The sequence below is a fragment of the Loxodonta africana genome, chromosome 16 (genome assembly GCF_030014295.1).
Source record: "Loxodonta africana isolate mLoxAfr1 chromosome 16, mLoxAfr1.hap2, whole genome shotgun sequence".
NCBI lineage: Eukaryota > Metazoa > Chordata > Mammalia > Proboscidea > Elephantidae > Loxodonta > Loxodonta africana.
Genome location: NC_087357.1, coordinates 66,728,784 through 67,013,651, shown reverse-complemented (window position 1 = coordinate 67,013,651; position 284,868 = coordinate 66,728,784). Strand labels below are relative to the sequence as shown.

Sequence of the window (284,868 nt, the reverse complement as noted above, 5' to 3'; positions counted from 1 at the left end):
CTTTAGGACAGAGTAGAACTGCCCCACAGGATTTCCTAGGCAGTAATCTGTTTTTTTTTTAATCTTCAGGGAGCAGATTGCCAGGTCTTTTCTCCCATGGAGCAGCTGGCGGGTTCCAACAGTAGACCTTCCGGTTAGCAGCTACGCATGTAACCATTGCACCCCCAGGGCTCCTTACATTAAACTGTACTTACTCTAATTGGCTAGTGGGAGTTCAGAAAAAGGAGCAGTTTCAGAGCCGTAGACGTCCCTTGGTGACACAGTTAAGCGCCTGCCTGCTAACCCTAAGCTTGGTGGTTTGAACCCTCCGCGCCCCCCTCCCCCTCTCCCCCCCCCCCCCCGTGCCTCGGAAGACAGGCCAGCGATCTGCTTCTGAAAGGTCACAGCCTTGACAACCCCATGAATCACAGTTCTACTCTGCACACATGGGGTCACCATGAGTCGGAGTCAGCTTGGCGGCAACTAACAACAGGGAGATTTCTGCCAGACTTAATAAAGACAGAAGCGGTAAGGAAATTGTGGTCAGAGGAAATGATGTAACTAAGTAAGCAGGGCTTAATGTTGGAAAAGGCATATTGAAGAATTTTCAAATCAGTCCCTACGTTTTTGAGAAGTCGTTCATTTAGAAAGTGCCTAGAATGGGACAAACAGACCCCGCAAAAAAGGCAAACCAACTACAGTAATAGTTCTAGCAGGAGATAGTGGATTAGTGTGGATTATGTCAGGGAATGTGTGTGTGGAAAGGACGGGAATGGAGAAACTATGAAGGAATCCTAGACAATTTAGTGACTGACCACATATGACAGAAAATGGCATCAGAAAATGGCATTAAGCTAGGATGTCTCATTAGATTTGAAAACTGGGAGAATGAGGAACAAACGAAACATTTAATATGCAGCTGAGGCAAGTGCTTTTATTCCTTCTAATCTATTAATATGCCTCACAACCATTTAAAGGTACCATTGTCACCAGGTTTATTGATAAGGTTCAGTAAGGTTAAGTAACTTGTCTCAGTGTTATGTGGAGTCAAATACGGATCTAAGTCCTTCTGACTTCAAAGCAAATTGTTCTTTCCACCACGAAGTGCTAACATTGGGAGAAACAGGCCAAAGGGGGAGTTAGTATGTACTTGAGGATGGTTACTGCATCCCATTGCCATCAAGTCGATGCCGGCTTATAGCAACCCCATAGGACAGAGTAGAACTGCCCCATAGAGGTTCCAAGGAGGGCCTGGTGGATTCAAACTGACCACCTTTTTGTTAGCAGCCGTAACTCTTAACTGCTACACCACCAAGGTTTCCCATCACTGCATAGCTATATATATATAATTTATATTTGTTATTGCATAGCTATATATATAATTTCTACTTCCATAACTTTGTTGGAAACCCTGGTGGCGTAGTAGTTAGGAGCTACAGCTGCTAACCAAAACGTTAGCAGTTCGAATCCACCAGGTGCTGCTCCTTGGAAACCCAATGAGGCAGAGTTCTGCTCTGTCCTATAGGGTTGCTATGAGTCAGAATTGACTCGATGGCAACTTTTTTTTAATACTTTGCACAGTGATTTTTGAAAACACAAAACAGTGTAGCATAACTAGAGCTGAAGGTGTGTTTTGCAGTATTCAATCTGAACTTTATCCTGGAAGTATTTCAGTCACTCGAAGATTTTAGATAGGGGAGTGACATAAGATTTATGCTCATAGAAGACCCCAAGTCTTGTATTTAAGGTCACACATTTTCTTCGCTGTGCTTTTATGTGGCTGAAACCTAAAGGCATATATATTCCATCGAGTGTCAACTCGTGTATATACTCAGCAGATTCAACTGAATATCAAAGGAACAGCATAAAACTTAAGACTTGACTGGCTCATGTGGTAACTGGTAATTTTAACTAAATATTCTGCTCTATCAGGATCAAAACAATGAAAAAATGCCTCACTAGTGAGAGAAAAGGAGTCCCTGGGTAGCACAAAAAGTTAGTAACATGCTGGACTGCTTACAGCAAGGCTGGAGGTTCGAATCCACTCAGGCTCCTTGGAAGACTCTGGAAGAAGGGCCAGGTGATGCACTTCTGAAAAATGAGCTGCTGAAAACCCTATGGAGCAGTTCTCCTCTGGCACACAGGGGTCACCATGCATCAGAATCAACTTGATGGCATCTCAGGTGAGTGGGAGAAATAACAAATGGTTTAGCTCAGTGGTTCTCAACCCTGGGTAGCTTTTTTAATGCTGATGTCCCAGCCCCAGAGATTCTGATTTTACTGGCCTGGGTAGGACCTGAGCATGGATATTTTAAAAAGCTGCATAGGTGATTCTAAGCAGCCGAGGCTGAGAACCGTTGGATTGGACACCATACTCTTTTTAAAAGACATTTCATTCTCAAGTTTATTTCTAATTAACTGGCAGACTTTTGACTTAAATCACCAAATATTAAACTACCATTTTATTTTTCAAATTGGTTATGCAGCAGGTTTCAAGCAAAAATGAATAAACATCCTGTGTATGGACAGTGTTGTTAAGCCAGCTGACCATTTAAAATTGAAACAGGTAACTTTTATAAAAACCTCATCATCGTAATCGTGCTTCCTAAACCACAGAACAGTCCTGTCTTCAGCAATGATCTGACAATGTGAACAAATTTGAGAACAGAGCTATTTTAATCACTGAAAAAGCAAGCTCAGTATGTTTCAAATTCTTTATTGTACATCATGGCTGCACAATTTGAGGCTGGTTAAATACAACTGATTTTCAAAATTTCTTTGAATATTTCTAGATTACTACATGCAAGTGACCATGAAAATATCTGGCATTTTTAAAATTTTGAAACTCTAAACAGGCACTTACATGAAGGAAAACATTACCACTCACAGATACCCACATGTAAAATAGACGCTCCAGCACGTGGTACATGGAACCTTTCACCAGTAAAGAAGTTGGTTACTGCTCTTTTTATCAAAGTGCCCTAATAGTAAACAGGTTTAAAGAAAGCAGTTGGGGTTACTTAGCTTACTCATAAAGTAAGGTTAACTGACAAGATCTGCACTGAAGTGTATAAAAAATATTGGTACAAAAACCGTAAGTGAAAGTAGTTTCCACAAAGCAGGCTTCATTTTGGTACCTACACCCCACATTTAGTGTATCAGACCCCATGCATGTGAACAGATGACTGCAGCCTGTTTTAGAGACACTGAACAAGTGAACTGAATTCAATGTTTAAAAAAACTAAGAAGAGTGAGTGAGGTTTAAGTTTTAGTGTGAACAAGCCAAAGTTCCAGTTTAACAAACAGGAAATTGTCCAGATCTGGGTAACTGTGTGTTTCACAGGTCCTGCTGAGTCTCCCATTGCAAAAATTTCCCCTGAAAAGTGAAGAGAATACATTTTTGAGGTCAAGATAACGTATTTGTGTATATGTGGCGAAAAGACTCCTTACATTTAAAAAAGGGGTACACATGTCAAAGTACTTACAGAAAAATTATAATTTTAACAAATTCAAAAATGCCAACACAGGGTCAACTACACATTGCAGGAAACACACACAGTGGTACTGCTGGAAAGTAGCAAAATAGTTACTTAATATGTGTCCCCTCCCCCACAAAAAAAAGAGTAAGGCCACCACAATGACATGCTACATAATCCCTTGAAAAACAATAAATATTCATACCACAGAAGACTTCAAAGAGGATACAAATTTAGGAAGCCACTGAATGGTAGACTCAGAAGCACCTACAGTGAAACACTCCCTACGTATTTCTCAAATACACATTAAACACGTAAATGTAGTTCTCCAAAAAAAAGATATGCCAGGTTTTACAACTTTGCAGGATGTAAGGGCCACTCAGGTTTTCTAATTTTATTCGAACACAAATATTTAAATTTTTGCATGTAGCGAATTAGCATCAAAAGGGAGAAGAAAAAGACTGATAATCAATACTATGCAGAAAGAAAGCAAAATTACAAATATCAGCCTATTCACAGGAAAATCTTTAATGCCTATGCTTATGCATATCTGAGTGCTTATCAAATCAAAGAGAGCAGTAAAAAAAAAAAAAGGCAGCTTAAGAAAATTCCAGTGTTTAAAAGAAAGCACATTTTTAAAAATGTATATACATGAACAATATTTAGTTATATCATAAAATAAATGCAGCACTGTAAGATAAAGGAAGACTATTACAAATGGAGTTTTGGCCTTTTCTCCCCCTACACACTGCAGCCACCTTTAACCCGCTGAACTGAATCTCAGCAGTTACGGGAGGGCGTTCTGTTTTGTCTTCTCCTTTCAGTTCACATTTCCGGCTGTTCAGCAGATGCCTGTGATTCTGGAGATTCGAATCGCTGGTGAAAGTTGGTTCTCTGCTTCCTCAGTTTTTCTGGAGCTTTTCGCCATAAAATGATCTCCTAGTAAAATAAATGCAAAATAGCAACAAATGAACGGTCTTGTGTTACGCCTTAAATTTTCACCTTAGAGAGACCACCTCAGTTTTAACCGCAACAGAATTAAATTCTTCTCTCCAAAAGTCCTCCTCCTTCCTAACTGACCCACTTTCTTCCAGTTCTAATCCTAGACTGCCTCTTCTGCCTTCCCTGTTCCCCAGACCAGCACATCACCGCCTTAACCCAACCAGCACAAAATCCTAGCTATTAACTGATTTAAAACATTTCTCAAAAAAAGTCTTTTGGTTTCTGTTCCACTGCCCTCATTGAGGCCCTTGTCACTTCAACCTTAGATATTAAAATAGCTTCTTGGTAGATGGTTCTGCCTCCCTTGCCTAAGGCTCCTTTCTTCATAGCCCCACCAGACTGTTGTTGTGAGCTCCCAATGAGTCGGCCCCCAGCTCAGGCTCGTGGCGACCCTATACATGATGGAAAACGTTGCCCGGCCTTGCGCCATTCCTATGAGCAGTTGTAGACTGAACTATTGTGATTCACAGGATTCCCACTGGCTGATTTTCAGACGTAGACAGTCTGAAAGATCTGATTTTCCTCCTAGTCCATCTTAGCCTGGAAGCTCCTGTTCAGCATCACAGCAACACACAGGCCTCCACTGACACATGGGTGGTGACTGTGCATAAGGTGTACTGGCTGGGAATCGAACCTGAGGGAAGCTGGGAATTCTACCACTGACCCACCAATGCCTCACCGCCAGATTGATCTTCCTAAGACACTGCTTGGATTGCTCTTCAACAGTTCTCAGTGCCTCCAGGATAAATCTCCATCCAGGCATTCATGGCCTTCTAAAACCTTTATCTAATTTACCAATATTACCCCTTCCATAGCTACACCTCCCTCCTCCACCAGCCAAACTGAGTTACTCTGTACCTCTCATGCACTCCAGATAAACTTGCCCAGCCTCTTGCCCTATATATTCTTCAAATCCCTATGCCTCTGCCTATCTAAATTTTAACCTATCCATCCTGAAATCTCTTCTCAATTTCTGTAATTTGCTTCGTCGAATCATGACTGGCTGTTTTAAACCCACGTACCAGACTAAACATGTGAGCCCATGGGAAGCAATACACTTACTCCAACAGTGCTGCCATAATAGAATTGATGGCGAAATTGTAAATTTCATGTCATTTATTCTGAAATTATAAGTTTCTTATGTTTAATTATACAGCATTATGGCAAGATTGCTGGACTAAGTGTTGTCTCTTCTAAATGACTGTCAAACTTATTTAACTGTTAATTAACTTATATAATTGTTCTTATTTCCCCCATCTGCAAAGTGAGAACCTTGAGGATAGACCATGTTTACAAAAAATAGTTCTGTATTCTTCACTTTGAACACAAATATTTGACATTCAAATATTTATTGATCTAATTCAGAACATAAAACCCCATTCTAATCAGTCTTAATTCAAAATTCACCTAAGGCTTTTAATTGATGTTCATATGAAAACAAGGTTTATGATGAACACTTTAGATGAAAAAGTATTAGAACTGGGTCATCTCATGGACATTTATAACAATTGCTTAAGAAAGGAAAAGTGTAAATGAAAAAATGCATCAAGTACACATGGTACTATGTACCCATTAGAAAGTGGTAATGGAGGTCTCTCTGTGCTCACAAGGGACACACATTCAAGACACTTAGTAGAAAAACAAAAAACAACTCCTCTGGAAAACGAATCAAGTGAGTGGTGGTGGATTTTCCGGAGACTTTTACTTCATCCTCTGTTCTTTATTGACCGCATTTTTTTAAAAAAACAAAAAGCAGATATTGTTTTTATTATTTAAAAAAAAAACTTTTAAAAGAAAACTCCTGCCAAATTAAACCCCATTCAGGAGTCCTGTAGGACAATTAGGGAGGGACCTGTCACAACAGGATTCCATTCTCGCCTACTTCCTTACCATATCCTTATACTTATTTATAGCCCAGTGCAATAAAGCTTAGAAAAGTGAGTGCTTTCTAGATGTTTTTAAAACTGCCACAGAACAAAATACCAGCCTGGGAGGAACCGTACCTGCTGCTTGAAGTACCTTCTGTCTTCCTCATCGACAAGGACTAGATTCAAAAAGTACCTTACTGAAAATTTTTTGTTCACATCTCTCATTGTTGGAGTTGGGTCATACCCCGCTAAAAATAGTCTTATTGGAATTGATTCACCTGGAAGAAAAGTAATTTTCATTTAATTTCATTAAATGTAGTCACAAGATGCCTAGGACAAAGCACTGCAAAAAGACACACTAATGCTTCATCAGTGCCTCGGGTGACATGCAGCCTAACAAAAACTTTGGAGCACTGCCTCTCAGCCTCGGCAACTACTGACATTCTGGGCTGGATAACTGTTGGGAGTGGGGGCTGCCTGGTGCACTGTAGAGTGTTTAGCCACATCCCTGGCCTCTACCTACTAGATGCCAGTAGCACATCCCAGGTGTGACAACCAAAAATGTCTCTGCACATTGCCAAATGTCTCCTGGGAGCAAAACTGACCCTGGATAAGAACCACTGCTCTACAGCCAGAATGCCTGAATTCAAATCCCAACCACTTACTGGCTGTGTGACTTTGGCCAAGTCACTTCACCTCTCTGCTTCAAGTTCCTTATCTGCAAAACGAGGATAACAATAATACTCTCCTCAGAGGAATCTCTAAGAACAATATATGTAAGGTTAATATATGTAAAGTGCTTAGCACAGTCCCAGCAGGTAAGTGGTATGTAAGTAATTTTGCTATTTTCTGCTTTCTCAAAGTTTATCCTAGTTTCTAATCGTGTGTAAATTTCTGGAATACCTATTACTGATTTATCCAAAGCAACAAGCAGGTACAGAGGGACAACATTCCTTCACAGCCAAAAAGATTGATGTTCAGATTCTCATGGCTTCTCGTGTCCTAAGAAGGGTAATTATTTGTGTATTCTTTTGAAATGTATTTTTGTCATGCTTTTGTCATGCACATCTATTTCCTGAAACATGTAAGGCCTATCCCTTCTATATTACGAAGTTATGTTGCACAGCACAAGGGTATATACATATGGGGCTCAGAGTCAGAAAGGCCTGGGCTCAAAAGTCCAACTCTGCAATCATTAGTTTTATCACCTTTAGCAATTTTTTTTTTTTTAAACATCTCTGGATCTCTTTTTTGTCTGTAAAATAAGAGACAGCAGCACCTAACTCAAAAGGTAGTAGGGAGGTGGGGAATACCAAAGAATACAAAGCCTCAGCTACAGCTGTTGCGTGCTGCCAAGTCAATTCTGACTCATAGCAATCCATGTGGCAGAGCAGTACTTCCCCACAGTGTTTTCTAGGCTAGGAGAGCAATCTCCAGGTCTCTTCTCCCGCAGAGCCGCTGGCTGGGTTTGAGCCTTTCAGTTAGCAGCCAAGCACTTAATCACTGCACCACCAGGGCTCCCTCATCTGCAGTTGGCACTCAATAAATATTAGCTGTTTTTTGAAACAATTATTAACAGACTGAGAAAAACTCAAAGGCATGAATTTAAAAATGATAAATGCTGGCTTCAATGTCTTAGACACAGAAGATGATCTAGTAATGGAACTGCTTATTTTTGAGGGGGCTCTAAGGACACCACAATCCCACAGGAATTAATGCTCACCATACTGAATCTTGTGTTCAGCATCAGAAAAAAAAGCTTTACGAAGATAAACTATTAGAAGACAATCAAGTATTACACATTCAGAATGAAAGAAGGGGTAGTACATAAACACCTCTTCTAAATTCTAAATTTAAACGACTGAAAAATTAAACCTTATTTCAGATGAGAAAGTACCATTACAGTCTTCTCACCATCTATAAAAAGGTGATCTTAAGAACCAGCATAAGAATTATTTTAAGAAACCATAAATACTCTCACACTGAACAATTCCAAACTAAACTCCCTTGAATGCTGCTGTCTGCACCTCCTATACCACAAGAGAAGTAACTGAACAGTGTGTTACCTTTTACTGGAGCACCGTCCATTATTTCATATTTGGCGATTGTTTCTGTTTCTGTTGTGGTACTGGGTCCTAGTGCAATAATGTAAATGGTACTCATTTAATATTTCCAGAACATTATTTCCAGCCTTGTACCTGCTCCCTATTTTCCAGTTATTTCAGTACTAGCTAGCTCATCGTCCCGTTTTTAACAATGTTGATCATTCTTTTCTGTTTCTTGATGTATACTTAACATACTCATCCGTCAGCTGAAGGTTTGGTCTCTTCTTCCCAAAGGTGTCATATATAGTTTAAAAAGACTCTTCTTCATTCAGTGCCTGCTATCATTTCTGACATTTGCTAAAATACAAACTAGCAATAGGCATCAGAACTAAATAATCTCTTGCATGCTGGTTTTCTCTGCAACACCCCAACTTAAGAAAGTTGTTAACTTTATAACGCTGGCAAAACAACAAATCACACACATTGTTGCTGTTAGCTGCCTTCGAGTCAATTCAAATTTATGTAATTCTTTAAAATTTTTAATTTGGGGATTCACCCTCTGAGAAATTATTTGAACCTGGACATTTAAAAAGTGAGAAAAGTGTACCAAAATACATAGAATGACCCCAATGTTGTAAAATACCAATATGCACAGACAAAAGTCTGTTCTGGATGGTCAGTACAGATGATTTTCTTTTTATTTAAGATTTTTCTAGACTAAAACTATTTTTATAATTAGAAGTAAGTTTAAGTAAACGATTACTTTTTAGACAAATGACAACCTGAAATTTGGTTTTAATGTCTTAAAATCACTTAATCTTTTAGTAACAGGTGGAAAAACAGAGAAATTCTGCCTCAAGCCTGGTAGCCTGCCCTACAGATTTCAGACTTGCCTGCCCCCAAAATCATATATATAATGTGTGTGTGTGTATATATATATATATATATATGAGTTAATATGCTTAACTATTTCCAGAAAATAATTTCCAGCCCCTGTACCCACTCCATATATATATACAGTGTCTATATATACATAGAAGATATGTACATACATATGTATACGTGTATCTTCTACTAGTTCTGTTTCTCTAGAGAACCCTGATTGATACAGATTTTGGAATAGAAAAATTGTTCACTTTAAAATGTTATGTAAATTTCAATAAAACAAACAAACAAAATCAATGCTAAATAGTGGGAAAAATGGGAATGGAGCCAGAGAGTTTCAGAGTTGTAATACCAAAATGATTTTCACTGCAGGAATTTCAATAAAGTTTTTTTTCTTTTTTTTTAATTCAACTTAAAAAAGATGAATGGATAAACAAACTGTGATACATCCATATGATGAAATATTACTCAGCAATAAAAAGAAAGCAGCTAAAAAGCCATGAAGAGACATAGGGGAGCCTTAAACGCCTAGTGCTTAGTGAAAAGGCTACATACTATATGATTCCAACCATATGACATTCTGGAAATTTAATTCAAATTCTCTTTTCAACTTACCAATTCCTGTGATCTCTTTTTTGATGAGCTGTAACTCCATATGTTGGATTTTTATTCTTACTAATAAGAAGTAAATTTTTCCAACAATCACATCCTTTAAATGATACCTTTAGGGAAAGAATATACCTCACTTACTAAATGTTTTCAAGACAAAAAGAGTGAAATACATCCTTCTGAAAATCCTTATTAGACATCTTTAAGGTAATAAAGAATGTCAATTTGACTATCCATATTGTCTAATGTGTCTTATTTTCAAGAAAGTGCTCATCAATTTACTATGCAAATAAGGACTGAAACATTTACTTGATAACCAATAAGCCTCAAAGGGAAGGATTCAGCCTAATTAATTGTCGGTCCTTATTACGTAAACTTAGTTCTCAGAGAACTTGAGCACTTAACTGGAATGGAAAATTAAGATTTTTATGCTTGCAATATTTATCTGGTCCACGAAGGTATTTTTAAACATTACAAGTGCTACACAAGAGTTCAGTGTCCTCATTATTCTAAGAGCTGGAACAGCACAGCTGCCATAAACTGTCTGGCCACAATGAAAGAATTCACAGAGACCACCTCCATGGGTTGAGTTTGTTGCTGTAACCTAACCTAATAACCAGAAACCTTTCCTAGGGACCCTGAAATGATGTGGTCATCAACCTGGGAATCCCTACAATCTCCAGAGGATTTTTTAGCCTCCTCCCAGGTTTGAATCTCAAAATAATACCCTAAGAGTTGAGTAATCAATTATGCCAGTCTCAAGGGAGGCTTCCAGTGACAAGTTTTAGGTCCTAAACTATCTGATAATTTTATCAGCAATATGGTTTAAGGCTCTGAAGGCACATGTATCACATTTTCGTTGATAGAAACCCAGAAGTGACAACTAATATGTTCAATAATAGTCTGGACAAACAAAAGGAACTAATTAAATTATGGTATTTCTTGATTGGAAAAGCTTTACCTACTGTAAAACCATGTAACAGAAGAATGTAGGGAGAGGATAAAAAAGGGCACATTCATAAACTTTAAAGAAACAGATAAGAAGTGAAAATCTACTATGTGGGCAACTCCTGTCTAGATGGAGATGAGAGGGCAGAGGGAGTCAGAAGTTGGCCGAATGGACACAAAAACGGTGGAAAGGAGGAGTGTGCTGTCTCTCTAAGGGGAGAGCAACTAGCAGTATACGGCAAGGTGTACATAAATTTTTGTATGAGACTGACTTGTAAACTTTCACTTAAAAACCCCAGTGCCATCAAGTCGATTCCGACTCATAGCGACCCTTTCCACGTAAAGCACAAAATTAAAAAAAAAAAAAAAGTGAAAATCTATCAATTAAGAGACTTATGAGTCAAACAACCAAATGCAATGTGTAGACCCTGTTTGGATACTGATTTGAGCAAACCATGTGGGAAAAACAGACATTTATGAGACAATTGGGGAAATATGAACACTGACTGAATATTCAAAGATATTAAGGAATTGTTAATTTTTAGATATAATAATAGTATTATGGTTATATTAAAAATGATACATATTTCTGAATGAAATTACATGCTGTCTGGGACTTGCCTCGATATAATCTATAGGGAGAGTGGGGGGATGAATACAGATAAAGCAAATCTCACCATGGGTTGACATTTGTTGAAGGGTGCATGAGGATTCATTACAGTGTTCAGTATACTGTTCATATGCTTTTATATATGTTTGAAATTTCCTATAATAAAGTTTAAAAAAGCATTGTTGTTGTCGTCAGGTGCTGTCGAGTCAGTTCTGACTCATAATGACCCTATGTACAACAAAACGCAACACTGCCTGGCCCTATGCCATTCTCACACAAAAAGCATTAAGTAATAAAAAAAAAAAAGGAGTCCATTTCTCTAAAAATACAACACATGTAAACATATATCCCCTCAATGGAAAGATATACAAGACGTTATTGTAGTGTGCCATCAAGTCGATTCTGACTCATAGCTACCAAATAGGACAGAGGAGAACTGCCCCATAGGGTTTCCTAGGCTGCAATTTTTACAGGAGCAGATCACCAGGTCTTTTCTCCCACAGAGCAGCTGGGTACGAACTGCCAACCTTTCAGTAAGCAGCCAAGCACTTAACCATTGTGCCACCACTGCTCTTCAACAAGGCATTAACCAAAAAAACCCACTGCCATCGAGTCAATTCTGGCTTACAGTGACCTTTTAAGAAAGAGTACAACTGCCCCACAGGGTTTCTAAGGAGCAGCTGGTGGATTCAAAATGCTGACCGTCTGGTTAACAGCCTGAGCTCTTAACCACTGTGCCACCAGGGCTCCCAACAATACATTAATAATGACTAAATGGTGAAGATAAAAATGTGTGGTATTTTTACTTCCTATCACTTTTGTACATCCTCCAAATTCTCAATAATGAAAATGTATTGGTTATGTAGTCAGAAAGAAAGGTTTTTTTGCTAGTTTTAAAGAGATGGCTAGACTGAAGACATGTGAAGCCAGTGATATCAAGTATTACCAATACAATGGGCTCAGCTTCCTTACGGGACAGTGAAATCATCTACAAACAGCAGCCAAGCAGAGAAGGATGAGGAGTAGAGTACGAAAGACACCTACACCGGCTGAAAGCCAGAACAAACTCCTATAGTTTTCTTCAGCTCACAGATTCTGTTGGTCTGTTTATACCAGATTAGTGTCAATTCTATCCTTAGTCTCACCAATTTATAAGGACCTGAAAAGCTTACTTCTTCATCTTCCCACAACATTTAAAAGCTACCTGCTTGCAAAAGGTACTTACTTTGATTTATTATATTCAAATTCTATGTGTAGACAGTCTTCAATGCCCACTTCCATCTTAATAGAGTTGTTAACATCAGGATAGGTGGCAAGCTGGTGAACAATAAGATCATACTCTTTTACCAAGTCTGTCAGTCTTCTTACTATCGTCACTTTAAGAAAATACCTGCAAAGTTAATGGAGAGAACAGTTAATTCTCCTATTATAAATTTAAGTGTTTTAAATTAGCAAACATTAACTGCAGAACTTTCCCTTTCCTGCTGGATTTCCTTTGGGATCAACTTACGCTGTCATTTACTTAATGAAAGAGTTCTAATTAAAAAAAGAAAAAACTCACCAACCATGGAAGAAAATACAAAATTTAATTTTAAGAATTATGTACACACTTTTCAGATGAGTTTTGAGGGCTCTCATCAAGCCAACTTGAAGGAATCTCTCTAGATCTTTTCTTAACCATATACACCAAATGAGATTTCTAGAACCAAATACTGGGAAACTAATGAATTTAGAGGGTAATTCACTTTATTCCACAAATGAAGTACCTAAGGGACAACATACGAGAGAAGTGTATTACCGAAACTTCACGTAATGGGGTTCTCTAAATCTATTATGATAGAAAACTCCTGTTACCTCAGATCAGCATTACCCAGACAAAACATCAGACAATTTTTTAAAATCTTAAGTCTGCCCTTAACATTGTGAAAAATGCCAATGCTACCCAAAGCAATCTACAGATACAAGGCAATCTCAATCCAAATTCCAACATTCTTTACTGAAATGGAAAAACTAATAACCAACTTTATATGGAAAGGAAAGAGGCCCCAAACAACCACAGCAATATTGAATAACAAAGTAGGAGACCTCACACTCCCCAATCTCAAATATACTGTACACTCAAAAACATACAGTAATCAGAACAGCCTGGTACTGGTTCAATGACAGACACACAGACCAACGGAACACAACTGAAAATTGAAAATGCAGAAGTAAATCCATCCATCCAAAGGAGCTGACTTTTGACAGAACTCAAAGTCCATTCAATGAGGAAGAAGCTGTCTCTTTAACAAATGGTGCTGACAAAAATGGATACCCATATGCAGAAAAACGAAACAGGATTCTATACCTCACATCATATGCAAAGACTAAGTGAAAACAGATCAAAGACCTAAACGTTAAAGCTATAAAACTATAAAGTTCCTGGAAGATAACCAGGGACAAAACTATGGGACCTATTTTAAAAAAAAAAGATTATCAAACACAATTACAAATGCATGAAAAACAGAAGACAAATTAGGTAACTGGGACCTCCTAAAAATATCTTCCAGAATGATGTATCTGATAAGGGTCTAATCTCTAAAACCTATAGAAAACTTCAACAACTCAACAACAGAAAGACAAACAATCCAATTACGAAATGGGCAAACAACACGAACAGACTCTTCACCAAAGAGGACATTCGATCTGCCAACAAACACATAAAAAGATGCTTGTGGATCATTAGCCATGAGAAAGACGCAAAACAAAACTACAATGAGACACCATTTTACCCCTATAAAAACAGCACTGACAGAAAAAAAACAAAACGACAAATGTGGTGAGGATGTGGGGAGACTGGAACCCTTATCCACTGCTGGTGGGATTGTAAAATGGCACAACTACTACAGAAAACGGTATCACACTTCCTCAAAAAGCTAGAAATAGAAACACGTTATGATCCAGCAATCCCACTCCTAGGTATATACCCTAGAGATCTAATGAAAAAGAGATGGACTGACATATGTACACCTATGTTCACTGCAGCATTACTCACATTAGCAAAAAGATGGAAACAACCTAAGTGCCGATCAACAGATGAATGGATAAACAAAATGTGGTACACACATATAATGAAATACTATGTAACCATAAAGGATAATGATGAATCTTTGAAAACTCTTATAACATGAATGAATCTGGAGAACATTTTGCTGAGTGAAATAACTCAATCAAAAGGACAAATTTAAGATCGCACTTTTATAAAAAGACAAGACTAGATATATAGAGAGAGACCAACGCTCATTGGTGGCTAGCAGGGATGGGAGGGGGGAGACAGGGGAAGCACTCTCAAGAAAGCAGACACTTGCTGCTTTCGGTGATGGGAAAGGTAGCATCAAATGTAGGTGAAGTGCACAGAGCTTGACCAAGGTAAATGATCTCACTAAGAAGTGCACCAAGGAAAAGGGCAGTTTTGATAAAGGTTATGACAAATATAATTTTGCAACAACCAAAAAATACATACGTGGTTACACAAATATGTATCTAGGCATACATGCTTATGTGTATGAATATGTGGGTACTTATGTGCACAGAGGAAACTCTGGTGGCGTAGTGGTTAAGTGCTACAGCTGCTAACCAAAAGGTCAGCAGTTCAAATCTACCAGGCGCTCCCTGTAAACTCTATGGGGCAGTTCTACTCTGTCCTATAGGGTTGCTATGAGTCAGAATTGACTCGACGGCTATGGGTTTGGGTTTTTTTTTTTCATGTGCACAGACAGAAGTATCTACAGGGGTATGTACGTACAGGTATATATGTGCATGCATGTACATCCATACATATATAATAAATCACATAGGGGATACAGTTACAGATACTTCTTAGACATAACCAAACACCTCACGAGATTGGTTTTCGGGGTTTGAAGGCTTAGGACGTAGTCTCCTTGAACAACTCAGTTAAGTGGCAATAATACAGTTCATAAGTGTATGTTCTACATCCCAAAGGGGTGAGTAGTGTTTGGGGTCTTAAAAGCTCGTGGATGGCAATCAAAGATAACAACTATTGATCTCTACTCATCCGGAACAAAAAAGAAAGGAGGAGACCAATGACTCAGAGAAGAAAGCAGTCTGCAGGACTAATAGTCTACACATACCACAGCCTCATCTACTTAAAGACCAGAAGAACTAGATGATGCCAGGCTACCACTACCAACCATTCAGATCAGGGCCACAATAGATGGATTCTTATGGAATAGGAGAGAAATGTGGAACAGAACTCAAATTCTTAAAAATGTCCAGACTAGGGAGCTTCTTGGCTCAAGTAGACACATGAGACTAGGTGGGCAGTTCCTGTCTGGAGGCGAGATGAGAAGCCAGAGGGCGACAGGAGCTGGTTGAAAGGACATGGGGAATACAGGATGGAGAGAAGGAGTGTGCTGTCTTATTAGGGTGAGAACAGCTAGGAGAACATAGTAAGGTGTGTGTAAGTTTTTGTATGAAAGACTGACTTGATTTGTAAACTTTCACTTGAAGCACAATAATAAAAAAAAAAGTCCAGACTTATTGAACTGGTTGAGACTAGAGGACTCCCCACGACTATCACCCTGAGATACTCTTTAAACCATATATGGAAATTATCCCCTTAAAGCCACCTTTTAGCTAAACAAAAGACTGGCTCACAAAATAAAGAGTATCACCCGTGAGTAATGATCTCCTTTAGAAAATCATCTATGTGAGACCACAATGTGAAAAACTACCCTGAAGCAAAGATGAGAACATAAGGGGGCAGGGAAACTAGAGTACTGGAAATGGTCCAGCTAGAAAGGAATGAATGGGAGTGATGATACATTGTGAAAAACGTAGCTGATGTCACTGAATAACGTGCATAGAAATTCTTAAATGGGAATCTGGTATTAAACACTCACCTTAAATACAATGTTATTTAAAAAATAAAATGAATAAATAAAATCAGATCATTAAAAACAGAAATCTTTTAAGTCTGCCAGTCCAGAACTATAATTGGAATTCTAGTGAGACATCCCGTAATGGCCATTACTTCCTGGTTTTGACTCTGTTTACAGTTTCTGATATACATACATACCTCAAGCGGACATTGGCACCAATGTAAGATTCATATGGCTTTTCAACCTGCATAAATTCAAAATCATAACTTCTGCTCTGAGTCAGTTCTCCAGGTAAGGCCAGTTCTTTCACTAGGTTTACAAATTCATGAGTATTACTCTTGTCATTGAAAAGTTCTAAGAAATTTAAAAAAACAAAAAGACCAATGAGATTTAATACTCATTTCAATAAAACTCTAGCTGCTTCTTCCAAAGCAAATAATTTTTACCAACAGAATTAGTTCCTCTTTGTCTCTACTTTAATAACCTAGAGCTATGATCTGAAATTCCATTACCCTCATTATTATGCTCTACCTAGGCATAAAAATTCCAAGTAGCACAGCACAATAAAAATTTCCAATTAAAAAAAATTCTTCATTCCTTTGGTATAGTTAGGACTGTCCCACTACGAAGCTGTTTTGAAATATTACCAGCAATTATTTTAACTTTCTCCCTTCAAAGCAAACACTGTTTTGTTGTTTTGTTTTAGGCCAATACATTACCTTGATAAAACTATAATACAGAAAAAACTAAAACCAATTACATTTCATTAGTATAATTTGCCCTTCGAGTATAAGCTCATTCAGAATGGATATATAAACATATATTCACTAATTTGGATACCTTAAAAATGTACAGTAAAACTTATAAAGCGAAAACTAAAACCTAGCCTATGTAAAGTGTTAAAAACATGTACTTTCTTTTCTCTCTTTTGTGAATCTACAATACCAAAAGATTTATATACAGTTTAACTCCCTGCTAAATCAAGAAGGTCTCTGAAATACACATATGGAAATGTACACAAGTTGATCTGTAGCAAGAGGAAATTACATCTTTCCTTTCCACATGGGATTTCCTGTTGACAGGTGAATCTGACTACAGGCACGTGCTAGGTCAGGAAGGCAAACGGCATGGCTCATTAGAAAGGGGGGAATGAAGGTGAAGCTGGTAATTCTGAGGCTGATGAAAAATGTAGGCAGATGGAAATTTCAGTAAGTCAATTAATCTACTTGAATTATTTTTCAAAGGCTGCTAGTTTACATAATGTCCTTCATTTTTAGTAATTAAGTCCAGGAACAAAAGCAGGGTAACTCAAACATTATTTAATGCAGTTAAAAAAAACAAGGTTTAATATGTTTATAAAATAAGTCCTCTTTTATTATGCAAAATCAACTCCTTCCTTCCACAAATCTAAGTTCTAATTCAATTACTTAAGGGCCAAATCCAACCCTCTTCACCTTCAGCTATCAAAAAAAAAAAGGAATTCTATTTTAAAACTCACCAATTTGACCCACAAATTCAATTCTTATTCCTTGGTGCTCTAGCCTCTTTCCAGGTTGCTTAAAGGCTAGGTTTACCTGCCAAAACATGAAATTTTAAGAGATGTTAACAGTCCTCTGAGTTGGGCCTACTAGTAGATTCCTTCCAGATGAATGCAATATGTAAGTATTTCAGATATTCACTATTGGAGTTGGGACACCATCACATACCTAGTTCAGGGTGACCTTATAGCACGAGAGAAGGTAAAATTTATTCAAACACAATCACTAATGAACCTATTGGTTACACATACACTTAAAGTATCTGCTCTGTTAGGAAAGAATCTTTATAGGTGGAAAAATATAAAAAGTCTCAATTAAAAAAAAGGGAAAACTTTTAAATATTCAAATGTTTTCTGGTCAAAAACAATTCTATGACTAGTAACAGATTCTCATGTGGGGTAATCACGAATTCCACGAACTGACCTAAAAGATCACTTTCAGCTTTTTGTAACCAAGAATATATTGTTATAAATCCTAACCTTAAAAGCAATGCATACTGCCAAGTCTGTCACTCATCTTAAAACAGTAATGTCCAAAGATTTAAATTCTGAGTATGATTTATTGCACATACTTCTGAAGAAAAATATATAATCTCAAGATCCCTCAATTCATATACCTGCCAAATGGAAACATTAAACTTATGATTTTTTGTTAGAAAAAATTTCTGCAGAGTATATACATATTAAAAATAAAATTCCAAACATTTAAGGATTAGCTAGTACACAATCGTTTTTCATACAAAAAAGCACACTTCCCGGTTTATTCTATAAGAAATATTGACAACATGACTCTTCAAAGCTTTTCTCCCAAAAAGTACTTCTCAAAAGAGCCTAGAAACCAAGGAACAATAAAAATAGAGGTCCAGTTACTTGTTTGTAAATTATATAAATTAAAATATTCAGTTCTCTATTTTCCACTTGTGTAACCAAGATGAGGAGTTAGCTACTTGCTTTTGAAATTAATACCTCAGAAAACAAAGTAAATAAATAGTGGTATATCCATATGATGAAATATTATTAAAAATTTAAAAATAATGGTGTCAAGAACTTTCAATGACACGGTAAGATGTGTGTGATTTGTTACGTGAAGGAAGTCAAAACTGTATACAAGTATAATCATAAGTGTATGTTCAAAAACTACAGAAAGTAAACACTCTTAACAGCAGTTACTTCTGATTCTGGGTAATTTTTGCTTTCTTTAGAGTTTTCTGTAATTTTCAAGTTTTTTTTTTTTTTATAACAGGCAGCTAATATTTTCGAAGTCAGAAAAAAAAATTGTTTAAAAAAAAAAGAAAGGCAATACTTAAAGAAGCTTCACACACACTAACAAACTTAATTTTAGGTTTGAACAACAAATGAAAGAAGCATAACTCCCAGCTGGTTCCTAGACCAGACAGCAATTAGAGCTGTTCTCTAATTTCTACCAATAAAGCACACACAAAACAGTCTATCTTTTAAAATGTCTATTTCTCAGCTGGTTTTTGAGAATGTCTTTATTTGTCTGGAAATGGCTGTGTCTGATGTTTTAACCACAATTCAGGTTACATGTTTTTGGCAAGAAAACCACCATAGGGCAGCTGTGTCCTCAATGTGACCATATTAGAAAGCATATCAGTTTATCCAACGTTGTTGATGGTAACCTAGTTAAGGGGATCCTCCAGGGCTCTCCACTGAAAAGTCACTACTTTTTCCTTTGCTATTATTAAATAATTTGTGTGGAGATATTTGCAAATATGCAAATATATTTAATAGGCCATGAAAACAATTTAGGAAAGCTGAATATATAAAACACATTCAAGGCCCTATCAAACCTGTTTTGATACAATGCTATATACTTGTCTCCAACAATGCTGTCTTCAAGGAGTGACGTTCCTGTGGATTAAGACAAACATGTGGTACCAATTACTATAAGCCATCGATAGGGTCCTTTTTAGTGAGGTACCAAGGTATTTGTACATCATTGTTGCTGGATCTGATGGTTATCCAAGATTAGTTTCCAACTGCTATCAGAGAGCATGATTCATATCCATGTTGATGAAAGATACTATGAAAATACTCCTTGTTGAAATACCTAAAATCCTACAACCTCAGACTGAGCACATGCCTTTATTCTCTTCTGCCACGGGGAACAGACGCAGAGTTCACTGTGAATGGCTTGGCACTAGTATAACTACCTCAAGGTTTTTTACTTTTCAGAGGCCAATCTAGCTCCTTTCTGAAGTCAAATAATAAAAACACTTTTATAAATGGAAGTAGAAAACAGTAAAAGTTGATTTCTAAAATATCACTTTAAGTCAATTACCGACTATCTTAATTACAAAATACTACTCTTTAAAGAGATCCAGTAAGAAGTATTCTTATTCTCTGTCTGCTGTGACAGTAAACCCGTTAAACCCATTGCTGTCAGTCAATTCTGACTCATAGCGACCCTATAGGACAGAGTAGAACTGTCCCACAGGGTTTCCAAGGAGTGGCTGGTGAATTTGAACTGATGACCATTACGTTAACATCCTGAGCCCTTAACCACTAAGCACTACGCCACCAGGGCTCCAACTGTGACAGTAGCTAATACGTATTTATAAAAGGAATAATTTTCTCAGCAATACCTATAGTTTGACAAGAACGGATTATTTTCACATGAAAACGCAATGCAGGAGAAAAATTATTTCTTCCTAAAGTTGCCATCTGGAAATTGCGTAACTTAAAGGACAGATATCCTCTCCTCCATTCCGAGTGAGTTTTTACTTTCTGTACTTCATTATAAATTTGGATTGAAAAACAAGAGCAGAACTCAAAATTAAGCTGTGGACAAACAAGAATTTTAATATTAAATTGAAAACACCCTCTGAAATTAATACTTCAGATTACTACTAATACTCAAGCCCTCTGATGAGTTGCTGAACATTTGATAGGCCAAGTATTTGAAAAGCTAATAAAAAAGCTAGTGAAGAGGAAAAACTTAATGACAAGTAAACGTTTTTTTAACATACTAGGTAAGGAAAGTTATAAATATGACCGTCTCAAAAATATACAGAAATACAGGGATTTTTTTGGGGGGCAATGAAAGTGTTTTGAAATTGTACAACCTTGTGAATATACTAAAAACCACTGAAACGTACACTTTAATAGGGTGAATTTTATGGCATGTAATCAAGTATAAGCCCTTTTAAAAGAAGGTGAAGCGTCAGAGAAATGCTCTCCTGCTGGCCTTGAAGACAACGCAAACTACCTTGTGGTGAGAGAAGGGCCCATGTGGCGAGGACCTGAGGCTAGCCTCTCGAGTTGAGAGCAGTCCCCAGCTAACTGCTAGCAAGAAAATGGGGACCTCAGTCCTAGAGCCACAAGGAAATGACTTCCGCCAAAAACCAGTGAGTTTGGAAAAAGACCCTGAACCTCAGATGACACTGCAGCACCCTTCGCCAACGCCTTGATTTAGGCCTGGCGACCACCTGAACAGAGAGCGCAGCTAATCCATACCAAACTCCTGACACACAGGAATTGTGAGACAATAAATTTGTGTTAAGTTGCTAAGTTTGTGATGATCTGTTAGGCAGTAACAGAAAACTAATACAATGGAGAAGTTTCAGCCAGCCCAACATGGGACCACTGGAGCTTTGATAAGGATAATATTTGCAAATATATTAAAATTTATCAAGTATGTTTAAATCCGGAATACATAATGCTATTTAAAAAAAACACACTATGAACAATTTGGAAAAGGAGGGTGAGAATGGCTGCACAACTTGAAGAATGTAATCAGTGTCACCGAAATGTACATGTACAAATTGTTGAATTGGTGTATGCTTTGCTGTGTATATTCTCAACAAAATATAAATTATTAAAATAAGCAAATAAATGATTTACTATTTTAAAAACTGCAAAGGGGGAAAGAGTAAAGCTTTTCCTTTCCTTCCTATATGAACTGTACCATTAGGTAATAAAACAACGTATGAGTAGCATCTCTTTATAAAAGTATTCCATCTGATGAATAAAAACAAAATGATAGAATTTAAAATATGAGCCTTTTGTAACCCCCAATGAATTAAACCTAGGTTCTGAGCATCAATAGGTGCAAAAAACAAGAGATAGAGTAAGAAAACCAGACATTACACACTCCATGATAAAATACACCACCACACATATTCTTTTTTTTTTTTAATTTCCCCAAATATTTTATTATGAAAATGTTCATTTACAGAGGACCCCCTGCGGTAGGCAGCCTTCTAGGATGATGCCCCCCTCCTGGTACTGAGGCCTTTGTATAATCTCCTCCCCTTGAGTGTAGGCTGGACCTAATCACTTGTTTCCAATGAGTAGAACCAGGCAGAAGCAATAGGGTGTGTCACTCCCAAAATTAGGCTATAAAAAACCGACTTCTCTCATGCTAGCACTCTCTCTTGCCCTCTTGCTGGCTCACTTTGAGGAACGCCAGCTGCCATGCTGGGTGTGAGCTGCCCTATGGAGAGACCCACATGGCAAGGAACTGAAGGAGGCCTCTGGCTAATAGCCTGCGAGGAATTAAATCCTGCTAACAACTCGACGGCACTGGGTTTTTTTTTTAACAATCACTTGGAAACCCTGGTGGCATAGTGGTTAAGTGCTACGGCTGCTAACCGAAGGGTCGGCTGTTCGAATCCACCAGGCACTACTTGGAAACTCTATGGGGCAGTTCTACTCTGTCCTATAGGATTGCTATGAGTCAGAATCGACTCGATCGCACTGGGTTTGGTTTTTGGTTTGTTTTAACCACCACCTGAAGGAGCCCTGGCTGAGCAGTGGTCAAGTACTCAGCTGCTAACTGAAAGATCAGTGGGTGGAACCCACCAGCTGTTCCACGGGAGAAGGATGTGGCAATCTGCTTCCCTGAAGATTAACCAGAAAACACCAACCTGTTACCATTGAGTCTGACCCATAGCGACCCTATAGGACAGAGCAGAACTGTCCCACCGGGTTTCCAAGGCCGTAATCTTTATGGAAGCAGACTGCCACATCTTTCTCCCACACCACCTATATTCTTGACGAAGGACTCGAACTTGAGCCTGATCTGGACTCTAGATCCAGCTCCCAATTTACAGGCAATCATAGAGATTAGAGGTTACCCTGAACCACATTATGAGTAAGCAATCAGCAAAATCCACACTGTGGAAAACTCTGCAGTTCAAAAGGCCCACATTCTTCAGTTATATTACATATAGATAAACTATAAGGAACCTGAAAACTAAGAGATTTAAAACCTATAGCAGATTTTTTTTTTTTTTTTTAAATGAACAAGACTAATCAATTAAGAAACACTAGGAAGTTTGGTACCATAAAGTCAGCATAGTGGATACTTTTGAGGCAAAGGGGCTGTGACTGGATTGGGACACATGGAGTGGCTGGCAAAGTTCTACTTCTTAACTTGATGGTGATTACAAGAAAATATGCCTTATAATAGTTTGTTTCATTTTATAATAAAAAGGTTAAAAATGAAAAAAATTTCAGGACAATAAATGTTCAGATTCAAGATACAGTATCTTTTCAGCAACAGAAAATATCTACCTAAAACAGATTTGGGTAGAAAATGCACTCTATAGTTATCAGGGCTACGTGATTTCTAGAAATTCCAAAAATGTACTCTGAACACCAGCTATTTTTTTTTAAAACACATTAAAGTTAACTTCAGTTTTACCTTAAACGTTCCCCCTCTTCCTTTATTTATCCCATAAACATCAACCATGCACATTTTATTGTCCCAGATGACTAAGATTAAGCCAAATAGGGAACATCCTCTTACCAGACTTAAAAACAGTAAATAAACACATCAGGTAAACATTTACTGAGGACCTACTTTTTTTATTATATGATCAGCATGGTGATGTATTTTATGGAGACTAGAGAAGCCTGCTCTGATGCCCTAATCTTAAAGAGCTTACCATCTAGCAGGAGATATATTTACTTACTTGTCATAACTATAAACGGAAATATCTGAATTTAAAGACGACTTCATTGGTATCCCTACCCCCTTCCAGCCCTATTTCAAAGCACGTGAACAAGCATTCTTTTCCACTGGCCAAACGCTATTTCTTGTACTCTTCTTTCATTTGACATATCCCATCCTTGTGATGATTTTGTCTGCTCTCCTTTAGGACTCTTCACTTTCTCTCCATCTTTTTAAAGGAAGAGCGTTAGGGAAATAAAATTGAAAACCAAACAGTTTGTTTCAGATGAGACACTAGTAAGATGCTAATAGGTAGGATGGCAAAAGATCTAAATAGAGAGAAGTCCGAAAGCTAATAAACTTAGGTTCAACCTATCTAGTAACCAAAGAAATGCAAATTAAAATAAGACAACCATTTTTGCCTACCACAATAGCAAAAATTAAAAAGTGATCACATTCAAAGAAGCCTTAGGCAAAACAAGGCACTACTGGTGGACATGTAAATTGATGCAAATTTCCAAGAAAGTAATTTATTAATAAGTATTTTTTGCTCCAGCAACTCCCACATCCAGAAATTTTATTCTAGAGAAAATATAATCCATATAGAAGTACTACCACATATATGGTAATATGCTAGAGAAAAAAAAACAAACCAAAGCTGTTTCCATCGAGTCGATTTCAACTCACACCAACCCTACAAGACAGAGTAGAACTGCCCCATAGGGTTTCCAAGGTGCGGCTGGTGGATTCAAACTGCCAGCCTTTTGATTAGCAGCCTGAGCTCTTAACCACTGCACAACCAGGGCTCCAGTATACTAGAAGCAGCCTGAAAAACAGGAACTATTTAAATATCCAACAATAGGAAAATGATATGATTATTATACTATAAACACAGAAACACCAATTTATGCAAAGAGATCACAAGGAGACACTCAAATTTTCAACAGTGAATTATCTCCATATGATGGGACTATAATTATTTTATTTTCCAAACTATACCATATATGTTTATTACTTCACAACCAAGAGTGAAAAACCCTAATATTTTATATTTTTAAAAAATTATTTCATGTTTTATAACTTGAATTTGTCTATAAGAATTGATCATATTCAGGGATTTAGTGGACCTTCAGAAAAAAAAAATTTCCATCACTAATAAAATCATTCAAATTTAAAAACACAGACCACTTTGATGACTAATTCTAGTCCAAAAAATAGGTAATACCCCCAAACAAATGATTTACCTTTCCTGAAACCGATTCTCCATCATAGAAGAGATAGTGTTTTTCTACTTTACCATCTTCAGTTTTCATTTCTGCCATCTTCCTGGTTTCCCCATCATTAAGGACAACATCGATCTCACAAATGGGACCAAAAAAGCCTCCAAGAAAACTCTGCAATAGAAGGGAAATGCTCACAATTACCGAGTTTAGTCAGTCACTACATTTTGTAATTCGAATTTAATCCCTACTGGGAATCTGCATTTCCACCCCAAGTACACTGAGCCTGAACCGACATTTTAACAAGATCTCCAGGTGATTCTTACGCGTCATAAATTTTGAGAACCACTGGCTCTATTAGTGGCTCTAAGAATTGGGCCCTAAGCACTGCTTGGGAACTTGTTGGGCAAATTCTCAGCAGGGGTTCAACTGGAACAAACCAGTTCAAAACTCTGATTTTTTTATGACCTTGAAGAGACTAAAAATTTGCGAGGTCTCAAAGGAATGACAGAAATTTCTATCAAATTCTACATCAAAACTAAACAGATTTAAACAAGCTATAATTTCAATCATTTCCATAGGTAACCACCATAAATAATCAAATGCACCCGAAATCTAAACTGTTAATTGCTAATATCTGGATTTGAATTTACCTTTAGTTTTACTCCTGTGAGGTTCCTTCACTATAGTAGAACTCACACAACCAATCCAAATGAGTACTACAACGCTTTACTTGCTGTAAAGTCTAATACTAGAATAGCTCCGAACAGGGTGTGTTGCACTGGATAAGCCCATGGAAAACTAGCTCTAATGGTCAGGGCTAATGAAATTTCTGTGAATTTTCCCAAAGAAAATATATAAGCCTTGTTCTGTAAATCCCAAATATGGCAAAAATATAATAAGGAACAAAGATCGATTGCTCACCAGCGCCAAAACACGTTATTTGGTAATAACAATAGAGACTGCACTGACAACTCTGATATCCAATGTTGTTAGCTGCCCTGGAATCAGTCCCTGACTAGCCCATCTTAGAACGGAAGCTTGTTCAGGATCACAGCACACACAAGCCTCCACGGACAGCCTGGCAGGGGCTGTGCTTAAGGAGCACTGGCCAGGAATAAAGCTTGGGTCTCCACACGGAAGGTAAGAATTCTACCACTGAACCACCACTGCCCTCATTTGATACTGGATATAGTTGTGGATTATTTTTGTCACCAATGAAAGCTAGTCTTCCAGTCTTTGTTTAATTTACAAAGAGAACAGTCTCCTCTAGAGTCTTCCCACATCTCTTTTTACCTGCCCTACGCAACTACCAGATTGATGTTTTAAAAACACAAGTTTCCCTGCTTAAAATCCTTCAGTAGGCTGATAAGAGTATAAACTGTAATACTTTAGAAAATGTTTGGTATTATCTGGCAAAGCTGAAGATGTATCTATGCCAATTCCATCCCTAGGTACACACCTTAGACAGAAACGCTTACACACATGAACCAGGAGATAGGTGTAAGATGTTCACCGCACAAACAGGGATTAGACTGGATTATAAAACATAAAATAATACACATGAAGAGTGTGCTTCTTAGTTCAAGTAGATACAGGAGACTAAACGGGCAGCTCCGGTCTGGAGGTGAGATGCGAAGGCAGAAGGCTGGCTGAATGGACACAGGAAATCTGGGGTGGACAAGGGAGTGTGCTGCCATATTGTAGAGAGAGCAGTTACGGTCACATAACAATATGTGTATAAATGTTTGTATGAGAAACTAATTTGAGCTGTAAACTTTCGCCTAAAGCACAATTTAAAAAAAATGTTCATGGCAGAATTACTCAAAATAGTCCCAAGCTGAAAGCAATCCAAATATTCATCAACGAGAGAATGGATATATAAATGTTGGTATATACTCACAAAACCGAAATACTGAAAAGCAATAGAATGTAAGAGATACAACTACACATAACATGGATGAATCTCACACACATAACGCTGAGTGAAAGATGCCACACACAAAAAGCATACACACTGTACGATTCCATTTATATAAAGTCAGAAACAGGTAACCTACACTGTGGTATTAAAAGTCAGGAAAGTGGTTGGAAGAGAGCACAAAGGGAGCTTCCAGAATGCTGGTAATGTTTTCTGGGCGGAGAACTCGATACACAGGTGTGTTCATTTGTGACAATTCATCAAGCTATACACTTATGTATGTACTTATCTGTAGGTAATATTTACATCATTACCTTCATTACTTGAATTAAGTGTTAAAAAACAAAACAAAACAATGTATTCCCTACCAGGGCCTACATGTATCTGGCCCTATCCATCTCTCCGGTCACACCATAGCCGTTGCCACCAGCTTCAATAATACCTGTCCTATTGTCAAGCTAAAAATCCTTAAACTAGCTAATTCATTCTTCCAGTTTGTTTCGTTCATTTCAAAAATAGGCTTTCTCTAACTTCTCAATCAAAATTAGGCTCTCCAAGGGTAGCTCTCACAGCACTATGTAGTTTTACTTCATAATGTATTATAATTTGTGTGCTTATTTGGTATCTGACTCCTCAAATGAACTGCAAGTTCCACGAGAACAGATACTCTGTCTGTCCCATTTTCACTGAAGACACGATGCTTAGGGCGCTGCGTGGCAGTCAGAAAAAGACAACCAAGTACCTGTTGAACGTCAATTTTTAATAAAACACACTGCCCTAATAACAGAAAATTAACAAATACACAAGAGAAAAAAGCTGAGAATCTGAAATATTTGGTAAGACTATCCCTCTCCCAGGAAATGAGCGCTGGTGTGGCAGCAAAGTCTAGAGCCAAGTTGTCAAGAACCTTGTGCTAAATCTCAGCTCTGCCCCGAAGTGCCAGAGTGAAATCAAGCAGGCCAGTGACCCTCCCGCAGCCATCTGAATTATAGGTAACCCTGTGCTCAAATGAGAGAGTGTCTTTCTAAATTTTGAGCTTGCTTCTTTGTATTAACCCCATGTTAAAGAAAAAGCCGAAAGCAAACCAGTTGCCATCCAGTTGATTCCAACTCACAGCGACCCTGTAGGACCGAGTAGAACTGCCCCGTACAGTTTCCACGGAGCGCCTGGTAGATGTGACCTTTTGGTTAGCAGCTGTAGCACTTAACCACTACACCACCAGGGTTTCCACGTTAATGAAAGGGACTGTAATTTCAAGAAGACAAGTAACAGAATTGCCAGGTCGATACTTTTCACATACTCAAAACAGTAAATTTTATCTTTGACAATATGTTTTAATTCCTGGCAACATTACAAACACGTAAACTCAATTTTCACTAGGAAACTAAAAACCAAATCTGACTCTGAACTAATTTAAAAGAGAGAGAATGAGAAGCATCAATTATAGGTCACCTGCACTGTTCCTTATTAGACAGCTTTCACTTACTTAGAACAGTAAATTTTGAAATTGTACATCTTCATTTAAGGGTGACAGATCTGAGAATGTACAGAAGCTCAAAATCAATCAGCTGATATTTACCAACTATGTGCAACGCACTGAGCCAGCAAAGGAGTATGGGGAGGGCTGCGGTGGAAGGAGCAATTATAAAAGGGTGGAAGACAATGCCTCCAGGTAGCTGTCTATTTTAGATGCCGAAATAAAATTAGATACGTAAAGAGATTATTGCCAATTGGTGGTGAGAACAGTAAGAGAATGAGCTCTCCTTCCTTATGACAAAACGTAAGTCTAAATGTTATAAAATAGAAGCAGGAAAATTAAAATTAATTTCCTCGCTCCCCCTAACACTTCCCAGAGCTGCTTCAAGGAAAAATGAGATCTGAAAACTATAAAAATTGTCTTATAGATTTGTTGTTCTTAGCTGCTATCAAGTTGGCCACTGACTCATGGTGACCCCATGCACAACGGGACAGGACCATTGTTTCCACAGGGTTTTCAGTGGCTGGTTTTTCAGAAGTAGATTGCCAGGATTTTCTTCCTAGTCAATCTGAGTCTGGAAGCACCGCAGAAACCTGTTCAGCATCACAGCAACACACAAGATTCCGCTGACAAATGAGTGGTGGCTATGCATCAGGTGCACTGGCCAGGAATGGAACTGGTGTTTCCCACAAAGAAGGCAAGAATTCTACCAGTGAACCACTGAAACATCACAGTAACTTCCACATACACAGATACTTAACCCACAGAGCTGAAGCAGGATTTGATAGCTGATATTAAAAGATCAAATAAAAACTTAAACTGCTACTAATTAAAATGATATAAATGCAGTTTCATGAAACTTTATAATCAATAACACAATGGTAACTATACAATGGGTCTAATGTCATTTCTTTAAGAATTCTGAACCATTCTTAAAAATTAAAAATTCCTAAACATTAAAAATACATGTAAAAATTATGTATTATCCCCTTGTTTTCTCTATGCACAATCTATTTTATAATTAAAACTTAACAGTAGATTTACTTTTCTTTTTTCTTGTGCTTCAGGTGAAAGTTTACAGAGTAAAGTGTTTCCCATCTGATAGTTGGTACATAAAACGTTCCATGATGTTGGCTGCATCCCCCACAATGTGTCAGCACTCTCGCCACTTCTGCCCCGGGCTTCCCCATTTCATCAGATTTTGTACCCCTTCCTGCCTTCTCATCTTTGCTTCTTGGGCAAAGGTCCTTTTGATCTCGAATAATTGATTGTTTTAAGGAACACATTCCTCTAGAGTGTTATTGTTTATTTTATGGGCCTGTCTATTGTTTGGCTGAGAGATGGTCTCCGGGAATGGCTTCAGTTCCACCTCAGAAGGGTGTCTTCAAGTCACGGTCTCAGGGGTTGGTAGACTTACTTTTTAACACAATCAAAACACTGAAGTTGGGAGAGATCAGAAGGTATTTTTAAAAAAGCCTGGGATAGCATATGCAGAAGAGTAAAGGTTGAATAATAAACTACGGTACTTCAACAAGGGTATGCCATGAGAATTTAGCACTGGAATAACATCAGGTTTTTCACATTAGGACACATCAAAAATGAACTATCTTACTATACTTAAAACCTCCAAAAAATTCTGATGTCTTACACTTGACAAGTAGACAACAGAAAGTAAAAATATCTGCGAAAAAAGATTTTTTATTTCCCTTTAAACAGGGTACAAAGAAAAGGATTCTCTAGATGTGCATCTTCTGGCATTTCAAATAAAGTCATGAAATAAAAGTCTTTTTAAAATTATTCACAATCAAATTATATTCCTCCTAAGGTGTAAAGAGAGAGTAAAATACAGAAGTGTCAAGATGGTGAACACTAGAAAAAGGAAAAGGAATAAAAATTGTACATTAACGTAGACTTGCTGCAATTACTAAAGGCAGTTTCGGGGACTTTTAAGACTATTACTCAGTTCTTGGGCAAAGGCATCTTCAAGTGAGCATTCAGAATGGAATTTGCACTAGTACTGGACAGTACTACTCAATTCAGACACAATTTAAAAAATCCTAGGTAGCTTTTAAATAATTAGACTGCAATACATACGACTATTCAACCATTACAGCAATTATTTTTTTACAGTTTTCTGGTCTCAGCCTCAGCCTCCTATAACTGACTTTAAATTAAGGTTTTTCATATAATCTGTAAATCCAGTTTTGAGCATCACCACCTACCAAAATTATATGTGGACATATAAAAAGATGACAAACTTTCTAGCCCTCACTGAAGAAATTTCACTAAGTCCAGTGGATGTAAACAAATGTGACTCAAGGTGGGATGGGAGGCTCTCAAAATTTTATTTACTGAGCCCATACACAATGAAACAGCAAATTTTCATACATATGTTACATTCGTGCCCATTGCCATGTTCTAAAGCTTTAAAATTTAGTTTATGCTTGATGAGTAGCTTGAAAATAAAAATAAATTGCTTTGAACATGATTCAAAAAGCTTATGAAAAGCAATAATTATAAATGTAAACAAAAAAAAAAAAACGGGGGCCTTTTAAGTTTTTCCAAATGACATTTAATTAAAGACGTCTTCCCTAACTCCTTGATTAGGCAAGATCCTCCCAATACTTCTTAGTATTTATCACAATTATAATCGACACATTAAGGAAATTACACAAACAAATGTCTACCCCCCCAGACTGTAAACTACAAAAGAGCAAGGGCTCTTCAAATCTTGCTCATAACCCCTGGGCACACCTCCGTAATTATTTGTAGAAAGGAAGAAAAAAAAAAAAAAAAAAGGCTCCAAGTTTAAGAATGCACAAGTCTACTTTTTAATTAAAGTAACACGATTTCTGACTTTAAAATTTATTTATTCAAAGTTAGTTTTTTATATATATAATATAAACCTAGCTAGGCCTTTAGTCAAAAGTCTCAAGCAGTTTAAAGAATCAGGACCTTTGGGAGTGCAGGTAATAAAAGCAGAGCAAATAGTAGACGCTCAACGTATGCTTGCTAAATCAAACGACTACTACAATCAAATGACCCAAATGAGATCCTATCTAGAGGAGACTGTCGACACACACAGTTAACCGCCACGGTGCCTACTCTGTACTCCCCAGTAACTGTGGTTAGAGTATTCTGATTTCCCTCTGCCCTCTGCTTTCTAGGCCATTTCAACACCCCAAAGGGTTAAGTTTATAAAAATGGCTTGGGGACGGAAATCAGAGGCAATGCTTTAAAACGCGGGCACAAAACTAGTGTCTTCTGAGTTAAAGAGGACTCCCCTCCCAACGTCCTTTTCCTTTTTTCGCCCACTCCACAAGTGTCAGCGCCAACCTGAACCGGGGTCACGAAATTGCAGAGGGTCCCATATGCAGGTTTAAAAAGCAGAGCCTATCCAGCTCATGACACACGGGCAGAGAGGGACCAAGTCCTCCAGGGCCCGGAACCGGGGGACTCCCGGGTCACCCAGCCAAAGGAAAGCGAGGCTGCCCGGGAGGAGCGGAGCGGCCGGCTACCTTGGAAGGGGAGGCGACGCGGAGCCCCCGCAGAGGCGGGGTCCGAGTCCCCAGCCAGGGCCCCCACAGCCGGTCGAGGAAAGCGGGCACGGGCTCCGACATGGCCAGGAGAGCGCGCCGCCGCCGGCAGGTGCTCGGGCCTCGCCGAGACCGGGAAGGAGCGGCGCCGCCCGCTCTTCCCGGACCCGGGGGTGGCCCGACAGGCCTACGCCCGCTCCCCGCCCTGCTCGCCCGCCCCCTCCTCCCGCGACGCCGCCGCCGTTGGTCGTCCCGCCGCGCGCTCCGGGCCGACGACGGGAGGCGAGCGCGCGGGCCGCCGTGCACTCACCATTGTCAGCGCCGCCACCGCCGCGTCCCCCCCACTTCACCCCGCTTTTCTCCGGAGAACTCCCAGTCCCGGCTCCTCCGCCCCGGCGCCCCGTCACGTGACCTCGGGCCGCCTGCCGCACGTGACCCCTCTTTTCTTCTCCTCCCTTCCCCCTGCACCGCCCCCGCTCCGGCCTCTCGGCCCGCCCCACTAGCCAGCCAGCTCCCTCGTAGGAGAGGCCGTTTGGAGGCGGGGCCTAGTGCTCCACCCTGAGGCGGAGGGGCGGGGCCACTGCGCTTACGTCAAAGGGGGAGGGGCTGGGGAGGGCGTCAGCGCCGTAGGTGCGCGGGGGCCTCCCTTCTGTCACGTGACTGGCGGGTCGCTGGCTGCCTTCTTCGCTACGCCGGGGGCTTCTTCCCTGTGGAAGTCTGAGTGGCTGGGCGGGATGAAGCGTTTGTGCCGGAGGCGCTCTCTGTGGGTGGGGTGCTGGGTCGCGGAGGAGAATGGGAACCGTTAGAGAGGCCCCGCTTCCTGAGGCCTCGCGGTGAGACGTGTTCTCCTAATCCGGGGATGAGGCGTTCTTCTACGTTTCCTGAACTCTACCCAGTTAACCCTCGTCTGAGAACTTCTGCATTCTGAAATTTTGTTAGCTCTGTGATTTATCGCCTCTGACGGGACCAACTGAAAAATCTTAGAGTTCTGCTTCCGCTGGCTCCTGAAGTCCACAGATAGTTCCATAAGCTTTCTACCCCGATTATAGAGGACTCAAATCAATTGTAACTCCTTGTTGAAAACAAAAGGTACCCTGTGAAAGGGGGAAAATCCGGAGATGCTGCTAAAAACTCCTCTGGCCTTAACAGCATCCTAAATCATTATAGTATAAGCCTAGAAAAAAGACCTCCAAAAAACGAAATACTGTTTAGAACTCAAAAACAGACCCTAGTGTTGAACCACCACAGTGCACTCTGCACATAATGAAAGCAGGGAAAAACTGATGCTCTAAATGGACTATAATTCTCCCACCGTGACAAAATAAAATCAAGTTTGTGAAGCAGGGCCGTAAAGCAAGTCTGAAATTTAAAAGGATTGAAATCAATTTTTTTTGTCTCTAATCCTAATAGAACTAAACTAGGAATTGATAAGAAGATAGCTAGAAAATCCCCCAAATGTTTGGAAACAAAGCAACGTAATTCTAAACCTCTGGTTCAAAGAAGAAATCAAAATTTAAAAATAATTAATTGCTCCATGCCTTTGTCAAAAATCTATTGACTGTATAATTGTAGGTCTATTTCTGGAGTTTCTGTTCTGTTTCATTGATCTATTTGTCTGTCTTTACCCAATGTCACACTGTCTTGATTTCTGTGGGTTTATAGTAAGCCTTGAAATAAGGTAGTATAATTACTCCAACTTTGTTCTTTTTCAAGAATGCTTTGGTTATTCTATATCCTTTGTATTTACATGTAAATTTTTGAATTGTTAATCCACTTTTACAAAAAAAAAAAAAAAAACAGAAGCTGGAATTTTGATTGGGATTGAGTTGAACCTATAACTCAATTTAGGGAAAATTGACATCTTAACAATATTGAGCCTTCCAATCCATGAACATGGTATATTTCTCTATTTTCTGTACACATCTTTTGTTAAATTTATGTGTATGTATTTGTAAATAGAATTTAAAATACTCATTTTCTAATTGTTTATTGCTTGTGTATGTATGTTTTTTATATTGACTTTGTATCTTGCCACCTTGCGAAATTTATTTGATAATATTCTCCCATCTCTATGCACTCCTCTTTCGTCCTAGATCTTTTATTAGTCATATACCATATTTTAGGCAAATAATGCACGACTTGTGTTTGTTTGCCAACTGCTCCCTTTCCCCCCATGAGGCATTTTCGTCAGCACTCTATGCTAATTTATTTTTTTACAGCAACGTAAAAAAAAAAAAATGGCATAGCAGGTGTTTGTGAAAATACTTTGTGCAGGGAGGGAGCAGTTGGCAAACAAACATAGAAGGAGCACATTAGTTTTGTAAACATACAATATTAGGTCTAAATTGGTGGTGTAATTTTGTTACTTTTTCTTTCCTATTTTCCATCTATTTGTCTTTCTGTTCTTGTTTCTGGGTGATTTCCCCAATTTTATGTTCCAACTCTTATAATGATTTTTTTATTACTGCATGATGGTAGCCAGCCTTGCAGATGACCCACAGTCATCTTGCTCCCCACTATTCACACCCATGTGTAGTTCCTTCTCAAATTCTATTAGAATTGGTCTGTGTGACCAACGGGATAAGAGAAGTGATAGTACGTGACTTCAGAAGCTGTTTCTACCTTGCTGTCTTGGATCACTTGCTGTGAGGAAAGCCAGTCACCATATCATGAAGACGCACAAGTATCCCAAATCATGTACCTGAATTACTGCAATAGTAAAGTTCCTAATTCCTGTGGATAAATAAGCTTAGTAAATATTGTGGAAAAATGATAAATCATACTATACTGTTATAAGGTAGAAACATACCTGATAAGACTTTAGTTCAAAAATAATCATTGCTTCAATGTAGTGATTTTCCAGATGAAAGGATTTTTCTGCCCAAGGGACATTTGGCAATGCCTGGAAATATTTTTGATTATCAGGCCTGGGGGAGTGCTACTGGCATCTAGTGAGTAAAAATCAGAAATGTTGCCAAATATCCTACAATGCACAGCCCCCTACAACAAAGAAATATCCTGTCCAAAATGTCAGTAATGCTGAGGTTGAGAAATCCTGGTTTAGTGTAAACCTAAGAGGACAAATAGAGTTCTGAAAAATCAATTGTATTAATATTTTAAGCAATGACTCAAACGGTAAAACAGATAACATGTTCAGGGAATGCAGACCAAAAGCTTCTGCAAAATTAATCATTCCTTTCTTTTTGCTACCTCAGCACCTTGTTTATAATTATAGATTTGGAGACATGTCTATAATGTAAAATGTATTACAGTTATTTATGTCTTTCTTCCACTAAATTGTGAGCAGTCTTAACTGTTTATTCCTGGTGCCTTGGTCCTTTTTTTTTTTTAATTGAATAATATCAGATTTTTAAAAATCGTCATGAATTTAGAGAGTTATTCAAAAGTACAAATTGGAAGAAGCACCCCACCACAAAAAAAAAAAAAAAACCTATAATCATGGTGATAGTTGGTTGATTAACAAACTGAACCCCAAAAGAGTAATTACAAAGAACCTACATGAGCAACGTGCTATTTCCCCTATGTGTCAGGTAATGTTTACTTCCGTGTATCTACTTTCATTTGTGCTGGGAAAGACTTACAGATTTCATTTAATCCCTGAGAGACTCTAAACTTGAGGACAAAGGTCATCTGGTGTGTCTTTGTTTCCTCTGTATCCCCAGCATGTAGCAGTGCTTGGCATATAGATGGAATCCTTAAAAGAATCTTATGACGTAGCTATGAAAAATATTTTCATAATGATAATTTTTGGAGCTTGCTATGTGCTGGACACTAAGCTAATCATATCCCATACATTGCCTCATATAATCCTCACCATGACTCTGTGAGTATTGTTACCCTTTAGTACAGATAATGATAGCCCATGTTTATTGGTCACTCACTCAATAATATTGTTGCAAGCACTTCATATATTAACTTAATTAATTATCTCAACAAACCTATAAGGTAAAGGTACCTTAAAATGAGATTACCCTCATTTTAAAGAGGAAGAAACTGAGGTAACTCAGGTTACCTAGCTGGTAAGTGACAGAATTTTGTACCCCTGGTAACCTGGTTCTGGAGTCCATGCAATTAACCCCGTCACTGTACTGCTTTTCTTAGAAAATCTTAGCTAAGTTAGGTAACCTAAAGTTATACAGCTAACAAAGAGTGAAACTGATATTTAAGCCAAGACTTTGCCATTCTAAAGCTCATATTCTTTCCACCAGTCTAATTACCTCTCCAAAAATAGAAATCTTCTGCATTTCTTTTGTGACAAACTTAAGACTTTTCTCCATAAGTGTCATTTTCTTTTAATTTTTTTTGTACTTTAAGTAAAAGCTTACAAATCAAGTCGGTCTGTCCTGCAAAAATTTCTATACACCTTGCTATATACCCCTAATTGCTCTCCCCCACCATGAACTGCACACTCCTTCCCTCCACTCTCTATTTTCGTGTCCATTCGGCCAGCTTCTGAGCCCCTCTGCCCTCTCATCTCCCCTCCAGACAGAAGATGCCCACATAGTCTCATGTGTCTACTTGATCCAAGAAGCTCACTCTTCACCAGTATCATTTTCTATCCCATAGTCCAGTCCAATCCCTGTCTGAAGAGTTGGCTTTGGGAATGGTTCCTGTCTTGGGGTAACAGAAGGTCTGGGGAGCATGACCTCTGGGGTCCTTCTAGTCTGAGTCAGATCATTAAGTTTGGTCTCTTTATGAGAACTTGAGGTCTGCATCCCACTGCTCTCCTGCTCCCTCAGGGGCTCTCCGTTGCACTCCCTGTCAGGGCAGTCATCAGTTGTGGTAGCCGGGCACCATCTAGCTCTTCTGGTCTCAGGCCGAGGCAGTCTGTGGTTTATGTGGTCCTTTATGTCTCCTGGGCTCGTATTTACCTTGCATCTTTGGTGTTCTTCATTCTCCTTAACTCCAGGTGGGTTGAGACCAGTTGATGCATCTTAGATGGCCACTTGCTAGCATTTAGGATCCCAGAAGCTACTCTCCAAAGTGGAAGGCAGAATGTTAATAGATTTTATTATGCCAGCTGACTTAGATGTCCCCTGAATCCATGGTCCCCAAACCCCCACCCCTGCTATGCTGGCCTTCAAAGCATTCAGTTTATTCAGGAAACTTCTTTGCTTTTGGTTTGGTCCAGTTGTGCTGACCTCCCCTGTATTGTGTGCTGTCTTTCCCTTCACCTAAAGTAGTTCTTATCTACTATCAGTGAATGCCCCTCTCCCACCCCTCCTCCCTACCCCTTCTCGTAACCATGAAAGAATGTTTTCTTCTCAGTTTAAACTATTTCTCCAGTTATTATAATAGTGCTCTTATACAATATTTGTCCTTTGGAACTAATTTCACTCAGCATAATGCCTTCCAGAGTCCTCCACATTATGAAATATTTCAGATTCATCATTGTTCTTTATTGATGCATAATATTCCATTGTGTGAATATACCATAATTTATCCATTCACCTGTTGATGGGCATCTTGATTGCTTCCATCTTTTTCCTATTGTAAACAGTGTTGCAGTGAACATAGGTGTGCATATATCTGTTCGTGTAAAGGCTCTGAATTCTCTAGGATATATTCCAAGGAGTGGGATTGCTGGATCATATGGTAATTCTATTTCTAGTTTTTTAAGGAAGCACCAAATCGATTTCCAAAGTGGTTGTACCATTTTACATTCCCAATAGCAGTGTATAACTCCACAACCTCTCCAACATGTATTATTTTGTGTTTTTTGGATTAATGCTAGCCTTGTTGGAGTGAGATGGATTCTCACTGTAGTTTTGATTTGCATTTCTCTAATGGCTAATGACCGTGAGACCGTGAGCATTTCCTCATGTGTCTGTTAGCTACCTGAATGTCTTCAGTGAAGTGCCTGTTCATATCTTTTGCCCATTTTTTAATTAGGTTATTTATCTTTTTGCAGTTGAGTTTTTGCAGTATCATGTAGATTTTAGAGATCAAACGCTGATTGGAAATGTCATAGGCAAAAATTTTTTCCCAGTCTGTAGGTAATCTTTTTACTCTTTTGGTGAGGTCTTTGGATGAGCATAGGTGTTTGATTTTTAGGAGCTTGCAGTTATCTGGTTTGTTAGTTGTCTGCATTGTTAGTAATGTTTTATATACTATTTATGCCATGTATTAGGGCTCCTAGTATTGTCCCTATTTTTTCTTCCATGATCTTTATCGATTTAGGTTTTATATTTAGGTCTTTGATCCATTTTGAGTTAGTTTTTGTGCATGGAGTGAGGTATGGGTCTTGTTTCATTTTTTTGCAGGTGGATATCCAGTTATGCCAGCACCATTTGTTAAAGAGACTGTCTTTTCCCCATTTAACTGACTTTGGGCCTTTGTCAAATATCAGCTGCACATATGTGGATGGATTTGTGTCTGGATTCTCACTTCTGTTCCATCGGTCTATGTGTCTGTTGTTGTACCAGTACCAGGCTGTTTTGACTACTGTAGCAGGATTAAAAAAAAAAAAAAGGTAGGTTCTAAAATCAGGTAGAGTGAGGCCTCCCACTTTGTTCTTCTTTTTCAGTAATGCTTTACTTATCGGGGGTCTCTTTCCCTTCCATATGAAGTTGGTGATGTGTTTCTCAATCTCATTAAAAAATGTTGAAATTTGAATCGGAATTGCATTGTATCTGTATATCATTTTTGGTAGAGTAGACTTTTTTACAATGTTAAGTCGTCTTATCCATGAGCAAGATATGTTTTTCCACTTATGTAGGTCTCTTTTGGTTTCTTGCAGTACTGTCTTGTAGTTTTCTTTGTATAGGTCTTTTACATCTCTGGTGAGATTTATTCCTAAGTATTTTATCTTCTTGGGGGCTACTGTAAATGGTATTAATTTGGTGATTTCCTCCTCAATGTTCTTTTTGTTGATGTAGAGGAATCCAACTGATTTTTGTATGTTTATCTTATATGCTGACACTCTGATGAACTCTTCTATTAGTTTCAGTAGTTTTCTCGAGGATTCCTTAGGGTTTTCTGTGTATAAGATCATGTCATTTGCAAATAGAGATACTATTACTTCTTCCTTGTCAACCTGGATGCCCTTTATTTCTTTATCTAGCCTAATTGCTCTGGCTAGGACCTCCAGCACAATGTTGAATGAGAGTGGTGATAAAGGGCATTCTTGTCTGGTTCCCAGTCTCAAGGGGGATGCTTTCAGGCTCTCTCCACTTAGGTTGATGTTGGCTGTTGCCTTTGTATAAATGCCCTTTATTATGTTGAGGAGTTTTCCTTCTATTCCTATTTTGCTGAGAGTTTTTATCATGAATGGGTATTGAACTTTGTCAAATGCCTTTTCTGCATCAATTGATAAAATCATGTGGTTCTTGACTTTTATTTTATTTATATGATAAAAAAAAAATGATGGATTACATTAATTGTTTTTCTGATGTTGAACCATCCCCGCATACCTGGTATGAATCCCACTTGGTCACGGTGAATTATTTTTTTAATGTGTTGTTGAATTCTATTGGCTAGAATTTTGTTGAGGATTTTTGCATCTAAGTTCATGAGGGATAAAAAAAAAAATGAGGGATATAGGTCTGTAATTTTCCTTTTTTGTTGTTTTTTTACCTGGTTTTGGTATCAGGGTGTGCTGGCTTCAGAGAATGAGTTTGGGAGTATTCCATCCTTTTCTATGCTCTGGAATACCTTTAGTAGCAGTGATGTTAACTCTTCTCAAGTTTAAAACTGTGCAGTTAAGCCATCTGGGCTAGGGCTTTTTTTTGTTGTTGGGAATTTTTTGATTACCTTTTCAATCTCTTCTTTTGTTATGGGTCTATTTAGTTGTTCTACCTCTCTTTGTGTTAGTTTAGGTAGGTAGTGCATTTCAAGGAATTCATCCATTTCTTTTAGGTTTCAGATTTGTTAGAGTACAATTTTTCTTGTACTCTAACATGATTGATTCTTTTAATTTCAGTTGGGTCTTTTGTAATATTGCCCATCTCATTTCTTATTCGGGTTATTTGCTTCCTCTCCTGTGTTTCTTTTGTCAGTTTGGCCAGTGGTTTATCAATTTTGTTAATTTTTTCTAAGAACCAGCTTTTGGTCTTGTTAACTCTTTTAATTGTTTTTCTATTTCATTTAGTTCTGCTCTAATTTTTACTATTGCTTTCTTCTGGTGCCTGGGGGTTTCTTTTGTTGCTCTCTTTCTATTTGTTCAAGTTGTAGGGATAATTCTTTGATTTTGGCCCTTTCTTCTTTTTGTATGTGTGCATTTATTGGTATAAATTGACCTCTGAGCACTGCTTTCGCTGTGTCCCAAAGGTTCTGATAGGAAGTGTTTTCATTCTCATTGGATTCTGTGAATTTCTTTATTCTAACCTTTATTTCTTCTGTAACCCAGTCATTTTTGAGCAGAGTATTGTTCAGTTTCCAAGTGTTTGATTTCTTTTCCTTACGTTTTCTCTTCTTGATTTGTACTTTTATGGCCTTATGATCAGATAAGATGCTTTGTAATATTTCGATGTTTTGGATTCTGCTAAGGCTTGCTTTATGACCTAGTATGTGGTCTGCTCTAGAGAATGTTCCATGTGCATTGGAAAAGAAAGTATACTTGGCTGCTGTTCGGTGGAGTGTTCTGTATATGTCTATGAGGTCAACTTGGTTGACAGTGGCATTTAGATCTTCCTTGTCTTTATTGAGCTTCTTTCTGGATGTCCTGTCCTTCACCGAAAGTGGCATGTTGAAGTCTCCTACTATAATTGTGGAGCTGTCTATCTGACTTTTCAATGCTGTTAGAGTTTGTTTTAGGTATCTTGAAGCCCTGTCATTGGGTGCATAAATATTTAATATGGTTGTATCCTCCTGGTATGTTGTCCCTTTAATCATTATATAGTGTCCTTCCTTATCCTGTGTGGTGGATTTAACTTTAAAGTCTATTTTGTTGGAAATTAATACTGCCACTCATGCTCTGTTTTGATTGTTGTTTGCTTGATATATTTTTTCCATCCTTTGAGTTTTAGTTTGTTTGCATCTCTAAGGTGTTTCTCTTGTAGGCAGCATATAGACAGATTATGTTTTTTTATCCATTCTGCCACTGTCTGTTTCTTTATTGCTGCATTTAGTCCATTTATATTCAGCATAATTATAGATAGGTATGAGTTTAGTGCTGTCATTTTGATGTCTTTTTTTTGTGGGTTGTTGACAGTTTCTTTTTCCCACTTATTTTTTTGTGCTGAGTACTTTATATATTGTCTTTTCCTCTTATTTGTTGTTGTTGATTTTGTTTCTGCTGAGTCTCTATTTTTTTCTTGTGTTTTATTTTGATGAGTAGGATAGTTAGTCGCCTTTGTGGTTACCTGAATATTTACCCCTATTTTTCTAAGTTTAATCCTAACTTGTATTTCTTTATATCGTCTTGCCTTCCTCTCCATATGAAAGATCTATGACTACATTTCTTAATCCCTCTTTACTGTTTTAATGTTGTCTTCTTTTACATAATAACATCACTGTTTCTCCGTTTTGAGCGTTTTTTAATCTTGATTTGTTTTTGTGATTTCCCTGTCTGGATTGATCTCTGATTGCTCTGTCCAGTGTTCCAGTCTTGGGTTGATACCTGATATTATTGATCTTCTAACCAAAGAACTCCCTTTAGAATTTCTTATGGTTTTGGTTTGGTTTTTACAAATTCCCTAAACTTCTGTTTATCTGGAAATGTCCTAATTTCACTTTCATATTTGAGAGACAATTTTGGTGGCTATGATTCTTGGCTGGCAATTTTTTTCCGTCAATGCTTTATATAAGTCATCCCATTGCCTTCTTGCCTGCATGGTTTCTGCCAAGTAGTCCGAGCTAATTCTTATTGACTCTCCTTTGTAGGTGACTTTTCCGTTATCCCTAGCTACTCTTAAAATTCTCTCTTTATATTTGGTTTTGGCAAGTTTGATTATAATATGTTTTGGTGACTTTCTTTTAAAATCTACCTTATGTGGAGTTCAATGAGCATCTTGGATAGATATCTTCTCATCTTTCACGGTATCAGGGAAGTTTTCTGCCAACAAATGCTCAACAATTCTCTCTGTATTTTCTATTGTCCCTCCCTGTTCTGGTACTCCAATCACTCGTAGGTTATTTCTCTTGATAGGGTCCCACATGATTCTTAAGTTTTCTTCATTTTTTTTAATTCTTTTATCTGATTTTTCTTCAAATATATTGGTGCCAAGTCTTTTATCTTCAAGCTCACCAATTCTGCCTTCCACTTGCTCAATTCTGCTCCTCTGACTTTCTATTAAGTTGTCTAATTCTGCAATTTTATTGTTAATCTTCTGAATTCCTGATTGCTGTCTCTCTATGGATTCTTGCAGCTTGTTAAATTTTTCATTATGTTCTTGAATAATCTTCTTAATTTCTTCAACTAGTTTATCTGTGTGTTCCTTGGCTTATTTTGTGTACTGCCTGATCACCTTCCTAGTCTCGTTCCTGTTGTCTTGAAGAGTTCTGTATATAAATCTTTTGAATTCTGGGTCTGGTAATTCTAGGAAGACACCTTCATCCAGAAGATCCGTTGATTCTTTGTTTTGAGAGCTTATTGAGGCAATCATGGTCTGTTTCTTTATGTGACTTGATATTGACTGTTGTCTCCGAGCCATCTATAAGTTACTGTATTAGTTTATTTTATGTTTGCTTACTATATCCTGGCTTATTGCTTTGTTTTGTTTTGGTATGCCCATATGGATTGCTTGAGTGAGCTAGCCTGATTATTTTTGCCTTTAAAGCTCTGACGTCCTGTCACCGGATGGCTAGAGCTATTATCAGGTATATCAGTCTAGGATTCCATTCACTTTTCTTGTAAGAATTCAGCTCAGGTGTGTGGTACAGGCTCTGTCCTACAGTCTTGGAGGTGCAGGGGTGATTGGTGTAGGTACCAGTATCTGGTTGCAGCAGGGGGTCACACTATGAACAAGGCAGGGGGCTGAGAACCGTCCTCTGAGTGTCTGTGAGGAAATCGTGTCCTTGTTTCCTAGAGCATACAGGTGGGTGGATCCTGCAGACGGACCGTGGGCGCCCAATGCTTTTGGTTGTAAGGACTGGGAGGTACCAGTTATCCTTGGGCCCCTGTTGCAGGTGGCTGGGTGACCTGAGCAGAGCCACCAGTTCTTATGCCCCCTGATGTGGGTAGGTGAGGACCCTGTTTAATAGGAAAAAAAAAAATAGGAAAGGCAGTGTCAAATATCAAACACCCACCTCTTCACTGCACAGCTGAAACAGTTGGAGCCTGCCAACAAGGGCCTATTCTCCTGAAATAGGCCCACACAGGACCACACAGGGGGGAAAGTGTTCAAAGTCCACAGACCGTTTATGCCTGGACAGGAGCCACTTCTGTTCTCAGCTCCCCAACTTAGTGGAGCTGGCAAATTATCTTTTCCCCCAATTGTGAATTTATTCTTACTCTAAAGCCAGGAGGATGGCTCAGGGTGGTTAATAGGGCCTATTAACAGGGAAATCAACAGCCACTGAAGCCGGCCTGGGGGCTGGGGGTGCGGTAAAATATATGCAAATACTTAGCTTTTGCCGAGAGCACAGTTCTTCTCTGGTTCCAGAGGTGTGAGTAGGCTGTGCGCCTGGCTGCTTCTCCCTGAGGAAACTGCAGCCGAACACTACCACCAGCCTGCCGCAGCCGCTCCTGGGAATGGTGCCTGAGGGATCCCAGCAATTCAGGTCCGGCAACTCCCCTCAGCTTCTGAACCGTTTCTCCCTCCACCTGCCACTCAGTCCGTTTTTTAACTTTGCCTTTGATGTTCAGGGCTTCTAGCTTGTCATAAATATAATCGTTTCACTTGTTTTTTGGGTCTTTGTTGTAAGAGGGATCGCAGGAAGCGTCTGGCTATTCTGCCATCTTGGCCCCGCTTCCCAAGAGTGTCATTTTTTTGATAAAGCCAACCTAAACTACCTATCCCCTCTTCAAATGTGTTAAACCAGCACTTAACTACAGAAGAAAAAGCAGCATGCCTTATTTTCTCTGCTATATTATAATAGTTACAGGAGCCAAAAAATTGGTCTTGTTACAGTAACACCCTACTGGGCATAAAAACTCACTGAATTCATGATAAATATGTTAAATAATCATAAATAGATTCATTAACAAAGGGATCTGGGTATAATTTAGCAACTGTCACCAAAAGTAAAATGCTATAAAGATGATTGCTGTAAGTTGGGTTCCATGGGAAGCAGACTCTGAGATGAAGAATAGCATGGAGAGTTTATTAGGGAGTATTCTTTAAAGCAACACTTGTGCAGGACCAGAAGGAAGCAGGATTAGACAGAGGAATAAATAAAACTGCACTGTAATCACAACAAGGCCTTGGATGACACCACAGGTAGTTCTGACACTGGAATGGTCCTTCAAAGTAGTTCCAAGAGGGCATGAGGTTCAAGCCTTTATACCTGTGCACAGGTAAGTCTTCAGCTGTGAGCTGTCCAGAGAAGGGATCATGGCCTTGGATTAGGTGGCACTCTTCATCTAAGAGCCTGCAGCTGTCAGCCATCTTCCCAGCGGCTGGGAGATTAAGTCCTCCAGTACTGAATGGGAAATCTGAGTGACACAGCACAGCACCCCAAACTGCCCACTCCTTGTGCCACTAAGATCCATTTGCTTCATATAAATTCTGGGAATTGCCCCTTCAGGACCCCGGAGGGCTAAGTTCCTGAGGAAAACTTAGAAAGGTCAGTGGAATTAACTGCAGCTTCTGCTACTGCAGCTGGCATCACAGGGGAACACACACAGGGGGAAAAGGAAGGTAGACAACCCAGACAGATGTATTTACAAGCCCAAGAACACCAAGATTGCTGGCAGCTACTAGAAGCTGAAAGAGACAAGGAAGGACCTCCCCCTAAATTTGGACTTGCAGCCTCCTGAACTGTGAGGAAATTACTTTCTGCCCTTTAAAGCAACCCGCTTGTGGTATCTGTGTTATGGCACCACTAGCAACCTAAGACATTCCCTTGTGCAACTTTATGTTCCACCTCTGTCCTTGATTCCATACTCTTGGAATCAAATCTCATAGACACTCTCTCAGCTTCTGAGGTACACGTTAGCTGGGCTCTGCAAAATCTTCAGGATGTATTACCCTTCCTACTTAGTAGGCCCAGCACGTCCTCTGTTGGTTTATATTGCAACTTATCTTCAGTTATTGCCTAGTGGCCAGGAGGGGAGATGGGGACAGATCTTGAGGCAAAGGTACATGTTATTTTGAAGGACACAGGTCTCTTAATCATCTTCAAGAAAGAGGAAAGCATTAGTTCTTAAGGAGGAGTGGGTCTCTTCTATAGACTCCAAGGTTCAGGAGAGTCTGGGGTTTCAAGATTTGAATGGATCAATCTAGTTGTCACTGTATCTTAGAGTTCCTTTGTTTCCTGACTGGCACCTTGACGTCGCATAGTTGACTTGCCTAGGTTGAAAATTTAACATTCTTGGAACTCTGCTATTGTGATTAGTCCTGGTCCAGAGCTTTCTCTGCCCTTCTGCAACAGGAGGGGAGTTTTTTAGTATTCTGCCTTTCCTTGTCTCTTCCAAAAGCATTAATTACCTCCAGTAACAGCCATCCAATTCCATTGTCTTTAGAATTACCATTGCCCCATATTTCTCAAATGCCTGGTATATTGCCCCCCAGTGCACTTCCTTCCATTGGTATACCATCTCAGTTCATCATCAGTGAAAAGGTGAACAATTGCAATGCATCTTGGGCCTGCATCTACAACTATCTACAGCCAAGGATGAGGTCCTCATTGCCACTCAGGCAGCAGGTGATGGAGCTCCAAAATTCCACCTTGGTATCAGCTTTCTACCTCTCCTGGCACCAACTGTCACAGGTTGGATTCTCCATGAAGCAAACTCTGAGATAGAGACTAGTGTGCAGAAAGTTTTTAAGGGAGTACTCTTGGGATAAATACCTGGGAGGACAATGGGAAGAAGAAAGAATGAGTAAAGGAAGAAACTGAGCTGAAAAATAGCCCCAACAAAGCCTCAGATGAGCGCTCAGGGGGCTCTGAAACTGTGGTGGTCTTCCTGAGTTGCCCAAGTTCACTGAGGGGCCAGGTGTTCATACACCCACATCAACCAGTCATTGGATTCAGGCTTCCCTGGGAAGGGGCGTGAATTTGGATGATGTGGGTCTCTTCAGCAGAGACTAATTTGAGTATGTCCTTGGTTCTAAAGGATGGATCTGGACGGGCCAGAACAGAATGCACGACCGTGATGCTGACAGGATTTGAGAACTAAAAGGGAACAGAGAATGAATATCCTTAGGTAGAGGAAGTCCTTTCATAAGTACAACCTCGTTGCTAAGGCATGATTGCTTTTATCACATGCTAGTTAATATGATTTGACTCTAGTTAAAAAAAATTTTTGTACTGATTGTAAAGTAATTTTGAAGATATTTTGTCGATAAGACTTCTAGAAACACCTGAACCAAAACGATTATTCCGAGTTTAGAACAGAGGTATCAGACAGCTTAAGTCTTTGGTTATACTTCTGCTTTAATAGAGTAACATTTGAAAATACAAAGATACCCAGAAAAAAAAAAAAGTAAAGAATATGAGGTACAGAGAGCACAGCCGTGCTTTAACTTGGGTCTTAAATTTCCAACTCTAACGGCAATCCTACTTCTAGATAAACAATGCCTTCTACTCTGCAAACATAGCCAGTCGGGGTATTATGGTAACACACTTCACACTGTAAAACACAAACACCCACTCTAAAAATTCACTGTGTGTTGCATCTTGATTTTTTTTTCCGCCATAAAAAAAGAGGCATAACCTTCCTTCACAATCAGTTGGCTTCCTGGAGACAAAAAGGCATGGCCTGTCAATTTGCTTCTCAAACTGAATTTTTTTTTTAAGTATAACTTATTCTTTCAAGCAATTTTATAGACATGGGAGCCTTGTTAATTTCGTAGTAAGGTTGGCTGAATATGGTAGAAAGGAAATGCAAGTATTTTCCAGAACAATAGGACAGATAACAGTGTTAAAGCGTAAGCATATGTCTTTTGAAAACTTTATAAGAAACAGAAAAGAGATATAAATTTAAGCTTCTTTGTCAAATGTTTAAAGATTTCTATAAAACTTTTTGTTCCCAAAATTAATCATTTAACCATGGCACACAAAAGATACTGAACACATCGCCTGGTGTCAAGGTGGTGAAACCCTCTCTTTATATGCTAAAATCTTCTTCCGATCCATCTTGAGCTGAGTCCTGCTTGTCTGAGGGCAGATCCCTCCCACGAGGCCTGAAGTTGTGATAGAAAGCATTGTTTCCGTCTACTGGCTGGTATTCTTGGTTGATTTCGTTAGGGAAGATGCTTTCCGAGCTTAAGCCAGAGCCGGAGCCGGAGCCGGAGCCTGATCCAGAGAAGTCCTCAGAAAGAGGGAAGACATCTTGCAAGTTCTGGAACCTCGTTCTGAAGTATGACAAGAAGACAAAAGAAAACACACAGTAAAGTTTGAGACAAAAGGAAGATAATCATAACAACAAATTTTAAGATAAGGAAACAAACGCGGGCACTTGTTCCTCAAATGAAAAGAGTAAAAGCTCCCCAATTTAAAGCAAAAAAATATACGTCAGGCCTTCCCACCTGTTTAGCTATACTTATCTTGCCTAACTTACCAATCAGCATGTCACTTATCAATTCCACATCTACCCGTTGCAGACTCATACAAGCAGTGTTAATTTTCTTACAACCAGCATGTTGTTGTTAGTTGCCGTCGTATTGATTCCAACTCATAGCAACCCCATGTGTGAGGAGTAGAACTGCTCCATGGGGTTTTCACAGCTGCGGCCTTTCGGAAGCAGATTGCCACACTTGTCTTCCAAGGCATCTCTGCGTAGGTTTGAACCACCAACTTTTCAGCTAGTAGTCCAGCTCTTAACCGTTAGCAAACCTTATATTTGGAATTTACTTAAGGGGTCATTTATCAAAAACAAAGATTTCTTTTTCCATTTCTCCCGCTAAAGAAAGGATAAACATCTAAGTTAGCCTAAACAGATATTTTCTCTTAATTTAAAATTTCCAAAAACGTTCTAATAATTTACAGTACTTGAACAAAACTCACTCCTGAGAAATTCTTTGTAACAGTGAAGTATTATATCTGCCACCATATAACATTGAATTTCCTCCCAAAAAATATATCCAAAAATTATCCTGCCTTCAATGGCCATTCTTTCATCTCAAGAGGGCTGAAAGGTAGGGCTGATGTGTCTGGGTTGAGTGTAGTGGTTACAAGTCCCCTGAGCACCACGTGACCAGAGCAATGGTGCCACCTTTAAATGCCAGAAGAGGACAACAAAGCATCAGAGCAAAGAGGTGAGTTTCACAGCCTCTGGGTAATTTTCTCAATGAAAATAATAAACCACAAGCCATACAACATGCAAGCAATCCATAAATATTTACAGAAAATCTGGTCCCTCTTCCGAAAGCCAAGGAAAAGAACAGGGACAGGCAAACAAGGCCTCTACTCTTGGGAAGTTTATAATCTAATGGGGAAGACAGACAATACAAAACAAATAAACCAGGAAAATATTAGGTTGTGCTAAGTACTACGCAGAGGAATAAAATAGACTAACGTGATAGAAGGTGACCAGGTCGCTACCTTACTGGGGAATCAGGGAAAAGAAATCAGAGCTGGAACACAGATTTAGTAGTTAACTGATAAAAAACAAAACACTGTCATCGAGTCAATCCCAACTCAAAGTGACACTATGGGACACAGTAGAACTGCCCCATAAGGTTTCCAAGGCTGTAAATCTTTACAGAAGCAGACTGCCACATCTTTCTCCTGCTGAGAAGCTAGTGGGTTCGAACCACCTACTTCTTGGTTGGCAGCTGAGTGCTTTAACCACTGTGCCACCAAGGCTCCTTTACTGACATGTATATGGAATTAAATGACATGGAATGGAATGAGGTCACTAGGAAAAGCACATAGATAGATAAGGGGGCCCAGGACAGAGCCAGGGACATGCCAACATATTAAAGGTTGAGCAGGGGACAAAGAACAGCCAGGGAAGCAAGTGGGAACCTAGGAGAAGTGGGGTCATGGGAATCCAGGAGAAGCGGGGTTGTGGAAGCCCAGAAGAAAGTATTTCAAAGGAGGTGGTGGTCAATTGTTCTTGAAGGGACTTAAGAAATGAAGTAAGCTAAAAACAGACCAGTGGATGTGTCAACCTGGAGTAACTGTGACCTTAGCAGTAGTCTCACAGAAGGTGGTTGAGGAGAAGGTGGTGACAGCAAGTATAGGCAACACTCACAGGAAGGGTCACGTGAACAGGAGCAGAGAATGGGCAACAGCTGGAGGGAGGTTGAGTCAAAGGAGGGCTTTTATCCAAACAAGGGAGATACTAGAGAACATTTGCATGCTGACTGGGCAAAGATGCTGAAGAGTTCAGAGGGGTTAACTGCAGAACTGAAGCCCTGGAGAAGGTGCGTGGAGATTCACATACGTGAGGTGTGGCCTTAAAAGCTGCAACACTCAGGGTCCAATAAGGAAATTTCTTTGAATATTTAACAGAGAAGGAATTGGTATACATGTGATGGAAGAGAAGTGAAGCCAAACGGGGGATGGTGAGGTAGCCCAAAGATTATCGACAGCAAGAAGACACTTGTATCCTGGGCTGGGGGAAAGATGGAAGGAGGTGGTGTTACCTGAGCCCAGGGATTGGCCACCTGGTGGAAGCTGAAGCCATGGACGAGACACAGCCCTGCCAGAAGTGCCACCAAGGCAGACAGTGAGAGGAAACACCCTGGTCTCTCCCTTCTTCCATGCTCTGCACTCTCCCTTCCATGGCTTCCATTGGCTTAATTCAGCCACCGACCTGGAGCCTGAGAAATGCAGTCCACAAGGGTCAGTCCCCCTTGCTACAGAACAGAGCCGGAGAAAGACAAGGAATGGATCTGAGGGCAAACAGGCGCAGGATTGGCACAAAAGCAGGGATCATTCATCCACAGGGACAGGAAGGAAAGCACAGTACCAGAAGTTCAAACTCAGTACTGTGGACTTAAGAGTAAAAACACAGGCAAAGGACCGCCAACCTGCATTCTGAGGATGGCAGTGAAAAACCAAACCAGCAAAACAGAAGCCTGAAGGAAACACTCTAAACAATCCTCCCACCACCATGACAGGACCTCAGCAGAGGTTGTGAAGTTATGATCACATTAAAATCTGTGAAATCCTACTTACGAAAAAGGGTCATTCCTTGGAGGGAGAATTCTGTTGGATTCGCCTGGAGATAGGTCGAACACTGGTCCCCTCTCATTAATGCAGTTGGCAGAATTACTGTCTGGGTTGCAGCGTACCCACTGGTGTCTGGCTTTCCGCATAGGATGACCTGCCCAAACAAGGAACCCGCGTGCTTAATGAGTATGTCTTACACAGCTTCTAATCACACTCCCTGAGAAATTTTGAATTAAATATATTCTAAACACGGTAGGAGGTGGGGTGTGGATAAAAGCTTTATGCCCATTAATATAGCAGCAGCACCCACCATGTGCCAGGCTTCTATATACATTATTGGTATAGACATGGTCCTTAGGTGGTGCAGATGGTTTGCACTCAACTGCTAACCTAAAGGTTGGTGGTTCGAACCTACCTAGCAGTATCACAGAAGAAAAGCTCTGGTGATCAGCTTCTGTAAAGATTACAGCTAAGAAATCCCTATGGAGCAGTTCTGCCCTGTAACACATGGGATTTGCCATGAGTCAGCAACGACTCAATGGCAACCAACAACAACAATTTGTATACACATTGTTTGTCCTTTTCACAACACCCCGGTAATGAAACAGAGCGTTTAAGGTTAGAACAGTCTTTTGGAACCAGCCACCTTTGGAATCAGGAGCTCTGTAGCAGCTGTGAAACCTTAACTCCCCTAAGTCCCCACTGTAAAATGAAGGTACCAACAGGTCTCTATCTCATAAACTTGTCCCAAAAATTAAATGAGAAAATGCACGTAAAGACCTTCGCATAGTGCCAGGCACATGGTAAACACTTGGTAAGATTAACTATTATTATTTTTGTACTATTATCCCATCTTACACAATGGAAAACCGAGGTCACACAGTAGCAGACTGGAGATTCAAACCTGCAGCTGACTCCACAGCCCACCTCTTTTTGCAGAGGTGACTTGAAACATGTTCAGAATAGTTAAAGAATACCTGGAAAAGTACGTAGCCTTAGTCCTCGTGTTTTAGGGTCATAAGGTATTTTTAGGAATGAAAATTAGCTCAAAACTCATCCTCTGTGTTCTACGTATACTCAGATCAGTCAGAGACTTCACAAAAACAAGCCTCTTCTAGTCACAGAGGAGTATATTTTAACATCCCAGTCTGTCATAGCTTTTTTTTTTTTTTAATTTCTATGAAAAAGACTTCGAACCTGGTATTAGGAGGTTCTACAGGAGACCCTTTATTAGCCTGAAATGAATTCTTCATTCCTCAGCTCCGCCAGGACTGAGGGCTGCTGGTGAGAAATGCTTCCCCACCCTTTGAAGAGCTCACCTCCTCACCGTGCCAGTCAGATGCCTTATTCAAACAGGTGCTACTAGTAACCACCTAGCAAAAAAGAGCCTGTCTAGAATTCTCGAAAAGCAGGAAAGGTGGTTTTAAAGACCAGCACTTGGTTGTCCCCTACAGATTGGCGTGTAAATGATAAGAACTAAAAAAAAAAAAAAGACAAAAACCGGTGTTGCTGGCAATCACTGCAGCATCGTTTGTAACAGCAACAGACAGAAAAATGGAATGTCCATCAGCCACAAACTGGTTACAGAAATTAAAGGATAGCCCTACAGTGCTACACAGCTATCAAAAGGCACGCGGCAGCTCTTCGTGTGCTCGTGGAGAATAATCTCCCAGGTGTAACCAGCAGCCGTTGACTGTGACTCACGGTGATCCCACGTGTCAGAGTCGAACTGTGCTCCACAGGGTTCTCAAATGGCTCATTTTTCAGACATAGATCACCAGGCCTTTCTTCTGCGGTGCCTCTGGGTAGATTCTAACCTCCAACCTTTCGGTTAACAGCTAAGCAGGTTAACTGTTTACACCACCCAGGGACTCCTCTCCAAAGTATATTATTAAGTAAAAAAAAGCAAGGAGCCGTATGCATAGTGTGTTACCATTAGTGTGTGTTTGCATTCTTTGAGAATGTATTTACATACATGCTTAATGTACGGAACGTCTCCTGAAAAGACACACAACAAACGGCGACCTTTGTGAACACACTGGGGAGAGCAGCATGAAGGAGACCAACTTTTTCCTGTATGTCATTTTCAACCTTTTGATTTCTGAGCCACATGTATGCATCACCTATTCAAAATGAATTATTATTTTTTAACAGCTTTATTAAGATTGCATTGACATAATAAGCTGTACTTATTTAAAGTGTACAATTTAATGTTTTAACATATGAATGTGCTCATAGAATCATCACTACAACCAAGGTAATGAACATATCTATAACACTCAAAAGTTTCCCTGTGCCCTTTTGTAATCCTCACCCTCTCCTTCCTCTTGGTCCCTCCTTCCCCCACACAACCCCTAATCTGCTTTAGATCACAATAGATGACTTTGTATTTTCTAGAATGCTATATAGACTGATATAGCAACTTGCCCAAGTGTTCCCTGGCTTTAGCTCAGGGAGTAGCAGAGAAGGGTTTCTACCTATAGTAGTCTCCCTTAGAAGTGGAGAGTCTATTTGGGTATTCCTTACATCTAGACTGCTTTCACTGTAATTTTTAAAAATAATATTTATGTTATAAAAGGAACGTGTTCATTATAGAAAAATTTGAAAAATATGGAAAACAAAAAGAAAATTTGTCCCTCGTCTCATTACTCAACCACTCAAAGACCACGCATTTGAGTTTTGTTTTTGATTTTTCCCCCTTAGGCACCTGTGTTTGTAGGTGAGTATGCACAAGCAGCTATCAGAGGTGGAAAAGGGGAGTCCACTTCAGAACTGGAACTTCACGTTCCATCTCAATAGGATCGCCAACGACTTTGTTCTTCAAAGTCTGCAGAGTCTGGGAACTTTTTCAAAATGTCCTCTTCCTTCATGACTATTAACATTCAATTTTGTCCTAGCCAATATCTCTGATTAATTTTATAAATTTATAAATACCAAACCATTGCCACTGAGTCCATTCTGACCCTATAGGACAGAGTAGAACTGTCCCATAGAGTTTCCAAGGAGCACCTGGTGGATTCGAACTGCCAACCTTTTGGTCAGTGGACATAGCTCTTAACCACTACGCCACCAGGGTTTCCTTTATAAATACAGTATTACCAAATCATTACAAGATTAGAATATAAAAGATACACAAAACGATTCACCTTAGTCTTATTTACAATAGGAAAACACAGGAAGCAAACTAAAGAGTCAACAATAGTAAATAAATACTCAGATAAATTATGAGACATATACTCATCATAAGAAAATATTAATCAAACAGTAAAAAAGTAGTTGTTATGAAAAAGATTAGGGAGCATTATAGGGAAACCTATGTTTAAAAATGGATTTAAAAAGCTGAATACCACTTTGTACGTATAATAATTACAACTACATAAACAGCTATTGGGGAAAAAATAGGAGGAAGTATACAAAAATAACTATGGTGGTATGAAGGTGGTAGAATTATTAGTGACTTTTCCCTCTCATTTTGGTTTCCAAATTGCTGTGATAAGCAATATTACTTTAAAAATAGAAGCATTAAAAGGACTCTCAAGTAGAAAAAAAGTATTCTCCCACTGGCTTTTTCTCTTTAGAATTCCTATTCTAGCACAGTCTTCCCCATGGTTCCTCAGTGTAGTTTACAACGCCTGGTCTGGGACCAGAAACCCTGGTGGCATAGTAGTTAAGTGCTATGGCTGCTAACCAAAAAGTTGACAGTTTGAATCCACCAGCTGCTCGTTGGAAACTCTATGGGGCAGTTCTGCTCTGTCCTATAGGGTCGGCTATGAGTCGGAATCAACTCAATGGCAATGGGTTTGGTTTTTGGTTTTGATCTGGGACCACTAGTTGTCCAAAGTGGGTCAGTTCTTGTCTCTACCTGGAGGCTGGGAACAAGGCAGGCAAAATGATATCAACAAGGTCCGCCTCTTACTGGCTGTGTGACCTTGGTCAACTTACTTAACCTCTCTGTATGTATCTCCATTTCCTCATCTTTAAAATGAGGATAGAAATAGACCATCTTTTTCGGTTGCTCAGAGGAATAAATGGGATAATAAATGTTAGCTTCTTAGGATAGTACCTAGCACCATGATAAACCAGCTAAACCAGTTGCCATGATCAGTTCTGACTCATAGTACCCTGTGTGTTTCAGAATAGAACTGCACTCTGCTGTATGATCTTTTGGAAGTAGATTGCCAGCCAGGCCTTTCTTCCAAAGCACCTTTGGTTCAATTCAAACCACCAGCCTGTCAGTCAGTCATTTAGCTGCTTACTCATGTGTGCCACCCAGGGATACAACAGCACCAGGTGCTGCAGTGAAGGGGGGAAAGAGTATGACAACCCATTTCTGATAGTAGACAGCTCATAGAGACCGGAATTTAAATTCCCGTTCTACCACTTAACTATCTCTCTGATTCTCATATTTCAAATATATTTTATGTATTATTATTATACCTCAAAGAGGTCCTGTTTAAATGCGATAAAAGTATGTGAAGCACCACGGTCCTTTGTGCATCGTAGGCTTTAGTTTGGCATCTAACAACTAAGAAGCCCTTCTTGTAGCTGGGATAAAAGTACAACTTCTTCTCCAGCAGAGGGCGACGTCTTCACACTCTACGCTGTCCAGACCAGCGCTGCTCCATACAACTAAAAGGTGAACCACATACGGAAGTTTAAATGTTCTTGTAGCCATATTTTAAAAAGAAACAGGTAATATTAATTTTCATATATGCATTTAGCCCAATCTATTGAAAAGATTGTCATTTTAACATATTATCAATATAAAAGTTCTTAATGGGGCATTTTACATTCCTTTTTTCTACTGAGTCTTTGAAATCGGTCGTATATTTTGCACTTACACACGTCTCAATTTGGACTTGTCACATTTCTGGTGCTCAATAGCCACAGATGACTGGTGGCTACTATACCGGACAGCACAGTTCTAGGCTGTCTCCTCTACCTGAAGCTGATGCGCTGAAAATCAAGCTCAAGAAAATTTTGCTTGAATAGGAGGTGAAACAGAAAAAACAAAATCAGTATTAGCAGGAGGCAGCCAAGTGAGAGACTGCATCTTTCCACTGGTATAACAAATATAATTTTGGTACATAGTGAAAAAAAAAAAGAAAGAAAGAAAATTTCCTAAAGTACAAAATTCTCCCAGGGTTCAGAATTTCAGCTTTTAAAATTTATAAAGAAATAGAAGGTAGAACACCTTCACCCCCAAAGTCTATCTAAATTTGGGGTTGATGATTTTAAATGTACTCGAAAATAAGAACATGGTTACAGACACAAAATTTCTGAGGTAACTATTCAATGGTGTTGGCAGGATATGAAAATTCACCAGCAGGACTGTCCCTTGATGTGAGAGTATCTTGACTCCATCTTACATAAGATAAATATCTTATTACTATAATAATTTAAGAAATAAAAGAATGTACTTTCATGGATGGAAATGTTATCATACTAAAAAGGCCTACTTACAGCATCTGCTGGTTAATTTTGTGGTGGATTCCAAACGGAAGAAGGATTTGTGTTTGGAATCCCTTCCCTCACTGCCTGGCTTCCACCTCCCCCGCACACGAAGGTCACTAGCACTGCTTCACCAAGAACTTCTTAGGGGTAAATGTTACCGGAGCAAACAACTTCCCCACTTGAATCTGTCTGTATCTTTCTATATTGTAGTACCAATTTTTCTGCAACGTAATCACAATTTGGAATCCCTGGGTGGCACAAACAGTTAAGTGCTTGACTACTAAACAAACGGTAGGTGGATGGAACCCACCAAGAGATGCCTCAGAAGAAGGCCCTGGCAATCTGCTTCCGAAGGGTCACAGCCTTGAAACCCCATGGAGTGCAGTTCTACTCTACAACAACAATGGGGCAAACAGGAGTAGGAATAGGCCCAAGGGCAGCTGGTTTGGTTGGTTTATTTTTTATCACAATTTGTTAACTTCCTGTTCTTAACGGAGAGTTACTGCATGCAAGCTAAAGAAACTGCCTTGTTAAAAAAAAAAAAAAAAAAGACCATTTCGATTCATTCAAAATGGTAGCACTTAAACGGCAGCCTTCATTATCTAAGTTAAAGTTACTTCCTTCGTCCTATGGGCTCCACAAGATCCCTCCACCCTTGCCTGGTTTGACAAGCTATAAAAAGCTCAAAGTTTACTTTCGATTTCTCCCTCTCTATCCTCAACTCGCTACGGGGTCACTATGAGTTGGAATGGACTAGAAGGCAACAGGAAGAAAAAAAATTCTCAAGTAAGGAGCTCTGCTGGCTCAGTGGTTAAGTGATCAGCCGCTAACGGAAAGGTTGGCAGTTCGAACCTACCAGCAGCTTCCAGGAGAAAAGACCTGGCAATCTGCTTCCATAAAGATTAGAAATACAGCCTAGGAAATCCTGTGGGCCAGTTCTACTCTGTCATACGGGGTCGCTATGAGTCAGAAGCCACTTGGTAAACGTTACTGCCAGGCTCCCGGCAAAGGAAGGTTTTTTTTGCTTTTTGTTTTAGGTAAGGAAAACCTCTCATCCACCTAAGAAGACTGCTGAGTTGCAACAGAAAGTTAACTCTAACCTTAAAAATAGCCATTAATTAATTGCAAGGAGACTTACGTAAGTCTCTTAAGCCTTTTGCATGAGGCTGATGTAAAGAGCAAGAGAGGATTTCTGTCAGATCCTGTTTTTGCCTCTAGAAATTAGTGCTAACTCATCCTCAAAGGGAAGACGATGATCATTACCAGAGATCACCCAGCAGTACCACAGGCGTGCAGTTACTACCCCTACTGTGATCTAGGGGACAGCATCGAGGGGACATGTAGTCTGGCCACACTTGCTCTTAGATTTTCCATTTTCTTTCTTTCTGGGCACCTTTGAAACAGAGAGGCAATAAAAGAGTTTAGGTCATAGGCCTCATCAATAATCCTCTGAGCTCTGAATGAAATAGATTAGCCATCTATACTCTCCAGGGTCTCACACTTGTTGTAAACTTCCATTTCACTCTGCACTCTGTAGACCCGATTTTGCAATGTGTCTTTACTTCAGGTTGGCTTATAGTAACATAAGACTCTTGGAATATGCCCAGGAAATGCAAGTGACAAGTCTAATTAATTTGCACAGTTCAGTCAAACCAATGGGTTAAGTAAAACGTGTAAAGGGTGGGAAAAGAATGTTATCAAATCATATTTAGCATCACATGGACATAGAATGAAACGGTGGCCTGACTGTATTATAGCCTGTGTCGTTAGCACTTATACAGGCAGCCAGGGGTTGGTATCTAAATGAGTTATTTCTTTTGTAAGGATCAGCACAAAGCTGGTTCCTAGGAGGTGGAGGTTAAAGATGCCCCAAATGTCCAACTTTTCCAAGCTGCTGTACCGCTCCGTGATCTCTGACATCAGCTACTCCCTCTCCCCTCGGTATTCTCTCACCTGTCTTTGGGTTCCCTAATTCGCTGCAATGTCTCACAGAGCTCACAAACCACATAAAGGAAGTGGCTCATGTAGTTGTGGAGGCTGGCAAGTCCCAAATTCATGGGTCAGGCATAGGCTTCTCCTCGGCCCTCAGTCTCTGCTCAAAGGCACTCAGCTTTCTCACTCTGTAGGCCAGGAAACCCATTGTGCCACCTGTTTCGGGTCTCTCCTTCCTTGGTGGAGGTGGGCTCTTCTCTTTCCTGCCTCTGGGGTGGCTCATTTCAAGCCCCGAGGGATGGCAAAACTGACCAATCCCCTTGGTGGACTACAATTACCTTATCATACAACCCCACCCAATCACCTAGGTGGGAGTTCCAAGACCAAGGCTAGAAAGGCCACACACAAAGCAAGACATTACACCACAGCACCTGTGTCCTTTTGTATTCAGATGGGGACACCTGTCAAGGCCTTGAACCCAAGGCAAAATGCCTTTTTCTTTTAGAAGCTTCCAAGTTTTTCAGTTCATTTATTGTCTCTTTCTTGATTTCCATTTGCAACAAAGATCTAAATCTACCAGGTGATGATATAAATGTTAGTATTTTATCCAATTTCATATTGTTTTGGTTTCTTTTTCTATTTCTTCCTTTCATTCCAATACATACTATAAAAGGAACTTTTTATTTTTATTTTCGGTCTGTGTTAAGTCTATTTTACCTATGGAATCTCAATGAGGAAGTGGCACTTTTGGGAAATTTTGGAAAAATAAAGACCAGGGTATCCCCAGCACCAACTGGTCACTCAGCTCTGTGCTACAGTCGTGGATTTCAGTATCTCAATCTCATCAGAGCAGATAGTTATTAGGGAATTATTTCATAAGTTGAAGATTTTTTCCGAAAGACCCAAGTAAAGCCTGTTCCCTACAATCAACAATGTTTTATACAGTAAAACCTGCAAAAACCAGAAACCGTGTAAGACAGAAACCTGTCTTTGTTGTTGTTGTTAGGTGCCGTCAAGTTGGTTCCGACTCATAGCGACCCTACGCACAACAGAACGAAACACTCAAACCTGTGAGAGAAGGAAAATTCAAATATTTTCCACTAATAGAGAGCAATGGAAATATGGTAAGACTAAAAAAAAAAAAAAAAAAAAAGACTACACCCTGTCAAAGGCCAAAAATTTTCGAGACTCAAAAAAACAAGGCAGTCCCGTCGAGTTCCAGCTCTCACAGGTTTCGCTGTACTTTCTTAAGAAATAAGGTTAATGGAAATGCTTCATCAACATTACTTGCTGTTTTTTTTTCCGCAACTAGAAGAAAATAATCTTAGAATTTTCCAATATATGATGAAGGTACCTGAGATCACCTGTAAGATTTCACCTCCATTGGAAATAAGAACATGATAACTAGAAGTTGCTTCGAAGAAACAAATTGAGGATGTGTGTCACTGTGATTCAACATTTCCTTTATGATTTGGGGATACTGAATATTTTTCTACTATTAATTTGGCCATCCATTTGGCTGCCCATGGCCTTCTGCCTTATTTAGACATGATCCCTTATTTACCAAAGGAAAAGAAATTGTATTTTTCTTACAAACTAATCATTTTCCGTTTCTTAGTCGTGAAAGGTTTTAAGTTGTTTACTCTGACTAAAGAACCCTAAATGATAAACTTACCAAGAAATTGCCGAGTGTGATGTTTCTTTGAGTAACAGCACAAATACTAAAACTCGTTGGCCTCTCTTTTAAAAAATCTAACTGAAAAGTATCACATTAGTTATGCCTACCTAGATGTGAAAGTTTACTAAGACCCGAGTTAAAAGAAAATATATGTATATATATGCACAGGCAAACTAACCCTTATTTAAAAAGAACAGTCCCCAGTGTCAAAATCAATGACTCGGAAGTACCATCTCTTCCATGTGATGAACGCATGGGTCATTTTCTATCTTCCTTTCCTAGGCCTTTTGATTTATAAGCCACACATTTTCATGCCAGGGTATAATAACACATCTCGGTCATTGTAAGAGTTCACAAGGCTGCACCTGCTTCAGAGTTTAATTTTTCTAGTTACCAAACGTTGCCAAACTCACACTAAGGATTTCAGCCACCCGAATCCTGCCTCTTCTACTTCCTTACAATATTATATATCCCATGCCTTAAAATAAACACCTTTTTTTTTTTGGCGGGGGGGCTTACAAAGAAGAGCTCAGAAGGAAAAACCAACCACTCCTGGGTCTTACCTTGAACTGAAGATGCCAGCACGAGGATGAGGGAGAGGGCCAGGACCAGCCTGCTGCACCTGAGGAGGCTATGCATGGTGACCAGTACACTCCCACTCCAGCCGCCTGCACTCCAACCTCGCAATTAGGAAGCGGGGCAGGGTTATCTCTGTCCCTTTTAGACAAGGTTCCAAAACCTCAAACCCTGCCCAGCAGACACGTCACAATTTCCTGAACAAATAGAAAAAGATCCACATCAAAACCAAAAAAAAAAAAACCCCAGAAGCAAAATAACTATTCATACCCATTATGAAACTGTACTCCCCAGGCTTGCTTTTTTCAAAAGTTTTTTTTTTTTTTTTTGCCACTTGCCTGTTAAAAATGTTTTCCCATTGAAACAGCAAAATCAGCATTCAGGGCAGTTTGTTTTGACTTTCTTCAGGTAACAATCTAAACACGAGCTTGCTAACATTAAGAATCCACGGCACTGTTGATGAGACCAGGGAGCCAAGCACCTTTCCCTAACTGAGTGCCATCAACATAAGATATTCTTAATTTTCTTTTTCATCAGGGAGAAACATAGCTCACTGAACCAAGCTTGAGGAGTGAAACTTCAAAGCTGCTCTAACCCGCAAGAATGAGTTGCTGGATTTCAAACAAACAGCTTCTTCTCAGACTCAGTTTCCCCCATTGGATCACTGGCTCCCTCCCTCTACCTCAGGAATCCAGTGAGGGTTTTCACTTACAAAGAACTTGGTAGAACAGAAAATTTTTTCATTCCTCTGCTCTTCAAACCGAGTATTTCTTATGGTTCAATTCTATTTGTATTTTCATCTTTTCTCCTGGTAAAATTATTCAACTTGATTTTTGGATCCTTTTTGTCTTGAATGAGCTGGAAACCAGGAGCAAAGGTAGGTTCTCCTCTCAGTGGGCTGACGGACCTCAGAAAACACACAAACCACTGCCCCCGGTAAGTAAACCAAAAACCAAATCCATTGCCATACAGTCCATTCCGACTCATTGCGATCCTATGGGACAGAGTAGAACTGCCCCATAGTGTTTCCAATGAGTGACTGGTGGATTCTAACTGCTGACCTTTGGGTAGCAGCCTGAGCTCTTAACCACTGTGCCACCAGGGCTCCCCTGTAAATAAAGCCAGAGCATTTTCCCTGGTCCCAGGGATGGTGTGCAGATTTCTACAGGACTGAGGAACACCAGGTAGAGGCTCCATATTAAGGTCACACAATAAATACAACAGTTCATCACACATCCCTCCCCTGGGGGCACTTACTTTATCTGTACTTCCTTTCAGGAGTCGACCACCATGTTTCATCTGAACTCTCTATCCCTACAGCTCCCCGACAGAGTTCAAGACTCATGCCCCCACTTTCCATTTTCTTCCTCACTCTTGCCTGTTCTTTGATAGGAGGGAGGAGTTTCCCTGCCCTTGTTTTAGACTTCCTGCTGATTCCTTTACCATTTCCTGCCAAGAGCTGGCCTCAGAAACCAACTGCTGAGTAGCTGTGGTGGAAGGACACAAAGGGTGCACATTTTGACCCTCCTCAGAACCAGCCAGAAGTGTGCCCTGCCATCCAGGGATTCCTGAGTATGGCAACCAACCCTGAAAATCACAAACCCTGCGAGCTCCCCATTATGGGATATTGGTTTTGGCTTGAAATATCAGCCCTCGTCTTTGGTCACTTTTAAACCTAACCCCCAATTTCAAACCTTGGCACCAAAACTGTCAATAGTACCCTGCAAACTCTCATAGCTGATTAGAGCTTGTGCTTTAAAAACGGTAATTTTAGGGGCCTTTTCCATTTGAGTACTTGACTTTTTTCTTCTCTGGGTCTCAGTGATTTTTTAAATAAACTTTTGCAGGATTCATAAGCATTTGCTCTTCTCCTACCACGCTGACAACTAATAGTTTCTTTTTCCAGATAGCCTGCCTCTGGTCTCATTTTCTTGCCCTCTTTCAAGCTATTTTTTTTTTTCAAGCTATAGAGGAGCAAGACAAATTCATACGAGCAGCCAGAAATCCTGGGTCCCTACCCAGCTCCCTCACTTTCCAGCTGGGCCACTTATTCTTCAGGGTTTCATCATTCTGACAGTGAGGTGAGAAATGCAGATGGTCACATGGCAAAGACTGAGGGTTGCGGTTGTTGACATCAAAGGTTCCTTCGTTAACCAAAGAGGACCCATGTCTGCCCCTAAGCCTCAACGTCTACTTAAGCATATGTTCTGTTAATTCAAAAAGGCACGTTCTGTTCCAGAATTTAACCTTCACTTGTCAGGCAATCTTAAATACACCCTCTTCACTTCACATTCAGTTTATTTGCCTGTGACGTAGATATTCTTAAAACCCAAAACCCAGTGCCGTCGAGTCGATTCCGACTCATAGCGACCCTACAGGACAGAGTAGAACTGCCCCACAGAGTTTCCAAGGAGCGCCTGGTGGATTTGAACTGCTGACCTTTCAGTTAGCAGCTGTAGCACTTAACCGCTACGCCACCAGGGTTTCCTGGATATTCTTACTCCCTATCAATTATCCTGGAGCCTGGCAGAAATCAGTTCCTTGTTAGCTAAGAAAGTAACATAACCCCCCCAAAAAGGAATATAAACATTGCCTCTTCACTAGCTATGGGTTTCAGCATGGTGTTTTTAAAAGGGGAATCTATGGGGACCGTAGTCTCAGAGAACATCTAGGTCAATTGGCATAACAAAGTTAATAAAGAAAATGTTCTATATCCCACTTTGGTGTGTAGTATCTGAGGTCTTAGAAGCCTGCAAGCAGCCATCTAAGATACATCTATTGGTCCCATTCCACCCAGATCAAGGGAAAATGAAGAAAACCAAAGACCCAAGGAAAATACTAGCCTAAAGGACTAAAGGACCACATGAACCAGAGACTTCACCAGCCTGAGACCAGAAGGATTGGATGGTACCCGGCTACCACCAATGACCGCCCTGACAGGGAACACAACAGAGAGTCCTGGACAGAGCAAGAGAAAAATGGATAACAGAATTCAAATTCACATAAAAAGACCAGACTTACTGGTCTGACAGAGACTGGAAGAACCCCCAAAATTATGGCCCCAGGACGCTCTGCTAACCCAGCACTGAAGCCACTCCTAAAGCCTACTTTTCAGACAAAGGTCAGACAGGCCTATAAAATAAACAATAATATATGTGAGGAACATGCTTCTTGGTTCAGTCAAATACACAAGACCAAACGGGCAGCTCCTGTCCGAAAGCAGGATGAGAAAGCAGGAAGGGACAGGCAGGGGTGCAAGGGGGGAGTATGCTGTCATAGTGTGGGGACTGCACCCAATGTCACAAAATAATGTGTATAAATTATTTGAATGAGATATTAACTTCAGATGGAAACCCTGGTGGCGCAGTGGTTAAGTGCTACAGCTGCTAACCAAAGGGTCGGCAGTTTGAATCTGCCAGGCGCTCCTTGGAAACTCTATGGGGCAGTTCTGCTCTGTCCTATAGGGTCGCTATGAGTCGGAATCAACTCAGTGGCACTGGGTTTTTATTAACTTCGGTAAACTTTCACCTAAAGCACAATAAAAATAATAATAAAAGGGGAACCTATTTTGAGAACTTTACGCTTCCCAGCATCACGACTCAGCAGAATGTTTAGACAGATTGAGGTTTTCAGAAGAGACACGGAGGGCAGCACAAAACCGTTCCAAGGGATGGCTTCAAATGCCCTTTTATTTTCTAAAGCCCTAAGTTTAAGATCCCACCACTCAGCAGCTTCTTGGACTCTTTCTTGGCTCTTTCTTGAGAGGGTCTCCACTTTGAATTGGGCATTACACCAAAATAAATAAATAAAACAGGAATCAGATCCTGTACCAAATCGATAAATCTCTGGAGGCTTAACGGATAACCCTGGCAAGAATTTTTGATTTCTAGAACTTGAGGGAAACTTAGAAGTCATCTAGTTCACCCATCTGGGTGAAAAAAATGGGAGTTCAGAAAGATTACACGACTTGTCCCTGGTGAATGCCAAAATCATCTGGTGAGTGTCAAAACCAGGTCTAGAACTCAAGTTTTCTAGTTCATAGTCCAGTGATAGGTGAGGAATAAAAAGGAAATAAGATTAAAGATTTCCTTTAAAATGATCAGGTTGAGGAGGGAAGAACAGTCAGTATAGTGTTGGGTTGATGATTGTTGAAGCTGAGTAGTGAGTAAATAGAGGTTCGTAAATAAAATATATATTTTAATTATTTTTTAAAGTATCATTGTCTTTCTTGGAACTCATAAGCCCAGCCCACTGCTGTCGAGTCGATTCTGACTCGTAGCGACCCTATAGGGCAGAGTAGAACTGCCTCATAGAGTTTCCAAGGAGCGCCTGGCGGATTTGAACTGCTGACCTCTTGGCTAGCAGCTGTAGCAGTTAACCACTACGCCACCAGGATTTCCTTGGTCTAGAGCTGCTAAAACAAATACGACAAATGATGGCTTTAACAAAGAGAAATTTTATTCTTTCACAGTTTAGGAGCCTTATAAGTTCGAATTCAGGGTACCAGCTCCAGCGGAAGGCTTTCCCTCTCTGTTGACTCTGGGGGGAGTTCCTTGTTATCAGTTTTCCCCTCATCTAGGAGATTCTCAGCACAGGGACCCCAAGTCCACAGGACATGCTCTGCTCCTGGCTCTACTTTCTTGGTAGTAGGAGACCCCCCTGTCTCTCTGATCACTTCTCTCTTTTATATCTCAAAAAAGATTGACTCAAGATACAACCTGATCTTGTAGATTGAATCCTGCTTCATTAACATCATAGAGGTAGGATTTACAACTCATGGGAAAATCACATCAGATGACAAAATGGTGGACAATCACAGAATACTGGGAATCTGGCCTAGTCAAGTTGACACACATTTTTGGGAGGCACAATTCAATCCATAACAACATCTCCTGGCTTTGGAAAAAAAAGAGGAAGGAATTTGCAGGGGGGGGGGAAATGTATGTTTTCTTTAAAACCAACTCACTGATTCATGGCTCTCAGGCACCTTGGAGTTCCTATTCTTTCAGGCCTAGTCTCATTCTTACCTCCTCCCCTTTAGCAAATGGAGAGACTGTGGCCAAGACAGAAACATAGCTTGATGCTTCTGGCCCCTAGGGAGCAGCTATTACTGTGTTCTTGGTTGTCTCGGCACTTAACAGTGGATTTGTGCCTACAGCATAGGACTCTGGGATAGGACTCAGGCTCAAGGACATCCTTGTCTGAGCCCAGTTGTACTTCCTTTCCTAACTTCCTTTCTCATCACTGTAGCCACACATCAGCTTCCCAAGAGCAGGAGCCCCTTGTTCATAAAGGTCTCCACCATCCTGGGCTAGAAGCCTCCCGAGATGTCGCCTTAAAGTTTGGGAGCTTGGTGTTTACTCTTGGACTGGGAAAGGAGGTAGGGAGAGAATCTGTCCCTCCCCTCACGGTTTGAGTAGAAGAAAAACAAGGCATAAAAGAACCTCTCAAATGCCATTTAGAGTCTAACAGAATATAATGTTCCAATTTGGAAATTATAGGGCTTTGAAGAACCAAACGTTGAAATGAAGAGCTACATGCTGAATATTATTGATATTAATAACTGGGAACAGGGGAATGGGTTACTTCTCTTGGGAATATTTTCACAAGGATCAAAAACATTGGAAAAAATCTCTTAGAGAAAATTTCAGACATACAGGAACAGGAGTGAACATGTGGGTTAGAGGGAACCAGGTCCTTTAAAAATGAATCAAGAAGGGAGGCTCTTATTTGACTTCTTAAGTCTTTTTCTCAAGATGGAATAGCAACACTATTTTAAGGCTAGTTGCCTATCTTTATTATCTTTTCTAATTAAGAAATTAATAAATGCTTACTATAGAAAGGAAACCCTGGTGACATAGTGGTTAAGACCTACAGCTGCTAACCAAAATGTCGGCAGTTCGAATCCACCAGGTGCTCCTTGGAAACCCTATGGGGCAGTTCTTCTCTGTCCTATAGGGGTGCTATGAGTCAGAATCAACTCGATGGCAATGGGTTTGGTTTTGGTACTACAAAAAATGTCGCCAAGAGTCGGAATCGACTTGATGGCACACAACAACAACATGGAAAATGGTGCAAATAGTTAATTTGTTCAACTACTAATGGAAAGGCTAGTAGTTCAAGTTGACCCAGAGGCACCTCAGAAGAAGGGCCTGGCCATCTGCTTCCTAAAAAATCAGCCACAGCAAACCCTATGGAGCACAGTTTTACTCTAACATACTTGGGGTCACCATGAGTTGGAATCCACTTCCCAGCAGCTGTTTTTTTTTTTTTTTTTTTCTTTTTTTTAATACATAGGTGTAAATTTGGGGAGAGTAAGGGGGACTTAAGAAAAGACAAATCACTCAATCACTTGTCATCTCCCACCCAGATTACTGTCACGTTTTTTGGTATGTTCTTCCTTGGGTTCAAAGTGGCACACCATTCTGTAGCACAGTGGGTTCTAAACTCCCTTCACTGCCTTTATTTTATACCCTACCCTGTGGCACTATCAATCCCACAGATGTTCCTGCAACTAACTTAGCTCCCCATTCCTAGCCAATCTGTAACCCATCCATCAATTCTACACCCTCTGAGTGACCTCGGGAGATAAGAAAGCTATCCAAGTTCCCAAACTCAGTGGCAACACTGCCTAGGCTTTACAACCCAACCTCACTCCTACTTCCTACTGCCCAGAACACACATGCCACAATTGCACTCACATACCTGCTATTACATTTGAGGTTATCAGTCACTAAGGAAAAGAGAAATTCTTGCTACTTCATTTGTAACCACAGAACATCAACCAGACCTCCAACGGCCTTTTGATTTCAATCCCGAGAAGCTGACCACAGTTACCAGCTAAATTACCACACTTTAGCCAGTTCTTATTTTCATGCCAGACTCTAGGCTTTTTTATTTACTTATTTATTTTTGGACTTGGTCACAAACATAGTAATGAATAGAGACACTTAGTAAAATGGTACTTAGAAGCTTCGCGGTTTGGTCACCTTTATTAATTGAGTTGGTAAAAAATTTTCTTATGACGAATTTTAACTTTTAACTCCCCTAAAGGAAAAATAACTGGGGACAGTGGTGGTTCAGTGGTAAATTCTTGCCTTTCATACCAGTGACATGGGTTCGATTCCTGGCCAGAGCACCTCGTGTGTAGCCATGACCCATCTGTCATTGGAGGCTTGTCTCTTGCTATGATGCTAAACAGGTTGCCGTGGTTCATCCTGACTAAGATGGCCTAGAAAGAGAGGCTTGATGATCTACTTCCAAAAATAAGCCAGTGAAAACTGTATTGATCACAATGATCTGATCTGAAACGGATCATGGAGATGGCACAGGACCAGGCAGCATTTTGTTCCATTGTGCATGGGGTCACCATGAGTCAGGGTCTGTGTGAGGGCAGCTAACAACAACAAAGAAAAATGAAAGGATACAGCCACCCTCCATCCAAAAATAAAAGTTACTGTTTTCCTGAATTCAATTATAACCTCTACAGTTTGATGACCTTTCTTTGATTCTATCTCCAAATGGACTAAGATTCCAGAGACTAGGTTGGCACCTGCCTGTGCATCTCTAAGGCACTGAATGAAAGAAAAAAGTAATGATTTTTATTGGAATACTTCTAATTTTTTCTTATGTACTAGTCTTATCTTCACACCTGGATCGTAACAGGGATGTAAGTTGGCTGTTACAGGATATAATGGGCTCAAATAACTTGATTACAAAAAGTTAACAGTAGGATGACACGTTTCTTTTTCATTCTTTCTAAACGATTTCAGATTTTGTAGGACAAAATTATGTATTATGCAGTGTTGTTGCTGTTAGTTGCCGTTAAGTCAATTTCAACTCATGGCAACCCAAAGTGTACAGAGTAATGGCTCCGCAGGGTTTTTAAGGCTGTGGCCATTCAGAAGCAGATGGCCAGGTCTCCTGATAGCTCCTGAGGCGAATCTGGGTGAGTTCGAACAGCCAACCTTTCAGCTAGTAGTTGAGTGCTTAGCCATTTGTGCCACGCAGGGACTCCAAAATTATGTATTCTGTAATTATGCGTTAGTAATTAGGAAAAAAATGTCAAATATGTATTGATGGTTGAAAAAAACATAATTAAAAAAAAAGCTGTTAATGGAGAACATGCAAGCAGCTCAAAGAGACAAAGCCCAGTCAGAGATCAGTGTTGGGAATTCACAACGCCCTTGCAAGGATGGGCTTACAAAAGTAATTTGCCTCCACTAGGCCTCAGGGCAATGTAGCTGAGAATAGTATGCTGTTGTTTTGTACCATCCAGTCCATTCAGACCCATAGCAAACCTATAGGAGAGTAGAACTGCCCCATAGGGTTTCCTAGGCTGTAATCTTTACGGGACCAGATTGCCAAGTCTTTTCTCCCTAGGAGCAGCTGGTGGATTTGAACCATGGACCTTTCTGTTAGCAGCCAAGCACTTAACCATTCTGCCACCATGGCTCCTTGAGAATACCATGGATTGAAAAAGAGCAAGCAGTCATCAGAAAGGTTGAAGGGAAAGAAAATTTGTGGATTAAGAATATAGTCCAAATCTCAGCATAAGCAGAACAAGAATAGGGTTTCTTTTCAGAATTTAGAACATCCATGGAGGTGATGATACTACTAGCTCATGGAGATGAAACTGAGGTCTCTCCCCATCTTCCCAAAAACTTGGAAACAGGGAAATTTTATAACAACTGGAGGAAAGAGAAGCAAATTCACTCTAAAATAAAATACAGAATGGAGAGAGGGAATGGATAGAAGAGGAGTTCTGGTACTCACAGTCAGCCAGCCTTCCCCAAGGTACATCCTAGCTCAAAACCCACACTGAAATCTTCTTGAACAGAATCAAAAGGCCTTTGAGAGGGGAATGCATGTCTTAGGTTGGGTTCTCTAGAGAATCAAAACTAGTGAAGCATATGTATAAAGAGAGAAAAAAAAAGAGAGATTCATATCAAGGAAATGGCTCACGCGGGTGTAGAGGCTGGCAAGTCCCAAAGTCCATGGGTCAGGTACCGGCTGGAAGCTTCTCCTGACTCAAGTGCTGCAGGGGCTAATGAACCTAAAATCGGCAGGTCAGACAACAGGTTGCTGGTTCACAGGGCTTCAGAAACCAGCAAATTCCAAAATCAGCATATTGGAGGACAGGATGTTGGCTCAAGTTCCAAGAATGGAAGGTCAGACGATGATGAGCTGGAAACAGGATCCAGAGCAAGCAAGTAAACTTTACCAGAACATTCACATATATTTCGGGTGTAGGCAACACTCCCAGGGAAGCTCCTCTTACTATTGACTGGTTGATCATATCAGGGAAGTTATTGTATTATATCACAAAATGGAGGATAACTACATCAGATCACAAAACGGAGGATAATTACATAATACAGAGAATCATGGCCTAGCCAAGTTGTCACATAACATTAATTATCACAGTCCACACCTTGTCAACTTGACACCTATACATATCTGCTTTAAAAAAACAAAATGCAAACCGGTTGCTGTCCAGTTGATTCCAACTCATAGCGACCCTGTAAGGCATAGTAGAACTGCCCCATAGAGTTTCCAAGGAGCGCCTGGTGGATTTGAACTGCCGACCTTTTGTTTAGCAGGCGTAGCACTTAAACACTACGCCACCAGGATTTCCATGTCTACTTCAACCACACATAATCTCTAAATAAAGACAATCATGAAGTAACGCTTGTGCCTAACATGATACAACTAACATGCGTACAACTGAAAATGCACTAGCCCCATTTAAATCTTATATTTTATAAGTGACGGGGTAAGGGAGAGAAGAAAACAAAAATATTTGCTATCTCTCTCTATGTATAAAAAAAACAAAACAAAAACCACACCCACTGCCATCGAGTTGATTCCGACTCATAGCGACCCTATAGGACAGAGTAGAACTGCCTGATAGAGTTTCCAAGGAGTGCCTGGCAGATTCGAACTGCTGATCTCTTGGTTAGCAGCCATAGCACTTAACCACTATGCCACCAGGGTTTCCATATATATATATACATACATAAAATAAAACAAGAAAGAAATACAATTACAGTCCTTGTTTCTGCAACTGTTCATATGGTCGTAACTGGTATTTAGAACTACCTTCGTCCACCATCTATTCTGTATTCCCTTTACCCTCAGCCAAGTACTTCAGCTGGTCATGGTTCTTTGCCTAGTGGGGAGACCCAAACCTTCATACCTGAGGGTTCTGGGCCATTAGTAGTCATGGTGGAATTAGGGTGCTATAGTTTTCATAGATTTTAATCACAGGCCATGGACTAAGAGACATCCTAAGGGATCTTCCGTATTCCAGACATACTCTTCTTTACCTCTACTGTGTAGTATCAATAGGAATTCTCTTTGGATCAGGATCAATCACACAAGCCAATATGCTAACTCTCTTCTTTGCCTGTTGATCCAGAGGCATAAAGAGCCCAAAGTGGCCAGGTAGCATTCTTAACTTCCAGTTCAATGGAAACCATGTTGTGTTTCCAGGTGCGAGCATTCCTTCCTTTGGAACTGAGACCTCTAAACTCACAGAGCATAGGGCTGTTGTGACAGGAAGCAAAAATTTTAACAGTTAGTCACTAAAGATAATTGTGAGTGGTGCCACTCCCGTTTCCATCCCTTGGTTCCTAGACCGGTGAACCCTGGCTATGGGAGAAACAGTACCATATATTGAACGCTGATGTAGAGCACATACAGCCTCCTGGAGAACACTGCCAACCTTGCCAAGTATTGCCACCTAGATGGCACCATAATTGTGTCTTTAGGAGGATATTCCATTGTTCTATCAAGTCAATTGCTTTAGAATAATGGGGAACATGGTAAGACCAGTGAATTCTGTGAGCACGGGCCCACTGCCACACTTCATTTGCTGTGAATTGAGCCCTTTGATCCAAGGAAATCCTGTGTGGGATACCATGATGGTGTATAAGGCACTATGCGAGTCCACAGATGGTAGTTTTGGAGAAGCATTGTGCTCAGGAAAGGCAAATTCGTGTTAAAAGCAAGCATCTATTCCGGTATGAATGAAATAATGCCCTTTTCACGGTGGAAGCAGTCCAGTGTAACCAACCTGCCACAAGGTTGCTGGCTGATTGCCTCGAGGAACCGCCATACCAGGGACTCAGCGTTGGTCTTCGTTTCTGGAAGATCGGGCACTTAGCAGTGGCTGTAGCCAAGTCAGCCTTGGTGAGTGGAAGTCCATGTTGCTGAGCCCATGCATTACCTCCACCCCTGCCACCATGGCCACCTTGTTCATGAGCCCATTGGGCAACGACAGGAGTGGCTGGGAAAAGAGGATGGCTGGTTTCCATAGGACATATCATCCTATTCACTTAATTGTTAAAGTCCTCCTCTGCCAAGGTCACCCTTTGGTGAACATTCACCTGAGGTACAAATATCTTCTCTGGCCCATTCAGAGAGGCCTGTCAACATATATCTTCCCCATACCTCCTTGTCATCAAATTTCTAATCATGTTCCTTCCAAGTCCCTGACCATTCAGCCAAACCATTGGCCACAGCCCATGAATCAGTATACGATCGCGTAACTGGCCATGTCTCCTTCCACGCAATGTGAAAAACTAGGTGCACTGCTTGAAGTTCTACCCATTGGTAGAATTTCCCTTCACCACTGTCCTTCAGGGAGGTCCTAGAAAGGGGCTGCAGCACTGCCATTGTTTACTTTCAAGTGGTGCCTGCATACACACAGAACCATCTGTAAACCAGGCACAAGGTTTCTTTTCCTCAGTCAACTGATCATAAGGAACTCCACATGAGGCCATAGGTGCAGACTGGGAAGGGGAAGGTGATGCAATAAGAGTAGAGACCACGGGCATTTGAGCCACTTCCTCATGCAACTTATTTGTGCCTTCGGGTCCTGCGCAAGCCCAATACTGTATATACGACTTCGATTTAATGATGCAGTGCTGCCATGCACGTCCAACATTATGGCTCTGTGGGTTAGACAACACTCAGTTCACGATGGGCACCTCAGGCTGCATGGTGACTTGGTGACCCATAGTTAGAGGTTCAGTTTCTACTAAGGCCCAGTTTCAAGTCAAAAGTTCTTTCTCAGAAAGAGAGTAGTTATCTGCAGAGGATGGCAAGGCTTTGCTCCAAAATCCTAAGGGTCTGTGCTGTGATTAACCAATAGGGGCCTGCCAGAGACTCCAAACAGCATCTCTATCTGCCACTTTAAGCACCATTGGATTAGTTGGCTCATATGGCCCAAGTGGCAGAGAGGCTTGCATGGCAGCATGAACCTATTGCACTCTCCTCTTGTTTGGGCCCCACTCAAAACTAGTAGCTTTTCAAGTCACTTGATAAATAGGCCAGAGTGGCACACCCAAATGAGAAATATGTTGCCGCTGAAATCCAAAGAGGCCCACCAGGTATTGTACCTCATTTTCGGCTGGAGGAGGGGCCAGATGTAACAACTTATCCTTCATTTTAGAAGGAACATCTCAACGTGCCCAACACTACTGGGCCCCTAGAAATTCCACTGAGGTGGAAGATGCCTGAATTTTTTGGGGGGATTAATTTTCTGCTTTCTAGGGCATGAATGTCTTAGCAATAAGTCCAGAGTAATTGATACTTCTTCCTTACTAGGTTCAATCAGCATAATGTCATCAGCATAATGCACCTGTGTGATGTCTTGTGGGAGGGAAAGGGAATCAAGTTCCTTGCCAACTAAATTATGATATAGGGCTGGAGAGGTGATATACCTCTGAGGTAGGAAAATGAAGGTGTATTTCTGGCCTTGCCAACCGAAGAGAAACTGCTTCTGGTGTTCCTTCAAAACTGGAATCAAGAAAAAGGCATTGGCCAGATAAATAGCTGCATACCAGGTGCCAGGAGATGTATTAATTTGCTCAAGCAATGAAACCGTATCTGGAACAGTCACCACCTGATCAAGTTTATGATAATCTACTCTCATTCTCTGAGATCCACCTGCTTTTTTACACAGGCCAAAAGGGGGAGTTGAATGAGGGTTTAAGGGGAAACAAGTCATTGATGGTGGCGCTAATCTCTGGATTCTCTCCAGGAATACCGTATTGCTTTTAGTTTACTATTTTCCTAGGTTGGGACAGCTCTAATGGCTTTGATTTGGCTTTTCCTACCATAATAGCCCTTACTCCACATGTCAGGGATCAAATGTGGGGGTTCTGCCAGCTGCTGAGTATATATATTCCGATTATACATTCTGGAACTGGGATAATCACTACAGGATGGGTTCAGGGACCCAATGAACCCACTGTGAGATGAACATGAGCTAAGACTCCATTAATAATCTGACCTCCATATGTCCCCACCCTGACTTGTGGGCCACAGTGTGACACTTTGCATTTCCTGGAATTAATGTAAGTTCAGATCCACTGTCCAGTAATCCCTGAAAAGTATGATTATTTCCTTTTCCGCAATGAATGCTCACTCTCAAAAAAGGCCATAGGGAAGGCAGGGAGAAAGATTCACAGTACAGATTTTTGGCAGTGCAATGGGGTTCCTTCCTCCAGGGGACCCAGCCTACCCTTCATTCAAGGGGTTGTGGGTCTGTAAACTGGCTCAAGTCTGGGAATTGACTGAGGGAATGTGACTATTCTGATGATTCAAGCCTGACTGTCGTTCACTTGACCTAGAATTTTTCTGCTTGTACAGATCAAGTAAATATTAGGTGGTTTTCCATCTATTTCAGTCCTAGGGACACCATGACTAAGCAGCCAACACCAGAAGTCTATATGAGTAAAACTATTCTGATTACTGCTTTGACTGTGCTGTCCATTACAGCTACCATGCCCACCTTGTCTTTGTCAGTTAAGTGCTACCACTTGGTCCCTACCTCTACTGGGTCCAATCAGCCCTATTGCAGTTAGGTGTCTTAATCAATTAGGACAGCTCCCACTGTCAAATCTGACTTACATAAAATAGCAATTACAGCAGTCTTCAAGGATGCTGAACTACCATCACAAAATTTGTTCCTCAATGTTGTGGTAAGAGGTATGTCCTCTGGGCACTCCATGCATGGACCTGTGTGTCTAACCTGATAAATCCACTCTAACATATCAACTTCCCTAAGCCTTTGGAAACCTTCTTCTACTGTATACCAAGGCAGGTCTGGCACTTCAACTTGATTTAGTGTAGGCCATCACTTAATTCATGCTTCAGCGAAACAACTAAATAAACTATTAGATTCTTTTCTAACCTCTCAAGCTGAAACTTCGAACGAAGGATCTATACTTAGTGGGTCCATATCAGTAAACTCTGACTGATCCAACTTTATATTTCTTGTGCCATTACCCCAAACTCTTAATAACCATTCCCATATATATTTCCCATGTTTCTGTTTGTACCTATTAGAAAAGTCAAGCAGTTATTTTGGAGTGTAGCATACTTCCTCCTGGTCACAATTTGTACTTTTGGGGCTTGCTGGACTTAAGTCTAGTTATAGGTATAGAAGCAAAAGTTGGTGGTGGGGATGTGCCTGGGGACATTCAGTAATGTCTTGTAAGGCATCTGCCCCAGACAATGCCCCAGGCAATGACTCAGATGCTGTCCCAGGCAATATCTCAGACAAAGGCTCTTCAGACACAGCTGAGTTAACTCATCAGATGTGGGTAAAGAGGATAATGACTTTCCTGGGGAGGGTGGTTTAGCTGACAAAGATGGAGTAATCTCTTCAGATTAGAGGGCTGGTTCTGTTGGCAGCGGTGAGTCAATGGAATTTAGGGGCTCAATGTTCCCAGCTTCCTCATTATCTGCCCATATGTTCCAATCCTAAATTTCAGAATCCCATTTCTCCCCAACCAATGGCCTCACTTTAACTTCAGATACCATTCAAGGTTGGGAATTTAATAAACGTTGTAATTCAGTTATTCTTATGATAATACTCTGGGTTTGGTTTTTGGCAATATCAGCTTTGTTACTGCAAGACATAGGCTTTCTTTCAGGGCACAAGTGGCAACGTTAAGGTTTTTCTATACAGCACTTAAGTTGTCACTCTGAAGCCCTGAACTCATCTCTTTCTTTCACTACTTTGTCTAGTGAAAGTGGGACCAACCAACTAGCTTCCTTATACTTCTCATTTTCACAAAATTGTAGAAAAGTATCAAACATACATTCACCCAGAGCCTCGTCTCTCACCAATATGGGATCTATTGGTCTCGATATTTTGCATATTTATATCACCACCTCATTCCATGGATTAGCAGTGCCCTCTTTACTACTGGAGGCAGAGTCATCAGTGCCTTAAAGACTAACCAGACTTGAGAACCAATTAGAAAACTCATCCTTATGATTTTGTTTCTCTAGAACCACTCTTGGTACCAAGTGCCTTAGGCTGAGTTCTCTAGAGCAGCAAAACTACTGAAGCATATGTATGTAGAGAGAGAAAAAGAGAGATTTATCTCAAGGAAATGGCTCACGTAGTTGTAGAGGCAGGCAAGTTTCAAATTCTGTGAGTCAAGCATCAGCTGGAGGCTTCTCCTCACTCATGTGGCTGCTGGGCCTTACAAACCCAGAATTGGCCAGTCAGACAGCAGGCTGCTAGTTCACAGGGATTCAGAAGGTGGCAAATCCCAAAGTCAGCAGATCAGACCACAGGTTGCTGTCTCAAGTCCTAATGACCGGAGGTCAGACGATGATGAGCCAAAAACAGGATCCAGAGCAAGCAAGCAAGCTTTGCCAGAACATCCATATACATATTAGGTACAGGCCACACCCCCAGGAAACTCCCCTTACAGCAGAATAGCTGATCACATCAGATCACGTCATAGAGGTGATTATATTATATCACAAAAACAGTATTACTTAATACCGAGAATCATGGCAATCAACACATAACATTAACTACTACAAGGCAGAAAGTGTGTGTGTACATGCAGTGTGATGATAGCTTTTGTGTGGCCTCTCTCCATGATCTTGAAATAAATAAGGTAATTGTGGCCTACCAAGGGTATTAGTCAGTTTGGCCATCCTGCTAGGGTTAAAAGAAAAGCCGAGGTAATTATAAGCCCAAGAGACAGGCAGGGCCACATAAGTCAGAGACTACATCAGCCTGAGACCAGAAGAACTAGGTGGTGCCTGGCTACAACTGATGACTGCCCTGACAGGGAACACAACAGAGAACCCCTGAGGGAGTAGGAGAGCAGTGGAATGCAGACCTCAAATTCTCATAAAAAGACCAGACTTAATGGTCTGACTGAAACTAGAAGGACCCCAGAGGTCATGGTTCCCAGACCTTCTGTTAGCCCAAGACAGGAACCATTCCCAAAGCCAACTCTTCAGACAGGGATTGGACTGGACTATGGGATAGAAAATGATACCGGTGAGGAGTGAGCTTCTTGGCTCAAGTAGACACATGAGACCATGTGGGCAGCTCCTGTCTGGAGGGGAGATGAGAGGGCAGAGGGGGACAGAAGCTGGCTGAATGGACACGGAAATAGAGGGTGGAGAGCAGGAGTATGCTGTCTCATTAGGGGGAAAGCAACTAGAGTACATAAAAAAAAAAAGCAAGGTGTATATAAATTTTTATATGAGAGACTGACTTGATTTATAAACTTTCAGTTAAAGCACAATAAAAATTAAAAAAAAAAATAGTTCCAGAGCAGAGGAGGATTCACCACCATCAAGGAAGAAGAACCAGGAGCGGAGCTATTCTTTGAACACAGGATTCCTGCACTGAGAAGCTCCTGGAACCAGAAGACGGAGAGAGAGAGCTGTAACATTGAAGATGGCGAGAAGCAGTGCCAGAGAAATGGTGGCAGCAGAGGCAGGAGATCAGCAGCAGATAGCTCCTTAGGCCGGGAGGCCACAGAGCAAGAAAGCTGAATGCCTTTGGACAGGAAACTTGTTGGCAGAACAGGGTGCCTCTGGACACTTGATGGAGCTAGGTTTGCCAATCCAAGGAGCTACAGCTGAGCACCTTCTTGCCGAGGCTTATTGGCAGAGCGGAGTGCTTCTGGGCACTTATTGGCAGAGCTAAAAGAGCTTCACGACACTTGCCTGAGGAGGGCAGAGGCCAAGAGGCCAGAGAGGGGCGTGCCTGTGGGCACAACTGAAAAGACGCTGTCCTGATTGAAGAGTGTTCCTGAACCTAAATTGTAACCTGTTACTTCCACAATAAACCCCATAATCCTGAGAACGGTCTCTCAAGTTCTGTGAGGCCACTGCAATGAATTATCAAACCCAGTAGAGAAGTAGAGAGTGCCATCGGAGGGACAGATGGTGTCGGAATTGGTAAAAATGGTGGAGAAAGGAGGCATGTCTGACCTCCGCCTCATAGCAATCAGCCTTGGGCTGTTAATCTTGATTCTCCTTCCTCATGGTGAAGTTAGATGAGGTCAGACACACCCCACACCATTTTTACAGCGCGTGTGTGACCCTTTCTTTCTTCCAGACTGGTGGCAGTAGGTAGGCAGGACAAGCCTGCAAAATTTCTTCTGCAAGGAACACCTGGTTTAAGCTTTCAGATTCAGTCAGTTGTCTAGAAAGATATGGAACCAAGATGCCCAAATGTTGATGTTTGCTCTCATTATCATAGCTGCTACTTTTGGCTACTGAGGTTTCCTGTTAAAGCTAAGTGACTCATGCTGAAAGGGCTCATTAAAGTCTGGGCCTTTTGGCTAACATACGTGAAGAAATGCTCACAATCATTAGCCATTAGAGAAATGCAAATCAAAACTACAATGAGATATTATCTCACCCCAAAAAGGCTAGCATTAATCCAGAAAACACAAAATAATAAATGTTGGAGGGTTTGTGGAGAGACTGGAACACTTATACACTGCTGATGGGAATGTAAAATGGTACAACCACTTTGGAAATGTATTTGGCGCTTCCTTAAAAAGCTAGAAATAGAACTACCATACGATCCAGCAATCTCACCCCTTGGAATATACCCTAGAGAAATAAAAGCCCTCACACGAATAGACATATGCACACCCATGTTCATTGTACCAATAGCAAAAAGACGGAAACAACTAAGGTGCTGTCAACAGATGAAGGGGTAAACAAACTATGGTATGTTTTCACAATGGAATACTACCCAAAGATAAAGAACAATGATGAATCTGTGAAACACCTCCTAACATGGAGGAATCTAGAAGGCATTACGCTGAGTGAAATTAGTCAGTCGCAAAAGGACAAATATTGTATGAGACCACTATTATAAAAACTCAAGAAAAGGTTTAAACACAGAAAAAAACATTCTTTGATGGTTATGAGGGTGTGGAGGGAGGGAAAGGGGTATTCACTAAGTAGACAGTAGACAAGAATTATTTTAGGACAACACATAATGCAGGGGAAGTCAGCACAACTGGACTAAACCAAAAGCTAAGAAGTTTCCTGAATACAACCAAACACTTCGAGTGACAGAGTAGCAGGGGTGGAGGTCTGGGGGCCACGGTTTCAGGTGACATCTAGGTCAATTGGTATAACAAAGTGTATTAAGAGAACATTCTGCGTATCACTTTGGTTAGTAGCGTCTGGGGTCTTAAAGCTAGCAAGCTGCCATCTAAGACGCATCAATTGGTCTCAACCCAACTGGAGCAAAGGAGAATGAAGAACACCAAAGACACAAGGAAAATACGAGCCCAAGAGACAGAAAGGGCCACATAAACCAGGGACTCCATCAGCCTGAGACCAGAAGAATGAGATGGTGCCCGGCTACCACCAACGAACGACTGCCCTGACAGGGAACATGACAGAGAAACCCTAATGGAGCAGGAGAAAAGTGGGATGCAGACCTCAAATTCTAGTAAAAAGACCAGGCTTATGATCTGACTGAGGCTGGAGGGACCACAGAAGTCATGGCCCCTGGATTCTCTGTTAGCTCAGAATGGAAACCATTCCCAAAGCCAACTCTTCAGACAAAGATTAGACTGGGCTATAAAAAACATTGGAAACTCTGGTGGTATAGTGGTTAAATGCTACATCTGCTAACCAAAAGATCAGCAGTTCGAATCCACCAGGCGCTCCTTGGAAACTCTATGGGGCAGTTTTACTCTGTCCTATATAAATAAAAAAAAATTTTTTTTTTTTTTATAGGGTTGCTATGAGTCAGAATCGACTTGATAGCAACTGTTTTGTTTTTTTTTTTTTTAGGAAGACATAAAATGATACTGGTCAGGGTGTGCTTCTTAGGTCAAGTAGACACATGAAACTATGTGGACAGCTCCTGTCTGGAGACAAGATAAGGAGGCAAGATGAGAAGGCAAAGGGGGACAGGGGCTGGTTGAATGGTTACGGGAAATACAGGGTGGAGAGAAAGAGTGTGCTGTCACATTGTAGGTAGAGCAAACAATGTGTGTATAAGTTTTTGTATGAGAAACTGACTTGAATTGTAAACTTTCACTTAAAGCACACACACACACACACAAAGTCTGGGCCTTGCAGAAAGGCTCTCAATGCTGGCTTTAAACAGTGCCTCCTTTCAGAGCTCCCAGCCAGAACCCAAAGGGCATTCATTCTATTCTCCTTCCTATCTACTTCAACTACCTATCTTAGTCCCAGCTGATTCTTGAGAAATCCCCTCCAAGGAGGTATTATTCTAACATTTGCATCTTAATAGAGGATGGAGACTACTGATAGACTGATGATAATGTTAGAATTTAAGGCTGTGTGGCAGTTTGAGGTAGAGGGTGGAAGTGGTGGATAAAGAAGAAAAGACCGTTGGAGGTAAGCAAGAGCTTGCTCAATGTAAAACCACACTTCTGGAATTGCAGGGCTTGCATTGGAATCCTTGTTCCGTTTGACCAGAGGCCCCATCTCAGAGGCCTTCCTGGTTAACACAGTGGTGACTGGGAGAGTCAGGGCCCAGCCTGACTAGGTCCACCCAAGCTCACTCCCAAGAACCAACCTCCTGTCGCTTACAATTGCTCTGTCCAATATGGTAGCCACATGTGGTTATTAAGCACTTGAAATGTGGTTAGTCTAAATTGAGATGTGGTATAATTGTACAATGTACATTGGATTTAGGAGATCTAGTGAGGAAACCCTGGAAACCCTGGTGGTGTAGTGGTTAAGAGCTACAGCTGCTAACCAAAAGGTTGGCAGCTCAAATCCACCAGCTGCTCCTTGGAAACCTGATGGAGCAGTTCTGCTCTGTCCTTTAGGGTCACTATGGGTTGGAATTGACTCGACACAACAGGTTATAATTTTTTTTTAGTAAGGAAAACAGAACGTAAAAGACCATTAATAATCTTTTGTATTGATTACATGTTGAAATGATGATAGTTTGGATAACGTTGAGTTGAAAAGATATTACTCAAATTAATTTTACCTATTTCCTTTTTTAATGTGGCCACTAGAAAATTTGAAATTTACAATAGTGGCCTGCATTTGTGGCTGGCATTATATTTCTATTGGACTTAAAAAAAAAATGGTGGCTCTTTCAAGATTAAGGAAAATCTTGGTTAGTAAGAAGAGAGACGCATGATCTGAAAGTGTGCTTGCTGAGAAAAAAGGTCACCTAAATAGCCCTGGATGAAAAACACTCAGAATTGGTTAGGGAGAACCCATGTAACCCAAAGACGCAGGACACGCTGTCAGCAATTTCACTAGGACATTCCTGGCCCTGTTGTCAGGACTTCATGAGTGTTGATTCACTTGACCATCACAACCGCCCTGGGGAATAGATGCCACTTTTATACCCATTTTACAGATGAGGAAACTGAGGCACAGAGAGTTTTAAGTAGAGTTAGGATTTGATCTTTGGCAGTCTGACTTCTGACCCTGATCCTTACTTGTTCTGTGACCCCCACCTGAGCACTCCTTTCTGGACATGCTTTCCTGGGGAGACTTCCTTTGTTAGTCCTGTTTCCCCAGTCCACCTCGCCCTATCATCTCCCCTGGCATTAAAAACCAAACACACCTGTCTGTTGTGGGGAGGGAAAGCCCTTCCCTAGAATCACAGAGCCCTGAATTCCGGAGTTTGAGCAAAACCAAGCGTCTGACACTGTAATGCTCTCAAATCCCTCATTTCAGAAGCTCACTGAATTGTGGGAACATGATTTAGCATTCTGTCTCCTACAGCTTAAGGACTAGGAAACTGGGCCAGTTTTCTTTTTAATTTGTCAGAGACTGTTTTTTTTTTCACCTTTTGCATAACACTTTCCAAACCTTCCCAACAGACAGTTGGCTGCTTGTGTGCGTTCCGGACCTCAGTTAAGAAAAGCTTAGAGGGGCCCTAGGAGGATCGCAGTTCCTGCCAAGTGAAGACGGTTTAACATTTGCTCCTGAGAGGGAGACTTTGGCTCTTTTACCCAGTTTTTTTTTCCCTGACCAAAGGCCATGTTCCTGCCTTTGTTCTCCTCAGAAATCACAGAAGTTAAACAGTTTTGATTTCATTTTAAAGTCTCAATAATAAGAGATAATTAACCCCTTATTCACTCTCAGAAAGACTCAGCAGTTGGCATTTATCTGTAACATTATCATCATTGTTGTTGTTATTACAAAGGGCACTTAGCTGACTGCAAGGCAAAGACGCTTTCTCAGTCTCCTTCTACAGACGAGGCCACTGAGGCCTGGGAAGTGAGTAGCTTACTCAAGGCCATGCCCTAACTGTGAAAGAGCCTGGATCGGAGCTTATTTTCACCAGCCACATTGGCCTGATTTCCGTTTGCCCAGAGTTTGGGCAGAGCCTGATCCCCAGGGTTGGGTCAATCACCCCTCCCACAGAGCAGCCACAGTGCAATTAACATAGGCATGCAAGCCCCCCTGCCTCCCTTCCCTTGGCACTTTCTCAGACTGTTCCTTATCTTTTTTGTGGCCCCTTCCTGATGTTTCTTTTGGATTTCACTTTCTTTAGGCCTTTGCTATTCCCTCAGCCTAAAATGTTCTACTTCCCAGATGGCTGCATGGTTAAGTCCCTCACCTTCTTCAAACCTTAGCTTCTTAAGGAGGCCCACCCTGTCCTGCCATTTAATACTACAGCCTCCCTACATGCACCCTGCACCATATCCCAACCCCCTTCCTTTTCCTTTTTCCATAGCCTTTATCAGCTCCCTGTCTGCCTTCCCCCACCAGAGTGTAAGCGCCATGATAACAGGAATCTTTTGTTCACTGATGTACCCCAAAGGCCTGGAAGAGTTTTGGCCACAGTAGGTGCTTAATAAATACTGGTCGAAACGGAAATTGTTCAAAGCTGTTCTGGATGGTCACAAGCTTGGACGGTGAGCACCTTCAGGACAGGGAGGCTTCACTGCCATACCCAATGCTCCCTCAAAAACTCCACTCACACCCACCCCCAAAGTTCCCAGCACATAGGGCCTCAATTTAAAGTAAACTCTACTTAACCCGTATAAAAATGCCAGGGAAAAAGGCGAGGGAGTAACTTTATTTCCCTACTTTACACTTTTAGGAGCCCTGGTGGCACAGTGGTTAAGAGCTTGGCTGCAAACCAAAAGGCTGGCAGTTCAAATCCACCAGCTGCTCCTTGGAAATCCCATAGGGGCAGTTCTACTCTGTCCTACAGGTTGCTAAGAGTCAATCGACTCAACAGCAATGGGTTTGGTTTTTTGTTTTTGTTTTTTTGGTTTTACCCTTTTATTTCTAAATGTTCTGGAATACGAAAATAATGAAGTAAGCTAAGATAAAATTCTGAGCAGGGGCAAGAGGTCTCAAACAGCTTGGCTTGCTTTGGACCCCATGGGCACCCAATGCATGGTCTTCATGGCCCAGTGCAAGGAGTGGGCCTGGAACATTCTGGACACTTTACTCAGGGCTGGGAGCAGAAAACTAGGCTAGTGGAAAGGAGCCAGTCCCCTCGCTGCTTTGCAGAAGAAGAGGCTCAGAGATTTTTTTGAGGCATTTTAAGACTATTTTAAAGTGTGTGGAAGAACATGCTGCTCAGCTCCGTTTCGTCTCCACAGGTGACAAAACAAGGGAAAATATGCCTATTTTTGAGTCTAAGAGAGTTCAATGAGATTTAGAAAAAAAATTCCTATGGGTTCTAGACATTAGGGTTATGTGATGGCAATCATATGTAATGATTGGGAGCTGGATTTGGGGTCAGACTGCTTGGGTTTACACCTGCCACTTTCCTACTGCCCCATTGGGCAAGTTGCTTAATCCCGTGGTGCCTCAGTTTCTTTACCTTTTAAATGGGGATGATAACCACACCAACCTCATAGGAACACTGTGAAGGTCAAACAAGCCCATGCTTGTGAAGATCTGACGCACAGTAATTAAGAACAAGGCCTGGCACATGGTCAAAAACAAAACTTGGCAACCCGGGTGCATTAGGGTAAAACTGTTCTCCATAGGGCTTTCAGAGCCTAAGCTTTCACAAGTAGGTTACCAGGTTTTTCTTCTAAGTCACCTCTTGGTAGACTGGAACCACCAACCTTTTGGTTAGCAGCCTTAACTAACCTTTTGATCAGTTAATCTGGTGTGTTAACCATTAGGTCCACCTAGGGAGTGCCCAACTTGGCTGCTAATCAAAAGGTCAGCAGTTTAAATCCACCGGCTGCTCCTTGGAACCCTATGGGGCAGTTCTACTCTGTCCTATAGGGTCACTATGTGTCGGAATCAACTCAACAACAACAGGTTCGAGAGACCCACTAGGAACTGAAGGATGGAAAGGCTGGGAATAGTGGAGGTGAGAGTATGGGCAATTGGGAAGTTCGGAAGGGAAAATAACAGGAGCAACCCTTCCTGAGAAATCTTACACTTGATTTATTTCGTCCTCTTTGAACAGGCAACAGGGCACCTACTATGTGAACTCTCACCTTACCCTCACGTAATTCTGCCACATTGACTTTACCATTCCCACCCCACAGGTGAGAATCAAGGCTGAAGCCTGGCTGGTAAAGGGGAAGGAGCCAGGATGGAGCCCTGGTTTCCGGCATCTCTGTTCACTAATCCAGGTGCAATTTAATAGTCACTCACAGGTTAAAACAGGAACAAGGCACTACTCTAAGCACTTTGGATATATTCACACATATAATCCTCTCTGCAGTCCCATACCACTGTACCAGTGAGGAAGCTGAGCTGCTGAGGACCGAATTTGATCAGCTGAAACCCAGCCCTAGGGGTACAGAACACAGGGGCACTCTCTAAGTCAGGTTAGGCTTCCCCAAACTCAAGCTGAGGGGGACTCCCCACAGGGCTGGCCCCGCAGGGGAGGGATTCCAGACTCAGGCCACCATCCACACCACCCAGCAGCCAGAGCAGCTCGTTAAAACACAAATCAAATCCTATCAGGTCCGGCCAGACCCTCCAAAGGCAGAGCCACCTAATCAAGCACAAATTCTCCCTGGCAGAAAGTTCAGTTATGGGCCTCTCAATCCTGGCCTCAGAGGAGCCCTGGTGATGCAGTGGTTAAAGCGCTCAGCTTTTAACTGAAACCTACCAGCCTCTCCACAGGAGAAAGATACGGCATCCGTAGGGTCGCTATGAGTCAGAATCAACTCTATGGCAGTGGGTTTGTTTGGTTTTGGTGATCCTGGCTTCAAAGTCTTCTTGGTGGGGGAGCTTCTCTGATATGAACCATTGACAGCATCTCTCTGCTATGGTGGGACTGTGAAGCAGAGATAGGGAAGGCACCACAGGGCGGGTGAAGCAAGACATTACAGAGGCCCAGCTCCCGGAGATAAGCAGGCCTTGAGACACCTGATCTCTTGTTTCAGTCTTCCAGACAGGATAATCATTACCTCAAGGTAGCCACAGAGGATGAGGTTAGGGTCACCCATGACTGCCCTCCCCAGGCAGGGGGAGACAGGAGGCAGGATAGCTCCCTGTCTGGGCCCAGTGTCCTCCAGATGGCTTACTCCCAGCTATCCCCAACCCTTCCCCACTCTGGCCCATCTCCACTCCAAGCTGGCACAAGTACACCAGCACACGGGCTCCATGAGGGCAGGGACTGTGCCTGGTCCCTATTGTAAGTGCATTTGCCTGCACACAGCAGGCTCTCAGGACATTTCTGTGGAGTGGACAAGCATGGGCTTTAGAACAAGACACGCCTGGATTAAACACTTATCATATACAGCATGGTGGTTAACAGCAAGACCTCTGTAGCCGAGCTGCCTGGGTTTGCACGCCTGCTCTGACTTCAGCTGGCTCCAGATGTCTTGGAGGGCCTACTTAACCTTCCTGTACTTCAGTTTCCACTTCTGTTAAAGGCAGGAATAGTAGGAGGGTAACAAGTTACCAGTTGCCATTGAGTCCATTCCGACTCATGACGACCTTATGTGTGTCAGAGTATAACTGTGTTCCACTGAATTCTTTCAATGGCTGGTTTTTTGGAGGTAGATCACCAGGCCGTTCTTCCAGGACACTTCTGGGTGGACTCGAACCTCCCAATTTTCAGCTAACAGCTGAATGCTTGTACCTCTTGCGCCACCCAGGGACTTCTTAGGGAGATTAAAATCGAACCTGTTGCTGTTGAGTCAATTCTGACCCAGTGATCCTATAGAACAGAGCAGAACTGCCCCATAGCATTTCTAAGGAGCGGCTTGTGGATTTGAACTGTTGACCTTTTGGTTAGCAGCAGAGTTCTTAACCACTGCACCACCAGGGCTCCTTTTACCACTTAATAAGTGTCAAACCAAACCAAAAACACTGTTATGGATTGAGTTATGTCCCCCCTAAAAATATCTGTCAACTTGACCAGGCCACGATTCCCAGTACTGTGTAATTGTCTACCATTTTGTCATCTGATGTGATTTTCCTATGTGTTGTAAATTCTATGTTAATGATATATCCTGATGTCAATGAGGCTGGATTAGGGGCAGTTATGTTAATGGGGCAGGACTCAAACTACAAGATTAGACTATGTTTTAAACCAATCTCTTTTGAGATACAAAAGAGAAAAGCTAGCAGAGAGACAGGGGACCTCATACTACAAGAAACAAGACCCAGGAGAATAGCATGTCCTTTGGACTTGGGGTCCCTGTGCTGAGAAGCTCCTTGACCAGGGGAAGATTGATGAAAAGAACCTGCCTCCAGAGCCAACAGAGAGAGAAAGCCTTCCCCAGGGGCTGATATTCTGAATTTGGACTTGTAGCCTCCTAGACTGTGAGAGAATAAATTTCTCTTTGTTATAGCAGCTCTAGACAACTAGACAAACACCCTACTTGCTCCCCATCCCAAACCACATCCTCCCATGTCCTGTCATAAAGCCCTTGGCCAGGCTGGTATTGTTGTGGACATAAGAACCAGGACCCAGGAAAAAAAAAAGGGAAACAAATGCCCTGCTACCTGGCTCCACAGATGCCCAAACTTGGAGAAAGAGGGAGGCGGACTGCAGCTATTGGTTTAGTGGCCTGGGCTGACAGGGGACATCAGTTGTGCAATCACCCTTCCCTGAGGACATAGTTTATTACCCTAACCAGACCCTGAACCCCAAATGGCATCCCATATCTGACAAACGGCTTTTTTCTCCTCTTTTGTGATTTTGTTTACACTTGATATTGTTGTTGTCTGCCATCAAGTTGATTCCAACTGACAGAGACCCTGTAGAGAAGAGTAGAACTGACCCCATACAGTTTCCAAGGCTGTAATCTTTATGGGTGCAGATAGCCAGGTCTTTTCTCCCAATGAGCAGCTGGTGGGTTCAAACTGCAGGAGAAAGACCTGGTGATCTGCTCAGTAAGATTGTTGTGCACTGTGGAGTTGATTCCTTCTCGTCTTTATAGGAAGAGCCCTGCTGGTGCGATGGTTAAGCACTCAGCTGCTAACTGAAAGGTCAACAGTTCAAACCCACCCAGCTGCTCCATTGGGAGAAAAGGCCTGGCAACCTGTTCCCGTAAAGATTTACAGACTAGGAAACCCTATGGGGCAGTTCTACTCTGTCGACGGGGTCACTGTAAGTCAAAAATCAAGTCAACAGCACCCAACAAGAACAACATGATAGTCTATCCTGGTTTCTGTAATTCTGGTTCAGGTGTCAGAATTACAAAACTATCCCCTGTTGTTGCACTTTCCTGTTTTGGGGGGTTTGTGGAAAACAGTGCAGTGGTCATTGGCTCAACGATGCCTAGGTCTAGGTCCCCGGAGTCTGGGGGGCAAACAGCCAGGCATGGTCCCTTCCCTCACAGAGCTTAAGGTCTCCTTGGGCCTTAAGATCCCAAGGCACACCAGCAAACAAGTTCAGTAAAGTGCAAACACATCTTGGAAGACATATCAAAGTGAATCACACCAAAACCCCCAGCAAAAGGGACTCAAGTCTGAGGGGGCCACAATAGTCATACATTTTCAAAATGACTAAAGTGAAGTGTCTGAGGAAGTCCCAGCTCCCCAGCTTCAGTCACCAGCAGGGCTGAAACTACCCCCATACAAAGTCATATTTCTAAAGGGCAACGCTTCTGATCTCACTGGCAACTGAAGGAAAACCCACATTTACTTCCCAGTGAACTCACTAACCCTATTGACCAGCCAGAAAATCCCAGGCTGTTCCCCCTGCCCATCAGGAGTGCAAGCACAGACCTGTGTCCGTGGGCCGGTCTCTCCAGACCTTTCTTTCCTCCTCTCCACTTATCATTCCAAGTAGAGGGCAGGAATGTAATCCCATAAAGAGAACCACAGCTTTGATTTCCTCATGAATGCACTTTTATTTCCACTGTTCCCTTAGACATACAGAATGAAAACACGCATTCACTCACTGTAGCAAGACTGCCTGCCCCATAAAATCTAATTCTGCGGTCCTCACCACACCGCAGCTGCCAGAAGCTGATGGAGAAGAAAAACCAAAGGTACACAGCCCAGCTGGAAACTTCAGGATTTGGAAAAAAGCAGCCATGGGCAAGTGTATGTGTGTTTGTGGGTCCTCCCCCACTTCCTCTGGACTCTGATGCCTCACAAGACCAGCTGTGTACCCAGGGGTGTATAGAGAGGGCGGGGTAGTTATTGATCAGACCTGCCCTTCTGGAAGCTTCCACAAGGCAGAACCCTTGATAGGTTTCCCCCCGCAGAGCCAACTCCAAAAGCTATTTCCAGAGCTTTGTAAACCTTAGGGGTTTAGCAGAGCACTTATCACACAGGAACTATATTGTAAAGAGCAGTTTAATGAACTCTTGAAGGGCAGGACAAACCAGACCCTGGAATTAGTAAATAAGGGGCCCTCTCTGGAAGCTTCCTCCCTTCCCAATCTTTATTAGATAAGAACCTAGGATGAGTCACATCCAGATCCAGTCAGGTCCAGGGGGTGGAGGGAGAAAGAGACCCTCCCCACCAGCAGGGGGCCACATACTAAGTACCTAGGCTCCTTGGACTGAATTTCTCTCACTTTAAAACACCTCAAAAAAAAAGCAATCTCCCACTAGACTCAGCTCTTTAAGGGAAGGGAATCCCCCATGGTACTCAGTAGGTGCTAAATAAATGTGTGTCTTCTGTTCTGGCCAACCCCAGGAGGGGCATCTGCAGTAAAATCCCAGAAATTCTAGCTCCTGGTTCTTGAACTTGTCTAAATATTAGGGAAGTGGGAGTTTTCTAGGAGCCCTGGTGGTGCAGTGGTTAAGCACTCAGCTACTAACCAAAAGGTTGTCAGTTTGAGCCCACCAGCCTGTCCACAGGAGAAAGATGAGGCAGTTGGTTTTCACAAAGATTACAACCTTGGAATTCCTATGGGGCTATTCTACTCTGTCCCATAGTGTCGCTATGAGTCAGAATCAACTTGACAGCAACGGGTTTGGGAGTTTCCTAATCAAGAGGTTACGGAAACATGTGGGTGGACAGATGTGTGATACTCAAATGGCCGTAGTAGAATCTAGCTGGTGGGTGTAAGACTGTTCACTGTAGAATTCTTTAAATTTTGCTATATATTTGAACATTTTCATAATGCAATGTGAGGAAGAAAATCTTGATGCCTGGTCCCACTGCAGAGATTCTGACTTAACTGGTGCACCTAGCATTGGGAGCTGTGAGCACTACCAGGTGATTCCACTGTCCAGCCAAGGCTGAGCCCCAACGCTGTAGTGTGGGCCAAGTGTGGTCCAGACCAGCAGCATCACTGTCACTGGGGAACTTGTTAGAATGCCCATTCTTGGGCCCCACCCAAGACCTACAAAAACAGAAAATCTGAAGGTGAGTCAACAACTGTTCTTTAACCAACACCTTGCAGCTGTTCTGGTGCATACTAGCTAAAGTTAGTGGTTCCCAGACTTGACTGTACATGGGATTGCCTGAGGAACACTTGGGAGAAAAATAAGACTCCAGGACCAGCCTCAGCTCTCCTGAATGAGGCCTTAAACCCATAAAAAACCAAACTCATTACTGTCGAGTTGATTCCAACTCATAGCGACCCTATAGAACAGAGTAGAACTGCCTCATAGAGTTTCCAAGGAGAATCTGGTGAATTCAAACTGCCGACCTTTTGGCTAGCAGCCATAGCACTTAACCACTACACTACCCGGGTTTCCAGAATTAGGCCCTAGGAGTCTGATTTTTGTTTTTTATAAGCTCCCCAGGCGATTCTGGTGCTAGCCCAGGCTTGGGTCAGTCTCCTCCTTGTACAAGTCAGGAGGTTGGGTCTTTCAAAGGGCTGTACCTTGACTAAAGCTGCAGTGTCCAGAGAGCTCTCCCCACTCGCCCCGCTCCCACATACTACTCATTACATCCGTGGGTGGTCTTGTGGGAACCCAGGCTTAGAAGCACCACCCCCTTGCTCTCACCTCTTAGTTCTCAAACCTGACTGCACACTGGGATCAAGTGAGGTGCTTTAATAAATCCAGAAATCTTTCTCTGAAATACACAAGGGTACAAGAAGCGTCTTCTGGTACCATCCCACCTCTGCTACACAACTCCCCACCCCAGGGCCCCTGGAGGTTTCCTCTGTTCTTTATGTGAGAACATAGTTCTGTGGCTGCCTGATACCTCTGATTGTTCAACCCACTTTATTATTCAGCTGCGTTTGTAAAATCCAAGCTTCCTGCTCTGCCACCAGCTTGCCTTGTACCCCCAAATCATTACCTCAGCTACGTTGGGTCCCCAAGAAACCTGGAGAAGTAGTTAAAAGGAGTGACAGGCACAGAACTGTTCCTCACATTTCTTGTCTAAAGCCCCATGATAAATAGTGGCCTCAGAATAGTGCCGTGAAGGACAACTGGAATGGAGAGGAAGAAAATGAGGCTAGAGAACAACTAAAGGCTCAACAGACACATCAGGGATGTCACTGGGTGTGGGGAGATGCCTCAAAGAGAGTATTTCACCTTCCCAAGGCCCCAAGCACATCACTGGAGTCCTTAACATTGAACAAAGGAGGGGAGCCCTTCATGATCTAGAAGCAATCAAGGGTATTGCGCTGCCCTCAGGGCAATCCCTCCTCCCACCAAGTACCAAACGGTGGTGGGGATCAAAATGATCAGGGTAACCCTCTTATAAACCGGAAACTGAAGCTCAGAAAATGAAGCAACTTCCCCAGAACGTATGCCAGCAAGGGTTTAAACCCAGCTCTGTCTTCAAAGACTGGTCCTTTCAGCTCTTAAGTAGAAAAGCTAGGACTCAGGTGCCAGATGCCTTGTCCTGTACTCTTTCCTGCTAGCCGCTGATAGAGAGAGGGAACAGCCCACCCAGCAGCTCAGAGCAGGAAGCCGTAACCAACAGTCCATTCAGGTGATGCTTCCATCAAGTAAGTGGTAGCTGTTGTCCACCTTGACATGCTCCCGACCTCTGAGCCTTCCCAGCCTCGGGCCCAATTCTTCTCAAATGCTTCCCTTGGTCTGGGTATTTCTGGGCCAAAGTGGTTGAGGTCTAAAACACAAAGACCTACCCAGTGATTTTATTTTTATTGTGCTTTAAGTGAAACATTATAGATCAGGTCAGTCTCTCATACAAAAATCTATATTCACCTTGCTATATGTTCCTAATTGCTCTCCACCTAATGAGACAGCACACTCCTTCCCTCCACTCTCTCTTTTCGTGTCCATTCCACCAGCTTCTGACCCCCTCTGCCCTCTCATCCCCCCTCCAGACAGGAGATGCCAGCATAGTCCCATGTGTCTACTTGATCCAAGAAGCTCATTCTTCACCAGCATCATTTTCTATCCCATTGTCCAGTCCAATCCCTGTCTGAAGAGTTGGCTTTGGGAATGGTTCCTGTCTTGGGCTAACAGAAGGTCTGGGGAGCATGATCACTGGGGTCCTTCTAGTCTCAGTCAGACCATTAAGTCTGGTCTTTTTACGAGATGGTTTTATTTTTTAATAAATGGACCTTATTGCGTCCCAAACTAAACTACCACCCAAGAGAATCACTAGTCCATGCCCAGAAAGGACAAATAAGTTCGGAATTCTAGTCACTCACCTCTCTGGCTCCTGTTCCTGTCCTTGTCCCTGCCCTGCACACACCACACTGCCAAGGACCAGAGCTGAGGAAGGTCTCGGGCTTGTTCGGGATCCTGCCCTTCAAGAGGACAAGGTTAGGCTTTTCAGACTAGGAAATGCTGAAGAGTCTTTTGCAACACTTGGACCACCTTCAGGTCAGCTGACTGTGTGGTCCAACAGAGGGTCTCAGAGATTGCTTCTCAAGCCCTGCCCAACTCAGAAAGCAGCCAGCCCGGAGGATGAGATCATCCTGGTGGGGCAGGGCAGGGTGGTGGGGCTCAAAGGTCTCCCATCCTTTGGAGTGCCATTTAACTTTTTGCACTTGTAATTTGCATTGGAATGAATGGAGGAGATGGCTTTACTCATCAATCCATTCGTCTATCCATTCATTCCCTCATTCATTCATTCAATAGATCATTTTTTGAGCATCAGCTATTAGCCTGGTATTGTTAGGAAGAATAGTAATATGACTCCCCAAGGAGTTTAATCTTAATTTTCTGAAAGGAGTCCATGATTCCCTCAAAGTGTTCTTAACTCCTGAGAACATTGTGGATTCCAACTCATAGCGAACCTATAGGACAGAGTAGAATTGCCCCACAGGCTTTCCAAGGAGAGGCTGGTAGATTTGAACTGCCAACCTTTTGGTTTGCAGCCGAGCTCTTAACCACTGCGCCACCAGGGTTCCGAGAGCATTGCGGAACCCCCTTAACACACTGACAAATCTACATCTCAGAAAAATGACTGTAATCATAAAATTATTCTCATAATTTTAGGGATTTTAATGAACTCCCAGAGTTAGACCTCTCGGTCTGATGAATTCTACCTGAGATCTGCCACCAAGTTTCATGAACACAACCCTTCCCTGCTCTAAGCCTCAGTTTCCCCATCAGTAACATGCATTTGGAAACCCTGGTGGCATAGTGGTTAAGTGCTACAGCTGCTAACCAAAGGGTTGGCAGTTCAAATCTGCCAGGCGCTCCTGGTAATATCTATGGGGCAGTTCTACTCTGGCCTGTAGGGTCGCTATGAGTCGGAATCGACTCCACAGCATTGGGTTAACATGCACTTGCTGGACTCCCTTGATCAAGTGGTCCCTGAGGCTCTCAGGTTTCAAAGATCAGTAATTTCTGGAAGCCCTCCCAGTTTGTGGAGAACTGGCCAGCTGAAATAAGTATGTATGGCCTTGGAAGTACTTGTTGCTGAAGAGGGTGGAGGAATTATCTTCCCCCCTCAAGCACCACCACCTTGGCCCTGGGCACAAAAATTTTCCTTGGAAGAAATGTTGTTGTTAGGTGCTGCCAAGTTGGTTCTGACTCATAACGATACTATGGTACAACAGAATGAAACACTGCCCAGTCCTTCGCCATCCTCACAATTGTTGCTATGTTTGAGCCCACTGTTGCAGCCACTATGTCAATCCATCTCATTGAAGGTATCAAGGAGGGAGAGATAGAGGGAAAGAATTCTCAGTCCCAATCTAAGACACAATCAGCCTTCCGGGACAAAGGTTGTCTGGATAGGTAGTAATGAGCCTTCTGGAAGGCTTGGGGCTATGGTGACAAACAGGAAAAAAAAAAAACAGAGAAATTCCCAGAAGAATGCAGTCATAAAATCCCAGTCAACAAATAATTATTAAAGCAGGCTCTAAGAATATAAAAAAAAAATTTTTTTTGTTTTAAGAATACCAAGGTGAACAAGCCAGACAAGAGCCCTGATGTCAAGGGGTTTCTTTTCGGAGGAACAGATAATCCATTCACATGTAAAATAAGCAAGGTCATTTTAGGTAGTCACAAAGCAAGAGAATGAAACTGGTAATGGGATAATCAAGGTGGGAGGTGCGGCAAGGGGAAAGAGGAGGAGGGGGAGGGGAGCTAAGGATCCAAAGATACGTGGTGTTTGAGATAAGACCTACATGAAAAGAACAAGCCAGGCCCAAGGAGATGGGGGAAGGGCTTTCTGGGCAGAGGAAACAGCAAAAGAAAAGGTTCTGTGGTAGAAAAAGTGCTTGGCAAAGAAGTAGGGGAGGGAGCTGGAGGCACTGAGGTCTGAGAGGCAGGTGGGGCCATGCCATGTGGAGCCTAGAAGGAACTGGGAGCCACTGGAGAGTTTTGCACAGAGGAAAGAATGGAAATCTACAAGGGATCTGATCCCTCCCCTTACCTCTTTGATTGCATGGCTTCTCCACCTCCCCCCAGCTACACTGGCCTCCTTGCTGTTCTACAAACAGGGACGCTAAAGACCACTCTTATCTTGAGTCCTTCACACTGGCTGTTCCCTCTGCCTAGAATGCTTCCCCTTCAGATATCCACAGGGAGCACTCTGTCACCTACTTCAGTCCTACGACCAAATTTAAAGCTGCAGCCCCTCCCCCCAGCACTCCCTGGGTCCCCTACCTGCTTTTTTTTATTCCCGCAGCACACATCCAATAATATGCACCTTCATTTTTTATATCTGTCTTTCTGCTGGAATGTCAGCCCCCTGAGAGCAGGGGTTTTTATCTGTTTTGTTCGCTGCTGGTCCCCGGTGCCTGGAACAGTGCTGCCCAGCACTAGTGGGTGTTGAGTACTGTATATACTTGTGGAATGAATGAAGCAGGAAGACCAGTGAAGAGGCAGCTGCACTAGTTCAGACGTAAGAAGGTGGTGGCTTATCAAAGGATGGTGACAGAGGAGATGGAGGCAAAGGGCAGAAAGAAGCCTGGGACGTTAGGCTAAGTCAGGTATAGACCTGGCTGGTGCCCAGCCCAAGTGGTCTTTTCACTACCCCATCCCTGGCCCCCCATATTAGGCCTGTGGAACTGCAAATATTGGAATCCCAAATCCCAAACCTACCCTTCTCCTTCCTCCTCCTTGCCCTTCCATTTGGCATCAACATCAGAACAAGGACAATGGCAAAAAAAGAAATTGTTTTTAAGACTGTGCCCAGACCCCCAAATTCCCTGCAAAATGTAAACAATTAGCCTACTTAAATTAACACAGAGCTTAGTATATTATTTTCACCTCTAATTTTTTTTTTCTTGAGATATAATTTACATACCATAATATTTACTCTTTTGAATTGAACAGTTCAGTGGGTTTTAGTATATTCACTATCTAATTTCAGAACATTCTTACCACTCTGAAAAGAAACCCCATTAGCTGTCACTCCCCATTTCATCCTCCTTCCAGCCCCTGGCAATCACTAATCTACTTCCTGCCCCTGTGGATTTGCCTGTTCTGGGCATTTCAGGTAAATGGAATCATACAATACTTGTTCCTTTGTATCTGGCTTCTTTTACTTACCATAATATTTGCAAGATTCATTCATGTTGTAGCATGTACCAGTACTTCATTTCTTTTTATGGTCAAATAATGTCCCATGGTATGCATATGCCACATTTTATTCATCCATGCTTCTGTTGATGGACACTTGGATCATTTCCATTTTTTTGGCCATTGTAAATAACGCTGCTCTGAACATTCAGGTACAAGTTTTTGTGTGGACACGTGGTTTCAACTCTCTTGGGTATATACCTGGAGCCCTGGTGGTGCAGTGGTTAAGAGCTCATGCTGCTCACCAAAAGTTCAGCAGTTTGAATCCACCAGCTGCTCCTTGGAAACTATGGGGCAGTTCTACTTTGTCCTATAGGGTTGCTATGAGTCAGAATCAACTCAACGGCAATGGGTTTGATTTATTTTTGGATTTATATACTTAGGGGTGGGATTGCTGGGTCATATGGTAACCCTAGGAATTACTTTCCCAAAGAACTGCCACACTGATTTCCAAAGCCTCACCTCCATTATTCTCATTTTGCTGATGGGGACACTGAGTAGGGACAAGGGAGGTGGTTGCTCACATTCACCTGGTTTTTAATGGCAGACCATCAGGGCTTTGCTCATGTAAAGGAACCCTCTTCTTCCCTCCAATGCATTTCATCCATTCTATAGGACCTTTGAGGGCTTTCCATGTGCCAATCACTAGTCTAGATGCTGAGAGGAAGATAGACATAGTCCCTGCCCTTGGAGACCAGTCTAGCAGGGGAAGCAGACATTAAGTGAATAATTACAATTTTGACAAGTGCAATGACAAAATCTACGAGAGGGTATAAGTTAACTTATCTTTTCCTAAGAACGTGAACTTGGAGCCTGCCCAAATTCAAATCCCAGCTCCCCACTTACTAGTTGTGGGACCTGAGCAAGTTTTCTGCTCTCCCTATGTCTCCGTTTCTTCCTGTGGATAGTGGGGAGAATAATAGCACTTGTTTAGAGGGTTGTAGGGTGGATCCCTGATGGGGCAGTGGTTAAGCACTCAGCTGCTAACTGAAAGGCCGGCGGTTAGATCCAAACTAGTGGCTCCACAGGAGAAAAGACCTGCCGATCTGCTCCCGTAAAGATTAAAAACCTGTTGCCGTCGAGTCAATTCCAACTCATAGCAACCTTATAGGACAGAGAAGAACTGTCCCATAGGGTTTCCAAGGAGCCCCTGGTAGATTTGAACTGCCAACCTTTTGGTTAGCAGCCATAGCTCTTAACCTCTATGCCACCGGGATTACCAGTGCCTTGTAAGCCCCAGATAAATACAGTTGTTGCAGTTGTTACTGTATTGTCTATGCCTTGTCCATCATTCAAGGTGCAAGCGCTTTGCTCTTCCTTGATTCCTGCTCCCTGCAGCTTTTACTGTTTTCCACCACTGCCGCTCACCCCCCATACACACAACTCTGACATTAACCAGAATTCCCATAGCGCCCTGTTCCAGCATTCTGCAGTTTAGCTCCTCTGGTTTGACGCTCCAATTAGAATCCCTGACTGTCAGTCTCCTTCGTTGCACAGAGAAGGAAATGCTTTTTATGTAGTCCTCTTTCCTCCTTTACTAGATTGTGAGGTCTTTGAATCTCGGCCTTTTCATTCTTGTATGGCTAAAAAGTTTGACAAGAAGAACAACCACAGGCAAAGTAGTAGAGCTGTGGGCGCTGGGGGAGAATTGAGCTGAAAGAGCACAGGCTCTGGAGCCAGGCAGGTCTGACCTGGGGCAGGGACTGGAGCTCTTTCTCTGAGCCTCCTCCTTCGCTGATCTATGAAGGTGGGCAGGAGCCACTGCCTCTCAGAGCTGTCACCTGGCTCAGCAGTGACCTTCAGAAGGTTCTTGCTCGAGCACAGCAGGCACTGCAGTAGCTGGTGGTTGCCAGGATGCTCATCATAGCAGCGCTGCAGAGCAGCAGAGCCGGCCTGGGCAGCGTACCCAGGAGAGCAGTGAAGTGTGGAAGTTCACAAGGTCAAATGGAAAAAGCTCTTGGGAGATGTCCTCTGACGCTACTGGGTACACTGGGTTGAACGGAACAGAATTTGCTGTTTGAGCTTTTTCCCTTTCTGATTCCACAGATACCTCGTTTTGCCGTTTTTATTAAACTTGAACAGGAACAGAAAGTATGCATTAACCGCATCCCAGCAAATTCTTAAGAAATGCACATGAGCAGAGATGGTGAAATTCCCCAACTGTCATGCCTCGTCATCCTTCTTGCAGCCCACGAGTCCAGAAATGTTGTAACTCTTAAACTCTTTATTCCTAAGAAGTTTTACAGGTTGGCTTTTGTGCATTATTTGTGAGTTAAGACAAAGTTGTAAAAATGGTGATGACGACCACATGATCACATGATGCCCACACCAAGGATGACCACACATTGGTGGTACACGTCCCATATTAACACCTCAAAGTGTGTGAGAAATAATAAAATGCCTTTGAAAGGTGTCTTTTCTTCAAGTGAGCTTCATTAAGGATGAATTGCTTATTTGTATTAACAAGGGAGGTCAAAGGATTTTTCTATTGCAATGAGCAAGAATCCAAAAACAAGAGCCATTTGTATTTTTTAAAGTAGTTTTAACATTTTCCTTGTGGCATTCTCAGTAGGTAGCAGTTGTGTGGAATGGGTGGTCTACAAGGCTTATTGTCCCTGAGCTTCCTGGAGTGTTGAATTCAGCACAGAATAACCACCCAAATGTAGTTCTAGGCTCAGAGAACCCTCACTTGTTTTGAAAGAAGCCAAGCTGAATTTACCTTTTCTTAGCACTCTTTCTGAGATAGCAAATGAGTATGTAAACAAGAGCAGAGAGGGGGGTTTCTTCATGATTTAAGAAAACTTAAGAGAACTAACTTTTCTAAGACCTCAGTTTAGTCAACAAACATGTTGTTGTTGTTAGGTGTCCTGGAGTCAGTTCCGACTCATAGCAACCATCTGTACAAACAGAATGAAACGCTGCCCAGTCCTGCGCCATCCTCACAATCCTTGGTATGCCTGAGCCCACTGTTGCAGCCACTGTGTCAATCCATCATGCTGAGGGTCTTCCTCTTTTTTGATGACCCTCTACTTTACCGAGCATGATGTCCTTCTCCAGGGACTGGTCCCTCCTGATAACATGCCCAAAGTACGCGAGATGTAGTCTCACCATCCTTGCTACGAGGAGCATTCTGGTTGCACCTCTTCCAGGACAGATCTTTCCATTCTTTTGGCAGTCCATGGTGTATTCAGTATTCTTCACAGAACCACAATTCAAAGGCGTCAATTCTTCTTTGGTCTTCCTTATTCACCATCCAGTTTTTGAATGATTTTGAGGCGATGAAAAACACCACGGCTTGAGTCAGGCACACCTTAGTCATCAAGGTGACATCTTTGCTTTTCAACCCTTTAAACAGGTCTTTTGCAGCTGATTTGCCCAATGCAATGCGTCTTTTGATTTCTTGACTGCTGCTTCCCTGGGTGTTGATTGTGGATCCAAGTAAAATGAAATCCATGACAACTTCAATCTTTTCTCCATTTATCATGATATTGCTTATTGGTCCACTTGTGAGAATTTTTGTTTTCTTTATGTTGAGGTGTAATCCATACTGCAGGCTGTGGTCTTTGATCTTTATCATTAAGTGCTTCAAGTTCTCTTCACTTGCAGCAATCAAAGTTGTGTCATCTGCATAATTCAGGTTGTTAATGAGCCTTCCTCCAATCCTGTTGCCGTGGTTCTTCATATAGTCCAGTTTCTTGGATTATTTGCTCAGCACACACATTGAATAAGTATGGTGAAAGTCTATAACCCTGATGCACACCTTTCCTGACTTTAAAAAGTGACGTCTTTGTCTTTTTAAATTTTAAAGAGGTCTTTTGCAGCACCCAGACCCTTAAAAAAAAAAAATTTAGTAACCACAAATTTTCTGAATCCATAACCAGGACACAACAGAAGTATAACTTAGCAACAGATTAGCATATTTGAAATCAGAACTGCCTCAGAAAATCCAGGGTCTAAATTTTTTTTTTTTATGGGCACAGCTATCTCCAGCCTGAATCATCTTGAGCCATTTGGGGATTTAGGTCAGCCCTGACTATGGAGGGAATTCAGCTTACCAGAAACACTTTTCCTCACCCTTTACTCCTTATTCGTAGGTCAAGGTAGTGGGGGGATTGTGGGCGATTCCCTACTTATTTCCAGTGAGTTCTTGTGGAGAGGCTCAGATCATGGTGAGAAGACACCGTTTCCAGGCAGAATGGCACAAAAGCCTTTGGCCCACTTTCATTTGAGGTTTCAGCCAGCATGCACATTCTGGGGTCACAGGGGTTTGGTTTTTGTTAAAACCCTGAAACTTTTCTCTGCTTGAGGAAAGTCTTGGACAGAGAGGCAGCAACAAGACTCTTTTTACCTTCTCCAGGAGGAGGGAGGTTATGGTCTCAAAAAAAACTTGCTGGTCTTTTGCTCTGGAATCAAGAAATCAGAGGCAGGGTGATTTGTACCTGTGACGACATGGCCACTTCTGTACTATTCGGAACGGTCCACTCCTCTGGGGGTAGGGAGGCCTGTTTATGTCTATCAATTTTCCTGACACTGACAGGAAGTGGAATTAGAAGTACAACCGGAGGTGTGACCTAGTTCTTCCCCCACCAACTTCCTTCTCTTGACCAGAGGCAGTGAAGGGGAGGGGAGAAAGGGCATCAGACTAAGCCCTAGGAGATCTGCGAGTATGAGGAATCATTCCGCCTCTCTAGCTTTGTTTCTTCATTCTCCAAACATAGGGATTCCCCACCCCTTAGATGTGAACCTTTGAAACAGCATGCAGAATTGTGTATACCACATGTATTCTCTTGGGAAGAAAGGTCTGTGGCCTTCACCAAGGGATAAAAGGGTTCCCTGATCCTGAAAGATGAGGGGAAAAATGTGAAGATTGTTGAAATGGCAAATGTTTTGTTACATAGATATTTACCACGATTAAAAAAAATGAGGAAAAAACATCATTTCCAAGGGCCATGTTCTCTGACTCTGGGCAAGGTGGTGGCCATTTCCTGGATCTGCTCCTTGACAGGGTTTTACACAGCCTCTTACTCAGTGACCTCCCCACTCGCAGCTCAGATATCTGTTCAGAGTACTCTGTTTGCCTTCCAGGACCCCTATCACTCAACAACTATTACTCTTTTTGTTTAACAGAGCATTGTTTTGGGCTTTTGGTCTAAGAAGTCAGGCTTCACCATGATGACACTCTGCCACCTCTCAACAGTTAGTCACCAGTGTGTGTGCCCTTCACAAGTGTGTATCTCTACAGGGAGATGGACCCAAAGGACACTTTTGTGAGTTGGTCAGCCCTGGAGTTGTGCAATGCAGTCACCTGGGGATGAGGTAGGTGGGGGAAGGCTCTAGCTTCTTCTCTATCCAGGACCTTCCTCCTCAAGCAGAGAAAAGATTCACAGTTTGACCAAGAAAACAAACCGTTGTGACCCCACACTGTACACCATCACTGAAATCTGAAAAGAAAGTGGGCTAAAGGCTTTTGTGTTGAGCTGCCTGGAAAAGGTGTCCTCTCCCCAGCTCTTCCGTGCCCCTTTACTCCTTTGCACTAAACAGCCTTGGCTCTAGCCTTGTTTCCACTCAGCAACCCAACCTAGACAACAAAGGAATGGATGTGCGAGTGTGGAGGCATCCTTTAACATTAACCCAATTGTTTCTGATTTGCTCTACACACCCACACCAGCTCTCAACTCTGAACCTTTATCAGGTTTTTAATCTCTTTCTACTCTGAGTTCTTATCTCTGATTTCCTCAGAAGACTGAACACATGAAGGACAGAGGCTGTGTCTGGCTCAAGTTTGTATCCCGCGTCTGCATAGGCCAAGTGGCTTGGCCGAGTTGAAGAAGAATTCTAACGGAGTGCCTATGGGAATCGATGGGTCTCCCCTTTCTTGCCTCTGGCCAAAATAATAACAGGGGCAAAATTGTGAAAGGCAGCACAGAGCCAGTGATTGACTTGCACTCAGCTGAGGCTCAGAGAACTACAGCTTCCCTCCAGTCCAAGCCCTTGTTACTTTCTCGAAGTTTGGGTTGTCCCTTCCCTAGTGGGCTAACGTAGCAGAAAGGAAAGTCACAATCCTGAAGGCTACCATGGGGAAGTGACGGTGCACTTCTGCCCAGAGATGGGAAATGGAGGGAGGGAGCTGTGGGTGCCCACTCCAAGGGGGAGATGAGACAGCCCCCAGCCACATCTCTCCCTACCTACCTCACCCCAAGTGACTGCACTGCACAACTCCAGGGCACCATGATGTCCTATGAGGTGGTGCCCCCTGAAGCTCTGCAAAGAGATGGCACTGCCCACCCCCACCCCAATCAAAATGCAAACTCCTTGACAGTAGGCTCTGCATCTGGCACTGAACCTGACACTTTCTCAGAAGTGTTCAAAAAAATTCCCTTCTGTTCCCTGTAAGTCTGTTTCCTCATAGAGGAAACAGAAGGAAGATGATCTCTCTGGACTCTTCTTGTCCAACCCACTTGCTCATTTATTAATTTCAGTCCACAAATAGTTTTTGAGTGCCTACCATGTGCCAGGCACTGTTCTAGGTGCCTGGGTTATAGCCGTGAACAGAAGGTACAAATCTGTACCCTCATGGAATTTACATTTTAATGAGATGGGGGGCAGAGAGAAAACAATAAACAATAGCATCATACTTAAGGAAATCATACAGTGTGTTAGAAGGTGCTGAGCGCTATGGGGGAAATGTATAACTAAAGCGATGGGCTATATAAGTGGGATGCCCTCCTCTTAAATAAGATGGTCAGGGAAGCTCACTGAAAAGGTCTTACCTGAGAAAAGACTTGAAAGAGGTGAAGGGGGAGACAGGTAGAGAGCCCACCTTGCCCCCTCGAAGCCTGCCTCAAACCCCAGAGAGGCAGAGTGAAAAGCCTCAGGCAAATCCCTGGGGGAAACAAGGAAGAAACAGGGGAAGGAGCTTGAGGACCTTGAGCTTCAAGAGCAAGTAGCAAAGAAAAGACCCAATTCTGTTCTTATTATCTGGAAAAGACAATGTGACATTTTGCTCCAGGTTCAGCCACAGGTCACCAGCCTCCACCCCAGCTAAATAATGAAGGCAGTGGGGGCGGGGGCTGGAGGAAGCGAAATCTGTGAGCCACAGGCCTTGGAAAACTCTCCATGCCATCCGCAACCAGAGGTCCCAGCCTAGGCTCCTCCTCCTCCTCCTATTGGTCCTAGGAGGGATCAGTCCCTGGAGAAAGACGCCGTGCTTGCTAAAGTAGACAGTCAGCAAAAAAGAGGAAGACCCTCAACAAGATAGATTGACTCAGTGGCTGCAACAATGGGTTCAAGAATGGCAAAAATTGTGAGGACGACACAGGACCGGGCAGTGTTTCATTTTGCTGTGCATAGGGTTGCTATGAGTCAGAACTGACTTGATGGCACCTAACAACAACAGGCCTCCTCATACCTTCATCCTGGTCTTGGCCCCTCTGGGTGGGTGGCCCACATCCCCTATGCTCTCCCTGTGTTCCTTGAACTCATCAAGCATGTTCCTGTCTCAGGGACTTGGCACTTGCTCTTGCCTCTGCTCTGAATCTCCACCCCCAGGTATTTCTATGACTCGCTGTCACTTTATTCAGTTCTATTCTTAAATGCCACCTCAGACTGGCCTTCCCATCCTATCAAAATAGCCCACCACCTCTACCGTCCTGTTCCTCTCTGTCCCCCTTCCCTGCTTACTGCAACCTGACATCATATTGTATACCTACCTACATGTTGGCTGTCTTTCTCCATTCCTAGGACATGAGCTTCATGGGTGCAAAATCTGTGTTATATTTATCATTGTGTCGCTAGATAGAGCAGTGCTGGCATACACTAAGCATTCTGTTCTAACCCTTCTTTTGGGTTAGAAGATGCTGGGGTAATTACCCAACCACTACTCAGAATCTTTGGCAATGGCTTGGTCACGAAAGATACTCATCGATGTTGCCTGGAACTCTAGTCTCTCAAGTGGCTGAAAATGGATCACCCCATTTGCTGAGTACCCAGTCCTGGAGGGAGCCAGAAGCATTAGATGTGTCTTTGCCCTTTGCGACCTTTCACCCTACTTGGGGAAACATGACCTACAGCTTATTCTTACAAAGACTTCCCTGCCCATTCTTTTTTTCCTGTAAATTTTTATTTTAGTTTATGTGTTGTTAAACATATACACAACAAAACATATACCAATCCAACAGTTTCTACATGTACAATTCAGTGACATTGACTACATTCTTTGAGTTGTACAACATTCTCACCCTCTTTTCTGAGTTGTTCCTCCCCCATTAACATAAACTCACTGCCCCTAAGGTTCCCATCTAAACTTTCCAGTTGCTGTTGGCAACTTGATCCCTTATAGACAGTTCTTTAAAAAGCATAATGCTCAAGACAGGCCTTTTTTACTAGTTAAGCTAAACTATTGTTTCGTTTTAAGAAGACTTCAGGGGGTATTTTTGGTTCAAGGTTTAAAGACTATCTCAGGGAATAGTTGCAGGGGTTCATCTACCCTCCATGGCTCCAGGAAGTCTGGTGTCCATGAGAATTTTAAATTCTGTTCTGCATTTTCCCCTTTTGATCAGGATTCTTCTATGGAGTCTTTGATCAAAATGTTCAGTAATGGTAGCTGGTTATTCCAGTCTCATGGCAAAGGAGGCAGTTGTTCACGGAGGCAATTAGCCACACATTCCATATCCTCCTCCTATTCCTGACTCTCCTCTTTCTCAGGTGAATAGAGATCAATTGTTTTGTCTTGGATGGCTATTTGCAAGCTTTTAAGACTTCAGGCACTACACAATGAACTAGGAGGTAGAACAGAAGCACTAAACACATTATTAGGCCAATTAACTAGGATGTCCCAAACTCAAGAAGCCAAATCCCATGAGGTGTTTGATTGTACGTAAGCAGTCTGAGCAGCTACTCTTTTTCCATTGTTGTAAATATACCTATCACACAACTTTTGCCAGCTCAACTTTTTACAGCTGTACAACGTATTGACAGCAATTACAATAATCGGCTGTGCAGCCCTACCCTTAATCAATGTGATTTTTCCATCTTTTTTTTTTGTCAACCCACCTTCTTCCCTCCCTCCTGCCCCTGGGAACCACTAATAAACTTGAGTCTCTATACGCTTGCCTTGTCATTTTATATAAGTGAGGTCATACAAGTGATTGGCTTCCTGCTCATTCTTGTAGCCACGTCTTCCCAAAAGAGGCCCGGATGGGTTTGCAGGGAAGACCATGTGCTGACTGAGGGGAAATGGCACTGAGTCCCATACAATAGATGTCATCACAGAGCAGTGCCATCTGGTAGATATATAATGCCAGTCACACATGTCATTTCAAAAGCCCTAGTAGCCACATTTTAAAACAGTAAAAAGGAACAAGTGAAATTAATTGGAATGATATATTTTATTTTACCCAGATATCCAACTTATCTTTTAATATGTAATCCATATAAAATTATTAATGAGATATTTTCCATTCTTTTTTCATACTAAATCTTCAAAATCTGGTGTGCATTTTCCACTCACACCACAACTCAACTCAGACCAGCCCCATTCAGGCGCTCAGTGGCCATCTATGGCTTGAGGCTACCGCACTGGATATAGAGGTTTCCAGAAAGACTGGCAGTGCTCAACATGGGGCCCGTGGACCCCTAGGGTTTCATGAATGGGCTTTAGGAGGTCCAATAATTTCCCAGGATTTTTTTCCTCAAGAGAGGATTGACGGTTTTATCAGATTTTCAAAGGGGTCTGGCCTCCAAAAGTGTTAAGGACCCCTACAATGAGTACAGATTTGTTGGCCGAAGACGAAGTCCAGCTCTCTCCTTCTACAGTCCGGGAGTCTGAGGACAGAGAAGGGAGTGCCTTACTCAAGGGAACACACTGGTTCGTGGCACAGTGTGGACTAGAACCCATATTTCCAGACTCTATTGGTTCTCTTCACTGCTCCCTGCCCCCAGCCTTGGAGGGCAGCTGAGATTCCTGGTGTGACATCAGCAGCAGGAAGGGCGTGGGGGTAGACGCTGAAGTCAGCAAGGGCAGTTTCCACAGCTTCATAAACCTACAAGAATGACACATTCTAGAAGGACTCGGTTCTCACAGAAGTTTCCACAGAAAAAAACGACTTCCTCTTTTTTATTCTTCCCCCGTCTTCCCATCAAGAGCCTATCATCTGTGAGTCTCTGCCTGGCCACTCAGGGGGTTCCCAGCAGAAACCCTTCTGCCCCAGGCAGGCCCACGGAGGTCCTACACTGAGGGTTCCTTACAATGAAGATGCCCAAGCCTGTCTGACCATCAGCCACCTGGGGGTTGTTAAAAATGCAGACACCTGGGCCCAAGACCCAGGCGGGTTCGGGGCCCAGGACTCCTCCACTTATTTTATTTTATTGTGTTTTACGTGAAAGATTACCAAGCTTAGGTTAATTTCTCAATCAAAAGTTTATACACATATTGTTTTGTGACATTGGTTGCAATCCCCACAATGTGACAGCATGCTCCCCCTTTCCACCCTGAGTTCCCTGTGTCCGTATCTATTTATTTTTGAATAATATTTTATTGTGTTTTTGGTGAAAGTTTACATAGTAAATTAGGTTTCCATTTGACAATTTCTATACAAATCGTTCAGTGATATTAGTTAACATTTTTCACGCTGTGTCAACATCCTCTTTAATTGTGTTCTGGTCATTCTATTTCCATTACTCTAGTTTCCCTGCCCCCTTATCTTCTCATCTTTGCTTTAGAGTAAATTTTGACCTTTTGGTCTCATACAGATGGATTTTTAGTAGAGCACTGTACTTGCGGGTAATATTCTTTATTTTGTGTGCCACTCTGTTTTTCGCTAAAAGGTGATCTCAGGGGGTAGTTTCAGTTCAAGGTTTAGAGTATCTCAGGACGATAGTCTCAGGGGAGTCCTCTGGTCTCAACTGGCAAATCTGGAGACTTTTTAAGAATTTGAGTTCTGTTCTGCATTTTTTTCCCCTTCTATCAGGGTCCATCTATCATGGCCCTGAGCAGAACGGTCAGTAGGGGTAGCCAGGCACCATCTAGTTCTTCTGGCCTCAGGATAGTTGAGGCCGTGGCTCATGTAGGCTATAAGCCCTGTAGACTAGTTTCTTCTCTGAGACTTTGGTTTCCGTCTTTCTCTTTTGCTCCTGATGAGTGGAGACCAGTAGTTGTATCTTAGATGGCTGCTCACAAGCGTTTAAGACCCCAGATGCTACTCACCTCAATAGGATGCAGAACGTGAACTCTGTGAAATACCTTATGCCAATTGACCGGGTTAGGACTCCTCCACTTACAAGGAGTTCTGATGATTCTGTTTGTGGCCACCTTTGGACTTTTTTTTTCCCCCTAAGGAAAGCGGCATGGCAGGATGAGAGCTGGACTTTGCAGTTCACCTGAATTTTGAGGCCAAATCCTGCCACTTTGTAGCTCTATGACCTTGGGTAGATTTTACTTTAAATCTCTCTGTACCTCCATCTCCTTATGTGCAGAATGGAGATCATGTGAAGATTCAATCATCTCACAGCTCTAACAGCCCTAGTTTGGTCTTCACAGAAGCCAGTTTCCTGGTCTACTCCTCCTCTATCTCTCCCACTCACTGAGAAAGGTTCAAGGAAATACAGTCCAGCAGTTCAAGTAATCAACTGTTTCAAACACCAGCCCATTTAGGTCAAGACCCTTCCTTGAGTTCTTCTCAAGATGCCAAAATAGAGGTCACCATAGTTATCTTCCCCCAAGGATGGACAAAGAATATTCCATAAACACCTGTGCAATCAGTTTCAGAGTCCTGACATGATCCCAAGCGAGGATTATGGTCCAGCTCTTCCTGTAAAGGGATTTAATGCCAACACTGCAGCTTTCGCACAGAGCCAGTGGCTGGGATCCTGTAATTTCCATCAAGCAGAAATTTTAATGTTGACCATCAGCATTGCTCACTTAGAGATCACGTACTTTGAAAAGTCCATAAAGTCCCAGGTAACAAATTGTTTCAGAGAGTCCCATATTGGATTACTCCTGAAGACCCCTTGAGGAGGGTGATATGAGGGACAAACATGGGCTTTCCACCCCTATGCCAGGGCAATGGGGAGGAATGGAGAGCAGCTCTAGCAGCCTGGGCCTCCTGGGACATCTTGACATCCACAATCTCTTCTTCTCCTCCCCTTTGTAGACCTCTACTCCAACCAGGCCAGGCTCCTTCTGTTGTCTGAACACCACTTAACCATTCCAGCCATTTGTCCCTGCTCAGGCTTGCCCAAGTTCTCCTCGTTACACATGGCATCTTCTCTTCCTTCAAGTCCCATCTCCTCTGTGACATTTCCAGGCCTCTTCAGCTCTCCATATACACAGGCTCCCTCCTCTGCGTTCCCAAAGCCTGGATTACCTGCGCCTTCTCCTCGACCCCCATTACTGGCAGCTGGATATAGAGAATTCCAGGTAAGGCCCAGAGCAGGGGTCTTGCACCAAATAAAGCTCTACTGATTGAATGATTTCCACTGCTGCAAGGAGTGGAAGTGGATATTCCAATCAACCCAGGGTCTAGATATAAGTTATATATATCAGCCTGAGCACTGGGCCTGGTGACTCATGTTTAGGTCAAGTCCTATCGAACCTGAAGTTGCAAAAGAGAGGAAACAAGGGTTGCTACAAAACGGTCTAACCACAGTACACACACATCTTGTTTTTATCTACATATGACGTTTTTGGTTTCAGAAATGCAGACCTATTACAAGATTAGTTTTCTGGGCTAGGAACTAGATCTTCTCTATTGAATCTGCTGGAGACAGTGAAAAGTGAGCCTCTGCTAAGGGCCAGGACTTCTGATGCATTCAGGAACGCTTTCCACAAATGGGCTTCCCTTCAACAAGCTCAACATAAGGTCAAGGAGGAAGCATAGTGAGAAGAAAAAAATTCTGCTCAGAGTGTTTTTGGTTTTTTTTAGATATTTGTTTCAATCTTACAGACACAGTGATGAATTTTGTAATTGGTCCAGTTTCCCTTTTCTCTTTAGCTACTAAGAAGCTCAGAGCCAATCAGGTGGCCCAACAAAGCTTTAACCATTGTGCCACCAGTGCTCCTTAGAGTCTCCCCTAGAGCCTTCCAAAAGGAATACAGCCCTGTGACACCATGGTTTTAGAACCATGAGACTGTTGTTGGACCTCTAACCTACAGAACCGTAAGATTATAAATTCATGCAGTTTTAAGCCGCCCAATTTGTAGTAATTTATTACAGCAGCAAATAGAAAATGAAAACACCTAGTAGTTAACCAGTTGTCTGTGAAAGCACTGCATTGGCCCCCTGCCTATATGACAAGCCCACATTCCTCACCTAGACTCAGGCCCTTCATGGCTGCCCTCTGGCTCCATCCTACCTTTCCAGCCTCACGTCTCAATAGGATTTTCTTCTTAATCCAGGGTTGCTCTTCTTATTTTCCTCTCTGGGTTTTTGGTACTAGAACTGACCTACCCACTCCTTTCATCTCCTCCTCCACAAAAAAATGCCATGCTCTTCTTTCTGCCTGTGTAACCTCATCTGTCCCTTCCTTCAGGGCTCAGCTCCAGCCCCACCTCCCCCAGGTGAATGCCATCCCTCAGTCTCACTACACACTCATCGAGTGTGTGCTACTGCTGCCTTGTTGCGTGCAGTCGAGTGGATTCTGACTCAGGCATAGCGAGCCTCTATGACAGAGTAGAACTGCCCCATAAGGTTTCCTAGGCTGTAATCTTTACAAGAGCAGATCTCCAGATCTTTTCTCGCGGAGTGGCTGGGTGGGTTTGCACCGTTGACCTTTCAGTTAGCTGCCAAGTGCTTAACTATTGCACCACCGCTGATGCGTAAGTACTATTGTATGTCTTCGTCCCCCGCCCCCATCTTCCCTATCCCTACCTTCTCCACCCCAACCCATCCCTGCCAGAATGTAAGATCCTACAGGGCTTGCACACCTTCGTGCCTTCAATACACTCAGCAGCTCCAAGCCCATCTTCTTGCAGAGAAAACTGAGGCTCTGAGATGAAGGGCAAGTGATACGTCCAAAAGCCTCCTGACTTTCAGTCCTGAGATCTTTTCCACTATTCTCTGTTGCAGACCCTCCGTAGAGATTTGCTGAATATGTGAGTGCTTTTGCTTGCCTCTACCAGGTTGCAATATTATCTCCACAGCCCAGCCATCCTTGCCTGAAGCCAGCATGACTCCCTTCCCTCTTGTGCCCCTAAACCAGCCTTTGAACCAAGTCTACAACATTACAGAAGGTTTGTGGGGCCAGAACAAGCTTCCTCACCCAGGCTCAGCAGAGTAGAGGGAGGTGTATGTGTCTCCTTCCCCCACTCCTCTTGAATGAGGTTAAGTTTAGGGAATTTTACAAATCGGGGAGTGATCTACATACAAAACCTTGCTGAGCCTTCCAACACTGCACTATTGTTGTGTGCATATGAGCTGATTTCAACTCATAGTGACCCTGTAGGGCAGAGTAGAACTCCCCTATAGGGTTTCCTAGGCCAAACCCCTGGGGTTGGCCAGGTCTTTTCTCCTGCGGAGCTGCTGGTGGGCTCAAACTGCCGAACTTTTGATTACCAGCCAAGAGTTTAACCATTTCGCCACCAGGGCTCCTACAATTTAGGGCTCCTGATAACACTGTGCTAACCACAGAAAGGAGCCCTGGTGGCACAGTGGTTAAAGCACTCAGCTACCGAAAGGTCGGCAGTTCAAACCCACCAGCTGCTCTGCAAGAGAAAGATGTGGCAGTCTGCCTCCATAAAGATTACAACCTTGGAAACCCTATGAGGCAGTTCTCTGTCTTATAGGGTCACTAAGAGTTGGGATCGGCTTGGCAGCAACTGGTTTTAATCACAGAAATAAAGTATATTTCAAAGTCACCTTGAGCAAGATTAATTCTTGCTGAGCCTGGGTTTTCCTCCTGTATAAAATAAGGGGTTTGTACTATCATGCCCAAACTCATTGGTTAGTTGGAAAAATGCAAATTAAAATAACAATGAAATACTATTTTTACTGATCAGGTTAGTGGAAAACTGTAAAAGGTGACAACTTTTAGCATTAGAGAGTAGGTGGGAAAACTGATACTTTTATACATTACTTGTGGGGTGTAATGCATTTGCTACAACTCTTGGGGAGAATAATGGGGTAATACCTTAAAATTTACAAGATGCATGCTGTTGGAGGTCAGGACAGATGTTACTCTCGGGATGGAAGCACTGACTCAAAGGGAGGACAGTGCATGCTCCTGGGGTGTTGGTAATGTTTTTGTTTATTCTTTTTGTTTGTTTGTTTTAACATTTTATTGGGCTTTAGGTGAACGTTTACATAGCAAATTAGTTTTCCAAACAATGATTCTTACACAAATTTTTCCATGACATTGGTTGCAATCCCCTCCACCACTGCAATGTGTCAGCACTCTCCCCCTTTCCTCCCTGGGTTCCCCATTTCCTTTAGTCTCGTTTCCCTGTCCTTCCCTGCCTTCTTGTCTTTGGTTTCGGGCAAATGTTCTCCTCCTAAGGAGCACATTCTCCACGGGTGTTATTGTTTATTTTATAGCCCTGTCTATTATTTGGCTGAAAGGTGGCCTCCGGGAGTATCTTCAGTTTCAAGTTAGAAGGTTGTCCTTAGGGCAATAGTCTCAGGAGTTCCTCCAGTCTCTTTCAGACCAGTAAGTCTGCTCTTTTTTTTTTAATTTGAATTTTGTTCTACATTTTTTACCCATTCTAATCAGGACCTTCTATTATGATCCCGATCAGAGTGGTCTCTAGTGGTAGCTGGGCACTATCTAGTTCCTCTGGTCTCAGGTTAGAAGAGGCTGTGGTTCATGTGGGCCAATGTTCTGTTTCTTTATCTGGGTACTGGTCATATTTGTGAAAAATCCTTTGAACTGCAGATCTATGATGTGTGTACTTTTTGGAACATAAGTTAAATGTTAAAAAGTTAAAATAATACATGCACATCCTTTGATCCAATAATTCCAGCTTTGGTAAACCTATCCTACAAAAATGAAGCATTAAAAGGATTCATTCACAAGTATGCTTACTGGTTTGTAGTGGCACAAAAGCTGAAAATAGCCTTAATGTTCATCATAGTAAATAGATGCATAAGTAGGATATATCTAAGCTATGGAATCATACCCACTACCAAACCCACTGCCGTCGAGTCGATTACTCATAATGACCCAATAGGACAGAGTAGAACTGCCCCTATAGAGTTTCCAAGGAGCGCCTGGTGGATTCTAACCATCTACCTTTTGGTTAGCAGCCGTGGCTCTTAACCACTACACCACCAGGGTTTCCATGGAGTCATAAGCAGCTGATAAGGAAGTTGTGCCACTAGGAAGCAGTGAACTTCTGTTTGGGGGTGATGGCTGCGCAACATGATTAATGTCATTCATATCACTAAATCATACACTTGAAAAATGTCAAATTGGCAAATGTGTCATATATATTTTTACAACAATAAAAAAGGGCTTTATCAATGTGTATTAAGCTGGAGAAAGTTCTATGACAAATTATTAAGTGGGGGAAAAAAAGCAAGTTGCCGAGTAAGATGTGTAATATGATTCCATTTTTTATACAAAGAACATAATAAAAGAAACCATATATGTGTTCATATGTTTGCATATATGTATTTGAGCATAAAGGCATGAGGTGTGGAAAGACACCCACCACACCATTAACACTGGTTACCTTGGGGATGCAAGGCCGAAGGAGAATGAGGGAAGATTTTTATATATCTCTATACTTGACTTAGAAAACCTGGTAGTGTAGTGGTTAAGTGCTACGGCTGCTAACTAAAGGGTTGGCAGTTTGGATCCACGAGGTGCTCCTTGGAAACTCTGTGGGGACAGTTCTACTCTCTCCTATAGGGTCACTATGAGTCGGAATCGACTCAATGGCAACGGGTTTGTTTTTGGGTTTTTTTTGTATGCTTGACTCAGATGGGAAGGACTGGGCAGTGTTTCGTTGTGCTGTGCACAGGATTGCTATGAGACAGAACCGACTCCATGGCACCTAACAACAACAATACTTGATTCGTTATAAGAAGCACATTATTACTTTTTTAATGAAAAAAATGTAATAAACCAAGCAAAAACATATAGGACCCGGGAAAGAATGGCTCCACCCTGGGAGAGTGGTGGAGGGAGGCATCAGGCTGATAGCTTTGAATCAGACCCGGAGAACAATCAGTCCAGACTGAAGCAGGATGAAAGAGGGCCCCAGGAGGGAGGTCTCTGGGAGGAAAAAGGAATTCTATAGAATAGATGATTACGAGGGTGTTTGACAATTCAGAATGTGTTACAGTTTGGCAAATACTGAGGGAAGAAATATGATCATTGTATTTTACTTTAATTTGCAGAGAGTGATTTTTACATAATCATTGTAAATACTGTTTATTAACTTTGGAACCCCCTTACAAAGACATAAGAACTTAATTATATTACAGAATGTGTATCTCTCAACCCTGACAATGTATATATGAAATTACAGGTGATTTGTAAAGCTGAAGAATGAGAAGTTACAGGGAAGGGTAGGAGCACTAATACCTTTATCTTAGTGGGTAGTCAAGAGACGGAACAAGACGCACGCACATAAGTGTATTATATCAATACACAGCTTAACTAAAGATCATGTTAAACTATATTGAGAGATATATTGAGAAGTGAGGAGGGGAAGTGGGTGTTATAAGTGAACTAAATCCTTTACTATCATTGGCAGAAGTGAATAGATACTGTTTTAAATTGATAAGTCAAGAAATAGTGATATGAGCATGTTATTACATATATCCAGGTAACCACCAATGACAGTTAAACCTAGCTCCCTCCTGGGGGTGGTTGAGGGAACGGGTAGGGAAGGATGGTGTTAGGAGCTGTTACTTTTCATTTTAATCTCCTTGGAACTATTGGTTTGTTCTTTTTTTCGTTACTAAATAAAAAAATTATATAAAATATTGGTAATTTGATAAAATATTATTAAAAAAATAACTTTTTAAGAAAGGAAATTAATTCAATTGTGTGTATGTGTGTGTAAGTAGCATTCAACAAATTCTCAAGGGGATAAGTGACTAAGAACTATATAAACCCAGTGCCGTGAGAACTATATAAAGATGGTAACTAATATAAAAAATGGATGACATTGCCTAGGGAGCTTGGAAAGACTGAGAACCTAGGTCAAAATTATAAGGATCAACATATTTAAGTGAATTGAATTGAATTGAAAAAGCACTTGAAGGAAACACAAGGAGGGCTGGTGAGGTAGAAGAATGGAAAAGTGCAGTCTTGTGGGAGGGAAAGGAGGAAGGAGCAGTTAGTCAAACCTATACTATCAAGAGGCCAGGAATGATGACGACTCAAAAGCTTCCATTGAGCCTAGCAGCAAGGTAGTCCCTAGGTTCCCTGGTATGGACACATGTCAGTCAATGGCTAAGTCCACTATATGCTGTGGGTGCATATATTGGTATACTAGGCTGCCTGGCTGAAGAGATATGGGGGAAAAGTTTCATTTTTCTCATTCAGAGAGTTCCAAGCTCTCATCCACCTGCCATGTCACTCTTATCCAAATGAAGTTATCACTGATGGTAGATCAAAGATACAAATATGCATCTCCATCCTGCAATTTTGGGATATGCCCAGAGAGGAGGCGCTCTGTCTGCTGTAGGAGAAAGGACTGCTTCCCCAGAACCAGGCACTCAGTCTTCATTTTAACCAGACATCACCAGGACAAAGCATTTCTTGGGGTATGAGGGTGGGGGAAAAAGTGATTTGCTCCACCGCAAATTTGTCAAGTTTCTGAGAGATGGTTCTGCCTTTGTACTTCAGAGTACTTAATAACACACCACTGGGACAACCAATTAGGTATTTCCATTCAAATCCCCCATGGACTGCTGCTTGCCCTGTCTATATGCCTTGTCAAACAACCTCTCCTTCCCTTTCCTTGCCTCCCTTGAGGGATTCTAGAATACTCTTCAAGGATCCTTAGGGAGTGCCTACCTCCTATCTCAGAGGTTTCCCCTTGGGCTCTGAGAGACCCAGTGTTGTGGTTACCAACCTCAGCCCCAAGGAGGTGTGCACCCAGTGGAATTTCCCTCCCTGTACAGGGAGCTCCAGGAAAGGAGAGAGTTGCAGCTCCTAAGCTACCCAAAAAAAAGCTGCTGGAAATGTTCATTCTGTCCCTCTGTCCCACTGGGAACTGGAGACAAAGAATAACTTTCTGGTTCAGGCTGTTTCTCCATATACGTACTGCTCTAATACACTCCAGCTCTAACTTCCTTTTCTTAGCTTCGACAGTAGGGATTCTTGAACGTCAATGTACATAAATATCCCACAGGGTTCTACTAAAATAAAGATTTCTGAGCTCACTCTGAGTTTCTGATTAATTTTGGCTGCTGTTGTTATTAGGTGCCATGGAGGTGGCTCCAACTCATGGCGACCTTACGTATATAACGGAAGGAAACGATGCTTGGTCCTGGATGAGCCTTGGTATGTTTGAGTCCATTGTGGCTGCTATTGTGTTAACCCACTCATTGAGTTTTCCACTTTTTTGCTGACCCTCTACTTTATCAAACATGATGGTTTTATGCCTTTTCTAGTGACTGGCCTTTCCTGAGGACAAGTCCAAAGCAAGTGAGCTGAAGTCTCACCATTCTTATTTCTAAGGAGCATTCTGGTTATATTTCTTCGAAGACTGATTTGTTTGTTCTCCTGGTAGTCCACGGTATAGTCACTACTCTTCGCAAACACCACACTTTGAATGCATCCATTCTTCTGTCTTCTTTATTCATTGTCCAGCTTTCCCACGCACAGAGGCAACTGAAAAGACTATGGCTTGGATCAGGTGCACCTTAGTCATCAAAGTGATATCTTTGCTTTTTAAAACTTTAAAGAAGTCTTTTCAGCAGATTTGCCCAATGCAATGTCATTCGATTTCTTCACGGCTGCTGCCATGGGTATTAATTGTAGATCCAAGTAAAAGGAAATCCTTGACAACTTCAATCTTTTCTCCATTTATCATTATGTTGCTTATTGTTCCAGTTGTGAGGATTTTTGTTTGTTTTTTGTTGAGGTGTAATCCATATTGAAGGCTGTAGACTTTGATCTTCATCAGTAAGTGCTTCAAGTCCTCTTTATTTCCAGTAAGCAAGGTTGTGTCATCTGTACAACACAGGTTGTTAATGAGTCTTCTTTCAATCCTGATGCCGCATTCTTCTTCATATTGTCCAGCTTCTCGGATTATTTGCTCAGCATACAGACTGAATAAGCATGATGAAAGAATACAACCCTGATGCATACCTTTCCTGACTTTAAACTATGCAGTAGCCCCTCGTTATGTTCAAATGACTGCCTCTTGGTCTATGCACAGGTTCTGCAAAAGCACAGTTAATGTTCTGGAATTTCCATTCTTTGCACTGTTATCCATAATTTGTTATGATCCACATAGTCGAATGCCTTTGCATAGTCAATAAAACATAGGTAGACATCTTCCTGGTATTCTCTACTTTCAGCTAAGATCCATCTGACATAGCAATGATACCCCTTGTTCCACGTCCTCTCCCGAATCAGGTTTGAACTTCTGGCAGTTCCCTGTTGATGTACTACTGAGACCGTTTTTGAATGACCTTCTGCATAACTTTACTGGTGTGTGATATTAATAACATTGCTTGATAATTTCCACATTCTGTTGGATTACCTTTCTTTGGAATGCGCACAAATATGGATCTCTTCCTGTCAGTTGGCCAGGAAGCTGTCTTCCAAATTTTTTGACGTAGACAAGTGAACACCTCTAGTGCTGTCTCTGTTTGTTGAAACATCTCAGTTGGTATTCTGTCAATGCTTTTGTGTAGTCAATAAAACACAGGTAATTCCTGAATAAACTGAATGCTTTGAAGGCCAGTGTAGCAAGGGCAGGGGTCTGGGGACCATGGTTTCAGGGGACATCTAAGTCAATTGGCATGATAAAATCTATTAACAAAACATTCTGCATCCCACTTTGAAGAGTGGCGTCTGCGGTCTTAAATGCTAGCAAGCAGCAATCTAAGATGCATCATTTGGTCTCAACTCACCTGGATCAAAGGAGAATGAAGAACACCAAGGACACAAGGTGATCACGAGCCCACGAGACAGAAAGGGCCACATGAACCAGAGACTACATCAGCCTGAGACCAGAAGAACTAGATGGTGCCCGGCTACAACTGATGACTGCCCTGACAGGGAACACAACGGAGAACCCCTGAGGGAGCAGGAGATCATTGGGATGCAGACCCCAAATTCTCATAAGACCAGACTTAATGGTCTGAGACTGGAAGGACCCTGGTGGTCATGACTCCAGACCTTCTGTTGGCCCAGTACAGGAACCACTCCCGAGGCCAACTCTTCAGACACGGATTGGACTGGACAATGGGTTGGGGACGGATGCTGGTGAGGAGTGAGCTTTTTGGATCAGGTGGACACTTGAGACTATGTTGGCATCTCCTGCCTGGGGGGTAGATGAGAGGGTGGAGGGGGTTAGAAGCTGGCGAAAAGGACACAAAAAGAGAGAGTGGAGGGAGAGAGTAGGCTTTCTCATTAGGGGGAGAGTAATTGGGCGTGTGTAGCAAGCTGTATATGGGTTTTTGTGTGAGAGACTGACTTGAATTGTAAACTTTCACTTAAAGCATAATAAAAATTATTAAAACAAAAAACACACAGGTAAGTATTTTTCTGGTAGTCTCTTCTTTTGACCAAGATCCATCTGTCTTCAGCAGTGATATCCCCTGTTCCTTGTCCACTTCTGAATCTAGCCTGAAGTTCTGGCAGTTCTCTGTTGCATTTTTTTAGGCATAATGTGTTTCTGGTGTTTTTTAAAAGCATAATGCTTCTAGGCCATCATATATTTGATATTTTTGTAGGATAAAATTAAACTAAGATTTGATTTTCTACTGTAAAGGAGCTGTAAATACTGACATATGCATCAAAAAGGTTGGTTTTTATAAGTAAGAAAACTGTCAATGTAGGGTTGCAGTCATTTTTGAATTATCTTCAGCAAAATTTTGCTAGCAAGGTCTGGGCTAGAGGCTGGAACTCTGCATTTTAATAAGTACCTCTTAATGATTCTGATGTAGGTAGTCCTGGCAACTGGCACTATGAAACAATGTCCTAGAGCTTATGCTAATACTATCTATTATTAAAAATGTGATCTTAAGTATAATTATCTCAACTATTCAATAGTCATTGAACATCATCAAATAACTATATAAAAAATGCCAGTCACGTCAGATTCAGCAACTCAGCATCACTCAGTAGGTTCTGTTTTCCTTAACTTTATTTTTGAACCGTATTTTCAAATACAGCACGAAAAAGGCCTTCTTGTTACTTTCTGTGGATGAAAAATAAACACTGGGTCATGGCCTTCCTGAGAAGGAAGTTACTGGCTTAAAGAGCCTGCTTGGATTACAGCGGTAAAATTTTATGAGAGCTGTACTTTCTCCGGGACTTCTCCTTGACTCAAATCCTGGTTGCTTTCCTGAAATTTTTTCCCATTCCAGGTTTTTTCTAATAATATTACAAATAATAATGAACAATAATAGGAATGGATATAGTGATCCCCAATTGATTTTTTTTTTTTTAAAAGATTACATCTCTCTGGAGTGCAAAATAGTCAGACAGCTCATTTGTGTACTACTGCTTATAATATAAATGCATCTATATACATTGGGCCATTTAAAAAGTATTGTTGCCCTAACACATCTCTTCACAACTCACGAGTAGTAACTGATTGTGAAAATAAAAGAGACATGTACTGAAGGGGGCTATGAAAAGTTCAAAAACATCACTACAGCTACTTAGAAACAAAACGAATAATTTTTTAAACATCTATCTGTATAGACCTACAGAGATATAGCTATAAGTATGGTCTGGACGATGTGTGATTTTAGGTTAATCTCTTATTGCAGCTTCTGCCTGGCTTACTGGCTTTCCCTTCCTATAATCCATTCAAACTAAAATTGATAAAACCTGGTAGCTTTTTAAGTTTGTGAAAGTTATTTATACTTACCTTGGTTCAAATAATAGCTTTACCACTTCCTAGCTATGTGACCTTGGGCAAGTCACTTAAGTTCTAAGCCTCAGTTTCACATTCTGGAAAACGAGGATAACGGTACCCACTTCAGAGGGTTTTTCAGACAATTATATGAGATAACGCATACACCATGTCTAGATACTGCTCAATAATACTAGCTTTTATAATAAGTACCTTACATATAAGGCCTAAACAAACCCCCAAATTAAACCAGTAAAAGCAAGAGTTGGCAAACTATAGCTGGTAGGCCAAATGTGGCCTGCCATTTGTTTTTGTGAGTAAAGTTTCTGGAACACAGTCATTTTCATTCATTTACGTATTACCTATGACTGCTTTCCACAGCTGTCTAATTGTGACAGAGGATGTATGGCCTGCGAAGTGCAAAATATTTACCATCTGGCTCTTTACAGAAAAAGTTCATCAAACCCTGAGTAAAAGAGGAATTTAACTGACCAAAACAAAGAGCATTTGACATGTGGACAAGTCTATTTTCTAATAAAAACAAAAATGTAAAAAGGTATTGCCATGGCTTGAATTGTGTCCCCCCAAAATATGTGTCAATTTGGCTAGACCATGATTCCCAGTATTGTGATTGTCCACCAATGTGATTTTCCTGGGTGTTGTAAATCCTATCACTATGATGGTCCAGGTCCTGGTCCAGGGAACCTTGAGGGGAGGGTCTTCAACATTCTTTCAGGGGATCCATGGAACTATTTTCATAATAATACTAAGGCATTATTTAACTTTTTCACTCTCTTCTTTCACAAATGCACAGTAGAGTTTTTCAAAGGCCATATGACATGACATATCACAACCAAAAAAAAAAATCAAACCCAGTGCCGTCGAGTCGATTCCGACTCATTGTGACCCTATAGGACAGAGTAGAACTGCTCCATAGAGTTTCCAAGGAGTGCCTGGTGGATTCAAACTGCTGACCCTTTGGTTAGCAGCTGTAGCACTTAACCACTACACCACCAGGGTTTCCCATATCACAACAGCTGTGAAAATTAAGCTGTCTCCTATTAAACAGACATTAAAGACATTTGCAAAAACGTAAAACAATGCCACTCCTCTATTTTGTTTTTGAAAAATAATTATTTTTCATGTTATTTATATGTCAATGAAATGGGTTTACTATTGTCATTTTAACAAATTAACCTTGTTAAAATTTCTCAATTTTAATTTCAAATAGGGTAAATACAGAAAGATATAACTCACATAAACAAAAGCTCTCTGGGGTCCTCAATAATATTAAGTGCAAAGGGGTCCTGAGATTAAGAAGTTTGAGAACTGCTGGTCTAGAACTGCAATGAAGTCCTGGAGGGCAGCTGTCTTTGGGAAGCCATGCACAAAGACAGCAACGTTGGTGGAACGGGCTTTGTGAACAGGGCGTAGGACTGCAAAGCAGCCAGTGAGATGTTCTGCTGGTAACTAAAGACAAAGTCTATTTTTTAGAACATAAAGTTTTTTTGTTTTTTGTTTTTTTTTTAAAGTGTACTTTAGGTGAAAGTTCACAGCCCAAGCCAGTTTCCCACACAAAAACATATACACACTGCTACGACCCCAACCACCATCCTTACAATGTGACAGCACACTCCCTCCTCCACTCCGGATTTCCTGTGTCCATTCAACCAGCTCCTATCCCCTTCTGCCTCCTCATCTTGCCTCTGGGAAGAAGCTGCCCTTTTAGTCTCATGTATCTACTTTAACTAACAAGTACACTCTTCACAAGTATCTTTTTATGTCTTATAGTCCAGGCTAATCTTTGTCTGAAGAGTTGACTTCAGGAATGGTTTTAGCTCTGGGTTACCAGAGAGTCCAGGTACCATGTCTTCTGGGTTTCCTCTAGTCTCAGTCAGGCCATGAAGTCTGGTCTTTTTACTAGAATTTGAGTTCTGTACCCAACTGTTCTCCTGCTCCATCAAGGACTCTCTGTTGTGTTCCCTGTCAGAGTGGTCACTGGTGGTAGCCAGGCACCATCTAGTTCTTCTGGTCTAAGGCTGATGGAGTCTCTGGTTTATGTGGCCCTTTTTGTCTCTTGTCCTTGTGTCTTTGGTGTTCTTCATTCTCCTTTGCTCCAGGTGGGTTGGGACCAATTGATGAAGACAAAGTCTTAAAATACGAAAAGTCACCACAGACAGTAAACAACAAATAACTGAGTATGTTGATGGCTATTAGGATAAAGACTGGCTTTAAAAATAGTGCTTGTTATACTTGAATTTTATCTTTTGAACTCAAGTTGAATAACACACAGTTGAGAAGAAAAAAAAACTACCAAGATTTAAGAGAGTATGTCTTACAGATCATATTTTCAGAGCTTAGCACAGTGCCTAACACACAGAAAGAGCTTAGTAGTTCATTAAATGAATGAATATATAAATGAAGTTATGAAGCTGAATAAGGCTGATAGCAAAATGGCTGTATCCAGTAAGTCTTACAACAGGGTGTTTGTTCTAGAATTAGTTTTCAAAGAAAGAGTTGAAGAAATGAGTAGGTGAAATGCAATGCTGTATCATTACCCCACAGAAACCTCCCTTCCCTCTCTGCCTCCTCTTGACCCTTTTTTCTTTCCTTATAAAGTTTGATTATAGGGTCTTATTAGTAATCAATTCACTTCAAGATTAACATTCTAAACTCAACACTATCTAAACAGAACTCTTCATTCTAATTCCATAAACCAAAAAATGAAACCCATTGCCGACTGACGAGTCAATCCTGACTCATATGACCCTTTAGGATTGCGCAGAACCGCCCTGTAGGTTTTTCAAGGAGCGGCAGGTAGATTCAAACTGCCGACCTTTTGATTAACACCTGACCTCTTAACCAGTGCGCCACCAGGGCTCCAACTCTACCTCGTCCATAAAAACGTCCTCCTCCCACAGACTTCCTCAGCATGATTCTTCTTTTCCCTTCATGCTGTACATTTAATCCTTTAGCATGTCCTGTAGTTCTACCTCCAATGCACATAGCAAATGTATCCACTTCTCCCCATCCCTACTCTCTCTCTCTAGCCAAAAACACTTTAATCTCTCACTTGGATTTATCAGAACCTAGCTCATCTCCCCGCTTCCCCACCTCCCCGACAACCTCTACAGTGTACTCTCCTTAGGAGCCAGAGTGGTTTCTTAAAAATGCCAATCAGATCATGCCACCCTCCTTCTTAAAATTCTCAATGTTCCCCACCGCACCTAGAATAAAATCCAAATTCCTTATCCTGATCTATAAAGCTCTCTCCATCTGGACTCCCTTCCCCTACCTCAGCCCACTCCCATCTGCTCCAGCTACACTGGCCTTTCCTACCTTCTAAAACATCAAACTCCTTCCTAAACTCATTCAGCTTGAGGGCCTAGAGTTTCCTGGAACACTCCACCCAAAGACTTGTGCTTGGCTGCCCTTTTTTCCATTTAGTTCCCAGCTCAATGTCATCTCCCACTTATCTGACCACTATAGCTAAAGCAGCACCCTTTCTCATTAAATGTTTACCATACTACTGTTTTCCTTTGTTAACAGCACTTATGTCTAGAATCTATCTTGCTCATTTCTTTACTTGAGCCATGGGAACAGGAACCTTGTTTTTCTTGTTCATCACTGTATCCTCTACGCTTAGAAAACTAGAACAGTGCCTGACCCATAGTGGACACTTAATAAATATTAAATATTGAATAAATTACACATTACTGACACTCAAAAAGATTTTTGTCCTAGCAAGCTGAGGACTATCAAGTATGTAAACATTACAGAATTTTAGAGCTGACCTAGTCCTAAACTTTCAGAAGCAAGTTAATAGGCAAGCCAACACTGAGTTATTTTCCCTACCAAATATAACCATCCTGATGTGTACACTGGATAAGGACTCCATGTCAACTATGTATTTCTTATGATGACTAACATATTATACATTAACAATGTTTAATTATGAAGTACAAAATCATTTTTCATTAGTGCTTACAGGTTTATAAATATACCAGGACCCTGGGATGAGAAACCACAGCCAATAATCATTTCTGGCACACAGTAGTAGCTCAATAAATATTTATTAAATGAAAAGACTTTAATATTTTCTAACAGTGCAATGTTATTGAAGAAATATTCTTCCCTGGCTTCACATAAGTTAATATCTTTGAAGCGTCAAAAAAATAAAACCTATTCTTTCAAGAAAACAAAAAAGAAAACAGAAGTTTTTATTAGTGGAACAAGTCAATTTATTATATTTCCAGCAAGGAATATAATTGAGATAAACTACTCTGCAACACACAAAATAAACATAACTTAGGTTTTATTATTTTCAAAAAGCAAAGATTTCTTTGGGAATTTTGGAAAGTAAGTATTTTGGAAAGAATAACTTCAGAAAGTTACTTTTTCAATTTTAATGTAGTAACAGGCTTGTCTTCCAGGTACATTACCCAGCATTTTCCCCTGTAAACTAATCCATTGAGTACTAGCCAACAACATTAGAAACTGAAGCAGTAAAAGTTTATATTTAAATAGGAAACAAGCAATCTGAAATACCAATCACAGTCACTTCATCAAGGCAATTTACATAATTAAGTGTAGATTATTAATTACCTTTATGTTGATTAAGGTCCTAGCAAAGACTCAACTGGTCTGACTGTACCTCAGTTTGAACGCGCTCATCTAGCTGTAGAGGTAAATGTGATGGGGAATGAGGCCGGTTTGATAAGGGAAAGAAGCGCTTCAATATTGCACATTTCCTTTCTTTAAAAACACAGATTACGTCAGGGCCATCTTGGTTCTGAATCTCTCCATTTTTGTTGGAAGGAGGCTCACCATCTCTTTACTAAGCTCTAGCTCAACTTCTATTTCCTGGGCAGCCTCAGGGTGCCTTTCACAGTAATCAACAATGAATTTGTAATGTTCCAATGATGTTGCCAAATTTTCTAGCTCTTTCTTGGGATCGGCAGTGATGATTTTGCCATAGAGACGGGCAACTCGAAACTTAGCTAGCATGGCAGGGCGAAGAACATCTTCCCCTATATGCTCAGGAAACACTTTATTTGGGTCTCTCAGGGAGTCTAAGAAGAGCTGGTAGTACTTCAGTGCTGACTTATTAAGATTATTAATTTTTTTTACGATGTGTGAATCAGGATCCCTTAACTTGTCCGCAATGGCAACCTTTAAATCCATCATATCATAGTAAGTATGTGCAATTTCAAACTGAATCTGTCTGTTGACCAACAGATAGTACTGTGGATTCAGGTCTACAATTAGGGGCTCTAGCATGGCTATTCTACGTTTATGCATCTTGCATCGTCTCTCCAGGTCAGTTTCAAAGAATGCCAGCACCTTAAACAGAGCACTGTGGTCCTGGACAATTTCAATATGGTCGGTGACATAACCATCAATCTGAAAGAACTCTTTTGCCTCAAAGACATAGTGCTGACCCAGTAAGAAAAGTTCTCTGGCTTCTTCAAAATCTAAAGGTCTCAGATACCTCACTTTCTCTTCCACTGCGGAGATGGCGTCACACAGTTCACCATTTCCAAACTGCACAGCTTTTTTCCTAACACTTTCTTCCTCGTCTAGTTCTTTTTTCCTTAAAGCTCTAAGCTCAGATTGTTTATCAAGATCAAGCTCTCCTATGTTGTCCTGAAAGAAAAAGAAAAAAATTATGGTTTAGTAGGACACTGATCTCCTGCTGGCAAATAATATAAAGCAAGCTTGAAAATAAAGAAAAGAAAGAAAACCCTCTTACTACTTCCCAACCTGGTTTAAAAAAATCAAACTCAATGCCGTCAAGTTGATTCTGATTCACAGCGACCCTACAGAACAGAGTAGAACTGTCCCATATGGTTTCCAAGCACTGGCTGGGAGATTTGAACTGCTGACCTTCTGATTAGCAGCTGAGCTCTTAACCACTGTGCCACCAGTTATAATCTTAAAACATGTTTTAAAACTTCTTACAATTATATTTTTAAAAGGAGGGAAAGTCCTTAAATAAATAAAATGTAAGATAAACTGCTTACGTATTAATCCTCTTTGGAAACTCACACTCACTCACAGTTACTCCTTCAATAAGACAAGTGTATATGGAAGTACTCTGAGAACTGCGAAACATTATCTACATGTAATACTTCATTATTAGCATGTATTCTTTAACATTATAGTAAGAGTGCAATCTTCATCCTAAAAATATTTCACAGGGATGCCACTAAGACTACTAACATGACATTTACGCTATGATAGGTTATTCAGTGCCATACACTACAGAGAAATGCTCTAGGTCTCTTAAAGTCACTAGTGTGGCAAGAGCTACATTTACCATCATTGGTAAGGTTATCAACCCCCTGAGGGGAGGGGCAAAAAAGGAGAGCTGAGATGGTTAAAAAATAGAGTAAGCGCACCTCCCCCTTTCGGGCCAATAAAATTAAACACGAGATCCCTTGACAGTCAGCCCCAAGGCCCTTTTTCCTTCAGCTGACACTGTCTCTCTAGACTTGCACTGTTCAAAATAGTAGCCACCAGCATGCTTGGCTACTGAAGTGTGGGGATTCTAAACAGGTGTGTGCTGTATGTAAAATACACACCCAATTTCAAAGACTTCGTACAAAAAAAATATGAAATGTCTCACTAATAACTTACTGATTCCATGTAGAAATGATAATATTTTGGAGATCTTAGGTTAAATACAATGTACAATTAAAATGAATTTCACCTGTTTGTTTTTACCTTTTCTAATGTCTTTTTAATGTGGCCACTAGAAAATGGTCAATTACAGCTGTGGTGGCATTCTCTCTCTATTGGGCAGCACTGCTCTAGACAAGTGATTCCATGCACGCCCATGGCTGCAACGGCTATCCACGGGAAGATGCCTCACAAATCTACAGCTACGGCCCAAGCCCCTCCTCAAGCCCCAGAGCCAAACGGTAACTCCTCTCAGGAGACGCAAAGACACCTCATCCTCAACGTGTCCAAGATGGAACTCCTAGTCTTCTTCAGCAAATCGGCAACTATTCCCGTGGTATTTCAGTGAAGGACAGCCCCATCTATCTGGACAGTCAGCAGCTTAAGAGTTACTGACATGTGATTTCCTCTCCCCTCTTACCCCATATCTCCAACCCATCACCAAGTCCTTTGTGTTGTACTTTCTAAATACCTCTTGAATCCATTCTTTTTCTCTATCTTCCCTGCCACCATCCTAGACCAAGATACCTTCACATCTCATCTGGACTGTTCCAGCTGTCTTCTAACTAATCTCCCTCAACAAATCTTGCCTTCCTTCAATTCATTCTCCATTCTGCTGCCTAAGTGATCTTTCTAAAACCCTTCAAGGCTTCCAACTGCTCTTGGGATAGAGACAACAATCCCTTAAAGACCTCCTTGGTCTAGCCCCTTTCTAACTCTACCTCTATCTTATATCACATTTCCTCTTGTTCTGCTCCAGCCTCTCTGGCCTTTGTTCTCTCTCTTATAATACCATACTCTCTCATGTCACAGAGCCTTTAAACGTGCTCTTTTGTTCCTTGGAATGGTGCTTCTCTTCTTCAGTCTCAGTAACTCCTACTCACCCCAGATCTTGCTTTAAATGTTACTTCCTCCTAGTATGCCTTTTCAAGGAGCCCTGCTGGTGCAACGGTTAAGCACTTGGCTGGTAATCGAAAAGTCGGCGGTTCAAACCCAGCCGCTCGAGAGAAAAGACCTGACAATTTGCTCCCATAAAGATTTCAGCTTAGGCAACTCCATGGGGCAGCTCTACTCTGTCCTATAGGGCTGCTGTGAGTTGGAATCAACTCAATGGCACACAACGACAACAACAACATTATGCCTTCTCATACCATGTGTCTCTCCTTTGTGGAATTTACCAAAGTTGTATTTTTACATGAGGTTAAAGATCAGCTCTATTTTTGTTCATCATTGTATCCCTTCCACCTTGTATGATGACAGGCATAGAGCTGGCATTCTGATAAATACATAATTAAACAAAATTGTGTGTTTTTAGGCTTGAATTTAACCAGCCCTTTCAGTCAAACACATAATCAAAGGATGAAGTTAAGGTAACAAAAAGTCAGAAGAAGGAAAATCTGGGTAATTTAATAGCATGGCAACTCCTTAAGTTTAAACTCAGTAGGTGATAAGTTCTAGTGCCCAGGCTGGAAAACATCAACTAAATGAAGCATAAGAGTTAAACTATAGGGTATTTTGTTTGACACAATTACCTCAAATATGGGTCGTAAGTCTCTAACTCTTGTTTACTTGTTTGCTTCCTGGACTGCTTGTTTATTTACATTGGTTTCTATCATTAGCCTACTTTTGTGATTCAATAGTCCCTGCAATCCTCCTTCATAGCCCTCCCTGTCCAATCAAAAGGAAGCTGACAGCTCTCCCCAGCTCCAACTTCTCTAACACATAAAACTCTAGTCCCTTTCCTATTTTGCCTCATCTTTACCTCCTACTACTAAATCCTCTCATCTTTTCAAGACTTATCCTTCTAGAGTTTTGAAGTTTGTCTGTTTAGTAGCTTCACAAAGTTCTATTATTATTTATTATTAAAAATGATTATATCTTAATGCATGCAAATAGAAAAAGAAAGCACAATACCTCCTTCAGGAAACAGTCTTCTATGTATCTACACATAGCATACTGCATCCAAATGGTTTATTTTATTTTCCACTTTAGGGGTTAGAAACTAGGATTCAGTATGGATTAGTAACAATAATGATGACAGTGATGATAACATTTATTGAGGACTCATTTGTCTAAGGCACTTTTTTGAGCCCTTCATATATATTAATTTAACCCTCATAACAACACTGTTAAATAGGTATTATTATTATTATCTCCATCTTACTTGTGAGTAAACTGAGGCACAGAAAGAGTAAGTAAATTGCCATGAATACACAGCTACAAAGTGACAGGGCTGGATTCATACCTAAGCAGTCTGTTTCTAGAGCCCATGCTCTTAACTGCTGTCAGTACTGCTTCTCTACTTGAGCTATTACGTGAGCTATTTCTAAGAAGTCTATCCTTTAAGATTTTATCAAGTTCTTGCTATATGTAAGATAAGCTGCAAAGCAGATAAAAACAAGTAAGAGATATTTCAAGCCTTCTCCATAAAGATTTACAGCCTTGGAAACCCTTTGGGGCAGTTCTACTCTGTCCTACAGGGTGCTATGAGTTGGAATTGACTAGCTAGCAAAGGGTTTGGTTTGGGTTTTAGTTACTTACAGTCTAAAAAGAGGCAAAGGAATAAGATAAGAATATGAATATGGATAATACAAAGCAGAGTTTAAATGACTTAGGAAGGGGCAAAAAGTTCTCTGGAGTTTAAAAGGAGGAGACAATATATCTTCGAGGGATAAAGCATTATTCATTCAATAATTATTTACTGAGTACCCTTTATGCCTGGAGATGATATAATATGATATGGATCCCACTTTTAAGAAGCTTATATTCTAGTCAAGGAATGCCTTCAAGGAGAAGGTGGTATTTGAGATAGGCCTTGAATGATGAGTAAATTTTAAAAAGTAGAGGTGGAGAAGACAAATATTTATGAAAGCATTCTGAATGCCATGTATAAGAAGCACTCAGTGAGCCCAGTGAGCATGGTGCCCATTTTAAGCTTCTACTTACATCCTGTTCACTTGAGAAAGAAAAAGGCAACTTTGACAGCATTACCTGCATGGCAAGCTGGGCGTTCTGCATGAGAGTCAAACAGTATTTGATCCAGCATCTTGCTATCTCCCCTTTTCTTTGATGATAAAGCTCTGGTACATCTCCTTCACCTTCAGTAGCTAAAAGTACACATTTGAGTTGTCTCATGTGGTCACAATTGTAATTTTCATTGTGTACTCCATTCTTTTTTTTCTCTTTTTTTTACTGTGGTCAAATGTACACACCAAAACACCCACCAACACAAGAACTTCCACCTTACAATTCAATGACAGATGACATTGTTCACGTTGTGCCACCAGTACTGCTATCCCTGTTCCAAAATATTCTACCACCATTAACATAAACTCGATGCCCCCCAAAAACAAAAACTGCATTCTTTTTTAAATCTCTTTTTCCTGGCTATAAATTTAACAGATCCTCATTGAAGCAGGCGAAACAAAACTCACCCCAAATCTGCCACCCAGAGAGGCACTCACTGCTATTATTTTTGAAGATTTCCTTCTAGTTTTTTCCTATGTATTTTCTGTTTAAATAAAAGTTAAAGTCACAATGTATATTCAATTTTAAATCTTGCTTTTTCCTTATGTATTTTACCACTGACATTTTACCCATTATCATTAATAATTCTTCAAAATCATTTTTAAGTATAGCATCATATGCAATTAAATAGATGTTTGATGCTTCATTTAACCATTCTTCTAATACCAGGCATTTGTTTTCCAATTCTTCACTATTACAAACAATTCTAAAAATGAAGATCTCTGTGCATAAATCTTTCTGGATGTTGGGTTATTTCCTTAAGACAGATTCCTAGAAGAGGAATTTACTGGGTCAAAGAGGACACAATTATAAACGTTCGTGACACATACTGCCACATTATTTTCAACAAACACTCCAACCAACAATGTATGATGGTTTTTGATGAAAGCATTTTGAAAACACTGGACGTCGTCATTTTTTTTTTCCAGCTTTCTGCTTTAAAGAGCAAAACCAAAATGGATCTCAATGGAGTCTTAATTTTTATTAATATTTTTTGACTAAATGCCTTTTAGACTTGGGAAAAAAACATTTAACTTGACAATGTACATTCCTCTGACTCTTTATAGCTTCTGTATCCTACAAATCCACAATTAGAGCTTCCACCTGCATAGAAAATGTGATGTTTCAAAATCTAAAGCCTCTTATGTTGGAGACTGCTCAACAGTGAGTGATAGGCTCAAACAGGGAAAGAAAATTGTGAACTTATTACAAACCCCAGTTGATGTGAAATAACTGGCCTGTATTCTTTACAAATGTCTAAGTGATGAAAGAGAAAAAAAAGACCTGGAACTGCTCAGATTAAGAAGACTAAAGAGATGTGACAACAAAATGCAATACAGTCTTGGACAATAATGCCACAGTGGAAAAAACTGCTATAAAGGACATTGTAGGGACACTGGTGAAACAGAAACATGCACTACAGATAAAAGAACTGTTTCGAGGTTATACTTCCTAAAGTTCTAAATTTGATAACAACGCTATGAGTGTGTAAGAAAATATTCTAGTTCTTAGGAAATGCCTTTTGAAGTATCGAGGGGCAAAGAGGCCTGATGTATCCAACCTTCTTTCAAATGGTTCAGAAAGAAAAATGAAATGTGATTGCAAATGAGGCAAATATTAAAAAATGGTGAAAGCATAAGAGCATATGGTAGTTCTTCGTTCTGTTCTTACAACTTTTCTAAAGTTCAAAATTATTTCAAAATAAAATTTTTAAAAAAGCTATATAAACTTGATATATATAAACTTACTGTCTTCTGTGGCTGGGATCTTTCCAGTTTGACCAAAAATGACGTTAGCAGCTGATAAACAGTGCCTGGCCTCCATAAAGCATAGCTGTTGGGGAAATAAACAAGAGTTGAATGAGACTATCGACTGCTTTATCTGTAATTAATACTTGCATAAACAGTCATTTAGTATGGGAAAAACTATAAAATCGGGTAAAAAAATGACTACTAAGGAGACCCTGTAGAGTTGCTGAACATTAACAGTGTACAAAAGACATGTTATGGTATTATCTGGTTAAAAGCCATCTCAAAGTTAAAATAACAATGCCCCATTCTCTTAACAACAGTCCAAACTGGCTGAAAGACAAATGTTGATTCAAAGTTAGCTCTCCTCATGTAATCGGTAAGCATAACCCTTTGCCACTGAGTTGACACTGCGACTCATAGTGACCCTATAGGACAGAAGAGAACTGTTGAACAGGGTTTCCAAAGCTATAATCCTCACAGAAGCAGACTACCATATCTTTCTTCCATGGAGCGTCTAGTGGTTTCGAACCACTGACTTTTTGGTTAGCAGCCAAGCGCTTAACTACTACCCCACCAGGGCTTCTTATCAGTAAGTATACAGCAGTGGTTATCACCCTAGATTCAAACTACCTCAGGTAGCCCTTTAGGTACAGTCGAAATAGCCGAAGTTTCACGCATGATACATTCTTAGACCATTTACATTCTGTCAGAGGATTTGAAGATTTAATTTTTTTCAAGTTTAGAGACTGCCTTTATAGCCAATAGTTTAAAGACGATAGGAAGAGATTCTTGACTTGTAAAATCTTTGCAATTTACATACAATGAGCTTCCTATCAAGTTCTGAAGTCAAAAGATTTTCTCTGATGAACTTTAATGGCATTGCTTTACCAACACACCTGAAGACTTCAAAATTCAAATCTGGGCATGATGATTTTCTCAGACACTTAGAGAAGATCTCCTTATGCATATAAACACTTTGCATCTGTCATGTAAACTCACAGGGCCACCAGAAGAAGTACAAAGTTAAAGTCCAACTTTTGGTTGGAAGCCACCCTCATTAAACAGAATACTTCATTTTAGTAATATCTGATTTTTCTAAGAAGACGTTAAATGGTTGGCTATGATTTTACACCTCAGCATGAAATATATCTATCTATTATGGCAAATTCAGAAGCCATCCTGAGAATAGCCAGCTGAGTACCTAGCAGCATCTACAGGTCAAAATGGTGGCGTTAAACCTCCAAAGTCGGAAGTGAGTTACAGTTCACATAAGGAAACCTTAATTGTCTGTCCCTCTACAATCCCTACTCATCATTATCACGTCAGCTTTTCAAAGCTTGGTTCCCTCTGAGCAATCACTGACAGCACAGTGCTTTGTGCCCTCTACGTGGCTGGTAAACGCGAGACTTTACAATCTGACAGGTAAAGACTCACTAAGTATCATTTATGATAATGAGACAAATGATAATTGAATTAAAAAAATCATAGTTCAAACCCCTCTTTTTGCAATGTAACTTAGCAGTTGTAACAAATACCTATAAAACATTTGGGTAAAAAATAAAAATACAGGGTTGGCGAAGGTGTTCATGAAAATTGCTGCATTCTCCATATAAGTAATGCTTAACAACTTTAAATTTTTAATCACACTTTAATATTTAGATATCTTAGTACTATCAATATCTGTGTAGTTTTAAGTGTTAACTCAAATCACAATGAATAAGGAGTTTTCAAGTTGCTAGACAGAACAAACAAGGGGCCTCTGAGGGTTTTTAAAAGGTGCCACAAGCAGAGGCGCTGGCTAACACTCTGTGATGACAACCACGATGAGATGGGTTCATGAGAGTAGATTTAACTGAATGCTCTGATGTACGCAGTGTGTTACTTACACTCTTGATCTTAAACCAAAGTCCTAGACGTGATGCTGTAGTTACTACAGCCCTTTCTCTCCTGCTAATAGCTTTCCTGAATAAATTCTGTGGGACAATACTTTAAACATAGGGTGCATTTACAGAAGCTGCACTGAGAAAAAGCTTAGAAAGGCTACAGGCCCCAACCAAGATAAGGCAGCAGACAACCAGAGAGATGAAAGGAGTAAAAAGAATTACCAACATTTCAGAAAGCCTTCTGAATTAGAAACACGAATAAAAGTAATTTTTATTGCCAGCATCTGGCTGGAAATGATGGCTTAAAGGGCCTTTTAACATTAGAAACGCGTATGGAATAAATGGGTCAATTAAGAGTATTACCAGCATGATTCTGAGCAATTCTGATAAATAACTAAGAAGTTCAAAATTTGTCCCTGTGTAACAGTCCAGAAGTATGCCATAAAGCCCCTAAATTGGAACTGAATAGAAGTACTTCCAACATAGAAAAATTAATATAGAGCATTCTGAAAAATAACTGAAATGTACCATGTGCTTTTATCAAAGCCCACATTTAACAGCCAACTTCCTTAGACAAATTCTCGGTTACCAGATTAACACTGCATAAAGATAAAGTTATATCTACAACAAGATAAAAGCTACGATTTAAGGCAACATCTCACTAAAATGATTTGAGATCGTGTGTCTATGTCAGAAAATAACTGGTTTTAGGAAAAATGAAATTTTACGGGCTATCAACATGTAAGACAATGATAAAACTCAGGACTTTATGATTCAAAAGGACTGATGTCAACAAAAAGCAACCAGGTTTTCATACACTGACAAATTGGACTGCATTTTTCTGTCCAGTTTTATATCATTAAATATAAGCAATTTGTTTTTAAAAAGATGACATTTTCAAAGTAGTATTGGTTCTATTTAAATATTCACTATGAGTACTTGGTTAGATAACTACTTTGAGGAGCTTACCTTATTGATGTAAAATTGTGACAAGGTAGCAGCATTAATGGCCCACTCTACAGGCTGGTAGGCGTTGTGCTCAAGCTGGAGTTTTAGGGTACTGTGGCAATAATGAGCAGCCTTCTCAAATTTTTCCATATGCTGGTAGACTTGAGCCAGGTAATATAAGATATGAGTATAAACCTTCTCAAATCTGTGAAGAAAAAGAATTAATATCTGCATAATAGTTTACAACTTACAAGGAACTTTCATATATATACTTCTCTCAATTGGTCCTTCCACCAACCCTTTGAGTTCGGTATGGCTGTTGTATCTACTTACAGATAAGGAAAGTGAGCCTCAGATTTGAAAAAGGTCACATAGCTATGGCAAATGGAGATTTTAATCCACGTCAGAATCCAAATCCCGTACCCTTTTTAAGTACCTCAAAGCAGAAAACTTTGTGCTTTTTAAAATAATCACCCTCTCTACACTAGGTGGAAATCCTTGTAAAGGCTTACTTCTGTACTTACTCACCTTTTTGATCTCTCTTGTTCAGTAAATTTCTCTTCTTCAGGAAGAAAATGCTCACAAGGATCAAGAGGAGGACTTCCAATCTACAATTGAAGAACAAAAGCGTTTTAAAATTTTAACCTGTAAACACCAAGCGCCCTCATCTGGGGGAAAAACGAAAATCAACTTTTAAAGCCCAACACTCTTCATTTTTTACTAGTTAACTTTAATGTCACGCAAGAAGTAAATTTCCTAATCATAAAATCTAAAAGAAACAAAAGGAGACTTCCTACAAGTTCACCTGACAAATTTAAACTGCTATTGCAGTTTGCTGCAAATACATAAAAAAAAACTATCCAATGGCTTTAATTAGAGATGTACAATTTCTTTAAGTATTGTTAAATCTTAACTTTGGTAAAAAGAGCGCTAATAAGTGTAACAAATAGGAAAAATGCACACATCTTTAAAGCAATATTGTCCTAAGCTGACCACGAATGAAAATCAAAGTTTTTAATATTTATTCTAATATATTTTTCTCAAGGGAATAAAAAAACCTACAGATTACCTCCTTTCAGTTTAGGGACGTTCAAACCAGTGATTCCACTGTTGATGAACTGATCCCATCTTAAGTCTTCCAAGAGGGCAGAACTGCTTAACTTCTGCATCATTCTACTTCTATGGGGATAGTCCCATCTTCAAGCCCGCTCCTGCTTTAAAGCAAATTCACTAAACTCCAAGTAGCAGCAATGCTTTCTATAAAATATGTGGTCTTCCATTCTGCATACAAACACTAAATGCATCACGGAGTCAGCTTCCAGAATTGACAGAAAGTAAAAACCACAAACACAGGAAGCCAGGCCCAAGGCGAACACAATAGATAATTCTTCAGAGACCACATTTCCGAAGGCTGTTTAATATTCTTACCCCTGCCTAGAGGAGGAGGATTAGCAATGTACGTTTTACTTATTATTATACTTCACTTTATGACTACCACACTGTCAAATCAGCCTCATCTCGAAACTAAAACAGAAATATAATTAAGTGTAGTTTTGCAATGTGTGTTGTTTCCATAAACAAAAAAATGTTTACAGTTGTAATCAATGTGTACGTATCTGTTGTATACATTTTCCATGTATTGATGGTGCAAATATTTACCACTTTAATGATTACATCATATTCTCCTTTATTAGTATGGAAACCCTCATGGCATAGTGGTTAAGAGTTCAGTTGCTAACCAGAAGGTCAGCAGTTTGAATCCACCAGGCGCTCCTTGGAAACCCTATGGGGCAGCTCTATTCTGTCCTATAGAGTCGCTATGAGTCGGAATCGACTCAATGGCAGTGGGTTTGGTTTTTTTTATTAGTGTACCATACTTTACTAACCATTCTCCAGTTATTGGACATGCATACTTTCAGTGACATGTCTGTATTATAGAAATGGCTGAGTTACCCCAGCTTACACATGAGGAGTGGGTGGCACAGAGAATGTGAGTTCCCCCAAGTCGAGCAGTTAGTTTTGACTACAAGTGAAGCTAGAATCGTAGGTCTCTTATCTTCATGTTGTGATTTTTTTCCTTTGTTTAGGTCTCTCCTTTACCTAGAACTATATTATCTATAAACACAAAAAACCATCAATGCAATTCAACACCTCCAACTAAACACTATTTTATATTTTTAACTGAAATTCTCCATCAAATTCACAGTGTAATACTGTTGTATTGTTCTTTATGTTGGCTGGGATGGACAAAGTATAATACCATTTGTAATTTCAAGAACTAGGTATGGTTCTAGATGTTCGGGATACAGTAGTAAATAGAGCAGTAAAAAACATTCTTGTCATCAGGGAGCTTACATTCTAGTAGTGGAGATGGGTAATAAACAAAATAAATCGCTAAAATACATAATATGTTAGATAGCGGTAAGTGCTAAAGTGAAAATAAGGCTGGAAAAGTGATAGGAGGTGTTGGGGAAGGGTGGACAAGTCAGTGCACTGGATGGAGGCATTTGAGTCAAGACCTGAAGGAAATGATGGAGTGAGCCATGTAGATTCTAAGTAGGAGAAACAGTAAGTGCAAAGGCCCTGAGTTAGGAGCTTGTCTGGTGTGTTCTAAGAATAGCAAGGAGGCCAGTATAGCTAGAGCAGAGTGGGAGAGCGGAGAATAGTAGAACGTGAAATAACAGAAGTAATGGCAGCCAGATCAGCTAGGAACTTGTAGGTCTTCAAAAGGTCTTTGGAGCCTACTCAGAACGTAGGAAGCCAGTAGATGATTTTCAAGAAAGGAGTGACGTGATGTGATTTACTTCTGAACAGAGTTGAGAACAGACTGAAGGGGGCATGGGAGCAGGAAGACCAGCTGAGAGACTACTGTAATATTTAGGCAAGAGACGATGGTGGGGATGTGAATCAGGATAATAGCAGCAGTCTGAGTCTGGATACAATTTGAAGGTAGAACCAACATGATTTACTGATATATTAGACAGTGCAGGGAAAAGAGAATTCTCCAAGGCTTCTAGCCTCAGGAACTGGAAGAAAGAAGTTCTGTTTACAACACGAAAAACTGAAGACAAGAGGAATTATCAAAGCTCAGTTTTGGACAGTCGTTTCAGAGACACCTACTCCATAAAAAGTGAAAATGTCAAGTCAGCAATCAGACAGATGAGTCTGAGATGAGTTATCTGCAGACAGATGGTATTTACAACAACAGAATGAACGTTTATGAAAGACGAGAGGTCCCAGGACTGAACTCTGGGTGCTCCAGTATTCAGAGGTTGGGGAAGTAAGGGGGAAACACCAAAGACTGATGAGACAGAAAACTAGACAAGCGTGGGATCCTGGAAGCCAAGTAAAAAAAAAAGGTGTCTGACGGAAGAAAGACTGATCGATTGCATCAAATGGTACTGAGAGATTGTCATGGATTGAATTGTGTTCCCCAAAAATATATGTGAGCTTAGCTGGGTCCTGAGTCCCAGTATTGTGTGACTGTCCACCATTTTATGTGACTTCCCTATGTGTTGTAAATCCTATCACTTTGATGTAATAAGATGGATTAGCAGCAGTTATATTGATAAGGTCTGCAGGATTAGGTAGTGTCTTAAGCCAATCTCTTTTGAGATATAAAAGAGAGAAGTGAGCAGAGAGACATGGGAACCTCATACCACCAAGAAAGCAGTGCCGGGAGCAGAGTACATCCTTTGGACCTGAGGTTCCTACGCCGAGATGCTCCCAGATCAAGGGAAGACTGATGGCATCACAAGGACCTTCCTCCAGAGCCGACAGAGAGAGCCTTTCCCTGGAGCTGGCGCCCTGAATACTGGACTGTGAGAAAATAAACTTCTCTTTGTTAAAGCCGTCCATTTGCGGTATTTTTACTACAGCAGCACTAGATGACTAAGACAGAGGTCAAATACAATGACAGCGAAGAATGTACCACTGATTTGTTGTTGTTAGCAGCCACCGAATCAGCCCCAACTCACGGTAACCCCATGTTGAAAGTCATATGGTTTTCATTGGCTGACTTTTCTTCCTAGTCAGTCTTAGTCTGGAAGCTCCACTGAAGCGTGTTCTGCATCATAGCAACACGCAAGCCCCCACTGACAGAAGGGTGGTAGCTGCACAGGAGGTGCACTGGCCGGGAATCACATCTGGTTATCCTGTATGTAAGGCGAGAACTCTACCACCGAACCACCACTGTCCCCAGGCCCAACCACCCCGAGAGGCCTCCACTGAGATGTACCCCCTGGCTCACAAATGAATTTAGCAACATAAAAGTCACTGGTGAACTTGACAAAGCACTGATTTGGAGAAATCTCGAAATATCTCTGGTTATTTAATGGAGTGCCACAAAGAGCCTCAAAACAAAATTCACTAAAATCCATTTTAATTTTAGAAAAGATTGCCAACTGATACTAGGTAAAAGTTTATTAAGGGAACAGATTGTTACCACAGTAGTTTGTCAGACCTGTGTCTCCCGACACCTAAAGTGAGTGTTTTCAATCTAGGCTCCTCAGAGCCCTGGGAGTTCCTATAACAACTCTTTTGATCAGAGTTATTCCGCCCACAGCAGAGGGGGTGGAAGGGATGCATAGTGGATTGGGCTCAACGTCTTTCTGACCTGTTTAACCAGAGTAGCTCACTACGTTTTTTTACATACTGAGTTTCAGAAGGGTTTCATAGGTAAAAAATCATGGAAAAACCAATGCCTGTAGTATCTAGACTAGCGGTATCATCATCACTTGGGATCTTGTTAAAAATGTAAATTCTCAGGCCCTACTCCAAAACTAATGAATCAGAGCCTGAGACTGAGGCCCAGCAGTCTTCCAGGGGATTCTGATACATGCAAAAGCTTGAGAACCACTACCTCCAAGATTTCAAGTTTTGTTCAGGTAATTCTTGTTTGCTTTCTTTTAAGCACTGCTGTTCTCAGTGGAAACCAAAATGGAATCTGTAGATTATAAATCCAAACAGCAGTATTTTAGGATAACATCAGTATTTCCTATATGATTCTATCTGGACTCAGGTTGCCATTAGACCCTATCCAAAATTGTTTTTAAAAGCCCCAAAGTCTTTAATATACAATAATTTTAGCTATTAGTTGACTTCCTAGACAGCTCTGTAGAGTAGAACCTGGTCTTCCTGAGTTGAAGGGGAGAATTCTATCACCAAACCACCAACTCTTCAGTGTAGAGTTACACTAATATTATGAATTAAAAATTCTTACCTTCAATTCTTGACCTGTTCTAATCAAAACTTAAATTTATCTGACATGCAACATACCTCTTTCATATACTGATTATATAGAGCTTCTGATGATTCTAGGTAAGCTTGTGCAGTTTCAATTTCTTCTCTTTCAGACCACAAGATACCTAGGTTATTCTGGAAAATAAAGGAGAAACAAGTAATGATAATATAAGCCTTCCAATTAAAGCAACTTTCATGGTTTCAAAATAATATTTACTGACCAAATAATACTGAAGTGTGATTATTAATAATGAATTGATCATTCAAAATAATACTGTCTTTATGTAGTATTGTAGGCAGCTGCTAAGATGGCCCAGTGACCCCTGCCTCCTGGTATTCATGCCCTTGTGTAATCCCTTCCCCCCTTAGTATGAGCTGGATTTAATTAGTGCAAAGTGACTAAACACAAGTTGTATTTCAATAGTCTAGCAATGAACAATCCAAAAAGGAAAATTAAGAAAACAATTTAGAAAAGGAAATTAAGAAAACAATTCCATTCACAATAGCATCAAAAAGAATAAAATACTTACGAATAAATTTAACTAAGGAAACGAGGTGTAAGACTTAAACATTGACAACCATAAAGAATTGCTGATAGAAATTGAAGAACACCTAAATAAAGCAAAAGGAAGAAATGCTGAAGTAAAAAAACTGAACAGAAGATTTCAAAGGGCAGCTTGAGAAGACAAAGTATCATAATGAAATGTGCAAAGACCTGGAGTTAGAAAACCAAAGGGAAGAACGTGCAGAGCATTTCTCGAGCTGAAAGAATTGAGGAAAAAATTCAACCCTCAAGTTGCAATATTGAAGGATTCCATGGGCAAAATACTGAATGATGCAGGAAGCTTCAAAAGAAGACGGATGGAATAGAGTCACTGCACTCCCCGCCCCCCAAAAAAGCTGGTTGACTTTCAATCATTTCAGGAGGTAGCATATGATCAAGAACCTATGGTACTGAAGGAAGAGCTTCAAGCTGCACTGAAGGCACTGGTGAAAAACAAGGCTCCCGGAATTGACGGAATACCAATTGAGATGTTTCAACAAATGGATGCAACACTGTAGGCACTCACTCATCTATGCCAAGAAATTTGGAAGACAGCTACCTGGACAACCAACTGGAAGAGATCCGTATTTGTGCCCATTCCAAAGAAAGATAATCCAACAGGATGCAGAAATTATCGAACTATATTATCACACACAAGTAAAATTTTGCTAAAGATAATTCAAAAACGGTTGTGTCAGTACATCCGACAAGGAACTGCCAGAAATTCAAGCCGGATTCAGAAGATGTAGAACAAGGGATATCACTACTGATGTTAGATGGATCTTGGCTTAAAGCAAAGGATATCAGAAAGATATTTACCTGTGTTTTATTGATTATGCAAAGGCAACTGACTGTGTGGACCATAATAAATTATGGATAACATTGTAAAGAATGGGAATTCCAGAACACTTCATTGTGCTTATGAGAAACCTGTACACAGACCAAGAGGCAGTTGTTCAAACAAAGCAAGGGGCTACTGCATGGTTAATAAATCAAAGAAAGTGGGTGTCAGGGTTGTATCCTTTTACCATACTTATTCAACCTGTATGCTGAGCAAATAAACCAAGAAGCTGAACTATATGAAGAAGAACATGGCATCAGGATTGGAAGAAGACTCATTAACAACCTGCAATATGCAGGTGATACAACCTTGCTTGCTGAAAGTGAAGAGGACTTGAAGCACTTACTGATGAAGATCAAAGACTACAGCCTTCAGTATGGATTACACCTCAACATAAAGCAAACAAAAATTCTCACAGCTAGACCAATAAGCAATATCATGAAAAATGGAGAAAATACTGAAGTTGTCAAGGGTTTCATTTTACTTGGATCCACAATCAACGCCCATGGAAGAAGCAGTCAAGAAATCAAAAGATGTACTGCATTGGGTAAATGTGCTGCAAAAAACGTACAAAGTGTTAAAAAGCAAAAATGTCATTTGAGGACTAATGTGTACCTGACTCAAGCCATGGTACTTTCAACGGCCTCATATGCCTGAGAAAGCTGGACAATGAATAAGGAAGATCGAAGAACTGACACCTTTGAATTAGGGTGTTGGTGAAGAATATTGCCTATATCAAGGACTGCTGGAAGAATGAACAAATCCGTCTTGGAGGAAGGTCAGCCAGAATGCTCCTAGAAGCAAAGATGAGACTTCGTCTCACGTACTTTAGACACGTTATCAGGAGAGACTAGTCCCTGGAGGAGGACATCATGCTAGGTAAAACAGAGGGTCAGTGAAAAAGAGGGAGACCCTCAACAAGATGGACTGACACAGTGACTGCAAAGATAGGCTCAAGCATTGCAACGATTGTGAGGATGGCACAGGATTGGGCAGTGTTTCATTCTGTTGTTCATAGGGTCACTATGAGTTGGAACTGACTCAACAGTACCAACAACAACTAAATAAATGGAAAGACATCTCCATGTTCATGGACCAGATGACAATATTGTTAAGATGACAATACTCAAGGTGATATAAAGATTCAACGCCACCCCTATGAAAATCCCAACAGCATTTTTTGCAAAAATGGAAAAACCCATCCTAAAATTCATGTGGAATTTCAAGGGACCCAGAACAGTCAAAACAATTTTGAAAAAGAAGAACAAAGTAGGGGACTCAAACTTCCTGATTTCAAGATGTACCACAAACATATAGAATCAAAACAGTGTGGTACTGGCACAAGAACAGACATATAAACCAATTGAACAGAATTAACAGCCCAGAAATAAACCTTCAAATCTATTCTCAATTGATTTTTAAAAAAAATTGTACATTAGACGAAGGTTTACAGGACAAACTAGCTTCTCATTAAACAATTAGTACACATATTGTTTTGTGACATTGGTTGTCAACCCCAGGACGTCAATGCTTTCCCCTTCTCGACTTCGGGTTCCCTATTACCAGCTTTCCTGTCCCCTCCTGCCTTTTGTCCTTGCCCCTGGGCTGGTGTTTCCATTTAATTTAGTTCTGTTTTATGGGCCTGTCTAATCTTTGGCTAAAGAGTAAACCTTAGGTGTGACTTCATTACTGACCTAAAAGAATGCCCGGGGGCCATACTCATGGGGTTTCTCCAGTCTCTGTCAGACCAGTATGTCTGGCCTTTTTTGTGTGTTTGTGAGTTAGAATTTTGTTCTACATTTTTCTCCAGCTCTGTCCAGGACAACTCTATTGTGATCCCTGTCAGAGCAGTCGGTGGTGGTAGCTGGACACCATCTAGTTGTGCTGGACTCAGTCTGGTGGAGGCTGCTGTAGTTGTGGTCTATTAGCCATCTGGACTAATCTTTCCCTTGTGTCTTTGGTTTTCTTCATTCTCCCTTGCTCCAGACAGGGTGTACACTCAGTCGATTTCTGACAAGGGTACCAAGACCATTCAACAGGGAAAGAAGAGTCTCTTCAACAAACAATGCCAGGAAAGTGAAATATCCACAGGTAATAGAATGAAGTTGGACCCTTACCTCACACCTTATACAAAAATTAACTCAAAATGGATCAAAGGCCTAAATTTAAGAGCTAAAACAATAGTATCTCTTAGAGGAAAACACTGGGCCAAATCTTCATGACCTTTTGATTTGGCAACGGTTTCTTAAATATGACACCAAAAGCACAGGGAAAAAAAGAAAAAATAGATAAACTGAACTTCATTAAAATGAAAAACTTTTTTGTCTCTAAAAACATTATTAAGAGAGTGAAAAGATAACCCACAGAATGGGAGAAAATATTTGCAACCATATATCTGATAATGGTTTAATGCTCAGAAAAGATGCTCAATATCATTAGCAAATGACAGCATCAAATCAAAGAATCACACTCATTAGCACGACTTAAAAAAATAAAAAAGAAATGTTGGTGAGGATATGGAGAAACTGGAACCTTTGCCCATTGCTGGTGGGAATGCAAAATGGTGCAGCCATTGTGGAAAACAGTTTGCTGGTTCCTGAAAAAGTTAAACATAGGATCTAATCTCTAAAACCTGTAAGATACTCCAACACCTCAACAACAAAAGGACAAACAATCCATTTAAATAATGGGCAAAGATTATGAAAAGACACTTCACCAAAGAAGAAATTCAGGCGGCTAACAGACACCTGAGGAAATGCTCAACATCATTAACCATTAGAGAAATGTAAATGAAAACTACAATGAGATACCATCTCACCCCGACATTAATGGCATAAATGAGAAAATAACAAGTGTTGGAGAGGTTGTGGGGAGATTGGAACTCTTATGCACTGATAGTAGGAATGTAAAATGGTGCAACCACTAACAACTATGGAAAACGATATGGCACTTCCTTAAAAAGCTAGAAATGGAAATACCATACAATCCATCAATCCCACTCCTAGGAATATGTTCCAGAGAAATAAGAGCCATCACATGAATAGACATAAGCAGACCCATGTTCACTGCAGCATTTTTTCCAATAGCAAAAAGATGGAAACAACCTAAGTGCCCATCAACAGATGAATGGATAAACAAATTATGATATACACATATGCTACACAATAAAGAACAACGATGAATCAGTGAAACATCTCACAACATAGATGAATCTGTAGGGCATTGTGCTGAATGAAATAAGTCAAGCACAAAAGAAAAAATACTTCATGAGACCACTATGTGTAAACTCAGAAAAAGTTTACATACAGAAAGAAACAATTTTTGACAGTTATGTGGGAAGGGAGAGAAGGGGAGGGGAGGTAAAACCATGAACTAGACAATAGATAAGCGGTAACTTTGGTGACAGGTAAGACAGTACACAATACTGGGGAAGTCAGCACAACTTGACCAAGGCAAAGTCATAGAAGCTTCATAGACACATCTGAACCCCCTGAGGGATCGAATTATTGGGCTGAGGGTTGTGGGGACCATGGTCTCGTGGACATCTAGCTCAATGGGCATAACATAGTTCATAAAGAAAATATTCTACATCCTGCTTTGATGACTAGCGTCTAGGGTCTTTTTTTTTTTTTTTTTCTTGTGCTTTAAGTGCAAGTTTACAAATCAAGTCAGTCTCTCATATAAAAATTGACATACACCTTGCTATATACTCTAGTTGCTCTCCCCCTAATGAGACAGCACACTCCTTCTCTCCACCCTCTATTTCCATGTCCATTCAGCCAGCTTCTGTCCCCATCTGCCTTCTCATCTCCCCTCCAGACAGGAGCTGCCCACATAGTCTCGTATGTCTACTTGAGCCAAGAAGCTCACTCCTCACCAGTATCATTTTCTATTTTATAGTCTAGTCCAATCCCTGTCTGAAGAGTTAGCTTTGGGAATGGTTCCCGTCTTGGGCTGACAGAAGGTCTGGGGACCATGACCTCCAGTCTTAGTCAGACCGTCAAGTCTGGTCTTTTTATGAGAATTTGAGGTCTGCATCCCACTGCTCTGCTGCTCCCTCAGGGGTTCTCTGTTGTGTTGCCTGTCAGGGCAGTCATTGGGTATAGCTGGGCACCATCTAGTTCTTCTGGTCTCAGGCTGATGTAACCTCTGATTTATGTAGCCCTTTCTGTCTCTTGGGCTCATAATTACCTTGTGCCTTTGGTGTTCTTCATTCTTCTTTGCTCCAGGTGGGTTGAGACCAATTGATGCATCTTAGATGGCCGCCTGCTAGTGTTTATGAGTGTCTGGGGTCTTAAAAGCTTTCAAGCAGCCATCTAAAATACGTCTATTGGTCCCATCCCATACGGAGCAAAGGAGAATGAAGAAAATCAAAGATGCAAGGAGAATAGTAGTCCAAAGGCCTAATGGACCACATGAACCACAGCCTCCACCAGCCTGAGCCCAGAAAAACTAGATGGTGCCCAGCTACCACCATCAATTGCTCTGACAGGGATAACAATAGTGGGTCCCAGACAGAGTGGGTGAAACACACACACACACACACACACAAAACCAGAGTTACTGGTCTGACAGAGACTGGAAGAACCAACCTGCACTATGGCCTCCAGATACCCTACTAACTCAGAACTGAAGCCATTCTCAAAGTTCACTTTCAGCCAAAGATTTGGCAGACCTATAAAACAAACAATAACACACATGAGGAATGTGCTTCTTAGTTCAATCAAGTACACAAGACTAAATGGGCAATGCCTGCCCTTTAAAAGCAAAGACAAGAAGGCAGGTAGGGACAGGAAAACCTGAGGAATGGACACCAGGAACCCAGGGTGGAAAAGGAAAGAGGGAGAGTGCTGACATAATGTGGGCATTGCAATCAATATTACAAAACAGTTTGTACATAAATATTCGAATGAAAAACTAATTTGCGCTGTAAACTTTCATCCAAAGCACAATTAAAAAGAAACTTATACAGAAAAATAAATAAATAAGATTTGGAGCAACAGTAAGGAAAAGCCCAAGTAAGCTCCGTCCCCCTCTTCCCTTCAGCCACTGCTCAGGTGTGATGCCTGCCCATGTCACTAAAAAACAAACAAACCTTAATTAACACAGCCTTTTGTTTTTCTTCGCAATCAGATTTTTTTTCTTTCTTCCTTTCACAAGGGAAGCTGGTCTTTCATATTAAGTTGAATAATGTCATAAATTAGACAAACAGTATGTGCAAAGACGAAGAGAAACAGTGCATCTTACCTAAAGAAGTGACTGGAAAAGGCTGAAAAAGCATGCTAGAATTGCTGTATTTTGATTGTTTAGACTTAGGTGTTGGCATTATTTCTTGGAGAAAAAAAAAGGGACTTATAACATTTGCCTTTGGCCTTTGCAAGGCAAGCGTGTTAAGCCCCCACATCCCTTGCCTCTCGCCGACGGGGACCGGCCTGCATCCGTGCCGGGGTCCCCGGCTCTGCCCCGCAGCCGGCCAGCCAGGCCTCGCTCTCACCTGCGCCTGGACGTAGAGCGAGATGCAATCGTGCGAAAGCCGGTACTTGCGCAGCAGCCTCAGGCATTTCACCAGATGCTCCTCTCCAGCCGACGGCTCCTCCGTGTCGATGTGGTTCACCCCGAGGTGGAACTCAATGACCGCCCGCCTCACCGCCCGCTGGGCCACGGGCCCCTCGGCCTCCACCGCTTCAGCCGGCAGCCCCAGGGAGCTGTCCCCCGCTTCCAGGGCGTCGTCAGCCTGAGGCCGCTCATCCTCCTCCTCCGGCGCGGGGCCGAGCAGAGCCTTGACCTCTTCCAGCAGCGCTCGGGCGCTGTATTTGGACTTGTACGGCTCCTTCTCCGGGTTTTTATGCAATTCCACCCGCGACAGGGCCAGCGCGGCTTGGAATTTCTCACCGATCTCGGCCCAAGGAACGTTCGCCATTGCGGCCTCTACGGCTTGGGTTTCATCAGTGATTGCAGTCGGGAATCCCGCCTTCCTTCTGTTTTACGACACTTGGTTTACGACATTCGGCGGCTGGACCCCTGCGGAACGCTAACCAATGACGTCCTCCTAGGGAACTGCAACACGCTCGCCAGTGACCAATGGGAAGGAGCAGTGGTCACCACGGCACCCGTTGTCATGAAAGTGAAGCTGTCAATGGGGGCGTCCCCGCCTTCAGCCCCGCCCGCTGCAGTGATACGTTCATCTTTTGCTTCTTCCGGAGGGGATAATAATTTCTATAAAAATATGTTTAACGTCTACTTTCTTTACGGGAACATTTCAGAATATTGTTTACACAGCTAATTCATTCTACTTGCGCTGACTGACACAATTCGAAAGGCGAAAACTTTTTGACATCGGTGTATAGCCCAACCCATCGCTGGGTGAAAAAAAAAATTTTTTTAAAGGCTCTGAAATGTAATAGGGATTTCCGAGTATACTACTAATAATGTATAATATTATTAATATATAGCCTCTTACCTGAGTGAAAGCCATGAATGTAAAAAGCATTCAGTGATAAACATAAATACTTTCACTTCAACCCTGAAATACAAGTCGAAGGGATGGCATCCGACTTCCCAAGGTAACCCAAGAGTTAAACTACACAGCTGTGACAGCCGCCTCAGCTTTGTAGCCACAGGGTTTCTTTTGGGGCAGATATGGAAACTTTCAGGTAATTTATGCAGTGCTTAAACTCGGAATTTGAAACCTCGAGCTCATTCTTTTCTTTCCCCACTTTGTCCAGTGCAGTTAGGAGCAACCAGCTATACTTGTTAGTTTGACACTTGCCTCTTGTAAGTATTTGATTAGGAGCGTCCAGTGGTGTGGGGAAGACTGAGAGGAGCAGGTTTGGGGAGAAGATCAGGAGCTCAGTTTTAGATCTTCCTAAAAGGCAAACCTGAACACATCAATCTCCTGCTGAAAATCCTTCCATGATTCTCCATTACTCTCAAGATAAAGTTCAAGATTACTTGCAAGAAGCTTCTGGCTTCTGCTTACCTCTCCATTTTCTCATCTTGACACTCCTCACTTGGACTGTGCTGCAGCCAGACTGTTTCCATCACACTATAATGTGGTTTTCTCTTTCCTTGTCTGTACCCTCCAATAGACTGCAAACCCTGTAAAAGGAGCTTTGGTCCATCTCATTCACCGTCCCATCGCCAGTACCTAGTCCTAGACATATAGAAGGTACTCAGTATATATCTGCTGATGAATATGAAAGTGTTGACATATGGTTAATACTAATTACTATGAGCCAGGTAATGTTCAATCATCTAACCCTCAGAACAACTCTGGGAAATACTATTATTATTCCCATATTGCAGGTTAAGAATTGAGGACCAGAGAGATTAATAATTTACCAAAGGTTGCATTCAATAAGTAAGCAGTCTTTTTTCCCAGAGCCCACAATTTTAATCATTATGTTATATATACTTGTAGTAGGAGCTCAATAAATAGAACATCAAGACACATGGTGCTGACTCTTAAGAATCTAACTGGAAGAACACAGAATACCCAGATGAAAATTAAAACAGAAGAGATTTTTTTTCCTTTAAATTTTTATTTTATTTTGTTGTTGTTGATAATATACACAGCAAAACATACACCAATCCAACAGTTTCTGTTTGTACAATTTAGCGACATTGATTACATTGAGTTGTGCAACCATTCTCACCCACTTTTTCTGGGTTGTTCCTCCCTCACAAACATAAACTCACTGCTATTGTCAATTTGATCCATTATAGTTCTTAAAAGGGTGTAATGCTCTAGGCTGAACTTTTTTACTAGTTAATCCAAACTATTGTTCAGTTTTAAGAAAACTTCAGAGGATATTTTTGGCTCAAGGTTTAAAGATGATCTCAGGGCAATAGTTTCAGGGGTTCATCCACCTTCCATGGCTCCAGAAAGTCTAGGGTCCATTAGAATTTGAAATTCTGTTCTGCATTTTTCCCCTTTTGATCAGGATTCTCCTATGGAGTCTTTGATCAAAATGCTCCGTAACAGTAGCCGGGCACCATCCAGTTGTTCTGGTCTCATGCAAAGGAGGCAGTTTTCATGGACGCAATCAGCCACATATTCCATATCCTCCTCCCATCCCTGACTCTCCTTCTTCCTCTGTTGTTCCAGGTGAATAGAGATAAATCATTGTGCCTTGGATAGCTGCTTGCAAGCATTTAAGACCCCAGACACTACATAATGAACTTGGAGGGAGAACAGAACCTCTAAATACATTATTAGGCCAATTAACTGGGATGTCCCATGAAACCATGACCCTAAACCTCCAAACCAAGGAACCAAACCCATGAGGTGTTCGATCATACATAAGCAGCCTCAGCAGCTACTTTTTGTCATTGTTGTAAAATATCCATCACATAACTTTTGCCAGCTCAACTTTTTACAGATATACAACTAATCGACAGCAATTACAAAAATCAGCTGTCCAACCCTATCCTTTATCAGTGCAACTTTTCCATCTCTGTTAACTCCCCTTCCCCGCCTTCTTCCACCCCTGGTAACCACTAATAAATTTTGGTCTCTACACATTTGCTTTTTCTTTTTATGTAAGTGAGATCATACAATATTTGTCCTTTTGTGATTGGCGTATTTCGCTCAGCATAGCGTCTTCAAGCTCCATGCACACTGTAGCATGTATCAAGACTTCCGTTCTCCTACTGGCTGAGTATGTATGTACCACATTTTGTCCATCCATTCATCCGTTGATGACCATTTAGGTTATTTCCACATTTTGGCTGTTGCAAGTAGTGCAGCAATGAACATTGGTGTATAAGTCTCTGTTTGAGTCTCTGCTTTCAAGTCTTTTGGGTATATACCTAGGAGTGGAATTGTTGGGTTATATGATAATTATGGAAACCCTGGTGACGTAGTGGTTAAGTGCTACGGCTGCTAACCAAAAGGTCAGCAGTTCAAATCGACTCAGTGGTGATGGGTTTGTTTTTTTTTCCTTCCCACTTTGGATGGTAATTCTGTGTTTGGTGTTTTGAGGAACTCTCACTGTTTTCCACAGTGGCTGTACCATTTTGCATTCCAGCAATGGATAAGTGTTCCAATTTCTCGACATCCTCACCAATATTTGTTATTTCATCTCAGACATCCTACGGGGAGTGTAAAAAGAGAAGAGATTTTTTAAAAATCCTCACGCAGACAGACCTAAGAAACACAAAGACACAGGATTAGGAAGCCTAGGATGGAAGAGCTCTGGCTCTGCCACGTGGAGAGCATATTCCCTCTCGTGGCCAGCTGCTGCATCAGTATGTTGAGGGTTGAGCTAGACCTTCTTAGATCCCTGAGACGTTACAAAGCCGTCCATGTGGAATTTGCTCTATCAGTGGGGTAGAGTATAGATCATGTAAAACAACAGTCTGAGATCTATACCATGGAAGATAACAATTAGAAGGGACAGAAAAGTGTCAGGCATGTTGTAGTGAAAGAATTAACATATCTGGTTAGAGTTCAGCTATCTACCAATTATGCTCATTCCAGTTAAAAAAAAAAAATCACAGTAATAACAGCACTTACTTCTTTGTCTTTTACAGAACAAAGCTGACTTAACGGTAAATTCAGAAACAAGACTGAGGTGACCGTATCATCTTTACTAGTCAATATGGGTGTGAAAGTGAGAATACGTTTTTGTATAGTTGTGATTCGTAAAATCAATTAACTGTTCCACATACCTCCAAACATAATTAAAATTAACCTTGACACTTGTTAAGTGTACTGGTCAGTTACTTTGTCAAATGTTCCTCTATTTGGGTTTGTTTTTACATGATTAGATTGAGGATACGCGTTCTTGGCAAAGATACCAGATGTTGTGTCCTTCTCAGTGCATCAGATCAAGGGGTACGTGAGGTTGGTCTTAATACTGGTGATGTTAACCTTGATCACTTGGTAAGAGGTATCTCCAGTTTTCTCCATTGTAGTTACGCTTTTCCCCTTTGTAACTAAATATCTTGGAGAAGGTATTTTGAGACTGTGTAAATATCCTGTTTTTTCTCAAACTTTCACCCACTGATTTTAGCATCCACCAGTGAATCTTGCCTACTATAGTTATCACTTTGAAAAGTGTCACGGTCATAAAAGAGAAAAAAGACTATAAGACTGAGACACTATCTCAGGCTAGGAGGAGGCTGAAGGAGATATGATGACTAAATACAATGTTGAATCCTGGATGATATCCTGAAACTGCCAAAAGGACATCAGTACAAAAATTGGTGAAATTTTGGTTGGTAGTTTAACAGTGTTGTACCAATGTTAATATCCTGGTTTTGATAACTGCACTATGATTACATAAAATCTTAACATTAGTGGAAGCTGAGTAGAGAGTATATGAGAATTCTCTGTATTATTTCTGCAATGTTTTTAAGTCTAAAATTATTTCAAAATAATAATGCGTCTTGGAGAAGATACCAAGACACATTTTAAATGTGTCAATTCTATGCAACTCCAATGGAAAGAGACATAATACAATTATTTTAAAGTTCAAATACCTTTTGGAAAAAAAAAAAAAACTTGATAAAATACTATTTATTAAATGGTGCCGGACTATGAGATTACCATTCACTTGGGGAGAAAAATAAAATTAGATCCCTACTTGATTCTCACACTAAACTCCAGAGGAATTAAAGATTGAAATATAACCCTAAGAGTCCAGGAAGGAAGCATGGGTGAATATTTTTATAACCTTGGAGGTAAATAATTTTCTAAGCACAACAGGAAAGCCAGAAATTACAAAGGAAATGACTGGTAGTTCCAACTGCTTAAACATATAAAACTTTATATTAAAACACCTTACAAACATTTAAAAGACAAATTGGAACCAGTTATTTAGTACATAACCTGCTCATCGCTAATATACAAAGAGCTTACAAACCAATGAAGATCACAATAGAAAACTGACAAGATTAATGTATAGGTTATTACCAAAAACAATACAAATGGCCAGTGTGTGATGTTAGTCCTCAATTTAAAAGATGCAAATAAAAATGATGAAATATTGTCTTCCATCTAAAAAGTGGTAAGGGCCAGGTAAAGTCCAGTGTCCCAGTGATGTGGAGTGACAGGTTCTCTCACACGTTGTTGGGTGGGACAGTACATTGGTACGGCTTTGGGAGAGCAACTTGTACCAGAATTTAAAATACACACTCACTTTGACCCTGAAATTCTTTTCGAAATTTATCCTAAGGAAACAGTCAAACAGGATATGCAAAGATTTATATACCAAGATATTTATTTTAGGGTTGTTTTTAACAGTGAAAAATTTGAAATTGCCAACATGGCTATCCAGAGTCCTGGTTAAATATACATTGCCATATCTATACTATGAAATACCATGCACTCATCAAAAAAATGTCATTGTAGATCTGCACTTACAGGCAAGTGTCTACAACGTATCAAAGGGATAAAAGCAATTCATAAAACTGAATGATTCAAATTTTGCAACTGAATACCTGGAAGAGACACTCACCAAAATGTTAACATGAAATTTGGGGTGATTTTTACTTATTTGTTTTTTCTGTTTGGATTTTTACATCTAACATTTGTTATTTTTGTAATAAAAATCTCAAGCTATTTTCATTTTATAACAAGACACACACACACACAAATGTAAATAGTACCAATGTCTTTATTATGGCATAAACCTGTATCTTATGTTAACTCAACTTTACAGTAAAGACACTGCATTTTATGTACAACTGTAGAGAAGGCGCAGTACAGATAGCTCCAACTTAAAAATGGGTTGTATTTTAAAAGTCCATTGGATTGTTTGATAAATATACTGGAAAATATTTGCTTTATAGAAAACAGTAAAAATGGTAACATTTCCCAGACTGGCCAAAGGCTATTTAAGCCTAAAAGTAGCTAAATTATACATTTATAAATATGGTTTGAGTTCTGGGATCCAGGAAAATCTTCACTTATTCCAATAGCCACATTTTTCTTAAAAGTAAGGTGCATCAAGTGAAATCCCTAGAAATTTTCCTTCTTATTCTTGATTTATGTCGGATTTTTCTTTCTTTAGGCTAATTCACATCAAAGTTTTGGCTGTCCATTCCTATAGGACAGGTACCAGGCCCTTTTAACCTGCTGAAAAAGCACCCATCCCTATCCAAATCATGAAATGTTTTGTATTATTAAAGCATGTCCCATATTTGGGCAAAAAAAGAATCTAATAAATTATATTATACAAGGCACATGTGCTGAGTGATCACACACCTTCCCTTGCTTAAACGGAGACCATGAAGGATGGGGGAGAAATGACAAAACTGACAAGTAGATCGAGGAATAAAAGCCAAAAGAATTTCTGAGAATAGAGTGCAAGAAACATGCCGTCAAGACTGAAGGACAGAAATGAAGTTCAAATAGGAGAAGGATGTTGCCTCAAAGAATCCAGAGTCTAGCTGGCTATCAGAGTCCCTCACTGTGACCAAGTAAGAGGGAGTGAAGACATAAAGATCGGACTAAGTGACAGAAGTATGAACCTAAGAAGGTTTTACTTGTTTGTGATTCGTTCAAAATAATTAAACTCTCCTATTATGGTTTGTTCCCTGAGACTCCCAGTACTGAATTTCTAGAAATTAAAGGGTAAAATACTATGCCACTCTTTAAGCTCCTGGACCATGGAGACAGAACATTTCCCAGGGAAGTAATATCTGGGAACAAAGTGAAGCGGTACCTGCCCTGGGGCTACATTAAGTGTTTCAGTTCCCTCTTATCAAACAACTCAAAATAACCATATGGTTAGTCTGAAAAGGAAGTCGTAAAACTTTTCAATGGAGTAGCAGTTTAATTTAAAGAAACAGGTCCTATGCTGTGGGTATAGGAACCAGCCCTTTGAGAAACTAAATTGGATCATTACACCTAAAAACCCCACTGTGTTCACTACGTTAACCTTAAAAACAATGCTCCATTAAGTATTCACTATTAAAAGAATGCCTTATCATGCATTTTCACTTCTTTTTTCAAATCTGAACAGCTATGAATTTAGTTTCCTTCCTGTGTGTGAAAAATATTTTCAGTGGACTTTTGGACATAACCACCTGCAGTGCAAACCTGTGCCCCCTCCTCCCTTAATTCCTTCTTGGTAAATAATGTCAATCTTCCAATAGGAAGAAGTGGAGTACATTACCATTCAAGCACCAGTTATCCAGCCTCCTTACTTACACAGGAAGTTCTGGAGTCATCTTAAAACACCTGGAGCTCCTTAGAGACACCTGCTTTCCATTAAAATGTACATCTTTATATATGTATGTGAAGTAAGAATTCACTGAAGTAGTATGATTCCCCGTAGGTTGAAAAGCTTAAAATCATATCAAAGTGTACACAAAAACTACAGCGAATCTATGTATTGTCTTTTTTCCCATGTCCCACCATCCTCCAAGTCTAAAGCACACCTTGGCATAAACTGTATCACAAACCCAGCTAAGTCTGAAATCCTGCTTCAAAATATTGCTCAGTATTAACTCTCAAAAGACATATTATAGGATCACAGGAGCAACTGTTTGGCATGTGGCCTACAAATGCCAGTTACAGAACAAAGCTTTGATTGCTCAGAGTGGGTTTTCCGAGATTGCTGCATTCCCTTAGGTATTTAGAGAAGGACACCCTCAAGAGACACTTTCCAGTATAAAGACAGGGCAGCTTAGAAAGCATAGGCAGATACATGCTTGACTTTATCTTGTAATCTACAGACAGTCCGTTAGAATAAAAACGTAATAAATTTATACACCTTTTCAAAAGGATAACCTGATACAGAAGTAGTAACAGAGTTACAAGTGAGAACGATCAGACAGACAAAACAACACAGGTGAAGCCCGTCTCCTTGATGGGCAAGTGGTAGAAGGAAGCACACTGTGCTTTTAACTATGCATGAAAAACGCCAGTTCAGTTCCATGTTGCCAGATACAGTTTTCTTTTGTCATATAAATCCTCTACTTCCAATTACTGCCCAAATGCTTTACTAAAACTCCGCTTCTGGCCTTTGTTTTGGAATCTGTTATTTCTGTTGCCACCTCCTGATCGCTGTCCCCTGAAGCCTCCTCTGCTTCCTTCCCGCCGTCCTCTGAAGCCTCCTCTGCTTCCTTCCCGCTGTCCCCTGAAACCTCGATTGCCTTCCCGCGGCCCCCTGGAGCCTCGATACCCTTCCCGCGGTCCTTCCAGTTCTGGTTGCTCAGTGGCCACAGAGAGCTGCCAGCGCCGTGAGTCATGCCATTTTTCCTGTTGGAAGAAGGTTTTATTTTCACCTGCTTTGACTTTTATTGAATTTCACTTAAAAAGACTTGAGAAAGACAAGATTTTTGCCTTTTCTCCAAAGAAAAATCATGACAATAAGCTAAGTGCTCAAAGAGTGCTGGTCAAAAGTACTACTGACTTCCGTAGCCCAAGTTTCACTAAGAGAAGTAGCCTTTATCTGTGTATTGGTTATTCAATTTAATTGTTACAGGGTATCCAGTTGTCATCAAGGCACTAAAACAAATACATCACGCACAAACAGTTCTCACAGCACTGCTGACTAAGATGCAGCAATTAAAGGTGTCTGTGATGATCCTGGTAACATTTAGAAAGTGTGTGTGTGGGGTGAAGTAGGTATTCTTTAACAACTCAGAAGAAAGGAAATCAGGCAAACTCAACAACAAAAAGATGAGGATAAAAGGACTAGAAGAAAAATATACCAAAACTGAATTCTCAACTGTCTTTGAGTAATGGGAGTAGGACTATTATTTCCCATTCTATTATTCTGTATTTTCCATAATAAACATTTTTTTATATGTTTAGTTCAACTTTCAAGAAAAGAAAAGAAAGAAAAAATACCTGTATTTCTGTTACTGCTGCAGTAGGGACATCAAAACAAACACCCTAGAAATCAAAGCAAATGGAAGTTAATTCAACCTTAGGTGATATTAGAAAAGACCAGGTATTATGTACAAACAGCACCAGGTATTAATTTTAGATGAACTTTAGACCCAGGCCACTACACTATAGCTCCTAACAGCACAATAACAGGAAGCCAAGGAATATCTGTGTGTGTGTTTTTTTTCTTTAAGTTTTTATTGTGCTCTAAGTGAAAGTTTACAAATCAAGCCAGTCTCTCATACAAAACCTTATATACACCTTGCTATATGCTCCTGGCTCCTAGTTGCTCTCTCCCTAATGAGGCAGCACACTCCTTCTCTCTACCCTGTATTTCCATGTCCATTTAGTCAGCTTCTGAGCCCCTCTGCCCTCTCATCTCCCCTTCAGACAGGAGATGCCCACATAGTCTCATGTGTCTACTTGATCCAAGAAGCTCACTCTTCACCAATATCACTTTCTACCCCACAGTCCAGTCCAATCCCTGTCTGAAGAGTTAGCTTTGGGAATGGTTCCTGTCTGAGCTAACAGAAGGTCTGGGGACCATGACCTCCAGGGTCCTTCTAGTCTCAGACCATTAAGTCTGGTCTTTTTTACGAGAATTAAGGAATGTTTAAGAACAAAAACAAACAAAACCTCAACCTTAAAGCAATTTAAACCTTCCCAAGTGACCAGAGATCATTCCTGGCCACCGCACTGTGCTAATCCTCCAGTAGCTACATTTTACAGCCTTGGGAGGCTAAGCGACTCACTTGAGGCCCCACAGCCAGTTAGTGGAGTAAGGTACTGAAAATCTGGTCTTCGAAACCTATGGCCTAAAATCATTACAACACACTGCCTTCCACCAGAAAGGAGTATCAGCGATTCAGGATGACCTAACTTAAAGCAGAAAAATAAACAGCCTTCTACTGTTAATTTCCCAGTTTTTTGTAATTCAGTCTCCTATGAAAGTCTGGAGAAAAAAAAGGTAAACCTTAAAGGACACTACCCTTGATAATAAAAAGCATCATCATCTCAAATCATGGAAGGCCTCCTGTCTCACGGTCTCCCCAAACAGTCGAATGACACCTGTAACTGAGACAGGCACTCCTCTTTCTTGGTGGTCTTTAACTGCAACCTTGTGAGGAACAGCCCTCCCCACCGCCCAACACCTGCCCAATTATAACCACAGGTAGCATCAGGCACTGATGGATTTTGCTGTCCACGTGAAATCTTTAGTCATTCACATATTTATTAAGTACTTAGAGTATAATACCAGGCGCTTATTACTGGGGACAGAAAACTAGAAACTGGTTTTGCCTTTGCGTGGGTCATATCATTCTTGAGCCTACCAGTAAGAAAGCACAGGAAGGTAAAATTTACTTGAATGAAATTTACGCAAAGTAGAGATAAGGATACTCCCTGGTAAGGCCAGGGAAAGCTTCACAGGGAGACTTAAACTGAGTCAGGCCATAAAGGACACAGTGGAAGGAAGGGATAGTGTGAACAGCGGGTTCAGCACGTGATAGGATAAGAAAATGCCTGGTGTACGTGACATGACCGGAGTAAAGGGTATTGGTGGTGATGAGGCAGAGATGAAGCTGGTACAGGGGGCAGGAGTCAGCTCATGAAGGATCTTATCTTCCAAATTAAAGAGTCGGGACTTATGGTTATGTGGAGTTGCTTAAAAGATTATACAGACATACAGTTTTTAAAAGATTATTCTGGTAGCAGAATGGAAGTTTGGAGGGATTCAGACAAAAGGCTAGTGCATGCCCCAATGTGGAAATGACAAGGGCTGTAGCAAAGAACTGCTGGTAAGAGGAGACCACATTTAGGAAAGTGGCTCCAACCAATTATGGTTACTGGCTGTATATGCAAAGGATTGAAAAAAAGTGTGATTTTGGTCCACTAGGCTAGCGTGGCCCAGAGATCCCTGGAAATCTGAGACCTTTTGAGGGTTCCATTCACTGTCATTCTTCACAAGGAAACAGAGGCATTTCTCTGACACCATGTAATATGTGATGCCATCACTGCTCTGATGAATAACAGAATGTGGGCTTATATATTCTTATGTATTCAAGAGTTTCCATTTTAAATTTCTAATATGGTAAATATTAATACCTATAACCCACATAAACGAAAGCTTTTTGGGGTCCTCAATATTTGGCAAGAATGTAAAGGGACTATGTATGAGACCAAAATGTCTGAGAATTGCTGTGCTAATCTTCTGTGCCATTAACTGAGAGAGCAGGACTCAGAAGAAAGAGCGTGAGATTTTTAAATTTGATTAAGTTTGTTTTTAAGGTACTTAATAAGCTACGTACCAAGTGGTTTGAGATCAGCTGCTAACCTAAAGGTTGGCTTTTAGAACCCAACAAGTAGCTCCGTGGAAGAAAGCGTGGCAAACTGTTTCTGTAAAAGTTATAGCCAAGAAAACCGGACGAGATAATTTTACTCCATAACACACGAGGTCATCATGAGTTAGGATCAAGTCAACAGCAACGGGTTTGGAGTTTTTAGTTTAATAAGTCACATAGGTGGAGATGTCAGGGAAGTGGTTGGATTTCAAGTCTGATGTTGCCTGCGGAATGGTTCAGGCTGGAGATACAGATAGTTGTCACTGAGTCATGGCTGAGACTGCCCAAAGAAGAATACAGTGAAAGATGTGGCATCCCCACACAACAGGGACAAGCTACCATACTGTGTTTTCCTGACCACAAAAACTACCAAACCAAAGCAAGGTCACGACAGGGGGCCCAGCCTTACCAGCTTTCCTTTGAGGAAGACCATTCCCTTCACTTTGGAGTCAATGTCTTCACCCAGCTGCTCTTTAAGCTCTTTCCAAGCATAACTAATATTTGACATTTCAATTGAGCACTTCAAGATCATGGTCACAAGGCCCTTATGGAAGCAAGAACACAGGATTAAAGCCTCAAAGGCAAACCTAATTAATAAACACTTGCCCTCATGTTTCTAAGAAATTTCAAGAAAACTTCTTCCTAGAAGCATACACATCTTTTTCACACATACACATGCAAATGAATACAAGTAAAATGAAAGAGCGTACTCTGAATAAGACTGCTGGATTGTGTCAATGTCAATATCATGGCTGTGATATTCTATTATAGTTTTGCCAACTACTGCCATTGGGAGAAACTAGACCAAGTGTACAAAGGATCTCTGCACTGTTTCTTATAGCTCCATGTGAATTCATAATCGTCTCAATTAAAATTTCAATTAACAAAAGGGAGGAAAATGCATACGCCTGCTAAAGCTTCTAGGTGTTACAGGCGTGTGTTTAGGATTAAAAAAAATTGGATATAATTCATGTACCATAAAATTCACCACTTTGAAATACACAATTCGGTTGTTTTTAGTACATTCACAAGGTTGTGCCATCATCATCACTATCTAATTCCTGAACATTTTCATGACCTCAAAAAGAAAACCCGTACTCATTAGCAGTCGCTTCTCATTCCTCCCTTCACCCAGCCCCTGGCAACCACTCATCTGCTTACTGTCTCTATGGTATTATCTATACATACATATCTGTGTGTCTAAACATGGAAATACAGTTAATACCCTTCTACCTTCAAGACAAAGTTAAAATAATTGGAAGTTTAAACAGAACCCTTTCAAATTCCTGCTCAAACTCCCAATTATAAATTGTCAGGGATCTGACATGGACCCTCACCACATCCAAGCTGATCAAGGAGCGCTGGTCCACCGCTGTGGCGCCTGAAATGTGGGCCAGTGCCGCCGCCAGGGCTTCCACGGCTCCCTTCTCCTCTATCAGTTTCTCAGCTGACTGCTTGAAGTAGCTAATGGCAGTGGGAGGCACAGAGTCCAAATACCTACGGTTTGATTGACAGTATGTTTGTTAAGAAAAAGGATGGTAAAGTGGACAGGTTTCATTTCCCAGAGCCAAACTTTCACATATGTTAACACCGACTCATTCTGATGCAAAGCACACGATCTAATTCTTATGGTAATATGGTGTGACAAAACCTGTTTTTTTTTTTAAATCATATTTATCATACATTTATTCTGTCCATAAAAATAGGCTTTGAGGATATATAGCAATATAATTACCTCTAGTGGTAGGATTATGCTGATTTCCCTTTTTACACCTTTCATAATATTCAGCATTTTTTATCACGAACGTGCCATTTTTGGGATCAGAGAATATTACAGCTATTTCCATTTTGAAATAAAGGAAAGAAAAAGTCTCCAAAATCAGGTAAAAAATGATATGGACCTTAATGAGACTATACATCTAATTAAGGAGCCATGATCTTGGTGGTAATAAACGTCACACCCCGAAGCTGACAGAGACCATTCAGTATGTAGATTAGCAAGACTATACAAGGTGCCTCTTGTGGCAGGGGTGTCCCTCTACAGAGAATCTCTAACACACCACCAGCATCTTTGTCTCCTTCCTCCTTTCTGGCCATCTAATCCCAAATTTCCTTAACTGGCATCCTAGGGAACTCTGTCTGACCGCTACTTTAAGTATTCCCGGCTAAAATAAACGGGAGAACTATAGTTAAAGTTTCTTTCAACTGAATAACTTTCCAGAGCTATTAACTGATATGACACTACCCAATACTTCCTTGAATCATGGACGCCCCCTGCCTATTTTTTAATAAGCATTTCCTGTATCTGTAATAGTAATCGTGGAAAGCACTCTAAAAATGATGTGCAAACTCTCCACCAGGGCTGCAGCTCTCTGCTAGGAGGCATCTGGAAATGAGTTAGCACCTTTTTGGTTGTCATAATGCAATGTGCCATCCCCTCCCCCCACCCCCCAGGATAGGACACTGCACAGAGGCAGAAGTTAGGGATGCTAAACAGCTTCAACATCCTTAAAATTGTAGGACAGATAGTACCTCACAATAAATAAATGTCTTGCTCCAAATGCTTGTAGCACCTCCATTGAAAACCACTTCTAGTGAACTCCATCTTCATTGTCTAGATGTTTACTACTAACTAGGAAACCAGAATTTAAGGAAATAACCCTCATTCCTACTAGGTGGGGGACTGGGTTAATGAAGGCTTGAAGTATAATATGTGATCCAACCTAGTCAATCTCCAAATGAGAAACAACTACACTGTATCAAAGGTACTGCTCACTTTTCCAAATTATACTTCAGCAAAGTTTGAATGTTTTTCTAACAAGCAAGGTATAAGTTTTTAAGAACAATAAAGAAAACAACTTTCAAAAGCTCAAATCTCATTATTGCACAAAGCAGAGTCTAAAAACAGACTCGAGCAGTGATTGGGAGCATACCTGATGGCATCTTTGCTGGAAGCTTTTACTATTTCTGTTGCAGAAGGTACACCTATTCGTTTAAATTTAATTCCCTGCAAGAAAATGAACCACAATTTAATGTACACTGTTACCATCAACGGTTTCCATTGAGATTAGCAGCCCCTGAATCTTTTTTCTACATACCAAATGAATTTAATGAACTCTTAATTTTAGAATGGTTTTGGATTTACAGAAGAGCTGTGAAGACAGCACAGAGCTCCTGTGTACCCCGCCCCTACCCAGTGTCTCCTGTTGTTAACATCTCACATTACTATGGCACATTTGTCACAACTAAGAAGCCAACATGCTAACATTACTATTAACTAAACTCCAGATTTCACTAGTTTCCCCACTAATGTCTTTTTCTGTTCCAGGATCCCATCCAGAATACCATATTACATTTAGTCGTCATGTCTCCTTAGGCCCCTGTGGGCTGTGATAGTTTGTCTCTCCTTGTTTTTCCTAAGTTTTAAGAAGTTCTGATCAGGTATTTTGTAGACTACTCCTCAATTCAAGGGTGTCTGAGGTTCTTCTCATGGTCAGACTAGGGTTATGGGTTTTGGGGAATAACAGAGGTTAACACTGTTCTTCAGGGGTACATGTTTTTCACTGATAAAGTTAATGCCTATCACCTGGCCCAAGCAGTATGTGGCAGGTTTTTCCACTATAAAGTTGGCCCCATCCCACCCCTTTCCATATGCTATTCTTTGTAAGCAAGTCACTAAAGGTGGGGGTGGGGGGTGCCAGGAGGGGTGGAGAGATTAAGCTCCATTTGGAGGGTGAAGAATCTACATAAATTATTTAGAATTCGCCTGTAAGAAAATTAGTCTCTTCACTAGCTTTTTCTATTTGTTCAATCATTTATTTATAAGTATGAACTCATGAATACTCATTTTACACTTTGGTATATAATTTCATATACCAAAGTATTTAACACTATAGTACAATGCAGCACTATTTAAAGGAGCCCTGGTGGTGCAGTGGTTAAGCGCTTGGCTGCTAACCAAAAGGTCAGAGGTTTGAACCCACCAGCCACTCCATGGGAGAAAAGATGTGGCAGTCCGCTTCTGCAAAGATCACAGCCTCAGAAACCCTACAGGGCAGTTCTACTCTGTCCTATAGCGTTGCTATGAGTCAGAATCAACTCGATGACAACAGATTTGGTTTTTAATGTTATTTTGTTGCTCAAATTGTTGTAGCTTTGGCCACTGGGAGCTCCTTCTGGTTGGCTCTTGTGTCCCTTTGCCACACTTCCATCTTGTTGGTCTTTGAGCAATTCCTGTAGCCTCTTTTGTTTAAATATTTTTGGTATTTTCTCATTGTCATTGTCTGAAACCTACCTTGCAAACATCAAAACATCCCTTCCCAGTGCCCAGTGCCGTCGAGTCGATTCCAACTCATAGTGACCCTATGGGACAGAGTAGAACTGCCCCGTATAAATATGAAAAAGAAATATGTGCTTTCGAATGTGAAGCTATTTCAAAATGAGCTTTATATTGAGACAACATACAGAACATTTAAGGTTTAATAGAAACCGAATAACAAAATCAAAGATTGGCTTTAGAAGTCAGTATTTGTTGAAACAAAGCTAAGACAGTTTTACCTACCGCTTTTTGCTCCACTTGTGCCAACTGATATTCTTCCTTATACTGATAAAAGCAGATGCAGACTCCTGTCCTTCCAGCTCTACCCGTTCGCCCAGACCGATGAATGTAGGACTCCACATCCTGTTGAAGTAAAATACACAAGGGACAATGAACAACAAAGAGACAAAGCCCTGAGCAGTCTAACTGGCTAACATGGCAGTTATATACCTGGGGTGGGGTGTTACTATCTCAGTTTAAACTAAAGAACTATGATAAACAATTTTGCAAAACTGTCTAGAACAGCGGTCCCTACCCTGTGGGCAAATGTGTAATAAGCAGTGTTGAAAGCAGCACTGTTCAACAGAGCCATGTATGTAATTACATCTAAGTAATATCTATGTAAGTACTAGCATTTCAACGCTATGTTAGCAATGAGATACTTCACATTCTTTTTTTATTGCAAGTTTTCAAGACCAAGTGTGTATAATACACTTAGAGCATCTATCTCAATTCAGGCCACACTGCAAGCCCAACAGGTACATGAGGCTAGTGGTTACCATATGGGATAGCGCAGGTCTACAGGCTCAACAGACAATGTGTGTATCAACACTGAAGGGGCCTACTTTAAAAAATTATACAGATTACCACCGCTAGCAAGAAAAGTGCAATTTAATTTAAAAGAATTGGTGAATTCATAGTTGTTGGGTGCCATCAACTCAATTTTGACTCATATTGACTATATGACAGAGTAGAACTGTCTCGTGGAGTTTCCTAGGCTATAATCTTTATGGGAGCAGATTGGCAGGTCTTTTGTCCTACGGAGCTGCTGGTAGGTTTGATCTGCTGACCTTTTGGTTAGCAGCTGAGTACTTAACCATTGTGCTACCAGGGGTCCTTGAATTCGCAGTAATAAAGTATTTTTTCCATCCGTGTAAACAACCTTTAAATGGGTTGTCAACTTGGGGGGATTTTATTGGGTCTTCATGTATGAAGTGATTGGAACAGGTTCCTTTAGACTGACTTTTATTTATGTGAAGCATTGTCCACACCACATAAACTATGCTTCAGGGCCATCCCTGAGAAACTCCCATCACCCGCAACCCTAAGCACCTCTTATCTGGATGTTGGTAGCTTCATGATACTTTTTGTGCCTTCTCCCTTCTATCCTACCCTTGCCCCATCCAAGCTGGACGCACCCATTTTTCAAGATCCAGCTGGGAAATGCACTACCTCTGTGAGGCCTTTCACGACTCCCTCTAATTGGAAGTTATGCTTCTAACATTTCCACTCAACTGTCAGCCCTGAAGGAAGAGGCTCACAAAAGGTTCATTTGTAAAATCACCTACAGCACTCCAGAACTCAAGAAATAACTACTACTAATCACATGAAAATAAATGATATGACTTGTAATTTGTTTTAATACTCAAGAGAAACAAAACGGAGTATAAAATACGTACCTTTGGTGGAGAGCTTTGTACAACCAGATCAACTTCAGGGATATCTAACCCACGTGCAGCGACATTGGTTGCCACCAAAACACCAAAAGCACCATTTCTAAAACCTTTCAGGGTGATTTCCCTTTGCTTCTGTGGAATGTCACCGTGTAGTGACTGGGCATCCTGCCAAAGAAATAAACAGGCATAAGGATACCAGATATAACCCAAACCAACCAAACCCGTTGCCATCGGGTCGATTCCAACTCATAGTGACCCTAAAGGACAGAGGAGAACTGCCCCCATACGGTTTCCAAGGAGCGCCTAGTGGATTTGAACTGCTGACCTTTTGGTCAGCAGCCGAAGCTCTTAACCACTACTCCACCGGGGTTTCCCTGGATACAACAAAACAGGCCTAATTACCAGTTAGGCCTGTAAAAGACATTCACATTTTGGTGATACTCCCACTGAAAATTTTATAAAGGGAGAAACACGTGCCTAAAACGAACAAGCCTCACACCTATTTCCAAATTCTCACTTCCTAAATTATCAACTGTATCCAACTATACACACCAAGGTACATCACAACAACACAGGGATCAAACCTACTTTGTCTTTGCAACCTAGGGTTAGAGCTACCCTTTCCTCATGTATGACGCAGACAGGTTAGATAAGCAATAACATGTACACTCTGACGACTAATGGAAAGAGCTTCCTTCCTTTTCCAACCTAAACTGGAAGTTACCGAATGAACAAAAAACGACCTGACAGCAGGTATGTCCAAGGTGACGCTTTGCTGATGGCCTAGTTTTGTGGGCACGAGGGGAATGACCAACCTGCTTTATGGATGCATTCTGCGACAGCTCCTGGGCTTCTTTCTTGGTTTCACAGAAGATGATCGTGCGCCCGTGATAACCACTATACACCCGGATCACATCCCCAATGACTGTTGCCCTGTGAGTCCAGTGGCACTTGATAGCCAGATGCTTATAAAAGAAAGAAAAAAAAAGGAACTATTTATTAAAGCCTCGTTGGAATCTGCTATCACTTGGTCAACACTAATGGTCTAAGATCTTTGGTACTAGAAGCCCAACTACAGCAGACTCCTGGCACAACTCCTTAGAGAAAAAAATTAAATCATTAAAGCAGAGAGCAACACGGTTTGTCCCTCTGCACCGCCCCTTTCTCCAAAGAGCATCTAGCTTCTCTGTTTTCTGACCTAACCAGGGAAATACAGGAAAAGAAATACTGTTCCCTAGATTCCTACAAGGAAATCAAGTAACTGACAAGTATTTGTATTGTATTATTTTGTCCCTACATCTACTTAGAAAACACAATCAATAGTCAATTATTGTATATGCCCATTCCTCAGGTGAGATAAATTCATCTAGGTACCAAACCCCAAGACGATGACAATTTCAACATGAAGCACTGGATTTCTCTGCTGCCCTCTAGTGTTTAAATTTTAAGTGTAGTTTCCTCCTGTTCACATAATTCAAACAGATTTAGGTTCCAAAACACTCTGAAATCAGGCTACCAGATGATGAATTTAAAAAACACAGATAATATATAAAACTCAAATAGATTTATATCTACACTTGGCTTTTCGCACAGATTTCATATTTACCTGGGAAATGTTTATATTTGCCAGTTTTGGTACTATTAGACAGGAAAAAATTACACACAACTTATTACCAATACTGCCAACTAAATAAATCATTTACCTCCACAGTTATTGCAGTTTTCTGAGTCTTCTTCCCAATCAGGTCCACCTGCTCATATGTAGATTTCATGTATTTCTTAGCAACATTAAATACCCAATGAGGGCAAGTTGCAGAAAAAAGCAACGTTTGGGGATTGTCTTCTGAATCTTTGAGGAGGAAGAAAAGTCAGTATGAAAATAACCCAAACAAGCCTACACCATATGTCTCCTCACTCAGTACCACCAGGGCCCATCAACATTCAACAGCAACTACTTGAGGCCAAGCTCTGGGCCAGGCTTTGAGGACTCAAAAAGTGAAAGAGTTTTCCCACTGGGCAAACAGAAGAAATACTGCTGAAATAATTTATGTAAAGGGTCCCCTCATACAACCCCAAAAGAATTTTAAATTTATTGTTTCCTGACCATTGGTCTTTATGAACCACAAGGACAGAGGAGAACTGCCCCAAAGGGTTTCCAAGGGGGGTTAGAACTGCTGACCTTTGGGTCAGCAGCCAACGCCTAACTACTATCACCCAGTAACTAGCCTATAAGAAACATCAGAATAGGTTCTATACTCTCCCTAGCATTTCCTCAATATTTTGTGAGGTTAGAGTCCCCCCTCCCTTTTATTAGTTTGCTACAGAGCGCCACTGCATTGTCATATATTTCAAATGGCAGAGTCAGCTGGTATCATCTTTTTGGGCAGCAATTGGACAATGTATACTGAGGAGCATGAACTATTTATACCTTTTAATTCAGAAATTCCACTTCTGAAAATCTCTCCTAAGGAACTAATTCTAAATATTGACCGAGGTGTGAGAGAAGTATTCTGTATAAAAGTGTCTACAGGCAGAATAATTTACAGACTAAAAATTGGAAGGGCGACAGGCAGATGGTTGAATTAAATCACAGCACAACTACATCATGAACAATTATGCTGATTCTTTATATGTACAGTAAGATTATAGTTAACACACACACGCAGACAGAGATACACTCAAAGCAAAGTATACTGAGATGGTAAAATGTGGAATTTTTGCTCCTACTTTCCCAATTATTCCCCATTGTAGTTGTAAGATAATCATGATCTATTTTTCTTTTGTAACTCAAGTTTTCCCGAACAAAATAAGTCCCTTTCAATTTCCTAAGGCTTCATTTAACTGTGAGAAGTCTGCCCGTCCTCCGGCTCCTTTTCTCAGTTCCTTGAATTGTCTGTTTACCTTTCTTGTACGCCACACTTAAAATCTCTTCCACTTGATCAGCAAAACCCATGTCCAACATCTGGTCAACTTCATCCAGGACAACATGCTTAAGTTTGGTGAGGTCTAGCTTGGCATTCTGTAGGTGGTCTTTGATACGACCTGGTGTCCCAACCAGGATGTCAATCCCATTCCGCATGCGTTCAACTATAAAGAACACCAATGATAAGATTTTCTGGGTTTTAAATAAGCCCTTTTATTAGTGTGGGGCACTAATTAAATGCATTCTTATTCCACAAATATTTAACAACTAGAAGTACAAGGTAATACGTTAAGTAATGAAGACAGAGACACTTGGGGAGCTCTTAACCTAGCGGAAGAAACATGTAAGAAAGGACAGTGCAGTGTATTAAATGCCGTAGTAGAAAAATGCACCCATGAGGGACAGCAGCACCAGGAAAGAAATGACTTCCTTCATCAGTGGCAAGTGTCAAGATTTCACAAAATGAGAGTTTTTAAGAATCTTAAGGAATTAAAATTTTTTCTATATAAAGTGAGCAGATACAGGAAGAACAAGACAAGATAGAACAGCAAGTATTTCAAGAAGGTATTTAGTTGCCATCAATTCTGACTCATGGAGACCCCATGTGTGTTACAGTAGAAATGTGCTACACAGGGGTTTCAATGGCTGATTTTTTTCAAAAGTAGATTGCCAAGCCTTTCTTCTGAGATGCCTCTGGGTGGACTGGAACCTCGAATCTTTCTTTATTTTATTTTTATTGCGTTTTAAGTGAAAGTTTAGAAATCAAGTCAGTCTCTCAAAGATTTATATACACTTGCTATATACTCCAAGTTGCTCACCCCCTAATGAGACAGTAGTCTTCTTCCCTCCACTCTTTTTTTTCGTGTCCATTCAGCCAGCTTCTGACCCCTCTGCCCTCTCATCTCCCCTCCAGACAGGAGCTGCCCACACAGTCTCATGATGTGTCTATTTGATCCAAGAAGCTCATTCTTCACCGCTATCATTTTCTATCCCACTGTCCAGTCCAATCCCTGCCTGAAGAGTTGGTCAGATCATTAAGTCTGGTCTTTTTACGTGAATATGGGGTCCGCATCCCACTGCTCTCCTGCTCCCTCAGAGGTTCTCTGTTGTGTGGAACCTCTAATCTTCCGGTCAGTAGCTGAGAGCATTGACTGTTTGCACTACCCAGGAACTCCCGAAGAAGGTAGGTAAAACTCCATATGGAATGGAAAGAGTCCCGAATAAGTAAAGCATTACTGAAAAAGAAGAACAAAGTAGGAGGCCTCAATCTACCTGATTTTAGAACCTATTATACCGCCACAGTAGTCAAAACAGCCTGGTGCTGGTACAACAACCGATACATGGAAGAGAATTGAGAATCCAGACATAAACCCATCCACATATGAGCAGCTGATATTTGACAAAGGCCCAAAGTCAGTTAAATGGGGAAAAGACAGTCTGTTTAACAAATGGTGCTGCATAACTGGATATCCATCTGCAAAAAACTGAAACAAGACCCATACCTCACACCATGCACAAAAACAAACTCAAAATGGATCAAAGACCTAAATATCAAATCTAAAACAATAAAGATCATGGAAGAAAAAATAAGAGACAATGCTAGGTGCCCTAATACATGGCATGAACAGTATACAAAACATTACTAACAATGAAGAAGAGAAACTAGATAACTGGGAGCTCCTAAAAATCAAACACCTATGCTCACCCAAAGGCTTCGCCAAAAGAGTAAAAAGATTACCTCCAGGCTGGGAAAAAGTTTTTAGCTATGACATTTCTGAGCAGCGCCTGATCTCTAAAATCTACATGATACTGCAAAAACTCAACTACAAAAAGACAGATAACCCAATTAAAAAATGGGCAAAAGATGTGAACAGGCACTTCACTAAAGAAGACGTTCAGGTGGCGAACAGATACACGAGGAAATGCTCATGATCATGAGCCATCAGAAAAATGCAAACGAAAACTACGATGAGATTCCATCTCACCCCAACAAGGCTAGCATTAATCCAAAAAAACCCACAAAATAATAAATGTTGGAGAGGTTGTGGAGAAACTGGAACACTTATACACTGCTGGTGGGAATGTAAAATGGTACAACTACTTTGGAAGTCAATTTGACACTTCCTTAAAAACTAGAACTAGAACTACCATACGATCCAGCAATCCCACTCCTTGGAATATACCCTAGAGAAATAAGAGCCTTTACATGAACAGATATATGCATACCCATGTTCACTGCAGCACTGTTTACAACAGCAAAAAGATGGAAGCAACCAAGGTGCCCATCAATGGATGACTGGATAAATTAATTTTGGTATATTCACACAATGGAATACTACACACTGATAAAGAACAGTGATAAATCCATGAAACATTTCATAACATGGAGGAATCTGGAAGGCATTATGCTGAGTGAAATTAGTCAGTTGCAAAAGGACAAATATTGTATGAGACCACCATTATAAGAACTCAAAAAAATAGTTTAAACAGAGAAGAAAATATTCTTTGATGGTTACAAGAGGGGTGAGGGACGGAGGGAGGGAGAGGAGTTTTCACTAATTAGATAGTAGATAAGAACTATTTTAGGTGAAGGGAAAGAACTCAGTACAGGAGAGGTCAGCACGACTGGACTAAACCAAAAGCAAAGAAGAACCCTGAATAAACTGAACGCTTTCAAGTCCAGCATAGCAGGGGCAGGGGTTTGAGGACCATGGTTTCAGGGGACATCTAAGCCAACTGGCATAATCAAATCTATTAGGATAACATTCTGCATCCCACTTTGGAGAGTGGCGTCTGGGATCTTAAATGCTAGCAAGTGGCCATCTAAACCAAAACCAAACCAAAACCAGTGCCGTCGAGTCGATTCCGACTCATAGCGACCCTATAGGACAGAGTAGAACTGTGACCCTATAGGACAGAGTAGAAGTGCCCTGTAGAATTTCCAAAGAGCGCCTGGCAGATTCGAACTGCCGACCCTTTGGTTAGCAGCCGTAGCACTTAACCACTATGTCACCAGGGTTTCCATAAGTGGCCCTCTAAGATGCATCAATTGGTCTCATGCCACCTGGACCAAAGGAGAATGAAGAACACCAAAGACACAAGGTAATTATGAGCCCAAGAGACAGAAAGGGCCACATAAACCAGAGATTCCATCAGCCTGAGACCAGAAGAACTAGACGGTGCCCAGCTACAACCGAAGACTGCCCTGACAGGGAACACAACAGAGAACCCCTGAGGGAGCAGGACAGCAGTGGGATACAGACCTCAAATTCTAGTAAAAAGACCAGACTTAATGGTCTGAGACTAGAAGGACCCTGGAGGTCATGGTCCCCAGACCTTCTGTTAGCCCAAGACAGGAACCATTCCCAAAGCCAACTCTTCAGACAGAGATTGGACTGGACAATGGGACTGAAAATAATACTGGCAAAGAGTGAGCTTCTTGGATTAAGTAGACACACGAGACTATGTTGGCATCTCCTGTCTGGAGGGGAGATGGGAGGGTGGAGGGAGTCAGAAGCTAGCCGAATGGACACAAAAATAGAGAGTGGAGGGAAGGAGTAAACTGTCTCATTAGCAGGGGAGCAATTAGGAATATATAGCAAAGTGTGTATAAATTTTTGTATGAGAGACTGACTTGATTTGTAAACTTCCACTTAAAGCATAATAATAATAATAATAAAAAGGAACGTGGAAGCGAGTGAACTTGGTACGTTCAGGAAACTAGAGTTCACCGTAACTGGGACGAGATGGGAATAATGCAGCTTTTACCGGAATTCCTTTTGAACTCTTGGGATACTGGGCACTTTACATACATTTTCCAATTCAATCCTTACAGCACCTGCAAGGTGGGTTTATTAACTCTGTTCTACAGATGAGAAAACTAAAGCTCAGAAAAATTAAGCAACTTGAACTTAAGAGTCCCAAAACTACCCTATAGAGTCTAGAATCAAACCGAGGTCTTTTAGATGCCAAAACCTATGCTCATTCCACCAAAGAGTCACAAGCCTTATGTGTCAAAGCTAAGACCTTTTTTTATCCCTTATATACCTTTTGAATTATGAATCTGCTCTACATAATAAAGCTTCCAGGTCTTGAACTGAGAAGTAATGGATTATGGGAGCAAAGGTTGCACAGCTGGCCCTTGGGCCTAGAGAAAAGGAAAGCCTGCCTGCAGCAAAAAAGGAGGAAAGATGCATAAGGGACAGAGATCCAAATTCTTGGAGTGAGAATGTGTGTTATCTTCGATTCTGACTTTCCAGTTCCCAGGGCTCAAATGGACTTTGTCCTCATTTAGATAAACAGGTAATAAGAAGTCTTAAAGACTGTGTACATGATTTGGCACCTCATCAAACAGGACCATGTTCTTGACCATCTTCAAACAATAATGGCAAAAGAAAAATGTCATAAATGACTAGACAGATGTCATGATCAGAAGAAATCCAATCAGGATATTCAACAATGGAATTTCTCTTCCCTCACTTCTGGATTTACTTACATTGACCTCCATAGGGCGTTCCACCATAAAAACAAGCCACTGCCAGCTTTTTTGTGATGTCACTGAAGTCTCTGCTTACTTGACTTGCCAACTCCCTTGTAGGTGCTAGAACCAGTACCTGAAAAGGAAAAGCTAATAATTGAATTAAAAGTATCGTGTGGTGTTTGTTTCTTAGCAGAAGGCTCAACAGAATTTACCAAGTATTTTCAAAACATTATGCGCTTTGTAATGTACTGTGTGTGTGTCTGTCTAGAATGATCATAAATTTAATATGGTTCCTGACAAATATACTCAGAAGAAAATGTACCAGTCAGAAGAGAAGTCAGATGCCTAAATGTGTGGTGCTCCAAGAGGCTGGATGGAGCAAGTTGGGAGAAACTGGAGGAAGTTTCATGGAGTTCCTAGTCTTTAAAGAATAGGATTTCAGGAAAAAAAAAAAAAATATGAGCAAGAAGTAATGCTGATAATAGCTAATGTTTGAACCCTTACAATGTCTCAGGCTCTACTAAATTCTTTTTATGAACACCTTTTGAGGTACGTATTAAAGATGAGGCAGAGCCTGGATTCAAACTCAGGCAGTCAGGCTCCAATACCTGTGACCTTAACCTTTTTACTATACTGAATCTGGAGTAGAACAGCCAGGCAAGTAAGGCAGGGTCGACACTGTATTGGGCTTTGAATCCTAAAGCTGTCAGAGTTTGATTCACAAGGGCATACAACAAGAAACCACTATAGATCCTGGAGCAGGGAACAGCATGAAACAAACTTCCTTGAAGAACAACAATCTAATGCATTCATCCAACAGACATTTACTGAGCATCTACCATGTTTAAGGCACTCTTCTAGGTGCCAGGGCCATAGAAGTAAACAAGTGAATTAATGAAAGGGAAGCCTGGACACTGGAAGGCCAGTGAGCAAGTGAGGTCAGGACAGAAAGACAGGTGTGAGACCCCACAGCTAAGATGATAACGGGGTAAATAACTCGACCAAAGTCACATACCTCTTCTGCAAGTATAGTCTAGAATCAAACCCAGGCCTCTATGAAGCCAAAGCCTATGGTCATTCCTCCATAGTTATTCAGTGAGGTTAAGGTTTGTCAAATGCCAGGCTCTCCTGAAATGAGCCTAACAAGCACCATCCTAATAAAGGGGTTGGCCTCTTCCCCTCTTTGAGTGCCTCTTTCTAGTCATGCTTCCCTACTGAAAATGGCTTCTCTAGAAAGGTCAAAAACACATGACCCTCAGGGACAGGGAACATGAAGAGGATTAATAATACAGGTGATCACAATCAAGGGATGGATTACAATATTTAAATACAAGGTTTATAGTCAATAAAACCAAAACCCATTGCCATCGAGTCAATTCTGACTCACAGTGACCGTATAGGACAGAACAGAACTGCCCCATAGGGTTTCGAAGGAGCACCTGGTGGATCTGAACTGCTGACCTCTTGGTTAGCAGCTGTAGCTCTTAACCACTACACCACCAGGGTCTCCTTTATAGTCAATAGTCGATAGTTAAAAAAAAAAAAAAAAAAAAAAAAATTCTATCTGCAGGAGATAGAATGGGTGACTTTAAAGAGATCCAAATAAAAAATAAAACGTATGTAAACAACACTAAGGAGATGTTTTTTGTTCCCCTCTATGACAATGCAGAGCCCTAGAGATATGTTTTAGTTACCTGAGGGGGACGGCCTCTCTTCTTGTCTTGCAGTTCTCCATGAAGTTTCTCAATCAAGGGGATGGCAAAGGAGAATGTCTTCCCAGTTCCTGTCCGTGCCTGTGCAATTAAATCCTTCCCACTATAAACATGATGAAAAGTCTTCGCTTGTATAGGAAACAGGAAGTTCACCCCACGAGCTGTGAACACATTAACCTTGTTACCTGATATAGCAATTCTTAAAATACCAGCCATACTGAGGCAATAAAGTAACCCATGTTTCTGATCTTGAAGAATTAAGGAATTTTACTTTCGGGTCAAATTTTGAGTTCTACAAAGTCAGCTTCAAATATATTCTGGTAGTAAACAACCTGCTCAACTGAAAACTATCGATAAACTCTAAAGCACAAAATATGGTAAATATTTGTCAATTTAAGAGATTGCATAAGTCACTTATTATGAAGTCTCATTTGTGTTAATATGAAAATCAGGTGCTTTGCAGTCCAAACTGTGCTGCACTTAACAATTTAGAAAATACCTATAGTCTAGCATCTGTGACTAAGTAGCTAGTGCACAGGCAGACTACTAAAGTTCTCAGTTAGGCTGGCGTCATTAACCTAGAGGATAAAACAGAAAACACTACCATGACATTGCTCATTTAATCTGACCAGCAACATGAGTCATTACACTTCTGAATAAATGTTGTTTCTTTAAGAGGCAGTAAAGGCCATCGCGACTACAGTCCTATACTGAGCAGGCAGGAATGCCTCATTACATGGCTGCATAAGAATATATCTTGGGTCACTCCCACAAAATAGCAGAGCATTTCAAAATAAGGTTTTATGTATGGATATAGTATTTCCAAAATATTACCTTTGAGAAGTTTAACAGTTGCTTCAGATATGGGAAAATTAGAAAAAGCTCCTTCTTTCTGTTCCACTGGTATTTCCTATTGGGTAAAGGGGGACAGCATTGGAAACAGGAAATCAATCACTCTGCCCCTACAAGTTAACAAAGAGAACCCTCCTAAGGAAGATGAAGGAACCTATTCTAAAACATCCCTTGTAGACATAATAATTTAAAGTCAACCGAGCAGACACAAAAGGCTTGGTTGGTAAATCAAGTTCTGAAAAGGAAATAATCTATAAAACCTTAACAAAAGAAAGAATCTACACCAAATATATACTGCACATAAAGTATGCACGGCTGGCAAAGGGAGACTCAGTCTCGACTAAGAACTATCCCATGGCCGTTCCAAATGAATATGACTGTCAACACCCTGTTGAACAAGTCACCAGCCCTTTTCACAGCAATATCACTCATAGACATCCAGCCCTTTTCACAGCAATATCACTCATAGACATCCATAGAAAACAAAGAACATTTTATGAACAAAGATGGTCCTTGTGGCATTATTTGATAGTAAAAAGCCTGAATGCCGATTAAATAACCGAATTTCTAAACATTCGTTTGATAGATTATATAGCCATTAAAAACTTTAATTTAAAAATAGTTGTATATATAAAGAGTACTACATAAGGAAACAAAAAAAAAATTAGTAACAGGTTACCACTGTACCTTGAAAATGCTTAATATTTAATAAATGAATGAATGCTGAAATTATAGTGATTTTCTGGGGGAGGAGGGCGGAATTTATGAATTTTTCAAATTCTCTAGATCGCGTATTTGTTATAATCAGGAAAAAAATTTTTTAAACATTCGTCTTCTGATACATGGCACACAGAAAATTGCTTATTATGTTTTTCTTTGATAACTGAATTTCTGAAAGGTAGTAACAGAATTAGCTTCCAAGTTAGACAGAAATTTACTCATCTTGTTGATGGCAACCAAACCCATTGCCATCAAGTCGATTCTGACTCATAGCAACCCTATAGGACAGAGTAGAACTGCCGCATAGTTTCCAAGGAGCGCCTGGTAGATTCAAACTGCCAGCCTTTTGGTTAGCAGCCATGGCAGTTAACCACTATGCCACGAGGGCTTTCAGCTAGTTAAGAGCCTGAACAAAAGCATTTCTGCAATCAAGCAAATACTTTTTCAGGAGTTCCACTTAATCCTGATGAGGTAAAACCAGGGAAGCTAGGTTCCACCTGTACAAGATCTCTCCTATTGATTTACTGATTTGCAAATAAGGAGAGAAAACTTTCCCCAAGCTTAAACAAATCTGCTTATTTACAAAGGAGGCATTTTGATCCTATACAATTTTGAAAAATGAGATGAAGTTTCACTCTGTATGTAGCTCAAGGGACCGCTATGAAATGCTGACACAACGAATTTCCTACCACTTATGAAACAGAATGTGTAGGAATTACCTACCTTTTAATCTGAAACAAGAAGGAAAAATACACCCTATCTATTAACATACAAACTTACCTGTTCTAGTTCACTATTACTCTCTTCACTTGTGGCTTCACTGGAGTTAGAGGCAGGTCCAGAATGAGGAAGTCCATTCTTCAGTTTGGGCTTTTTCTCTCCAATTTCTCCATTCATTTCCTTTTCTTTCTTTATCTTCTTAGGCTTAGGAGCACCCATTTCTTTTTCAAAAGGCTCCTCATTTTTTATCGCTTTTTTGATTTTAGGAGACCCAACTTGATTTTCAACAGGTTCCTTTTTCTTTTTTACATTTTTGGTTTTAGGAGACATAGCGTCATCTTGAGATTGCTCTTCTTTCTTTTTTACCTTTTTGGATTTGGGAGAATTAATCTCAACTTCAGAAGGCTCTGCTTTCTTTTTCATTTTTTTAGCTTTGGGGGAACTAGTTTCCTCCTTTTCGTCTGCTGACTCTTCAGTCTTATTAGATTTTGGCTTCTCTTTCTTAGCTTTCTAAAAAAATTAACAGAAATTTGAACATTGAACGAAGCTCCTATACATCTGCATAATACATCACTTCTGGATGACTTTAAGATTACTGATAATTATGAAGAATGAAAGTTTCTTTTTGGCATTTCAGTGTTTGTACTTTTCATCTTACAATAAGGCAAAGATCAAACTTAGTATTTTTTTTTAGCACCACTTCTTAGCTATATGAAGCTAAGTATACATCCGTAGTTTCATTAGCTTGGAAAATCAAGAGTGGCTCTTAGTAACTATTCAATTCATGCTGGTCGTACAAGTCTATAAATCAAATGTTCGTAAGAGATTTGGGATGCTCTAACAGCTCTAAACTAAAGCAATCGAGTACATTCAAATGTAACACTGACAGAATAACAGGGTCCTAAAATGCCTATAGATGGATGTTAAGCAGATTTCTTTTCTTTGTACCTACTAGAATTCCTCTACAGGTAAACAGGGATTAATAATATCTGCCTTGCCTATCTATTTCAAGTGCAAATGAACTTACATAAAGATACTTTATGAACCAAAAGGCTGTAAAACCCCACAACTTATCACCCCATGCATAAAAATGATGTGCCTAAATTAAAGTAAAACAAAACATACGAAAACAGCACATGTTACAAATAAGTGGAAGGGATGAAACCCTAAAACCAAACTAGACAGGTAGATATGGCTAACTGAAATTTGACCCTAACCTTTCACATTATTGAAAACTTATTACAGTCAGACTTTGACAGGTGTTGTAGCCTGGCACAGCCTATGCACTATTATACTGAGTTGATATCTTCCTCCCTTAAACTCCAGGTATGGGTTCCAGGCCTGGCCCCTGTTCTAGAATCACGGATTAGGGGTAACCTCTCTCTCACAAGAGGGTGGGAATCTGGTCTCTAAAGGCTTCTTTTCTCCAGTCCTTTCATCCCTTCTTCTCACCAAAAGAGTGGGTTTCCCATCTCAACGAGCCTCTTTTGGAACATAATGGAGTTTGGTCGTGCCCTCCTAATTTGAGCATCCCACACTGAACACACTGACTGAGGCAGAGTAAGCAAACCAGGACCACTAACTTCCCACTGTGAAGAAAAGTTTGTGCTCCCTTGTCTTCCCACAATGCCAAAATGCTGATTCTGTAAGAGCTCCCCATCAAAAAGACTCAGAAACAACTGGGAAAAGGTACTCTAAGTCATGTACAAAATAAGTTCAGGGCCAATCTGCATTCCCACTGACCTTATCTCAGAATAGAAACTCAGGCACAAATTAAATCACTGTGTAGAAATCGACACCCAAAAAGCAGACGCTGTCAAGATAACTAAACACTATTGCACTGCTGGCCTATATTAAAAAATGGTGTACAGTTAGCACCACAGCACGGCTCTTTACATTTCCACGGAAAATCTGATCAATAAATATTAGGAGCAATTAAAATGCCTGGTCTTCAAAGGGCTGCTTCTCAGAAAACAAACTACTTCCCTTAACTACGGCAAAAAAAATTTCACTGCTAACGCTGCCAGCATTTGCCGGTCCTCTAAAGATCCCTCCCCACGTGTAGATAGGTTTAAGATCTCACAGGTCAGTCCCTACTGCCTGGACTTAATTTACAATTCGCCTTCGAGCACGCTAACATCCGAATTAAGTCTGAACCAACGGGGTCCTGGCGGTGAACTTCCGACTCCGCGCCATCAGATGCGGGAGCCCAGACTCCGGGAACCACGTGCGACACCCAGGCCGCTTTCCAGCTGCGATCTGCCCGGGCCTGGCTGCCAGAACTCCCCAGGACTGGTGGATGCGTCCGAGCTGAAAGGGAGAGTTCGGTGCGCGGCGGAGACGGCTCCATCGGGCGGGCAACACCTTCCCTAGGGGCTCCCTTGCCGAGATGGCTGCCCCGACTCCGGACGCGCCAGGTCCTCGCCGCCCAGCCCGGCCACCTCCCCGGATTCCAGGGCCCCACCGTCCTCAGCGCCCAGCCCCTCGCCCTGTCTTGCTCTGAGTCCCTCAACCCCCCGCGGCACCTTCTCATTTTGCTTTGGCGGTATCTCCAGCTTTCCCATGGTCGTGTCTGATTCCAAAGCGGCGTCACTAAGGAGTTTTCCCGGCATCACTCAGGACAACCTCGATAACCCAACCGGGCTCGTCAGCCGCGTGGAGAGGAAGAGACAGAAGTACCTCTTTAGTCCACCCAGCTTGCGTCACTTCCGGTAGCAAAGCATTTTGGGCGGAAACTGGTCGCACAGCGAGGCTGAGCGGACCACGTGGTAGGTTCATGTCACCAGCCGCAGACATTACCTGGGGTTACTTAGGGAGTTGACCACGTAATGCGGCTGGACGAGGGGCACCTACAAAAGGGTAGAGCTGGGAAGGACCACAAAGGTTAGCTTTGTATTTTCTTTCAAACACTGTTCTCGCCAACCCCAGCCTGATAGATGGAGACTTTTCAGTGCTCTTCTGTATACTAAGATCGCAGAAATTTGTAAAGCCCTTTCACATACAAACGCGCGCGACTGATCATCTCTGAAGACTCCGAATGGTGACGCCGCCACTTAACGAGCCTAGGTAAGCGCCAGAATTTATTCATACGTTCAGTTCACTTAACAAACATCCCCTGAGCATTCACTGTCAGGTGTGCAGAGAAGGGCTAGGATTCAGAAGCAGTTAATACACAAGCCTTGTCCGCGCAGCTTTATAGACTGGTGGAGGAGATAGACAAGGGTTCATTGTTCTGAAGGCACAAGCTTTGGGACCAGTAGAAGGCACCCAAACCACCGAGGAAAAAAAAAAAAAAAGCCATTGCCATCGAGTCGATTCCAACTCATAGCCACCCTATAGGGCAGAGTAGAACTGCACCATAGAGTTTCCAAGGAGCGCCTTTGCTGACCGCGGTAGCCCTCAATTAGAAAATAACAGGGGTCCCCAGTCTTGCGTATCAAACAATATACATATGCAAGCAGTTGAGGAAAAGTGACCCATTGAGTGATCTGTGACTGTTTTAAATTTTCTGAAGAACTAGTGACCCAGAGTATTGGGAGACAATTCATCATATCTGGCATTGAAACCTACCTTTGCCACTATTTGTCTGGGATTTTTGACACCTTACTTAGTTTGAACCTGAGTTTCTCATGCATGGAACAGATAACAAAACCTACCTGATCTGTTGAGAAAATTAAATAAATGGGTTTAGTAGTGCACAGTAAATAAGAGCTATTAAAACAGATGTGTCACAAGTGCTTGGAAAAACAATTTAAAATATTTCATTTTATGGCACAAAGGAAAATGCTGTAACAGTTTTATTTCTATATTAAATTAGTTTTTACTACACATTTTTTAATCTGACAGTTTTAAGGGAAAATCTCGTGTTTCACCAGCTTATTGTTTGGTGTTTCACAATCTCTACCTTTTTAAGAGATAAATTTATGTAAATGTGCAACAATGCTTTAACTTACACCCAGATATTCCTGAGCCAGGAGCCTTATCCATCTTTGTGTTCTCAGCATTTCAAAAACAGTGCCTGGCACATAGCAGGCTCACTAAATGTTTGTTGGTCACTAAAATGGCAATTGGGGGAGGAACCCTCAAAATAAATTTGATACATATGATGCAAAGGCAGTACAGCACTTCAGTCGTCTTCGTGTCGGGTGTGACAGGAGGAGCACACTTGAATGCAGTCAACGAATCAACCGACAAAATCTTAACATCTGAGGTATCAGCACTGTACTTCGGACTTTAGGACACAGAGTCAAGGCCCAGTCCCTGACGCAAGGGACCTGCAATCTGGTTGAGAAACCGTGTGATACTGCTGTATACAGTATGGGGGATGTGTTTATTACCTTAAACAGATGTTTAACAGGAGAATAAGCCCCAGAATACTACTAAATGGAAAACTGTTGTCAAAGCTTATATAGATTCCTTTGTAACGTACCTCCACGTGGCACAAGATCCAAATTCCAAGAGGGAAACACACCGAAAGTTCCTTTTAGCTCCAAGACAGTCAAATTATTGAATCTAGTTATCAATATAAAATTCAGGAGTAAGTGAAAGAGATGGGCCTTATATACATTTGGTAGGAAAGGCAAAGTCCTAATTATTAATTCTGCCAAACTAATTTCCTTTGACCTAAATGATGTAACATGTTTTCATAAGATTAATCAGTTGCCATTGAGTTGATTCTGACTCATGGCAACCCCACGTGTGTCAGAGTAGACCTGTGCTCCGTAGGGTTTTCAATGGCTGATTTTTCAGAAGTAGATTGCCAGGCCTTTCTTCCAAGGTGCCTCCGTGTGGACTTGAACCTCCAACCTTTCAGTTAGCAGCCAACTGCATTAACCATTTGCACCACCCAGGGGCTTGTTCTTAAGATTAGGGGGAGAATTTCTATTTTAAAAGGTATGTATACATATACACATATGCACACACACACAATTCAGAAGTCTCCATGACAAAATGTTAGCAGTAGTTATCTCTGGGTGCTGTGATCCTTTTTTCAAGTTTCCAATAATAGACATGTATTACTAATAAGAAAAAGAGAATATGGTTTAAAAGGACTATTCAGCACCCCCAAAATATATAGGAAACAAAAACAGTGTGAGAGAAGGCTCTCCAACATTCATTCCTAAATGTGAATTCATTATTCACACTTACAGTGCTAAAGGGAAGAAAACATTTTATTTATAAATTCAAAACCCAAATCTAAGGGCGACTGATTCAAATTCAAACCACTGTTCAGTGAGGACACTAGCACACAGTACCCAGCAGAAGGCTCTGAATAGCCAGAAGGCAGAGCCAAGAGGAAGGAGCAAAGATAAGTGGCTGAGTGTAGCCAAAGCTCCTTTCAGAAGATATGGAGAGCTATTTTGAATCTTATTAGGACTCACCCCATCTTTCTTGGGTGAGAATAGGCTAATAGGGAAGCCAGTCTTCAGTAGGTAGGCCCCTTAAGTCCATCTTTCATCCTATTGGTATTTGCCCAAATACTTTTTCACTGTCTTCCCTGTTGTTAAGTGCCATTGAGTTAGTTCTGACTCACAGTGACCCTGTGTACAACAGAACAAAACACTGCCTGGTCCTGAGCCATCCTCACAATTGTTGTGCTATCTTCCCTAAGAAGTCTTCAGTTGCTCTCCAAAACAGCCTACAAATCCCTCCAAGATGCAACTCTTGCCTTGCTCTCGCTACTCCTTTCCTTGCGTGAAGATTCTGGCACCAAGAGCTACTTACAGTTCCTCATACTTAGACCGTGTTGTTTTATTAGCAATTCTGTGCTTGTCTGGATGCCCATGCCACTTCACTGTTTCTTTCACCTGACTTAATTCATGTTCAATCATATCCAAAAAACTTTCTTTGAGCCCCCATCCCTATTCCTGGGCTGGGCTAGGTGCCCTTGCACAGAGCTCTCAAATCAATGCCCTTCATTCATTGCCACGTATGATGTTCCATCTATTTCATGAGATTTTGAGCTCTTGAGGGCAGAGATTAGGCCTTCTTCATTCACTTTTGGACCCAAAGCATACTGCCTGGGACATTGTGGGCACACAATGTATTCTGGCTGAATGTACTTCTGCATCTTAGTGAGAACTGAGCCTCTATTTTATCTTGATTCTATAACTAGAGCTCACAGTTATGCAAATAAGAGTCAACTGAGATTTTTTTTTTTTTCCTCCTCTCAGGTATGGCCTTATGGAACCCTGTTTCCCATAACCAAAAGTTCCCCTTCCTCAATCCATCAGTCTTTCCCTCAGCTTAGCTTAACTGAATTCTGGCTCTACCTGAAAAATATACCCTCTGCAGTTTTCTCACACAGATGTTGTTCACTCCATCACATTCCATGTACTCTGCTGTCACTGTCCTCTTAGCCTCAAAGCCACTTCCAGACTATTACTCCTTCACATTCATGTAGAAGCCCTTGTCCTTTTGAGGATATGTGATAATATCACTGTATATACTCCTCATTCAGATAGTTTACCAACCTGCCCATCATACACTGATAATTTGGCACCTGGCTTAGTCTTTTTCTTCCTTCTCAACGCTGGTTTTTGTTCATCCTAAGAGACTTCATTGTCCAGGAAAACCACCTGGTTTCTCAGCTCCTTGACCACTTCAACTGAAATGAACTTAATCCTCACAGGCCTACTACCACACCTCCAACTTGTCTTCTTACCTGCTCCACTCTTGAAATCACAAATTCACAATCCTTGCTGACATTTAGTCCTTTGCCCCCTCTACATTCTCCATTATGATCCCCATCTCCATTTCAATCCCTAGACAGTCTAGATTCCATGGAACATCACTCCCATCAGTCTTACCAAAGTCCTCAACATCCTTGCTTTGTTACCCTTTTATTTCTCTCAGAGCAAAACCCTAATCCTGAATCAGTCAACTGTCTCCCTTCTCCATTCCTACCGCCAGAATGTTGAGCGTTGCTATGGAAAATCACTCTCTGGTGCCACCACAAGTCCAGTCTATAATCTCAGCTAGACTCTCAAAGCTGCTTGTGACTTGTCAGTTTGCCTAGTGAACTCTCTTCTTGTTCTATAGTTGATACTTCAGCAGTTCTCCACTCTCCTCAGATCTCCTAGCCTAATATTTCCTTCTTTACCCTCAACAGATGAACTTGTAGAAATACCACAGAAGACAGAAGACATGGGGCAGGTACTCCCTTGGCTTTTTACCTTAATACCTGCAAACTCACCTCATGATAATCTTACTTTCCTCCTGATAAAATGTGACGAGATTTGTCTCTCCCATCTAAGGCTAAAAACTCCACTTGTGTACTTGATCCCATCCCTCTGCGTTTTCATTAAGGATTGTGCTCCATCATACTTTCTTCTGAATCTTCACAATTGCGTTCCTCCTTACCAGCTCCTTCCCATTAGTATTTCAACACACTCAAACATGCCTCAACTCCCCCCCATACACACATATAAACCCTTACAAACTCATCTTTTTCTTCCTCCAGCTTTAGCTTTTTCTTCCCTATTCGCAGCCATATATGAGTTGTCCAAGTTTGCTGTTAAATGACCTCTAAATATTCTATTAAAATGTTTGCTCCCTATGTCAAAATTTATTTTTTGCCAAATCCAGTGGTCACTTGAGGCTCCTCTTGTGGTTCCTTTAAAAAACCTCATCCTCCTGGGCTTTCTGCCCTCCTCAAGGGTGAGATAGATGGGATTCCCTTTCCTCTGTTATCCAGTTAAGTATATTGGTATGCCTTTTGGTTCCTTCCTTAGCCCTCTTACTGTACTTGCCCTGGATAATCTCTACTACCTTGATTATAATTACCATTTTTTGCTTATTATTCCCAAATGTGCATTTCTAGAATGTATCTCTCCTCAACTTCAGACCTAAAAACCCTACCGCTACTGTTTATCTCCTCTTATATATCCTAAGGACAACTCAATATGAACATATATCTAATCCTGAACTAATCATATGCCCACCCCCATCCACATAACTTCTCGTTTCTCCATCTATTACGCTATCTCAGTGACAAAAATCTAAATTTCATATTTCTGTTTCTGTCTCGTCTGTTGATCCAGTCAATCACCAAGGCTGACAACTCTGTCTCCTAAAAACCTCTGGTATCTATCCATGTTTCTCAACATCCACTGCCACTATTTAGCACAGTAGTTAAGAGCGCCAGTTCAGAAGCCAGCCTTACCTGGGTTCAAATCCTCCTTCCATTATACATTAGCCAGCTGGGTGATTCTGGACAAGTAACAACCTCTCCAGTGCCTGAGTTCTCATCACACAAACTATGATACCTATCAGTTCTCACCACTATCACCTCTACCTTGGACTACACTGACAGCCTCTGAAGAGGTCTCCTGGCCTCAAGTCTGGCCCTTCTCCAATTCAGTCTCCTCAGTGTGGCCAATAGTCTTTCTGAAACACAAATCTAATCATGGTACTCATTTTAAACCCTTTAATGGTTCCCTGCTGGGGGAACCATTAAAGAGCTGGGCCGCTAACCAAAAGGTTGGCAGTTCGAATCCACCAGCTGCTCCTTGGAAACCCTATGGGGCAGTACTACTCTGTCCTATAGGGTCGCTATGAGTCGGAATTAACTCGATGACAATGTTTTTTTTTGCTTTTTACTGTCCTCAAAAGGTTTAAACTTCTTAACATGACGCACAAGGCCTTTAAAATCTGGCCCAATTAATACTAAAACCTATCTCTTGTATTCCTGTCTTCTATCACATGTAAACCATACTGAACTAGTTGTATGTCTTTAGACTTACCAGGTTATTTTTTGCCCCTACGTTTCTACATATGCTGTTTTCTCTGCCTGCAAATCCTCTCCCTGCCATACACATACACTTGGCTAGATCAACTCATACTTTTGCTTTACTTCTCTGTTGGTTACCACTTCTCCTAAGCCTTCCTAACCCATAAAACTGGTTGGGCGCACCTGTTCTAGGTCTTTAGCATCCCATGCCTACCTGTAGCTTGGCCTTCACTTGTTAATCTCTATCGTGACTGTCTATTAGAGTGTAAGTTCTTTGAGGATAATGATTACACCTGTTCACAATATTTCCCAGTGATTAGCATCGATACGGACACATGGTAGGATTCGATAAATACTTGTTGACTACATCATTGTGCACTTCTTGCATCTTTTAGTTAACTCCACCTAGAAATTTAATGTGTTATACCTAACCAAGGAGCCCTGGTGGCACAGTGGTTAAATGCTGGGCTGCTAACCAAAAAGTCTGCAGTTTGAATCTACCAGCTGCTCCTTGGAAACCCTATGGAGCAAGTCTACCCTGTCCTATAGGGTTGCTATGAGTTGGGATCGACTCTATGGCAGCAGGTTTTGTTTTGTTTTTTTCTTTATACCTCACCAACCATGTATCACCAATTTACACAGCCCTTCAGAAGGGATTTTGTATTGTCTACCACATAACCTATAGGAGGAATGACCTGAAAATACACATTTTGTAAAAGCAAGTAACCTTAAGTAGAATCTTGATTACCAAATTTTAGAAGAAATATAAAAAGATTACACTGAAGAAATCCTTAACGCATAGTGAAAACAGACAATAAAAGGAGGCTTTTTTTATTCAAAGGTATAACTGGATAAGTAGATTTGTTTACAACCATTCTTGTGAAATACTTTTTAAAAAAATACGACCAACTTCTTTGCAAATAGCAGACACATACCTCAACTATGATGACCTAATTTTTGGTGGGTAATGTACATGATTAGGCAGAAACAGACAAGCTCACACTGGTAGATTAACTATCAAATGCTCAGTCAAAACTCCGTTTGTGGCCCCCACTTCTTGATCGATTTCTATTTCCACTTCGTCTTCTACTGTCTTGTCGACTTCCTGACCGACTTCCCTGTCGACTCTGTCTACCTGACCGGCCACCAGATCGACCTCCTGACCGGCCTGACCGGCCACCTGACCAGCCACTCCTCTGTCTGGAATTAGAAGATGTATTTCCATCATAGTATTCTTCAATTTCAGGTAATTTGGCTGGCACTGAGAGTATCCAGTCTGAATCATGCCACTCTGCCTGTTAGGGGAATTTACAGGATTAATACAAATGCAAAATAGAAATTACAAGCAAGCATATGAGTATATCCATTATCACTACACTTAGCTAAAGGCCATCTACCCATTCAATTCAAAATGTCTGGAACAAATATGAAAACCAAAGAACAAAAATGTGCTCAAAGCTCATCCACTAAAGTTCCTGAGTTTAATCTCAGGACAAAGGCTCAGGCCCATTTTGAGAATCTATATTTAGTTTATAAACTCTAAAAGAGCACCATCTGGTTTCAAAGCAAACATGCCATTAATAAGTACTGCATTGATTTAAAATGGTATACTGATAGCAGTAAGAGCTGGTGAGACTAGAAACCTGTCAGCACCAGTCAGGGACTAAGACATGTAGCCACTGGAGACAATTTGGTACACAGATTAATAACTCAAGATACACAAATCATTCAGTCACAAGAGCATCACTGTTACATCCTGCTACATTCACATGTTCATTGTGATCATGAGCTGCCAAGGAAAGTTAATATCTAAGATATCTTGTTGGTGACAGTGGGAAGAAACAAACACCCACACAACACTTGTAGATTTGGCAATATATGACCTAAAGCCTTAAAAATGCTCAAACCTTTGGGCCAAGCAGCCATCTTTAAGAATTCATTTTACAGAGGTAAACGTGGCAATGCATAAAGTTAGCTATACCAATGATCTGTACAGTCTTGTGTATAACAGTAAATTACTGAAAATAAACTAAGTGTCAAGAAATACGACATTGGTTAGCACGGTTGGCCATCCGTTATGGCCAAATGCCAGAGCCATTAAAAATAACTGTCTAGGTGACACAGAGATGTATTCACAATATATTTTGAATTTTTAGAAAGGCTTCGAAAATAGAGCAATTCCATTTTTTGTTTCAAAATATGTATACAAATATGCAATAAAACTTTAGAAGGATGCAGTATTAACAGTGGTTATCTCCAAGTTCAGCTTATGGGTGATTTTTATTTTCTTTTTTATTTCTATTTTTTGAAATTTCTACAATTAACATGCATTAACTGTGTAATATAACAGATTACCCAATTTAAAAAAGCAGGTTAGATATATGTATGCGCCTGACAATTATTTCCTAACTTGAAATCTTTCCTAGTTAAACAAACTGTTTTTAAAAATATACACACACAAAAATTTTTTAAAGGAAATAGATATATTTTGGAAAGTTTTCCCTACAAGAGAGTTTTTTTTTTTTTTTTTTTTTTAAATATATGGATGTAAAAGGATCATTCTCAATAAGGTGAAAACTTGAGTGGTAAGGAAAAGGAGCTGTGCTTTGTCTACCATGAATGTAATCCAATTCTACCTATGAGTTATGTTTTAGTGGGGTATTCCACCACCTGTATGTCAGTTTGTCATACTGTGGTGGCTTCCATGTTGCTATGCTGCTAGAAGCTACGTCATCGGTATTTCGATTACCAGCAGGGTCACCCATGGTGGACAGCTTTCAGCGGAGCTGTCAGACTAAAAAAGACTCAGAATAAAGGCCTAGTGATCTACTTCTGAAAACTAGCCAATTAAAATCTTAAGGATTACAAAAGAGCATTGTCCAACTCGCTTGCTTTGGACATGTCATCAGGAGGGATCAACTGCTAGAGGAGGACATCATATTTGGGGAAGCAGAGGGCCTCAAGCTCATGGGAGACCCCTTGGTGAGATGGACTGGAACGATGGCTACAATGATAGAAAAAAAATTGAAAGAAAAAAAATTTAATCTGCATACACCATTAGTAGTAAAACCACACAGAAAGGAATGGTATTCCAAGTCATTTTTTTCCCCCAAGTGATTTTATAACACAGTAATTAATCTTGGCTGTACGTCCCAGTATAATACTTCCTAAGGACAAAAATACTTAAAAAAAATTTTTTTAAATAGTTTTCAATAGTCATATTGTTGAGAATAGTGTTAATTAGTACTGTTATTCTGAGACTGCTATGAGGGATAAAAAAAACCCCATCACTCGTTGCTGTTGAGCTGATTCCGACTCATAGCAATCCTACAGGACAGAGTAGAACTGTTCCGTAGTTTCCAAGGAGCACCTGGTGGATTCAAACTGCCGACCTTTTGGTTAGCAGCTGTAACAGTTAACCACTACACCACCAAGGCTTCCATGAGGGATAAGCTACTAATTATGTTGATGTCATTGAAAACCAGGATTTTTAGCATGGAAGAAAGGAGATACAGTGCTGCATTTGAATTGAGTTAACCAGTATAAACTTATGATACATTTTATCTTCAAAAAAAGAAGAAAATGTATTTTCTATGATCAACCTAGCAGCAACGACCACCTCTAGTATCCAGACCGTGGTCTCAAAATACAATTACTAAAAGTAATCAGGGCTTCTTGGAGAAATGGCTGATTCCAGGTCTAGGGCAAGAATGTATAAGATGAACCCAAATATCTTCTCATGAAAGAGGGAAAGAAAGCTATAGAAGACTACCAGGGTCACATCCAAAAAGGTCTCAGGAACCAAACTGGAGAGGCTCCTGCTGTTCAAAATTGGGATCATTTGAACATTAATAAGGATAACATGTAGAACATACTGAACGCATCAAATGTTTAAATCTACTGGTTCATAAAAATACTTAAAAAAAAAAAAAAGCTTCATTGGTAACTTTTGGAAGCTGTTTCAGAGTCAATTCATACTTTGGAAACTACCTAATAAAGGGAAAGTATCAAGCATTTATCCTGCCTTTCCTGTAAAAACTACCTCAGGATAACCAAGTAGTTAATGAGGAATAAAAAAAAGCTTCCCTTTATATAAGTATACCAGCTAATACATGAAGAAGGAATGAATAGAATTAGAATATTACCATTTTGAAATCTAACAGATTAATAGATCTAAGCAGTGGTATCAGTGGCTGCTAATATGACAAAAGGGAAAAACATCCATACATTATATGCCTCCTGATGGAAGTACACAACATTAGTTGTATCTAACTACTAATTTCAGGAAATAAAGGAAGGCAAAGGACCATGTTAAACACAAGGATACAATTGGCAAATTCTATACTACAGGAGTCTCCAGCAGACAACCTCTCTTTCAACAGGTGAAATGCAAGGAAAATTTAAAAAAAGAAGAGAAAGGAGGGAGAACATACAGCTTGAAAGAGATTTATCAGACAACAAATTACAATGGATGAGCCATATTTAGCTACTGTAAAAAATATTTAGAAGGCAAGAGGGAAAATTTGAACATGCTGTGACACTGGGTTGGTTGGGATTTGATGATATTAGAGAATTATTTTTTAAATTATGGTGTTCTATTTTTTTTTAAAGTCCTTCCCATTTAGATGTATGGAAATATTTATGGTCAAAATGGTACAATTAATTTGTTTTCGAAAGAATACAGGAGACTGGGGAACTAGATATAAATACAGATAAACAAAACTGGTCATGAGTTGGTAATTGTTGAAGCTGACTGATAGGAACATGGGGGCTCATGCATTTCAGTCTACCTATATATGTTTAAAATTTTTTATAATTTTTAAAACTATGAGGCAGGCTGGATATTTGATATTAATAAATTATTAATTGATTTAGGTATGATAATGGTATTGTGACTATAATTAAGAAAGAATCCTTTTAGAGAAACACTGAAATATTTACAGTTGAAATTAAAAAAAATAATAATAATACCTGTAACCTTTCTGAGTCAGTTGTGGGAACATCAAAGCAAACACCCTAAAAGCAAAATGAAAACATTTTTATTTTAGATGCATATGAGCTGACTAGTCACTAACAGACTAATACTTGCTGGTAAATCATCTATTAGTTGGGGGAAAAAAAAAAAAAAAACTACAGTTGTGTAGCCACCACCAGCATCATTTATTACGACATTTCACAAGAACATTTTTAACACCTCAGAACGTTTCATCATGTGAATTCCTTTGAATTTTCTATGTACACAATCATCATCTTCAAATAAGGACAATTTTAATTAAAAAAAAAAATTTGTTTCCGATGATTGCTTAGAGGACTGAAATAGATAATATGCACAGCACGAACTGGCAGCTTAATGTATTTTCTGAATATGAAAGAGTAGCTAAACACAACATCTAATAAGAATCTACTAAGGAGTACCTGCTAGAAAAGATTTTGTGAATACTCTGTTGTTAGGTGTCCCTTATAAAACTGTCCTACTGATAAAGTCCTTTAAAAATTTAGTGCCAGGAAGTTTTTCTCTTGAAGAGTTGCAGTGTTTATCAGATAATAAGACAGATGTAACTCAAGATGTTGCTTCTTTGGTCTTGGTTGCCAATAAGTTGAAAACTAATTTAGTTCTCAATTATAGCAACTAACTTGACCTAAGGATCTTGTTACACTTACTTTACCCTCCCCTCTACATTTTTTTCTGTACATGTATATTTATCTAATACTTGCCCCAATTTTTTGAAGGTAGCTTATATAAAATTTTGAGACATGACTATTTCCAGTAAACAATCTAGTTATTAAATACTAGGCTACAACGAACCTATGTGGGAGTTAGATTGAATGAATAAATACAATATCTCTTTTCAAAATCATTACAAGAAATCAGAGCCACTAAAATTACAGTTTAAACTTTGCTGTTTCCTAGTCATATTATAATACTTCTTATTCAACTTGCATCATTATCCTTACTGCAATTACAAGCTACTTAGTCTTAGAGAAAACATACACACATAATATGTATACAAGGGCAGAAACTTAGATAACTTGATATTAGATAGGCAAAAGAAGCAGAGTGATTTATAGCTTCTGGGGACCGGGGTTATAACTCCCAAAGTTTACAACCGGAAACAAACTAACAGAGAAACAGTATTCTTCATCCCATCAGGCATCAAAAAAAAAGAAGGAAAAAAATCTCCTAGTCTAAAAATAGGTAGTTGATTAAAAAGCTTTTTAACTGTGTAGAAGGCCTACCATATTTCCTTTTAGGAGGCACATTCTGGTAATTTGGGACACAGCATTACTACTCAGCTTTCTGTTAAGTTCTTTCCAAGCACAGCTGACATCCTGTATTTCTTCTGGGCTTTCCAGAGTCATGGTCACAAACCCCTTAAGAAATAAAAGTCACATTATGTTTGAAAAAAAAAACCATTATTAACAGGACAATGAACTTTACCACACTTTTAACCGAGTACTTCTTACGAGGCAGAAGTATAGACTGGTTGCTAAAAAATTAACTTCTTTAAAACTATATTGATAACCACATGCAAAAGAATGAATTTGGACCCCTACACCTCATTCAATATGCAAAAATTAACTAAAAATGGATCAAAGATCGAAATACAAGTACTAAAATTATAAAACTCTTAGAAGAAAAGGTAGTGGTAAATCTTCACGACCTTGGATTTGGCAATGGACTCTTAGATATGACACCAAAAGCAAAAGCAACAAAAGAAAAAAACATAAATTGGACTTCATAAAAAATAAAAACTTTTGTGCAAAACACATGATCAAGAACATGAAATGACAATCCACAGAATGGGAAAAATTTTTGTAAACCATTTATAAGGGGTTAATATCTAGAATATATAAAGAACCCTTACAACTCAACAACAAGAACACAAAAAACTCAATTTAAAAAATGGGCGAAGGACTTAGATAGACATTTCTACAAAAAAGATATAGAAATGGTCAACAAGCACATGCAAAGATGTTCAACATCATTGGTCATTAAGGAAACGCAAATCAAAACCATAATGAACCATCTAGAACAAAAGAGAATGAAGAAAACCAAAGATTCAAGGGAGTGAGTGGTCCAAAGGACTATTGTACCACATGAGCCACAGCCTACATTACCCCAAGACCAAAAGAACTAGATGGTGCCTGGCTACCACTACCGACCACTGATTGGGATTACAACAGAGGTTCCCTGGCAGAGTGGGAGAAAAGTTGTAGAATGAGAAATCAAATTCACAAAAAAGACCAGACAGAGACTACAGGAGCCCCTGAGACTATGGCTCTAAGACACCCTTCTGAAGTGGAATCGAAGCCATTCCTGGAGACCACCTTTCAGCCAAACCAGGCCCATAAAATAAACAAAAATACCGGAGAGGAACGTGTTCCTTAGAGCAATCAACTACACGAGATCAAAAGGACAACACTTGCTGCAGGAAGAGTTAGAAAATCAGGGAAACTAGTGTGGAAATGAGGAGGATGCTGACACATTGTGGGGAATGAAACCAATGTCACAAACACTTTATGGACAAACTACCAAATGGGAAACTAATTTGCTCTGTAAAGTTTCACCTAATGCACAATAAAAAAAAAAAAAAACCCCACAATGAGCTACTGCTTCATACACACTAGGGCAGCTTTAATTAAAAAAAAAAAAGGAAATGACAAGTGTATTGGCCAGGAGGTGGCAAAATAAGAACCACTCTATGGTTAATGACCGGAATGTGAAATGGTGCAGATGCTACAGAAAACAGTATAACAATTCCTCAAAAAGTTAAACACAGAGCTACCATATGACCCAGCAGTTCTACTCCTAGGTGTGTACCCAAGAGAAATGAAAACATATATCCACATAGAAACTTGTACACGAATTTATAGCAGCATTAATCATAACAGCTAAAAGCCAGAACGACCCAAATGTCCAGCAACAGATGACTGGATAAATAAATTGTGGTCCATAAGTACAACGGAATATTGTTCTTGTTGTGTGCCCTGAGTCAGTTCCGACTCACAGCAACCCTATGTAGAACGAAGCACTGCCCAGTCCTGTGCCATCCTCATAATCATTGTTACACTTGAGCCCAGTGTTGCAGCCACACCGGAATATTAATCAGCTATAAAAAGGAATAAAGTGCTGATGTGTGCCACACTGGATGATCCTTGAAAACATTATGCTAAGAAGTCAGACAAAAAAGGTCACATATTGTATAGTTCCTTTTATGTGCTGTATCCAGAATAGGGAACTTCACAGAGACAGAAAGCAGATTAGGGATTACTAGAGGATGGGGGGGCGCGGGAGGAGAATGGAAAGTAATTAATGGGTACGAGGTGTTTTTTGGGGGGTGGTGAAAAAGTTTGGAAAACTAGAGAGAGCTGATGGTTACACAGCATTGTGAATACACTAAATACCACTGACTTGTATGCTTTACAATTGTTTACTGCATGTTACATGAATTTCACCGCAATTAAAAAAAAAAAACTAGATTAATAGAAGACTAATGTTTATAGAAAGAGTCCTGGTGGCACAACAGTTAAGCACTTGGCTACTAACCAAAAGGGTGGCAGTTTGAATCCACGTAGCGGCTCTACAGGAGAAAGAGCTGGTGATCTGTTCCCATAAAGATTACAGCCAAGAAAACCCTATGGGGCAGTTCTACTCTGTCACATGGGGCTGCTGTGAGTCTGAATCAACTCAGCAACACATGACAACAATTTTTATAGATCATTCATAGTATTCTCCTATGTATTACTCTAAAGAGTATATTTCATCCTAACCATCATTCTTTAAGAGAGTTAAACAATTAGCGCATCAGAGAAAGATAACAAGCTTTCACCTTATCAGAAAGATGTTGATGGAGCCAAAGTTAGCTTGGAATAGAAAAATCTACAAAAGGACATAAACCTCTAAACATGTGAAGGACTACAACATAGGTGAAATTAATTGTTTTATAAAACCTTAATGGATAGCAAAACAACATGAAGAAGCTATAGGGAGGCATTCATTTAACAAATATTTGTTCAGCGCCCCCATCTATGTTCAGTAGCAAATAGTCCTTTCTCTCCCAGAGGTGTATTCTAGTGGGGTGGGGGGGGACGGACAGAAGGAAGGGTATAGATGATAAATAACCAAATATATGTTTGGGTGATAATAAGCTTCCATTAAAAGGGGGGGGGGGTAGGCAGCAGGGCAAGAGAATAGAGAGTAATGGGAGGGGTAGGCTATTTTAGATACAGTGATCTTGAAAGAGCTCTTTGATACTGGTGATATTTGAACGAGACCTGCATAAAATGAAGGAAGCTATGTGGTTATTAAAGGGGAAGAACATTTGAGACAGAAGTGCAAAAGACTCACACAGGAGTGGGTTTCAGTAACAAGTATAGACTAGAGTGGCTGAAACAAGCAAGGGCAGAGGTACAAGGAATGAGGTCAAAGAGATAGCAATGGGAAAATTGTAGGCCACAGTAAAGACTCTGGATTTCCGTTTCATCCTTAAATTTCAAACCACTAGCCTCCATTTCTAGTATATTTAATCAGAGCTTGGATGACCATCTGCCAAAGAAGGCTTTTTTTACTGGCTAAGGATTAAGACTAAACGACCTCTTAGGTAATTCTCACCTCTAAGAATCTAAATATTTTCACAGGAAAATAAGTATTTTCTTAAGAAGCATTTGGTGGGGTATTACCCAAAAAACCCAGTGCCGTCGAGTCGATTCCAACTCATAGTGACCCTATAGACAGAGCAGAACTGCCCCATAGAGTTTCCAAGGAGCGCCTGGTGGATTTGAACTGCCGACTCTTTGGTTAGCAGCCGTACCACTTAGCCACTACGGAACCAGGGTTTCCTGGTGGGGTATTAGGGATAGGATATTTGCTCACTGCTAAAGTATCAAGTCACAGATTACTTTCTGATAACAGAGAGTAAAATATACCTTTACAATGGGAATATGTGGTGCTTTTCATCTTAACCAGGTGATCAAACTAAGCATTACTAGTATTGGAACAATCTGACCATTATATTCCTCCTGCCAAAGGGTCGGCAGTTCAGATCCACCTGCTGCTCCTTGGAAACCCTATGGGACAGCTCTACTCTGCCCTACAGGGCAGTTACGGGTTGGAATGAACAGCACATGCATGTGATGCAGTATGAGTGACACAGTATCTCCTATGGAGTACTACTGCCAAAAGTGTTTAGCCTGGATATAAAATCGAGCTTTGATATTATTTCCAGCTTAGAGCAAAGACTTTGGATGAAGGCAAAAATTAAATGATGACTGAAGAAAAGAAAATCGATAAATCCAGAACATGAGACATTCTACCAGATGACAACCGGCCTGGACTCTTCAAAAAATCAATGTCATGAAAAACAGGAAAAAAGTAGGTAAACAGTTCTAGATTTAAAGAAAACTAAACAAAAACAAAAAAAAACCCACAAAAGCATAACAACCAAATGCAACATATGAACCTTAACTGGACCCTGACTTTTAAGATGGAGAGGGAGAAATAGGATTGTGTGAGATAACTCACTCCCAGCGAAATAACATTTGGCTGAACTGTTAACACCCGCCAGGGCGGAAACCATCAGATGACCCACTCGTGAGCTGCACTCACTATGCCTGATAAGTCACACTCAAGTTAACCTGTCTTGCTCCTTTTCATCCAGCTGGGTTCTCCTACCCGCAATTACTCTGTCCTATTTTTTATCATTACTCAAAAATCCTACCTGCAAATTCCTGTCTAATATGTGTCCCCAGAACCAGGCTTGCTCTCTCTACCCAAACATCAGAAAGCCCTCTTACTGATGGGTCCTCTCACTCAGGGATACCCCTCACTTATGTCTGAGTGAATAATAAACCTCTGAACTACTTGGAACCATGGCTCTGGTGTGGTCTGTTTTGATGTCTGATACTGACCTGGGAGTGGGCGAGGTGAGACCATGTTTAGACACAGACACACACACACACACACACACTCTTCCACTTATACAGGCAATCCTTGCTTTGCATCTTGTTGTTGGGTACTGTCGAGTCGATTTTTGACACATAGTGACCCCATGCAACAGGGTAGAACTGCCCCATAGGGTTTTCTCGGCTGTAATCTTTATGGAAACTGATCGCCAGGTCTTTCTTCCACGGAGTTGTTGGGTGGGTTCAAACCACCAACCTTTCAGTTAGCAGCCTAGCAATTAACTGTTGCGCCACCTGTGTTAACGGCACAGAAGCTATTTCTTGTAAAATACAAAACAGAATAAGTTCTGATAAACGTAAGTTTCAATTAACACAGTATTATATACAATGTAGGATTTCATATACATTTCTCCAGGTAGACAGACGGACAGACATAGTTTGGATAATTAGGAAAATTTGAGTATGGATTAGTTATTAGATAATGATATGGAGCTATTACTGATTTCAATAGATAAGATTACGGTACTGTGATTATGTAGGAGAATATCCTTATTCTTAGAGGATGTATGCTGAAATATTTAGTGATGAATATCATGATTCTTGGAGCCCTGGGGGCATAGTGGTTAAGAGATCAGCTGCTAACCAAAACGTCAGCAGTTCAAATTTACCAGCTGCTCCCTGGAAACCCTATGGGGTAGTTCTACTGTGTCCTATAGGGTTGCCATGAGTTGGAATCAACTTGATGGCAGCAGGTTTTGTTATCATATTCTCCAATAGTTTAGCAAAAAACAAAAAAGTATACTAACAGTTGCTAAATATAAGTAGATGGTATATGTTTATTGTACTATTCTTTCAATCTTTCTGTAGGCTTGAAAATTTGAAAGAACTGACAGTCAATAAAGTACTGAGGAGTAGGAGAAAAAGAGGAGACCAATTTCTAGCAGAGCAAAATGTGTTTTTCTACACAGAAAGCAGGGCACATTTAGGGGGTTAAATGTAAATACTTATTAACTCACTATACAGTATCTGCTATGGTTCTATTTTTGTCTTTTTTCCAAACAAATATAATTTTCTACCTTATCAGAGGTGATCAAAGATCGTGGTTCAAAACTTGATGCACCAGAGATGTGGGCTAATGCTGCAGCCAATGCATCCACTGCCCCTTTCTCTTCTATCAGTCTCTGAGCTGATGGTCGGAAAAAATCAACAGCAGCATAAGAAACAGAAGCCAGAGACCTATGGTTTAAAAATAGTAATTTTCTTGGTCAAGACACAGGTTAAAAATGAAAGGTAAGAGAATGAATGGGAAAAGAGTAACATTTTCTTATTTTAATATAACTTAAGTGTCTGCTGGTAAAACTGGTGATTAAAATTTTCTGACATTTGAACTAGGAGAGCTAAAGATGAATAGCCTAATACAAAAAGAAAAAAAAAATTTTTTTCAGCAAGGTCAGAAAGCATACCTGATGGCATCCATGCTTTTAGATTTAACTAAATCCATTGTAGAAGGAACACCTACACGTTTAAAAGTAATTCCCTGAAAATGAAAGAATTACATTAAAGAAAAATGGAAGTCTTTACAAGTAATTCTTAAATTAATATAGTTTGTTGAATTTCCATTTCTTGGACACAAAGATTTCCAAGCCCTAGCCAAAAGATCTGCTTTTTCTAATCATTATAAATTGCAGAACGAAAAAAAAAACTTTGTCCTTTTAAGTTTGTTAAAATTATGAAATTTAACTTGCAAAACAAAGCTAATTCCTAAAAATAAAAAAAAGATGCTGTTTATCAACTTTTTTTCTTATTAGCCCATCTCATTCTACAAAGTATATGCAGCATATAAACACAAACAATAAAAATAGGAAAAAACGTGAAATTACACAAAAAAATCCAGACCAGAGAAGTGTATAATTTCTTATAGAAACTGGCATTTGTACCAATACTCAATATAATCTTAACTATTATATCAAGTCCCCCATTTACGATGCTGAGTAAAAGGTACGAAATCACAGCGCACTTCTGATTTTAGTATCCAGGGAGAAATTCAAGAAGAAAACGTGAAAGTCAGCTCTTCTATCTTCACAATAAAGGCTGTACTAAAACAAAGTCTTGCAGCTAATATAAATTTAGCTCTCCACATGCTTCACATCCAAAAGTAGCTTAAACTGAGAAAAGTTATGAAGATCTATTTGTGAGAACAAATACGAAAAGAGCTCTTTTCTAAAGCACCATTTAGATAATAATAAGCCTGAAATAATTTAATTCAACTTACTGCTTTTTGTTCCACATATCTTAGTTGACCTCTTTCTCTTGGCTGATAAAAACATATGCAAATCCCTGTCCGGCCCGCTCTACCTGTGCGTCCAGAGCGATGGATATAGGACTCAACATCCTAAAAATAAAACAGGCAATACCTTTAAAAAATACGGCAAGTTACATAGTCATTCCAGCATCCAAATACTAATAATGACAACACTACTACTAATAAAAATATTTTTATCTTAATCCTGCTGCTCTTTACAACATCCTGAAGAATTTATACACTTGAATTAGGGGGAGGAAAGATTTCGATTTAAGGCCTTTTTATCCACCTCACCCCAGGGCTCTTTATATGGCTGTTGTGATTGTTGTACACCATTGATTTTCGACTCACAGAGACCTCATGCAACAGAGTAGAACTGTCCCATGGGATTTTTCTTGGCTGTGATCTGTATTGCAGCAGATCACCAGGTCTTTCTCCCACGGAGTCAGTGGGTAGGTTCAAACTGCCAACCTTTTGGTTAGTAGCTCAGTGCTTAACCAGTGTGCCACCAGGGCTCCTCCTCTATATGGCAACTTATGATAACTCCTTTACATGATTTTGTTGCTCTATGCTTCAACTCCAAATAATAAAGTTAATCATTTGCAAGGTATTAGATTCTGATCAGTTCAACACTGCATTAACAAAAAGTGGCTAAGAGCAATAACAGATGACATATTTTTCACTTCCCAAGGAATATTTTGTAAATAAAAAGGCAATTTATAAAATAGTTCCCCAAATCAAATCCCACTTCCTACCTGTGGAGGAGAACTCTGAATCACCAGGTCAACCTCAGGAATGTCCAAACCACGAGCAGCCACATTGGTTGCCACCAACACTTTAAAACTACCTTCTCTGAAGCCTTTCAGTGTAATTTCTCTTTGTGACTGTGCAATGTCTCCATGTAAACACTGGGCATTCTGTTTTTAAAAAAGGGGAAAAATTGGGTATATAGCTCATAATTGCAATTGATGGTACCGTAACACCATATGGTCTGTGCTCTTTTTCTGTTGTTTTTTAATCTTTTCTGATAATTATAATACATCCTACTGTTTAAAAAAAAAAAAAAAACTAACATTATAGAAAGTAACAAAATGTAAAAACTTCCCTTAATCCCTGCTTGCTGGAAATATTTAGTTCTTGGCAGTTTGGTGGATATTCTTCCAGATATTTTTTAAAATACACACACAAGCATATACTATAATTTCATGTATTTGTTTACAAAGATGGTATCATACTGCACGTACAATGTTTTGCGACCTGGTTTTTAAGCTTTAGTATACCTTACACTGTTTCCACATCTATAGACATAATTCTACCTAATTTTTAAAAGCTGTACATGATTTCTTCTATGGATGTGCAGCATCATTTGATGATGAACACTTAGGTCATATCCAAATTTTCACCTTTGAAAACATTGCTGAAATGAATATATTTCTGGACACCGTAGTATACAAACATCTCAGTAGGACACATGTATAGAAATTGAACTTCTGAGTCAAAAACTATGATAGTTAACACTGAAATAGCAATTGCCAAACTGTATTACAAAAAGGAGTTGTAGCACCCCTGTTTATTCTGCAACATTCTACGAGTATTTATTTCCTCATCCTCTATCCACCCTGTAGGTTACGAATCATTACCATCCAGTGGATCTAATAAGCAAAAATAACCCAATGTTATTTTAATTTGCATTCCTATAATTTTTAGTGAAATTTAACTTATTTATACTGGCTTGATCTTCCACTTGTGCTGCAAATAATTTTCCTTACACCCGAAAAAAAATCTGTCGTCAAGTCAATTCCGACTCATAGCGACCCTACAGGACAGAGTAGATCTGCCCATGGGGTTTCCAGGGAGCGCCTGGTGGATTTAAACTGCCGACCTTTTGATTAGCAGCCATAGCGCTTAACCACTATGCCACCACGGTTTCCTTCCTAACATAAGCCACTATTAAAGTCAAAAAAAGTTCAAAACAATGATTTAACCCTAACAGTATCTAAATCTCAGTATCTGTTTAATGCATTCACGAATATGCTCACTATGCACCAGGCACTGCACCAAGGTCTGTAACGTTCACAGAAGAACTGCCCTGAGAGAAGAGCTGGCAGGCACGTGTGCTGACTTGTGCTTTAACAGGTACAGGTGGAGAGTGCTACAGAGAGGAGAATCCACCTTCTGTCTGGGAGGAAGGCAGTACTGCGACCGAGACGTAACAGATAACAACGAACTAGCAGTCAGGTAAAAGGAGGAGCAGGAGGCCAGGGAGTTCTGGGCAGAAGAAATCTCATACATACAAGTGAGAGGCAACATAATGAGCCCGGGGAACTAAAATATTTGCGTATTACAAAGCACAGAGTAAAACAGGGAAATGGTGAGAGAGAAGGCGGGAAAGGAATATGAACTTTATCCTCAGGACAGTGGGAACAACTGAATGATTGTGAGCAGAACAGTATCATGATCAGATCTGCATCTTAGAAAGAACGCTCCGGCTACAATGTACAGAAGGTATTAGAAATGGGCAAGGCAAAAGCCAGGGAGATCCGGTTCACATGTAGAATTCAGAAGATGTACCAGTGGCTTCACTAGGGTAATGGCAATGACCACCTATTCACTCAACAAATCCTTAGTGAACACCTACCACACGTCAGGCACGAGGGATAAAATGGTGAACAAAAATAAGACTGTCTCTGTCCTCATGCAGGAGCCCTGGTGGCACAGTGGTTAAAACATTCGGCTGCTAAATGGAAGGTTGGTGGCTCAAACTCACCAGCTGCTCCACAGGAGAAAGATATGGCAGTCTGCTTCTGTAAAGATTTCAGCCTTGAAAACCCTATGCGGCAGTTCTACTCTGTCCTATAGGGTCACTATGAGTTGGGTTTGGTTGAGTTTGTCCTCATGGTCTTTATAATCTAGTAGGGGAGATGGACAATAACCAGATAATTACACATGCCAATAAGTATTGCCAACAAATACACTGGATGAAGCAAAAGTCTAAGAGGCAGTGAGCAATTAACAGGGCAACCTGACCTAGTTTGGGGTATGGGAGAGTTCTCTGAAAAATGATGCTTCGAACTAAGCTCTGAAGGATGAGTAGAGTTGCTAGGCAAGGTAGACCGCAAGTTCAAGAGCCCTGTGGGGTAAGAGGAAACATGGCATGTGTGGAGAGAGTGCAGAAAATGAAGGGATGGTGTGACAATAAGAGGAGGCTGGAGGGGTAAGTAGGGACTAGGTTATGTGTGAATTTGAGAAATATCAGATGAAAATGGGAGTGGAAGACAGTGGAAATGAGTATAAAAGATATTATGCATGCCTCCCAGATTCTGAGCTTCTGCAATTGGGGTAGGAGAGAAATGGGCAGTTTTAAATCATAGGAAATAGAATCCAAAAATTACGCTGTAATTAACTGGATGGAGAATGGTGAGGGAAAAAAAAGTCAATGGTGATACACAGATTTCTGGCTTAGGCTGTAGGTAGATGTGTATCATTCACCAAGAGGAAAGTTGGAGACAGAGTGAGAACAGACATCTAGGAGAGAATGAATTCAGTTTTACATTCATAGTGGGTTTTGGTGTCTATGGTCAGTAGGATAGACACAAGCCTAGTTCTTTACAGTGAATTTTTAATAATGCCCAAATCTAAGCTAGAGAAAGATGTGGGCATTAGCATATACACAATGACTATCATGTTGTTGTTGTTTGCCATCAAGTCTATTCCGAACATAATGACCCTATAAGGACAGAGCAGAACTGCCCCATATGGCTTCCAAGGCTACAATCTTTACAGAAGCAGACTGCCACATCTTTCTCCTGCAGAGCGGCTGGTGAGTTCAAACTGCTGACCTTTCAGTTAGCAGCCTAGCGTTTTGGCAGTGTGCCACCAGGGCTCCATACTAGAACCATAAAAAAAAAAAAAAACACTGCCATCGAGTTGATTCTGACTCATAGCAACCCTATAGGAAACAGAACTGCTCCATAGAGTTTCCAAGGAGTACCTGGTGGATCTGAACGGCTGACCTTTTGGTTAGCAGCCATAGCTCTTAACCACTATGCCACCAGCATTTCCTACTAGAACCACAGGAATGATTATGTACATGTACCCATATACACTATATTTCTTAGCTGCTTACTACAGTAAAAGCATCGTGCTAAATACTTTAAATGATTTCATTTAAATATTAAAACTGATATTTTAAAAAGCGATTTTTAATTCCACTTCTTAAAAAGAAACATGGGCACAGAAATATGAAGTGACTTGCCTAAGATTACACAGTAAGTAACACAACTGAGATTTAAACCCTGATATGCCTGACTCCAAGTCCGTACTATCAATCATGGCGCGCTTTTCCCCTATCAGGAAGGGTCTGTAGTGATAAGAACTAAATGTAGACGTCAGAACCATGAGGAATGCCAGTATTTAAAGTACAGGCAAGAATACAAAAAGACCTCAACAGAAACTGGGAAGAAAACCTGTGTGGTATCATGGAACTCAAGTTAAGAGAAAAATTAAGTCATAAGCAAACATGCTTTAAATAAACAGCTCTTCACAGTGAATTTTTTAAATTCACTTTTAAAAAACTCAACCCAACAGAGATTTTTTACTTGATAATTAGTCCTAAGAGGGAATGATACACTCACAATACCAGTGATGGTTTCCAAGTCTTCCAAAGTAAATGTGTTTGTGTCTAACTGCTTAGAATCCAGAAAGTATTTTTTTCCTGAAATCCAGGTAAAAACTGACCTTCGAAAATTAAATTTAAATTAAAAAATAAAAACTAACCATTAAAGTTCTCTGGTTAGTCCATAAAATCTCTTATGACCTAGGAGATGCTACTGCTACTTTCCAAATAAATAGCAGACAGACACCCAGCTGAGGAGAACCTCTGTTCCTTCCAACCATAGAAACTGATGACCACCCACTGAGAAAATTCTCCCTCAGCCTCTGCAGCAAGGCAATTCCTCCCTTTGAGATAAAGCAATAGCTTCTGCAAGACAGCTGCTGCTGAGAGGTCTAATACAATGCCAGGAAAGGTAAAGCAACTACCCTCCAATGATATTTAGGGTCTGTATGTTTATACTGGACATTTTAAAAATCAAACCTAATGGTACACAATTTAGTTAAAATGACAGCAGAAGATGGGGACAGCATATTTTTTAAAGCAATTCCCACATAAAAAAAGAACACAGCAACTAGGATAACAAAACTAAAAAATCCACAGATAACATCTATGACAGAACTAAGCGACAAGATATCCTCATGATTCCTAAAACATGAGCGGGTGGGGTAAGAACTATACTTACGGGTAGAATCTGCCAGTCCTAGAAATAAGTACTCCCTGGAAACCATAATGGGCCAATTTGGGATTAACAGTTGAAGCGGGGAGGGCTTTTGCACATTGAAGGGTGATTGTGAGGAGCCTGAGGTAAGGTCTGAAGGGGCTGGAACAGGCTGAGTCCTATATAAAGGCCCACACTGAGGAGACAACGCTAGGCCTAGAATCCAAACTGAGGATGCCAGGAACAACAGAAGCAAAGGAAAAAGAAGATCGAGATAAAAGGGAAGAGACGGCAGGAGTTCAGAAAGTGGGTGACTATATATATATAACAGCTTTATTGAGATATAACTTACAGATCGTATTTTTAAATACTGACAAAAATAACAAAACAGGAAGCTCTAGAGCTGTGAAGTTGAAAAACTATTCTGACCCATGCTTCAGAAAATTCAGAAAGATTAACCTCACCTAAAAATGAGCAATAAAAAGACTACAGACAATCTCATACAAAGTAATTAGGAGAAAAAACAAAGAACAGGCAAAATAATCTCTCTACAGATCATGAAAGCACTCTAGAAAGGCATGCCCACAAAACAGATGAAAAATACAGCCTTACATTTCAAAATGAGCTACAAAAAATTTTTAAGTAATATATGAAAGAATAAACATCAGAGTTAGAAACACTAAAAATAAGGTGATATAACTCAAGAAATAGAACCAAGAGCTAAGAGGTTTTCATAAATGAAGACTATACCAGAAGGAATATAACATTTGTCTTAGTTATCTAGTGCTGCTATAAGAGAAATACCACAAGTGGGTGGCTTTAACAAACAAATTTATTCTCTCACAGTCTAGGGGACTAGAAGTCCATATTCAGGGTGCCAGCTCCAGGGGAAGGCTTCCTCTCTTTGTCGCTTCTGGGGGAAGACCCTTGTCATCAGTCTTCCTCTGGTCTAGGAGCTTTTCAGTGCAAGGACTCAGGGTCCAAAGGACACACTCTGCTCCTGGTGGTTCTTTCTTGGTGTCAAGAGGTCCCTCTCCTTTCTGCTTGATTCTCTCTTTTGAATATCAAAAGAGACTGACTCAAGATACAACTTAACCCTAGAGACTGGGTCTTGACACATTAAAATAATTGCCTCTAATTCTGCCTCATTAATATCATAGAGGTTAGGATTTACAACATGTAGGATAATCACATCAGATCACAAAACAGTGGACAGCCGCACAATACCGGGAATCATGGCCTAGCCAAACTGACACACATTTTAGGGGACACAATTCAATCCGTAACATACTGACAATAGACAATGCTTTAAGACGGAAAATTCTGTAAAACTGAGTAAAGAAAAACATGAAAAACTGGATGTCTATCTGTAAAAAAATGGAACAGCACGCATACTTCACACCAGACACAAAAACTAAAACAAAATGGATCAAAATCCTAAATATAAAACCCGAAATGATAAAGATCATGGGAAGAAAAATAGAAACAATGCTAGGGGCCCTAATACATGGCATAAATACAATACAAACCATAACTAACAATACCAAACAGAGAGAACAAACTAGATAACTGGGAGCTTTTAAAAATTTAACACTTAAGCTCATCAAAAGACTTCACCAAAAGGGTAATAAGAGAACCTATAGACTGGGAAAAAGATTTTGGCTACGACATATCTGACAAGGGTCTAATCTCTAAAATATATAAAATACTTCAACACCAACAACAAAAAGACAAATAATCCAATTTAAAAAATGGGCAAAGGATATGAAGACACTTCACCAAAGATGATACTCAGGCAGCTATCAGACACTTGAGGAAATGCTCACAATCATTAGCCATTAGAGACATGAAAATCAAAACTACAGTGAGATACCATCTCACTCCAACATTACTGGCACTAATAAAAAAACAGAAAATAACAAATGTTGGTGAGGTTGCAGGTATATTGCAACTCTTACACACTGCTGGTAGGAATGTAAAATGGTACAACCACTGTGGAAAACTATATGGTGCGTCTTTAAAAAGCTAGAGAGAGAAATATCATACCATCTAGCAATTTCACTCCTTGGAATACATCCTAGAGAAACAAGAGCCATCACACAAATAGACATACGCACACCCATGTTCACTGCAGCATTATTCACAGTAGCATAAAGATGGGAACAACCAAAGTGTCCATTAACAGATGAATGATAAATAATGGTAAATATACAAAAGGGAATACTATGCAACAATGATGAATCCATGAAACATCCCACAACATGTATGAGTCTGGAGAGCATTATACTGAATGAAGTAAGTCAATCACAAAAGGACAAATACCGTATGAGACCACTATTACAAAAAAACAAGGTTTACACACAGAAAAAAAATCTTTGATGGGGAAGTCACAGATACCACACAAGTGGTAACTCTGGTGACAGGAAAGACAACACACAGTGTAGGGCAAAGCAGCACAACTTGACCAAGGCAAAGTCATAGAAGCTTCCCAGGCACATTCAAACACCTTGAGGGACTGAGTTACTGGGGCTGAGGGCTGGGGACCATGGTCTTGGGAGACATCTAGGTCAATTCGTGTAACACAGTTAATAAAATGTTCTACACTTTACTTTGGTGAGTAAGCATCTGGGGTCTTAAAAGCTCCCAAGTGGCCACCTAAGATACAGCTATTCGTCCCCACACCACCTGGAGCAAAGGAGAATGAAGAAAACCAAAGACAAAGGAAAACATTAGTCCAAAGGTCTAATAGACCTCATGAACCACAGCCTGAGCCCAGAACTAGGCGGTGCCCAGCTACCACCACCGACTGCTCTGACAGAAATCACAATAGAAGGTCCTGAACAGAATGGAAGAAAAAATGTGGAACAAAATTCAAATTAAAAAAAATAAAGACAAGTTTTACTGGTTTAACAGAGACTGGAGAAACCCTCGAGACTATGGCTCCCAGACACCCTGCTAACTCAGAACTGAAGCCACTCCTGAAGTCTGTTTTTCAGCCAAAATGAGACAAGCCTATAAAATAAACAATAACACACACGATGAACGTGCCTCTTAGTTCAATCAAGTATACGAGACCAAATGTGCAACATGAACGCACGAAGGGACAGGAAACTGGATGAATGGACACGGAGAACCCAGGGTAGAAAGGGAAAGGGGGAGGGTGCTGACACATTGCAGGGACTGCAATCAATGTCTTAAAACAATTTGTTTTATAAATTTTTGAATGAAAAGCTAATTTGCACTGTAAATTTTCACCTAACACAATAAAAAAAAATTTTTAATGAAATATTTTCTCATATGGATATGAAATAAAGTAACAAAATATGAGAGAGAAGAAAGGAGCACCAGCATACATATGAGTCCCTAAAGAATAAAACCAAAGCAATGAGACAACCCAAATACTAAAAACTGTGATTCAGGAAAAATTTGCTGAAATTGAAGAAAAAGTTTTGAAACTACAAATTGAAAGTATACACCATGTACCTGGAAAAACTGACCAAGAACACCACTACCAAAATATGTTCTAGTAAAACTACTAATTTTTAAAGAAAAATAAAAGTCTTTGGGAATCCAGATATAAAATCATTTATGAGGAACAAAAATCAGACTGGCAGTGAAATTTTGATAGTAATACTTTATTCTAAAAACAACGGAATAACATATTTAAGACACTGAAGGAAAAAAACGTAAACCAAAAATTTTATATCCAGGCAAAATTATTTTCAGGTATAAAGGCCACAGAGAAGCTATTATCAACAGGGAATATTAGTTCCATGAGCCCTTCTTTAGGAATCTACTAGATAACTCATGGACAACAAAAACGACTGGAGAGACACATCAACATAAAGGCTGATAACATTAATTTTCAAGTGCTGTTAATATGACAAAAAGAGAAAGAATTGACATTGTATACCTCCTAATAGACTTACACAACCTATAAAGTAATTTTGCCAATAAAAATAATAATAAACTTGAATATGATGAAGCCTTTGTATCTAACTACCAGTTTTCAAAAAATACAGAAAACAGAGGAACATGTTAAATGACAACGCAGGGAAGCAGTAATCTAGGTTTTATGAAAACTTGGTTTCTTACACAGTAATTAAAGAGATGAAACAACGCATATACTAACACAGACTTAGTAAGTGAACTCACACAATCTAAGAACCTTATTAGAATACAGATTTTTAAAAAAGAATCTATAAAAGAAAACAAGCATTTATGAACTACTAGGAATCTGAACACTGATTAACATTAGAAGAAACTGTTGTCAATTTTTTAGATATGATAACACTATTGTGGATTTTAAAAAATAACCTTTTATTTTTGAGATACATACTGAAATATTTACGGATGAAATAATATGGTATCTAAGGTTTTCATCAAAATAGCTCACGGGGGGTAAGTGGGTGGGCATATAGAAGAAGAAAATAAGTACTGGAGGATGAAGATATAGGGGTTCATTACAGTATTTTGTAGACTTTTGTATGTGTTTGAAATTTTCTACTATAAAATTTTTTAAAAAAGAAAAAAGACACATAGATTTAATATTCTGGTCAATTCACTGAATACGTACTTGTGATTCTAACACACTCTAAAATATCACCCATATCACCCACTCATACCCACAGAGTCTCATTTCATTTCAACCTTTCTATCTTCAAGATCACATTTTCAGAGTCTTAATTAAAAAAGCATCTGATGAAAATTAACAGAATTCTATCCTGACTTAACAGATCATAAGAGACTGGCTACAACAATTTCTTTCTAAATTAAACTCAATTCTGAGAATGACTATCAAATCCAGTCCATATGACAATAATGATTTTTGTTTAGTAATTCATCCCTATAATCTCTACCAGAGAAAGCATTAAAAAAAATACCTGTTTTATGTGTGGATTCATGGCCATTTCAGTTACGTTCTTCTTGGTTTCACAGAAAATAATAGCCCTCCCTTCAGATCCACTATAGACTTGAAGGACATCTCCAATAACTGCCGGCCTCTGAGACCAATGGCACTGGATGGCCAAATGCTTTGAGGAAAGAAAATGTCAAATATCTGTTTCATTAAATTTATTTTTAAAATACTTTCCCTGTATACTTTTTTTAATCTGGTCAAAACTGGCCATCCTGGGAAACTATAAGATAGCAACTCTTCCTAACCCCATTTAAAAGGCAATATACAAATGCCCATCAATACATGAAAGGATAAATTGTAGTACATTCATACAATGGACAGTATTCAGCAATTAAAAGGAACCAGCTCCTGACACATGAAACAATAGAGTACATACAGTATGATTCCTTTTATGTGAAGTTCTAGAACAAGCAAAACTAATCTATATTCGGGAAAAAAAAAATCAGAGCAGTGGTTGCCTCTGGATGGGGGAACTGACTGCGAAGGGGCATAAGGGAACTTTCTGAGATAATGGCAATACTCTGTATCTTGACGGGTTTGTTTGGATTATACATGTGTATGAATCTGTCAAAACCTAGCAAATGTACACTTAAGATTTGCATTTAATTGTACAAAACTTACTTCAAAAACTGTAAACATTACATGGATGAACCAAAAAAACATTATGCTAATACTTATACATACATAACTGTAGGTACAGCTCATATAGAGTAGACAAGGGGTACAGTCAGGGAAACTTCTTAGACATAACCAAACACCCCGCAGGATAAAGTTCCTAGGCCGAAAGACAAAGGGCCACAGATTCAGGGGACATCTGTGTCAACTGGCACAACATAATATATAAAGACAATGTTCTGCACCCTACTTTGGTAAGTAGTGTCTAGAAGCTTAAAAGCTTGTAAGCAGCCATCTAAGATACACCTATTGGTTTCCTTCCGTCTAGTGAAGAAAACCAAAGACTCAAGGGAGCAATTAGTCCACAGGACTAATGGACTACACAAACCACAGCCTACCTGACCCCAAGACCAGAAGAACTAGATGGTGGCCAGCTACCACTACCAACTGCTCTGACTGGGCTCACAACAGAGGGTCCAGAGTGGGAGAAAACTGTAGAACCAAAAAATTAAAGTCACAAAAAAGACCAAACTTACTGGTCTGACAGAGTCTGGAGGAACCCCGGAGATGATGGCCCTAAGGACACCCTTCTGAACTGGAACTGAGGCCATTCCCAGAGACCAGCTCCCAGCCAAACAACAGACAAGCATATAAGATAAACAATAATGCCCGAGAGGAATGTATTCCTTAGAACAATCAATTATACAAGATCAAAAGGGCATTATCTGCCCAAAAGCAAAAATGAGAAGGCAGGAAGAGATAGAAAATCAGAACTAAAGAAAATGTGGAACCCAGGGTGGAAATGGGGAGTGCTGACACATTGTGGGGAATGAAATCAAGGTCATGAAACACTTTATCAAATGAGAACTAATTTGCTCTGTAAACTTTCACCTAACGCACAATAAAAAAATTTAAAAATGTAAATTTTACCTGTATCTTTGTTTGAATAGTATATGCACATATCTGTACAAAATTTGAATAAGCACACAAATCATAAAAAACAGAAGAAAAAATATGCTAAGTGAAAGAAACCAGATACAAAAAATAATCTACTATATAATTCCATTTGTATAAAATATCCAGACTGGCTAAATCCACGGAGACAGAAAGCAGATTAGTGGTTGCTAGGGACTGGGGGGAGTTTTTGCTCAATGAGTATGAGGTTTCCTTTAGGGGTAAGGAAAATGTTTTGAAGCTAAGTAGAAGTGATGGTTGCACAACACTGCAAATGTACTAAACACTACTGAATTGTATACTTTAAAATGGTTAATTTTATGTGAATCTTACCTCAATCAAAAAAAATTACAAAAAATAAAAAAGATTTTTCTTTAATTGCAAATACTGAGCTGTAGATTACAATATACATCCTAAAACACTTATGGGAAAATATACTGATTTCTGCAATTTACTTTGAAATGCATCCAAAAAAATGATGCATAGGCATAAGATAAATACAGTAAAATGTTAATGGTAGCATCTAGATGGTGCATATATATAAGTATTCACTGTAAAATTCTTTTAACTTTGCTGAATATTTCAAACTTTTCATGACAAAATGTTAGGAAAACACTTAAAGCTGTCCATTTTAAATCTGTGCATTTTAATGTATGTCTTAATAAAGTTGTTTTTTAAAAGTAACATGTATTAATTCTAGATGAGCTAAAAAACCAGAGAAAAGTACAAGAAAATTAAGACTCATTTGACCACCTATGACAAAGTCTTGCTCTCCATCCCCTCCCCTGCCAAAAAAACCAAGCCTCTCAATCCATCAGCTCAAAGGAAAAATGAGACAGAAGAACGTGCTAAACAACACCGCAAGGATAGACGTACCAATCCTCAATATTCTGTATAAATGGAATTCTATAGGATGTTATCATTTTTATCTGGCTTCTTTCACTTAGCATAATGCTTCTGAGGTTCATCCATGTAGTGTTTACAATTTTTGAAGTTTTATAAAATTAGTTTTCATTTATTTATTTCATCAATAAATGAAATCACCAAAATTGAGATGTGGAAATCCAGGAGACAAACTATGAGTTTTTTTCCAACAGAATTGCAAGGAGAAGCCACTGATTAAAAGGATAAAGATACTTATCAACCAATGGCAACGTAAGGATCTTATTTGGATCCAAATGCAAGCAAACTACTGAAAAAAAAAAGACAACCAAGGTAATGTGCACAGTATTTGATACTAGGAAGTACTTTTAATTTTTTTCTACTGTGATAATGGCTTTGTGGTTGTTTTTATTTTGTTTTTTAAGAGTCCTTACCCTTTTAGAAATACGTGCCATTACATGAAGATGAAACGATGACCGGGAATGCTTTACAAGCAGGGTGAGGAACATATTGGGGGGGGGGGGAGTGGTACAGAAAAGATAATTGCTACAGTCTTTTTTTTTAGTGATGAGTACATCGGGTTCCTTATATTCTCTTTCTGTATATTTGAAAACGTCCTTAATAAACTTTCTTGCACTGATAAATTTTACATGCTTCCTGTAAAATTTTTAACCATTCCAAAAAACCCAAAGCCTCTTTTGACAATCCTTTACTAAAACGGTCCCCTTCCCAGAAGGAATCATTGTCATCAATTTGATGTTTATTCTTCCAACCTGTTATTGCATATTTATATAAATACCTAATGCCCATCAATAAATGAAAGGATAAATAAATTACAGTATATTCATACAACGGAGAGTATTCAGCAATTGAAAGAAATAGATATTTCTCTATGCTTTTCATGTTCTCCATGAGCTTAGGAAAGGCATCCACTTAGCATTACTTGTGTATATTTTTAACAACAACAAAAAAAAGATTCTGTACGTATTACCCTGTAACTTGTTCCTTTCACTCTCTTTAACCATTGCATTGTATTCTATAGATTACACTACTGTTCATCAAAACTTCCATTTTCCCTATGTACACATATATGCATATCTAGTAAACGGAAAAGGTGACAAATATGGTACACACCTGACTGTTATAAACAGTGCAAATATTGCCTTTTAATTTTTTTTTAATACGATTAGTTAAAATTTTCATGGAGTTAAAATTATCAACCTCTTTCTTTTAAGGTTTTTTCTTCTTACTTTGTGTTTAGAAAGGTCTTCTCTTTCACAAAGTCAGGTAAATATTCATCTACATTTGCTTTAAATTATTTTAAGACTTAACTTTTTTAATCTTTCTGGAATTTCACTGGTATACAGTATGATATGAGCTTTAGCAAATTATCCCAGCATCATCCTCTCCTAACCTACGTGAATTGCCTCCTTTCTCATATTCTAAATACTTTAAGTCTGCCTCAAACTTGTTTGTCGAGTCAATTCCAACTCATAGTAACCCTGCAGAACAGAGCAGAACAGCACAGGGTTTCCAAGGAGGAGCAGCTGATGGATTCGACCTGCCGATCTTTTGGTTAGCATCTGTGCTCCTCACCACTGAGCCACCACGGCTCCATGTATCTGTTAGGACTTGACTATTCGCATACTCTGCTTTCTTCCCTATTTATTCTATTCTGCTCCTCAGTCTTATACACAGGTATCTTATCGACGAGGGGCAAAAAAGAGAGATTGGGGCTGAATAGTTACTCAAAGCTAAAGTTTAACTTCAACAAACTTCAAAAGTAAATATCAACTAAAACCTAAAATCTATCATGCTGGAAAGCTACTTACTTCCACAGTAGTTGCAGCCTTTTGAGTCATTTTTCCAACAAGGTCAACCTGTTCATATCTGGATTTCATGTACTTTTTTGCAACTTTGTATACCCACTGTGGGCAAGTTGCAGAAAAAAGTAAAGTCTGAGGGTTGTCTTCAGAATCTTAAATAAACAAAAAGAATTAAAAAACTTTATCATCCCACAATGTAGCCAGCTCTTGAAAAATCTCCCCAAAGTTCCAAGAACTAATGGAAAATCAAAAACTTAGGGTTAATTCTGAACATGTAGGCTTCACTTCAACTATTAGAACTTCCAACTTTCAAAACTGGGGCATAATATAAAGAAAACTGAACCCAGGAGGCACGTAAGAATTTAAAAAGGAATACTGAGCAAAGAAGTCAGTAAAATGAGTTAGTAAATTTAACTAATGACTAAAAAAAACAATACATGAAAGAAAAGACAGAAAGCTCAGAAAATAGTTGAAGTGTGCTATCATCCTTTCTTGTTCACAAAGAGAACAGATACTAAATAATTTTAGCTTGGTTAGAATGCTAGGAGACAATGTGATAAAAATCATTAAATAAAATATTCACAAACTTTTAGACAGAAAAATTGCTAATGTGCTTATTTTGCATAAAAAATATACCAGTTTTGTAGGATTCATGGATAATGTCTTCAACTTGTTCAGCAAAACCTAAATCTAACATCTGATCCACTTCATCAAGCACAACATGACGGAGTTTAGAAAGATCCAATCGGCCACTCTGCAGATGGTCTTTGATACGGCCAGGGGTCCCAACCAAGATGTCAATACCATTTCGAATATGATTAACTGTGAGAGGAGACAAATATCAGCAATAAGGAAAACTCAAATGTACATGTTCATATTATTTCCTTATATTTAAGTAGCAAACACTTTGAGCTACCACACGTATTTACTCACTTTGGCTTTGATACGATGTTCCTCCATAAAAACACGCCACGCTGAGTTTCCTAGTTATATCTTTGAAGTCTTTGGCTACCTGGTTTGCCAGTTCTCTTGTTGGAGCCAAAACGAGTACCTGAGCAAAAGATTTAAAAAAAAAAAAAAAAAAATTTTCCAAAGACTTCTGAATTCGAACTGAGACGACGTTTTTAAAGTGCATTTAAAACTTGGGAATTTCAACATCAATACTGTATTTAAAGACTGCCAACAAGTAACAACAAGCGTAATAACCAGTTGCCATCGAGTAATTCTGACTCACAGTGACCCCACGTGTATGAGAGTAGAACTGTGTCTACAGGGTTTTCAAGGGCTGATTTTTTTTTAAATGATTGCCAGGGCTTTCTTACAAGGCACCTCCGCATGGATTCAAACCCCCGACATTTTGGTTAACAGCCAAGAACGTTAACTATGTGCATCATCCCGGGACTCTCCAACAAGCACAACCGCTTATATTTACTACACGTTCTCACTTTCTTCAGGTCTCTTTCCAAAAATCATTTTCTCAGTGAGATTCCCAACCCTTTTTTCATGTCCCCCCCTTTTTGCTTTATTTTTCTTCCTTAGTACTTATACCATATAAAATATTTATATTTCACTTATTTGCTTCTTATCCATCTTGCCTACTAAAAGGTATAAGCTCCATAAAGGGTAGGGATTTATGCCAGTTTTGCTTACCATATTCCTTACATTTTAGTGTCTGGCACATAACAGAGACCCAAAAAATACTTGTCAAATGAACAAATGTTTACCCTGTGCCAGTTACTAAGTGCTTTATATGAATACGTAATTTAATCCAAACAAACACCCTAAAAGTTGGCATCATTATCCTAATTTTGTAGATGAGGAACCTGAGTCTTAGAGACGTGAAGGGTCTTGTTCAGAATCAAATAGAAATGGTGAAGATGGAATCCCTAAAAACAAAAACAAACTCACTGCCATCGAGTCGATTCTGACTCATAGTAACCCTCCAGGACTGGGCAGAACTGCTCCATAGGGTTTCCAAGGAGCGCCTGGTGGATTTGAACAGCTGACCTTTTGGTTAGCAGCTCTAGCTCTTAACCACTACGCCAGCAGGGTTTCCTGGAATCCCTAGTAACATCTTTTTAACATAAAAGCTTTTAAAGATGTTGTTGGGATTGTGTTCTATTACTTGTAATCTTCTCCAATTTCACCTAAGGAATACAACTCTCCAAAAAAGATTTGTCCTGAAAACCAAGATGGCCAATCCAATCTGGGATAGTTTTTCCAAGACCATTATGATTTAATTACATTCACATATGTGAATATGCTTTTATAATGTACAATAAAACCTTCGATAGCCAAACATGTGCAAGGCAGAAGCCTGTCAAAGAAGGAAAACTCATATTTTCCACTAAAAAGAGTAACAGACAAGTGGTAAGATGGCACCCTGTCAACGGCGGAAAACTTGCTAGACCTGAAAAGGCCAGACAGTCCCGCTGAGTTCTGGCTCTCACAGATTTAACCATTTGGGGATCTTTCAAAGAACAAATAGTTTTAGTCAGATCTGTTCAAGTTACGATGCTGATACTTTCCTTTCTTAACCAGTGTAAAAGAGATGAATATTTTACAAACCTTAAAGTGAACACAGGTTCTAAAAAGGTCATATTTTAGCCTCAAATTTCACTAGGTCCCCTAGTGCGCCTGACCCAAGCCATGGTGTTTTCAATTGCCTCATATGCATGTGAAAGCTGGACAAAAGAATAAAGAAGACCAAAGAAGAATTGATTCCTTTGAATTATGGTGTTGGCAAAGGATAACGAATATACTGTCAACTGCCAGAAGACCAAATAAATCTGTCTTGAAAGAAGTACAGCCAGGATACGCATTAGAAGCAAGGATGGCAAGACTTTATCTCACACACTTGGGACATGTTATCAGGAGGGATCAGTCCCTGGAGAAGGACATCGTGCCTGGTAAAGTAGAGGGTTGGCAAAAAAGAGGAAAACTCTCAAAGAGATGGAGTGACACAATGGCTGCAACAGTGGGCTCATGCATACCAAGGATTGTGAGGATGGTGCAGGACTGGGCAGCGTTTCGTTCTGTTGTACAAAGGGTTGCTATGAGTCGGAACTGACTCGATGGCACCTAACAACAACAGGTCCCCTATGTTCTTTACTAATTATAAATGAATACAGACATTTAACACCTCAATAATACAGAAACTAACACTGTAACTTCTATAATACTATTCTTAAGAAGTCAACCAGTGAAATAACAAATACTGAATATTTAAAATATTGAATATTTACTAAATGACCAAATGAATAAACATCTTTTTATAGCAAATTCAATATTCATTGTTTAAAAGCAAGGGCCAGGACGAAGGACAAAAAAAAAAAAAAGGACACTAAATACATTAACTGTGCATATTCCTAAAATAAGATATGCTGGCTTCAAATATACAAAGTTATCAAAGATGTCTATGGGTCCACAAACATATGCAACAATTACTTCAATTTCACTCTGCCTGAGATTTCTTTACGCTAAAATTAACAAATTTTTGCTTTAGGACCCAAACTTTTATCTTATGCCAAAGGGTTGACTTTTCTATCTCGGAGGTACTTGAACTAAAGACTAATATACTCTTTCCTTTTCTATTTAAATAATGTTTAAAGCCTTTACTCCCTATCATGGTTACCTTTGGTGAGCGGCTTTTTTTAATTGTCTCTTGATTTCTTTGGAGTCTTTCAATCAAGGGAATGGCAAAAGAGAATGTCTTTCCTGTTCCTGTCCGCGCTTGTGCAATTAAGTCTTTTCCTTCATATACAGGACCAAAGGTCTTAACTTGAATGGGAAAGAGATATGTTACCCCTCGACCTGTAAAATGAGATTTCATTAAAATTTCTTTAAGAGTAGCATTAAGAAAAAAATGTATTTGTTTGAAAATACATTTGATTCCTCAATGTCTACCTAAAGATACAACACTTAGTGACATTCACAGTTACTCCTACCCCAAAGAAGAACTATGAAACACTTGGCCTAACTTCTGACAAATACATGTAATTCTCTCAGATTAAAAATGGGTCAGAATACTGACAAGAATGATGTAGCATTAACTGTATTTCTCTATGATTTTAATACTCTCCATTTTGTTAGGAAAGGCACAAAAAATTATAAAATCTAACTGAATATTTGCATTCAGATATCCATTAAAATTCAGAGTACCTTTCAGAAGTTTTATAGTCTCTTCAGAAATCGGGAAATTGGAGAAGGCTCCTTCTTTCTGTTCACGTGTTAGGGTCTGTCGAAATAAAAATTCTAAATAGTATAGTCCATTTTTGACCAGTATTTAGAATCTTTTACTCATTTCCCTCCATTTATTCTTTTGTTCGATTTTACTAAATGAGCTAATAAATCAACTTTAGTTAGTACTTGCAAATATTGTACAGATTAACTTAGAGATAAATTTCAAAAGTATTCCTTTAAATAGCAAGCTTACTTAAACATGTTCCCATATTTTTTATATGTTTAATTCACACATAAAACTCCCTTTAGAAATAAAACTACTGTATAAATCAAAATATATCTCCATCTAATTAAGATATCAAAAAAGCTATTTTACAATCTAAATCATAATCATAGATACAGATAATATCAACTATAAGGGTTAGCACAAGGCTGTAAGTCAGGCCTAAAAGAAATTATACAATGGGGAAAGTAAACTTTTTCCAAAAATAAAGTTAGGAAGTTGCTCCGTGGCTTAAAAACTTTTTTTTTTTTTTTTTTTAAGGTCTCACTAATGCATGGAAAAGCTCCCGTAAGCTTGAAGAATTCTTTTACATACAGGTTAGCATGACATTACCATTCAACATCTACCGAAAACTTTGTGTACTAGTCAATGTGTATACAGAACAAAGACAATACACCTGCCCAGTAAAATTTATTACTCATGTGTTGAAAGAAAGCAGTCCCAGAACAACACACAGTATTTTACAAACTGGGAACCAGAGTAAAAGACATAGTATCAAAATTAAAACTGTAAGTTATTTAAAAAAATCTCAATGCTATTATCTTTTTAAGATTAAAATAAAACATTTACCACAAAAATAACTTTCATCATAGAAATTTTAGAAACTACAGATAAACAGAATTAAAAAAAATCTATAATCATCTAAAACCATATTTGAAACACACACTCCTCTAATCCTCACTCTACGTGTGTATACATTTTTTTAAAATAAAGATCATCCTGTACATACAGTTTTGTAATATGCCTTTTTCATTTAACAAAATACACTGAATAGGTTTCTAGCATTCTTCTACACCCTTTGAGATAGCTACTGCATGCATATAGCATATTTTATTAAACCAACTTCCTCCTGCCAGAAATTTAGGATGTTGTACATTTTTTGCTGTGATCAACAATGTCACTGTGATAAGCGTACTTCTTCCTACATCTCTACACACCTCATGAATATCTCCTCAGGATAAATTCCTAGAAGTAGAATTCCTGAACCCTAATAAAATCTAAACAAAATAATTAACAGTTAAGCCTATTACAGTACAGAGCACTGTATCTGGCAAAATCCCAAAGAGCAAGGAGCAGCCTGTCCCACTACTAGCAATATAGATTTGTAGGGCCTTATTTAGCTCAACTTTCTAGCATCTGTGTTTCCTGACAGACAACAAATTCACAAATAAAAAAGTACCCTATTGTAAGGCAAGGACTCAACATCTTTTCCCAAAGTCCCCCAAAGAGTACACAATGAATCATAAATGTATTTAAATTATCAATAATTATCCAATGTAAAGAATTATTAATTATACAGAATATAAAATTTTTTCTTTCTGAAGACCTGAGTAGTATGCTGAAAAATTGTAGCACCTAGATGAACTCTGCTAAAGTAATATTGCAGAAGAGTTTTTAACAACTTCCGTTCAAGAAAATATCTACTCTAACAGATACTGGTAAAAGCAATGAGTCCAGGACTGTAGGCTCTGTACAAAGCATGTTTTCTACGCCACCCCCCCCCAAAAAAAAATTAATACCCAGAAGACTGACAAGGAGGACCTTCCTCCAGAGCCGACAGAAACAGGCCTTCCCTTGGAGCTGACACTGTGAATTTGGACTTCTAGCCAGCCATCCACTTGTGTTATTTCTGTTATAGCAACACTAGATGACTAAGACAAAATTTAGTACCAAGAGAGTGGGGTGCTGCTCTAAGAGATACCTAAAATGTGGAAGCTGTTTTGAAACTGTGAATGGATAGCGGACTCTGAAGGAAGTGAGAACTGTTAACACCAGTGAAGGCGCAGATGGTGAGAAGCAGCAGCAGACAACCAGCAGCAGCAGACGACCAGGAGTTGCAAAACCAGGAGACCAGCGTGACACTGCAATGGAGCCAACCCACGGAGCGAGAGAGCTGAGCGCCTTTGTAGCAGAGGCTTCCTGGCAGGTTGGGGTGCCTCCTGGCACAGATCGGTGAACTAGGCTTGCTGACCCACAGAGCAAGAGAGTTGAGTGCCTTCAGTTTACTGGGGGAGTGCAGTGCCTCCAGGCACTTACCAGTGGAGCTACAGAGTGTTTCTAAGGGTGGAGCTGCCACCCAGATGGACTAGGAGAATGGCGCACCTAAAGCTGAAGGAGCAGAGCTGCTGTCCCAATGGGCCTGGAAGGCGGTACTGAATCCCAGGGCCAAGGGGCCTCCGCTCAGAATCCGGAGGGCAGGGCCATTTTGTAAATTCTCTCAGAGAACAGAGGGTCATTTGCAAAGTATTAAGGACTAATATAATGTGTTCTGCTGACTTGCTTAGTGTCTGTTATGCCTTCTTTCCCTCCAATTTTTTCCATTTGTAATGGAACTATCTACCTTGTGGCTGTACTTTGGAAGCAAATAACTTGTATTATAGACTTCGCAGATGAAGAGGGATTTTTGGATTTCGGACTTGGAGTTGATTTAAGACTTTTGCGATGATATGACAGGGTGAATATGTTTTACATGTAGCAAGGACATGAATTTTTAAGGGCCAAAGGATGGAATGTCATGGATTGAACTGTGTCTCCCAAAAATATCTGCCAACTTGTCTAGGTCATGGTTCCCAGTATTGTACGACTGTCTACCATCTTGTCACCTGATGTGACTTCCCTAAGTATTGTAAATCCTATTACTATGATGTAATGATGGCAGTTATATTAATGAGATTTACAAGATTAGATAGTGTCTTAAGCCAATCTCTTTTGAGATACAGAAGACAGAAGCCAGCAGAGAAACATTGGGACCTCGTCACACGAAGAAAGCAGTGCCAGGAGTAGAGCGCATCCTTTGGACCCAGGGTTCCTATGTGGAAAAGCTTCTCCTAGTCCAAGGGAAATCTGACGAGAAGGAAACTTCCTCCAGGCCCGACAGAGACAGAAGGCCTTCCCCTGGAGCTGACACCCTGAGTTTGGACTTCTAGCCTACTAGTTTGTGAGAAAATAAATTCCTCTTTATTAAAGCCATACACTTGTGGTATTTCTGTTATAGCAGGAGTAGATGAATAAGACACTAAAATAGATGTCTTCAGGCCATTTTTGTATGTTTCATTTGTTTTAAAAATCCAAACAGCTTTACCATTAATGAATTACAATAAGACCTCAAGATCACCTGCAAGTTGCTATTTGTTACAGAAGGAGAAAAAGCAGAAAGCCTAATACACAAAGTCAAGAGGCCTTATGCACCTTGTTTCAGGAGGTCACAAGTCAATTCATGAGTACTGGTAGGGTCAGAATTAACCATAAGAAATGCAAGTAGATGGCCACCAAAAAATAATTCAGAAGAACTGTTTAGGAACCCAAAAATACAGAAAAGGTTTAAATTTGACCACCACCTTCCAGCCCAAGAAATGACAATACAATGTAATAAGGGACCCAAAAAAAAAAAAAAAACCTTAGATTTCAGGTGTATAGATACCCTGGTCTAACTGATTATTCCACACTAAACAGGAAATATTGTAGAATCAACTGTAATCAGCCTAAAAATTTAAATTAGCCTGTATTTGAAGAATCATGTCAAATGCAAAACAGAAATCATCCATACCTCTTCTAGTTTATTATCACTTGATCTATGGGTGGAACCATCTAAGGATGACACTCGCTTTGACTTCTTTTCACATTCGTCAACATCACCATTAGGCAGATCTTTTCTTCTTGACTTATGAGATTTAGAGAATTCATCTGAAAGTCTACTAAATCCTTCTTCAGTGTCTCCATTTAGCTTCTCTTTCATTTTAGCTTTTTTTGCCTTGGGAGCATCCAGGTCATCTGTAATACCATTTTCTCTTGTTTCTGATTTCTCATCTGAGTCATAATGGTGCCTTGACTTCCTTCTATCACTCTGTGAAAACACAAAAAAGCAGTGACAAGAGGATCACAAGGTCTCATCTCAAGACTTCAGAGCATGACTCCCCAACCAGTAAAACTCAATCTACCAGTTATCTAGAAAACCCACCTGGTAGAAATCCGGACTGGTCCCTTAATGACAAGGTGTAAGCTTCACCTATCTGTCTCATCCCATCTCTTACATTCTCAAGACCTAGCCTCCGGCCCCCTCTAATCCATCAGCAGATGAAAGAGAAATTAAAGCAGCACGTTCTCAGAAAAAGAATGAGAACCTCATGTTTATAAATTAAAAAATAAACGAAAAATTTAACATCTGCAAGAAAAAAAAATTAGTATTTATTGAGTATCTACCCAGTAATTTTTGCTTACCTTGTTTAAGTCTTCACAACAACCTTAAAAGGGAAGTACTAGTCCATAGCTCCTTATCCGAAATTCCAATATCCAAAAAGGTCTGAAAATTTAAAGTTTTTTGGAACTTATCTGGAGGTAAAACCTTACCTGACCTGAACTCATGTGGCAAAATTTGACCTGAATTAATGTGAGGCTATTTATAGTCTTTATTTATTCCCCTTAATATGAATAAAGAGAGTCCTGATGACACTGTGGTGAACTGCCTGGCTACTAACTGAAAAGTTGGTGGTTCGAACCTACTAGCTGCTCTGCGGAACAAAGATGTGGCAGTCTGCTTCCGTAAAGATCATAGCCTTGGAAACCCTATGGGTCAATTCTACTCTGTCCAGTAAGGTCACTATGACTTGGCATCAATTTAAGAGCAATGGGTTTGGTTTGGCATTCTTTTAGCATGTGTTATTTAATATTAAGGTGTTTAATTACAGGTTACAGCCCCAAACCCTCTTAGGGGTGTTACCCTTCAAAAAACCCTCAAAATTCTGAATTCCAAAATACATCTAGCCCCTGGGATATTGAATAAAGGATAGTGAACCTGTACTACTTTTGCCATTTTACAGATGAGGCAAGGAAAATTTCTTAGAACCTAAGACCCCAAAGTGGGATTTCCTGCAGGTGGAAGTGCTAGAAATTCAACCTAACCCTGTCTGACTTGAGAAGCGCAAGCTCTTTTCACACTATGCTCCTCCCTGAACTTTGATAATTAACAGGTTAAAGAAAATCAATCAAAATAAAACTCAATCATCAAAAACTCTAATTGTTACATACCTACGGAAAGACAAGTATTATTAGTAAACCTGGCAAAAAAAATTTTTTTAGTCAACAGAATTTTTTTAAAAAATGAGTGGACTATTCTGCACCTTTAGTTTTAAAATATCACTGGTGGCCAGTGTTTTAATATTTGCAGACCACAAGAAATGATTTGGAAATTCAGAATTATTTCATCAGATATTCCAAAAAAAAAAAAAAAAACTAGATAGCAGTGATTGGTGGGAGTTCCTGGGTGGTACAACCAGTTAAGTGATCAACTACTAGCCAAAAGGTTAGCAGTTTGAACCTATCCGGAAATGCCTCAAAAGACAGGCCTGGGGATATGCTTCTGAGAGGTCACAGCCTTGAAAACCCTATGGGGTAGTTCTACTCCGTAACTCTTGGAGTTGCCACGGGTCAGAATCCACTCAAGGGCAACTAACAACAACCGTGATGGTAAAAACTACCACCACAACAATTTTCACCATGACTTGTACAATTTTTACCATGACTTACGCAATTTTTAGAGTGTCTTTACGTAGTTTTCTCACCCATAAGATAGGAGTTGCTACAAAAATTGAATAACAATGTTTTTTTTTTTTTAACATTTTATTGTTGTTTTTAGGTGAAAGTTTACAGAAAAAATTAGTTTCCTATTCAACAATTTACACACGGCTTGTTTTGTGACACTGGCTGTAAACCCCTGAACATGTCAGCACTCTCCCCCCTTCCTCCTTGGATTCCCAAGTCCGTCTGCCCAGGTTTCCTGCCCCTACCGTCCTTCTAACCTTTTTTTTTGGGCAAATGCTGCCCTTTAGGACTCGTATAGTTGATTGTTCTGAGGTGTACATTCTTCACTGGTATTACTGTTCATTTTATAGGCCTGTCTACCATATGGCTATAATGTGATCTCCAGGAATGACTTCAGTTCCAAGTTTGAAGGGTGTCTAAAGGCCATAATCTCAGTCTCTATGAGACCAGTAAGTCTGGTCTTATTTATGAGTTTGGATTTTGTCCTATATTTATTTTGTTCTGTATTTTTCTCCCTCTCTGTCCATGACCTACTACTGTGGTCTCGGTTAGAGTGGTGGTAGTAGCTGGGCACCATCTAGTTTTTCTGGTCTCAGGCTAGTAGAGACCACGGTTCATGTGGTTCATTAGTCCTCTGGACTAATTGGTCTCTTCAGTCCTTGGTTTTGATCACTCGCCTTTGCTCTAGACAGACAGAGACTGATTGTTGTAACTTAGATGGCCACTCACAAGCTTTAACGACCCTAGTCACTGCTAACCAAAATACGATGTAGAACATTGTCTGTATGGATTATGATATGCCAATTAACCTAGATGTCCCCTGAGACTATGAGGGCACCGCACCCTAGCCCTCAAGCCCAGTATCTCAGTCCTGGGAGGTGTATGGTTATGGCTAAGAAGTTTTCATGGCTCTGTCCTCTGCATGCACTACTGCATACATGGGCACATTTGCAGCATGTACACACATACATGTACATGGGTGTACTTCAATACGCCCTCCCACTCCTGTTCAGCTTACATATCTACGTATGTATCCACTTGTACATTACTGTTTTGTTATTACTGTTGAACATGTTTTGTAAACAGTACAGCTTTACGTGAACATAAGTTATATAGTTATAGGTTCTATCATTTGATCTTTAGTTAACTAAACTAGTCCCACATCTCTCCAAACCAATAGGTTCTACAGGAAAACAAGGTTATTTATAGAGTTAACCTTGGGGTTTGCTTTGCTCCTGGGCCCAACACTTCAGGGGGAAGAGGAAGCAAGGCAAAGTCAGACCCCTAGGTCCAAGCTCAGCAACATCCCAAGGTGATGAAATACACTGTTTCACATCAGACGCACAGGGCTTGACATTGTCCATTCCCTTAGTTTCTGTGACACTCTGTAATTCCTCCTATCCTCTTACCTCTATCACAACTGCAATGGTTCCTCTCCCTCCTTCTTCTGTGGATGTTCCTTAAGTCTCTTTCCTCTATGACTTCCACACCATTTCCTATCTCTTGCATACAATTTCCATGGTTTCAACAAATATTTTCAGGCCCCCTTCCTCACTTGCACTCATTTTGAGAACTTCTGAACTAGCTCCATAACTCAACATATCCAAAACCAAAGTTATCTTTATCTCAAAGCCAGACCACTATCCTAATGCTCTATTTTTATTAGTTGGTACTCCAATCCATTTCCAAATATTTAGTTATCTTTCATAGTTAATGGACCAATGAACAAGTACTTCTGGAGAATCTACAATGTGAAAGCCATGAACTTGCAAAGATATAGCCACCAACTTACAAGAATATACTGAAATGTAAGGATGGACAAAAATGTGGTCGTTTCCCTCAAAAATCTTTGGGAAGTATACACAAAGGAAAAATAAGTTAACTTTACAAGAAAGCACATCATAAACGCCAAGTGAACGATAGTCAGTGGAACAGGACTTCAAATGGGAATCAGACTACTGTACACTGTGGTGGTTAGAAAAGACTTGAACTAGACCTTGACAAATAGATAGGATTTGGATGCAAAAGGGAGACAAGTATTTCAGGAGCAGCCATAGAAAAATAACTGGCTGGAATGGTGAATTTACCTTGGTGATAAGGTCGGAAGAGTAGGTTCTGCTCTTTGAAGCTATACAGAATAAATCTCATTCTTTTGCCACGACAGCCTTCGAATATTTGGAGATTGCTATCTTACCCACCTCAGGTCTGTTCTTTCCTACAGGTCAAATGTCTCCAGTAAAATTTTACCTTTTCAGCACGTTGTGGTTCCCTAACTGTTCTTGGACTTTTCTTTTGTCTCTAGAACTCCTCTGCAGGCCCTTTAGGGCCGGAACCATCTTTTATATTCTTATTTAGTTTAAACTCCTTGATGCCCAGCAAAGATCCTGGTACAAATTAGACTCAATAAATACTTGTGGATTGAATGAACATACTGACCATAAAAAAAAAAAAAAAGACCATAAGGGCTATTAATAACACAACTCACATCATCTCCATCACAGTCAAATCCTGACAACGGTGCTGCTTCTTAAGCCTCGACAGTCTAGTTATCGAGGTTTGTAAATCCTAAGATCGCTTTTTCCCAAGACACTCAAACACGGGACAAGGTGACAAAGAAACAACACATAACCAAAGCAGTTACTTTCCTTAACCATCTTCTAAGATGGTCAACGAAAACCAAGTGACAGGCTTCGCTGCTTAAGAAAGAAGAAGAAAAAACAGGTTCCACTGTGATGGGAGCCTGAGTCTGCCCACCTCTTAGGAGAGATTCAGGCGCCAACGGGAAAGGCTGAGGGGCCGTGGGAGGCCGGGCCAAAGCCCAGGGCCGCCATTCTCCAGGTCGGGGGTGTGGAGGTGGAATTGGTCCCGGATCGACCTCAGACGGTCGAGGGCGGCGCGAGGGCAGGCTCTCGGATGCTCCGACCCGGTTCTGACAGGCCATCAGGGACAGCTCCCTCCCCGCCCAAGCCGGCGCAGCCCAAAAGGAGGCGCGGCCCAGCCTCAGCGCACCTTTTGCCTCTCCTTCCTCTGGCTCTCCGACTCCTCCAAGGGTGCCTCCAGCTCCATAATGTCCCCCCAGAGGAGTTTCCCAGGCATCACTCGCCGCCGCCGCCGCCTCCTTCTGGGCACGGTGGCCACAACCACCTACGGGCAGCGACAGCGTGAAAGGAAGCGGGGGCAGGGCGGCCGCCCAGCCAGAGCCGTGCGTCACTTCCGGGACACGCACCGCACCGCGGGGGGAAATAATCCCGGATACTCTCCGTTTAAGCTCTTCCGTTGCACCGCAACCTCCCGTCCAATGACTGTGAGAGATCTAGACAGGCACACCCTCGTTCTGAAGTGATTGGCTTCTAAAGCAAAACCCTGGCCAATCGCCATAAACTACGGGTGTCCTGATTAGCATAAAATTATACGGTTTCTTCTCCCCTCCCCCCAACCCCGAAAATTTTTTCTTGGCCCGGAGGAGAGGCCTCGGGGCTTCCCAGCATGCACTGCTGGGCCTGGGAAGCCCCTCAACGGTGATGGCGAGGCGTCTGCACGCAGTGCAGGGGTCGGTGGGAAGCGCCACGCACAGCCCAGCCTTTCGCCACCGGAAGCCGCCGGCCTCGGCCCCGCCCATTGCGGGGTGAGGCGTTAACGTCTAACGGCTTCCCGCGAGGCCAGCGGTCCGACCTTCGTGCTGAGGGGCTTCGTCGGGTCTGGAGTCCGACGGAAGGGCTTGAGGTGGAGGCCGGCGCCAGACAACCTTCCCTGAAATCTTCGGTTTTAGTTATAAAGTTGGTCTTCGTTCACTTTAGGTCCTCCTCACACTCTCCATTTGACAGACGAAGAAACTAAACCCGAGAAAGGGATTTACTTGTCTAAAGCCACACAATCAGTGAGTGCCACAGGGAGGACTAGAGAACTCATCTGAATCCGAGATCGGTGCTTTATCTGCCGCACCAGCCTGAAAGCTTTCAGTTTCGCAAAGCGTTTCGGGAAAGATGCTCCCATGAAACATGGAATGAATAGGAAAAAAACTGGAGAAATCTGACAGTTTCTGCTAGAGAGAAAACACGTCTAACTGTCCTCGATAGATTATTCGTTTATATATAAAAAACAAATCCATTGCCATCGAGTAGATTCCGATTCATAGCTACCCTATAGGACAAAGTAGAACTGCCCCATAGGGATTCCAAGGAGCGCCTGGTGGATTCAAACCGCCAATCTTTCTGTTAGCCGCCAAGCTCTCAAACACTGCACCAAAGGAACTACATTCATTTATAGTGAAATAAAAAAGTTGTATTTTATTGATGGTGATTAACTACCTTTTATACAACCGCAACCTTATACAAACTGGAAACCTGACAATACAGTTACTTCCCAGGCATATACTTTTTCTTACATTTGCTGGTGCTTTCTTTTCAGAGCCATTTCTTTATCTCTTCATAATCTCTTCAACCCAGTTACTACTGAGCTGAGAAGAAACGAAATGTAGGTGCAGGGGCATCTCACAAACTCTTGGACAGTTTCCAAAACACAAGCCTTATAGCCTGAGCATCCAACTTGTGTCTTAGCAAAATTACAAAGTACTACACGTCACGAAGTTTGGGGATTAGTTCTGAATAACTCAAACTACAAATGTTAAATCTGTGGAAGCTACAGACCTGCATAATTATGAATGGGCCTGAAGTCAAGGGCTATATACTTATCTAGATGTAACCTTATGGATTCAATATTGTGAACACAAGAAGTGTTCAGCTAAAGGTGGTAGAATAAGTAATGCATCTGTCTCCCTAAATGTTAACAGCTATGCATTTCTAGATTTGTGCTTTTTTTAAATCCTTTTCTGCCATCCCTTTACACCCACACCAATCCTACCACCCTAATGTCTTTGTAGCCCTACAACAGGGTATGCTGTACATAGGAATAGATGTAGTGAAGAAGGTCACAGGTATAAAACTGGGATATTAAGAAATGTTAATATGTTGTAGTTGATGATTAAATGCAGATGAAGTGTTGGTTCCTCAGGACTATTTGTGGCATTTGCTTTTATCTTTAGGAGGTCATACAGCAGGTCTGAAAGGGGAAAGGACTATTATTATTCCAGTAGCTAACAAGTATATTAATGTTTTTCAAAATGACCTTCTGTGGTTTGAAACACACTACAACACTTGCCTTCTAAGCCCTAAACTCACTACACCAAACCTCAGGCTGCTATGTCAAGTAGAAAGGGCAAGTGCATATAAATTAAACCAAATCATAAATAACTTGACCAAGGAGTGGCTTAGCTGGAAAAAAAAAGCAGGGGTGCCGTACTATATATATGTTCTCAATAGGTATCTTGCCTCAATCGACTAGAAAACTTTGGAATGGAGATGGAAGAGAATTTTTTTTCTTTCATTTGTGTTCTCCCTACAAATCTCAAGAGATTTGTATCAGATTTGTATCTGATGATTTCCTGGGAGAAAAGAGAAACATGAATTAAAATGCACAGGTAATCAATAATGCAATCATATTAAAATATTTTTACTTTCCAAATATCTTACCAGAGTCACTGATAAAATTTCTCCCTCAAAATTCAACATTTGGGTGCCTCGTCTGTTGCTCTCCATCCTGAAGTTCTATAAAAATTCCCTCGCCTTTGGTCCCTCTGTGACCTTTAAAGTATAAAAACAGGCTGACGGTATCCAAACTTGCCCCTATCCAATCAGGGCTAGATTTTTATGGTTAGAAAGTAGGTGGTTAAAAAGGGCCATCAAATACAGCCTTTTGAATCTGCATGTCAATATTGTGTGACAAGAAGAATTGAACCATTACTAAGGGATGGAAATAAATTAAGAGGTAGTTATGAATTGATCAAGAGACACTGGGGGCAGAGAATGGGACAGAATAAGTATTGAGAGTACTGCAGCGAAAGGAAAGAGATGGGAAAGGGGAGGGAAGAGGATGTTTTTTGCCAATACTAGCCATGTGAATTTGGCTGACTCAAATCTAAATCTAAAACATGTTTCTTCAGTTTGCAAAACTTGCTCTGATAGTGCAGGGAAACTGGGAGGATCAGCTGATGTTAACAGCACTACAGTGATGTGCTTACATTTTTACCTTTAGCCCATGGTTTTGAGGCTGAAAAGGAAAAAGCCCTGAACACATTTACACATATATACTTATGTATCCTAATACAAATTATTTGGACTAGCTTTTTAAATGTTTAACCTTTAGAAGGAAGTCTCACTACTTAGTTTGTAGTTATTATATGGGGGCGGGGGGTGTTTTCAGAGTCACAGCAGTCACTCCAGAAGAGGGCACCATTACACAAGAGATGTTTGGAAGTTACTCCTGATAAAGAGGGTACACATTTCTGCGATATCAAATGGGAGAAAGATGTGTGAAGGCCAGCAAAGCACTCAAGTCATGAGTTTATTTTTGATACTCTATTCTTGTTTCATTACTCTCTTCCCCACTTCCCAACTTTCTCAGCTAGCTGTAAATGGGATCTCGAAACACAGTGATTCTCAATCCTTTCACTACTAAGGGCTCTTTGCATTGTTTTTTCCTCATGGATCTGACATTTTTAGACATTTTATCTACTAACTGCATTTAATAATAACTGACTGTAATTTTATAATCTATGAATAAGATAAAAATAGTTTAACAGTGTCACATCAGCGTGATACAAAAAAAAAGTCGAGATTTCAAATCATATTCATATACTCAATATACTCATGAGTCACAGGACTCATAACAACCCTGTAGGACAGAGTAGAACTGCCCCATTGGGTTTCCAAGGCTGTAAATCTTTAGGGAAGCAGACTGCCCCATCTTTCTTCTGCAGAGTGGACTGGTGGGCTTGAGCTGCTGAGCTTTAAATTAGCATCTCCCCTCTTAACCACTGTGCCACCAGGACTCCTTTTAGTGTTGCTTTACTGAGCTGTAATTTCAGCCACTGGCAAAGAAACTTGTTTTAGTTAGCCAAGAGTTAACTGTAGACACAGGAAATGCACAATTCCCATTAGGATTTTTGAAATGTTGAAAATAGCTTGCAGAACACAGTTACTTTCTTGAGGATTCCCAGAGGTCGGAGATCCCAGATGAGAGAGAATGAAAAGGATCTCACATGTTGGTAGAGGGTCAGCAAGAGGAAGACCCTCAACGAGATGGACTGACACAGTGGCTGCAACAAAGGGTCAAACACAGCAGCGACTGTGAGGATGGCTTAGGGACAGGTGATGTTTCCTTCTGTTATACACGGGGTGGCCAAGTCGGAGCCAACTGGATGGCCCTAACAACAATAGCAAGACATAACTGAAAACTTGTTATCTGAAGACATAACCTCCTCCAGGCATAACTAGATTTTGACTGAGAATACTTTCTATAGTCTTTACCCAAAGGACTGAATCACTAATGGAGAAATTTCAGACAACCTGTCAATAAACGAGGAACCTGTCCAGTGTGTCATGTATTTACCTATCGGGCAAGTCCTGTAAATATGTATGTTTATAACAATATTGTTTCCTGTATTCGATCCTTTAGCTAGATTGTCTACAAATCTCACAACAATCCTATAAAGTAGATATCATTACTCATCTCCCTTTTACAAATGAGAAAAAAGACTAAAAAGTTTGGTAATTTGCTCCATCATACAGGTACCAAGGAATGGAACTGAGATTCAAACTTGTATCTGACTCCTATACTCAGGTCATCGTGCTGCCTCAAGAGAACAGTCTTCTCATTAAAGAACAGGCTGCAATATGGAAGAGAAATTAAGAACTAAAGTTTCTACACAAAAAAATACTGGAAAAAAAAAAAAAGCAAGTCACCTATTTTAGAGAACAATCTCCCAAAAAACAATTTAATAACACATATTCCCATCTTTAATACTTGTGGTCAAGTATGTACCAACGAAGTTTCTTGGTTTCATAATAGGTTTCACTTAATACATTTAACTAGAGTCATTATGCAGCCGCTGGTAAAATTAGATGGATTTCATTGGTACCTAGACGTGGCTGGAGCCGGAAGACTTTGGATTCCTCCCTCTACTAAGAAACCTGTCCCAGTCCAAAATCCAAGATGGAACAGAGTTGTTGATGCTCCTTTTTCCAAGGGCTGGCAAGGACAGGTGCAGAAATGGACAGGTAGAAGCAATATTCAAGAATCTTGCATGAGCGCAGTATTTCGCAGGAGTCTCATCAGCTCTTAGAAGCACAAAATCTTACAGTTGGAAGTAATCTCCAAAATCATCTAGCTGAGCCATTTTGATAAGCTAAATATTTAAAGTCCCTCTTCAAGGGATTATCAAGCCTCTGCTTGGATGCCCTAAATACTGGGAAATTCATTATTTTACAAAGCTGCCTATTTCATCTCCAGCACGGTGGTCTAATAGGAAGTTCTTCATACTGAGCTGAAATTTTTCTCCTAACTTCCACTAACTGGCACTGAATCTAAGCTCTAAGACCCCCTAAAAAAGTCTTTATCTCCCCACCTCCCACAAGTCTTTCCTATGCCAGATTATCCTCTTGGTACTTTGAACAGGGTTGCTCATCTTCTTCATGGCCCACTGAAAACCAATAGTCAGCAGTGAGTGGTCTGACCGCTCAAGGTGTGGTGGGTCTAACCACCCCCTAGGCACTCCCATAGGGCATGGATGCAGCTCTCCACAGTGCCAAGCTTCACTCTGAACTTCTCTGCTATCAAGCTGGTGAGATCTGGAGAAGGGCATTGTTCAAATAGTTCAATGATCCTTGAGATCTAAGGCTTTGACAATCCTTAGAAACTTCTTAGAAAAAAAATCTTCCTTAACCATATGTCAGCATCAGTTGTCTACCCAACATGCTGAAGACATGCTTGACTGCTCCATGTTCCCCAGGCCCAAGAGAACTGACCAACCCACCTTTTGGTTTGAAAAAAAAACCTACCAGAAAAAAATTCTGGGAAAACTATCTAGGTCTCATCATGAACAAAAATAGATCAAATGTAGATAAACTGCCATTGTCCTCCAGAAGCTAAAATTCTATCAGCCATCTTTTTTTTTTCCTTGAAATGTCTAATCCAGAACCTTCCTCATTCACAAACTATTTTGCAATCATTCTGCTTCCTTCCATCTCCAACATCTGAGAATATCTTGACTTCTCATTGCCATGCTGAGCCTGAAATGTGGGGAGGAATCAGAGGAATAGTAGAGCCAGAGGTCTGCTGCCACAGGCCTTTTGCACGTTGCCAGTCACAATGTGGAGCAATTTGTTCATGTTCAAGCTGTTGGCAGAGTAGATCTTGAGCAGCAACAACTGGATGGAAGGAACCCTTTTTGTAAAGTACCCAATACATCTATACGAATTCTTTCTGATAATGAGAAAAGACTTCAGCTGCAAACAAAGTATCTATGCAACCCTACAACACACTATTTTCCGGAATTTGTGTCAAATCCAGTGAGACTAACTTAACATAGGAACTAGTAGTATGGGCAGAGAGAAAGGGAATACTGGGGAGTAAAGTAGCATTCTGTGTATCTGAGAAACTAATGCCTGAAAATTTAGTTATGTTGAACTGGAAACAGTCCAGTGATTCCATGTTTCTTTTTATTGCAAATTTTATATTCCTAATAAATTCATGGTAAAATTAAACTAAAAAAAAAGCTTTAAAATGTCAAAAAAGAAAAAAGCAAGTAACTAGAACAACGTATGCAATGAAGTTACTAGCATACATGCTTGGCTTTAGAGGATCCTTATATATTGGTTGATTAAAACATTCTACAGTGATGCTGTACATTTTTACCAAAAAAAAACACTTTCCAAAAGAAAAATAAGAATTAAACATTTATGACTGGAGTTAGCTGTAGTAAGGAATTGGGTGTGATTTCTTGACTGTTCTTTGTGCCTTCAAAGTTCTGCAGAAAATTCTTTCTTCTTTTAAGTCCATCCAAAATGACTGAATTATTAGATGCCAGACTCTGTGTCCTAAAGATATTAAAAATAACAGAATTACTACCTTCAGAAGGGACCTGGATTTCTAATCAAGGCATTATAGCTTCATTTGTTACTTTGACGGCAGTACAACATTTATTAACACTAAGATACATTTTTCACATAAATTGACATCTAAAGTTATCAACAGATATCTATTTAGTGCCTTCTATAAAAAAAAAAAAAAAAAGCTATCTATGGGGCAGTGCTACTCTGTCCTCTAGGGTCGCTATGAGTCAGAATAGGCTCGATGACAACAAGTTTGGGTTTGAGTTTTTATGTGCTAGGCAAGGAGCCCTAGTGGTGAACTGCTGGTAAAATAAGTAATTGCTCAGTTGCTAACCAAGAGGTTGGCAGTTCAAACACACCCACCAGCTCCACCAAAGACCTGACAATATGCTCCGAGAATGCCTAGGAAACCCCACAGTTCTACTGTGTCCTGTAGGGTTTCTGAGTCAGCACCAACTCTATAGCACACAACAACATGTGCTAGTCAGGTGTCACTGGGTGGTGCAAAGGGTTAACGCACTCGAGTGCTAACCAAAAGGTTGGCAGTTTGAGTCCACTTGGTGACAGCATCTCAGAAAAAAGGCCTGGCGATCTACTTCCCCCCAAATCAGCCACTGAAAACCCTAGGGAGTACAGTTTTACTCCGATATACATGGGGTCATCCTGAGTCCAAATCAACTCTATGGCAACTGGTTTGGTTTTTTTTTTTTTTTTGGTTTTACATTTTAAAAGCGTCACAATAGCACCTCAACTACTAAAGCTGCTTTTTCTTTTTTTTGTGTGTGATTTAGCTGAAAGATTACAGAGCAAATTAGTTTCTCATTCAAAAATTTATACATAAATTGTTTCGTGGTACTGTCACAATCCCGCATTGTGTCAGCACTCCCCCAGTTTCGCTCTCCATCCCAGGTTCACCATGTCCATTCATCCGGTTTTCCTGTCCCCTCCTGCCTTCTCATCTTTGTTCCTGGGCAGGTATTGCCCATTTGATCTCGTATACTTGACTGACCTAAGACACTCGTTCCTCGTGCGTGTTAATGTTTGTCTTATAGGCCTACCTAATATTTGGCTGAAAGGTGAACTTCAGAAGTTGCTTCAGGTCCGAGTTAGAAGGGTGCCCGAGGGGCCATACTCTCGAGGGTTCCTCCAATCTCTGTCAGACCAGTAAGTCTGATCTTTTTTGTGAATTTAATCATTTGTTCTACATTTTTCTCCCACTCTGTCCTGGACTCTCTGTTGTAATCTCAGTCAAAGTGGTCAGTAGTGGTAACCAGACACCATCTAGTTCTGGTCTCAGGGTTGTGTAGGCTGTGGGTCATATAGTCCATTAGTCCTTTGGACTAATTGCTCCCTTGGGTTTTTAGTTTTTTTCCCTCTCCTTTGCTCCAGACTAGAAGAGACTAATAGTTTATCTTAGATGGTTATAAGCTTTTAAGATCCCAGACACTACTCACCAAAGTAGGCTGTAGAACACTGTCTTTAAGAACTATGTTGTGCCAATTGACGAAGCTGTCCCCCGGTATATGGTCCTTTGCCTTCAAGCCCGGGAACTTCATTCTGTTAGGTGTTTAGTTACGTCTACGAAACCCTGGTGGCGTAGTGATTAAGTGCTACGGCTGCTAACCAAAGGGTCAGCAGTTCAAATCCGCCAGGTGCTCCTTGGAAACTCTATGGGGCAGTTCTACTCTGTCCCATAGGGTTGCTATGAGTCGGAATCAACTCGACGGCACTGGGTTTGGTTTTTTTTTTTTTGGTTTAAGGGATTTTCCTGACTGTGCCATTTGTATTTTTTTTTTATTGTCTATATTAATATGAGGTAAAGCTGCTTTCTAAGGAGTTCATATTTTCTGAACAACATCTGTTCTCAGATTCAATATCAACTATATTCTAGTCAGAAACAAAAAGTAAGTTCCTTGGAAAACTCTTCTATAAAACTGAAGTGATCAACATCTTCCTGTGTAATTTATTTTTGTTTCTGGGAAGTCATACAGAAAGGAAAAGCCAAAAAAAAATTTTTCGTATTGACAATGTTCCCTTCCTAGAAGCCATCTTAGACCCTGATCTAATATATCTACCTTACTTCAGCCAATTCACATTAATGTTTGGTTATTTTTGCTTTTGACATTCCCTTTTTTCCACTACACTAGGATATGTCTCAAAAATCTGCCCAAAGTTTTCCTTCACACAGCCCACCGCTCTTAACTCCACACCTCTTTGGTAGTTATGAAGAATTTATGCTTTTTCTTGAGTTCAATTTCTTCTCAAACTAACCGGTAAGCTTCCCATAAGTAGCAGTAATGTCTTGTTCATCTCCGTCCCTCCTCATCCATGTAACAATTCTGGTACGCAGTTGATGGTCAGATGTTATTTTCCCTCCTCATTCCTCTAAATGACTTTAATATACGCCTTCCAAGAACATCATATTACAAGCTATTTTTAAGAAATTAAATTTCTCAAATTAAAATTCTCAATTGCATGTCAAGAAGTAATTTCTCTAATGTGTCTTTTGCCAAAGAGAAAGAAAGGGAACCCACGGCTTCTTGGTTTACACCACCATGGTTTAGTTTTGGAAACAATGTTTTAATTTTCTTGAGACGCTTGATATAAAATATTGTTTCAGGCAGAAAACGTTTTGTTCCCCCCAGAAAGACATAAAGATATGTTTTAAAAATGTAGACTTCCAGGAGTTTAGCCTAGGGAAATAAAAAGAAATGCCCACAATATACATGTAAAAATAATTACTGCTGATTGATTTATTATAGCAAAATACTGGAAACAATCTAAATGTCAAAAGAAGAAAAATAATGGTTATATAAATAATGAGTCCCACATAATGTAATACTAAGCAGTGATTAAAAAGAATGAGCTAGATCTCTATAATATTGATCCTGCACCTATCCATGATAATAATAAAAAAAAAATTAGGCGAAAAAAGAAAGCCATGGCTCTGTATGATTTTTTGTTGTTAAAAATTTTTTTCTTTGTTTTTTTTTTTTTACTTTTATTTAAAAAGCATGGGAAAAAGTTGAGAAGACCATATATAACAATGCTCAGGTCACCTCTGTCGAATGGGATTGGGAAAGGTGGAGGAATGGAGACTTTTTACATTTCCGTACTGTTTTAATTTTTCAAAAGAGGGCACACAATTTTATATAATAAAAAAACTAGTAAAGATTTATACCAAATTTTTATGATGATCTTTTAAATTATTGACATGAGGAAATGTTCACAATGTACCATTTACTGAAAAAAGCAAGACGCAAAGTACAGTTGATCTACAGTATGAGCCCAATAAGCAAAAGCTTCCTGTTCAGACTGCAGTGTTACTGGGAAATACGACGGATATAAGAGGTTTTAGAAATGTCTAGATGGTAGGATGATTATTGGTATCCTCAAAAAATATTTTTTAGTACTTCTCAAATGCTCTATTATGACCATATTTTATAATCTGACAATGTTATTTAAACAAATTGGTGTGGAAAATAGCCACATCTTTAAACACTTAATGATTTCTCTAAGGTGGCAATATACTATATCATGATCTGTGTGAAAGACTGTCCACACTGTGGTCATTATTTTTTATTCCTATTTTAATAACCTACCCATTCTTATTTATGCTGCACAAGTGATGCAGGAAAGCGGGAGCCATTTCCAAACATAATTGGATTTTGCATCTTATTTGTCAAGTGTAATGATCCTTCAGTCAAGTAGATCAATACGGGTATCCTCAGATTAAAACTGAAGGAACGAACACTGAGAAATTAAGTCATTTTGCACTAAATCACTCTTTCTCAACCTATGTAGACCCAGGGATGTAGGTGAAAACTTCCAACTGTCAGTTCAAGGAGTGCTTGATTTATAGCAGTTGCTTCCTGATTTTAGAAATAATTCAAGATTTAGTGGTAGTGGGTCAGTCAAATTTTTGTTCACAGTAAAGACAAACCCTATCCTATCACGTAAGAGATTTCATTGTAATTTTGTACAATGGATTTAGGAAAGGGTGGCAGAATTACATCATTATAAAAAGTTTATACAGCAATCTCCCACCAAGTAACCCAAGATGCCCTTGGTTTTAATAACCGTTGAGGGACAGTGGCTAACCAAACACTTATGTGCACTTACCGAGGAGAATCTATTCCACTATCGCCTGCCATGCTATGATTTTCTGTTCCTTCCAAGTGGCTGTGTTCATGTTGGATATCCTGAGACAACGCTGGCATATGTGAAGCACTGAGGTGTTCTAACTTCTGTTTGAAATGTCTTCTCATTTCCTGATTCTGAGGACTCTGACTCCAGGTCGCTGGTTTCTTTCCTGTGTCACCAACAGAGTCTAGCAAGGTTTCAGCCTCAGAACCGGCTTTCCTTGTGCTGTAGTAACCCAACACACTTCCATCAGCAAGCGCTGAGGCCTGTGCACATTCAGCAACACTGGGTTCCTCTTCATAATGAAAAGCAAACCTGGTCCCTGAATTAAGGCCACAGCTTTCGGCAGCGAGATTAGGTTTTTGGCTTTCACCTGGGCTAGTGAACAACCCGCTGGGTTTGTAACGTTCCTTGCCATTAAGCACCTGAGGCTCAAACCTATGTATTTTGCTGTTGTACTCAGTCAGAGCTCTTTCAACCACCTTTTGTTTTCCTAAATGATCCCACTTACGTCTACCTGGAAAGGAATCCTGAGTATGACCAGGCAATGTTTGACACAAGTCATCATTCTCTGATACGTCATCATCCTCTAGGTATAATGAACTGCAGGCACCATCATTGTCTTCCACTTCATTCTCATACAAGGCCTGGTCATTGTCAGAAGGCCTTTCATTTTCTAGATGAGCAGTGTTTGTGTCCTGGATAAATGCCTTTCTTGTTAGTTCTTCCAAATCTCTGTTTTGTCTCTCAGTTGGTTTCAAATGGTTCACACCAACTGGGTAATGCAAAAGGCCAAGATTTTGGAACTGTTGTATTGTAGCAACTAATCCACAAGCAGAGGAAGCTTGGTCTAAAGAGGTGGGATCTTGTGATGGCAGGATGTGCTGCGCTTCTTTTGTCTCCCCTAATTTGTCGAAGTGAGAATGACTTTTCCTCAAGACTTCAGGGATGACCCTGTTTTCTCCAACATACACATCATAATCCGACATGCCCTCCCTAAAGGAACAGCATTTACTGTCAATTTGCAAAACACTACATTGAGGATCATCTGGGAGGTGATTTCTGAAGTCATCACTGATAGGTCTGACAGAGTCACTCATACAAATTGATTCTGCTTTCAGTTTATCTTTACATTGTTCAGTACATGGTTGTTTGGTTTCACAGTCAAAGCTTCTTGAGGAATTTAAAGATCTTGATCTATGGAAAGTCCTTTCCTTTGGGCCACTCTGACTGGGTTTCAGATCACTGGTCTTCTGACTCTTGTGCCCTTTAGTCACTGGGTTCCTTCGGTGAGGCAAACCCTGGAAAGGATTGCTGATTCTCCTTTTGTAAATCAAATGGGAACCAAGCACTGCTGGATTCTCACCAAGTGGTTCCTGAACTACTTCATTTGGGCTTTCACTTCTGGGGGTGGGCTGTGTAGCAAGGAGTTTGGGGTGCTTCTCCTGTCTAACGTTTCTCTGCTGAGGCTCACTTGCCTGAATCCTGCCATTGTGTCTGTCTCTATGAGAATAACCCTGCCTTCGAGACTTTGCAGATCGACTCTGCCTTTTCTTAACTCCCTCTTTTGAAGGATATTTGTGTCTACCCATCTGCATATCAGTGGAAGTACCCTGGCTATTATATTTTTTCTGTTCTTCATATTTTTGCATTAGGACAGTGTGTTTGATTAAGTTGTCAACAGTCAGAATGGGGTTAATTCGTTTGATTATCTCATGTTCAACGTCTCGTGGGATATTGTCCAAGTTATCTTCATCTCGGACAGGCCATTCTTCAGGTGGGAACTGGGCAGAGAAACTGCTGTGCTCTGTTTTGGGTTTCTCCTTTCTGGATATATTACGCCAGAAGAGACTAAAGCCAAACTTCTTGCCTTTTTCTCTGTCTTTTGTACATGGCAAAGGTTTAGCCCTATCACAGACGTGATTCTCCTCAGACGCTGTAACTGTCTGATTTTGCACCAGAAGTTTGGATTCTCCGAGACCTTTCTGGCCTTTTCCAATCACTTCTGCAGCAGTTTGTGGTTCCTGTACATCCTGAGCACACACACCAGGAAAACACCGGCAAGACTGACAATGGGAAATGGGGGCAGCATTTTCTTTGGCTAATTCTGCAGAGTTGTCCATGCTCACCAGATACGTAATAGAAGTTGGCATCGAGTGGCTTTCATCTGACAGAGCTCTCTTATTTTCTTGGTTGGTTGTATTCGTGATAAAGTAAGTCTGAGGAGTAACTATGAAGTACCCTTCTCCAGTGTGATAAATCTTTCTTTCTTTAATCAGAGTTCCCAGAGTGGCATAGAGAATATCTTGAGATGGAACTGCAATGCCTGAAACACACGAGCATTTTACATGCAGATTGATTTTGAATAAGAAACAGTTTCATGAATGAAATCAGGAACTTAGAAATAACTACACATTTGCAGGATGAACCCAATTAATTATATGTAATAAAATCGATGCATGGAATTTAAGTGCCAAAGAAGCATTAACATCCTTAATTTAATCAAATAATAGCTGGGTTAATGAAAAAACTCTGAGTCCAGGCAAATACACACGCCGTTATACAAACACATACATTTAAAATGTGACTAAGAAAAGCATTCTTGGTGAACAAACATGGGAGATTTTGAAAACCACAGTCTCAATGGCTTAAATCTTCATAAGAATCTACAGAAAAAATGAGGGCAAGCTTCAAAACATTTGGGTATGGTATTTTTTCAAGCTGGGAAGGCAACAAAATAATTTTAAAAGAAATTCTCTTTTCCAAGTAGCAAGGTTCAAAATTATATTATGAAAACAATGTTAAAAATGTATACGAAAATTTTTAGAAAAAAAAAAATCAATGTGTTAAGATCGGTTTTCTTCCGGTGGTGATTTCTTTTTCTACGATGGGCATATTCATTTTTACGATGGGGAAAAATAAAAATACTCTTCTACATTCCTACACTGGCAAACCACGCAGCTATTAAAAGGGTGAGATAGATCAGTATGTGCTGATATGGAAAGCTCTGCAGGATAAAATTTTAAGTTCCAAAAAAAGTGCAGAGAGAATGCATAGGATGATCCAATTTGTTATAAAAGGGGATATGTGCAGCCAAATACAATTTATGGAAGTAAACATGAGAAACTATAAACAGTAGTGGCTATCGCCTCTGGAAAGTAGGAATAGAGGGATTAGGAGGTGGGGGAAGATGGGCTCTTCACTTTGCAGCCCCCAACTATGCAGTCTAACTTGTCATATTTACTTATTTATTGTCATAAGCATTTCTGAAAAAGCTCATCTGAAAAATAAATGTCCTTGTCAAATTTGTTGATATAGGTCTTTTTTTCTAGCAGGAGCCTGATATAAGGCTCTAGGGAAGAAAAAAAAGAGGATATTACCCAGTTTTTTTTTTTTTTTTATGTGCTTGAGATTATAAATACAAGCCAAACACATGAGATGAACCGCTAACAGAGAAAACTGATTACTCCACCTGGGTACTGTCTCAGCAAATGCTCTCGTAGTGACTCCTGAGTGACTACAACCTGAGCTGCATTCAGATCAGACACAGCACAGCAGAGAACTTCAGCCAAAGGCAGGAACTGAGACTGAGCTATCAGGTTCATCTGCACTGGAAAGACATCACCTAAATTGGCGATTAAAAAATAAAAGGCAAAAATTAGGCATAATATAAAATGTTTAGAATCAGTGAATCGAAAATAATTACAAAGACGGAGTAGCAGGTGGAATTGCTATTCTTTCATCAGGCTTTACTCAGGACCTGTTAACGCGCATGCACCTGGGAGAAAAGGTTTAAGTTATGGCCCCCTCTTTTAAGAAGTTTGCAATCTCTGTCCTTGCCTTACAAGCCATACGTAAGGCACAAGGTGTTAGCAGAGTTCAGGAGGACAGACGATGTTTATATGACAGTTCACATATTTCAAAGCATTTTTTTCATATTAGCTATCTGAGATAAACATAAAAAAAAAAATAGATGTGATTATTATCCTTTTCTTTAAAATTCAAGAAACTGACTATAGAAAGCTCAGGTAATATGTCCGAAGATCTAAAAGCAAGTAAAGTGACAGAAATAGGTCTTCTGACTCCTAATTCTGTATTTTCACCATTTCACACTTTCCTGATTAATATGATCGGAAAGATTTGAAGAAGGAAAGGGGAGAAACATATTCCAATCAAGCAAGAAGACATGCAGCAAAACCACAGAAGAAGGAAAGCACAAGGCATTTAATTAAGGACATGGATAGAGTTATCCTGATTAGCCAGAGTTTGAGGGTTATACAGGACCAAAGCAGAAGATAAAGTTGGAAATATAAACTGGGCCATATTATCTTTCCTCTTGGCCAGTGTATTAAAGATTCTTCTTAACCTGCCATTACTCATCATTAATTTTAGATTCCAATGAACATCCAAGGGAACCCCTCGATCAGTCGGAAATCTCAGGAAAGAGATTTGGGAGTCAACTAATAGAGATAAAATCTGAAACTAAGGAATAAATTAGGAGAGTAGAGAGCCTAGGAATACTACCCGTAGGAGTGTTGTTCGTTGCCGTTGAGTCGATTCCAACTATAGGAATCCACAAAAGAAAGTACAGTAATGAGGGTAGGAGGAAGAATCGAGAGTATGAGAAAAAAGAGCTTCCAGAAGAGCCAGTGTGAAGACACATACTTAGGGGACACTGAGCTTCTGTTAAAGGTGATGGAAAAATTGGGGAATGATTAATGGTGACGGTTGAACAACATGATAAACATAATGTTACGAAACTGTACATGTGAAAATTATAGAAACGGCAACTGCTTTGTTACGTCTATATTTAGCACAATAAAAGAGAGCAAAGGAGGAAGCGAAAGTGTTAAGTGCTTGAAAGAGATCACAAAGATTGAGGAAGAAGAAATGCCACTAGATTTCTTGGTTGGAAGGTGACCATTGGTGACTTTCAAGGAAACAGTTTCAATAGAAGGCACAAATTAAATGTCAGATTAAAGGGAAGGGAGTTTGAATAAAACAGTGAAGGTTATGGGTCTTTTTCTAGTGTTTCTCAACTCTGGCACTTCTGACATTTTGGTCCTGTTATAGATTGAATTTATTTTTTTTTTATAGATTGAATTGTGTCCCCCCAAATGTGTTGTGAATTCTAACCTCTATGCCTGGGGATGAGTTTCTGTTATGTGAATGAGGCAGGATTAGTAAAGGTCGAGTCTTGAGTTAATCTTTTAGAAGACATATAAAGAACAAATTAACACGCCCATGGAACAAAGCAAGACTGAAGAGGCACACCAGCCCTGGGGAAGGGACTAGAAGGCAAGAGGGAATAGAAAAGCTGGTAACGGGGAACCCAGGGTTGAGAGGGGAGAGTGTTGACATGTTGTGGGGTTATTAACACTATGTCATACAACAATGTGTTTACTGACTGTTTGATGAGAAACTAGTTCTATAAACCTTCATCTAAAGTACAATAAAAAGAACAGATTAGGCAAGCAGAGATGGGGGAAGACACATGCCAAGCTACATGAAGATCACCAAGAAGCCAACGAATAAAGACCTTCCCCCAGAGCCAACTGAGAAAGCCTCCCCCTAGCGCCATCACCCTGAATTTGGGCTTCTAGTCTTCTAAACTGTGAGAAAATCAATTTTGTTTGTTAAGCCCACCTACTTGTGGTATTTCTGTTATAGCAGCATGAGATAACTAAGTCAGAATTTGGTACCAAAGAGTGGGGTGCTGCTCTGATACCTAAAATACGGAAGCAGTTTTGGAATTAGGTAATGGGTGAAGGCTGGAAGAGTTTTAAGGTGCCTAATAAAAAAAAAAAAATTTTTTTTTTTTTAAGGGTAAAGGCCCTTTTTTTTTTTTTTTTAAGGGTAAAAGCCTAGATTGCCTTGAAGAGATTGTTGGTAGGATGATGGATGTCAAAGGCAATTCTGGTGAGGGGCTGAGAAGGAAGTGAGGAGAGCTATACAGAAAGTCTCTATCAGCAATAGAATGTGGCTAGAAATGTGGACAATAAATGTGCTTCTGGTGAGGCTTTAAAAGAAAATAAAGAACATGTGATTAGACAATGGAGGAAGGGTGATGCTCCTTATGCAGTGGCAAAAGAGCTTGTCTGAATTATGTTCAAATGTCTGAAGGAAGATAGAACTTGTAAGTGGTGAACTTGGGTAACTGGCTGAGTAGATTTCAAAGCAAGACCTTAAAGGGGCCATGAGGTTTCTCCTTGCCACTTATAGTAAAATGTGAGAGGAAAGAGATGGACTTAAAAATGAACTGTGAAAGTGAAAACAGAACTTAAAGATTTGGAAAATTCTGTTGTATAAACTAAGGACACATGTCCTAGAATGTACACCAAGGACATGGCTACACAATCTTTTAAAGAGATTAAGCCTGTGACTGGTGGGTCTAACCAACTACCACGGCAGGAAACCCATCAGCTTAGACTGAAGGGGATAGAGACAAAAATGCAAGAAAAGAATGCTGTCTGCCTCTTGGAATTCTACAGGCAGGAAACAGGCCAAAGGAGCTATATCTGTTGTCCTCCAAGAAAAGGACCATCCCTAGCGCAGCTCAGAAATCAGCAGAACTGTTGAAAGGAGCACAGGAAGCAGAGCTGCCTCAGTCTGAAAGGATGGGGCCGCAGCTTCTAGGGTCTCAAAGGATGGGGCTACAGCCTCTGGGATCTCTAAGGGTAGAGCCACGGCCTCCTGTGTTTCGAAGAGTCAGATCTTCACCAACTCAGTTCCAGAGTATGGGGCTGCCATTCAGTTTGGCCAAGAGGATTGGGCTGTTGTCCAAAGCAAGGGGGTGGGGCTGTCATGCCCAAGAGGCAGAAGAATGGAGCTTGCTGGGGCTGAGGGGGTGGGGTCACCACTCAGATGGACTAGGAGAATAGGGCAGCCCAAGGCCAAGGGAGCAGAGTTGCCACCTTAGTGGGCCTGAAAGGTGGGGCTGAAGACCAGGGCCGAGGGGCCTCCACCACCCAGAATCCAGAGGGCATGGCCAATACCCAGAGTCTGGAGGGCAGAGCCATTATCCAGATGGTTTCAGGGAACACAGGATTATGTTCAAGCGTCAAGAGATAATATCATTTGTTCTGTTGGGTTCTGGACTTACTTGGTGCCTGTTATCTCTTCTTTCTCTCCAATTTCTTCCATTTGTAATGGAAATATCTACCTTGTGCCTGTTCCACCATTATACTTTGCAAACAGGTAATTTTGTAGTCTAGATTTCACAGGTTCACAGATGACGAGGAATTTTGCCCCAGGATGAAATACACCTAAAGTCTCAGCCATATCTGATTTAGATGATTCAGAAGGTGAGATTTTGGACGTGGAGTTGATGCGAGGACCAATGTGTTTCACATGTGGCAAGAACACAAATTTTGGGGGACCAAGGGTGGAATGTTATGGATTGAACTGTGTGCCTCCAAAATATGTGTTGTAAATCCTAAACTGTGCCTGTCGTTATAATCCCATGCACGAATGGGTTGTTTGTTCTGTCAATGAGGTAGGATTAGTGAAGGGTGTTCCTTGAGTCAATCTCTTTTGAGATATAAAAGAGATTAAACAAGCAAGTCAGTAAGTAGGGATAAAATAGAGAATGAGAAATGCCAAGCCACATGAAAATCACCAAGTAACCAAGGAATAAGGACCTCCCCCTACTGCCGACAGAGAAAGACTACCCCTAGAGCTGGCACCTGAATTTGGACTTCTAGCCTCATATACTGTGAGGAAATAAATTCCTGTTTGTTAAAGCCACCCACTTGTGATATTTCTGTTATAGCAGCACTAGATAACTAAGACAGGGCCAGACATTGGATGACCAGCCATCCCAGTACACCCAGGGCTGAGGGGTTTCCTGGAACACAGGATTTTCAGTGCTTAGACTGAGAAAGTTGCAGGCAAAGCAGTTAGTCACTCACTCTAGCCAGATAGTTCTCTGTTGTGGGGGTTATCCTGTACTGCAGGATGTTTAGTTCCATCCCTGGGCTCAACTCACTAAACGTCAGTAACATCTTCCACAGTTGACAACCAAAAATGTCCCAGATATTGCCAAATGTTCACTGGGGGACAAAATTGCCCCAGTTGAAAACTGCTGTTCTAGACAGCTTGTTTCAGAAATCTAACTGTGAAAGAGGAGAAAGAATACAAACCAGAAAAGAGTAGGATCAAGTAAATGTGAATGTGTGTGTATATGTGTGTTGAGATTTTCTTAAAAGAAGCTCTCTGCACCTTTCATGCAAAAAGGAAGGGCTTAGCAGAGACAACAGAAATGATTCTGGGAGAGAGAGAAGAGTAAAACCACAAGATTCCAGAACGGAAAGGACAAATGAATCAAAGGCACAGGGAGAAGAACCAGCGTAGAAGATATGAGATAGCGGTATGGCATGGTCACACCCAGAACAACTAAGACCGCGTTTGCTGGCTGCCAACTTAGGAGAAGCCCAGACTCTCTCACCCAGTAACCGCAGGAGCACGCTCTTAAAACCCTCACCCTTCTGATGAACATCGGCTATTGCAACATGAACGAATCTGGACGGAATTATGCTGAGTGAAGTAAGTCAATCACAAAAGGACAAATACTGTATGAGACCACAATTATAAAAACACATGAAAATGTTTCCACACAGAAAGAAACAATGTTTGATGGTTATGAAAGGGAGGGAAAAACACTAACCTAAACAGTAGATAAGTGGTAACTTTGGTGAAGGGTAAGTCAGTACACAATACTGGGGAAGTCAGCACAACTTGACCAGGGCAAAGTTGTAGAAGCTTCACAGACACATCCAAATGCCCTGAGAGACCACGGTACTAGGCTGAGGGCTGGGGACCATGGTCTTGAGGAATATATAGCTCAATTGTCATACCATAGTCTATAACGAAAATATTCTACATCTGATTGTAATGAGCAGTGACTGAGGTCTTAAAAGCCTGTGAGTGGCCATCTAAGATACATCTACTGGTCCCATCCTGGCTGAAGAAAAGGAGAATGAAGAAGACCAAAAACATAAGGGAAAGATTAGTCCAAAGGATGGTACAAGTCCAAAGGACTAAGGGGCCACAACTAACACAACCTCCACCAGACTGAGCCCAGAACAACTAGATGGTGCCCAGTTACCACCGACTGCTCTGGAAGGGATCACAATAGGGGGTCTTGGACAGACCGGAAAAAAAATGTAGAACAAAATTCAAATTCAGACACACACACACACAAAAGACCAGGTTTGCTGGTCTGACAGAGACTGGAGAAACCTTGAGAGAATGCCCCCCAGACAGCCTTTTAACCCAGTACTGAAGTCACTCCTGAGGTTCATTCTGTAGCCAAGGGTTAGACAGGTCTATAAAACCCATTTAACCCAAACCCATTGCCGTCAAGTTGATTCCAACTCACAGTGACCCTACAGGACAGAGCCGAACTGGCCCATAGGGTTTCTAAGGAGCAGCTGGTGGATCTGAACTGCTGACTTTTTGGTTAGCAGCCGAATGCTTAACCACTGCGCCACCAGGGCTCCAGACAGTTCTATATGGCCAAGAATAACACACATGAGGAAAGTGCTTCATAGATCAATCATGTATACGAGACGAATGGGCACACCAACTCAAAAGCAAAGATGAAAAGGCAGGGAAGGGACAGGAAAACTGTGAGTGTTGACACATCGCGTGGATGGCAACCAATGCCACAAAACAATTTGAGTATTGACTGTTTACCAAAAAACTAATTTGCTCTGTAAACTTTCACCTAAATCACAACTAAAAAAAGAAAAGAGCTAGTTTGGAAGTAAGGAAGATATTACTTCATCTGAGATCTGAGAGAAAAACAGAGGGCCTGAAGACCAGGAATATACTGAGCCAGAGAAAGAAAACAGACACACACATATATATATATATTAGCGCTGGAAGGTCATCTGATTCTCTGTAAAGTTAGAGAGGATGGGAATGGAGAGGAGACCAAAATGAGAATGAGGGTGTGAAAGGTGGAAAGGGGTTAGAGGAGCTATTCTTGAAGGAGCGAAGTAGAAAACAAAAAATGAATAAGATGATTATGGAGGAGCTCTGAGTCTCAAGGTGATCGAAGTGATTTCTGGCAGATGGGTGTCAAACTGGAATGGAAAAAAATAAGGGCCAGGGAGGCCAGCAGTGCTTCTAAAACTTTAATGTGCATATGAGAATCACCAGGGGATCTTGCTAATGTGCAGGTTCTGACTCAGAAGATCTGGAACAGAGCCCATGACGCTGCATGTCTAGCAAACTCCCAAATGATGTCCTTGCTGCAGGTGTGAGTACCACTCTGAGTGATACAGGCTAGGATATTAATGATAGCAATATTCAAGCAGTTGACCATTCAACAAATCAACATGGCCCTGAGGATGGAAGGGGAGTCAAATCGTCAGAAGGGAGCTAAACAATTGAGAAAACTTGGCTATGCCCTGAAATTAACTCTCCAAGCGACAGTGGATGGGCTACTGGTTGTTGTGGGGAAGGATAGTGGTGGGGGCTGGAGAGGTACGAAGAGCTGTAACAAGCCAAAGGAGGTAAGTGGCCAATAGTATTTCCTATTGTATCTGCAAGAAGATAAAGGACTTCTCTAAGGACTTTGATAAGCAGTTTGCAGTTAGGCATTGCACTGGTCTGTTCCTTGTTGACTTAGCTTCTCCTTTTGGTAGGATGAGGCATCTTTGGCCTTTGAGGGCCACATCACAAGGCAGAATTGTCTGTTTCTGCAGTCTAGGGAAGGATCCCCTCTCATGTGTGGTTGTGGTTATCCCGGGGATGCTGGGATGGCTATGGCACTCAGACGCTAGGATGGAAGGCTAATCAATTAATTAGCATTTTGAAGGGCAGAAACTCATTGTCCGAGCCTAACATTAATTTTCCTGAAACTCAAAATCCTTCTTAAAATTCAACCTCTGAGCTAAGTCAGTGTAACAGGCCACTTCCCCTATCCTCATCCCATCCTGGCTTTCATTTTTTCCTCCCCATCTAAGATTTACTTTCTTTAATCTCCCTCCTCAACCAAACAAAAGTATAATTTTAAGTACTTTTATGATTCTTTTATATAGTTTTATATGCTTAATTTATAATAAGTGGCTTTAAACTTTTATATCTCTTCCCCACCTCCCCACTGTTACTTTTTTCTTGTGACCTATCTGATTACCTGATCCCCACTCCATGTGAACTAAAAAAAAACCCGTTGCCGTGGAGTCAATTCCGCCTCATAGTGACCCTACAGGACAGAGCAGAACTGCCCCATAGGGTTTCCAAGGAGCGCCTGGTGGATCTGAACTGCCGACCTTTTGGTTAGCAGCTGTAGCTCTTAACTGCTACACCATCAGGGTTTCCTCATGTGAGCTAGAGGCCCTTAATTTAAAAAGAAAGACAAGGGCTAGAGCATTGGAGAAGTAGATGGCAAAACCTAAAAAGGCCTTTGCTCAACCGCATAATACCCATTGAAGCCTCACCTCACCCCTTCCCTAAAACTCGTCCCTTTGAACTTAATGGGAAGAGATTGGGGGGGCGGGCACTGAAAGGAAGAGAGGAGGGACTAGAAAGTCCATTTGTGTTCATTGCCCCTCGTGTCCCTGCTCGTTTCATCTGCTGTTGGTTGCCCTTCTGAGCAAAGGCCCCAAGTACCGTGAGGAACACAGTACTTGCTCAGGTCTCCACCATGCCTTTGGACTAGAACTGAAACAGCCCATTCTCTCTAGTCAATCCTTAAGCTTGCTTCCTCTTTTCATAAGAAAACTAATAATCAAAATAGATTTTTTTGGGAGGTTGGTTCAGTTTTCAAAGCCTATAATATGGAGCATTGTAAGTATGTTTGCTATGTCAGCACTCACAGGGCCACTGAGCCCTCCAGACCTAACAATGAGGCTGCCTGATGCACCGGCAAGCACAGGAATCGTTACAGTGGCTCTAGGGGTTCATTCTGGAGCAGCAAAGGCACCAGAGGGTACAGTGTGTTTCTTTGTCTAATAACTGGCTGCTGCTGATAGACTCGGGAATTTCCATGGTGCAAACTGGGCAACAGCAGAGTGTCAAACTGCTTCACCATACTCTAAGAGGTTACCGAGCCAAGCCTTAACATTTTTTGAAGTCTCCATAAATGCAGGGATTTCGTAAGTTAACAGGTCTGACAGCAATCATCCCATCCACGCACTAGTCTAGAGATCCATGAACCATATCATATGCTGTCATGGGTGCATAGCTGTCCACATGTGCACTTGCTCCATCACTTTTTTTTCAGGGGATGCAAAATTAGTACTTAGCAACTTGAAGACAAGTGATTCAACCCAGGACTGTCGATTGATCCAATCTATAATTGGCCCAGCCGGGTAACCTATGAGTAGATTGGCTGTACCTTGTACTCATCTTTTCCAATCTATAACCATAAAGGCGTTCAACTTCCTCCTGACTTGTTCGGCATTGCTGTGGATCTTGGCCGAAGATCCAACAACTCCAAGTAACACATCACACCTGAGTTTGTAAACTGACGCTTCTTCGAAAGCGACTAGGGGTGGTGGTTTAGATGAATCCCAAGCCTTGGGGTAAAATGAGGCTGTCGCCTTTATAGTTTGTCCCTGACTTTCACTTGTAGATATGTAAGCAGACCTGATCTTAACTCCTGCACCTGCTAATGCTTCATGTAGGCCCTCCATGAAATAACCTAAGAATATAAGTCCTGGAGTTACATTGTGGAACCTACTCCAGAGGGGCAAGCAAACCCTCCCAAGGCCTCTGATCCTGGAGAAATCCTCAACTGGAGACAATGGACTAAATCCCTCAAGTTTCCTAATGCCAGGACTCTTTTCGTCTGAATTCCCTGTTAATACTGCAATTCTCCCCTTAAAAGGCTATATAATCTGTTGTGGTCTTCCATTGCTGGTCTGATGGCTTGGTGTTCCTTGGGAAATGTTCCTCAAAATAGGTTTTTCAGGGAGCTGAGGAAGGGGTGCATGGGGCAGTCCTATCCATTTCTGTGCAATTTCCTGTGACTCTAAAATTATTTCAAAATAAAATTTTTTTTAGATTTTTCAGAAAGGGCTACTTTAAATGAACAAGCAGAAATGTGTGAGAAACAACTCTTTTCTTATATATTTTAAATCCCAAGGAACTTTTTAAAAGAGTCCTAACACTGTTTGCCAAATCCAGAGATACTCTACGAAAACTACAATTCCTACCATTGTGTGGGAATGTGTATTTTAAAAGACTAAACGAATTTACTACCCAGTTAGGATGGGTTTGGTTTTTTTTTTTTTTGGTAGGAAGACTAAGTGCCTTTTTTTTACCCTTAAAATGAATACAACAGTATATGAACTGCATTTTAGAAAACATGTGAAATTGTATTTAACCTCTGCTTTAAGCTCTCTGTAGACAAAGCCTAGAGAAAGCTTCTCAGTACATTTTCTTCAGAGCTGTTGCTAAGATACGTGTCCTTCAGGTGCATAAATCATCAAGAGTTTTCTTTGTGTAGGAAAGCAGGGTAAACCCTGACATGGGACCATTCGTGAGGGATTCAGGAGTTATTTTCAAGCTGCAGCCAGTCGGTTACAAAACATTTTGCACTTCTTTGGTTTTGGGAACGCAACAGCTCTTACTGAGTTTTCTACCAAAAACTTCCTGTGTAGAAGGTTCCACTTACAGATTACACAGTCAGAGAAGGCCAGCCCTTTGGCTTCATTCTCAACTATGATTGAGGAGCGCCCTGAGGTTCAGGCCTGCTGCGCCCCTTTGACCCTTAAGCTGGAGCAGGGATCAGAAAAGGCTGAGAGGCTGTGGCCAGAGAGTAAACAGTTCACAACAATGTTCCCTCTGTTTACACGGTCTAGTGTTCTTGGGTGCTGCGGAAGTGGATGAAGTGCTTAGGCTGGAAGGCTGGTTTCATAAAACATACTGACAAAGTACAACGGTAGAGATGCCATTTTTGTCTGCTACGTTTAATTTAATGCCACCAAAGCTTTTTTAAACGTCCAGGTTATAACAAACGCAAATTACGATTAGGTTTAAAACATTTTTTTAAAAGTCCACCCACATTGGGGGGGGAAGTAAGGGGAACAGTATAAGACAAATGAAATACAGCCTGTGGATGCCCAAACAGGCAACAAAAATTTTGAGCTCTCAACTATCAAAAACTAATGACATCCAGTAAAACCCTGGGCAGGTGCCCTGTAGCTTGCAATCCTAAAACTGTGACTAGACTCAGCCTCCTGTGGGATGGCTATAAACGCATCTAACCCCACGTAATTAATCCCTGCCTCCTGGTGCCTAATGACAGTGGCCTAGAAAGCCCCTGGCCAATAGGAGCAGACCCCTGGGAAAGTGTAGCTTGCTCCTGGGGTTTGTGACAATAGCGTAACAATAATCTTGTGCAATTCAAAACCTCATCAAAATTCTGAGGAAAAGGAGGTGGTTTCTTTGTGAGGACAAAGATCCCCCCCATATGCCTCAGGTGGAAGGCCTCCAGCAGAATACTTTTCTCTGGCAGTGTCGTATTAGGAAAGAAATGAGGCTGAAATAGCCATTTCTTGGATGATTCAGGAGATGTGGATACCCATGCCCCAGTGTAAGTTCAAGAAGTACACCATGGCCAATATGGACATAGCACAATTGCCTTCCGCAAGCAAACCCTCCCAAGGCCTGTGATCCTGGAGATATCCTCAACCATGGACAATGGACTCCTAAAATCTGCCAGCTACAGGTTATCAATTGGAAGCATTAGTAAAATGAAAACAAACCTAAACTTTGCACTTTCTCATAAGTGGGAGAGTTGGCGTCAGCATACTGGCCTGTCCAGTGAGGTCATTTTCCCCAGGGCTGGTGGGGGGAGCACAAGGCAAGAGACGTGTAACAGTGACCAGTCCCTGCACTCCAAGTGAAGGTCTGGCACAGGGAAGCAGTACCAGGGTTCAAAAGGCATAGCCACTACCCGTCTTGAAGGTGATTATCAATTAGTTTAAGGTGAGGTTTGATATCATGGCCATTTTAGAGGAAACACAGCCAGATACACACACACACACACACACACACACACAAAAACAACTTGTACCCTCAGGTAACCAAGTGAAGAAAAGGCAGAACCCAAATCAAGTTACAATCTGCCTAGCCCAATCCTATGCTTGCTCTGTCCACTGAGAAAATTCTTCAAAAAAAAGCATGGCAAAATTCAATGTTTATTTTTGTATCCGAATTAGTAAAATTCATATCTGATAGTAAAATCTCAGGGACGAATTTAAAGTTTTACATAAAAATGACCTTTAAGGTAAAAAAACTTACTACGCAAAAAGAGAAAGAAATTTTTTAACCATGCTTATATTTACATTTATGTTTTAAGGTGCCCAAACGAGTTCCAAGAGGGCCTGCTCAATTTAAATTCTGACATTTTCATTCTGGGCATTTGAAATCTATGTTAAGGTCCTTAAGGGACCGTGCTGCCAAATATACAAAACAGAGGAATGATTTCTGTGGGAAGCATTCACATCGGAAGAGTTTTGTGTCGTACTGAAACAGGAATTTGCCATAGGATTAAATTAGGCAAGGCTAACCCTAACATTAAAAAAAAAAAAAGGTTACTTAGTTCATATTTAAAACATAAAACTTGCTCTGCTATAAAACTGTTCAGTCCCTATACAAGTGGGTTTATGGACTCTGCGATAGGCAGTCCGCCAGAAATTCATGCATCATTGACCTTCAGATGGTTTAACCAAGCCGCTCAAACCCAGCTAATTACTTGGACACGTGAAATCTGAGACCATCTTTTTGGATGCCTGTAATGAATCACACTGTGGGAAAGGTATCTTCCATGTGCGTTAGAGATGACAATAGGGCATGAATAAAATAGCCTGCAGATACACGAAAGTGTAGTAAAAAAGGATGTTTTGTTCTATGTAATCCAAGAAGCTTCCCCGTTTTTAAACTGCACTTTTATCCAGTACAGAATTACTGCCAATTTAACATTAAAATTAAACCTCAACTTTTCAAAGTGAAAGTATTTTGCAACAACATCTCCTCATCAGAGAGATAAGATGCTGTGCAAAACTTTCCGTGGCTTGAAATGATTGGACCTATTGTGTTATGACTTCAAATAGGTCCAGAAAATCAAACAAAATGGAAACAAAAAGAAAGGTTTCAGGCCAGCAAAACTGAGCCCCTCTCCATGCATCCCTTTTATTTTAGTAAAAGAATGCAAACACTCCTCCACATTTAGAAACAAAAGAGAACCAAGACTCAGAAGTTGGCTGTAGATCGAAGGCTAGTCTACCGGGTTATCCACTACAGAAGCTGAAGTTGTTTCTAAAGCACCAAACAAAAAAAACAAACCTACTTGTTGCCATCCAGCTGATTCTGACTGGTAGCAACCGCATAGGACAGAACAAAACTGCCCCATGGGGTTTCCAAGGAGGGGTTGGTGGATTCAAACAGCTGACCTTTTGGTTAGCAGCCTGAGCTCTTAGCCACTGCACCACCAGGGCCCCAATAAACCCACTGCCACTGAGTCAATTCCAACTCATAGCTACCCTATAGGACAGAGTAGAACTGCCCCCAGAGAGTTCTGAAGGAGCTCCTGGTAGATTCGAACTGCCGAACTTTTGGTTAGCAGCCATAGCACTTAACCACTATGCCACAAGGGTTTCCAGGCTCCCATAGTAAGGCTTATTTTGGACTCCTAGATAAATGGATCCCTTCTGGGAAATGCCCTATCAAAAAGCTAAAGGCTTCCCTTAGAAAGCTGGGCCGTTCAACAGCAGGAATCTTTAGTGGCATCTTCTTTAATAATCACACTGCAACCTGTCAGAATTAGTAAATTAGCAGCCCCTTTCTTTTCAAGTGACATACTCACCAATATCGACTATCAGTTGAGTCACAGAGGCCCTGGGCCAAGTGTGACAGAAACCCCATGCACAATTTGGTTGTTGGAAAGCTGCATGTGGATAGGGTAGAGAAGACACAAGAGGTGGCCCTATCTCAGGGTAGCCCTCTGAGGCTCTACCACTCTTCCTCCAAGACTACCACCCTCACTTTGGGTAGAGATGCAGGGAAATACTGGGAGGTAAGGATGGGAATGACTCTAAACAGCTGTTTTTTTTAACCCCTAAAACTGATTCACTCTCAGCTCTAATGCCCTCCAGGTCCTCTAGGGCCCTTTCATAACCTCCCCACTTTTCCCTCTGGGGCTTTACTTATGTTAATTTGACATCACCAGGTGTTTTAGTTTCCTATAACCAGTTACCACAAACTTGGTGGCTTAAAACAACACAAATTATCTCTGAGTTCCCATAGGTCAGAAGTGTGGGTGGCCTCATTAGGTTCCTTTGCTCCAGGTCTCACAGAGCTGAAATCAAAGTGACAGCTAACCTGGGCTCTTCTCTAGAGGCTCTGAAGGGAATCTGCTTCCATGCTCATTCAGGTTTTTGGCAGAGTTCAGTTTCTTTTTGAGTGTAGGCCTCAGGTCCCTTTTTGGCTGTCAGATGGAAGCCTCTCTCAGTAACTTAAGGCCACCTGCATACATTGTCATGCTGTCCCTGCATCTTCAAAGCTAGCGTTGTCTGTCTCACACTTAATTCTCTCTGACTTGCTCTCCCACTATGTCTCTTCTGACTCCAACCAGAGAAAGTTCTCTGCTTTTTAGAGCTCGTGTGATTAGACTGGGCCCAACCCAGATAATCCACACCAATCTTCCTTATTTAAGGTCCATGACCTAATTACATCTGCAGTGTTAACATAGTCACAGGTTCTAGGAATTAGGACGTGGACATCTTTGGGGGTCATTCTGCCTACACACCAGGTGTTAGGGTTGGAGCAAGGAAGCGCTGAAGAGAAAGGCACAGGTTGTACACCGCCCCCTCCCTAAATGTCCGTAAAAATGGCTGTGGAGGAGAACATCTCCTTTGCCCTCCAGGCAAACCTGGCACAGATTTGAGATGAACCTCTCCTTCTCAGGATTCTGGAGGCCACATAGGCAACGACAGTGATTGGCACCTCTCATGTCTGCTCAAAGTCATGAAGATGAATATAAAATCCAGCCCCAAGGTTTTTTTTGTTGTTTGGAGTCTAAGTAAAAATTCTCTGTAATAAAAGGACTGTCCTTTATGTACACACAGTCCTCACATTACAAATGAGCACTATACTGGGGCGGGGGGGGTCAAGAGATCTGATTGGGGTTCTAATCCAGGTTCCGCTATATGGCCCTGAGTAAGCCACCTCTCGTCTCTGGGTCTTGGTTCCCCTGCCAATAAATGTGGGGCTGAACTAGATCAGCATTTCCCAAAATATGCTCTGTGAAACATTCATCCCATGAAATGCTCTGCAAGGAAAAGGGTCCCTAGACCAAATCTTTGGGAAAAATTCCCTATATTCAAACCGGCCTCTCCCTAGTCTACAGTGATTTTTTTTTTTTTTTTTTTTTTAACGAATCTAATCTTCATTTATTAATGATTCTCTCAGGTTGTCTTTCCTCTTGGTAAACGAAGAGAGACCTGGTCAATGTTGTTAGTTGTAATGCCCACCTAGGCCAGTATATCCTTTTGCTCTGCAGTAAAATAGCCACCGCTCCCATGCGGAAGCATCCACGTGTACACATTTCTCAGTGCAGATTCAGAGAGTCATCCCAGGATTGGCTTGTCAGTTCTGTAATTCTTCATGATCAGTGTTGTTTCCACTGCATGATAGACAGCAGCTGATGGAACTTTAGGAATGCCTCAGGACATCTTACTACCTCAGCATTAGGGGACCACTCTCCTGTCTTCTCTTGCAGATGCTCATATGCTTCTCAGAATCTTGGTATCTTGTCAATCACTCCAGGTACGAGAATAAGGCTTGAGTCAGATTCTCACAGGAAGGCTATCAATCACATTTATTGTGGTCAACTGAGACTCTTGCACAACCCTATACACCTGCACCATCATTTTTCCAGCAGGACCAGTGAAATCAGTGCTAAGGATGCCAAAGGCTCCATGAAACCATGGCTGAGCAGCAATAAAGGTCATGTGTCTAGTGCTCCTATAACAGGAATACCACAGGTGGGTGGCTTTAACAAAGAAAAATTTATTCTCTCACAGTCTAGGTGTCTCTAAGTCCAAATTAGTGCCAGGTCTAGGGGAAGGCCCTCTCTCTCTGTTGGTACTGGAGGAAAGTCCCTGTCATCAATCTTCTCCAGTCGAGGAGATTCTCAGTGCAGGAACCCCAGGTCCAAAGGACATGGTATTTTCCTGGCTCTTATTTCTTGGTGGTGTGAGGTCCCCATGTCTCTTTGCTCGTTTCTCTCTTCTGTCTCTCAAAATACAATATTGGGAATCATGGCCTAGCCAAGTTGATAGATATTTTAGGGAGACATGATTCAATCCATAACAGCATGCAAACAGATATATCAGCAGTTGGGTATGGTACGTACACCGCAGCCAAGTCGATAGCTGCCTTGAGTGCTGTCTTAGTCATCTAGTGCTGCTATAACAGAAATACCACAAATGAATGGCTTTACCAAAAAGAAGTTTATTGTTTCACAGTCTAGGAGGCTAAAAGTCCAAATTCAGGGTGCCTGCTCTAGAAGAAGGCTTTCTCTCTCTCTTGGGGGAAGGTCCTTGTCAATCTTCCCCTAGTCTAGGAGTTTCTCACCACAGGGACTCCGGGTTCAACAGATGCACTCCCCTCCTGGTTCTTTATTGTTGGTGGCAGGAGGTCCCTCTTCTGTCTGCTTGATTCTCTCTTTTATATCTCAAAAGAGACTGACTCAAAATACAACCTAATCCTGTAGATTGAGTCCTGCCTCATTAACATAACTGCCTCTAATCCTGCCTCATTAACATCACAGACACAGGATTTACAGCATACAGAAAAACATCAGATCACAAAATGGTGGACACCCATGTAATACTGGAAATCATGCTCTAGCCAAGTTGATACACATTTTTGGGGGGACACAATTCAATCCATAACATTCCTTGAATCAATTTTCAGATAGACAAATACAACTGCTGTCATAAGAATCTCTGAACAGCTCAATGAGCATGCTCAGCGCAGCATGGTACAAACCAAGCCTACGTTACAGGCTGTCAGGAACTTCTGGGATGCAGCATTGCGCTGTTCCACAGAGTCATGGCAACCACGGTATGGGCTGCCCTTTGGAATCCTGGAGATGCATGGAAACTTCAGTGAACAATGCCCTGACAGCAGGGCATACACTGCACGGAACTGCTGCACACACCGTAAGCACAGTATCTTCCTCTTGTTTCAGGGGAGTATAGTACAAGAAGTGAAGGCAAGTGCCTCTCACTCACAGATGGAGCAATGATTTCTTGAATTTTGCTTGGAAGGGCCAGGAATCCATGTAGAATCGAAGACAAAGCCCTCGGACTCCCTACCATTTGGATAGTTGTGTTTGGAGCACAGGAGGGCTATTCCACAGTGGCATTTTTAAAGGCTCTGAGAGCTTGTGTAAGGTTATGTAAACAACCTGGTTTATTTAACTCAATGTTTCCCAATCATAGTTGACAACAAGCCCCTTTTTTCCAAGTAATATCTTTTATTACCTTCAGATAAGACTTCCCTCCATTCAAACTGGCCTCTCTCTAGTCTATACTTTTCCACCTCCGCAACCTTGTCCATTTCCTCCACCTAAAACACTCTTCCCCACATCTCAGTGTTTCAAAATCCTACCTGTCATTTAAAAATGCTCCAGTGCTGACTGACTCTTCTATGAACTGCTTTCTCTGATCCCATCAGCTAAAAATATATTCCCCTTCCTCACATGTACTATTTAAGAAATATTTAATAACTGCCTACCTACTATGGTTTAGCACTAAGCAGTCATAGTACACTGATACTATAATACACCCGTCACACAACCATTCATTATCCAGCAAATATTTATTGAATATCTACTCTATGCCAATTATCGGGGATATAAGAGTGAACAGGACACAGTCCGTGCCCTCAAGGGGATCCAATTCTAGTGGAAGAGCAGTGGTTGGAGGCAATTACAAACTAGTATGAGGACTATAGTTAGTAGGACTAGGACTTGGTAATCAATATTTGTTGCTTCCTCATACTTTCTGTTGAGGGCAAAATGCTTGTCTTGCAAAGGTCTTGTTTAAGGATTCTGGATTTGCCATCCACCAGGATGTCTTTTTTTCAGCACCTTGACTGCTGCAAAGGTAGAGTGCCACACTGATGGATATTTACGGAACACGTGCCAGGGCTCCAGCTGCCTGACTCGTGTCAAGTCTGGAGCATGCCATGCGAAGAATGAGGTGGAGGGGCTTTAGTTACTACTGCTAATTTTTAACTGCCTGGGGAAATCTGTACTAGACAGGTTACAACAGGCACTCTCCTCTGAGTGGGGAAGGATTTCCTTACTGCATGTAGAAATCACAGAAGGGACGATAAGAACTGTCACAGGTGTTAGCTGAACAGCTCCCTCTCAAAATGGGTATCTACTGTTACAGCCCCGAGAACAGGAGGTCTTTCAATACCTCCTCAAAGGACTCTTGTGAAATGGAGCCAATAAATCAAAATCACAGTTAACATCAATGTAGGATTAACTCGGGACTTAAAGAGGCAAATAATGACTAATTCACTTATACTTCAGGGTTGACAATCCCTGCCATTTGCAGAAGAAATTTGTCTTCAGTCCTGAAAGAGCCTGGACCAGCTAGACAGAAGCCAGGTCTCTGTGGCTGGATCTGTGTGATGGTGGAGGCCTCCTGCTCCAACGGGGACTGGGCTCTGAGGTGATCGGAAGCGAAAGAGCCTCTATTTGGCATCATGAGATAGACATATAACAGCCTTTTACCCCGGACGCTACACATACATGTATGCTTTACCAGAGGCATCACAAAAATGGCAACCATGCCCACTTCTCTCCTACAGATAGGGTGGGGTGACCCAGAATAATGCCCAGGATCTGCTCCAGAATCCAGAGAGCCTCTGCCAAGCCTGCAGGTGCTTCCCGCACCCCCTCAGCAGGGCCGCTCCACCCGGCCAACCACCCCCTCTCCCAGCCTCTGCACCACTCTTGCCCCAATGTGGAAAGCATCGTTGAGTTTCTGCATCAATGGTCTCTTTCACTTCTCCCAGACAGTCTGCCACGCTCCAGCTGCTCACAAGTTGATTACAGACTCTCTTGGCCTCCTGAAATATCAACTTCTAAAAGATAAAAGCCACTCCAGGGATAGAATTCACATAAACGTAGTTTTACTGAGATGCATTTCAAGGCTGGTAGAAAGTTTAAAGACAAAGTTTTCAATTTTAAGACTGAATTTCCTTTTCTTTAGCACAGAAGTAAGGGTTCATATTACACCTAGGCAGATGTGACTGTACCTTAGCAGGACTTTCACATATTCTCACAAGGTAATTGCCTTAGAAATTGAATGTGGAGGGGAAAAAAAATTGAATGTGAAGTTCACAACCCCTAAGAAATCTCAAAAGAAACTGGAGGTCTTGCTTATGGATCAGTGGTTCTCCTCTTTGTATGTGAGGGTCATCTGATCACTCCTCACACTAAGCCAACCATGATTGCACATTTGACCTAGTGCATCCAGAATGTTCCCTCAGATTACATTCTAGTAGGAAGAGTGTGGGTTTTTGCCCGTCGTGCTGTGAGTGTGTCCAGGCAGAAACTTCAAAGTCCCTCTGTAGAGGCCATCTGATCTTCTCTCCCTCTACCTTCCACACAAAATGGCTCTCCAGTCCCACTCAAAACAAACACACAGACTCTCTCTCGGGTTTCGGCCCAGAAATAGAGCTCTAATATATCTTTTTATTGGGGCTGGGGGGGTCTTATAAGAACAAATTTAAGGTCTCACAGTTCTGGAGGCTAGGAGTCTGAATTCAGGGCATCGGTAGGGCCACGCTTGCTCTGTCCACTCTAGGGGAAGATCCTTCCTCATCTCTTCCAACTTTTGGTATAGCTCTGGCCGTTCTTTGGCTTACAGAGGCATCGTCACATGGCCATCTCTCCTCTATCTTACAATCTGTCTTTCAAATACACTTATTTCCTAGCTTACTGTTTTTCTATCCCACCCTACCTCCTCCTATTTAGGCATCTAATAAATGGATCCACCACTCATCTGTCAGTTTTTCATACTGTGGTGGCTTTTTAAATATCAGCAGGGTCATCCATGTTGGACAGGTTTCAGCAGAGCTTCCAGACTAACCCAGACAATGAAGAAGGACCTGGCGATCTACTTCTAAAAAAATTGGCCAGTGAAAAACTTCTGAATTGTCTGATATAGTGCCGGAAGATGAGCCCCTCAAGTTGGAAGGTACTCAAGATACAACTGGGGAAGAGCTGCCTCCTCATATCAAAGTCAACCTTAATGATGTGGATGGAGTAAAGCTTTCAGGACTTTCATTTGCATTTCTTGACTCAAAATGAGAAAAAACAGCTGCAAACATCCATTAATAATCAGAACATGGAATGTACAAAGTATGAATCTAAGAAAACTGAAGTATTCAAAAGTGTATAGAACGCATAAAGATCAATATCCTACACATTAGTGAGCTGAAATGGACTGGTTCTAGCCATTTTAAATCAATCATATGGTCTACTATGCCGGGAACGACAAAATGAACAGCAATGGCATTGCATTCATCAAAACGAACTTTTCAAGGTCTATCCTGAAGTTCAACGCTGTCAGTGATAGGACAATATCCATATGCCTACAAGGAAGGCCAGTTAATACGACTGTTATTCAAATTTACCCACCAATCACTAATTCCAAAGATGAAGAAACTGAAGTTTTTTACCAACTTCCGCAGTCTGAAATTGATCAAACATGCAATCGAGATGCACTGATAATTACTGGTTATTGTAAAGCAAAAGTTGGAAACAAAGAAGGATTAGTAGTTAAAAAATACAGCTTTGATGACAGAAATGACTCCAGAGATGGCACGATAGGATTTTGCAAGACTAACAACTTATTCATTGCAAACACCTTTTTTCAACACCATAAAAGGTGACTGACTATACATGTGGACGTCACCGGATGGAATGCACAGGAATCAAATTGACTATATCTGTGGAAAGAGATGATAGAGAAGCTCAATATCATCAGTTAGAACAAGGCCAGGGGCCAACTGCTCATCTACAAGTTCAAGTTGAAGCTGAAGAAAACTAGAACAAGTCCCGGAGAGCCAAACTACAACCTTAAGTATATCCCACCTGAGTTTAGAGACGATCGCAAGAATAGATTTGATGCTTTGAACGCTAATGACCGAAGACCAGACGAGTTGTGTAATGACATCAAGGACATCATACATGAAGAAAGCAAGAGGTCATTAAAAAGACAGGAAAGAAAGAAAAGACCAAAATGGATGTCAGAGTAGACTCTGAAACTTGCTCTTGAATGTAGAGTAGCTAAAGTGAATGGAAGAAATGATGAAGTAAAAGAGGTGAACAAAGGATTTCAAAGGGCAGCTCAAGAAGACAAAGTATTCTAATGAAATGTGCAAAGACCTGGAGTTACAAAACCAAAAGGGCAGAAAGGTTCAGCATTTCTCAAGTTGAAAGAACTGAAGAAAAAACCCAAGCCTCAAGTTGCAACACTGAAGGATTCTATGGGCAAAATACTGAATGATGCAAGAACCATCAAAAGAAGATGGAAGGAATACACAGAGTCACTGTACCAAACAGATTTGGTCAACATTCAACCATTTCAGGAGGTAGCATATGATCAAGAACCAATGGTATCGAAGGAAGAAGCCCAAGCTGCACTGAAGGCACCGGCAAAAAACAAGGATACAGGAACTGACAGAATACCAATGCATGCAATGCTGGAAGTGCTCACTGTTCTATGCCAAGAAATTTGGAAGACAGGTATTTGGCCAACTGACTGGAAGAGATCTATATTTGTGCCCATTCCAAAGAAAGGTGATCCAACGGAATGTTGAAATTATCACACATCGTTAATATCACACACAAGTAAAATTTTGCTGAAGATAACTCAAAAATGGTTGCAGCAGTACATCAACAGGGAATGTCAGAAATTCAAGCTGGATTTGGAAGAGAACATGGAATAAGGGGTATCACTGCTGATGTTAGATGGATCTTGGCTGAAAGCAGAGGATACCCGAAAGATGTTTACATGCGTTTTATTGACTATGCAAGGGAATTCAACTGCGTGGATCATAACAAATTATGGATAACATTGAGAAGAACAGGAATTTCAGAACACTTTATTGTGCTCATACGGAACCTGTACATAGACCAAGGGGCAGTCGTTCAGAACAAGGGGATACTGCATGGTTTAAAATCAGGCAAGGCATGCATCAGGGTTGTATCCTTTCACCATACTTATTCAGTCTGTATGCTGAGCAAATAATCTGAGAAGCTAGACTATCTGAAGATCGAGACATCAGAAGTGGAGGAAGACTCATTAACCTGTGATATGACATTGAGCAAATAATCTGAGAAGCTAGACTATCTGAAGAAGATCGAGACATCAGGAGTGGAGGAAGACTCATTAACAACCTGTGATATGACACAACCTTGCTTGCTGAAAGTGAAGAGGACTTGAAGCACTTACTAATAAAGATCAAAGACTATAGCCTTCATTATGGGTTACACCTCAACATAAAGAAAACAAAAATCCTCACAACTGGACCAATAAGCAATATCATGGTAAACGGAGAAAACATTGAAGTTGTCAAGGATTTCATTTTACTTGGATCCACAATCAACGCCCATGGAAGCAACAGTCAAGAAATCAAAGGAAGCATTACATTGGGCAAACCTGCTGCAAAAGACCTGTTTAACGTGTTCACAAAAGCAAAGACGTCACCTCGGAGACTAAGGTGTGCCTGACCCAAGCCAGGGTATTTTCAATTGCCTCACATGCACGCGATAGCTGGACAATGAATAAGGAAGACTGACGAACTGCTGCATTTCAATTATGGTGTTGGTAAAAAATATTGAATATACCAAGGACTGGCAGAAGAATGAACAAATCTGTCTTGGAAGAAGTACAGCCAGAACGCTCCTTGGAAATGAGGATGTCGAGATTTCTCACATACTTTGGGTATGTTATCAGGAGGGACCGGTCCCTAAAGAAGGACATCATGCTTGGTAAAGTAGAGGGTCAGTGAAAAAGAGAAAGATCCTCAACCAGATGGATTGACACAGTGGCTGCAATAACGGGCTCAAGCATAACGACGACTGTGAGGATGGTGCAGGACTGTTATGGAGGCTAAAAGTCCAAATTTTGGTTTTGGCCCTGTGGATTCTTTCTGTGGACCTCTCTTCTAGTTTCTGGTGACTGCTGTCAATTTATGCTGTTCTTTGGTGTCTGACTTCCTCCTGTGTGTGTCTCTGTGTCTAATTTGCTCTTTTTATAACTCAGAAGTGATTAGGTTTAGGATCTACCCTACTCTGATACGATCTCATTAACATAACAAAAGAAAAACCCTACTTCCAAACAGGATCATATCAACAGGTGCAGGGGTTAGGATTTCAACACATATTTTTTAGGGGTGGGGCAAAATTTAATCCACAATGTTTCACCACTTGGTCCCCCAAAAGTTGTGTCCTTCCCATGTGCAGAACATATTTACCCTATGACATCATCCAAAAACTCTTATCTCATTACAGCATCAACTCTAAATCCAAATTCTCATCTTCTGAATCATCTAAGTCAAGTATGGGTGAGACTCTGGGTGTGTAAAATTCATTTCAATCTGTAGGCCTGTGAAACCTAGCATACAAGCTATCTGCTTTCAAAGTACAAATGGTGGAACAGACACAGCGTAGACAGTTCCATCCCAAAAGGGAGAAGCTGGAGGGGAAGAAGGGGTCACAGGTACCAAACCAGTTCAAAACCCAGCAGCGCAAATCTCATTAGCTCTCAAGACTGGAAAATAATTCTGTTTTCCAAGCACATCCGGGCAATGGCCCTGTCCTCCAGACTCTGGGCTTTGGCCACATTCTCCAGATTTTGGATGGAGGTCCCTCAGCCACGGGTGTCAGTCCCACCCTCTGGAACCAAGGTGGCAGTGACTCCAGTCTGAAACCTAGGCAGTAACCTCACTCTTTGAAACAGAGGGGGTGGTGGCTCTACCCTTTGAAACCAAGGAAGCAGCCACATACACCCTCCCCTCCCTGTTCCTTCCAAGAGTTCTGCTGGTCTCTGAAATGCTCCCAGGATGGTCCCTTCCTTTTTTTTGAGGACAAAAGATACTCACAACCAAATACCTCTGTTGGCCCATTTCCCGCCTGACTACACTGACAGTATTTCTGCTGTGATTGATTAGATCCATCGGTCACAGGCCTAATACCCTTAACAAAAGATTGCATAGCTACTATACCTTTGGTGTCAGTTCCAGGGCACATTCTCTTAGCTTTTACAATAGAATTTTCTAAATCTTCTATCTCTTTCCTCCCACATTTTACTTTAAGTGGCAAGGCAAAACCACAATGCGCTTTTTAGGTTTTGCTTAGAAATCTCCTCAGCCAAATATCCAAGTTTCTACTTTCCATAAAACATTCTAACACAATTCAGACAAGTTCTTTGCCACGTTAGAGCAAGGATCTCCTTTTTCCTCCAGTGTCCAATAACTTGCTCATCAATTCTTTTTAAAACCTCACCAGAGCCACATTTAACATCCACAATTCTAGCAATATTCCATTTATGACAATAGATACTTTGTCTGTACCATTCCTCATTTCTTTCTGAGCCCTCATTACAATCACCCTTAATGTCCCTAATTCTATCAATAGTCTCTTCGAGGCAATCTTAGTTCTTATTATCAAGCACATCAAAATTCTTCCAGCCTCTACCCATTACCCAATTGCAAAACCACTTCCATATTTTAGGTATTTGCTAGATCAGCACCCCTACTGTCTGGTAGCAAATTCTAGGTCAAGTGAACAGCAGTCTAACTCAAATCACCAGTATAGACAGTCACAGCCCCTCAATCAATTTCCAGACTTGAGTGAGTTTAAAGACCCAGAACTCCTTGAATGAAGGGTTGCCAGGCCCCCTTGAGCAAGGACTCAAATACATTCCCCAAAACTTATACTGTTAATCTTTCTCCCAGCCTTCCCCAAAAGGATCTACGGCCTTTTATGAGAGTGACTGTTCATTGGGGAAAAGGAAATAATCAGACTTTTGGAGGATTACTGGATACTGGCTCTGAACTGACACGAATTCCAGGAGACAGAAAACATCACTGTGGCCCACCAGTCAGAGTGGGGGCACATGGAGGTCAGGTTATTAGTGGAGTCTTAGCTCATGGCCATCTCACAGTAGGTTCAGCACATCTTGTAGTGATTTCCCCAGTTCCAGAATGCATAATTGGAATAGATATACTCAGCAACTGGCAGAACCCCTACTCTGGATTCCTGACAAGTGGAGTAATGGCTTTTATGGTAGGAAAAGCCAAGTGGAAGCCATTAGAACTGCCTCTACCTAGAGAAATAGTAAACCAAAAACAATACTGCATTCCTGGAGGGACTGTAGAGATTACTGCCACCATCAAGGACTTGAAGGATGTAGGGGTGGTGATTCCCACTACATTCCCATTCAACTCACCTCCTAGGCCTGTGGAAAAAACAGATGGATCTTGGAGAATGACAGTGGATTATCGAAAACTTAACCAGGTGGTGACTCCAAATGCAGCTACTGTTCCGGATATACTTTCATCTTGAGCAAATTAATACATCTCCTGGTACCTGGTATGCAGCTATTGATCTGGCTAATGCCTTTTTCTCCATACCTATTTCAAAGCACCACCAGAAGCAGTTTGCCTTCAGCTGGCAAGGCCACCAACAAACCTTCAGTGTCCTACCTCAGAGGTATTTCAACTGTCCAGCCTTATATCATAATTTAGTCTGCAGGGACCTTGATCACCTTTCCCTTCCACAAGATGTCACATGGGTCCATTACATTGATCACACTATGCTGGCTGGGCCTAGTAAGAAAGAAGTGTCAACGACTCTGGACTTACTACTAGAACATTTGCATGCTACCAAACCAAAAATCAAATCCATTGCCGTAGAGTCGATTCCGACTCATAGAGACCCTATAGGGCAGAGTAGAACTGCCCCATAGGGCTTCCAAGGAGCAGCTGCTGGATCTGAACTGCTTACCTTTTGGTTATCAGCCACGCTCTTTACCACCACACCACCAGGGCTCCACTTGCTTGCTAGAGGGTGGGAAATTAATTTGATAAAAATTCAGGCGCCTTCCACCTCAGTGAAATTTCTAGGGGTTCAATGGTGTGGAGCACGTTGAGATATTCCTTCTAAAGTGAAGGATAAGTTACTGCATCTGGCCTCTCCCACAACTAAAAAGGAGGCACAATGCCTAGTGGGCCTCTTTGGATTTTGGAGACAACATATCCCTCATTTGGGTGTGCTACTGAGGCGTATCTATCAAGTGACTTGATAAGCTGCTAGCTTTGAGTGGGGCCCAGACCAAAAGAAGGCTCTGCAACAGGTTGAGCCCACCATGCATGTGGCTCTGCCACTTGGGCTGTATGATCCAGCTGATCCAATGGTACATGAAGTGTCCGTGGCAGATAGAGATGCTGTTTGGAGTCACTGGCAGGCCCCAATCGGTGAATCACAGCACAGACCCTTAGGATTTTGGAGCAAAGCCCTGCCATCCTCTGCAGATAACTACTCTCCTTTTGAGAAACAGCTTTTGTCAGGTTACTGGGCCTTAAAAAAAAAAATATGCTTAACCATGATCCGCCAAGTCACCACATGGCCTGAGCTGGCCATCATGAAGTGGCTATTGTCTGACCCACAGAGCCATAAAGTTGGATGTGCACAGCAGCACTCCATCATTAAATGGAAGTGGTATATATGATCTGAAGGCAGAAGTAAGTTGCATAAGTGGCCCAAATGCCCTTGGTCTCTACTCCTGTCATATTACCTTGCATCTCCCAGTCTGCATCTATGATCTCATGGGGAGTTCTTCATGATTAGTTGACTGAGGAAGAGAAAACTCGTACCTGGTTTACAGGTGGTTCTGTGTGATATGCATGCACTACTTGAAAGTGGACAGTGGCAGCACTATAGCCCCTTTCTGGGACCTCTTTTCTGGGACAGTGGTGAAGGGAAATCCTCCCAATGGGCAGAACTGCGAGCAGTGCACCTGTCTGTTCACCTTGCCCGAAAGGAGAAATGGCCAGATTTGCAATTGTATATTGATTCATGGGCTGTGGCCAATGGTTTGGATAGATGGTCAGGGACTTGGAAGGAACATGGTTGGAAAATTGGAGACAAGGAGGTATGGGGAAGAGGTATGTGGATAGACCTTGCTGAATGGGCAAAGAAGTGAAGGTATTTGCGTCTCATGTAAATGCTCACCAAAGGGTGACCTCAGCAGAGGGTGATTTTAACAATCAAGTGGGTAGGATGACACGTTGTACGGAACCGTTCGTCTTCTTTCCCTAGCTACTCCCTTCATTGCTCAATGGGCTCATGAACAAAGTGGCCATGGTGGCACGGATGGAGCTTATGCATGGGCTCAGCAACATGGACTTCGACTTACCAAGACTGACTTTGCTACAGCCACTGCTAAGCGCCCAATCTGCAAGCAGCAGAAGCCAAAACTGAGTCCCCAATATGGCACCATTCCTCAAGGACATGAGCCAGCAACCTGGTGTAAGGTTAACTATATTGGACCGCTTCCATCATGGAAAGGGCAGAATTTTGTTCTTATTGGAATAAGCACTTACTCTGAACATAGATTTACCTTCCCTGGATGCAATGTTTTTGCCAAAACAAACATCTGCAGACTTGCAGAATGCCTTATCCACCATCATGGTATTCCACACAGCATCACCTCGGATCAAGGGACTCATTTCACAGCAAGTGAAGGGTGGCAATGGGCCCAGGCCCATGGAATTCACTGGTTCTACCATGTTCCCCCTCATCCTGAAGCAGCTGGCTTCACAGAATGATGGAATAGCCTTCTAAAGAGACAATTATACAGCTAGGTGGCAATACCTTGCAGTGTTGGACGGTGTTCCCCAGGAGGCTGCATATGCTCTAAACCAGCATCCAATATACGGTGCTCTTTCCCCCATAGCCAGGATTCATGGGTTCAGGAATCAAAGGGTGGAAATGGGAGTGCCACCACTCACTATTACCCCTAGTGATCTATTCACAAAATTTTTGTTTCCCATCCCTGCGACCCTATTGCTCTGCTGGTCTAGAGGTCTTAGTTCCAAAAGGAGGAATGCTCCCACGTGGAGACACAGCCCTGATTCCAATGAACTGGAAGTTAAAAATGCCACCTGGCCACTTCTGAGTTCCTATTCCTCTGGATCAACAAGCAAAGAAGGGGGTTACCATATTGGCTGGTGTGATCGATTCTGATTACCAAGAGGAAATCAGATTGATATTAAATAATAGAGGTAAAGAATGAGTATGTCTGGAATGCAGGAGATCCCTTAGGGCATCTCTTAGTACTACCACGCCCTGTAATTAAAGTCAATGAAAAACTACAGCAACCCAATTTTGACATGACTACTAACGGCCCAGACCCTTCAGGAATGAAGGTTTGGGTCACACCACTAGGCAAAGAACCACGATCAGCTGAGGGAACAGGGAATACGGAATGGGTGGTGGAAGAAAGCAGTTCTAAATACCAGTTATGACCACAAAACCAGTTGCAAAAATGAGGACTGTAATTGTTATGAGTGTTTCTGCATTATATGTGTGCATCAGATATTTTTGGTTTTCTTCACTTATAAAATATAAGATGTAAACAGGGCTAGTGCATTTTCAGTTGTATGTGTGTTAGTTGTATCACATCAGGCACAAGCACGAATTTATGATTGTCTTTATTCAGAGATTACGTATGGTTTAAGATGTGTACAGGTGCCAAGCTGACAAGGGGTAGGCTGCAATCATTAAGGCTGTGTGTCACTGTGGCTAGGCCATGATTCTCAGTGGTTTGGCAGTTACATGTAGTTCGGCAGTCATAAAATGATGTGATCATCTCCATGATGAAATCTGATATAGTGTGATTACGTCCATGATGGGATCGGCTATGAGTAGCCAATCAGTTGAAAGGGAGTTTCCTTGAGGGTGGGGCCTGCATCCAATATAAGTGGACTTTCTGGCAAGGCTTGCGGGCTTTTGTTTAAACTGGATCCTGCACGTGGCTCCTATTTGTCTCATCTCTGGTGCTTGGAGCTTGAGCTAGCAGCTTACCTGCGCTCTTGCCTGCTGATCTTGGGACTAGTTGGTCTTTGTAGCCTGTGAGCCAGAACTCTGCTGACTTGCTGATCTTGGGTCCACCAGCCCCTGCAGCTATGTAGATTAGGAGAAGCCTTCAGCCTGACCCATGTTCCTGCCTCTACAACTGCATAAGTCATTTTCTTAATATAAATCTCTCTATACATTTTTTTTTATACACACATTTATACACATTTACTAGTTTTGCTTCTCTAATAACACAGCCTAAGACATCCTCCTTGTTGAAGAGTCCTTCCATGTCTCCCAGAGGGGTAGAAGGTACCTCTTTTAAATGGTGAATGGGTGGAAATCACACAATTATCAATTTTTCAAAATGTAATTTTTATGTACTCTATATAAAAATGTGGGCCATTTCATATTTTTAGGAAATAGTGATTTATAAATTAAACAATGGCAAGAGGTTGGCAATGACTAGCCTAAGAGAACCACTCAGTGATTCAGTGTAATGAGAATAGTATATTACAGCACGGGACATGCCCACTCCACAAACTAAAGCTAAAGGCCCGAGACAGTAACTGACTGACTACTAAGGGAAAAGTTAGGACCAGAATCCAGGTCTCGTGGATTTACTAAGCCAATAATGCCTGGCTGAATCTGAAAAAACAGAGCCCAGACCACACTAGTGAAGTGTAAATACAGAAGAAGAAAGGTCCTCTCAGGGTCTTTTACCACCATGTGAAGTCAAGATGACCAAGAGGACATGCCCCAGAGTGACAGAATGAGGTCTCCAGGGCAGTCTGCAATGTCAGACTTGAGTGCTGTGCCTGACACTGAATCACAATCATCAGGAGCACCGCTCTAGAAGTCCAAAATCATAATGAATAATTTATAGTTCACTGTGTGCTTGGCACACTTCAAAATGCTTTATATCACTTCATTTAATCCTCACAACAACCCTGTAAGATTGGTAGTACTGTTATCTCCATTTTACAAATGGTGAAGCAGAGGCACAGAGAAGTTAAGCAAATTGCCCACTGTCTCACAGTTAGTGACCATTATAGAATTTGGTGCCTGGCAGTCTAGCTCCAGAGCTGGTACTCTTGACCACTGTTTCCCCTTCTTACATATCTGAGTGATATTAAGTGTCACTCGGAGCCTCCTGAATAGCCCAAGTAAAGGCTGGGTGAGAGGGGGCCTTGGGGACCCCTTGGGCTTGGGGAGACAGCTGCTGTGCAGCTGCGTTGAGCCTGACCTGGCTGAGGAATTAGCGCCTCCCCATTTTTGATCAATCAGCAGGGTCTAGGGGCCAGGTTCCTTGCCTCTGCCCTGAAGGAGAAAAGGGAAAAAAATAATTATAGATGGTGTTTTCCAGTACAGGCAATCCTGCTCACAAGGCAAGGGGACCAAGTATCCCTCACTGTGCCCCACCTAGCACCCAGGTCAGGGCCAGCCCGGCAAGGTTCTTGATCAGCTCCTAAACGAAAGGCCTTGATCAACTCCAAGCAGGATGTCAGCAGAAGACTTGAAAATACAACGTCTACCCTTTAATCCCTAAACTCACTCCCAACCCACCAAAAAAAAAGCTCCCCAAAAACCCAAGCCACCACAATAAACACGTCTGCTGATGCTCTTAAAACTTAAACCAGGGACAGCTTTTGCTGCCTTGCTAAATATTTTCTCCCTCAGCTGATATGGATTTTATAATTTTCCCCAAGAATTTGTTTCTTTTTGATCCTCAGTGCCCCTGTGCCTCTAGAGAATTTAAATGGGTCTTCTGGGGTTTCTTGTTTTCGCTCCTTCCTCAGGCACCTGCCTTGCTTGCTTCTTGGTATCAGGAGGGTATTTGGTTTCACAGGCTTTCAAAGACTCCGGGGGTCAAAGGTCACAGTTGATATTTGCAACACAATCAAAAACAAAGACGATTTAATAGCTCCCTATATTGTGTTCATAGATGGGAAGATTCAATGTTGTTAAGATTTGAATTCTCCCCAAATTGATCTACAGATTTAACACAATCCCAATAAAAATCCCAGTAGGCTTTTTATGTGGAAATTGACAAGCTGATTCTAAAGTTTATATGGTAAAGCAAAGGACCTAGACTACCCGAAGCAAAAAAGAAACAAAGTTGGAGGACTCACAATACCTGATTTCAAGATTTACTATTTAGTATACAGTTACAAGCAAACCCTGGTGGTGCAGTGGTTAAGTGCAATGGCTGCTAACCAAAAGGTTAGCAGTTCAAATCCACCAGGTGCTCCTTGGGAACTCTATGGGGCAGTTCTACTCTGTCCTACAGGGTCACTATGAGTCAGAATCGACTCGATGGCAATGGGTTTTTTATATAGTTACAATAACCAAGACGGTGTGGTACCGGTAAGAGGATAAATATCTAGGATCAACGGAACAGAACCGAGTCCAGAAATAGACCCACACATATACGGTCAAATTGATTTTTAACAAAGGGTAACAAGGTAATTTAATGTCTTGCCTACAAACGGTGCTTGAACAATTGGATATCCATATGCCAAAAAAAAAAAAAAAAAGAACTTTGACTCGTAATTTAAGCCATATACAAAAATTTACATGAAATGAATCATAGATCTGAAATGTAAAACTTAAAACTATAAAATTTCTAAAACATAGAACAAAATCTTTGTGATCTTGGTTCCGTGATTTCTTAGCTAGCACACAACAAAAGCACAAACCTAAAGATAAAAATGATAAATTGGACTTCACTAAAATCAAAAACTTCTCTTTACAAAATGCTGGTGGGAAAAAAGACAAGCCATAGATTGGGAAAAGACACTTGCAAAACACATAGCTAAAAGGAATATCCTAAATGAAAAGACACAAAAAGCTACATACTGTATAATTCAATTTATAATGACATCCCAGAAGAAACAAAACTATAGAGACTGAAATCAGAACAGCAGTTGCTAGGGGCTGGGAGGGACTGACAACAAAAGCACACTCCGGAACTTTTTGAGTGATGGAACTATTACATGTCTTAATGGTGGTAGTGGTTATATAACTCTTTGTTTTCAAAACTCAGAAATGTATACCTAAAAAAGGGTAAAACTTTCTGCATCTAAATTATACCTCACTACTTTTTAGAGCTAAAACCTGGTAGTGTAACGGTTAAGTGCTATGGCTGCTAACCAAAAGGTCGGCAGTTCAAATCCACCTGGTGCTCCTTGGAAACTCTATGGGGCAGTTCTACTTACTCTGCCCTATTGGGTTGCTGAGTCAGAATCGACTTGACACCAATGGGTTTGGGTTTTTTTTAAGACCTAAAAAAAAAAAAAATGCCAAAACATTTCCTTTTATAAATGTAATTTATAAGTAATTGCAATTATGTAAGACCAACCAGGCATGCAAAAATCTACGCTGCCAGATGACACCTCATACCTTCCATCAAATGACCGCAGTCACTGCTGATGCGTTTAGACTTGAGAGGTCAAAAGCAGTTTTGGTTTAAAAAGAATTTCAGAAGGGACTTCCCAACCCTGAATAACTGCTAAAGGAAAGGTGCAGAGTGATGGTGAGGTTCCTGGCATCAGCAATAAGAAAGAAGACCATTTTGTACTTTTTTCCTCCATCAGTTAAAAGTAAACTTAAAAAAAAAACAAGTTAATTACTATTGTAATGAGCTTAATAATGCAAACAATCTCGGGCAAGCAGTTTGTTTCCTCATCCGTAAAAAGTTAGCCAGCTTAGGGACATCTCTGCACTGTAAAAGCTTCAAGTCTGACCTAACCAGCACAGAATTTAGCTGAACCTCCAGGGGGCCTTTGAAAGAAAGCCCTCTGATCTATGTAACCTGTGAACCCGTGGGAAGTCAAACTCTGCCCTTTCCTGAAACCCCACTGTGGGGTGGGGGGAGGAACACCATCCTCTGAATAGGGCATTTCTACATCCGAATCCCACAACTTTGGGACAGGGCAAGCATGGTGATTGTCATTTCAAAGGGGAGGACTCTAGGATCAGAAAGCTGTGAAAACTGCCCCAGACCACATGGTAATACTGTGCCTCCAGACTCTAGGTCCAGTGTTCCCTTCACAGTCCTACCCTTGACCCACCCACACACACACCTCCCGAGGCAGGTTTTGGTAACTTTTACACTGTCTGTTTTTTTTGGTCCTTACTCTGGTCTGGGTTTTTGGGTCCTTACTCCACCGTCACTTGATACTCTGAGACCACGGCCCACTTTGATGTTTTGACCAGCTCCTGTCATAGCAAGATGCTCAGAGCCAACTCAGGGTTTCCCAAGCGTGCCTCCAACACCTCTCCAACAAGAAGTTCACCAAAAGGAGCTTCCAGGTTAGGTTCCTGCCTCCCGGACATAGACAATTAGCATACCAAGGTCTCCCAGAAGTCTTTGCGGTAATGGAACCTATTTAAACGTAATTCGCACACTCATTTCGTAGGAAATTTTCTTTCATGTAGTACTGATTTACATTCCACATTGCAAAGCTGTTAATGCCTTTACGTTTATACTGTTCCTTTTGTTTTAATGATTTTTTTTAGAAGCCTTTGGTGTCTAAGAAAAAGTGATACATGTTGTCATGGATTGAATTATGTCCCCCCGCAAAAATATGTCTATCAGTTGGGCTGGGCTATGATTCCCTGTATTGTGTGATTCTCCTGTGTGTTGTAAATCCTGCCTCTATGATGTTAATGAGGGAGGATGGGTAGCAGTTGTGTTAATGAGGCAGTACTCAACCTACGGAACTGGATTGTGTCTTGAGGCAATCTCTTGAGATATAAAAGAAAGACGGGAGCAGAGACTGGGGAACCTCATACTACCAAGAAAGCAGTGCCAGGAGCACAGCACGTCCCTTGGACCTGGGGTTCCTGCGCAAAGAAGCTCCTAGTCTTGGGGAAGACTGATGAGAAGGCCAACAGAGAGAGAAAACCTTCCCCTGGAGCTGACGCCCTGAATTTGGACTTTTAGCCTACTTCACTGTAAAGAAATAAATTCCTCTTTGTTAAAGGCATCCACTTGTGGTATTTTTGTTACAGCAGCAGTAGATGACAAAGACACATGTAATACGCTAACATTTTTGTAAAAATGGGGGAGGATCTATCTGTACACATAGCTTATACATAAAAAAATAGTGCATAAAAACTATCTCTGGGAGAACACAAGAACTGGCTGGCCCCAGCAGCTGTTTCCAGAGAAGGCAAAGGGGTGGCTGGGGACAGGAGAAGGAGAGAACCATGGGCACGTGTTACCTAAGCAACACATTAAATTAAAAGCAAGTTAAAATAACAGGTACTAAAAAAGAAATACGCACGCTTTAAAAATATAAAAACATTCACAAGTGCATACGCACGTGACACACAGACAGCCCCACCAAAATCCGCACCAGAGGAAACGTGACTGCTGTTAGTATCTGGTGTTTGTGCTTCATACTTTTCAAAGTGGTTTCACAGATAATGTCTCACTCGAGCCTGGTACCCACCTGTGAAGAAGAAAGGGCAAGTGGAAGGGTCTCCGACAGATGAAGCAAGCGAAGCCTCAAGAGAACTGGATGAGAAGCTGGTCACTCAGCTGATTAGTGACAGAGGATTCGATCCCGGGTGCCCTCCATGGCCCCTTGGGCTTCTTCTATGGCCAGCCTTAAGCAGATGAGAAACTGCCATTTAACAAGCACCAAGGCATTTTTAAGCTGCTGGGAGCCCACGGGGGCTTACCTAACTCCTCAAAGGCACCTCTGCTGCAACAACAATCGTGATGGAAGACAGTAAGGCCGGGGAGTATCTACTATGTATCATGTAAACAAAATTATGAATGTAATCACATACACCTGTGTGCACTCTGCTGCTTAAAACTCTTCAATGCCTCAGGCTCAAACCCATGCCATTAGCAGAGTCATCAAGGTCTGTCACAAGCCAGCCTCTGTCCAGGCCCTTTGTGCCATGACCACCTCCCGCTCCGTGCTCTGGCTGTGCTGAGCTGCTCACAGTTCCCACGTGGGTCATGCTCTGGAGCACATGCCACCCTCTCTCCCTTTCTCCGGCTTAAAATGTGCTTCTAACCAAGCTAACACCTACTCATCCTTTGCATCTGAGTTTAGGAATCACTTCCTCCACGAAGCCTTCCCTGAACACACATGCACACAGGCATGCACACACGGAATCTATGACTCTGTCACTTAGTCATCCATTTGAACTCCTTGGGGCCAGGGCATAAGCCTTTTGCCCCTTTGTATCTACCAGAACAGGGCCAGGCACAGGTAAATGCTCAATGCGTATCTCAAAAATGATTGTGGGAGCAAGAGAAGCCCAACACAGTGTGGTTGCTCCAACAGCTGTGGACTGCTGACATCTCATGAAGGGAGAAATGGTCTCAGAGAATCAAGATGTCTGGGCAGGTCTAAGGGGAAGGCACAGCTTCCCTGCTTGTGGAAAACATCTTAAGCACTTCAGTGTGAACTTTTATCTATTCTTCCCTGGAGCCTCATGACACCAGCAATTGGGAAGGTGGCCCTGCTGAGGTCTGTGCCAAGCCAGGAGCTGGGAAGCCTCAGCTGCTCACAGCTGAAGAACCAGAGACCCAGAGATGTGAGATGACTGACCCAAGGGCACCAGCCACTCAGCAGCAGGGCTGGCTCCAAAACTCCAGCATCGGTATCCCAGTTCAGGGCTCTTTGTAGAACACCAGCCACCCTCTATGATCTAGACTGGGGCACAGGACAACAAAGGCTGTGTTCCCTGGCCAGCACCAATGAATCTGGAACATAACAGGAAGGACAGGACAGACAGACAAAGGTCTTGAACATAAATACGTGCCTAGACCGGCAATAATGGGCACGGGCCCCAGTGGAGGTAGGCTGTCTGAGGAACATGTTTTTCTCCCTCCATGCTGGAAATTGTCAAGTGCTTGCTGTTTTCCTGATGCTGACTCTGCACCAGGCACAGCGTGAGCGCTCCTGGGGACCTTTATCTTCAAAACAACCTGTAAAGTAGCTATTAAGTCCTCATTTGCACCCACCAAGACACTGGTGCTGAGAGGGGTAAGTAACAGACTGAAGGTCACACAGTTAACAAGCAGCAGGGCCGGAGTTTGAACCTGAGCTCTCTTCACTGCACAGGGTGGTTCTGTGTGATCCGGGAACTTCACAGCTTCCACTGACTCCTCGGATCTCAGTTTTGCTGCCTGAATTTGAAAATAATTTTGCACTAGTGTTCTTCAGTAGTAACGCACGTGAGACTCACAAGACTACTGCAAGGGCTCAAAGCACAGCACAGTGAGGGAAACCCAGAGGAGGAAGATGACCAAGTGTTAAAAAAAAAAAAAAAAGAAAAACCAGGCTGAAGCTGACCACCAAGCTTTCCGGGACATTCACTTCTCAGGCAGCAAAGCTAAGAATGGAAGTGTCCAAAACTCAAAGCTGATGTGAAATAATTTGCTTTTCCCTAAGTGCTAAAAAGTCTTTTTTACAAAAATCCAATTCGTCCAATTAAAACATTATTAAACACTGTATATTTAATACCATGTGATTTCTCTGGGAAGCAGGAAACTGAACTTGTTTTCCAGATGGGGAAACTAAGGTACAGAGAAGCTGACGCACTCAATTAATTGCCACACAGCAAGAAGAGAATGAGCGGAATCCAGACGCCCAGCCTTCCAGCTGAGACCACAGAGAGTCAGTTAGGGTTGGGCAGGCAGTGAAGTTCTCCACGCAGGCCCAGGTGGGCAGCTGGGAGCAGTGGGGAGCTCTGAGAAGACGGGCCTCCAGTGTAGCCCGAGGGCACTGCAGGGCTGTATTAAGGCAACACCAACGGCTGGAGAGGCAGGCAGCCTCTCACATGGCCATTCAGAGTAGTTTGGCACTGCCCTCTCTAGATCTCGGGGTCCTCTGGAAGTGGACGGAAAAGAACCCAGAAGGCAAAGCTGCTTTTTAATGGCACAGATCCAGAAGTGAGAGCCATCACTTTTGTTCACATTTCATCGACCAGGACTAGTCATAAGGCCCCTTCCACCTGTAAAGAAGGCTGAGGAATGTAGACCCTGAATAAGTGGCTGGTTGATTGTGACAAGGCTACACTATAAAGGAAGACCTTTGACGGAACCTTTCGTGGAAGGCTGCAAGGCTTATGCCATAAGGGCCGAAAAGGTCCAGATCCTAGAAGTTTACACTCTAGTTTGAGAGATAAGGCAAAATTTCACAAAATGTTAAATGCTAACGCAACAGAAGTCCCAAATGGGCACAGCAGACAAATTTTCTGAGCTTTGGGTAGGGAGAAATCCCTGTAAGCAGGGTGAGCTGGAAGCAGGAGTGGATTAACCAGCAAAAAAAGGTATGCACAGGCTTACTGTGATCAAGGTACACACAGGCTTACAAAGAGCAAGGTATGCACGGGTTTACGGTGAGCAAGGTAGGCACAAGCTTACAGTAAGCAAGGTATGCAGAGGCTTGTGTTTACTGACTAAACTGTAGTGCACAATTTCACCTCATGTAAGCGCGTGCGTACCCTGTTTATTGGGTAATCCATCCCTGGCTGGAAGGCTTTCTGAGGTTATTTCTATCCAGGACCACAGAAGCAATACCAAGCCAAGCATCCTGCAGGGACGACAGAGGCATGTAAGCCTTGGCACAGCAAACTCTGCCAGGGAAGACGGATCAGGTGGCTCAGGAAGTACAAGCAGGTCACAGGGGGCACATGTGAAAACCATGTTGATAGGCAGGGAGAATCCAGTCACTCATTCACTTACCACGTGCCCAGCGCCACGCTGGACATCAGGGACACAGTCCCTGCCCTCGAGCTCTGACAGACACACGTAAGTACACTCCAGGTCTACTAACAGCATGCATGAGAACCCAGGAATCCAGAGAGAACCCACCTCGGGCGCCCAACAGATGGAACAGCCTGTGTGAGACCACAGCCTATTCGGGGAACAGCCCCCGGGTTGAGCTGAAGAAAAGTATGAAGGTCAGTTTTAGTGTGCCAACTTGGCTAGCTATTTTGTAGATGTGATTAGAGTCTACAATCAGTTGATTTTTAAGTAAGGTTATGGTAGATAATCTGGGTGGTCCTGATTCAATCAGTTGAAAGGCCTTAAGGGCCAAACTGAAGAAAAAAGAACACCACCTACGCATAGCCATTTCAACTTGTGCCTCAGCCTTCCAGCCTGCTCTTCCTGACAGCCTGACCTATACAGATTTTGGACTTGCCAGCCCCCGTAACTGTGTGAAGCCAATTCCTTACAATAAATCTCTTAATATCTCATACTGGCTGTTTCTCTGGCTGTACTCTGACACAGGAAGGAAAGCACCTCTCAGAAGATGGGGAGAAAGGGAGGCTCGGGCTGGGACTGGATTACAAAGAGCCTTGCAATGCATGTTAAAAGTCTCGACTTTTCCTGAAAAGCTAAGGGGAGCCGTGGAAGGGATTTAGCAGGCGAAGAGCAGATGTGACCTGCATTTTAGATGTCTGGCTGGCTGCAGAATGGAGAACGGACTGTGAGGGGTCAGACAGAGGTGACACTACCACCAAGGAGAAAGCTGGAGCCATAATTCAGATACGAAATGACGAGATCTTGGGTGGGCAAGGGCTGGGCAGTGAAAACGCAGAGAAAGTGATGAGTTCAGGAGACTCTGAGGAGATAAGCCTGATGGGACTTGGAGACCCACTGGCCTGGGGCCTTTTACCACCTGGAGAAGGCGGAGGCATCCAAGTTGATTTTCTAGTACTGGCTCTTTTCATCTCACTGGGCTTCAACGCTACAAGGCAGCAACTAGAAGTGTCTTCTCCGACTTGCCAGCTGCTAAAGCAAACACAGAACTGTGGACACTTGCTAAGTACCCAGATGCTCCACACGGCTTGATAACAACATTATGCCTACAGGACATCCTGTTATGAGCCCTCTGGCTCTCTCAAACTGAGCCCCCCAGCTGCCCCCAAACAGAATAAGGTAAAAGGCAACATCTGGCAGCAAGGAAAAAGAAACAGAAAATACATGGCTGAAAAGATCCCGGGTGGGAAGGGAGGTGAGAGCAAGGGCATGGTCGGAACAGCTGTTTCTGCCATTTCTCAGGCCTTGGGGTGGACCAATAAATCTGACAGCCTCATGGGGAATGGCAATGCTGGGGCGCTGGCTGGAGAGGAAGACCAGAGCCTTTGGGGAAATGCTGGGAGGACTGGTGGTGAACAGAGAGGAAGGCAAGAAACCCAAGCAGCCTAGGACACATCCTTGATTCAGTTTCCTGTCTGCAAAATGGGTGGAATTATTCCAGTTTACCACCTAACAGAAGAAAAGGGGTCATCAAGCTAGGAAAGACCGGAGAGGCGCCAAGATCTATCAGGGAAGAAAAGATAGAATGGAGACATTTATTTTTGGTGACTGTCCAAATGATCTTGTCACAGCCATCAATTTCTCTAGATTCTAGACATTTCTCACCAACAGAACTATATTTTAAGAGGGAAAAAGATAGGAATCAATTCATTAATGGGTTTCACTTCCAATAATGGTGGACTGTATCCTATTAAGCCAACCTTCTTGCAAAGAGCAACTACAAACTTTGGACAAGATATGAAAGGCCATTACCCAAAGATGCTGAAGAGGGACCAAAACCAGGCAGAAATTGAAAGGGAAGTCTCTTTGTAAGGGAATAGCACTGGGTAAGTCTCCTATTTTTTTCCTTTACAGCTCTTCATCTAGCAGGAGCCAGGCTAGGAAAATAAAACTTCATAGAAATCCAGGGCCTAAAGGCTTAAAGAATCTAAGGACTGAGTTTAGAGTGACTGTGGCAGCTAGAAAGTAACAGGTAAAATGCTGGAAAGGATACAGCCACTGAGGTGGAACTCCAAGTTCTACATATATGCTCTGCCCAACTCTATGGCTGAGCCATGAACTATACACGCTTAGGGTACGAGCAGCCTATCTTAAGCTAGAAGAACTGAACGGTGATTTTAGCTGCCATTTACCGAAGGGAAAACAGAATTCAGAGTTTTGAATCCAGCCAAGTTAACTGCCTGATAAAGTAAATGAACAACAAACAAATAAAAAAAAATCAACACTATACAGAGGGATTAACAATCCAGAGTCTCTACGATATATCATACACAATGTCAAGGACACAATCCATAGTTACTAGATAATACAGAAACAGGAGAATGTGACACATACCCAAGAAAGAAGGCAGCCAGTGAGGTGGACCCTGAGATGACCTAGATAGTGGAATTACAAGGATTTTAAAGCAGTTATTACAGCTATGAGGAGCCCTGGTGGCAATGTGTTTAAGTGCTTGGCTGCTAACCAAAAGCTTGGTGGTCTGAACCCACCACCTGCTCCATGGGAGAAAGATGTGGTAGTTGGCTTTCATAAAGATTACAGCCTCGGAAACCCTAAGAGGCAGTTCTACTCTGTCCTGTAGAGTCACTATGAGTCAGAATCAACTTGACGGCAATGGGTTTGGTTTTTTTGGTTTATTATAACCATGCTCAAACACAAAAAGGAAAATACGCGTAATAGAGAACAAACTGGAAATCTCATTAGAGAAACAGGAATTATAAAAAATAACCAAACGAGATCTACCCAGAATAAAGATATGTCCACACACAAACTTGCATACGAATGTTCACAGCAGCATTATTCAGAGTAGCCAAAATGTGGAAGCAAACCGAATGCCCATCCACTGATAAATGGATAAACAAAATGTAGTATAGCCATACGATGGAATATTACTCAGCCACAAAAAAAACTGAAGTACTAACACATGCTACAATATGGATGAACCTTAAAAACATTACGCTAAGTGAACGAAGCCAGACACAAAAGACTATATAGTGTGTGATTTCATTTATATGAAGTGTCCCCAAATTAGAAACAGAAAGTAGTTTAGTGGTTGCCAGCTGACTGGGGGAGGGGAGAAGAATAGGGAGAAACTGCTGGGGGCACAGGGTTTCTTTTTGGGGTGAAGAAATACTCTGGAATTAGATAGTGGTGATGGTTGCATGGAATCCCTGGGTGGTGCAAATAGTTAAGCACTGGACTACTAACTGGAAGGCTGATGGTTCAAACCTATCCAGAGACACCTCGAACGTAAGGCTTGGCGATCTGCTTCTGAAAGGTCACAGCCTTGAAAACCCTATGGAACAGTTCTACTCTGTACACATGGGGTCACCATGAGTTGGAATCAACTCTACGGCTACTAACAACAACAACAACGGTTGCGTACCCTAGTATATATACTAAAGGCCACTGAATTGTGCAGGTTAAATTGGTGAATTTTATGGTTAGTGAATAATATCATAATTAAAAAAAATTTTAAGGTCAAAAATGGGAGCTGGGTGATAGGTATAGTAAAATTCTGTATCACCTTTGCAATTTTTCTGTAAATCCAAAATTATTCCAAAATATTTAAAAATAATTTAAATATTTTTTTTTAATTCCACTTATAATAGCATGAAAAAACATAGTGTTCTTAGGAATATAAATTTAACAAAAGATATGCAAGACCTATAATAACACTCCAAAGAGAAATTAAGAAGACTCAAATAAATGGAGAGATATACCACATTCATGGATTGCAAGACTCAATATTATTAAGATGTCAACTGCCCCCAAATTTAGGTGACAAATCATCCCAGTTTGCCCAGGACTGAGGGGTTGCCTGAGACACAAGACTATCAGCTCTAAAACTGAGGCAGTCTAAGGCAAACCAGGATAAGTGGGTCATCCAACCCCAATCAAAATCCCAGCAGGATTTTTTTTTTTTAGAAATTGACAAACTGATTCTAATTATAGGGGAAAAACAAAGGACCTAGAGTAGCCAAAATAATTTTGAAGAATGTTAGAGGACTCACAATATCAGATTTTAAGTCTTACTACATAGTAATAAATACAGTGAAGAAAGGGCAGACTCAAGATCAACAGAATAAAATAGAGTCCAGAAATCTATCCTCACATAGTCAACTGATTTTCAACAAAGATGCAAAGGCAATTCAATGAGAAAGGACAGTCTTTTCAATAAATAGTTCTTGAACACTGGATACCCATATATAAAAAAATGAATCTCAATCTCGTATCAGACACAAAAAAATTTACTCAAAATGGATTATAGACCTAAGTGTAAAACCATAAAACCAGGAAAAAAATTTTTTTTTTAAACTTCCAGAAGAAAACAGTAGAGAAAATCTTCAGGTTAGGCAAAATTTCTTTATATAGGATACAATTTAAGTTATGAAGCAAAAAAAAAGGATAAATCAACCTTAATCAAAATTTAAAATTTCTCCTCAAAAGATACCACCAAAAAGTGAACAGGCAAGTCACAGGCTAGACCATATTACAAAACATATATCTGACAAGGGACTGGTATTCGGGATCTATAAAGAACTCTTACAATTCAACAATATAAAGCCAAACAGACCAGCTTAAAAAAAAAAGCCAAAGATTTGAACATAGACTTCACAAAGTCAATAAACACATGAAAAAGTGTTCAACATCATTAGTCATCAGAGAAGTGCAAATTAAAACTACAAGTTATCCCTACATCTCACCAGAATAGGTAAACTTAAAGACTGACATCAAATGTTGGCAACGATGTGGAGCAACCGAACTGTCTCATGTTGTTCATAGGAGTATAAAATGGTACAATCACTTTATAAAAAGGTTCCATAAAACTAAACATAAACCTACTCTATGAGCCAGTAATTAAGTATGCACCCAAGAGAACTAAAAGCCAATGTCTACAAAAAGATTTGTACATGAATACTCATAGAAGCTTTATTCATAACTGTAAACTGAAAACATCCTAGGGGTTCATTTAAAGGAAAATGGGTGAACTGCAGTATATTTATACAATGGAATACTACTAAGCAGTAAAAAGGCACAAGCTGGTAACGCAAAAGGGTGATCTCAAACATAAAGCTGACTGAAAGAATCCTCACACAGAAGAATACATACCGTATGATTCCATTTACGTGAAGTTCTCGAACAAGCAAAACTAACGTACAATGAAAAGAAAATTTAAACAGTAGCTACCTCTGGGGGTAGGGTAAGACTGACTAGAAAGGGGCATGAAGAGAACTTTCTGCAGTGATGGTAACGTTCTAAATCCTGATAGGAATTGGGATTACACACGTGTATGCATTTGAAAAATTCATCATATGGTACACTTAACCCATTAGCTACTTAACCCCTTAGCTACTAAATCCTACAAGATGCCCAACTACCTGCCATTCAAGGCAGAACTTCAGAAACAAGGCAGAACAGGAGTTAGGTCATTCCCTCTCCTCATAACCTCTACACAGGCCACCCCAGCCCCCAGGTCACAGGAGAAGTCAGAATAAAGTTTCAGAGATTTGCCCAAGTCTTGATCGGACACAAGGTAGTTTTGAACTCTTCCTCCTCTGACAAACCAGATCTCAGGATAGACTCTGAAATCAGTTATTTACACCTAGCATAAACTAGTGACCGGTCTCTACTCTCCTGGGGCACTTGCAATTTAGCCTTGATATCTGTGATTGGAAGACTATGCTCAGACATGTTTCAAGGAGCAGGCAGGAGAAGCAAGGGAAGAGGTGGGAAGAGCCTCCCATCACCTCCCCTTGGCCACCAAGACCTGCCTAATCTTCAGTACTCCCCAAAACACACACCAGAGAACTCTTGCCCATCTAACCCAAAGGCAGGATCTGGACGGCCCACACATGTCACTGCGGGACGGAGAAGCCTGTGTGTGAACCAGTCAGCTCCCAGAACATGGCCTCCTGCTCAGCTATGCGCTCGCTCTTGAACTGAACGCAGTAGAAATGGGCTGACTCCACTTTTTCCTTAAGTACATGCAACTCTTAATGAAAGATGCACTAAAACACACGATCACCTAGAACAAGGTCTGGCACATGAATGAATTCATGAAGCAAGCATTTAAAAAAAAAAAACAAAGGCATTTAGGGCATTTTTATTCAGAGACTGGATGGAAGGCCAGGCTGCAGGTGAGAGGTTAGTGACAGCTTAGCTACAGATTTCAGAAAAAGGGAACAAATTTCTTTGGCCAAGTGGCCTTCCCTCCCTCACCCCAGGAAGCCATTCTTTGGCCTCCCACTATTCACCTTTCACCTCCCCAGTAGGTGTAGTCTCAGGGTAACAACAGATTCATCCAAACAAATACAGGTGCCCCCATGGCCACCTCCTGCCACCTCCCACAGTAGCTCAGGCCTGTTAACAGATGTCTCCCTCCAGCTTCCAGAGCAAATCCCTTTCATTTGTTAACGACAAAGAAAAAAGAAAAGAAAAGCTACTGGAAGATCTGAGCACAACAGTGAGTTCCTGGTTATCAAGTTAAAGATCCAGTGTCCTTTTTAAGGAAATGCCCTCTCCCTAAGATCTGCTGTTCTCGTCAGAGGAAAGTCAAAGTAGAGAACCAAAAATCAAAAAACCCATTGCAGTCGAGTCCATTACTACTCACAGCGACCCTAAAACACAGAGCAGAACTATAGTTTCCAATGCTGTAATCTTTACAGAAGGAGTGCTGGTGGCGTAAACAGTTAAGAGTTTGGCTGCTAACCAAAAGGTTGGCAGTTTGAAACCACCAGGCACTCCTTGGAAACTCTATGGGAGCAGTTCTACTATGTCCTGGAGGGTCGCTATGAGTCAGAATCAAAATCTTTACAGAAGCAAATCACCAGGTCTTTTGTCCCGCAGAACGGCTGGTGGGTTTGGGCAGCTGGGTATTAACCATTGAACCACCAGGGCTCCTCACAGAAGGTGAAGAGGAACTAAATGTGGAGGAGAAAACATAAACCATAGCAGGGCCTTAAACTGCCCACACGTTCAGGTCTGCACCCAAGACTCAGGTCGCTCCTGTCTGCTTAGCCCGGGTGCTCACTCCTCATGCTCTATGAGGCCCCATAAGCATGAGGTCCAGAAGCCTGGGAGAAGGGCCCAGGAAAGCACAGTTGAGCTTACAAAGCTGAAGCCATGCCTCTTTCTCTCCCTGTGCCCAAATACATCCAAGCGGGAGTAAATCAGCCTTTGAAAAAAAACCTGACAGCAAAGAAACCAACTTGATCCTTTGATCCCTTTTCTAATATTTTGCTCCTCCCCACAATAACAGTGAGAACAGAGCAAGAACCTTGCAACAGTCCACAGCATCTCTGTTCTCACCCTCCTGCGGCCCATTTGAGTTTCTGGAAGCCAGAACTGCCCAAGTCAGGAAAGTAAGCCAAATGAAAACTTCCTGTGGGAAAGGGTAGCTCCTTCTGCCTTCACCACCCTCTGGGATTCTGCTGTGACCCTGGTGCCTCACCTCTTAATCTGACCCAGTGATCCCAAGTTAGACTAAAACCAAAAAAACCCAAACCCATTGCCGTCAAGTCGGTTCTGACTCATAGCAACCCTATAGGACAGAACAGAACCGCCCCACAATGTTTTCAAGGAGTGCCTGGTGGTCTAGAACTCCTGATCTTTCAGTTAGCAGCCATTGCACTTAACCACTATGCCACCAGGGTTTCCCCAAGTTAGACTAAACCAAAAAAAACCAAACCCATTGCTGTCGAGTCGATTCCAACTCATACCGACCCTACAGGACAGAGTAGAACTGTTCCACAGTTTCCAAGGAGCGCCTGGTGGATTTGAACTGCTGACCTTTTGGTTACCAGCCGTAGCACTTAACCACTACATCACCAGGGTTTCCCCAAGTTAGACTAGTATTTAGCAATTCTGTTTAAAAAAAAAAAAAAAAAAGCTCCCTCCCGCCATGTGCCTGCACTGCTGGACATGAAATTAAGATCTTTTCCCATTTCACTCCTCAAAATGTTCTAATAAGTAGTTTTGTCCAAACTCCAGCTGAATGTCCAAATTATCCAAACTCCTTTAAAAATGTCAAAAGCATTCCTGCCAAGAGACCCAAGTCAGGGGCGATGTCCCAAGTCAGAGGCGATGACCCAGTGTAAAGGCCACTGTGTTACACTCCAGACCGTACAGTGCCCCCCACATCCCGGGCCCATGCCATGAGGCAGCACCAGCGTTAACTAGCAGCACCTGCTGGATGTGCTCTGTCCACTGCATCTTTCAGAGGGCAGCAAACAGGGCCAACCCAGAAACCAGCACTGACGACTGCTTTGCTGGATCCCATGTAATGGCGTTATGGCTGCCTCTGAATTAGTACAAGCCCTCTCGTATTTCACCCCCAGGTCTGGACCTCCACTCTGTCCCACCCTCTCTCTCCAACGCACTCTATGCTCACCTTTGAAAGGGGGTTGGGGAATCAGAGAATGTAGCCACTAATTCGAACCAGAAAAACCGAGACTGAAAAGGGTTCTGTCTGAAAGACCCCTTCCCCCTGTGGGGATTTTGGTTTGGCTACCTGGCTCACTGCTCTTGGAGCCAGAAACTTATTTTCTTCACTTGTGCAGGTAAAAGTTGTAATGAAATGTGTGTATGTGGCTTTGCAATTAACTCTTTTTTTGCTCTTCAGGAAAGAAAAAGGAAAAAAGACAAAAAATAGACCAAATAGGAGTGCACAGAGGTGAGCAACCGAGGTTTAAACTCACCGATCAGCACTGTCTGGGATGTAGAGACACCATCTGGGAGCAGATGATACACAATTATCAGGTGCCTCTGGTTGCCCTGGCCCTGAGGACTGAAACAAACGTTTTTGTTTGTTTTTATTTGCTACCTCTCCTCAGATGGAAGAGGGAGGTGATTTATGGACTAAGACAAGAGAGGGGATCCTTACCAGGAGTCAAAAGTCAGGACTGGGACAACTGGTGACTTGTCAACAGCACACCATCAAATGGCCCGTCCCAACCCCACAGAAGGGCAGACAGACAGAACCAGGTGGTTACAGAGAGCTAAAATTCCCGCCAGAATTTAGTGGCCGGCATCAGAGACCTCTCACTGGAGCAGTGGGTTCCCAAATAAGAAGCTATTTTCCAAACGGGCTCTCTGAGAAGATGGCGAAGGCAGAATTCTCTCTATCTGTAGCTGATGGGATGGGTGGTGTCCGAGGCCCGAGGCGCCCCTTGTCAATTCTTTTTCTCAAGCAGTTAGCCACCCCAAACTTCCCCCGAGGCTCTGTTCCCAGACCCCACACACCACCTAAGACAGCATAACATGAAAACTACAGTTTCTTTGCTCCAAGTCTATAACTAAAAGAAAAAAAGCAGCCAGTTAAGAATCGGCGGGTTTTACCCTTCTCAAGAGCTCCCACGGAGCTGAGCTCGGGGCCTCTGTCTCTTGCTCGCAGCTCGTACTCCCCACCCACCCCCGCCCCCCCCCCCCCGGCCCGGACCCAAAGACTTTTTTTTCCAGAGCATCATTTTCTTGAGTAGAAAGTTCCTTTCTTCCGCCAAGAACCTGTGCGCCGAGCAAGCTGAAGAGTTGAGGAATGGAGGCATGCTGGAGGGGTACAACTTGGAGGTAAAAGCAGTAATGAAACGTGTGCATACGGCTTTGCAATTAACTCTTTTTTCGCTCTCCGACGAAGAAAAAAGAAAACAAATCTTAGGGGCTGGGACTTAGGTGTCCAATCGGGACGGACTGTCTCCAGGGCGTATCGGGAGGCCAGCACCTCCTCCTCCAGCCACCCGGCCTGGCCTCCCGCCCACCTTTGGCGCCCTCCCTTGCCCCGACAGGCTCCCTCGGAGTTGGGCAGGGGACTGAGTCCCGGCAGCTCTGGCGGGGTCCCCCCACCTCCGGGCCCCGCACTCACCCACCGCCTTGATGCGGAAGCCACGCGGAGGACGCAGAGCCCGGCGCCGCCAAGCGTCGCGCAACACCTGCAGGCTAGCGGGGGGCGCGTGCACCAGCAGCACCCCGCGCTGCAACCAGCCCTGGAACGCCAGCCGCGAGGCGGCGCGCGCCAGTCGCGCGTTCCAGAAGCAGCGCGCGTTGGCGCGGCAAAAGGCGCGGAATACCGCGCGCCCGCTGGGCTCCTCGGTGTCGCCAGCCTCCGTCGCCCCTTCCTGCGGCTCCTGCCTGCACAGCACCAGCGCCAACGAGCCAGGAGCCAGCTGCATGGGCCGAGCCATGCTGCCGCTGGTGGCCGGGGGCCCACAGCCTAACGCATCCTTGGCCAAGCGGCCGCGGTGCACTGGGCGCGCGGGCGCCGCTGGCCCGGCGGGAGGGATCGGCTTACTGCGCGCGGCGCCGGCTGCCGGGGGAACAGGGCTCCAGGGGGCGGGGCCGACTGCGCCTCGCCGGGCCAGTGGTTGGGGCGGGACGCGCAGCCGGGTGGCGGCCGCTGCCTTCGCGGCCGGGCACCGTACGGGGTTTCGAAGTGCTCAGTTACCGGCTTCGTTCTCCACACCCCAGCCAGGACTCTGCCCCCCGCCCCGGCGACCTTCTGCGTGTTCCTCCCTCTCCAGTTGCCCGGGGCTCCTTCCCGTCCCCCGACAGGCACACCCTGGGACTTTTCCAGGTCCTCTGGAAGGCCCGCAGCCCCCTTGGAAAGCGGAGCCGCCTCTAAACGCAGCCTGAGTGACAAGGCCAGCGGTCCCCAGAGC

General features: G+C 41.1%; 7 protein-coding genes and 1 long non-coding RNA gene across 16 annotated transcripts; 1 reads left to right on the top strand and 7 right to left on the bottom strand.

The window, feature by feature from the left end:
• Positions 1-353: 353 nt before the first annotated feature.
• Positions 354-2,798, top strand: LOC135227937 (uncharacterized). Its single transcript, XR_010318114.1, has 2 exons — positions 354-507; positions 1,912-2,798. It is a non-coding gene; the product is annotated as an uncharacterized LOC135227937 (long non-coding RNA).
• VPS26A (VPS26 retromer complex component A) lies at positions 2,680-32,339 on the bottom strand. 2 transcript variants are annotated; one of them, XM_003409304.4, is made up of 9 exons: positions 32,224-32,339; positions 25,004-25,153; positions 17,804-17,879; positions 16,503-16,659; positions 12,648-12,812; positions 9,871-9,977; positions 8,392-8,460; positions 6,461-6,603; positions 2,680-4,394 (listed from the first exon to the last, which is right to left on the bottom strand). In XM_003409304.4, exons 1-9 carry the CDS (start codon positions 32,224-32,226, stop codon positions 4,281-4,283), a joined length of 984 nt encoding a protein of 327 aa, XP_003409352.1. In that variant the 5' UTR covers positions 32,227-32,339; the 3' UTR covers positions 2,680-4,280. The 2 variants fall into 2 exon arrangements, with proteins under 2 accessions (XP_003409352.1, XP_023402788.1); XM_023547020.2 differs by lacking the exon at positions 32,224-32,339 and adding an exon at positions 31,896-32,106.
• Positions 32,340-35,218: 2,879 nt separating this feature from the next.
• On the bottom strand, positions 35,219-59,866 carry SRGN (serglycin). Its single transcript, XM_003409038.4, has 3 exons — positions 59,727-59,866; positions 50,106-50,253; positions 35,219-47,332 (listed from the first exon to the last, which is right to left on the bottom strand). Exons 1-3 carry the CDS (start codon positions 59,800-59,802, stop codon positions 47,086-47,088), a joined length of 471 nt encoding a protein of 156 aa, XP_003409086.1. The 5' UTR covers positions 59,803-59,866; the 3' UTR covers positions 35,219-47,085.
• Positions 59,867-111,000: 51,134 nt separating this feature from the next.
• KIFBP (kinesin family binding protein) lies at positions 111,001-144,190 on the bottom strand. Of its 4 annotated transcripts, XM_023547018.2 has the most exons (9): positions 143,702-143,876; positions 143,455-143,538; positions 142,800-142,882; positions 136,859-136,957; positions 132,110-132,189; positions 131,603-131,786; positions 128,748-128,832; positions 126,964-127,079; positions 111,001-122,937 (listed from the first exon to the last, which is right to left on the bottom strand). In XM_023547018.2, exons 1-9 carry the CDS (start codon positions 143,766-143,768, stop codon positions 122,062-122,064), a joined length of 1,674 nt encoding a protein of 557 aa, XP_023402786.1. In that variant the 5' UTR covers positions 143,769-143,876; the 3' UTR covers positions 111,001-122,061. The 4 variants fall into 4 exon arrangements, with proteins under 4 accessions (XP_023402786.1, XP_064125721.1, XP_023402787.1 ...); XM_023547019.2 differs by lacking the exon at positions 143,455-143,538 and having other exon boundaries at positions 111,002-122,937; XM_064269651.1 differs by lacking the exon at positions 143,702-143,876 and having other exon boundaries at positions 142,800-143,684.
• A 5,224-nt stretch (positions 144,191-149,414) lies between these two features.
• Positions 149,415-175,473, bottom strand: DDX21 (DExD-box helicase 21). Its single transcript, XM_003409302.4, has 15 exons — positions 175,318-175,473; positions 172,853-173,302; positions 171,335-171,410; positions 170,483-170,661; positions 168,804-168,921; positions 164,287-164,472; positions 163,089-163,234; positions 162,201-162,350; positions 161,389-161,550; positions 159,953-160,072; positions 158,325-158,398; positions 156,729-156,888; positions 155,801-155,935; positions 153,014-153,058; positions 149,415-152,419 (listed from the first exon to the last, which is right to left on the bottom strand). The coding sequence occupies exons 1-15, from the start codon at positions 175,402-175,404 to the stop codon at positions 152,144-152,146; spliced, it is 2,364 nt and encodes a 787-aa protein (XP_003409350.1). The 5' UTR covers positions 175,405-175,473; the 3' UTR covers positions 149,415-152,143.
• A 6,852-nt stretch (positions 175,474-182,325) lies between these two features.
• On the bottom strand, positions 182,326-222,385 carry DDX50 (DExD-box helicase 50). Of its 3 annotated transcripts, none has more exons than XM_003409301.4 (15): positions 222,208-222,384; positions 217,208-217,504; positions 213,357-213,432; positions 212,830-213,008; positions 210,129-210,246; positions 209,832-210,017; positions 209,202-209,347; positions 204,884-205,033; positions 195,483-195,644; positions 194,698-194,817; positions 193,889-193,962; positions 193,502-193,661; positions 187,761-187,895; positions 186,495-186,539; positions 182,326-182,818 (listed from the first exon to the last, which is right to left on the bottom strand). In XM_003409301.4, the coding sequence occupies exons 1-15, from the start codon at positions 222,292-222,294 to the stop codon at positions 182,549-182,551; spliced, it is 2,205 nt and encodes a 734-aa protein (XP_003409349.1). In that variant the 5' UTR covers positions 222,295-222,384; the 3' UTR covers positions 182,326-182,548. The 3 variants fall into 3 exon arrangements, with proteins under 3 accessions (XP_003409349.1, XP_010587486.1, XP_064125720.1); XM_010589184.3 differs by lacking the exon at positions 222,208-222,384 and adding an exon at positions 221,953-222,185; XM_064269650.1 differs by lacking the exon at positions 204,884-205,033 and having other exon boundaries at positions 222,208-222,385.
• On the bottom strand, positions 222,206-284,394 carry STOX1 (storkhead box 1). 3 transcript variants are annotated; one of them, XM_003409299.3, is made up of 4 exons: positions 284,076-284,394; positions 236,761-236,913; positions 233,268-235,614; positions 222,206-229,130 (listed from the first exon to the last, which is right to left on the bottom strand). In XM_003409299.3, exons 1-4 carry the CDS (start codon positions 284,392-284,394, stop codon positions 228,983-228,985), a joined length of 2,967 nt encoding a protein of 988 aa, XP_003409347.2. In that variant the 3' UTR covers positions 222,206-228,982. The 3 variants fall into 3 exon arrangements, with proteins under 3 accessions (XP_003409347.2, XP_023402785.1, XP_003409348.1); XM_003409300.3 differs by having other exon boundaries at positions 229,001-229,130; positions 235,418-235,614; XM_023547017.2 differs by lacking the exon at positions 233,268-235,614.
• LOC135227956 (endogenous Bornavirus-like nucleoprotein 1) lies at positions 243,556-264,131 on the bottom strand. The gene is made up of 4 exons (XM_064269888.1): positions 263,963-264,131; positions 262,348-262,403; positions 245,704-246,118; positions 243,556-245,640 (listed from the first exon to the last, which is right to left on the bottom strand). The coding sequence occupies exons 1-4, from the start codon at positions 264,129-264,131 to the stop codon at positions 245,468-245,470; spliced, it is 813 nt and encodes a 270-aa protein (XP_064125958.1). The 3' UTR covers positions 243,556-245,467.
• Positions 284,395-284,868: the final 474 nt, after the last annotated feature.

Coding starts and splice junctions, on each gene's coding strand:
- STOX1 (XM_003409299.3), bottom strand. CDS start 284,394: ATGGCTCGGCCCATGCAGCTGGCTCCTGGCTCGTTGGCGCTGGTGCTG. Junction 236,914..284,075: donor CTTCCGCATCAAGGCGGTGG/GTGAGTGCGGGG, acceptor TCGCCAATTTAG/GTGATGTCTTTCCAGTGCAG. Junction 235,615..236,760: donor TTTGCTGAGACAGTACCCAG/GTGGAGTAATCA, acceptor CGTGTGTTTCAG/GCATTGCAGTTCCATCTCAA.
- DDX50 (XM_003409301.4), bottom strand. CDS start 222,294: ATGCCTGGGAAACTCCTCTGGGGGGACATTATGGAGCTGGAGGCACCC. Junction 194,818..195,482: donor TTCAGAGTTCTCCTCCACAG/GTAGGAAGTGGG, acceptor TTTTATTTTTAG/GATGTTGAGTCCTATATCCA. Junction 193,963..194,697: donor GATATGTGGAACAAAAAGCA/GTAAGTTGAATT, acceptor TTTCATTTTCAG/GGAATTACTTTTAAACGTGT.
- SRGN (XM_003409038.4), bottom strand. CDS start 59,802: ATGCATAGCCTCCTCAGGTGCAGCAGGCTGGTCCTGGCCCTCTCCCTC. Junction 50,254..59,726: donor GCTGGCATCTTCAGTTCAAG/GTAAGACCCAGG, acceptor TTGTTTGGGCAG/GTCATCCTATGCGGAAAGCC. Junction 47,333..50,105: donor CCAAGGAATGACCCTTTTTC/GTAAGTAGGATT, acceptor GTCATACTTCAG/AACGAGGTTCCAGAACTTGC.
- LOC135227956 (XM_064269888.1), bottom strand. CDS start 264,131: ATGGTAGAACCAGTGAATTCCATGGGCCTGGGCCCATTGCCACCCTTC. Junction 262,404..263,962: donor AAACATTGCATCCAGGGAAG/GTAAATCTATGT, acceptor CCCACCCTCTAG/CAAGCAAGTGGAGCCCTGGT. Junction 246,119..262,347: donor GCGTGGCTGATAACCAAAAG/GTAAGCAGTTCA, acceptor TAGCCTTTTAAG/GGGAGAATTGCAGTATTAAC.
- KIFBP (XM_003409303.4), bottom strand. CDS start 144,127: ATGGCGAACGTTCCTTGGGCCGAGATCGGTGAGAAATTCCAAGCCGCG. Junction 131,787..132,109: donor GAACAAGAGAGATCAAAAAG/GTGAGTAAGTAC, acceptor TTTTCTTCACAG/ATTTGAGAAGGTTTATACTC. Junction 127,080..128,747: donor GATCCCAGCCACAGAAGACA/GTAAGTTTATAT, acceptor GTGTACTTTTAG/CTACTGAAGGTGAAGGAGAT.
- DDX21 (XM_003409302.4), bottom strand. CDS start 175,404: ATGCCGGGAAAACTCCTTAGTGACGCCGCTTTGGAATCAGACACGACC. Junction 164,473..168,803: donor AACGCCCTATGGAGGTCAAT/GTAAGTAAATCC, acceptor TGTTCTTTATAG/TTGAACGCATGCGGAATGGG. Junction 155,936..156,728: donor CCTTGATCAGCTTGGATGTG/GTGAGGGTCCAT, acceptor TGCTTCCATAAG/GGCCTTGTGACCATGATCTT.
- VPS26A (XM_023547020.2), bottom strand. CDS start 31,997: ATGTCGGAGCCCGTGCCCGCTTTCCTCGACCGGCTGTGGGGGCCCTGG. Junction 17,880..25,003: donor GAGAATCGGTTTCAGGAAAG/GTAAATCATTTG, acceptor ATGTTTTGGCAG/GTAAACCTAGCCTTTAAGCA. Junction 9,978..12,647: donor TTTGAATATAATAAATCAAA/GTAAGTACCTTT, acceptor CTTTCCCTAAAG/GTATCATTTAAAGGATGTGA.